Source organism: Rhinatrema bivittatum, chromosome 4 (genome assembly GCF_901001135.1).
Source record: "Rhinatrema bivittatum chromosome 4, aRhiBiv1.1, whole genome shotgun sequence".
Taxonomy (NCBI): domain Eukaryota; kingdom Metazoa; phylum Chordata; class Amphibia; order Gymnophiona; family Rhinatrematidae; genus Rhinatrema; species Rhinatrema bivittatum.
Window position 1 is genome coordinate 2001314 of NC_042618.1, and position 288358 is coordinate 2289671.

At 45.6% G+C, this 288358-nt stretch overlaps 2 protein-coding genes across 2 annotated transcripts in view; both read right to left on the minus strand.

Moving 5' to 3' along the window:
* Nucleotides 1-1129: 1129 nt before the first annotated feature.
* Nucleotides 1130-208266, minus strand: SPTLC2 (serine palmitoyltransferase long chain base subunit 2). Its single transcript, XM_029597667.1, has 12 exons — nt 207879-208266; nt 151663-151857; nt 107089-107243; nt 103517-103665; nt 82635-82759; nt 81636-81729; nt 81386-81491; nt 69399-69618; nt 38435-38561; nt 23605-23740; nt 19699-19828; nt 1130-4832 (listed from the first exon to the last, which is right to left on the minus strand). Exons 1-12 carry the CDS (start codon nt 208002-208004, stop codon nt 4716-4718), a joined length of 1680 nt encoding a protein of 559 aa, XP_029453527.1. The 5' UTR covers nt 208005-208266; the 3' UTR covers nt 1130-4715.
* Nucleotides 208267-271501: 63235 nt separating this feature from the next.
* Nucleotides 271502-288358, minus strand: part of ALKBH1 (alkB homolog 1, histone H2A dioxygenase) — a 19997-nt gene continuing 3140 nt past the window's right edge. The window contains exons 2-6 of the mRNA XM_029597671.1: nt 279622-279730; nt 277032-277194; nt 275935-276025; nt 273814-274007; nt 271502-273007 (exon numbers count right to left, since the gene is read on the minus strand). Of these exons, the coding sequence (XP_029453531.1) occupies nt 272632-273007; nt 273814-274007; nt 275935-276025; nt 277032-277194; nt 279622-279730 (933 nt within the window). The 3' untranslated portion in view covers nt 271502-272631. The remainder of the gene's footprint in view (nt 273008-273813; nt 274008-275934; nt 276026-277031; nt 277195-279621; nt 279731-288358) is intronic.

A 288358-nucleotide genomic window follows, 5' to 3' on the forward strand; every position in this document is an offset into this window, starting at 1 on the left:
CGAAGATCGCGGCATGAGGCAACGAGGAGAAGGAAAGCGCGCCAAAAACAAAGGTAAGCACTGGGTGAGCTAGCCACCCCCTCCGGAGTCCCGGGACAGTAGGATGGCAGGCCGAGGCTGGATGCAATCGTACCCTGCCTGTTACCAACAGGACTGTCGGGTACTCAAACCACTTGTGCTGCGACTTTTTTTTTTTTTTTTTTAAATCAAACAGCACTTCACCAATAAAACACAGCCCCCTTCAGAAGCCTCGGACTTCTGGAATAATTCGACCTGGGGGGGGGGGGGTGTGACCGGCCCACCGGTAAACTCTCCCCCTGGTCCCTAGGGAGTATCTCCGGGCAAGTGGCCTTAGGGCATTGCCCTGCCAAGCCTGCCTTACAAACCCGCTCGAAGGAAAAAACCCCGAATAGAAAAGAACAGGATAGAAGAGGCCCGAAGAACAGAAAATAGACCTCTTATTTTTTTTTTTAAACTAACAGAATAAACCAGTTGATCTAGTCAGTGCTAGGACAAAAGGCAGAAAGAACCTGTACACCACAGAATAAATTTGCAAAGACCAGAACCGCAGGTTATGCTTCTCAATCTGCTGGAGTCAGAGAAAATACTGAGGGATCGCAGGTGGTACACCAGTATATCTAGGATGTGCTTTTCAGCTTTTCTCTCTGACTCCATCTGCTGGAGGGGAGGCATAACCCAGCAGTCTGGACTGATCCTGGTACGTACAGGGAATATGCAATAGGAGAGATCTCACTGCACACAATAGCTCTCATATGCCTATAGTAGACCCTGAGGGCTCTCACTCTGCAACAGAAAACATAGTAACAGTAATGATGTCAGAAAAAGACCAGATGGTCATCCAGGCTGCCCAGCAAATTTCTCAGGATAGTAACTGCTGCTACGGGCAGGTTAGCCAGAAGTCTGTCACTGTGCACAGGAAGTAATGGAAGGGATTTCTCACTGCACACAGTAACTACCCAAGTTTATAAGCTTACTTAAAATAAATAAATAAAACCTATTGAGAAATCTTAGGCCCCCACAGCTACTGCCAGAGGAGGTTTAGGTGACTGGGCAATTGCTGCCCCCTCTAACTAACATGTTTGAAAGTGAAAAATACATTACACAGGACTGAATGAAAGAAACACACTTCAAAGCTTTATTAGACTGGAGAAATACAGCTTTTGCTTCCAAGCAGTTCCCTCCACAGTTCAGTAATCAACATGCACTGTTACGGTTTACAGGGTATGTACTGCAATGAACCTTCCTTACATTAGTACGTTGCTTCATATTAATAGCATTAAAAAAAATAGAGTTTTTTTCTTGCATAAAATTATTCAGGGAGCCCATTTAAAAATGTTTTCTATGTACAGAAAGAAAATTTGCCATATATACATTATTGCAGGACAGCATGGCTCAGTGTACAGTGCGATGGCATTCTGCAGTCCTGCGACTGCAATAAACAAGGGCCCCCATTAGCTTTGTGGCTGAAAGCTCTCAGGCTCCTGAAGTCAAGCCAATGCCTTCTGCATCTGCACTTAGAAAAGCAAAGCTAGGCCTCCGAATGCACGCCCATGGAAAGGAACAGTCTTTGGCAGTGGAGGAGGAGTTGTGGGCGCTCTCTGCATTATTTGCTGCTACACACACACACACACAGCATCACAGGCAGCCAGAACTCCATAAGCTACATGCACCCTGCAGGGGCTTCAGCAGCCACACCTCGGCTCTCACTTCCACAAGGCACAGCACAAGAGAATCCTTTGGGGGCAGAGCCAATACCTCTTTTTCAGCTTCCAGCACTACAAAGGGGGCCCTTTCCTCAGGCTTCTCCCCAAACGGCGGTGGTGATTTTCTTATAACAAACATGGAAGCCCTCTGCCCTTGAGAAGAGTAAAGCTGGAGAGCGCGCCCGGCTGCGTTCTATCAGTCAGCTTACTCTTAATTCATCATTCCAAACAGAATCACAGCTGAATGCACCCCCCCGTGTGCGTGTGTGTGTGTGAACCCTGCATGCAGCATGCTTCATTCCCAGCCAGCCGGTCAGCCACCTCTGTGCAACACACAATTTCTAGTCTGTCTGCAGCAAGCAATTACGTGAAGAGAAAAAAAACAAGTCAAGCACGGCTCACTCACAGCTCTTCGGCAGATGCACCGCGTTGCGCAGGGAGTTTGTATTCTCTTCTTTATCTGCTTAAACTCATATCCTCCGCGCGCGTCTATATTCCCGCCACGGACAATTAGCAGCTCAGGTAATGCCTGTGTGAGCGTAGAGGGTTTTACTTGTGTGCAAGCACAGGACAGAGGGCGGCAGAGGAAGACTGCGCACCAATTACCCACCAGCTCCGTGCAGCCCGCTGCCACTGTCTTATCAATTACCGTAATTAATAATGTAAACAAAACATAGAGAGCATGTGCTGCTTCTATTACACTATTGTGTTTAGTTTAACCTAATGGAGAACAGGTGGAAGCTGCAGTGTTTTTCCAGTAATGATCCATACAGCACAAGAAAACCCTGTCAGATTGGACAGGGGTTTGGGAAAATATTCTAAGCAACATCTAATGCCTTAAAGATGCAGACAATCATGGGTACAGGAAGGGTTAAAGTTAAGCCCTGTTACGCCTGCAGGATACCAAGTGCCACACTCAAAAGTAATGGACATAGGCCAGGACACACCTTCTCTCCAACCCTCCCCTACAGCCTGCAGGCGCTCTCCAATCTAATTTTAAATTCCTAATTTCAGGACAGGAAACCTCCGTTATCATCACTGCTGTGGTTTCTTTTTCTCCAATTGGCAGTGCTGCAGCTGTGGCACTTTCAGCCTCCTGAAGAACTGACACCCCCCAGTGGACAGTTATAACCTGCTCCACTCCAGGAGGGCACTGCAGTACCTGATCTATCAAGAAATGGGAAAACAAAAGACATACATGATAGCTCAGTGAAGACAGGCAGAGGAAAGGGAATGCATAGAGGCCGTGTGCTATGGCACACTGGATGGCAGGAAGCTGAGCCGAGCCTCTAGCAGAAGCCCGCGCCCAGCCTTCCGTCCCAGGGCTGCAGGACAGAGAGGATCTTTCAACGTCAGCCACGTGGCAAAAATACGGATGCCAAAGATACAAAAGTGGATGCACCTCTACCAGTAGACTGCTATTGTGCTTTGCGAAAGCTGCTCTAGGATCCATTCATGCACATGCAACCTACTCCTCCCTTAGGTAAAGGTTGAGAAGGCCTCTCGTGGCATTCTGAACTTTAAAACATGGCTCTCAAATTGCAAAGCAGAAACCTACAAAGCTTACCAAGTACAAAATGTAAAGAGCAGAGAAACAGGGTCAGGAAGGAGCCATCATACACCAAGAGTGGAGCTGTCCGTGCACAGAGCTGAGGAGCCCTGCACAGGAGGAGCGTAGCAGAGACAAACTGCAACTAGTAATTATCATCAGTGGAAGTGGGTAACTGCATACTGCTGCCCTCTCTAGCGGACAGCTACAACGGTGAAAGGCATTCTACGATAGCCAAATGCTAGGAGGAGATACTGCTTCCCTATACCTGAAAGGCCAGCCTCACACATGACGACAAAGGGACTACACTGCATGGAGTCAGCAGGAACTCAAAGAATCAGACCTACTTAGGGGGAAAGATGCAGCAAGCAGTGGTAAAACAAACAAACAAACAAACAAAAAAAAAAAGACATTCATGGTGGCTGCTATCCACGGAATATAAGAAACCCCTTTTTGTGAGCTCGCCCTTTGAATGGTTACAGACCACTAATATCTTCTTGATCCCAGAAACTTTGGTACATTTGGTTCTCGTTACTGGCCCCAAGATTTGAGGAAAAGCAAAATAAATATCCAAGGCTGTCCAGATAATGGAACTGTGGTCACAGAGACAGCCTCAGCCTTTAAACCTCATTCAGTGCAAAGTGCTCCCCCCAGAAAATGAACTTTGGTCATTGATCTTCAACTCTGCCCAGAACAGGAAGTGGCAATAGGGACAGTGAAAGAAGAGTCCAAGCAGTGGCCTGCGCTCCTCGGGAAGCCTCTTCCCCTCTCTTTGCGGGTTTGCTATGAAACGTACACCACGTGTATCAAGGCCTAGGCCTCTTGCTGTTCCCGACTAAGGTCACCCCACTTTACTTAGGCTCCCGGAGGTGGGCCCGGCTAAGCACTTCAAGCATGGCCTCCTGGATGAGAACAGAGTGAAGGGATTTTGTCGTGACCGCTTTTTGCTAGTTTTTTGTGCTGTTGTAACCACTGTGCTCCTTCTGGAAGGATGTGATTTCCATGGCACAGAAGCTGCTCCTTTAAGTCCAAGGCACCTTAGGCTTGCAGATTCTGTAGCTAAAGGAAGGATCTCGTGCGTGTGTGTCCCCCCCACACACACACTGGTGCTGTGCCACACGCTGTGTGTGTCACGGGGATTAAGAGCCAGGACCCTGGCTGGCAGAGGCGTGGCTTCACAACAAAGGTCTGCCGCCGAGGTGGATAAGACACGCAGTAAAAAAAAAGAGAGCAATTAAAAAACCCAAAATGGAACAAGTACCACCGGGGGAAGAGATGGCAGAAAGGGGAAGAAAAAGCTGTAGTATTTACAGAAAGGGTCTGTTCCTTGTGGTTGATACTGTGAAAGCAGCGCTGCCCGAATCTTCCTGCACTGCCCCCATGGTGGCTGCGTGAGTGCATGCACCCCCCCCCCCTCTCAGAAGTGAGGGGGGCAGAGAACCTCAGTCTTCTGTTGCTTCATATGTTGTCTGGAAAGCCTGGTCCAGGAGAGGGATGAAACGGTACCGGGAATACTTCAGCTGCAGGAGGTCACCCACTTCATCTGTCGCCTTCAGAGCCTGCAAGAAGGGGGGAGGAAGGTCAGCAAGAGCAACCAGAGACCATCAATATCAGCTATTTTATATCAGATTTCACCGAACCGAAGAAAGAAAACACACATTTCCTCATTTTAGACGCAGCTGGCTGCCTTTTATTATTATAATGTAGCCCCGTAGCCTTGACGCTGCTTTCTGACCTTCTCCCTGTAAACGGGGGGGGGGGACACATTTTCAAAACAACGCACATAAAACTGGTGTGTGTGTGTGTAAATAGCCCGGAGAGCTTGTACAAAACTATTTCACAGGTACGTTTAGAGGGAAGGAACCATTTATGCATGCAAGTCTCCAGAGCAGGCGTAAACACATGCGTGCACGTTGCCACTGTTTTCCCACACCCCTGGGAATTTTCAAGGTGGACTCAGTCTGCATGCACTTTCAGTCCTGTGCGGGCTGCTGGTGCCTGTATGGATCCCTGATATCCTCCCCGACTGCGACACAGCAGAATACTGCAGAGCCAACTGGGGCTGGAGGCAAGAGTCTGCTGTCCAGAGCTTTTTCTAGTGGTTGGCCCAGCACTACGCTGTCACTGTGTGAGTTGTATTTTGCACTCCTCCTCAGGTGGGTTAAGCGATATTTCAGCAGCTCTGTGAAGCTGCCACTAAGCTGGGAATGCAGGCTACAGCTCTCACCTGGACGTGTAGGACACTAACTCAAAAGTCATCATTTAGGCCCACGAGATGGGGCTTTTAACGGGAACCTTCCAGTGATCATTTGCCTCGGATACTACAAAAACCAAAGCACTGAACTGTGTCCTTAGGAAACTTCTAGAGTAATTAGTGACAACTCCAAACCAGACCAGCCACTACATAAGCAACTACCGGCAGGGAAAGACCATAGGGCTTTTCTGGTCTGCTAAATGCCGTGACTACATCCTCTGCCAACAAATTCTACATAGTTGAGTTTAAAAGGGTTTGGACAAGTTCCTGAAAGAAAAGTTCATAAACATTTATTAGCTAGGTATCTTTGTGGAAAATAACCACTTATCCCTGGGCGTGAGCAGCAAAAAAATGATCTTTGGGATCTGTCGGCTACTTCATGATGACCCAGACTGGCCTCTGTTGGAGACAGGATGCTGGACTGTATGAACCCTTAGCCTGACCCAGCCTGGTATTTATGTTTTTAATTATTGCATTCTTGTAACATTCATAAATGCTTCAATTCATGTGTCCCACCAATAACGTCTTGACCTTTAGTACCCAAGGCAACACGATTCTTTGTAGAATATATACAGATACAAAAACATTTTATAAACTAAAAGGTTTTATTTTGATAATTGTGAATAACTGTATTAGTGACCCTAACCAAAATTAAAATAATCTGTTTACTTATGATCTCTAATAGACCTACTAAGATCATGGATTAGGATAAATTAATAGTCATCAATTGGAGAGAGTACTGCCTTTGTACCAGACATGGGAAGGATAGAGGAAAATTGTTTCTTACCTGCTAATTTTTGTTCCTGAAGTACCACCGATCAGTCCAGACAAGTGGGTTTTGCCTCCCTACCAGCAGATGGAGGCAGAGAATAAATCTTTGAGGCACTGCTACATAACAGAGTGCCACCTGCAGTCCCTCACTATTGACTTGTACCCAAGCCAAGATGTCTACCATAACAAACCCCAATAAACTTTGGGCAAACAGAGTTAAGTTGGAGCCCCCCCTGCAAACTAGGCCCCCTTGATTTAACAGAAAAACTATAGCAAACAATGTACACTGCTTAATAATCTGAGTATATCATATGCCAGCTCCATCAGCTCAGCCATTTCTAGAAACAAGGAAATCTTTCAACAGATGGGGATGGGCCTCTGGACTCATCTGTGGTACTTCAGGAACAAATTTTAGCAGGTAAGAACCATTTTCCTTTCCTGTTCATACCCTGGCTCAGTCCAGACGAGTGAGATGTACTCAAGCCCCTTTATTCTGGGTGGAAACCCGAAAGACCAACATGCAAAACACTTTCCCCAAATGTTGCCTCCTCTGGAGCTTGCGCATCCAAGCGGTAAAAGTGTGAAGAGAAGACCACATCCCTGTATGACAGATCTCCTGCAGAGAGACAGCTGACACTTCACTTATGAGGTTGCCTGAGCCCTGGTGGAATGTGCTCTTAACCCTTCCGGAACCAACCGGCCCTTACAGATGTAAGCCGACGCTTTCATCTCTTAACTAACAAGCAATAGTGCCCTTGGAAGCCTTATTTCCCTTTTTTGCTCCACTGAACAGGACAAACAGACGATCCGATCTCCGAAAAGCATTGGTCACCTTGAGATATCTCAAAAGAATTAGATGCACATCCAAAAAGTGAAGCTCCCTAGCCATTGGAGCATCGGCAGTCAAGTTTGGAAAGGCCGGAAGCTCGACAACCTGATTGAGGTGAAAGGAGAATACCACCTTCAGCAAGAAAGGAACTGTATTTAAGGAAACTCCATCCCCCAAAAAGTGGAGGAAGGGATCCCTGCACAACACATTCTCCAAGCGGAGCAGATGACCACCAGGAAAACAGTCTTCAGAGTTAAGTCCTTCAATGATGCCTTCCGCATTGGTTCGAAGGGAGGACCACACAGCACGCGAAGAACCAAATTCAGATTCCAATCTGGACAGATCTTCCGAACCAGAGAACGCAGATGTTTTGCTCCTTTGAGAAAACAAATCACATCTGGATGCAATGCTAATGGCCCACCCTGCATCCTGCCACGAAGGTTACCCACCTTCATGGCCAGGACCTGAGGAATGTCCACCTTTAAAGGCTGCACTCTGTTCTGCAAACACCAAGATTCGAAGACTCTCCTTACTTAGACATAAGCCATCGAAGTGGAAGGTTGTGTTACCTGCAGCAAAGTTGCAATCACCGTCTCTGAATAGTCCTTCAAATGAAGCTGCCACCTCTCAAAAGCCAAGCCGCTAGACAGAAGTGATCTTCCTAGTCTTAAAATAAGGACCCTGCCACAGCAACCCCGAGAAGTGAGACAAGCGAACGGGACCATCTACCGCCAGATGCAGAAAGTCTGCAAACCATGGCCAACGTGGCCACTCGGGTGCTAGCAGAATCACCCTGCCCAGATGTAGTTCGATGCGCCACAGCACCTGCCCTACAAGAGGCCACGGAGAAACACGTACAGCAACAGGCACGCTGGCCACAGTTCAATGAGAATGTCTATGCCCTCTGATCAGACCTCCCTTCTACAACTGAAAAACCAATTCACTTTGATATTTGCTGGAGTCACCATGAGGTCCACCACTGGCTTGCCCCACCTTGTCTGCAACAAGGCGAAGGCCTCCGCCGACAACTCCCACTCCCCTGGATCCAAATGCTGCCTGCTGAGGAAGTCCGCCTGCACATTGTCCACTCCGGACACATAAGGAGCAGCTATCTGCCGCAGATGTTTCTCTGCCCATGCAAACAATTCTTGCACCTCCAGTACCACCAGATGATTCTTCGTGCCACCCTGGCGATTGATGTACACCACTGTCGTCGCACTGTCAGAAAACACTCGCACCGACTTGTCCCAGATGAGTGGAAGAAACACTAACAAAGCCTTACGCAACATCCTGGTTACCAGCCGATTGATAGACCAAGTTGCCCCTTCTGGCGACCGCTGACCTTGGGCTGATTTCCCCTGGCAGATTAGACAGCTGGGCCTTAGATCACATATCTGCCGACCAATTTCATAGCCACAGGAGTCTCCTCACAGCCACTGCCAAGCCTATGCTTCTGGCAGAAGTCCGAATCATGTCGTAGAGAGCATCCGCCACATAGGCTGCTCCCGCTTCCAAGTGGGCCGCCTGTGCCACTTCCACAGTTGATGCCAACCTCTTATCATGCTCCTTCTGAACCCAGTACAAACAGGCTCTCTGCATCAGACTTCTGTACATCGCAGCATGCAGGCTCAGAGCCAAAACTTCAAACACCCTTTTAAGGAGGATTTCCAGTTTTCGATCCTGAATATCCTTCAACGCCGCTGCACCTGCCACCAGAATGGTAGACTTCTTGGTAACCGTGGAGACCACCGCATCCACCTTGGAAACCTTCTACGACTCTAGGGTCTGTTCTGGCAAGGGATATAATTTGGCCATAGCTCTGGCTACTTTCAAGCCCTCTTTGGGAAATTCCCACTCCCGATCCACCAACATCTTCACCATCTTAACAGGAAAGCTTAGGGGGCCCCTGCAACCCCTCCAGGACTGGGTTCACTCCTTCATTGTCAGACTCCTCCTGAGTGACCTTAATCCCCAGTTCTTCCAGAACCTGGGAGAACAACAGGCCCAACTCCTCCCTGCAGAACAAACGGACCACCCGAGGATCGTCCCCGTCTACAGCCTGAATCTCATCCAGATCCTGCAGAGGATCCCCTATAGGAGTGCTAGCATCCTGACTCAGATTCAGTGATGGACTTAACCTATCATTAAAATCATCCATTGTACCTGAAGACTGGAGGGTGGCCAATGTAACCCCAATATTTAAAAAGGGTTCCAGGGGTGATCTGGGTAACTATAGACCAGTGAGCCTGACTTCAGTGCCAGGAAAAATAGTGGAAACTATTCTAAAGATCAAAATTGTAGAGCATATAGAAAGACATGCGGCGACCAGAATTGTACACAGTATTCAAGGTGCGGTCTCACCATGGAGCGATACAGAGGCATTATGACATTTTCCGTTTTATTCACCATTCCCTTTCTAATAATTCCCAACATTCAGTTTGCTTTTTTGACTGCCACAGCACACTGAACCAATTTCAATGTGTTATCCACTATGACGCCTAGATCTCTTTCTTGGGTTGTAGCACCTAATGTGGAACCCAATATTGTGTAATTATAGCATGGGTTATTTTTCCCTATATGCATCACCTTGCACTTATCCACATTAAATTTCATCTGCCATTTGGATGCCCAATTTTCCAGTCTCACAAGGTCTTCCTGCAATTTATCACAATCTGCTTGTGATTTAACTACTCTGAACAATTTTGTGTCATCTGCAAATTTGATTATCTCACTCGTCTTATTTCTTTCCAGATCATTTATAAATATATTGAAAAGTAAGGGTCCCAATACAGATCCCTGAGGCACTCCACTGTCCACTCTCTTCCACTGAGAAAACTGTCCATTTAATCCTACTCTCTGTTTCCTGTCTTTTAGCCAGTTTGCAATCCATGAAAGGACATCACCACCTATCCCATGACTTTTTACTTTTCCGAGAAGCCTCTCATGAGGAACTTTGTCAAACGCCTTCTGAAAATCCAAATATACTACATCTACCGGTTCACCTTTATCTACGTGTTTATTAACTCCTTCAAAAAAGTGAAGCAGGTTTGTGAGGTAAGACTTGCCCTGGGTAAAGCCATGCTGACTTTGTTCCATTAAACCATGTCTATCTATATGTTCTGTGATTTTGATGTTTAGAACACTTTCCACTATTTTTCCTGGCACTGAAGTCAGGCTAACCAGTCTGTAGTTTCCCGGATGAGCCCTTTTTAAATATTGGGGTTACATTTGCTATCCTCCAGTCTTCAGGTTGTACTGCCATTATTATGGAGCAAAGAGTTTCCAAGTGGAAGTGTAGAACCCTCAGATGACGGTTGACGTTCTTGAGATCCAAGATGGGCCAGAAAGATTCTTCCTTCTTGGGAACGATAAAATAGATGGAATAGCGTCCCGTATTTTGTTGGAGCGTAGGAACTGGAGTTATTGCCTTTAGACTGAGTAGTCTTGTTAGAGTGGTTTCTACTGCCAGTCTCTTGGAATGGGAGTGGCAGGGTGACAACAAATTTGTCTCGAGGGATACTGCGGAACTCCAGAGTAACCTTCTCAAATGATGTTTAGAGCCCATTTGTCCGACGTTATCTCGACCCATCTTTGATAGAAGAGGGCAAGTTGATCCCCTATAATCCTCTTCCTGTGGATGGGTCAGCCCATTCTCATTGTGGTGCACGGCTGGAGCCTGCCCCCGGGCCTGCTCCCCTCTTGGTCTGTCTGTTCCGAAAGGGCTGGGGCCTTCTGGAGGGACGAGGTGCCTGGAACTAAGAGTTCCTTTACAGTCTAAAGCGCTGCGATCCTCTGCCCTTGGGGTTCTTCTGGGGGAGGGACGCTGAGATCTTTCACGCCTATCTTCCAGTAGCCAAGCCACTGGGGATTCACCCCATTTGCTAGCTAACTTCTCCAATTCACTCCTGAACAAGAGGAATCCTTTAAAAGACATTCTTGTGAGATTCGCTTTAGATGTCGTGTCCGCAGACCAATTCCGTAGCCATAGTTGTCTTTTGGCTGCCACAACCAAGGCAATGCATCTGGCTGAGGTGTGCACCGGGCAGCTACTGTCACTAGTTCCGGAACCATCTCCTCACAGTAAGGGGCCAGGGCTTTGGTTCCCCGTGGGCTTCTTCGCAATGTTGACACAGGCAGGACTCCAATTCAGGCTGCGTGGCTCTTATGTGGCAGGCTGTGCAAAGAGAGTGCCTACTGGCCTTCTTGGGTGCCGGTGCTATTGTCTATATGTGTTTGCGCACGTGCAGTTGTAAACGCAGCTGTGCGTGTAGATATGTGCCCGAGCGTGCTCAGTTGTGCGTGCCGCTATGCACGCGTCTGTATTGGACGCTCGCAAGTTAGGCACATCGGCCGTCCGGCCTGCCCTGCACGTACCGCCGGTCAAGAAGGGAAGATGGCGCCAACGATCCCCACGCGTAAGATGGCGCTCCCTGAGGGTCTCCACGTGTGTGGACCCTTGCACTGGATTGGGGCCTAGCCGAACCAAGGCTGCTCAACCCGATCGGTGCTTCCTTCTAACCTCACCGGGGATGGATTCGGAATGGCAATCCGCGCTCTGGAGACCTGAATTTAAAGATTTTTTCTTATCTGGTCTTGGTGCTTACCGATTGTGTGTCGGACGGTCTCCAGCTGTGGGGGGGGGGGAGAGGGAATTACCTTCACCGCCCTGCTCGTTTCTGCACCCGCTGCCTTTCAGCCACACTGGGGGGCTAAGACCACACACAGGGAACCAGCTACCAGACCAAGGCACACCTCTAAGGGATATCAGAGATCAACCTCAGGAATTCTTGACTGGGGAGGGACCCTTAGGTATCACCACAGGAGAGCGGGGCTCGATCTTCCTTAAGGTAAATTTTGTTTCTTCTTTGTTGTAATTCTTAACACTATTCTAGTGTGTGGGATAGTGTCTGCATCTGCTAGGAGACAAAGATACTGAAGAGCTGAGGCTACTGCAGGGGGTATATCTAGAGTGATGTCAGCATTGAAATCTGACTCCGTCTCCCATCTGCTAGCAGAAGAGCACAATACCCATTGTCGTGAGTCCAGCTGGCCACACGCAGGAAATGGATCGAGGAAGAGCGCTCGATGTCATCTACTTGGATTTCAGCAAAGCTTTTGATACGGTCCAGCACAGGAGGCTTGTGAATGAAAAGCTTAGGAATGAGTGCCGAGGTGGTGGCCTGGATTGCAAACTGGTTGACGGACAGAAGACAGAGCGGTGTTAAGCGGCGTGCCGCAAGGATTGGTGTTGGGACCGGTTCTGTTCAATATCTTTGTGAAGCAGAGAGCAAGCTGTATATGCATTCAAAGTGAAGTATTAGACTTAATTAGTTTAGGGTAGTAACCGCCGCAATAAGCAAGCTACCCCCATGCTTATTTGTTTACCGAGACTGTGAGGTTCAGCCTGGGAAAAAATAACATACGATCAATTGGTTTTAGAGATAGTATGACACGGCTACCAACTCCAATTTACCACAAAACCCATGCTACCTCATCTTTCCACGCAAAAGATTCAAAGCTTTCATCCACAACTGGGGAGGAAATTGCTTTGCTTCGCAAACAAAAAGCAATTCGACAAATTTCCCTGGATACCCAATCAGTAGGATTTTATTCCCCATACTTCCTCATACCCAAAAAGTCATGTAGCCTTCATCCCATCCTAGACCTAAGGGAATTGAACAAATTCCTCACCAAAGAGAAATTCAAAATGGTATCGTTGAAATCAATCCTTCCTCTGATTCAACCCAACAACTGGATGTGCGCCATCAATCTAAAGGATGCTTACACGCATATTCCGATCCATCCCTCCTCTTGGCGTTACCTATGCTTCTGCTACAAGCATCACTTACCAGTACAAAGTTCTCCCCTTTGGACTATCGGCTGCACCCAGGGTTTTCACCAAATTTATGGTGGTGGCTCATCTCAGACAACAGGGTATAACCATCTTTCTATATCTGGACGATTGGCTCATAATCGCCTCAGCTCCAAACATCTTACTCTATCACCTCCGTAAGGTGATACAATGCTTACAGGAATTAGACTTAGTGATCAATTTTCAGAATCACACCTACAACCGACACAAAAGTTACAATTCATAGGAGCATGCCTGGACAGCACTTGCAACCGGGCATACCTACCAATCGACAGAATATCACAATTCCGTCACCACCTACATACATTGAAACATACTCACAGACCTTTGGCGAGACAAGTTTTAGTAGTCCTAGGCCACATGGCGGCGAGGTGGGTTTATAGATGGAGAGGTGGAATAAGATATTCTGGAGGATTCACGTCGTCGTTTTAACCCACGTTGTTTTGGATGAGATGGGTGTTTTTGAGTGTTCTTGCGACTTGTGCGCCGATGTTGTCGGCGCTGTGTGCGCAGATTTTGACTTGTGCGCATATGTTTTCAGTTCCGTGCGTACAAGTGTAATCAGCGCAGACGTCTCCGGAGCCGTGTGCGCAAGTGTCCTTGGCTCCGTGTGCGCATAAGTTTTGTGCGCCAATACTGTCTTAGGCGCCGAAGTCGTATGCGCAGACAGTGTCTTAGGCGAGGAAGTCATCTTAGGTGCAGAAGTTTTGGGCACCAAGATTTTTGGCGCCACTGGCTCTATCGGTTCTGTCGAATCCGATGGCCTATGTCGGCATGCCAAGTCCTTACCTCCAAGCCTGGAGGATTGAGGATCCCACGACGATGCCCGTCTTTGTGGTGGAGCCATTGCGATCGCGGGGCCAGATGACTAATGAGCCTCCGATGAAGCAAAAAGTTCTCGAAGCCTGTAGGCCCATTGTTTCAGGGCTCTCGGGGACATTCTTGAACAAAATTCACAATCTTGACGATTGTGATCTGGCCCCAGGCAATGGTAACATCGACCATGGCCATCCGTGACCGACATTGCTTTGCCGCAAGCACAGGGTCTAAACCCCGATTTCGTAGACATTGTTGGAAAAAACAACAACGCTGAGGAGAAGCACAGCTCTGTATGCGATCCCGCGCGCGGAAAGAACAGACTGAGGAGTATTATAGGGAAATGCAGTTTAAATTTTTATGTCGTGCATATATCTCTCCACAGAGGGCTAATCAGATATCCACAGACACCTCTGCCGCCTGTACTCGATGCCCTGAGACCACAAGTACATTATCTCATATTTTTTGGGCATGTCCCTCAGTACATCGTTTTTGGCAAAAGGTGGCAGATTTTTTGGTAGACATGTTGGATGTGGCATTTCCGATGTCCCCACTATGGTTATTATTTAATTGCATTTCCCCACTTCGGATCCGAGATCCTGGCTCTCGTCTTTTGCTGCAGAAAGCTAGTTTAGTGGGGAAAAAGATAATTCTCTCAGTGTGGCGTTCGACGGATGCCCCATCTTTTTGTGCCTGGAGGAACCAGTTTCATGCGCTGATGGAGAATCTGGGGTCACAGAACTCCCCACGTAGGAGACGCCTATTTCTTTCCATTTGGAACCCATATTTGCAACAGCTTCCTCCTCGAGCACGAAGTCTGGTGCTGAATGGCTGATTGTTTATTTATCTGGACCTTTGGGAGCCCTCTTCGGGCCTTACTGGGACTTGGACTCTTATGATTATACAGTCTGAGACGACTGGGGCAGCTCCACTGAGGGAGGGGGGAAGGGTGGGTGATTGGGACCTGTTGATAGGCCGGAATATCCGGCCCAGTTTGGGTTTTGTCCCTTTTTTTGAAGGTCAGAACCTTACCTGCACACTCTTGTATGCATAATATTTTGTTGTAAGGATAAAACCAATAAAAATTGTTTGAACTAAGAACAGACTGAGGAGATTCCGTTACTTTCCTGCATGGGAACATACGCGCAGCCACAGAAAGCAAACGTCTAATCTCTGCTTTGACAAGCTCCGCCTCCCGGACTGATTGACAGATCCCATGACAGCATGGCTAATTCAGCCCTGCTATCGACGGGAAAATAACCCTTCCCTATTTACCCGTTCCATCCCACTCATGATTTCATAAATCTCAATCATGTCCTCTCTCTTTTCCAAGCTAAAGAGGCCCGATCTGTTCAGCCTCTCCCCTTTAACATTTTTGTTGCCCTTCTCTGCACTTTCTATGTCCGGTTGTGTCTTTGAGATGGTTCAACCAGAACTGCACACAATGGTCAAGGTGCGGTAGAACCACAGATAGTTTCAGTTTTGTTCTCTATTTTTTCCAAATAATTCCTAACATTGTTTGCCTTTTTGATCACTGCTGCACACTGAGCTGAAGATTTCAAGGAAATGTCTACAAGAACTCACAGGTCCTTTTCCTGGGTGGTGACTCCTGACATGGAACCCAGCATCTTGCACCTGTAATTGGGATTACTTTTCCCTTGTCCCTATTAAATTGCATCAGTCTTCTAGTCTCATAATATCCATCTGCAGTTCACACCTTGCTGCTGTTTTAATGACTCAAACCATTTTTGTGTCATCTGCAAGTCTGGTCACTCACTTGTTCCTTTCTCCAGATCCTAGATAAATATGCTGAATGGCACAGGTCCCAATACAGACCCCTAGAGCAATCGACCTATAACTTTTTTCCATTGGCAAACTGACTATTTAGCCCTACCCTTTGTTTCCTGTCTTTTATCCAGTTACCAATCCAAATACCATAGGACACTAAATCCAATATCATGACCTCCTGAGGAGTCTCATGAGGGACTTTGTCAAATGTCTTCTGAAAATCCAAAATACACTATGTCAACTGGCTCACCTTTATTTACACCCTCAAAAAATCTAGTAAACCTGCAAGACAGGTCTTTCCTTTACAAAAACCATGTTGACGCTCCCCATTAAACCATGTTTTTATGTGGTGAGTAATTTGGTTTTTATGAATAGTTTCAGTCATTTTGCCTGGCACAGACGTCAGGCTCACTGGTCAATATTTAAACAATTTGTAGCCCACAAATCTCAGCAGGTAACAGGATACATAGCTAATTAAAATCAATACAGACAGCTCTTTTTAAAGACTGGCATCACATTGGCCATCCTCCAGTCTTCTGGAACTGTGGCTATTTTAAATGACAGGTTGCAAATCACCAGAAACAGGTCTGCATAAGAACATAAGAAAATGCCATACTGGGTCAGACCAAGGGTCCATCAAGCCCAGCATCCTTTTTCCAACAGTGGCCAATCCAGGCTATAAGAACCTGGCAATTACCCAAAAACTAAGTCTATTCCATGTAACCATTGCTAATGGCAGTGGCTATTCTTTAAGTGAACTTAATAGCAGGTAATGGACTTCTCCTCCAAGAACTTATCCAATCCTTTTTTAAACACAGCTATACTAACTGCACTAACCACATCCTCTGGCAACAAATTCCAGAGTTTAATTGTGCGTTGAGTAAAAAAGAACTTTCTCCGATTAGTTTTAAATGTGCCCCATGCTAACTTCATGGAGTGTCCCCCTAGTCTTTCTACTATCCGAAAGAGTAAATAACCGATTCACATCTACCCGTTCTAGACCTCTCATGATTTTAAACACCTCTATCATATCCCCCCCTCAGTCGTCTCTTCTCCAAGCTGAACAGTCCTAACCTCTTTAGTCTTTCCTCATAGGGGAGTTGTTCCATTCCCCTTATCATTTTGGTAGCCCTTCTCTGTACCTTCTCCATCGCAATTATATCTTTTTTGAGATGCGGCGACCAGAATTGTACACAGTATTCAAGGTGCGGTCTCACCATGGAGCGATACAGAGGCATTATGACATTTTCCGTTTTATTCACCATTCCCTTTCTAATAATTCCCAACATTCTGTTTGCTTTTTTGACTGCCGCAGCACACTGTACCGACGATTTCAATGTGTTGTCCACTATGACACCTAGATCTCTTTCTTGGGTTGTAGCACCTAATGTGGAACCCAACATTGTGTAATTATAGCATGGGTTATTTTTCCCTATATGCATCACCTTGCACTTATCCACATTAAATTTCATCTGCCATTTGGATGCCCAATTTTCCAGTCTCACAAGGTCTTCCTGCAATTTATCACAATCTGCTTGTGATTTAACTACTCTGAACAATTTTGTGTCATCTGCAAATTTGATTATCTCACTCGTATTTCTTTCCAGATCATTTATAAATATATTGAAAAGTAAGGGTCCCAATACAGATCCCTGAGGCACTCCACTGTCCACTCCCTTCCACTGAGAAAATTGCCCATTTAATCCTACTTTCTGTTTCCTGTCTTTTAGCCAGTTTGCAATCCACGAAAGGACATCGCCACCTATCCCATGACTTTTTACTTTTCCTAGAAGCCTCTCATGAGGAACTTTGTCAAACGCCTTCTGAAAATCCAAGTATACTATATCTAACTGTTCACCTTTATCCACGTGTTTATTAACTCCTTCAAAAAAGTGAAGCCGATTTGTGAGGCAAGACTTGCCTTGGGTAAAGCCATGCTGACTTTGTTCCATTATTTCAGATTTGAACTCAAACATGGCGTGGAGGAGTAGTCTGGTGGTTAGAGCAGTGGCTACAAATCAGGAAGCCAGGGTTCAAATTCCACTGTCACTCCTTGTGACCTTGGGAAAGTCACTTTACCCTCCATTGCCTCAGGTACAAAATTAGACTGTAAGCCCTGTGGGGATAGGGAAATACCTACAGTACCTGAATGTAATCTGCTTTTAAGTCTAAAAAGTGGAATATAAATACAAATAAACTGTTGAAATACCATCTAGTCCCAGTGATTTGTTATTCTTTAGTCTGTCAAATTAAGTTCCTATGTTCTCCAGCTTCACAGTGATTCCACTTGACTGCTCTTACAGTATATATTTAATTCATTTATATACTGCTTTTCAGGCACTTCAAAGTGGATTACATTCAGGTACTGTAGGTATTATTACCCTGTCCCTCGAGGGCTCACAATCTAAGGGCCTGATTCACTAAGGCTAGGGGAAAATACCTTGATGAATCAGGGCCTAAGTCTGTACCAGAGGCAATGGGGGAGAAAGTGATTTGCCCAAGGTCCCAAGGATCACAGTCATCATCATTAAAAAATGTTTCTAGTGTGGGCATGACCCCGACATCCTCCTAGTAAAAATGGAGGCAGCAAACTATTCAGTATTTCTGCTGTTTCCTTAATGCTCTCTGACCTCCCCTAGTACCTTACAGCTCAGCTGACTCCCTCACAGGCTTTCTGCTTCAAATGTACTTGAAAACGTTTGTATTACTTGTTTTTACCTCTATGGCAGGCTTCCTTTCAAATTCTCTCTCAGCTGCTTAATTACTTTTTTTACATCTAACTTTCCAGTGCTGATGCTCTTCCCTACATTCTTCATTTGGGTCTGTTTCCTATTTTTTCAACGATGGCTTTAATTGACTATTAAACCACACTGGAAGTAGTCTGTTTTCCTTCGACCTTTTTTAATGAACCGAATACGTTTTGTCTGGCCCTCAAGAGGTAAAAGTATTTCTTTCTTTTGAAACATATTCCACAATTTTATACATCTAAAACGTGAAGGCCCTAGGGCCTGCTGGATTTCAACCAAGTAGTCAGAAAAAGGGAAGCGAGGAGCTGTGCGGATAACAGCACAGGAAGTTCCTCTAATCTTTTCCCAGAAAGGCTGATAATTTTGCTCTGCTCAGCACCACACACGGTCACAATATAACCCCTTTTCCAAGCATTATACTGACTCCCTATTTTTCAGAAGGCACAATTTTAAGTCCTGGTTTTGGTCTTTAAGGCTTTTAAAGGCCCCTCTTCTCTTTTGCATCATTATATACCCACTCTCTCATTGCCATCCTCTAATAAAAGGTTATTGCCCCTTCCATCAGCTTGGGATGTACATCTGACAGACTAGGCAGAGAATATTTTCTTATATTTGAAATGCCTTGCCGGACACCACTTGTGATCCACCATGGATGATGTTGCAAACTTCTGCAAACACTTGAAACGTTATCTATTTAAAAAGAGGACTTCAGTAGTACAGTGTCTGAAAATATGGGGTGGTAGGAAATTAAGTGCAGAGTTTGACAGTCATTCATTTATGTTTGTTTATTTTTTTTTGCTGATTATGTGTTTTCATGTTTGATCATTGCAAGTCAGGATTCATTTAGCACAGTATCACAGGAAATGGAAAATAATTTAAATTAAAGCAATTCCAAAATTAAGCTTTAAAAAACTGGTTTCAGCTGGAGACTGGACAATAACAATATGACAACAAAAAAAATATTTTACATATGTCCTTGTGCACTTACAACATTGTATACTATACACTGAATGCCATGCACACTGTTCAGTGTGCATATGTAAAATACATTTTTATTTGTTGTCATATTGTTATTGTCCAGTACATTATATGCCGCACATTTTTTTGTTGTGATTTTCTCTATACGTGTGTGCTGTTTACTCCGCCCTTTCTCTGGGTTCAGCTGGAGACTTACATGAAAGCGGTCTTGCAATTGGTTAGACCTGATGGGATGCAGTGACTAGTCCCGCCCCATAGCTTCCTGCTTTAGCATCTCAACATGAGTAAAAAGACGACTGTGCACATGTAAAACCAGCAGGTATGACCAAAGGTCTCCTACGCAGAAAGGCAGGAGAGGCCTGAAACTTACAATGTCGAGCATTTCCCTGGTGTGAGCAGCAGACACGCAGAACCTGGCTCTGGACTCGATGATGGGGGTGGCAGGGAAGCCCACCACCACCACGCCAATATTGCGCTTCAGCATCTCACGACCAAATGCTCTGCAAAAGGAACGAACGAAGTTTAGAAACTGTTTCACAACTGAAGTACACAGAGCCAAAGCCAGCAGAGGAATGGGTGGTCTGGAGAGGGGCCCAGAGAACCAGGGGACGTGAACTGCTTACCTGTTATTAGGATTCTCTAACAGCAGCAGCTTCCATGGATTCAAACAACCCACCGGGGGTCCCTCTTGCAGAGTTACACACATTGCTCTGACTTTAAGCTTTGTGAAAAAGGAACTGGCAGATCTGAACAGCTACTGGTAGTGTGGATGCCAAGGCACTTAGCAACCAGTTCAACAGAAAAAAATTACAAACTTATGTATGCAGCAGGGGGCAAACAGGCTGCTGAACACAGAGAAATGTAAACAATGCAAGAACTAAGGAGGGCATTAGCAGTAAACGTTAAGAGACTAAGATCATTCTCAGCATTATCTTTTGTCCCAATTGAATTGGGTCCCTACCGTATGACCTGATGAAGGAGAACTACCAGGTGCATCTAGACATGCCTCCTAGAGTTCACAGGGTGCAATACACTCTCTGGTACAATGCAAGCATTAAGAGGATCATTAGCAGTAATTTTGAGAGATTGAGATCATTCCCAGAGAAACTTTATTGCACTTAGGTATTCAGCCTGGCTGCTCAGAGAACTGGCTCCAACACGGGCTCCACCTGAAACTACTTGCAATCTATTCTAGTACTTCCAGGTATGGGAGGCCAGAAGGACCAACATACTACACCCACAGCTGACAGGCCTTCAAATACTGGGGCCTGTGCTCTTTCAAGTCAGACTGGGCCAGAGTTGTGTCTAGGGGCCTAATGAGAATCTCTCGATCACTGAACTTCTGATACAGCTTGGAGTCAAATGCCCACTTGGTGCACTGTGCTTGAGAAACATTTGATGGGGGATCAGGAACATCACCATTAAGCTTCATGGAAGGCTGTGGCCCTGGGGCGAGACTATTTGGTCAATGTGCTGTTGCAACCTCAGACCATCTAGCATCTGAGTTTTGTAGGATACTGATCAGAAATCTGTCACGTTTGCAGCAATCCGTACTGGTCCCAGAAATGTAATCCCTAACAGGCAGAACTGAATGGAGCAAAGAGAGTCTCTTGTGACTGCTTTAGTAATGTCATTGACATGAAGTGGGGAATCAGGCAGTGAGGAACACCAGCATATCCAATGGCACAGCTGCTGCAGGCTGAAACCAGGAAATTAGGAAAGGACTCACTGCATCGCTATGAGCAATACCCTCACTCAATCATAAGTATTCAAGACAGCTTGCTGCAAACAGACCCAATAGCGGCTTACGGTCTGTGACGACGACAAAAGACTAACATACACATCTACAGAATTTCTTAACACGAGCCACGCTGGTCGGTTAAGGCATAATTCCTTTCAGTCAATTCAAGGCTCTGAAATAGAAGGCAATAGGGTCCTCCCCCCTCCTGAGAGTCCAAAGAAATGACTGAGCACAGCCTCAATGCTGAATGGGGAAGTATGACAAGTGAGAACTAGCACTTTCTACTCATCGCAGAGCACTGTCGGATGACAAGTTGTTACACCATTGAAAACCTAGCTATATGCCAGGATGTTCACTTCCACTCTGCATGTGTGCCAAGAAATCAATGCAACAGTTCTACTATGGTGGCTCTGTGCAAGAGGATAGCATGGTAAAAGTGCCAGAAAGCCTGAAGCTCATGGGCCTCATGGATTACCCAAAGCTTTGCTAATGTCAGTGGCATCAAAGATATAGCCAAGACACCACCTCAGGAACACTCACAGGACTGCGAGACACAACCTCAGCAAATCAACTGCTACTGCACACCAAGTTCCTCAGATGAAGCAGCAGTCAAAGCATCATCAAAATAAGGGACGACCGCCAGGAATCTCCACGAGGTTGTCCATAAAGCTCTGCAAAAACTGCAGGAGCTACACAGACTCTGATTCTATGAATGGTGACAGTCTGAGCAGCAGCAGCAGCCAAGCTATGCCTCCTGAAGGTGAAGCCACTGTAAATGGTGCTCACAAGCAGCAATGTACCAAGAGCAGTCAGCCAGCACCAGCTGCACGGCAGAAGGGTGAACAGCTCTCTTCTTCCCTATCTCAATGTTTGGATAATTGCCAGGTTCTTGTGGCGTGGATTGGCCACTGTTGGAAACAGGATGCTGGGCTTGATGGACCCTTGGTCTGACCCAGCATGGCAATTTCTTATGTTCTTACCTGAGGGAAGGTAGGTGAAGGGGGCGAAAAAACACTGGGACACAGTGGCCCCAGTACAGACCAGATCCAATTGAGCTGGAAGTCCAAACCAGCAGGAGGAAACTGCCAGACCCCAAAAAATGAGAGAGAGGGTGTGCAAAGTGCTGTATAAGATCAGCTTGTTGCAGGGTCGGCTGCCCCTGGTCTTCGTGTTGTGTAATTGTGTTGAACACAAGTTTTGTTGTTGAAATTCTCCGATAAAGCTCCTAGCTACTAAAGCAATGTATGTATAAAGCAAGTTCATGTATGTATAAAGCAAGTTCAAGTCCAACTTGAATCTAGTTCTGAACGCAAATAAGACTGAACTCCTAATCATCTCCTCGGACCACTCGGCCGTAATCAATCCACCAGCAGGCAACACCCAGATCACGCAAGTAAGGGACCTTGGAGTAATCATTGATAACCGTCTGAATCTTAAGAAAGCCATCAATAACACTACCAAGGACTGCTTTTATAAATTACAAGTCATGAAAAGGCTCAAACCCCTCCTCCACTTCCAAGATTTCAGGACAGTGCTCCAAGTCACACTCTTTTCCAAAACAGATTACTGTAACTCTCTTCTCCTCGGGCTCCCTACTTCATCTATCAAACCACTACAGATGCTCCAAAATGCTGCGGCAAGAATCCTGACTAATACCAACAGAGGAACACACATCACTCCCATACTACAGAACCTGCACTGGCTGCCAATCAAATATAGAATATTACACAAGGCTATCACTATAATTCACAAAGTCATTCACAACCAACAACAACTAGACCTCCAGATTCCCCTCAAATTATACTCATCAGACAGACCGATTCGAGAAGCATATAAAGGCACCCTGCAACCCCCTACAACGAAATCTACCCGCCTATCATCTACCAAAGAACGAACCTTCTCTACAGCTGGCCCAGCCATCTGGAACAAGATGCCCACAGAACTCAGATTAGAACCATGCCCGTTTACCTTCCGCAAAAAACTTAAGACATGGCTCTTCATCCAGGCCTTCACTTAACCTACAGTTCCAGCAATTCCTCACTAATTCAGACACTGACTCCTAGCTAAACTCTATGACAAGTGTAGCCTATACACTTATGCCTCTTCTCATCATATTATTGTATTATCTAATTTGTTCAGTTATGCCTTCTATCGCTCCGGCTATTCTAGCCATCCAGGTTAATACCCCCTGTTATATGTAACTTTCATTTCTTGTTATATGATTGACTTTGTTATTCCCCTCATGTTATTTGTAAACCGATCTGATATGAATTTCTTTCATGAAGGTCGGTATATAAAAATGTTAAATAAATAAATAAATAAATAAATGTATAAAGCAAGTTCATCCCCAGACTCTAAGTAGCAGAAGACCAGGAAAGCTCAGCCACTGCCACGGCAGAAACAAAGCAGCTCAGACCTGGCATTATGAAGGCAGTGAGAAGGGATCTGACTCTGGCTCACACTGACTTTGGGCTCTGCACTCACTTCTACAACACATTACAATGCCTATTTTTTTTTTAATTTAAATGAACATACCCAATTTTTGCTGGCATGTACAGCATCAGAGGCACAACAGGCGAGTCACTGTTTCCGTAGATGATGAACCCCATCTCCATAAGCCGTCGGCGGAAGTAACGGGTGTTCTCTGCCAGCTGCTGCACACAGCGCCGCCCTGGACAGAGAGAAAAGGAATGGACAATTATTAGATTTAGTAAACTTAGGGACTGGTGCTGGGAGGGATGCCAAATCTTTTAGATCAAGCACAGCTTTGCTGGGTAGCGATGAAAGAGCACTGCTGCCTGCTGGTTTCAGCTGGGCTTCTGATTCATCAATCACTACAAACAGCTCACACCCTAGCGGCTGAGTCTTGTGCTGGGCGGCACAGCGCTTGCTGATCTCCTTCCCCCTACTTTTTCTTTTTGTTTCAAGCAGAGGGTGCAAAGCCCGGCTAGTTAATTTAGGGCAAAGGTCTGGGGGAAAGAAAGCCTGGTGGTATGCCTTGCCTCACGGAGATAACTAGGTTCACACATGGCCCTATAGTCCTGCACCCGTCACCGATCACCCTGCCTCCACCTCACGCCACAGTTCCACTTCCTCTCAGTCTACAAATTTAGCCCTGGTAAGTAAGGCCAAGAGAGACTGAGAAAAAGCTTGCCAGTAAAGCAAGTACCTTGGGCTGCTAGATGACTGAGGGGCCAAAGAGGTGCTCAGCAGAAAACCTGAATAAATACTTTGCCTCAGTCTTTACAGAGGAGGATGCTGGGAACACACCCACCCCCGAAACATTCTTTAATGGTGGAGATTGTGAGCATCTAAAACAAATATCCGTGACAATGGAAGATGTAATAGATCAGATTGACAAACAATAAATCTCCGGGACCAGATGGCATCCATCCCAGAATTTTAAAAGAACTAAAACTTGCAATTACTAATCTGTTATTAGTAATCTATAACCTTTCATTTAAAACTGAAGACTGGAAAGTGGCCAATGTTATGATTTTTTTTTTTTTTTTTAAAAGGGCTTCAGGGGTGATCTGGGAAACCATAGACCAAGGATGGCCAACTCCAGTCTTCAAAAGCCAGAAACAGATCAGCTTTTCAGGATATCCACAATGAATATGCATGAGAGAGATTTGCACGATGGAGGCAGCGCATGCAAATCTATTTCATGCATAATTATTATTATGGATATCCTGAAAACCTGACCTGTTTGTGGCTCTCAAGGATCGAGTTAGTCACCCCCATCACAGACCGATGAGCCTGATATTGGTGCCTTGCAAAATAGTAGAAGCCATTCTTAAAAACGAAATCATTGGCTATATCGACAGGCTTACTGGGAAACCGTCAACAGGGCTTTAGCAAGGGGAAATCTTGTCTTAACAATCTTTTAGAATTTTTTTGAAGGTGTAAAATTTGTAGATAATATCAATATAGTGTATTTGGATTTTTGGAAGGCATTTGAGAAAATCCCCCATGAGAGATTCCTCAGGAAATTACAAAGTCATAGGATAGGAGGCAGTATTGTATTGTGGATAGGTAATTCGTTAAAAAACTGGAAACAGAGGGTAGGACTAATTGATCAATTTTCCCAAATGGAGAAAGGATGTAAGTGGCATACCACAGGGATCGATACTGGGACCTGAGTGTTTTAACAGTCATAAATGATCTGGAAATTTTTCACATTTGTTAAAATAGCAGCAGATTGCAAGGTACTGCAGTAGGACCTTGTGAGACTAAGAGCCTGGGTAACTGAATGGCAGATGCAATTTAATGCAGAAAAGTGTAAAGTGATGCACATGGGTACACATAGCTCTGTATTGGAAGTCACTACCTAGGAAAAAAACCCCTTGAGTCCTTGTGGACAGTGCATTGAAATCCTCGTCAAAAAAGCAAACAGAATGCTAGGAATGATCCGAAAAGGAATGGAAAATATCACATTAACTCTATCAAATCGTGGTTTGACCATACCCTGAGTGTTGTGTGCAGCTCTGGTCATCACATCTCACAAAACACATAGCAGTACTAGGAAAGATGCAGAGGAAGACAACAAAAATGATAAAGGGGATGGAACATCTCTCCTAGGCGAGAGGCTACGCAAGCGAGGGCTCTTCAGCTTGGGTAAGAGATGACTGAGAAGCTTATAAAATCATGAGTCAGGTGAAATAAGTAAATAACACTAAAACAAGGGTGGAAATAAGATTCAAAACAGATTGTAAAAAGTACTCTCTCACTCAGCGCGCTATCAAGCAGTGGAATCTGATGTCAGAGGACGTGGTCGAGGTGACAGCACAGCGGAGTTTACAAGAGGTGTGGAGGAAAGGTCCCTAGCACATTATTAGCCAGGTAGACCTAAGGAAAGCTATTGCCATCCCTGGAATAAGATCTACTTTATAACCTGGATGCTGGGCTTGATGGACCTTGGTGTGCAATAGATCTGAGGAGGTGATTCCGGTTCTGAGCAGCTTTGCATGTAACAGTAATGTCTTTTAAGCACTCCAAGCAGGAGCAAAGGCAGATGCAGATTGTTAATGCATCTTTTCCCTTCCACTACTTTTCTTTCACTTTGCCAGATTTGCTACATGAAGTTTTTTTTTTTCCCTCTCTTTTAGGAGCTAATGAATTCCAGACCCTCACAGCAAAGTGCTGAAACAAGAAGGAAGAAAGGACAGGGGAGGAGGGAAGGTGGGTTAACAAAAGCTACACCAGATGTGGAGGCCAAACCTCTCCTAAAGTTTCTCCAAATTACAATAGCCTAGATTTCAGCCGCTCAGCAATGAGAGAAACCCTCACAGTACCTCCCCTCCCTCCCAGGAAACCCCTGCAGGCTCAGGTTTGGAAAAGAAGATAAAGGGGCCGATGCGATATAGAAACATAGAAACATAGAAATGACGGCAGAAGAAGACCAAATGGCCCATCTAGTCTGCCCAGCAAGCTTCACACATATTTTCTCTCATACTTATCTGTTTCTCTTAGCTCTTGGTTCTATTTCCCTTCCATCCCCACCTTTAATGTAGAGAGCAGTGATGGAGCTGCATCCAAGTGAAATATCTAGCTTGATTAGTTTGGGGTAGTAGCCGCCGCAATAAGCAAGCTGCACCCATGCTTATTTGTTTTACCCAGACTATGTTATTAGCCCTTATTGGTTGTTTTTCTTCTCCCCTGCCGTTGAAGCAGGGAGCTATGCTGGATATGCGTGACGTATAAGTCTTCTCCCATGCCGTTGAAGCAGAGAGCCATGCTGGATGTGCATCGAAAGTGAAGTATCAGGCCCATTTGGTTTGGGGTAGTAACCGCCGTAACAAGCCAGCTACTCCCCGCTTTGTGAGTGCGAACCCTCTTTTCTTCTCCCCTGCCGTTGAATCAGAGAACTATGCTGTATATGCATTGAAAGTGAAGTATCAGGCTTATTTGATTTGGGGTAGTAACCGCCGTAACAAGCCAGCTACTCCCCTCTTTGTGAGTGTGAATCCTTTTTTCCACATTTCCTCTTGCTGTTGAAGCTTAGAGCGCTGTTGGAGTCAAGCCTGTGTATGTTTATTTAATAAGGGTATTGACTCCAGGCAGTAGCCATCATTCTGGCGAGTCACCCACTCTTCATTGGCAGCCTCTTGACTTTATGGATCCACAGTGTTTATCCCACGCCCCTTTGAAGTCCTTCACAGTTCTGGTCTTCACCACATCCTCCGGAAGGGCATTCCAGGCATCCACCACCCTCTCCGTGAAGAAATACTTCCTGACATTGGTTCTGAATCTTCCTCCCTGGAGCTTCAAATCGTGACCCCTGGTTCTGCTGATTTTTTTCCTTAGGAAAAGGTTTGTCGTTGTCTTTTGATCATTAACACCTTTCAAGTATCTGAAAGTCTGTATCATATCACCTCTGCTCCTCCTTTCCTCCAGGGTATACATATTTAGATTCTTCAATCTCTCCTCGTACGTCATCCGATGAAGATCCTCCACCTTCCTGGTCGCCCTTCTCTGTACCGCCTCCTTCTTGCCTTTGTCTTTTTGAAGGTACGGTCTCCAGAACTGAACACAGTACTCCAGGTGAGGCCTCACGTCATCAGTACTCCAGGTGAGGCCTATGACGTCATCAGCCCATGCAATAAGGGGATTAGCGCCTCTACAACGAACGTCCAACACGGAGTGAATCTAACAGCGCTCATCACATGCAAATGCATATGAATGAAGCTATTAGCCATTCATTCCCTATGCAAAAAAAAAAAGTGCATCTAGGATACGCATTTAGCGATCAGAAATTAACGCCTGCCTGGAGCAGGCGTAAATAGCTGAGCGCTCCTTAAACCAGTACAGAAAAGCAGAAAAAATTGCTTTTCTGTACTACCTCCTACATATCGTTGCGATATTAAGTAGGAGAAAAAAATAAAGTAATTTAACAAAAAAAAAAAGCGCTGGCAGTGGGGTGCAGGAAATAGTCGCTCAATTGGGAAGCGTCCGTTTCCTGAACCCCTGGCTGTGCGGGGTTTAGGAAAAGAGACGCTGATAAACTCAGCATCTGTTTTCTTAACCGGCACACTTGGGCTCTCCTTGCTAACGTGACCCTCTAATTTAAATATTGCATGGCGCCCCCAGGGGGCTGACTGTTCAGCGCCCGCTTTCTGTGCCAAAATACTGCACTGGCCCCAAAGGGAGCTACTGTTTCTCTTTTTTTTTTATACCAAACTTAGCAATGAAGCAGAATGGTTTGAGCCAGGTTTGATGTCACAAACCTTGGTTTCATACAAAATATCAGACATGATGGATCTTCAGAATGAGAATGTATTTCACTATTCAATTGAGCTGGAATACTCTAAGATAGGTTTACCTTAGAGAAGAGGAAAGGTATAAATAATGCACGCAAAACAAGACATTTTTCAGTGGAGAATAAGATCTAGAAGAGATCACGATATCCGACTCAGGAATAAAATCAGAAAATATTTATTCACAGAAAGGGTGACAGATACATGGAACAGCCTTCCAGGGAAGAAGGAACAGAACTGAAGCAAGCCGGGATAAGTTAAGATGACTGTTAGCTGCACAGAAGTAAGAGGAAAGGCAGAGATCATTTGGGGTACTGCACCAGGAAGGAAAGTGGGAAGCCTGTAGCGGCCTTGCACTCCTCTTCTGCCATCACATTCTCTATTTCTGCGAAGGGTTATAGACGCCCCAGTCCCCATCGCCCTCAAACTACACGAGCTGGAAAGAATGAAGAAGATTCAGCTCCTGCCCTTGCTTTTACTCATACTGGATTCTGAGTAAGCAAACATCTGGATGTCCTTTCTGATCCCACTTGTGTGAGTTGCTCCTATAGGAGTGGGGAGGACACACAACAGTGCTGAAATCATCCTCTTGCCCAGTTCCTATCACAAGCCAGAGCAGAAAAAAAACACTGGCAGTTCTGTGCTTGCTTCCTTTTCCTTTTCCTCTACCTCACTGGGATTTCCCCCCCCCCCCCCCCCCCCTATTTTATAGCCCCTGCCTAGCAGAGACCACGGCGCCTTGAGTCTGACTGGTAGCTGCCACCACTGAGACTCCATGCCCACCCCACCCTCTGCAGCATCCCCAGCCTTGGCCGTCCCAGGGAGCAGGAATGAAACCCAGGTCATCCTTATGGCAATGCACAGCACTACCACTGAGCCATGAGACCAGACAATCATTACCTTCCTATGTATTTCTATTAATACATTCTTAGATTAATCTCTCCTTGCAAATCAGTGTTCTATTCCTGAGAAAACAAGCATGACTTCTATCCCAGAGATGGCTGCATGCAAATCTCAAACACGAAGTCAACAAAATCAGTTGGGTGTCTAGCTTGGATGAAAGCACTTTGACTGTACTCACTGAAAAGGCAACACACAGCAGTTACACCCATTTTCACTCTACAAGTGAGCATTAAATCAGCATGCAAATTCAAGCAAGCATGTACAACACGTGCTGCACGCTAAAATATACTGCGCGGTAGAAGGGATGGACTTTGGAGGTTCATCTATGGTCTGTGTTTTTAACACCCCCCTTAAAATAGTACTAAGAAACAGAAAACAGAATTTCTCAGAACTTAAGAGCCAGAAATGATCCCACAAATTGAAACATACTGGGGAAGAATAAACTGTATGTCCTTTCACCAGAATGCTGCTGCTATTACTAATCATACATTGTGGGGTACCAGCATGCAAACATAAGGGAAAAGACACAGGACAACTTCACGGCCAAGTCCCACTGCAAAGAACATCTGAATTATCAAGAAGGCTCCTCACCCAGTAAAAATGTTGCTAGCAGTAATTTGTTATGGGTTTGACAGTTGCTTGGTTTTGATTGTAAATATTACCGCCCTTAACATAAGCCATGGTGGTAACTGCACGGAGCAGCAGATTCTACCATAAGCAGCTTGCTAGGCAGACTGGATGGGCCATCTGATCCTTTTCTGCCATCATTACTACCGTCCCATTTCCAACCTCCCATTCCTGGCAAAGGTCATGGAAAAAATTGTCAATGCCCAACTCTCAGACTACCTTGAAACACACAATACATTTGCTAACAGCCAATTCGGATTCCGGAAATTCCTCAACACCAAATCCCTCCAGCTCTCCCTTACGGACACCATTCTAAAAGGAATAGACCAAGGTCACTCTTACATCCTGGCATTACTTGACATCTCAGCAGCCTATGACACCGTCAACCATGACATCCTAATCAGTCGACTCTCCGAAATCAGTATCACTGGTGCAGCCCTACTCTGGTTCACCTCCTACCTTAAAAATAGACGCTATGTGGTCAAAATCGGAAATTCCGAATCATCACCCACCCAACTCACCCAAGGGATTCCCCAATGGTTCCTCCCTCTCATCCACCTTGTTTAACATCTATCTCCTCCCTCTCTGCCAGCTCCTTACAGATCTTGGCCTTCCTCACTTCCTATATGCGGACGATGTCCAAATTCTCATCCCCATCCAAGAATCATTACACAAAGCCATCAAAATATGGAAGAACTGCCTTAGCGCAATAAACCACCTTCTCACCAACCTTCACCTCGCTCTGAATACAACGAAAACAGAACTCATCCTCATCAGGCCCTTTAACTTCTGGGGTTGGGTACAGTATCCCTCAAAAAGGGATCTCTTAGGGGCCAGTTGAGACTGCTCTGCAAATTTGCTAGGAAGTGGGTAATCTGAAGGTAAGTATAAAAGTCTGAAAAGGGTAAAGCATATGCGGCCCGCAGATCAGCAAAAGGTACTATTTGATCATTTGATAGGAAATGGCAATTTGCATAAGATCTCTCTGTTTCCAGGTGGAAAAGGATTGGATAGGAAGGCATGGGGCGAAAGTGGTGTTGTGGAAGAGATAGGATGAATAAAAGTATGAGGACGGGCCATGCCTGGTGGTGAGAGCTAAAGTAGGGCAGGGGCGCCAGGGTTGTCAAGACCATGGCTTGTAGTGGCATAGCTCCTGACCAAAACTGTTCGATTTGTACCCAATGTTTTACCATTGACAATTGGTGCCAGTCAATGGTACGAAGCTGCGAGGCAGCATAGTAACAGGACAGATTCAAAAGACCCAGTCCCCCTTCAAGCTTGTTTTGAAAAAGAACATGTTTGGATACCCTGGGGGGGGGGGGGGGGGGTTCGATGCCGCCAAATGAAGCACTTCAGTTTCTTTTGCCAACAATTTAAAGTCGTGTATTCTAGTGTGACTGGTAGGGTTTGGAATAGAGTAATCTCAGCAAGATATTCATCTTGACAACAGCAATTCTACCAAGCCAGGAAATGTTAATCTGTAGCAGGGGAGTGTAGTTAAATTGGAAGAGGTCAGATTAATTTTTACCCAGATAGATTCCTAAATGTTTAATTTTGGTGTGGGCCCATTTAAATGGATGATTAGATTTCAAGTATGTGGTGGTTTGGGAATCACAAGTAACATTCAGTATTTCCGACTTATCCCAATTGATTTTAAAACCAGAAACTGCACTATAGGTAGCCATATTGTTTTCAATAGCCTGCAAAGATGTATAAGGGTCGGTGACTGTGAAAAGAATGTCATCCGCAAACAACGAGAGTTTATAAGTCTCTGTACCCAAGGGAAAGCCGTTAATGAGAGCATTACGGATATTGATGGCTAGTGGTTCCAGGAAAATGGCAAAAAAAAAATATGGTGAGAGGGGGCAACCTTGTCTAGTGCCCCGTTGTACATTAAAGATGTCAGAGTAACCTCCGTTAATTTTCAGACACGCTTTGGGTTTATCGTACAAAGCTTGAATCCAGCTGAAAAAGGAGTTACCAAAGTTCAAAACCTTTAGAGTTCCAAAGAGGAAGGGCTAATGCACCACGTCGAAGGCCTTTTCGGCATCTATAGCGAGGAGCAGCGTGGGTAGTTGTTGCATATGTGCCCCCCGGAGTATATTTATAATTTTTCACACATTATCGCTGGCCATCCTGCCAGGAATAAACCCCACTTGGTCTGGGTGAATTATATGGGCAATAAAGCTGTTTAAGCGAGCTGCTAGTACTTTAGCTAAGATCTTTAAATCCAGACTGATCAGGGATATTGGGCGATATGAGCCGCAAAGTGTAGGATCACGGCCTGGTTTGGCTATAATTGTAATGGCTGCGAGGTTAGAGTCTGGTAGTAAGGAGCCACCAGCCCGTAAATAATTAAATAATGTTTGCATAGGGGCAACCAATTGGGGAGCAAAGGCTTTGCAAAATTTTGCGATGAGTCCGTCAGGACTGGGGGCCTTTCCCACCTTGAGATCCCTTATAGCCAGCAGCAGCTCTGGAGTAGTGATATCTGCATTTCCACAGTGAGACATGGGATGGGTATGGAATTCAAATAGGAATGTATGGCCTTCAGAGTGATCTGGGATTCAGCTGTATATAAGGTCTGGTAGAATTTAAGAAATTGTTGGGCAATTTCTGACGAGGTCGATAAGATCTTGCCTAGCTCATTTTTAATTTTTAGGATATAGTTTTGAAAAGTACATTTTTTTCAGTTTGTTGGCCAGCAGCTTTCCTGCCTTCTCGCCCCCTTCAAAATGCTCTTGGCATGTAAGTTCTAGGGAGTGAGCAATATAATCAGTTTCTAGTCTGTGAAGGTCCCTTCTGGCTTTGGTGAGGCGGGTTAGAATGGCTGGGGCTCCGCTCTGGCTATGCTGCTGTGAGAGGAGATTTCACATCTCGCAGTCGAGAGCTTGTTTCATTCTTTTGTTTTTTGAGCACGAGGAGCGAGATATGAAGTGGCCTCTGATAAACGACTTAAAGCAGTCCCAGATCACCACCGGAGAATCAACGGAGCCAGCATTGGTACCAAAGTCATCATTAATAATCTGGACAGTACCTTGTATATAGGTAGGGTGATTCAGTACAGAGTCATTTAGTTTCCAAAACCGCCTTCCTGCATCGTCCCCTCGCAGTGTTAAGTCTAAGCTAATAGGAGCATGATCAGACCATGTAATGCCTACCTCGGGGTTCTGAACATGATGGACAAGCGATTTAGTCACCAAAATATAGTCTATGTGGGAGTAGGAATCATGAGGCTTGGAGTAGTAAAGATATATATATATATATATGTATGTATATATATGTATGAATAACCTCGACCCAAAAAACCTAACTACCGCCCAATTTCTAACCTACCCTTCATAGCCAAGATAATCGAAAAAGTAGTTCACTCCCAACTTGATGAATACCTTGAAACAAATAACATCCTATCCCCAACCCAATATGGATTCAGAAAGAACCTCAATACCAAGACTCTCCTTCTTTCATTAAACGACACTATACTTAGAGGATTCGACAATGGAAAACAATACTTACTCATACTCCTCGACCTCTCCGCAGCATTTGATACAGTAAACCAAATACTCCTAGAACGTTTGACAGAAATTGGTTTAGCTGACACTACTCTACAATGGTTCACATCCTATCTTTCCAACAGAAGCTACCAAGTATCTTTCAACAATAACATCTCTAAGAAAATTAACCTCAATGCTGGAGTTCCACAAGGCTCAGCATTATCTGCCACTCTGTTCAACATATTCCTTTTACCCATTTGCCAGCTACTAAATGATCTGCAAATCACCCACTTCCTCTACGCAGATGACATACAACTTCTAATTCCCATCAAAAACTCCATTGACGAAACATATAAAGAAACATCTATTCTACTTGACTCAGACAACGCCTTACAAAATAAAAACTCATAATCAACATTGACAAAACCGAAATAATCATGGACAAAAAAACCCAATCTAACACCACCACCTCAATTCACAACTAACAATCAAACTAACCCAATATCCCCTGTCACTCACACCAGAAACCTATCCTACAATAACCACATAACAACCAAAATCAAAGAAGGATATCACAAACTCTTAATCCTAAGACGTATAAAACCTTTCCTACACTCGTTAGACTTCAGAACTGTTCTGCAACTAATAATTTTCTCAACCATAGACTACTACAATTCCCTACTGATTGGCCTTCCATACATCAAACCTCTGCAGATTCTACAGAACTCAGCAACTAGAATTCTAACTGGAAAAAAAAAGAACGATCACATCACCCCCATATTAACTTCACTACACTGGCTTCCTATTAAATCCCAAATAAGATTTTGACCATTATACACAAATTAGTACACTCTGATCATCAAAAACAAACAGGTTTAAAAATCACTCCACAAAATACCCACAGGAACCTTCGATCAAATAACACATTTTGTCTAACAATTCCTCCCATCAGAGATGCTCACCTATCAACCACAAGAAATAGAGCATTCTCCATCGCCTGCCCAAAAAGATGGATGAAATACCACCTGATTTGAGAACACAAACTATCAAAACATTCAAGAAAGATCTAAAAACTTTGCTTTTCCACAAAGTCTACATTAACGATCAGTTAAATCAACAATCTAACTACAATCAATACCACCGACCAAACCCAAGCAAGAAAGGAACAAAAAAAACCAACCGGCGTCAACCATAGTCATACCAATTTGAACTTATAAGAAACACTAAGAGTCTACCTCTAAGATGAATAAATCCCAATACCATTACCATCCTCCTTTCCCTGTCTCTCCATTTCTTCCTCCCCCCCCCCCCCCCGACTTCTCCCCCTTCCCTCCCACTGTTATTTTTGAGATGATCAACTATGTATAATTTATCTGTATTCTGTTTGAATCTTGTAAACTGTTATGATGGCTAAACCGAATGACAGTATATAAAACTGTACAAATAAATAAAATAAATAAATATGATCTAGAATGGGGATATTGTAATCTCCAGGGATCTACAAGCTGTAAATCATTCATGAGAACCCTAATGACTCTATGAAGTTTTGCCGTCTGTGCGTGCCCCTTAGAGGTATCTAAATAATGAGAGCGCACTACATTAAAGTCACCTCCCAATATTACCAGACCCACGCTATGGTGTAGCAGAATTTGATGAATTTCTTGAAAAAAAGACAGTCTGTTCCTTGTTGGGAGCATAAACATTTACTATAGTATAGAGGGACCCATTAATTTTAATTTGGAGTAGGAGATACCTGCCTACCCCTGTATATTTGGCTAGTTTATTACCGACCCCTGTATATTTGGCTAGTTTATTACTGGGCGTGAAATACTGTTTATTGTATTTAGGTGATCTCATGAAATGTTCATACCTCTTAGATAGGTGAGTCTCTTGAAGGAATACTATTTCGGGCATTTTTAAGTCTAGTACCCTAAAAAGAAAACTCCGCTTTTGCGGTGAGTTTAGCCCCTTTACATTTAAGGACATTCTAGGGATTTTAGTCATTTATATAAATTTTGGTATAAATGAAAAGAAGAGCCCCACCCTCGCACTTTGGTAGTTTGAGTAGTTCCCCTTCTGGAGACCACCCTTAAGTAGTGATCCTACCACTAAATGAATCATTTACCATCACACACCGTCTTCTATCCATCAGCCAGTTTGTAATCCCCACCACCACAGTGGCACTCACTCCCAAATAAGAGCCTTCAGGAAACGTATTTTGCATAGTAAACATGGGAAAGCTTAAGAAGGTGGATGTATATTAGCAGCATCCCACCACTGCTTCTGCACAGCAACTCAGCAGTTTCCATGGTGCTTAATTCTTCTAATTACCTACTTTACAGGTAAGGAAAGGGGCAGAACCTGTGGTTCTCCCACCAAGCCTGTAATATCATAGAGGTTTATACAATCACGAGAGGCATGGAACAGTTAGTTATTTACCCTTCAAACAGTACTAAGATAAAAGGATGCTCCATGAAACTAACTGGTGGTAGATACAAAATACATTTCATATTTTTGCAACCAAGGATAATGGTTTAAACGAGGTGTGGATACGTTTCTGAAGGACATACACACAAAAACTGAATTGGAAACCCCAAGAAGGCAGGCTCCGCAAGCAATGCAACACCGGAGAAATAGAAACAGAAATGCATTCCCTCCCGTGTTGTGCAAACTACAAAGAGATCAGAGGGGCGTGGTTCCCAGAGCTGAGCAAGAAAATCCAAGACATCCCACAAAAGAAGGAGCAGGAGGAACTCTGAATAATCCTGGGGGAAAGAGAAGAAGCATCAGCTAGAGCAGCAAATTATGCTGTATCCTGCCACCCATCCAGAGATGAAACCTGACCAGGGACAATATGGAACAGCACCAGAACCTGGGATCTGGCCTCATTATTGTCCTTTCTGTGCCGTCATTTTATTTTTAGGGTTATTACTATTTTGTAAATATTTTCCCTTTGTATTTTAAAACATTTTATGTATTACTTTGGCAGCACATGCAACACTGTCACACCAATAAAGTTCTTCGAATCTGTAAAGTATTACCAATGGATCACTTTCAAGTATGCATCCGGGAGGAGTTACTGCGACACCGAATGACTTCTTACGAAAGGAACGGGCCAAATGGGAAACAGAGTACTTTAACTTAACTTTGGCAGGATATCCCTTTCTACTGCTGAGTTACTATTTCATTTTATTTATACCAGGGGAGATTTCCTGCTCAACACTGAGCTTTGCTGGTCTCATTGCAGCTTTGCCATTCAACAAGCAACAGAAGAATTCTGCAGGACGCAGCACCACCTGGTGGCCAGAAGCCAGAATAACTCCGGTGCCATCTCTGAACAAACCTTGGATGGGGAAGGAGTGTGGCACGGTAGTTTAACACAGAGCTACTGTTAGGAAGTGTCTGGAACCTCCCAGATCTCTCTCCTTAAGATCTTTCTTTTAATGCTAGGTGGCAGGAAAAGGACACTATCAAGAGCTGTCTGTGTATGCCCTTTTTCTGTGCAAGCAACAAAGCACACATATCTACAGCAAGGATGGCCAACGTGTGGCTCGCTCATGTATAAAATGAGGTTCTTGCCCTTCTGGCCGCATGGCAACTGACTGGCAATGCAGAGGACAGGGGCAGGCAGCATGCACGACAAAGAAGAGCAGAGCCGTTCTGCTCCAGTCCCTCTCCCTCCTGACCTCACAGTGCTGTTGGTTGCTGCAGACACATAAGGGGCTTTCCTCTGCTCCTCATCCCTGCTCCACCCTCCACCCAGCAGTGCAGGACAGGCGGGGAGGGGGTGAGGCTGGAGCTGACACCCCACCTGCTGCTGCCTGGAGTGCCGTCTGCCCCGGCACTCACTGTGCTCTGACAGCAGAGGGCGTCACCCGGAGCTCCAGTCAGGCCAGAATGATTTGTGGAAAGGGGGAGAAGGGGTGAATTTATTTGATGAGTACTTGGGGGGGGGGGGGGGGGCAATGCATGAAGTGAATGTTAGGAATGCTTAAAGGAAAAGCTGTGAAAAGGGATAACGATACAAGAGATGGGGTGAACAGCACAAGGAGGAGCTTATGCCATTGCAATGCAAACTGGACTGTCTGGCACCTTATTCCTCCCCCCCAAGGTCCACTCTGCCTCCTGCTCTGCAGATGTGAGAGGACGATGGCTTGGAAGAGGAAAGAGGGCTGGAATAGGGTGTTGTACGCCAGCGTGGGGGCATGAGAGCCAGGGATGAGGGTAGAAAAGGTTCAAAAGAGCAGGTAAAAGCAGTAGAGGGTATAAGAAAGCTAGGAGTGATGCTGGTGGAGGGGTGTGTGTGTGAGAGAGCCAGAGGTAGTGAAGGTGATATAGTGCCAGCGGAGAGGAATGGTAACACAACCAGAAGGGGGGTGTGGTGGGGGGAGAATGGAAGCCAGACTGTGATGGGGGTGAAAGCCACAGAGGGTGACTAGCAGGGGGGAATGATTGGAGAGGGACAGACAGAAGGGACAATGTAAGTGGGAGGAGTGCTTCGATAATGGGTGAATGTTGAGGGAGACACAGAGAGAGAGAGACAGACAGAGAGAGAGAGAGAGACACAGAGAGAGAGAGAGACACAGAGAGAGACAGAGACACAGAGAGAGACACAGAGAGACACAGAGAGAGACACAGAGAGACACAAGGTGTGGAGGGCATGTGTGTGAAAGACAATGGAGGACCAGGGGACAGAGAACAAGTAAACAGGTGGGGGGCAGAAGGTAAGGATGGGAGGGAGAGGTTAATGTTGGGGCTGGCTGAGCACCTGTCATCGTTCTTCTGTGGTTTGGGAATATAATGCTCAGGCTGCCGATAGAAGGTCTGATAGGGACAGGATGTGGACAGACATTGGCAGAGCATAAGGGGGAAGAGGAAGATGCTGCTCACAGACCGGTAGGAGGATTGAAAGAATGGTGGGGGACAGGATGGGACTGAGAGAGACACACACGGTAGAGAGAGTTTGAAAATATGAGGCTCTTTGTGTGAAAGGTTGGCCACCCCTGCTCCAGAGCTTCAGCACCAAGGACCAATGGCTTTCCCAGCTCCTTGTCAGCATAGAAAGCACTAGAAAAGCAGACTCACCATAAGACGTAGTGTCTTCTCCCATGATGATCTTCATGGAGGAGATTATTTGCTGTGTCACAGGGGAGGACATGGATGTAGCATACACTGTGCTGTGAGAGTGAACTTTGAGGTAGTCCATCAGCTCCTGGTGAAAGCCAAAGAGAGCAAATACTTACAAGCACTGTAACAGGTTCAAGGCCAGGGTACATACTGGTGTTGCACAATTCTGCTTCCTAATACTAGTATCGGATTGGCTGGTAGATGGGCACTATTATTTCTACCACCGGTAAGCTCCCAAACGCAGCTCCAGGGATTGATCATACACCATTTTCATTCTGGAGTTAACCAGTGGCAATGTTTTTATTGCTATTGCAAAATCTTTGCAGAAGAGCCTAAAATGAGTCTGCCATAGGATGTGGAGAGAAAGACTTAGTATAGTGCTAGACTTCCCAAACCTGTCTTGGGGACTCCACACAAGTTGGATTTTCAGGATATCCACAATGAATATGCATGAGAAATTTGCATATCGTGAAGATTCAATATATTCAAATTTATTCCATACATATTCATTGTGAATATCTTGAAAAGCTAACTAGCAGGACAGGTTTGGGAAGTGCTGATATACTGTTTGATCACTGCAAATTAAGAAAAATACATCTGGACAAGTATGATAGCAGGTATTCTTGCTCATCAAATTATATCTACTCAAAACCTTCAATTATAGGGAAGCACCCTGGAAATATCTACCATCAGTGAATAAAAGTACAGAGCCCTAAGAGCATTAGAAATGCCTATAATAGCTCACCAGTAGAGGGAGACCCAACCAAATCCAGAACTGAATTTAAACCTGCTGGGACAGACATAAGAACGTAAGAAGTTGCCATACTGGGTCAGACCAAGGGTCCATCAAGCCCAGCATCCTGTTTCCAACAGTGGCCAATCCAGGCTATAAGTACCTGCCTGGCAAGTACCCAAACATTAAGTAGATCCCATGCTACTAATACCAGTAATAGCAGTGGCTATTCCCTAAGTCAATTTGATTAAAAGCAGTTAATGAACTTCTCCAAACTTTTTAAAACCCAGCTACACTAACTGCACTAACCACATCCTCTGGCAACAAATTCCAGAGCTTAATTGTGCGTTGAGTGAAAAATAATTTTCTCCGATTTGTTTTAAATGTGCTACTTTCTAACTTCATGGAGTGCCCCCTAGTCCTATTATCCGAAAGAGTAAATAGCAGATTCACATGTACCCATTCTAGACCTCTCATGATTTTAAACATCTCTATCATATCCCCCTCAGCCGTCTCTTCTCCAAGCTGAAAAGTCCTAACCTCTTTAGTATTTCCTCATAGGGGAGCTGTTCCATCCCCTTTATCATTTTGGTCGACCTTCTCTGTACCTTCTCCATTGCAACTATATCTTTTTTGAGATGTGGAGACCAGAATTGTACACAGTATTCAAGGTGCGGTCTCACCATGGAGCGATACAGAGGCATTATGACATTTTCCGTTTTTACCATTCCTTTCCTAATAATTCCTAACATTTTGTTTGCTTTTTTTTTGACCGCCACAGCTCACTGAGCAGACTATTTCAATGTATTATCTACTATGATGCTTAGATCTTTTTCCTGGGTGGTAACTACTAATATGGAACCTAACATCATGTAACTATAGCATGGATTATTTCAACCTATATTTATCACATTGCACTTATCCACATTAAATTTCATCTGCCATTTGGATGCCCAATTTTCCAAGTCTTGCAAGGTCCTCTTGCAATTTATCACAATCCGCTTGTGATTTAACTACTCTGAATAATTTTGCATTATCTGCAAATTTGATTACCTCACTCGTCATATTCCATTCCAGATCATTTATATATATATTGAAAAGCACCAGTCCAAGTACAGATCCCTGAGGCACTCCACTGTTTACCCTTTTCCACTGAGAAAATTGACCACTTAATCCTACTCTCTGCCTCCTGTCCTCTAACCAGCTTGCAATCCCCAAAAGGACATCGCCTCCTATCCCATGACCTCTTAGCCTTCGTAGAAGCCTCTCGTGAGGGACCCTGTCAAACGCCTTCTGAAAATCCAAATACACTACATCTACCGGTTCACCCCTATCCACGTTTACCAACCTCCCCAAAAAAATGAAGCAGATGTGTTAGGTAAGACTTCCCCTGGGCAAATCCATGTCGACTATGCTCCATTAAATCATGTCCCTCCATATGCTCTACGATTCCAATCCTGAGAATAGCCTCCACTACTTTTCCCGGGACTGAAGTCAGGCCCACCGGTCTACAGTCACCCGGATCGCCCCTGAAGCCCCCCCTAAACATTGGGATTACATTGGCCACCCTCCAGTCTTCAGGTACAATGGATGATTTTAATGATAGGTTACAAATTTTAACTAATAGATCAGAAATTTCATTTTTGAGTTCATTCAGAACCCTAGGATGCATACCAGCTGGTCCAGGTGATTTGCTACTCTTTAGTTTGTCAATCTGGCCTTCTACATCTTCCAGGTTCACAGTGATTTCGTTCAGTTCGTCTGACTCGTCACCCCTGAAAACCATCTCCGGAACTGGTATCTCCCCAACATCCTCAGTAATATGGAGGCAAAGAATTCATTGAGTCTTTCTGCAATGGCCTTATCTTCCCTAAGAGCCCCTTTAACCCCTCTGTCATCTAATGGTCCAACCGACTCCCTCACAGGGTTCTTGCTTTGAATATATTTTAAAAAGTTTTTATTATGAGTTTTTGCCTCTATGGCCAATTTCATTTCAAATTCTCTCTTAGCCTGTCTTATCAATGTTTTACACTTTGCTTGACAATGCTTATCCTATTTTCTTCAGATGGATCCTTCTTCCAAGTTTTGAAGGATGTTTTTTTGGCTACAATAGCCTCTTTCACCTCACCTTTTAACCATGACGGTAATCGTTTTGCGTTCCTTCCACCTTTCTTAATGCACGGAATACATATTGACTGCGCCTCTAGGATTGTATTTTTAAACAATGTCCATGCCTGTTGAACACTTTTAACCTTTGCAGCTGCACCTTTCAGTTTTTTTCTAACTATTTTCCTCATTTTATCAAAGTTTCCCTTTTTAAAATTTAGTGTTAGAGCTGCAGATTTACTTATTGACCCCTTCCAGTTATTAGTTTAAATTTGATCATGTTATGATCACTGTTGCCAAGTGGCCCCACCACTGTTACTTCTCTCACCAAATCTTGCGTTCCACTAAGAATTAAATCTAAAATAGCTCCCTCTTGTTGTTTCCTGAACCAATTGCACGGCTTACATTATTTTGCAAGGCATCTAACGAAAGTTTGATGCCAATAAGTTTTCACAATTGTGTTTTATGAAGCTGTTGCTCTTCTTTGTTCTTGAACTTGTGTTATATCTTTTGTCTATTTATCCTAAACAAGCTGAAATGTGACATCAAATGCAGTGCATACCCAACTCAAGAGCACTGTATATGTATTCAAAGTGATGTATCAGGCTTAATTGGTTTAGGGTATAACCACCGTAATAAGCAGCTACCCCCACAATTGTTTACCCAGATTGTGAAGTTCAGTCCTTGTTGGTTGTTGCCTGAATGTAAATCCTGTTTTCTACTTTTTTCCCCCTGCCGTAGAAGCAGAGAGCCGTACTGTATATGTATTCAAAGTGATGTATCAGGCTTAATTTGTTTAGGGTAGTAACCGCCGTAATAAGCAAGCTACCCCCACGTTTATTTACCCAGATAGTGGTGTAATTCAGTCCTTTTTGGTTATCTGAATGCAAATCCTCTTTTCCACATTTCCCTTTGCCGATGAAGCAGAGAGCAATGTTGGAGTTGCATTAACCGTGTAAGGAATTTTTTTTGAGTAAGGCTAGTAATCACCAGGTATTTAGTTAACATTCCAGCAGCCACCCCCATGGCTCTTCTGTTCATACCCATCCTCTAGCCTTTATGGATCCACAGTGTTTATCCCACGCTGCTTTGAAATCTTTCACAGTTTTAGTCTTCACCACTTCCTCCGGAAGGGCATTCCAGCCATCCACCACCCTCTCCGTAAAGAAATACTTTCGGACATTGGTTCTGAGTCTTCCTCCCTGGAACTTCAAATCGTGACCCCTAGTTCTATTGATTTTTTTCCATTGTAAAAGGTTTGATGTTGACCATGAATCATTAAAACCTTTCAGATATCTGAAAGTCTGTATCATATCTCCTCTGCTCCTCCTCTCCTCCAGGGTGTACATATTTAGGTTCTTTAATCTCTCCTCATAAGTCATTTTATGAAGACCATCCACCTTTCTGGTTGCCCTTCTCTGGACCGCCTCCATCCTGTCTCTGTCCCTTTGGAGATATGGTCTCCAGAACTGAACACAGTACTCCAGGTGGGGCTTCACCAAGGCCCTGTACAAGGGGATCACCACTTCCTTTCTCTTACTAGATATTCCTCTCTCTATGCAGCCCAGCTTTCTTCTGGCTTTAGCTATCGCCTTGTCACATTGTTTTGCCGACTTCAGATCATTAGACACTATCACCCCAAGGTCTCTCTCCTGCTCCGTGCACATCAGTCCTTCACCTCCCATCAAACACAATTCTTTCGGATTTCCATTCCCCATATGTATGACTGCACTTCTTGGCACTGAATCTCAGCTGTCATATCTTCAACACAATTCTAGCTTCCTTAAGTCACGTCTCATTCTCTCCACTCCTTCTGGCATATCCACTCTGTTGCAGGTCTTAGTATAATCCACAAAAAGACAAACCTTACCTTCTATCCCGACCGCAATGTCGCTCACAAAGATATTGAACAGGACCGGTCCCAACACCGATCCTTGCGGCACTCCGCTTAACACCGCTCTCTCTTCAGAGTAAGTTCCATTTACTGTCACACATTGTCTTCTGTCCATCAACCAGTTTGCAATCCAGGCCACCATCTTGGCACCCATATTCCCAAGCTTCTCATTTTATTCACAAGCCTCCTGTGTGGGACCGTATCAAAAGCTTTGCTGAAATCCAAGTAGATGACATAGAGCGCTCTTCCTCTATCCAATTCCCTAGTCACCCAATTGAAAAAGGCAATCAGATTTGTCTGACAGGACCTTCCCCTGGTGAATCCATGCTGCCTCTGGTTCAGCAGTTCTTCTGACTGAAGATAGTTCACTATTCTTTCTTTCAGCAGCACTCCATTACCTTTCCCACCACTGAGGTGAGGCTAACCGGCCGTAGTTTCCGGCCTCCTCTCTGCTCCTACTCTTGTGAAGTGGGACCACCACTGCTCTTCTCAAATCATTCAGTACCACTCCCATTTCTAGGGATCTGATGAACAGATCACTCAGTGGACTCGCCAGTACATCTCTGAGCTCCCTCAGTATCCTGGGATAGACCTCATCAGGTCCCATGGCTTTGTCCACTTTTATTTTTCCTAGCTCTTCCCATACATTCTCTTCTGTAAACCGAGTTACATCTACTCCACTCCCCTCCAGTTTCTTGTTAACTAGCGATGGTCCTTCTCCAGGGTCCTCCAATAATAATTAGCTCCCTTATTCTCCATGCAGACATAATCTGCAATTAAAAATATAACTTTCCAAGAGAGAATGTCAGCTTTTTTCACTAAAGGTTCGAATGGGTGGGGCTCATGAGCTGAGCCAGAACTACATTTGGATCCTAGGGTACAGGGGGATCATTTATCAGAGATTTAAGAGGATTCAGGCCTTTCATAAATATGGCAATTGTAGGTTGATGGAAAATAGTAAGACATCAACAACAAAGTTGCTGACCAAACCTGCCCAACAATCACCAAAATACTACATCCTTCTCTGGACAACAGGAAACCATGGTTCACACCAGAACTGAAGTCCCTTAAGCAAGACCTTAGAAGCAAAGAACATAGATGGCACAAAAACCCCTCCACCACGACTCTAGCTGCCTACAAATCCCTCCTGAATGCTTACAGGAACGCCATCCTCAGATTAAAGAAAGACTTTTTCTCAAAAAAAATCCATCATTTCATATTTGACTCCAAAGCACTGTTTTCATACGTGTCAGCCCTCACCAAACCATCCACACCTATCATTCCAGATGAACTAGCTTCTAGTAAAGCTACTGAGCTGGCAGAATACTTCGACAAAAAAAATCACCAACCTTATTGCGCCCCTCACGGCTTCCAATCCCCAAGCCCCCTCTCTCCCTCTTGCTTCCTTTCCTCAACGAATCGCATCGCTAGAATCCTGGGAGTCCACTTCTTCATTGGAAATAGAAAATATTCTCGAGAAACTTAAACCTTCCTCGCATCCATCAGACCCCATTCCACCTAACCTGCTCTTTGCCATCCCGAATATTATTGCTAAACCTATAGCAGAAGTCATAAATTGCTCCCTTGCTCAAGGGCTAGTTCCAGACCAACTAAAGCTCGCAATGCTTAAACCTTTATTTTAAAAAACCCAACCTTTCGCCAAAGTACCCAGCTAATTTCCACCCCATAGTGAACCTGCTTCTGATCGCCAAACTTATGGAAAAAATTGTAAACAAGCAACTCTCAGACTACCTGGAAGAAAACAATATTCTTGCCCCATCACAGTTTGGCTTCTGCAAAACGCTAAACACCGAATCTCTCCTAACATCACTTTCGGACACCATCCTCCTTAACCTGGAAAAAAGGCAATCTTATTTGCTTGCTCTACTAGATCTATCTGTGGCCTTCGATACCGTGAACCATACAATCTTATTAGAGCGTCTTGCAGACATAGGCATCAAGGGAATGGCGTTTAACTGGTTCAAATCCTTCCTTGACAACAGGTTCTTCAAGGTTAGGATCAACAAGAAATCGCACCCTGTCAGATCCAACTCGGGAGTCCCCCAGGGATCATCCCTTTCATCCACTCTATTCAACATCTACCTTCTTCCTCTCTGCCATTTACTCACAAACCTAAAGTTAACTCACTACCTCTATGCAGACGACGTCCAGATCCTTATCCCTATCACAGAGACTCTTCACAAAACATGGTCCTACTGGAATAGTTGCCTTCAATCAACCTACTTCTCTCCAGCCTCAACCTTGTCCTCAATACCAATAAGACGGAGATTCTCACCGTATCTCAGGATAACAATGTTCTTCTCAACTCTTCAAGTTCCTCCCAATTTGTCAAAACATCTATTAATCACTCACCAGTTGTGAGAGACCTTGGCGTCCTGCTAGACAACCAGCTTAACTTAAAAAAATTCGTAAACAATACCACAAAAGAATGCTATTTCAAACTGCAGGTACTAAAAAAAAACTGAGGCCTCTCCTACACTTCTGAGACTTCCGTTTGGTACTTCAATCCATCATTCTGTCCAAAATCAACTATTGCAACTCCCTTCTTTTGGGTCTCCCCGCCATCACTACACCAAGCCACTACAGATGGTTCAGAACGCCACCGCCAGGATTCTTACCAACACGAACAAAAGAGAGCACATCACTCCCATCCCATCCCTCCACTGGTTACCCATCAAATACAGGATCCTCTTTAAAGTGCTCATGATGATTCACAAGGCCATGCACAATATCTCCCCCCTCAACCTAAACATCCAACTACATCCTCACATATCGGACAGACCTATTAGAAGTATACATAAAAGCACACACTGTATGCGACCCCCGCAAAAACATCTTTAAGGAAGCGCGCCTATCCATGGCCGGCCCCTCTCATTGGAATGCACTCCCCCCAGACCTCCGCCAAGAACTCTGCCCTCTGGTTTTCAAAAAGAAACTTAAAATTTGGCTTTTCAGCCAAGCTTTTGCGGAAAAATAACTCCCTCTGAGGCCGCCCTCGGTCAAGGTCACCCCGTCCTCCTGATTTAGTCCCTCCAGAGAACCCCCCACCCCCCCATCCTAATCATGCCCAATGGCCTGTTCAGCATGTAGTTTCACTTGATGCAGACCAACCCCATATTGTTTTCTTAGTCCTCTTAATTAACCTGTAAACCAGATGCTTTTTAAGCTTTTCTATCTAGTAATCTACATGTCTCTTAACCTGTAAACCAGATGCTGAGTCCTTTTTTTAAATTTATCCTGTAAGCTATTTGGTTCTCAATTGTATGTTTGGCACCCCTTTAACTATGCCCTCAAGGTTGTGAGCGCTTTTTCACCCAGTAACCATCAATTTGTTCAGTCTCTCAGAAATTATCGATCGTACTCAAAGTTGATTTTGAAGTGAAGTTATGCTTAGCTGTTTGCTCCCTATCTTATGTTTCCTATTTTTAATGTACCACACATTCTTTGTATCGCTCCCAGGCATCTGTTCAGTTTTCTATGTAAACCGGGGTGATATGTATGCTATACAGGAACGTCGATATATAAAAGTTAAAAATAAATAAGACTATTTACATTTTCATGATATGCTGCTACAGCACAGAGATGAACTCTAAGTTAGTCTTCAATCTTGATTGAGAAAGATTTTTTTTTTAACAGGTATTGAAATAGCACAGGAACAGAACATATGAATGGGTCTTGTACAGTAATACTCCAGATCTTCTCACTGAACATTTTCAAAATGCTTGGAGGACTTTGCGCACTTCAGAAGGCAACTGTAGAGAAGATACTACTTTACTTCAACATTCATGCAGTCACAGTCTCTGACAGAAGGTTGCAATGGAGAAGATTCTTGTTGCTCCATGTGATCAGGAATGGGAATATGGAGGAGAAGTCCATTACCTGCTATTAATCAAGTTGACTTAGGGAATAGCCACTGCTATTAATTGCATCAGTAGCATGGGATCTTCTTAGTGTTTGGATAATTGCCAGGGTTCTTGTGTCCTGCTTTGGCCTCTGTTGGAAACAGGATGCTGGGCTTGATGGACCCTTGGTCTGACCCAGCATGGCAATTTCTTATGTTCTTATGTAATCATCAGATATTGAACAGGAAATCAAACTTGGCTATCAAAATCATTTGACCCTTCTTTCAAATTCTGACATATCTTGGTTGGAAGTGGAATTGGATGAAATGCAAAGCACAGTCCTCAGCTACATGGACTGAAGAAAGCATCTGCTGCTAGACTGTTGATATCCTAGAGCAGTATGTGAGTTCTCACATACTCTTGAACGGGTAGATGTGACTTATTTTCACTTTCGAATAATAGAAGGACTAGCGGGCATTCCATGAAGTTAGCAAGTAGCACATTTAAGACTAATGCTGTTTCTACTATTATTATTTTACATTATTTTACTCCTTCCCCTTTCACATTGACTATACATAGAAAAAATATTATATGTTAATGTTATCTAGTATTTATATTATGTGTTAATGTTATCTATTATTTTTTTTTACTCCTGTAATAAGTTGTTTAAAATGTAAACCGGGGTGAAGGCAGCCTGCTATACCTCTGTATATAAACTCTTCTAAATAAATAAATAAATAAATAAAATAATCTGAGAAAATTATTTTTCACTCAACGCACAATAAAGCTCTGGAATTTGTTGCCAGAGGATGTGGTTAGTGCAGTTAGTGTAGCTGGGTTCAAAAAAGGTTTGGATAAGTTCTTGGAGGAGAAGTCCATTAATGGCTATTGCAAACCCATTTATGGAATCTAATGTGACATAAGACTGTGCCTTCGTCCGTTTATTGATACTGTGTAAAGCCAGAAGTTTATTACATTATGGTTATTATAGCTAATGAAGGTAGCAGATTTACATTGAATGCCATTATTTATATTATTTGTACAGACTGTTGCTGTTTAATGGAAAGCCTGTTTCTGATTATTGTTCTACTATGTAAACTGTTATATGTAAAGCCTGTTGCTAAGTTATTGTTCCCTGTAAACCGAGGTGATGTATAGCTATACGTACCTCGGTATAAAAGATTCTATAAATAAATAAATAAATAAATAAAATAATCAAGTTTACTTAGGGAATAGCCACAGATATTAATTGCATCAGTAGCATGGGATCTTCTTAGTGTTTGGGTAATTGCCAGGTTCTTGTGGCCTGGTTTGGCCTCTGTTGGAAACAGGATGCTGTTCAGTGTGTGGCAGCAGTGAACAAAAAAGCAAAGATGCTAATTATTAGGAAAGGGATATAGAATAAAATAGAGAATATCATAATGCCTCTGCATTGTTCCAAGGTGTGACCATACCTTGAATATTGTGTGGAATGCTAGTCACATCATCTCAAAAAAAGATGTAAGCAAAATTAGAAAAGGTAACTAAAATGATAAAGGGAATGGAACGATTCCCCTATGAGGAAAGTGTAAAGAGGTTAGGACTCTTCAGCTTGGCGAAGAGACGGCTGAGGGGAGATATGATAGAGGTCTATAAAATAAGTAAAGTGGAATGGGTAAACATGAATCTGTTGTTTCTCTTTTAAAAAATACAAAGACTAGGGAACATACAATGAAGTTACTAAGTAGTACATTTAAAACAAACAGGAGAAAATGTTTTACTCAACACAATCAAGCTCTGGAATCTCCTACCGGATGTGTTAAAAGCTGTTAGTGCAGCTGGGTTTAAAAAAAGCCTGTGTGAGGAAATATGTGAGAGAAAAAGGGAGCTTGTATGGGTGTGTATGCAAGAGAGAGGGACTCTGTATGAGGGGATGTGTGTGTGTGAGAGTCTGTATGAGGGTGTGTGTATGTGTACTAGAGACACGGAACATGTGTGTGAGAGAGAGAGGGATAGAGGGGAAGGGGTTGAACCTAGAGGTGGAGGGGAGAGATACTGGCAAGTGGAGGAGTTGGGCCTGAGAGGGTAAAGTGGCCAGGGGAGTAGGGAAAGGGAGTGGAAGGGACACTCAGTGAATTTCTAGGGAAATTCTGCTCAAAATATTTAAAATTCTGCATCTTTAAGTAATAATTTTTTTCTGTATTAATTTAAAATGTAACTACTTAAAGACTAAATTGCCAAACAGGAGCACTACTGCACGCACTAAATCGCAGCAAACAAAGGAATGTGCAGAAAATTCAATGTCCACACTTCTTTAGAACAAACACAAATTTTTCTATTTATTCGGCAACTCCACAGTGTGAAAATGCAAATTCTGTAAATTTTGTAAATTCTGGGGGACCCGTCCGATTTACAGAATTTGCATTTTCACACTGTGGAATTGCCGAATAGAAAAATTTGTGTTTGTTCTAAAGAAGTGTGGACAGTGAATTTTCTGCACATTCCCCTGTTTGCTACTACTTAAAGACTGTCATGTAAATTGTGATATTTTGACCAATATAAAGTTTGCAGAATTTTAAGTTTTTGTGCACAGAATTTTAAATCTTTTTGCGCAGAATTCCCCCAGGAGTAAAACATGTAGCAATGAAGTGTTGAAATACTCCCTGCAGCTGAAAGACTAAGGTTAATTAGGAATTTTGTTTCATGAAATTGTCAAAAATTCTAGTTTGATTTGGTTAAGAAGCTGCAAAGAAGTAGTTTGTGCTCTCTGACATGCTGCCTGAAAAAGTTAAGACTGATCTCTTCTATTTGAACATAAGTACTGGCTTTGTAGTACAGAGGTTGAAATTTGTTTAGTCGTTGCCACTGATAGCATCAGGGTATAGCACAATGATCCTGAAGATCTACTATTGAACTTTTTCTCTAAAGAGATTGTATAAGAGCCATCAGCAAGCTTTGCATGTACATCTTCATGAAGCCTTAAGCTAATCTTCTGGCTCCAACAACTATTCCTAACATTGGGGAAGAATTGTCCGAAAACTCATAGGTTGATCTGATGAGGTGCTTACTACATTCTTCTGCTGTGTGGAGAACGGATACAAAACACTGCTGGAAGTTCTCCAATCATATCCTATAGTTTCTGTATGTTATCCAATAAGGCAGGATCTTTCCCCAGAGGGGTATTAGAATGAGTTTTAGATTTTATTTTATTTTTTTAATTTTATATTTTATAAGTTTAACAAATTTTTCAAGAAAACAATTCTTGTTTGAAAATAGAGAAATACATCAACTTATCAAAAAGAAATATAACTGTTTTTAAAGAAAAATAAACATCTTATTCTCAATCCAAAGTCCACAATTACCAGATCACAAGACTGCTACCTAAGGAAAAAACAAATTGTTACTTACAATTTATATCGAGGAAAAGGAAGCTATAAGATGGATCTAGATTCGTATTTTACTCTTTGGCGGACCTGATATTCATTCTATTGGGGAGGAAGTTTCAGGTAGAAGAGTTTTCCCCACTAAAAAAGCAGTAAGTTGGTTAGGTTGATAAAAAACATATGACAACCCTTGATATTTTATGAGACACTTACAGGGATATTTTATCAAAAACACAGCCCCAATTTCCAATATTCTAGATCTTAAAAGAAGGAACTGTTTCCTTCTTTTTTGAGTGGCTTTTGATAAATCTGGAAAAACGTTTATTTTAAGACCTAGGAATTTTTCTGTTCTATGTCTAAAGAACATCTTTAATGTCCACTCCTTATCTGCCTCAAGCAGATAAGTTACCACCAAAGTGGCAGGGGTAACCTGATCTTTTAATGATGTCTCCAGTATTTCAGTTAAATTTAATTGTAATGGGTCTGAATTAGATGTTCTTTTTTTCTCTTTGTCATTTACATAATTCTTACTTATAGTAGATGGCATATAATAAATCCTAGCTGTCACAGGAATAGCCTGTTCAGAAATCTTCAATATTTCTCTCATGTATTTCTTACACATCTCCTTAGGAGATATGAACTGACTCTTAGGAAAATTAATAAACCGAAGATTCTTGCCCCTTAAAACATTTTCCATATTTTCTAATCTAGAATTTAAGATATTTTCTTTCATTAGGGCATTTTGGATCCCTACAATATTTCCCAAATCTACATTTATTTTTGAAATACATTCTCTCTCTATTACAATTTCTTTTTCAACCTTTTCAATACTTATTTCCATTTCCCCTATATATGAATAAACTGGAGTTATCTGATTATAAATATTCAGATTCAATGCCTGTATAGCGTCCCAACTTGATTCAAGAGAAATATTAGTTGGTTTCAGTAATTCTAATTTTGTTAACTGAGGAAGCACATATTTCTCCCCAATATTCCTCTCCGATGAGATATCATTTCTACCTGCAGCATTAGATGGTAAGATGGGGAGACTAACATATGCCTGTGATGTTTCACCCCCCTGAGCACCCGGAGTTCGGATTTCTCCTACTTCCAAGTGGTCCATCATTGGGGTCTCAGCAGGATTGCTTGGTGGACTCCGCACTACCGGGGAAAGGGTAGTGTACAACTCAGGAGAGGGGTCAGGTAAATCTTTCTCCTTTTCCACCCTCAGAGAGACTTCACCCGGTTTCTCAGTATCGCGGTGTATGTGTGCATCCATTGGGCCAATAACATTTTGTGGTCCCAGCAGGGCCTCTTTTTCTTTGACCCTCCGTTTCCTAACGGAATGAGGCATAAGAAATTTAAGCCACCAGGCACTACTCACTCCACACCGATAGCTTCTGAAAGTCTTGGATCTGTTGCACGGGTTAAACCCGGGCTGGTGGAAATTCACGGGAGAGATTCAAAGTCCCCAAATTTTCATCGTTCGGATCAAAAATCCAGGCAATTTCAAAGCCGCGGCTCTGCTGTGCGCCGCTAGTGGGCGGGGTTTTATAGTCCTCAATCGGTCCTTTTGAGATGACGTCAGAAAAGGTTCAGCTGTGCTCGGTACTAGCCGTCGGGGCCTGAAGGACCCCCGGGGATACCGCTGGAATTAGCCTCAGCTCATGTAAATTCTCTCCCTTTTCCACCGCCGAGTTTTAGATCTTTTTGCTCTTTTTAAAGCTGATTCTAACACTAAGGACTGGTGAGGTAGTTTGAGTTCTTGATGGCATGGACAAGATTAAACCTTATACTCGATATCAAATTATTCAGAGTGTAGAAGTGTTGAAAATAAAGTCTATCACATCCTTGTCTCATGTTCCTGTTATAGCTAGTCAATGGATTGGTACTGCTACAACTTACTTTTGAGGTTCAATAAACTTTCATAAAACAACAAGATCTTCTCTAGGCTCCATCCCTTGGAATAGAGAGAAAGGAATCTCCTTTTCCATCCTTTGCACAAAAGCAGGACATGCCATATCCTCAGGAGGAGATGTACTCCTAGGAGGTTTTAGAGAGTGATTTGATTGAAGATAAATATAGTCATCATGCAAATGGAACAGGGGGGAAATAAGAAGATTCAGAGACTTACTTTGAATTAGAGTATTACAGGAAGTTCCAAGAGAGGCTGAGATACATATATTTTCTCTAGTCTGAACAGGTGGAATAGCAGATTGACTTTCCATCGTAGGCATCAATGATACTAAAACAGGAGACATCTGCTCCAAGGGAGGAGGTGGCGGCATATCAGTCAACATTTTCTTAACCATAGAATGCTGGTCAGTTGTAGGAAGAATTACGATTCAGCAACAATAATATCAGGACTAGAGAATGTACATCCTATTTTGATCTTTCTGTACCATTCTCCACATCCAAGTTTTGGTGCAGAAGATGGTGCTATGACTTTGCTTAGTTTCCAGTGCGGAGGAGAGATTGCACTGAAGGGGATGGTCTTTGTACCAATAGAGAGACAATCGGTACCACGCATATGCATTTCAGCACCAAGGAGCTAGACTTTACACAAATGAAAAATTAAAAAGTTAAGAAAATAACGATGGAAAAAATTATAAGCAACTTTAGACAGAGCTAAAAATCATATTCTTTTGCACTGGCAGAAGACAACAGACTAAGGAGACTCGCATGACAGTTTTGCAGAAACATCCAGGATTGCCAAGAAGATCTTTCTGAGCTCTGAAAGAGTTATCTATCTCTGTGCCACTTGCGGAACGCCTGCCAGCGGGCCCAGCCAGAACAAGAGACCGCCAAGCAGGACGCCACCATGCTTACTACCCCAAGATCTTCCAATAGGTCTGTTGAAGTCAGAAGTCTTAAAGGTACTACGGAGGGAAAATCTACAGTCCCCTCAGATGGCATCACGATCTGCTGCCCTATAAAAGGGCTCTCCTAACATCTTTTTGTTGCATCAGCAAGGTGGTCACCTGTCTCTCAAGCCTCGCTCCACGTGCGTCTTCGGCCTCAGCCTCGCTCCACGTGCGTTTCCAGTTTCAGCCTGGTCCGTCAGCCTAGTCTGGTCTCTAGCTTCGTCCGGCTCTTCGGATTTGACCATAGTCACAGTTCTTTGGACTTTGTCATAGCCTGACTCATGTCAAGACTCATTCGTCCACTGTCAGCACAGTCCTTAGGGCCCCTACACTCAAGGTTGCGTCAATTGCACCACGGCAAAAGGGGCTCATGCTGCTTACAACAATCGGATGACATCACCCCACTTATGTGGTTGATACTTGTTCTGTTTGTCCATGGATAAAGGGAAAAGAGAGAGGTGAATAAAGGTCACAGTGAGAAAGTAACAAGAGGGCCTTCAATTTTCCCAGCTGTATTCTAGCCACTAGATGGCACTATCTGGCAAATCATAAAGCAGATCTGAACTGCTTAGCATGCAATAACTTTACCCAGTACCAAACCCCACCTTTCCATGCCCCTTTCTATTCTTGCCCAATTTACTCAGTTTCGGCTGTTACAAAAGGAAGTTGATTTAGCAACAGGCACAACCACACCTCACACATAGGATAAACCCAGTCATTTCCATAGAAAAGTAGAACATGATGGTAGAAAAAGACCATACAGGGAGGCCTACCGTGGAGACAACGCGCCGTCCGGCGTCCGGGTGAGAGGACTGAGAGACCAGCTGTTGAGAACCCCGCCCCCTTCCTTTTTTGGGAAACCGGAAGAGAAGGGCTGCTCGATAAAAGCTGTGAGCAGCAAGTGAATATCGGAGGCCTACCGTGGAGACAACGCGCCGTCCGGGTGAGAGGACTGAGAGACCAGCTGTTGAGAACCCCGCCCCCTTCCTTTTTTGGGAAACCGGAAGTGAAGGGCTGCTCGATAAAAGCTGTGAGCAGCAAGTGAATATCGGAGGCCTACCGTGGAGACAACGCGCCGTCCGGCGTCCGGGTGAGAGGACTGAGAGACCAGCTGTTGAGAACCCCGCCCCCTTCCTTTTTTGGGAAACCGGAAGTGAAGGGCTGCTCGATAAAAACTGCGACCAGCGGCGCGCAGCCGCCGGCGCGCCTAAGCCGCGCGCCAAAGGGGCGCGCCCCTGGGCGATTTTTTTTTTTGTCTCAGTTCCTGAGTTAGAGATGGGGAAAAAGCGAAAATTGAAGATCGTAGCCTCCACACCGGTACCAAAAGAAGTGAGAGGACCCATGGACTCGCATGTGAGAAGGGTGAGTTCAGTCTCTAAGGAGACAGAGTTTGATATGTCATCATCATCGGGTGCATCAGCCAGCCCTGCCCAAGAACCAGCTCCAAATGAATCTCTAGGAAGCGATGGGATTAGCATGCTTCAAGCTAATCCACGCTTAACAGAGACAATAATATCAAGTGCACCAGCAGAAAATATGACAGGAGAAATAGTGGAAGAAGGAGAGACCCTAGGGGAAAGAGACCAGGGTTTAACATCAGAACCTGAAAATATTACTCTGCTGGATGTTTGGAGGGTTGTGAAAAACATGGAGGGAAAATTATCCCAATCCATAGCTCAGTCCACTATTAACCTTACAAATGTTAAGAAGGTGGTTGAGGAACAAGGTAAACGAATTGAAGTGTTGGAAGTTACAAACGTTACCTCAATATCCCAAATTTCATCTCTTCAAAGTGCTGGGGCCACATTTATGAAAGATTCTATGATTATTTATAAACAAATGGAAAATTTAGAAAATAATTTGAGAGCTAAGAACTTGCGTCTCCTGAATTTTCCAATTACAAGACTTTTGTCAGCAGAAGAACTGTTTAAGAAATACATTAGAGAAATTTTGGGAATAACCAAAGATCTGTTAATTTCTAAGATTTATTATCTTTCTAATCAAAAAAGAGCTGTTGTGGCACCGGAGGGGGGAATAGATATGTTATCGGTACAGAGCCCTAATTTAACATCTTTTCTAGAGGCGTCTGTGGATGATATACAAACCAGAGCAACATTGATTGTTGCTTTTGGATTGGAGCAGGAGAAAAATTTAGTCCTCAAAAGTACTTTAGAAATAAGGTATTTAAGTTTTGTGGGCAGACCATTCAGGTCTTTCCTGACGTCTCTAGGAACACTCAGATGAGAAGAAAAATGTTTCTTGCTTTAAAAGAGAGAGTAGTGGCCCTTGGAGCCACATATTTTCTCAAGTTTCCTTGTCGATGTATAGTGGTGTTTAATAAAAATAAATTTGTATTCCTTGAGCCTACACACCTAGAAACTTTCCTAATTGATAAAGAAGGACGAGATGTTATCACAACAGATTAAAGATCCTGGTTGTAATAGATAAATTACTCCACATTATTTCATGCTTGAATGAAAAATTTCTTTTGTCAAATTGCTAAATGCCTCCCTTAATGTGGACTTTATTTAGGAGTACATGTATAATTTTTTCTTTTTGTAAAGTACATACGTATGTTGATAATATGAATGTAACTCAAAAATTTTCCTTTTCTTTATTCATTGTAAAATGTTTAAGAAAATTTAATAAACAATAAATTAAAAAAAAAAAAAAAAAGAAAAAGACCATACAGCCTAGTTTGCCCATTTACACCAATGACTCAGCTTTACAATTACTACCGCTCCCTCAGAGATCCTTTTTGCTTGTCCCATGCTTTCTTGAATTCAGATACTGTCCTTGTCTCAAACACCTGTATGGAGAGGCTGTTCCATGATTCCAATACCCTCTCCGTCAAGAAATATTTCTTTAGATTACTCCTGAGTCTAGCCCTTTCACCCTTATTCCAGGACCCCTTGTTCTAGAGCTTCCTTTCCATTGAAAAAGGCTTGCCTCCTGTGCATGGAAATCGTGGAGGTATTTACAGCTATGCTCATAAGTTTACATACCCCTGGCAGAATTTGTAAGATGTGTAGCATTTTAAGAAAACATGAGTGATCTGAAAAATGTAAACTATTATGCATCACAGAACAGCACAATCATTAAACAAACCATAGCCATAAAAGAAACAATAAAATTGTCCTGTACAAAAGTCTGCATACCCTTGAATGTTTGGGCTGACAGATCGAGATGGCAATGAAGGGTAGGTATCCATGTCTGTGCCTTGTTGTGTGTAACTAGTGCCTGGGTATAAATAGTCAATTAATTACTTGGCTCTTGAGAAAGCCTTGTGCATTTCATCCAGGGGTGCACTGATTTTGGTGGTTACTGAAGCACAGGGAAAGCAAACGAACTGTCAAACGATCTGTGAGCAAAAGTAGTTCAACTTTATAAATCAGGAAAAGGATATAAAAAGATATCCAGAGATTTGAAGTTGAAAGTGGAAAATTATGGGTTCTGTTAATACCAAGGTAGACAACTGCCAGGAAAATTTGTTGGGTTGCAAAGAAAAACCCACAAGCAACTTACTGAAATACAGGCTTCTCTGAAACAAAGTGGTGTGGGAGTTTCAGCATGCACAATAAGGAGATACTTGAACAAAAATGGGCTGCATGGTAAAGTTGCCAGAAAAATGCCATTGCTGTACCAATGCCACGAAACAACCCACTTACAATATGCCAAGCAGCACCTAGAGCGTCAAAATGTCTGAAACAATTTGGAGTGATGAGCCCAAAACTGAACATTACGGTCACAACCATAAACGCTATAAAGAGAAGCAACACCATCCCTGCTGTGAAGCATGGAGGTGATCTCTGCTGTTTTGTGGGTGAATGAGCTACAGTGGCACAGAGAATTTAATCAAAATTGATGGCAGATGAATGCAGCATCTTATCAGAAAATACTGGAGGAGAATTTTTATTCATCAGTCAGGAAGCTGCACATGGAGCACACTTGGACTTTCCAACAGGACAATGATCTGAAGCATAAGGCCAAGTCAGCCCTTCAGTGGCTGCAGCAGAAGAAAGTGGAGGGTGTGGAGTGGCCATCAGTCTCCTGACCTCAACATCATTGAGCCACTTTGGGGAGAACTGAAACATGCAGTTCATGTTAGACAACCAAAAACTTTACAGGATCTGGAGGCTTTTTGCCAAGAGGAATGGGCAGCACATGAGAAAATAAAGGGCCTCATTCACAACTATCACAAAAGACTGAACGCTGTCATTGATGCCAAAGGGGGAATGCACAATATTAAGAATTACGGGTATGCTAACTCTTGTACAGGACCATTTTATTATTTTCTTTACTGCTATGGTTTGTTTAATGATTGTGCTATTCTGTGATGCATAATAGCTATTAATGTGTTTCAAATTAAACTGATGTGTTTTGTCCAGTCACTCAAGTTTTCTTAAAACGCTGCACATCTTACAAATTCTGGTAGGGGTTCATAAACCTATGAGTACAACTGTAAATGTCTCATCTTCCCTATTCTGCCTTTCCTCCAGGGTATACATATTTAGATCTAAAGACTCTCCCCTACATGCTTTATAATCAAGACCACTGATCATTCAGTAAATCATATGCTTTTTTTTTTTAATATAGATTCCATGTATGAAGGAAGAAATCCAAGTAATTAGTTGCAAGAGAATGCTTTCAGTCAGTGGGGTAGAACTTTGGAATTTGATACCAGGAGAGATTTGTGTGGAAACAAATTATCTGTCTTTTAGAAAGAAGGCAAAAATGTGGCTTTCAACAGAATAATTCTTGGGCATGTAAAGTAGTCAAGTGAAGAAATGTTACTTCTCTTCCTTTTTCCTGCTCATTTTCTGTTTGCACTTGGTTCCACTTTGGTTGAGGGAGAGAGGGGTGCTGGATCGGGTATTAATTTAGATGTTTTAATTCTTTTTAAATGTTTTTAGCTGGTTTTTTATTTTCTTGTAAACTGCCTTGGGAAGATATATTAGTCTGACTGGTGTGGCATATAAATAATAAATGAAACAAAAATGTTTGCAAGACAGTATAATTCAAAGTTTCCTACATCTTTCTGTCCCACTCCTCTTTGAATATTACTGACAAGAGTGGTAGTAACATCTTCTTAAGATACTTGAGGTGCATTGATGGGATTAACCTGGACCTTTAGAGGCTGATGGGATCCTCACAATACCTCAAGGGTGAGCAGTCCTCTCTGTAGGGCTGTTGTATCTCCCTACTCTCAGCATCATGCATTGACTGGGACTGATATCTATTTCTTGGCATCTCTCAATATGGATATAGATAAAAACCAAAGGACTCTGCTTCATCAGGTGTGAGAAACTAGAGAATGCTCTGTCCCCATAGCCTGTATCAGTGCTTGGCTTTGAAAAGTATCGATGTTTCTTCAATGCCAATGCATCACCAGCATTCGATGCAGCTGAAATCAACACGTTCAGATTAGAAAATGAAACCTTCCTCCCATCCCTTTGACCAAATCCCTACAAAACTACTCCTGCTAGTACCTGACACCATTTCCAAACCCTTGGCTGATATCATAAACTGTTATCTCGGGGAATCTTCCCAGACGCCCTAAAACTGGCATCTCTTAAACCTCTCCTAAAGAAACGAAATTTGGATCCAAAAGATCCCAACAACTTCTGCCCTATTTCCAATCTTCCTTTTGTAGCCAAGATAATGGAAAAATTAGTCAACTCACAACTTTACGATTACCTAGAAGATCATAAAATACTGCACCCTACCCAATACGGGTTCCGCAAGGCATTAAGTACCGAAAACCTTCTCATATCTCTGACAGATCACCTCATCTTGGGCCTGGACAAAGGACAATCCTTCTTACTATTTCTCCTTGACCTGTCTGTGGCTTTTGACACCAACCATTCCATCCTCCTTAACAGACTGTCGGACATCGGAATAACAGGAATGGCATTTACATGGTTCAAAACTTTCCTCAGTAACAGAGGCTACAAGGTCAGAATCAACAATAAAGAATCCCATCGCTGCAATTCCTCACTAGGAGTTCCTCAAGGTTCCTCCCTTTCCCCCACTCTCTTCAACATATACCTACTTCCACTATGCCAGCTGTTAACTAACCTTAAACTAAAACACTTCCTTTATGCCAACGACGTGCAAATACTGATCCCCATTAAAGAATCCATTACTAAAACACTCGAGCCCTGGGAAATCTGCCGACAAGAGATTAACCTTCTCCTCTCTAGTTTAAACCTGATACTAAATTCAGCAAAGACGGAACGCCTCCTCATCTCCCCGGAAAACAGTAATACCACACGAAGTGCGCTAACATCTTTGTCACCCAAGCAAGAGACCTAGGAGCATTAATCGACAATCGCTTGAATTTAAAAACATTCATCAACCGCACTACCAAGGACGGCTTCTACAAACTGCAGGTACTAAAAGAATTAAACCACTCCTTCACTTTCAAGACTTCAGAACTGTCCTCCAGGCCGTAATATTCTCCAAGATAGACTATTGCAACTCTATCTTGCTAGGTCTCCCTTCCTCCTCCATTAAACCTCTTCAGATGCTCCAAAACGCGGCAGCCAGAATTCTGACAAACACCAGAAGAAGAGACCACATCTCTCCCATTCTCAAAAATTTACACTGGCTACCAATACATTTCAGAATTCTTCACAAGTCCATCACCATCATCCATAAAACCATACATTCCCAAGCCCCTCTTAGCCTTCAAATCCCGCTCAGACTACACTCTTCAGCCAGACCCAGAGAAGCCTACAGAGGATCCCTACATGTCCCCCAAACCAAAGCTACACACCATCTATCCTTCAGAGAATGGGCCTTCTCTACAGCGGGACCATCTATATGGAACGCCATTCCCCCCTGTCCTCAGACAGGAACCATGCTTACTAACATTTAGAAAAAGGCTTAAGACATGGTTGTTTAGACAAGCCTTTCCCGAATCTAACTGACTCACCTAACTGTCCTAACAGACTGACCACAACAACCTTTAAGATACCTTTCAGAACTATGTAAATAATTATTCCTCTTCTTATTGTTAAATTATTCCTGCTTCTCTTCTTCTTCCCCCAGTTCCAGCTTCCCCTGTTTTATTGTAACTTTTTGCTTCTCTCCACTTGTTAATTGTTCAAGGTTATCACACCCCCTGTTACCTGTAAATCAGCATGATGTGATTGTATCATGAATGCCGGTATAGAAAAGCTCTAAATAAATAAATAAATAAATAAATCTGAACCAAACAGCCTCTTTCAGTATGCTCTTGATTATGAAGACCTCTGGAATATAACCAGGAATATTTGTGCATAGCACCCAGACACAGTTCTCAAATCATTAGTGTCAGTTACCAACATTATGCAGCTATATTGGGTGCACTTTTTGAAACCACTGGCTACCTTCTGGGACAGGGAATGAAAAATAACTGCAGCAAAATTCAAATTTCAAAAACCAAAAACTTACCCAATGCCACTTGATGCACCTGCATTGGTGCAGGTATGTGGCTCCGAAAAAAGTAAGCAGGTTTCTCATCGACTTTTAAACCTTAACTAAGGTTATCTAAAGAGAAAGGGATGCCCAAATTGAGGAAGGCTCACTGCAAAAAGCAAGGGCTTTTTCCTATTTACAAAGATTTGAGAAATGAGCACAAAAATGTATCTAACTTAGCTCCATAAAGGGAGTGGGGAAGACAATCCACACATGCTTAGAAGAGCACTCTAGAAAGCTCTAGTAGTTGGGCAATCATTGCTCTGGCCTGGGCTTCATCAGATGACAAAATCCAACTGTGAAGATGTTCTATCCTGCTCATCTGTAACAGGTGTTTTCAGAGTACAGCAAGATATCAGTCTTCACACAGGGCCGGGCTCCATCATCAGATGCCGTAGTTATCTCCCTGCCCCCTAGGTAGAGTCCCTCAGTCCATGACATAGCTAATATATGGAGAAACCAACTCCCAGAGGAGGCAGGTGGGTTTCATGAGAACTGACATCCTGCTGTTCTCAGAAAACACTTGTTTCAGGTAAGCAACTCTTACTCCAAGGACAAGTCCTCACACATGGGTGATTCCCAAGCTATAGGCTGCCCATGCAGGACAAAATAGGGAACCCCACCATGCTGAAAGCACCACTTTTCTCCCATTTGCCTGTGAGACAGCTGACCCAAAAACAGGTCTAGGTGGGGAAAAAAAAAGAGTTGGGTTCTACAAAAGAAAACCATAGAACAGACTAGAACACAGATACCCCAATGCATAGCAGAGACTCCTAAGGCAGGGGCATGATGTGAAGTTCAGCGAGACGCATACTTTGCCTTATGGTACTATTACAGTCAGGGTTTTGGATCAGCGAACCCTAACAAAGAAAGTAGGTCTACAACATCTTGGATACAGGCAAAGAGCTAGAGAATCAACCAAGAAAAGAACTCTTGGATGAAGACCGCACAGTTTCCTTCAGTGTCACAAGACAACCGAAAAAACAACTAGGGCTAGAAAGTCCTCCAGAAAATGCCTGCAGGCTATTAGCAGCTGAAATACATAATGCATTTGCAGAAGCATACCCAATGACTGGCTGATAGGCACAATGGGCAGAAAAACCCAAACACTTGGAAGAAGCAGTGGCAACAGTGGCTAGGTCTGTGGCAGACCTTACCTGCTAAAGTATCAAACAGATCTGACCACCCAGGACAGATGTCAAGAGTAGCAGGGGATAAAAAGCAATCCCTGAAATGGGATCACTAGTACATAAACCCACAATTAGGGAATTAAGCTAGGCCTGAAGCTCACCCACACTCCACCCTGTCAAGAGTGGGCTTATCTATCCTGTCCACAGGATAGCTCAGGTGAGCAGGGAAGCACTTTGGTCAACCCAGTGAAGCATGAAAAGCTAAAGGCAGTATTGGCCAGATCTTAACAAAAAGAATCAGGGAAAAGGTATACACTAAGATACCACGAATGCTCGAGCTTTTCTCTCCCCTCGCCCCCATTTCAACTGGAAGTAAGAAGGAGGGAAGAACACAAGGAGGCAGACCACAGGGCTGTAGGGATAAGAAAAAGTCACTAGGCTGTATTTATACACCCCAAAGAAACAACTCACTGCTAATTCTATTAGGGCGTTACTCCCCAAGATAGAACTCTCAGCATGATAGGAACAGCCAAAACAGCGTGAACCTCCTGGGGAAGAAATCCACCAAGACACAAAGCAGGAATGCCACAAGTGCAAATCCCTATAGAAACAGGATTTCTTTACTAACCTGGCAACCCAAAGGGTACCAGGGTAAGGTCGGTCTGATCTCAGAATAGAATGCCCAACAACCTGACTTAGATATCAACACTTAAGGCTATGATTATATATATGTTCCACAAGGAATCATGCGGTCCAGTAAGTGGAACAAGTGTTGCATGAACCAGGAGCTTCCTGTCCACAAACAGGGTTCTCTCTAAAGGGAGAAGTATAGCTTGCAAACTACTGGTCGATAGAGGCTGTGTGGGTTGGATCCATTGCGATTTTAGAGTCCACTGCATGACTCTCATGGCTAGACGGGCCATTGGAGTCACAAACTGAGGAGACCATGTGTCCCAGCAGAATGAGGAATTGGCGAGCTGTTGCTGTGGGTTGAGACTGCAACTGGTAAGCTAGGGACACCAGGGTTTGGACACATTGATGAGGAAGGAAGGCTTTTGCCTGTAAGGTGTCCAAGTCTGCTCCAATGAAGGATAAGGTTTGAGATGGGAGCAAGTAGGATTTCTCGTAGTTGACAAGAAATCCCAGAGAAATTAGAGTTCGAATTGTCAGGGTCAGGGAAGACCGAGCGATTTGCTGGGTTGGGGCCCTGATTAACCAATCGTCCAAGTAGGGGTAGACATGGACGCCTTCCTTCCTGAGGAATGCTGCAACCACTACGAGACATTTGGTGAAAACTCGTGGTCCGGATGCTAGACCAAATGGGAGCACTCGATATTGATAGTGGTTTTGGCCTACTAGAAATCGGAGGTATTTGCGATGAGACTGAGTTATCGCAATGTGGGTGTAAGCATCTTTGAGGTCTAGAGAGCAGAGCCAGTCCTCTCTTTGCAGCAGAGGGAGAAGAGAGCCCAGGGTTACCATCTTGAACTTTTCTCTGTGAAGGTACTTGTTGAGGGCCCGTAGGTCCAGGATTGGTCAAAGTCCTCCTGACTTTTTTGGGATCAGAAAGTACCTGGAATAGAACCCCAGTCCTCGTTGGGAAAGAGGAACGGGTTCTATAGCGTTGGACTGGAGGAGAAGAGATACTTCCTGCTCTAGAAGAACAGAGTGTTCGGTAAGTCTCCACACTTGCAGAGGTGGAGAGTCCGCAGGAAGAGTTAGAAAGTTTAGATGGTAACCCTGTGCGATTATCGCTAGCACCCAATGATCTGTGGTGATGTGTTGCCATTGGTCTGTAAAGTGGTTTAGTCGACCTCCTACTGGTATGTTTGGTAGAGGGATTAGGCATCTGCTCTCTAATTGAAAGTCAAAACCCCGACGCAGGGCCTGGTTGCGGAGCTGGTGTGGGTTTTTGCTTTCGAGGTTGGCAAGGCTGAGGCTTTTGATACGGCCTTGTTGACCTGGACTTGGTGTGTGGGGGATAATACTTCCGTGGACGGAAGAATGACTTTTTAGGTTCCTTCTTAAATGGTTGTTTAGAAGGGAAGTCAGAAGGAATCGATGAGAGCTGTTTAAGGGTCTCATGATGATCCTTTAATTCAGCAACTATTTGTTGAATTTGCTCACCAAACAAATTATCCCCTAAACAGGGCAGGTCGGAGAGCCTGTCCTGAACCTCCGGGCGAAGGTCAGAAGACTTAAGCCAAGCCCAGCGCCTTGCCGAGATGGCTGTAGCAGACAGTCTAGTGGAAGCATCGAAGATGTCATAAGATGTTCGTATCTCATGCTTTCCAGCTTCAAAACCTTTAAGTACGAGGGTTTGAAGTTGTTGTTGGAATTGTTCTGGTAAGGTATCTGAAAATTCTTGTATTTGCTTAAAAATGACCCTGTTATATTGGGTCATATACAGCTGATAAGAAGCTATTTTAGAAATAAGCATGGCCCCTTGGTAAACTTTTCTGCCTATACTATCTAGGAACTTGCTCTCCTTAGTAGGAGGTATGGATGAGTATGGCTTCATTCTTTTAGCTTTCTTTTGTGCTGACTCTACCACAACAGAGTGGTGGTCTAGCTGAGGTTTTTGAAAGCCAGCTGCTGACTGTACGAGGTAAGTAGAGTCCGCTCTTTTGTTTACTACTGGAGCAACAGATCCAGGGGCTTCCCAATTCTTTTTTAGAAGGTCCAGAAAAACCTGATGAATTGGAATGGAAGTGATGACTTTTGGGGCATCCAAAAACTGGAGTAATTCCATCATTTGATGCCTGTCATCTTGCTCCGATTGAAGCTGAAAAGGGACCAAGTCCGACATTTCCTTCACAAAATTTGTGAAAGAGAGGTCCTCGGGAGGAGAACGCTTTCTACTTTCAGCAGGAGAGGGTGGTGAAGGTAAATCATCGGTATCCGTGGAAGAGTTATCACCCCAGGTGTCATAAGGGTCAGGTTGCTGACCTGTAGGACCCCGAGGGGGTTGGATACCGGAAGGCCCCGGTTGAGGCTCCGAGAAACCCGAAGGAATCACCGGGGGCATCGAAAATACCCTTGGAGGCATCGGTGCCGGCATCGAAGGCATCGATGGAGCCGATGTGCGTATCGCCCCGGAGGAATGTATCGGTGGCGAGGGGCGACATGGCACCGATGGAACTACTCCCGAAGGAGGAATTCGATACGGCGTTTCTGCACCCGATGAAGTTGGCATCAGGGAGCGTACCGGTGCTGTCGGTGACCCGGGTATTACCGGTGGAAGGGCGGTCATGAGCGCTTCCATCCGGGCGAGCAGCGGTGCCAGCGCTGCTGGAATCGGGTCGATGACTGGTTCCACTCTGTGGCGGAGTCGGCGCCGAAGGAGTCTGGAACCGTTGCATTGCCTTGTCGATGGCCTCCTGGACCAGCCGGTCCAGTTCTTCCCGGAGACCTGGGGTAACAATACCCGGCTCCGAGGAAGAGGGAGGCTGAGCCGGAGGGACCACCGTCACCGGTGGAATCGTGGCTCCCAAACCCCGATGGGGTGAGGGTTGCCTCAATGTCTCAGATACAGAAGTGGACGGTGCCGCTTCTGATCGAGACTTCTTCGGGGGAGGCTCAGACGGTACAGAGGTCGAAGACTTCGATTCCTCGATGGTCCGAGACTTGCGATGTTGATGCTTTTCCTTCCGATCCCCACGATCCTCGGGGGAAGGGACGGGGGTCGAGGGCCGTGGAGACGTCGATGGCAGACGGTCACCGGGAGGTTGCCGACGATGGAAGGACTTCGACGGTGCCGGTTCCGAGGACGTCGATGCGATGGACGGCGTCGGAGTGTGAGCATGGAAAAGGAGTCCCATCTTCTCCATTCTGGCTTTGCGACCTTTTGGTGTCATAAGGGCACATTTGGTGCAAGTCAGGACATCATGCTCACTTCCTAAACATAATACACAGACTCTGTGAGGGTCTGTGATAGACATGGTGCGCGTACAATCTGGGCACCGATGGAACCCCAACGCCATTGACCAAAAATTTAGCCGGGGGACGGTCAACGGCCAGCAGGCCGCGAAGGCCAAACTCGACGGTAGTCGGCGAAAAACGGCAAAAAAAAACTATCCGAAACACTGGACTAAATTTGGATAGAGGGGGGACCCCTGTGGGGCGTATTTTACTTCAAAGAAGTTCGAGAAGAATTTCCTGTCAGGAATGTGGTAAGAGCTCCTTAACCGCGTGGCTGCTGCTACGCGGAAAAAAGAAGACTGAAGGGGGACCCCTGCTGGCTGCAGGGTTGGTGCCGTGCTGGGCATGCCCAGTAGGGGCCAGTCAAAGTTCCAGAAACTTTGACAGAAGTTTTCCGTGGTTGGGCTCCATCCTCGATGTCACCCATTTGTGAGGACAACCATCCTGCTTGTCCTTTGAGAACTAGGACATTCCCCGTTCAATTTACCATACAAAAAAGATATTTCTGGTGTCATCTCAGTAACAGCAACATAAACACTCTCTCCTACCAGGTGCAATAGCCCTCCTTATGAAAAAACAGTAATTTACCACCAATGCATGTTCTATTGAGAAAGCACAACAAATAAGATTGTTACAAATACCTACATGTTAGTAAAATTCCTCACCTTGGTCACACACACAGACTCGACCTTCACCAAGTACAGAAAGACCACAAATTACAAATATGGAAACAGAAACTGGAATGGAAACCCAAAAAAGCCACTCTGTATGCAGTGCAAAACAGAAATATAGCACCTAACAGTTTCTAGGATCTGCAATAATGTACAGAAACTAATGCGCATAAAGTTACACCGGCATTATGGAACTCAAACAGTAACAACCCTACCTATGAAAAGGCAGCACTGCAAAAATTACACCAGGCCCTAAACACCAATACACCTCCTATTAGGAAAACAGAACAAGTCAAGCTGCTATAGACCCCTACCAAGAAACTACAAGCTTGCAGAACACTCAGACCCTCACCAAATACAGAATAAAGTGACCATAAAACTAATGCTTTTGTTTTTGCGTTGTTGCACTGCATACAGAGTTTGGCTTCTTGCTGTTTCCAGTTCAGTTTTTGTCTCCACATTTCTATTTATACATTCCTTGAGAAATATAAAATAATTCTAAAACTAGAATATAATAAATGTTTCAAAACAACTGATGAATGGAATAACATCCAATCATTAAAAATTTTCAAAATTATTAAAAATTCTCCAAACACTAATAAAATATTTCTAACAGCAGATATCACATAATACCCAATAATTAAAATGGCAGTCAATCAATAAAGAAACTTAAGCCACCTTTACTTACCCTCTCCAGTAACTTTCCTACTCCTTTCCCTTGTAGGCCAATAGCACATACCAGAAGCAGCAAGGGCTGCTGAAGCTCTGTCCTCACGTTCTTCCTTAGGGCCCATGACTAGTCTATTTCACACACACAAACACAACACACACACTTTCTCTCTCTCACACCAGTCACGTCCCTGACCAATCTCTCTCACACACACCAGTGACTTTCCTGAGCAGTATCTTGCTCTCATGTTTTCTCTCTTACACATACATTCTCTCATACACTTACACACAAGCTGGCTCACTCTCTGTCTCACTCACTCACCCCCACCCTCACCCCACATGGCAGCTATAGCACAAGGTAGCCGGTATGCTGCTATTAAAAGCAGAGTCCTCACAGGCTAGAAACTGCAGCAGGAATGACCTCCCCACCCCGCAGTGGTAAGAAAGCAGCACCCACGGCACAGAGCAGTCAGCCTAGAATGTAAATCTATGCTTTTCCTTATCCCACCCCAGCTTTTATTTTTTTTGCAGTTTGATTATTATTTTTATGTTTTCTGGCTAGTGTTGCACTGGTGAGAGAAGGGGAAGTGAGAGGCACCGTACTCCTGCTGCCCCTGGCAAAGTGGCCAGCCAGCATCGATCTTCAGCTCCGTGTCCGGGCAGCTGACGGACGGCTTTCCCCAACAGCCGCATGGCAGGAAATCCTGGCAGCCACTGCTCTGTGCCGCGATGATCACAGCACAGGCAAACTGCTGAGTGTAGTGGGGCCTGGGAGAGCCTTGGGATGCAATTTCTGCAGCAGCAGCATGCATGGATGGCCTTTTCTTCTTCCCGCGTGCCCGGTAAACATCACTTCCTCTTCCGGGCCACAGGGGCGGGAAGAAGAAAAGGTCATGTTCCTGTTGCCAACTTCCACAAACACTGCTGGCGTTCCCCTCAGGGCTTGAATGTGCCGATAGCAGTGTTTGTCTCGCTGAGGTGAAAGGGAAGGGGGAGGGGGAGGGAGCTGCGTGTGATGCGACACACCGGTTGATTACGTCTGCTCTAGAGGGCAGGGAGATAACTACAGCTGCACGTGCTCCGTAGAGCATGCTGAAAGCTGTAGAATCTTTGAGATCAAATTTCAGGGCCGGACTCCATCCTATAAATCGCATATACGTGTGAGGACTGCCATCCTGCTTGTCCTCTGAGAAAGAGATACATGCACAGATGAAAGCAGAAAAGTCAGAACATTAATACACGTTTCATTTGTCAAACACAGTATGATGTGTTTTGTAGCCCTTATTTTTAGTGTGTGCTGCAAGCCCCTAGGTATTAATTTCACAGACTAAAACAGAATTAAATAACCCAAAGTCTCCTTAAGAAAAGGCTACAGACAGTTTGCACGTCTGTAAATGTAGGATGAGGATAAAGGGATTACTTTGCTTCTGCTAGACTGAAAGCCAGGAGGGCATGGCTCACAGGAGGCGGCAGAGTACTGCCGCTCACCACTGTAGCTGGTCCTATCACAATGCATCCGACAAGCCATTCTGCAGATTTTCATTTGCAATGGAATTAAAACCAGCAAACGTCATCTGATTTCCAAATATAGGCAGATGATCAGGTGTTTATCTTAGCCTATCAATTACCCCACTCCTTATTAAACTATCAGCAAAGAAGACCTAATTGTATTTAAATAGAAAATATATGTTTACTTTCCATAGCAGGGGTAGGGTGATTTGTGATGTCTGATCTTCAGGGTTAAGATAGCACACAATCTTAACCATTTCATCACCAGCTATTCTAACCTAGCTGGACACTGAGCCCTTTACATTTTTTCCATAGCATTCGCCTGTAAAGAGATGTTCCTACGCTGCTCACCAATTCTTATTCTGTTTCTAGCAAGAGGTGAATCTCATGATCACTGAAACCCCTAGGAAGGCTGGGGAGCGCCTGCCATTTCAAAATGCTTTTCAGAGTTAAAACAAAAATGGATAATCAGAAGAACATTCAGCGGCACATTTTTAGTTGATGGAATTACTACCACTCCTCCTTTCTATACAGCTACTAGATGTAGTATAGAGACAGAGCTCATTACATAAAGCTTACAATCTACTCAAGACAAGACTAATAATTAAATCATCATGCACACTCTTTATAATTTACCAAGTAAATATCTACATTAGCTCCCAAAAGCCTCTAACAATTTGAGGCAGAGAGCTAAGATCAGTTACTCTACGTTTGATGTCTTGTAAACGTGTGATCTTACCTTACTGCCCCCAATGTAACCTCCGGCTGAACCAAAGCTCTTGGTGAAAGTTCCCATCATAACGTCCACGTCCCTGGGGTCCAGTCCAAAATATTCTACCACCCCTCGACCAGAGGAGCCCAGGGCTCCAATGCTATGAGCCTCATCCAGGTACAGGTACGCTCTGTATTTCTTCTTCAGGGCAATCACTTCAGGCAAGCGAACAATGGAGCCTTCCATGCTAGCAGAGAAAGCAGGAGAGATGTCAGGCAAAGAGCGCAGCCGGGGAGGGGAAGAAAGAAACCCTTTCTATCTTCACCCAGCGTCAAGGAGAAATCACGCCCATGCAATCATTTTCACTGAATGCGGGCGCTGATAAGTCAGCGCCCGCAAGGTGCCCGCAAAGGGGGCGCCATGCAGTAGGCAAATTAGGGGGTCGCACTAGTCTACCTGAATCATGTTTTATAGGCTTTCCCTCCAGAACTTGTTCAAACCTCTTTTAAACCTTGCAATGCTAGTCTACTTGACCACACCATCTGACAGATTCCACAGCTTGATTTATTAAAACAAAAAATATATATTTATAACTCGTTATCCTCAGTTCAAAGTGGGGTAAAATTTAGCATTCATAAAAAAAAATTTAAAAAGAAAACACAACATAGTAATACTATCCTAAACGCTACCTGCTGACCATGCTGGTAAAACAATGGAGTGTAAAACTGCGAGAGAGCCCATGAACAACGGGTGTGGCTGGCAGTCAAAGGTTTGCTGAAATAAGTATATCTTGAACTGCTTCCTAAATGTCTGCATGCAAGTTAGTGTATGCAGATGCTCTGGTCGCAAGTTCCAATTCATCAGCCTGGACACAAAGAAAGCTTTCTCCCGAGTGTCAGACAAGTATGCGGCATGTAATGATGGTAAATCAAGCAAGTCGGACATCACAGATCTTAATGGCAGATACATGTGGTGAAATATTAAAGCTCAGTAATTTAGGACTAAGCACTGCAGCTTTATATTTAATAGGCCATTCGGTGGGTAGCCAGGTGTAATATGGTGTTACAACCCAGTGCCAGAAAGGATATGAGCAGTAGGATTTTGCACAATTGGAAGTGCCATCAGCACTTCTGAAGGCAGGCTGATGTACAGTTACAGTAGTCGATACCAGTGAATACCAAGGTCTGAAGTATTGTGCAAAACTCACTAGGCTCTAACAAAGGCTTTTACTGATGCAGGAGCTGTACACGCTTAAAGGCAGCTGTTCTTGTGACTTTGTGCACAAATTTACTCCCGATGTAGCAAAATGTTCTGCGTAAACAAAATGTGCACATAAAATGGTTCACTCTGGTAGCAACCTTGCATGTAAAGTGGAAGCTAGTGAAAGCATTAGCTATTACACTGCTCTCTCTCCCCCACCATGCAAAGGCATGTAGACTGAGCACAGGTTTTCTTAGTGCTGGAAACTTAACTCTTAGGGGTGGAGTAAAGATTCCAGGGCTAGTGTTGGTCTATGGGCTGGAGCTCAAGTGCTGGGACCTGTACTCTGGATTTATGCACAGAAAAATGTTTGCATAAAAAGTATGTTTTCCAAACTTAAATTCTATGACTTATCAGCACAAAACTTTTTTCTGCATTGAATGTTTGTGTGTATAAATCATTTTAAAACAGTAAAAGCTGAAATCTGACATTGTGTCCTCCATGTTTGCTAACACTAATTCACAATTAAGTCTCCTAAAAATTTACTGCAAATTGAAACCCTGGCCCCATATATCTACAGCATAACAGTAAACTTGAATCATTGATCAATACAAGACCAGCAACATCCCTACATTTTGTCATATGCTGGCATCTTATCCTTTAATATGTATGTTGTTTTTTTCAATGCTGTGGCATATACATTTTAAATAAATGGAATCTCATGAAGTTGTGTGAGCCAAGTGTGCCAGCAAAGGTGACAACTTCCATACAGTGGCTGCGGTGAATCTAGCAGCATTTATCAATTGATTGCATAATGGAGAAATTACTTACTTGATACTTTTGTTTTCCTTAGTGTAGCCAGATGGACACAGGACCAATGGGTTATATGCTCTCCTGCTAGCAGATGGAGACGGAGTCAGGTTTCAAAGCTAACTTCACCTTAGATACACCCCATGCAGAGACCTCAGCCATTCAGTACTCTCTTCAAAAGCCATTGTGGACTTACTATTGAAAAACTTGAATAAAATTTGGATACAACTTAATAACTTGATTAAAAACGATTTAAAAACTGGTGACCATAACTGTACTCAACCAAACATAAGCACTGAATCCCAGCAATATTATAGATGCCCTGATCTAGGGAGAGGGCGACGGTTTACCCGTAACCTCTTGGAATTGAGATTCACCTCATGGGAGATTCTTTGGTATCATTCAAGGTCAGCCCTGGGCAGGATGCTGAGTCCATTGGTCTACACTAAGGAAAACAATTATCAGGTAAGTAATCTCTCCATTTCCTAGCGTGTAGCCAGATGGACTCAGGACCAATGGTATGTACAAAAGCTACCCCCAAACGCGGTGGGAGCCTGCCCGTGGTCCGGTGAGCACCGCCCTCACAAAGGCTGCGTCCTCTTGGGCCTGGAGAAAGTAAGGAAGACCATGTCGCTGCTCGGCAGATGTCGATGGGTGACAGTAGCTTAGCTTCCACCCAGGATACTGCCTGGGCCTTAGTGGAATGAGCTCTAACCTGAAGGGGTAAAGGCTTCCCTGCCTCTACATAAGCTCCCGTGATCACTTCCTTAATCCAGCGAGCTATGGGAGCTCGTGAAGCTGCTTCACCTTGTTTCCTTCCACTGTGAAGAACAAGCAAGTGGTCTGTCTTGCACAGAATGTACTAAAGGCATATTGACATTTTAAGTGGTCTAAGAGGCGGTAGTCTGCCATGTCCTTCAATCTATCTAGGGACGGTAAGGAAATGGACTGTTCAGGTGAAACTCCGAGACAACCTTTGTTGAGACGGAAGGAACGGTGCAAAGCTGTAATGTTCCTGGAGTAAACCGAAGGAACGGCTCCCGACATGACAGCGCCTGTAGTTCAGAGATGCGACAAGCCGAGCATATCGCCACCAAGAATACAGTCTTTGGTGTTAACAGGCGTAGACACAGACTGTGCAGCGGCCAAAAGGAAGGCCCTGCTAAAATGTCCAATACTAGATTGCGGTTCAATAAGGGGACCGGCCACTTTAAGGATGGTCGGAGGTGTTTAACTCCTTTTAGGAAACAGGCCAAGTCCTGATGCATAGACAGGCGGGATCCATTCACCTCACCCCTGAAACAGGAGATAACTGCCACCTGGACCTTAAAGGAATTGAGGGACAACCCTTTGTTCAGGCTGTCCTGTAAAAATTCCAGAATCATGGGATCTTAGTAGTCTGAGGGGGCACCCCGCGTTCCTCGAACCAGGCCTCAAATATTCTCCAGATCCGCGTGTACACCAAGGACGTCGAGAACTTGCGCAAGTGGAGCAAGGTGGTGATTACTGCCACCGAATATCCACGCTTCGTCAGGTGAGCCCTCTCAAGGGCCAGACTGTAAGACAAAACAGAGTTGGGTCCTTGTGAAGGATTGGACCAGGTCTCTGTGCGGGGGGAGGCATAGGGGGCTCTCCACCAGACGCCTCCGCACGTCTGCATAGCACAGGCACCTGGGCCAATCCGGGGCAACCAGAAGGACTAATCCTCTATGGCATTCGATCTTGCAAATGACCTTGCCCACGGAGGGAAGGCGTACAAGTAAGTCTTCCTCTGGCCAAGTCTGGACAAGGACGTCGATCACTTGGGAGTGCTGATCTCTTCTGCGACTGAAGATTCAGGGGATCTTTGCACTGTGAGATGTGGCCAGTAGGTCGATGGATGGGAGGCTCCAGAGATCTACAAGGAGCTGGAAGGCTCTGGCCGATAATGCCCATTCCCCTGAATCCACACTCTCCCCTGCTGAAAAAGTTTGCTCTGATGTTTTTTCCCATGATGTAGGAGGCAGAGATCCCTTGTAGATTTAACTCCGCCCATTCCATAGGGGGGGGGGGGGGGTCTATTTCCAGAGACACTTGGTGACTTTTGGTTCCTCCCTGGCGGTTGACATAAGCTACCGTTGTTGCATTGTCTGACATCATGCAAACTACCTGTCCCTGGTGCCTGTGGCTGGATTGTAGACATGCTAATCTGACAGCTCGGGCTTCCAGACGGTTTATATTCCAGCGCGCCTTTTCCTTGATCCATTGCCCCTGGGTTGTCAATTCCTGACAGTGAGCTCCCCACCCTCGAAGGATCGCGTCCGTTGTGAGGACTAGCCAGTTTGGTGGGGACAGGCTTACACCCTTGCTTAGATGAACTTCCTGTAGCCAACACTGGAGCAGAGAACATACTTCCATCGGTAGGTGGAGGCGAATCGAGTAGTCTTGAGACAGTGGGTTCTGATGTGTCAAGAGGAAGCATTGGAGTGGCCGCATGTGTGCCCTCGCCCACAGAACTGCGTCCAGGGTTGACACCATCAGACCAAGGACTTGGAGATAGCTCCACACCCTGGGGCGCAATTTGTTCGTCAAACGCCACACTTGGCGCATCAGGTTTTTTTTTGTTTTGTTTTTTTATCCTCAAGGGAGGGAGGAAGACTTTGTCCTGCTTGGTGTCAAACCAGGCTCCCATGTATTCTAATGACTGGGAGGGCTTGAGGCTGCTGTTGTCCATGTCCACAACCCAACTGAGCTCCTGAAGCAAGGACCTGAAACTGCTGGTCACCTGGAGGCTCTCTTCCAACGACTTCACCCGGATCAGCCAGTTGTCTAAGGAAGGGTGCACCAGGATCCCTTCTTTCCTCAGTGCCGCCATCACGACCATCATTTTGGAGAATATTCTAGGGGCGGTTGCCAGGCCGAAGGGCAACGCCCAGAACTGATAATGGCAGCCCAGTACCGCAAAGCGTAGGAAACACTGGTGGTCTTGACAGATTGGGATATAAAAGGTAGGCCTCTGAGAAGGCTAGGGAGGTTAAGAACTCCCCTGGTTGTACAGCCATTATGACGAAGTGAAGAGTTTCCATGCAGAAGTGAATTAACCGCAGATGACGAGTGATGCTTTTGAGGTCCAGGATGGGGCGAAGTGAACCCTCCTTCTTGGGCACGATGAAATAGATGGAATAATGCCCTGTATTTTACTGGGGCTTAGTTACTGGGGTTATAGCCCTCAAACTGAGGAGCCTTATCAACGTGGATTCCACTGCCAGCTTCTTGTGCTGGGAGTGGCAAGGTGACATCATGAATATGTCCCAAAGGATGTGGCAAAATTCCAGAGCGTATCCTTCTTGTATGATGTCCAGTACCCTTTTGTCCGTCATGATCTTGACCCACTGCTGATAGAAGAGGGATAGTCGGCCTCCCCTATCTCCTCGCCCCATGGATGGGCCAGCCAAACTTCATTGGGAAGTTCAAGTCAAACCTGAGCCCAAACCAGTTCCTCTTTTTGGTTGTCCCAAGGGCCAAGATGTCTGAAATGACGAGCTTCTCTAAGGCCGGAAGTGCTGTTTGCTCCTGGCCCAACTCCTATTGGGCTAGGGGCGCTGCAACATCTTTTTCTTATCTTCTGGTAGCCGAGACACTGGAGATTCACCCCACTTACCTGCTAGCTTTTCCAATTCGCTTCCGAATAGAAGGGATCCCTTAAAGGGAATCTTTGGGAGGTTCACCTTAAAGGTCGTGTGCGCTGATCAATTTCGAAGCCATAGCTGTCTTCTGGATGCCAGCACTGAGGCTACTCCTCTGGCCAAGGTGCGCACTAAGTCAGACCTTGCATCTGCTAAGAAGGCCGTGGTGGGCTCCATCGCCTCTCTGGAATGCACCGCTGAACTATCTGCTGCTCTTTCTCTCGCTCGAGAAACAGACACGAGCGAGCCACCAGAGCACAAAAGGAAGTGATCTGCAGTATCATTGCTGTCGCGTCAAAGGCTTGCTTTAGGATGGACTCCAACCGCCTTTCATGAGCATCCTTCAAGACTGCTCCTCCCTCTACTGGGATAGTTGTTCGCTTCGAAACAGCACAGACCAGGAAGTCCATTTTCGGGAAACACAGGCATTCTTTGGCTACCGGGTCTAGAGGGTACAAGGCCAGACTTCCTTTAAAGCTGGCTTCCAGGTGCCCCACTCCAGGTCTATTAACTCCTGGATGGCTTCCAGCATTGGGAAATAGCAAGAGGCTTTCCGTCGAGACACCAGGATGGGATTCTTCTTTGGTTCTGACATAGGGTCCGTGCCGGGAACCCCCAGAGTCTTCAGGGTCTGGGAGACCAGGGCCAGCCATTCATCTCTGTGGAAAAGCCATAGCATGGTCCAGTATGGCTCCAGGCCTGGAGGGATTTCCCCATCTTTCAATCAGTCTGCATTCCCTTCATTGTCCATGGTGTCTGGGTCCCTGACAGGGATACCCTTGATGAGGCGAGGAATGCTGATAGAGCTGGGAGGACAAGGAGTTCCCAGCTGGGGCTCAGACCGGGCAGGTGCAGCAGCTGACTGCGCCTGAACAAAGGCTTGAAGACCTTGAAAGAATTCCACCCAAGAAAAGGTCACTGGGTCCATACCTAGCCCAGGAGGAACTGGGGTAGGTGCTGCTGAACTGCCCTCTCCCGAGGACGAAGCAGCCCCAGAATTGCTCAGATCCGGGGGTGCTACCAGATAAGGTCATGGCTGACTCATCCTCCGAATGGGAGTGACAGGGCTTGGAGAAGTTCTGAGACTCCAGCCCTCCCTGGGCTACCTCACAGTGCTGACAGAAGGAATCTAGGTCAGCCTGTGCAGCGCTAATATGGCAAGATGCACAAAGTGTTGCTTGTGCTTCTTTGACGCTGGAGCCATAGTTCACTGTGGCTTGTGCGTTCAGCCGGCTAGTGCTTGGACTCGAGTGTGAGCACAAATCAGCCCTGACGCGCGCAAGTATAAGCGTCAGGTTGTGCGTAAATGTATGCATGTACTTATGCGTGCAGGTATGCGTGTGATTATGTGCACAGGAGTGCACACACTTATGTGTGCGTTAGGCACACAAGGTCGGCCTGCACCGTGTGCACTGACAGACAATGGAAGAAAATGGCGCTGTACCAAACCGCGAGCAAGATGGTGCTGCCATGGCCTGCCACGAGGAGAGCCCACCAAGCTTGAAGCAGGACCTAGCCCATCGGGGGGCCACTTAAGCCGCTCTGAATATTCCCCTTCCCTTGCCCTAATGGGATTGGGAACATTGTCGATACAGCACGCCAAGCAAGGATACCAGAGGAAAGACTTACCTGAAGCTCTTCCATGACTCTGAATCGGAGGAGTTCTTCTTTATTTACCTGGGCTCAGCGCTTACCGGCAGAGTACAAAGACAGTCTCTGGCTGCCGGGGGATAGAGCTTAGGCCATCACTGCCTCGCTCAGCTTCCTGCACCCGCTGCCTTTCAGCTGCTTCAGCAGCAAAGTTCTCGCCGGGAACCGGCTACCAGACCAAGGCACACCTCTGAGGGATCTCTGAAATCACCTCATGAAATCTCAACTGGGAAAGGGACCTTTAGGTATCACCGCAGGAGAGCAGGTCTTGATCTTTCTCCAATTTAAAGGTAAAGGTAAATTTCTTCTTCAAACTAGTATAACAATCCTGCTAAACACCAATGCTGGTGTGGGGATAACACATCCACATCTACTAGGAGACGGAGAGATACTGAAAGGCTGAGGGTCACTACAGGGTTATATCTAAGGTGATGTCAGCTTTTAAACCTGACTCAGTCTCCATCTGCTAGCAGGGGAGCACATAACCCATTGGTCCTGAGCCCATTTGGCTACACGCTAGAAAATGTGTTTATCTGTCCCCAGTTTTAGCATTCTGGACTCTCCCAAGCAGAGACAGCCCGTGTGTGAAATTCACAGCTTCCCGTAGGATTTTCCTAGCCTCTTCCTCCAGAAAACCTTTACCAGGCCACAGGACCACCACACACATACATGTGTGTCCTCTCTATACCACATCCCCTCCAACACAAGCTCGATGAGGAGGGAGAGCATCTCACACAGAAAGCAGGATATCAGTGCATTCTTTTGGATATCTTATGAGCCCTCCTCCAGACAACTTTCCAGTACATCACATCCATTTCTAGCCCTAAATCTGTGTTCTATTTGTAAATCAGTGGAAGGATTCGCAGCACTCTTCTTTGCCATATACTGTAAATCTGGAGTCATTTCTGTCTAAGTTTTTAAAGAAACTACAGAATGGCCCATGGAAAAGTAGCCTGCTTCCAATGCACTGGTATTGAGGCGGGCTACTTTTCCATGGGCCACCCTGTCAAATCGATACTGTAACGTGCGGTTGAAGATTTCCCGTCTGTAACGTGCTGTGAGCGCACAATTCGGATGCATAAGGCGATCCAGCGATACAGTCTCCAGTTTCACGCGTCCTTAGCGCTTCTTAAAACAGACGCATAACCCTTTCCGCACCCAGCATGTATATGATATGTAAATGAAGGAATTAGCTATTCCCCTCTGATACTGTGACGTGCGCTCAGATTATCTCCTTTGTAACCCGCTATTTTGCCGCGTCCTTAACCTGTTAGTTTACCGCTTACCCTCTACTTGGTGTTAGTGTGGTGTTCGAAAATTAAAACGGGAATAAAGTGTAAAAAATGGGGGTAAAACCAAAGGGAGTAAAGTGTAAAAAACCATGGACGACCTCCATATTAACATTGCAGCGTAAGTTGTTTATATATATATATATGTATAAATACCTGTCACTTTCCGAATCCCCCAGGCGTGCGGTCATCGAGGCGGCGGCGGGAGCCGGCGGGCGGATGGGCGCCCGTTCATCTAGGTGGTGGCGGCGGTGGGAGCCGGCAGGCGGGTGGGCGCGCGTTGGATCCAGGCGGCGGCGGGAGCCGGCAGGTGGGCGCGCTTTGGATCCAGGCGGCAGCGGCAGGAGCCGGCGGGCGGGCGCGTGTTCGATCCAGGCTGCGGTGGGAGCCGGCGGGCGGGCGTGCATTCATCCAGGCAGAGGGAGCCGGCGGCAAAAGCAGCCGGCGGCCGGCTCCCTCTGCCTGGATGAATGCACGGCCCCCGCCGGCAGTGAATGAATGCCCGTGCAATTTCGGCGCTCAAGGCAGTCACATGCCGTGACGTCAAGCGTAGTGACATCACGCCTTGAGCGTGATGTCACGCTCAAGGCCTCCGGCAGCCCCCCGGCCTCTGGCGGGGGCTGCCGGAGGCCGCTTTCGCCGCCGGCTCCCTCTGCCTGGATGAATGCACGCCCGCCCGCCCGCGGCCTGGATCGAACACGCGCCCACCCGCCCGCCGGCTCCCACCGCTGCCGCCGCCTGGATGAACGGGCGGCCATCCGCCCGCCGGCTCCCGCCGCCGCCTCGATGACCGCACGCCTGTGGGATTCGGAAAGTGACAGGTATTTATACATATATATATATATAAACAACTTACGCTGCAATGTTAATATGGAGGTCGTCCATGGTTTTTTACACTTTACTCCCTTTGGTTTTACCCCCATTTTTTACACTTTATTCCCGTTTTAATTTTCGCCCTGCGCCTTGCTTCGGGAGGGGGGGGAACCATCCACTTCCTGGTGCCTGTTATTTCAAATGTCATTTGAAATGACAGGTACCAGCGCACCCAGGATACTGTATAGGCGCTCTATACAGTAAAATGGGTTGCGCGGGCCTAACGCTTGCCTAACGCTTTGCAGACGCGGCATGCATTTGCATGCAATTTGAAGAGAGTATCGAGCGGTAGGTGAAGAGAACTATGCGTGCGGGGAACGAGGGTGCGCCTGGCACTGCCGCACTCTAACGCGGCATAACTGTATCAACCTGTGTATAAGGAAGCACACATAGCACATGTTGTGGAAACAGGTATGCTTACCTGGGTAGAACATTCACTGCTAATACCTTGATTTTTCCTGCCCATAATATTATTAATTCATTCCTTTCATCTACATCTTTCAGCATCTTGCTTACAACTGGGGCTTAATTCATTTTATAGCTATCTGCCCAAGATCTGATGTATAAATATTTAAAACCTTCATGGGCTTTTTTGTTTTTAGAATCAATCCAAATCTCTTACTTTTGACAAAAAGCTTTACAACCTTAATGTTACTATATGCCTCCTGTATGTCAAGCAATTTAGGTGCTGCCATCTTTATATTTGTGAGAATTAACAAAAACATCAGCATAACCACGAAATTGTGGGTTCACCCAGCAACAAACCTAGAAATCCATGAATCCTGCCACACCATTTGTGCCAGCACCACTATTGCCAGGTCAAACAAAAGAGAAGACAGTGGGCATCCCTGCCTAATCCCTTTTAATACAGAAAAGAAGCCTGACAAAGCCACTGGTCAGCGCTCTAGCCTGTGGAGGCATATATAAAGCCCTGGATCAAGCTTTGATTTGTCTAAAATAGCAAACCAGAATGGCCACTACAATCTGTTGAAACCCTTCTCTGCATCCAACACTACTACTTCTCTACTTACTCCGTATTTCCTTGCTATGGATAGGATATTAAATACCCCACAAGTTAGCAGTATATCATCTTCCTTTTATAATGCCAGGTTGATCAGCATACACCAACTCTGCCATCAACATTTCCAATCTAAGTTATAGTGCTATAGCATCATCTGACAACAGCTTCTCAGAGGACAGAAAGTAATCCACATGGCTGTATGAACTGAGAGCGTCAGAAGCAGGATTCTTTTTTTTTTTTTTTTTATATAAGAGGGGTACTGCAGTCTCCATATATCCTGCAGATCTAGGTATCTCATCAGAAATTTAAGACCCTCTGCCTGCCCTGGAAACCTTGACTCTGAAGATCTGTCCAACCTCTGGTTCAGACATATATTCCAATCTCCACCTACCAGGTTCCTAAATAAGTTTACACGCAGAAGGCATGGAAGAGAAAGCGGCTTTTCCTCTGCCCTTGTCGTGCCATCTTTTCCTGCTCAGGTAAGCTCTCAGTGCAGCCCGGCAATCTGACCCCATGCTCAACAAATTGTAGAGTGAATGTCGCTCACTGGACACTGCCACCTTAGGCACCTGGCAATAGCAACCCAGCTCACAGCAGTAGGGCAGCAGTGCCATCACCAAAGGCTGAATCTTGCTCCCTTCCCAGGCAGGAATCTGACAGCTACAAATCTGCCTTGCACCTGTCACGTGGGCTCGACGGCGTGGGAGGCAGAAAATGTCTTCCCCCTTCCACTCACCCCAAGTTCAAATGTGTGCGGATTTGATTTTGCATGTTTTTTAAACGCCCGATGTATTAGCATACTATTTGCTTACTGCATTGGAAATTCATTTGATTTTAGCACATGCATTAAACTGTGCGCTGAATTTCAGAACAGCGTCTTAATATATCGGCCTACAAGCCAAAAATTATTATAAGTGCCAAATGCTGTCTACATTGGAAAAGCATTGAGATAGGCCAGAGGTCAGGCCCATGGTGCAAGAGCTAACAGCAACTGTCTGTATATAGGATATAGACCATTCCTTTAGTACGAGATTTAAGTTTCTGTACAAAACACAGAATTAAGTGTGTACTTGTGAGCATATATTGAGGACTGTCCTTCTGGTGTCTTTGGTTTATTACTGAGGGGCAGTCACAGCGGTGTTTGTAGGTTTGTTCTTTCTGAATATAGGTTCTACATTCCACAGTGCATCATTCTCCCATAACCGGTTTATGTTCTGGTGCTGTGTCAGGGATACAGAGTGTGGAGAACATGGAGATTGCCTTGTGGTAGGACACCCTGCTCTCCCCCTCGTTCTACGCCTTGCATGGTTCTAAACAAGCCACTGAAGTTCTCTGTGGCATTTACCACAAAAGTTGCACTTTTCGTTCTTTCAATTAGTTGTGAAAGCAAAGGCCAACGTGAAACAAAAGCTCTGCATTCATTCCGCAAATGGGAAACAAGAAATGTTAGTTTTTATCTAGAGACGTCTTACTCCCCTACAGCATGCAAAGATGCAGGCTTTCTACCTGTATATTCCTTCCACTATGATGAGGATCTTTCTCCAGGGTCTGTGCGTGCGAGGCTGGCCATGCACAATCGCCTCTCTCAGCAGCTTCTCCAGGCTGGTCATATCTGTGCAACAAAATGCAGCTGTAAGATTCCACCATGCAGCAGCTGGAGGCCCCCACAGGGCACACTACTGAAACCTCCTCTCCTGGCTCATGAGCTTAGCGGGCAATTATCCCCAAATCTCCCCACTCAGATCCCGGCACTCACTGTTGTGCTTGAAGATGCGAACTGTTGCTCCCGACAGTCTTGCTCCCAGAACAAGTGATGCATGGTTCAGTTCATCGCTCAGTATCAGGCAGCCCTAAACCAAAGAACAGATGCACACATTAAAAAGCTTTAAGGCTACAGGGACTAGCAAACACAGGTCCACTGCATGAGGTCTTTGATAATGTCCTTACAAACTAGATAGAGAGAATGAGCACAGAAATGCAATGTTTTGGTTTAAGCTGTCTCACCTGCCGGAGCTGGAGAGGACCAAACCATAAGCAACACTTCTGCTTGCTCCAGTATGAAAAGGACTGCATGTCTTACCACAGGACATGACTTGACGTTTGTCCTGCTTCTAAGCCTCACCCTATGCTGTTGAGTGAGGTGAAACTAAGTGAAAGGTAGGAATTTCCTGAAGATCTATGGCTTGTACGGATTGGTGAACAGGTTTCCGCTCTCTGTGGCATAGTGCAACTCTGAACTCACCAGCCCGTCAACTTGCTACTTCCTTCCCAAACTATAGGTAAGTTCTAGCTTCTTGTCCACATCTCAATACTATGTATCCTGCTACTGGTTCTATGGTGTTCTCAGTCCACTTCTCCCAGAATAGCACAAGGGTTTTAGGGTAACAAATGGAAATGGTAAGGATTTAAAGACTTGGACTAATCAGCAAAAGGGGAATGAAGCAAAATCTATGAGCATTGCCATTCGTACAGACTGCAACTCCTGTTATTACAACCAAAAGAGAACGGAGAGTTATAAGAACACTGAAAGAGCAGAAGTCACAAACCTCAAACGTGCAGCACATACAAGAAGCTGCACTCCGACTCTGACTCTTGCCTGTAGGAGCTATGCTGCTCATGTTTCACTTCATGCTCCTTTCAGGAATAGTTCTTGGCTCTGCTATACATGAAGCCAATCCATTATGCCAGCTCCTTCTCCTGTGGCAGTTAATCTTTATGGATGGCAGCAGAAGAGAAAAAGATTTCTCCGACATACCTTACTGACCAGGGCAGGAATGTTCATAGAATTGGTCGCAAACCCCATGCCGTAGGTCATGGCTGCTTCCACACCCAGGAACCTGGCCACCAGTTTCTCTAGCTCCACATGCTTATCCAGGTTTCCTGCAACACACCAGGAAAAAAATGTGTCCAATTACAGCACAGAGGGAAAGAGCTGGCATCTGCCGATTTATCTGCACCATGAGGAATTTGACAGTATAAGGAGAAGCACTAATTAGTGATAGCAAGGCTCTTGATGTGATTGGGTAGAGGGCAGGGCAGGGATGGCAGGAGGCACAATCAGGTGGGGCTCTCAGTGATGGTTCAACTGGGATTATTTGAAGTCTGGATCCAGTCCAGCAGAGAAAAGCTCTCTCAAACCCAGGAGGCAGTCAATATAACTGATGCATATTATCAACCACTGATTCTTAGCTTGCAATTTTAATAACTCTTGTCTCACCCAGAGTCTATTAGTTGACCCTTATTTCTACTTTTTTTTTTTTTTTTTTTTTTAAAGCTGGTTCTCAGGATTTCACCAACAAACTTCAAGGAACTTGTAAAAAAAATATTGATCTTTTGCCTTCAACAAATTACATTAATAAAAAGTATTTAGAGAACTGGTATCTACTCTGGTTATTAAATCAGTTATTTACCAGTCCCTCCAGGTCCACCTTTTAACACAGACTGTATGACTTATGCCAGTGTGTGACTAATCTGAATAAGGACTTTCTCCGCAGACAGCAGGATGTCGGTCCTCATGAAACCCACCCGCCACCCCACGGAGTTGGGTTTCCACTACGTGGGTTTCTTCTGCTTTATTATTTTCTTCTCTTGGATTCTATGTTATAAGACTGGAGGACCCCGTGTGCACAAAGATAAGTACCAATGGGCACAACAACTGGTTTTACTGGTAACAGGGGAGGGCAGCTTGAACAAAAAAAAAAAAAAAAACAGGCCCTATGCAGGAACAGAGTTGGGTTCCACACCTCAAACAAGTTCTGAAGGATAGATTGGCCAAACCTGCTGTCACGTTAGCCATCCCTATCCAAACAATGTGATGTGAATATGTGGAGAGAACTCCACGTGGCAGCCTTGCAGATCTCCTCCATGGGAACTGCTCACAAGTGGGCAACCATCGCTGCCATGGCTCAAACGGAGTGAACCTCGACATGGCCTTCAAAGAAGCAGTCCCACCTGGCATAACAGGACATGCAGTCTGCTAGCCAATTAGAAAGGGCAAACTGTAATGAAACTTTTAATTTTAGTATTGTCGATACATGGTATGTAATTAAGATTTGTTTTAAGTGTTTTATGAAACTATGTAAACCGATATGATGGCCCTGACCATATACTGGTATAGAAATTTTAATAAATAAATAAATACATACTTGGCAACGGCGATACCCAACTTACTATCAAAAGAAACAAAGTTGGGTGGACTGCCTATGGGCTTCTGTCTGCTCCAATTAAAAGGATAAGGCTTTTTTGCAGTCCAAACTGTGCAGGGCTTGTTTGCCTTGGTGCAAATGGGGCCAGGGAAAAAATGTTGGTAGGATGATGGACTAGTTAAGATGGAAGTCTGACAACACCTTAGGAAGGAACTTAGAGCACCCTATTGTGGAAAAACCTAGTGTAAGATGGATAAGTCACTAAGACCTAGAGCTCACTCACCCTGCGGACTGAATTGAGTGCCACCAAAAATATGACCTTCCAGGTCAGGTACTTCAGGTCACAGGAGCACAGTGGCTCAAATGGAGCGTTCACCAGCCAAGCTAAAACCACGTTGTGGTCCCAAGACACAGCAGAAGACTTAGGAGAGGCTTCAACTGAAGCACACATTGCATGAACTGTACAACTACAGGCTGTACAGAGATGGGCTTACAATCTATACCATGGCGATATACACCAATTGCACTCAGGTGAATCCTAACAGAGGTGGTCTTCAGACCAACTTCTGAAAGGTGCAGAAGGTAGTCAAGACGTTTTTGTGGAGAGCAGGAGAAAGGATCTAAGACCGAGACACATCCTCTGAGAGATTTTATTTATTTATTGGTTTTTATATACCGATGTTCATGTAAACATATCACATCGGTTTATACTTAAGGGAAAATATTCATTTAAAAACATTTGCATTTCAAAAGTAAAGGAAAAGATGTAAATACATAGTTTAATAATAAAATTAAACTATTTTATTATAATTTAAAATTAAAAATTAAAGTTTCAAAAGATTAAAAGGAATAGTTAAAATAAAAAACATTAAATATTAAAAAGCCATAAAATCAGAGAAGTTATTGGAAGGCCTGTTGGAATAGCCATGTTTTTACGCCCTTTTAAAATATTTTAATATATGATTCCATCCGCAAATATTGTGACAAGGAGTTCCATAATTGGGGCCCAGCAATAGAAATTGCTCTTTCATGGACATAGTTGAGATGTGCAATTTTGGGAGATGGTATAGGCAGCATCCCAGTACCAGTTGATCTTGTCGTTCTTGCGGGAGTATGGAAATGTAAGACTGAGGTTAGCCATTCTATCTTTTCATTAGACAATGTTTTATGGATTAAAGATAAAACTTTGTGTTGGGTTCGATATTTGACAGGCAACCAGTGAAGATCCTTCAATATAGGGGTAATGTGCTTGGTTTTTCTATTACCAGTTAAAAGTCTGGCTGCGGAATTCTGAAGTAATTGCAAAGGTCTTGTAGTATTAAGAGGTAGGCCCAACAGCATCGCATTACAGTAATCTAACTTTGAAAAGACAAGGGCTTGCAAGACAGTTCTAAAGTCATTCAGATATAAAAGTGGTTTCAATCTCTTTTAGAACATTCAGTTTGACATATCCATCATTAATTATTCTTTTTATCCATGCTTTTAAATTGAATTCACAATCCAGAAAAATCCCGAGATCTCGGACCTCAAAGGAAATGGGAAAGTTTTTGGCAGCTTCCAAAATTTCTAGTTCTTTTACTTGGCTTAGTTTAGGACAAATGTACAGTATCTCTTTTTTTTCAAATTAAGAGAGAGATTCATTTGAGTTAATACTTTGCTGATTGCAGACTGATAAATGAACATAAGAACATGCCATACTGGGTCAGACCAAGGGTCCATCAAGCCCAGCATCCTGTTTCCAACAGAGACCAATCCAGACCATAAGAACCTGGCAAGTACCCAAAAACTAAGTCTATGCCATGTTACCGTTGCTAGTAATAGCAGTGGCTATTTTCTAAGTCAACTTAATTAATAGCAGGTAATGGACTTCTCCTCCAAGAACTTATCCAACTTCTGAAAGGTGCAGAATGTCCCAAAGTTTAAGAGTTAAGTCTATTGATTTTTCAATTGGGATTAAAATCTGAACATCTGTGTAGATAAAATAAGTAAGACTAAAACAAGATAAAATATTACATAAAGGAAGCATATAAATATTAAAAAGAATAGTGGACAACGAAGATCCTTGAGGTATGCTGTGAAGTAGATTGATCTGTTCAGATTCTTTATCCTGAAATTTCATTTTATATGATCGGTTATTCAAATAGGATTTAAACCATTGTAGAGCTGAGTCTTTTAGGCCTATTTCATGTAATCTGTTCATAAAAATTTTGTGGTTCACCGTATCAAAGGCTGATGAGGTATCTAACATGATTAGAAAATAAGTTTGACTACTGTCAGAGCCTCGCAGGATGGTGTCTTGTAATGAGACTAATAGGGTCTCTGTACTCTAATGCTTTCTGAATTCATATTGATTGGGGAGTAAGATGCTATGTGTTTCTAGGTATTCAGAGAGTTGATTATTGATTACCTTTTCTAGGATTTTGGATATGCAAGGTAAATTAGAAATGGGCCTCTCAATATTAATCTCTCAACACCCAGGCTGTGAGCGACAGGGCCTGGAGGTTGGGGTGCTGCAATCTGCCTCGATTTTGAGTGATGAAATCTGGGGAAGTCCCCAGCCTAATCAGTTTCTGGATTGACATCTCCCTGAGAAGTGGATACCAGACCTGTCTCAGCCAATGAGGGGCTATGAGGATCATAGCCCCTTGTCCTTGCGAAGCTTCAAGAGAATCTTTGCTATCAATGGAGCTGGAGGATATGCATACAGGAGACCCTTGCCCCAAGGCCAGGTGAAGACATCTGAGGCTGGCTTGCAGCATGTCCTGTACGGGGAGCAGAACTGAGGAACCTTCCTATTTCAAGGTGCTGCGAAGTGATCCATATTTAGGCTTCCCCACAGGCAGAAGATCTGATTCGTGACTCCTTGGTCCAGAGATCATTTGTGGGGTCTGAAGCCATGACTCGGTCTGTCCGCTATCATGTTCTCCATTCTGGCCAGGTGCATGGCCTTAGCACCATTCCATGGGAGAAGGCTCATGACAAACTCTGAACCGCTTCCTGACACAGGAGGTACAAGCCCCATGCCTCCCTGCTTGTGGACATGCCATACTGCCACTTGGCTGTCGGTCTGGATCAGGACAATTTTGTTGGGACAACCACAGAAACACAGAAATGAAGGTAGAAAAGAACCTAACAGTCCATCCAATCTGCCCAGCAAGCTTATGGTAGTATCTGCTGCAGCAGCACGTAGCAGATTGCCCGGATCTCCAGGAAGTTAGAAACATATAGAAATGACGGCAGAAGAAGACCAAATGGCCCATCCAGTCTGCCCAGCAAGCTTCCCTCATTTCTTCTCTCATACTTATCTGTTTCTCTTAGCTCTTGGTTCTAATTCCCTTCCACCCCCACCATTAATGTAGAGAGCGGTGATGGAGCTGCATCCAAGTGAAATAACTAGCTTGAGTAGTTAGAGGTAGTAGGGGTAGTAACCGCCGCAATAAGCAAGCTACACCCATGCTTATTTGTTTTTACCCAGATTATGTTATACAGCCCTTATTGGTTGTTTATCTTCTCCCCTGCCGTTGAAGCAGGGAGCTATGCTGGATATGCGTGAGGTATCAGTTTTTTTCTTCTCCCCTGCCGTTGAAGCAGAGAGCTATGCTGGATATGCATTGAAAGTGAAGTATCAGGCACATTTGGTTTGGGGTAGTAACCGCCGTAACAAGCCAGCTACTCCCCGCTTTGTGAGTGTGAATCCTTTTTTCTTCTCCCCTGCCGTTTAAGCAGAGAGCTCTGCTGGATGTGTGAAGTAACAGTTTTTCTTTTCCCCTGCTGTTGAAGCAGAGAACTATGCTGGATATGCATTGAAGTGAAGTATAAGAATGGAGTGATCAAGCTAGTTGAAAGGCATCAGGAATAGAGGAAGGTGGAGGTAGTAATTTGGATATTTGGTTTGGGGTAGTAACCGCCGTAACAAGCCAGCTACTCCCGTCTTTGTGAGTGCAAATCCTTTTTTCCACATTTCCTCTTGCTGTTGAAGCTTAGAGTGATGTTGGAGTCACAGTAACCATGTGTATGTTTATTGAATAAGGGTATTGTCTCCAGGCAGTAGCCATCATTCTGGCGAGTCACCCACTCTTCATTGGCGGCCTCTTGACTTTATGGATCCACAGTGTTTATCCCACGCCCCTTTGAAGTCCTTCACAGTTCTGGTCTTCACCACTTCCTCTGGAAGGGCATTCCAGGCATCCACCACCCTCTCCGTGAAGAAATACTTCCTGACATTGGTTCTGAATCTTCCTCCCTGGAGCTTCAAATCGTGACCCCTGGTTCTGCTGATTTGTTTCTTATGGTAAAGGTTTGTCGTTGCCTTTGGATCATTAAAACCTTTCAAGTATCTGAAAGTCTGTATCATATCACCTCTGCTCCTCCTTTCCTCCAGGGTGTACATATTTAGATTCTTCAATCTCTCCTCGTACGTCATGCGATGAAGATCCTCCACCTTCCTGGTCACCCTTCTCTGTACCGCTTCCATCTTGTCTTTGTCTTTTTGTAGATACGGTCTCCAGAACTGAACACAGTACTCCAGGTGAGGCCTCACCAAGGACCTGTACAAGGGAATAATCACTTCCCTTTTCTTACTCGATATTCCTCTCTCTATGCAGCCCAGCATTCTTCTGGCTTTTGCTATCGCCTTGTCGCATTGTTTCGCAGACTTCATATCATTAGACACTATCACCCCAAGGTCCCTCTCCTGCTCCGTGCACGTCAGCCTTTCCCCCCCCATCGAATACAGTTCATTCGGATTTCCGCTCCCCATATGCATGACTTTGCACTTCTTGGCATTGAATCTCAGCTGCCATATCTTCGACCACTCTTCCAGTTTCCTTAGATCCCGTCTCATTCTCTCCACTCCTTCCGGCGTGTCCACTCTGTTGCAGATCTTAGTGTCATCCGCAAAAAGACAAACCTTACCTTCTATCCCGTCCGCAATGTCGCTCACAAAGATATTGAACAGGACCGGTCCCAACACCGATCCTTGCGGTACACCACTTAAAACCGCTCTCTCTTCAGAGAAGGTTCCGTTTACCGTCACACATTGTCTTCTGTCCATCAACCAATTTGCAATCCAGGTCACCACCTTGTCACTCACTCCCAAGCTTCTCGTTTTATTCACCAGTCTCCTGTGCGGAACCGTATCAAAAGCTTTGCTGAAATCCAAGTATATGACATCGAGCGCTCTTCCTTGGTCCAATTCCTTGGTTACCCAGTCAAAAAAGTCAATCAGATTTGTCTGACAGGATCTTCCCCTGGTGAATCCATGTTGCCTCTGGTCCATCAATTCTCCGGACTGTAGATAGTTCACTATTCTCTCTTTCAGCAGAGACTCCATTACTTTTCCCACCACCGAAGTGAGGCTAACCGGCCTGTAGTTGCCAGCCTCCTCCCTGTTTCCACTCTTGTGAAGCGGGACCACCACCGCTCTTCTCCAGTCTCTCGGCACCACTCCCGTTTCTAGGGATCTATTGAACAGGTCACACAGCGGACCCGCCAGATTTGATTTGATAAAGAAGTTCCTGAGCAGACCACAGACCCTGAGTGCTCAGCCCACATAATTGAGCTTCCCAACCCAGGTTAGATGCATCCGTGGTTAGGACAATTTGGATAGGAGATTCCCCGTTCCAGATTTTAAATTACTTGTCACCAGGACAGAGAGTCCCGGAGAGACAAAGTGACTCGGATGCGATTCTGGAGGTTCTGCATGGCTTAACGCCACTGTGACCTCAGGGACTATTGGGCCCTTCGCATGTATAAACATGCCAAGGGACAGATGAACTGTCATGGCCATATGGCCCAACAGCCTCAACATGTGCCAAGCTGATTCCTGCAGGCTCTGCTGAATCTCCACTGCGATGACAATCAGGTTGATGGCCCTTTGTTAAGGCAGGAAGGCCTTGCCCTGAGCCATGTCTAGCAGGCTCCAATAAAGTACAATTGAGGTGATGGACTGAGATGGGACTTGGGATAGTTGATAATGAACCCTAGTGCCTCCAGCATCCAGATGCTCGAGCACATGGACTCATTGACCCCCGCCTGAGATGTGCTCTTGACCAGCCAAAGGGGCGCCACTACCATGGCCAGGCATTTCGTAAAGACACATGGGCTCTGACTCGAACCCAAACGGCAGCACATGATACCAGAAGTTCTGTTTCTCACCACAAATCAGATATACTTCTGGTGACTTGGGAAGCTCTTGATATGGGTGTAATTGTCTTTCAGATCCAGAAGCCCAGCCAGTCTTCTTTTTGCAATAAAGGTGCCCAGGGAAACCATCTTGAACTTTTTTTTGATGAATTTGTTCAAGGCCCTTAGATCGAGAATGGGACAGAGCCCCCTGTTTATTTTGGTATCAGGAAGTACCAGGAGTAAAATCCCCACCCTCTTTGCCCTGGTGGAATGGGTTCGACTACTCTGGCCATTAAGAGAACATAAGAAGAACAAGCCATACTGGGTCAGACCAAGGGTCCATCAAGCCCAGTATCCTGTTTCCAACCGTGACCAATCCAGGCTATAAGAACCTGGCAAGTACCCAAAAACTAAGTCTATACCATGCTACTGATGCTAGTAATAGCAGTGGCTATTTTCTAAATCAACTTGATTAATAGCAGGTAATGGACTTTTCCTCCAAGACCTTATCCAAACCTTTTTAAAATCAGCTACACTAACTGCATTAACCATGTCCCCTAGCAAAAAATTCCAGAGTTTAATTGTGCATTGAGTGAAAAAGAACTTTCTCCAATTAGTTTTAAATGTGCTACATGCTAACTTCATGGAGTGCCCCCCCTAGTACTTCTAATATCCAAAAGAGTAAATAACCGATTCACATTTACCCGTTCTAGACCTTTCATGATTTTAAACACCTCTATCACATCCCCCTCAGCCATCTGTTCTCCAAGCTGAACAGTCCTAACCTCTTTAGTCTTTCCTCGTAGGGAAGTTGTTCCATTCCCCTTATTTTGGTAGCCCTTCTCTGTACCTTCTCCATCGCAGTTACATCTTTTTTGAGTTGCGGTGACCAGAATTGTACAAAGTATTCAAGGTGCGGTCTCACCATGGAGCGATACAGAGGCATTATGACATTTTCCGTTTTATTCACCATTCCCTTTCCAATTATTTCTAACATTCTGTTTGCTTTTTTGACTGCCGCAGCACACTGAACCGACGATTTCAATGTGTTATCCACTATGACGCCTAGATCTCTTTCTTGGGTGGTAGCCCCTAATATGGAGCCTAACATTGTGTAACTATAACATGGGTTATTTTTCCCTATATGCATCACCTTGCATTTATCCATATTAAATTTCATCTGCCATTTGGATGCCCAATTTTTCAGTCTCATAAGGTCCACCTGCAATTTATCACAATCTGCTTGTGATTTAACTACTCTTAACAATTTTGTATCATTTGCAAATTTGATTACCTCACTAGTCTTATTCCTTTCCAGATCATTTATAAATATATTGAAAAGCACCTGTCCAAGTACAGATCCCCGAGGCACTCCACTGCCCACTCCCCTCCACTGAGAAAATTGTCTTTTTAATCCTATTGTTTCCTGTCTTTTAACCAGTTTGTAATCCATGAAAGGACATCACCACCTATCCCATGACTTAACTTTTCCTAGAAGCCTCTCATGAGGAACTTTGTCAAATTCCTTCTGAAAATCCAAATACCCCACTTCTACCGGTTCACCTTTATCCACATTTATTAACCCTTTCAAAAAAGTGAAGCAGATTTGTGAGGCAAGACTTGCCTTGTATAAAGCCATGCTGACTTTGTTCCATTAAACTATGTCTTTCTATATGTTCTGTGATTTTGATCTTTAGAACACTTTCCACTATTTTTCCTGGCACTGAAGTCAGGCTAATCGGAAAAACCTCTCAAAATGAATTGTATGGAGTGGGAACGGTTCTCAGTATTAGCTACAAGACAAACTGTGTAACCACACAAATTTGCAACTGTATATCAACACCCAAGGTGAAACGGAGTTTTTTTTACTCATTTAAATGACCTCATACATAGGCATGTAGTATCATGCTAGTTTGCATGGGAAGCAGTGTGCCAGGTTGTATAATCATAGGTCAACCATGAATGGCCATGGAAAAAATTGAGCCGTGGTACGGTCGACGGCCAGTAGGCTACGAGGGCCAAACTAGACAGTAATCGAAGGGAAAATGGATAAAAACTTACCGGAGTACCGCGGCTTGAAAAAGTTAGAGGGACCCCTGTGGGGCAAATTAACTTTTAATAATTCCCTGAGGAAAATTCCTGTCAGGAATCTCTGCAGAGCTCCTTAACCGCGAGGCTACTGCTGCGCGGAAAAAAAAGACTGAAGGGGGACCCCTGCTGGCTGCAGGGTTAGTTCCATGCTGGGCATGCCCAGTAGGGGCCAGTCAAAGTTCTGGAAATTTTGACAGAAGTTTTCCGTGATTGGGCTCCATCCTGTGATGTCACCGATATGTGAGGACTAACATCCTGCTGTCCTGTGAGAACATCTCTTATTACAAATCTTAATCACAGTATCCTTTAGACCCCAATCATAGGGGAGAGGCCAGCCTACATAGGAGGTTAAGAGGAAACATATAGAGGTAAGACATAGCTTAAGACAGCTACCAATAATTTGATGTCAATTAACTTCAGTCCTAACAGGTGTCACTTTCCTGTAATCAAAATGTTTAAGTTGTTCCGGTGAAAGAAAACACAAAATTCTCCTTTATACTTGACTAAACATTTGCATGGATATCTCAGAAAGAAGGATGCCCCTAGGGCTAGGGTATCTTGGCGCTTAGCCAAGAGTCCCTTCCTTCTTTCTTGTATGGTCTTAGCCAAGTCCGGAAATATTCTCACAGCTTGTCCCATAAATGATGTATTCGACTTCTTGAAATACTTCTTCATAGCAGCACTTAGATCACTATCCGTTAGGAACGAAACCAGCAATGTGGCTCGTTCCACCACCTCATAATTAGAAGATTCCAAATACTCTAAGATTGTCCACGTCAACAACAGGTACTTGCATTTGATATCTTGAACTAGATGGTAAAAAATATACTTTATACAAGGGGGGGAATTACATCAGAAGAAAACTAAAATTTCAAGAAAAAACCTCTTTAAGGTAAAACGTGGCAATTCTCCCACAACCCTTGGAAAATTAAACGAAGGTTCAGACATCTCATTCTATTTTCAACAAATTCTATTCAAGAGACCACTATCTTAAAGAACTTTGTACTCCCCTAATAGTATGTATTTCTTCTTCTAATTGATTAAATTTCTGCTGGTTATCTTGATGTTGTAACGTATTATTTTTACAAAATGTCTCAAATTGTTAAGACAAAATATTAATCTTAGAGGAGCACTCAATAGAAGCATTACCCATTGTTGAAACAAGGTCCCATAATGATTCCAGGGTTACCACAGATGGTTTCTGGATTGAAAAAAATTGCTCTTTCCGCAGCCTTTATCTCCTTCCCTCTTTCTTCACCTCTCTCCCCTTGTAGTGTGTCTCACCTAGCAGGGGTACGGCTGGTCTCCCTGTTACAGTCTCCAGCACTTCTAGCGCGGGGGTATACAGTGCAGCTCCTCCCTCGGTGTCTGCTACACGGGGAACCTCTCCAGTACTCTTGCCCGACAAGCTGCTGCGACCCCTCCCGCGCTGATGGAGGTGGTCTGACGCCGAGAGGGCTCAGGGACGCCTCTTCCAAAGCTGTGGTGAGCTCTCCTCCACTCCACACAACAGCCGGATCCACTTACCCCATATACGTAGCTGTGGCCAGGCATTGCTGAATCGTCGGCTGCCCGGACAGAGAGAGGGGCTCCGAGGGAAAGGTTCTTACTTTCCCCTTTCTCTTCAAGAGGTAACTCTTAGCAGATAAAAAGAGAATAAGGAAACTCTTGCAGCACAGAGCATTGAAATGTCAGCGTTAAGCTGCCATCTTGGCTCCCCCCCCCCCCCCCCAGGAGAGCGCCTGTAAAGCGCTTGTTGCTGAGTTGTGTTTTATGTGAACCGATGAGATGTTCCCAACGTTCATCAGTATATAAAAACTTCTAAATAAATCCTATTTTCTTCTATTGGATCCTTCTTCCAATTTTTGAATGAAGATCTTTTGGCTAAAATAGCCTCTTTCACCTCACTTTTTAGCCATGCTGGAGGGAGGAGAGCTCTGTTACTAGTACCTCCTGATGTGCTACCAGTTTTCAGAACAGGCTCAGGGAGCAATTTGGCAGGGTATCCGATAAGTTCAATCAACACCCTTGGCGGACGATGGAAAAAACCCACTAGTCCAAGGTTATGCTACACCACCAGTTCTCAAAGAACTATAGCCTTCCCCTGACTGGCAGATCCATCGCCCCAGGTTCAGAAGACTGGGCTATGTTCCCTATGATCCCAGTCAAAACCCCATCCCTGAAGTTGACTGAGGCACCGGCTAGGACTTCGGGGCTCTGCTGCCTGGAGCTGCCACAACAACCCTGATGAGACTGAAGGAAACGAGGAGGCAGAGGATAGTACTTCCTCAGGTGGAAGGATGACCTAGGACCAGACCTAGATGACATCCTAGATGAGGACGGCGAGTCCAGAGTGGTAGTGGAGAGCTTTTGAAGGGTCACATGATGGTCCCGCATGTGAGCCCCGCGTCTTTGGCCTTATCTCTGAAGAGATTCTCATCCGTATATGGCACGTCTACGAGTTGCGCCTGCACCTCTGGTCTGAGATCCAAGGCCTGCAGCCATGTGAGCCTGTGGATGCCGATTCCCGCTGCAGAGACCCTTGATGCCATCAAAAACATCATAGGTCGAGCAGACTGTTTCCCACACTTCAGGACCTTATGCACCAGTGACAGAAGATTTTCATGCTACTGCTGAGGCAGCTGCTTGGAAATATCCTGCACCTGCTTCCAGATGTCCCGCATATACTGGCTCACAAAGCTGGTAGGCAGCTATGCAGGCAATAAGCATAGCACCCTGAACAACCTTCCTCCCAAGAGCATCGCTCTGTGATCCTTCCCTGGGAGCACAGAGGAATGATTCCTAGAGCACTTGGCCTTTTTGAGAGCACATTCGACAACCGCCGAATGGTGGGATAGCTAACGCTTGTCGAATCAGAGAGCCTTTTGGATGAGATAAATCGCGCCCGCCTTAACAGGAGGCAATATGAGGGGGTATTCCCACAGCCTTAACCAGGAACTCCACAAGGATCTTGTGCACTGGGGACTGCCATAATCTTCTTGGGAGGCTCCATGAACTGGATGATATCCAGCATTTTGTGCCTGATATCCTCTTCAGTCATCAACTGAAAGGGGATGGCTTCTGTCATCAACTAAACAAAACCTGCAAAGGAGAGGTCCTCCAGCAGGAACTTCCTTCATTCCTCTGAAAAAAGTGGATCTGAGGGGAGACCATGTAAAGCGTAGTCAGAAGCCACTAATGAGTCATCCCTCAAGGTGTCATACCTTGTCCCCGCTGTCATCAACTGGGGATGGGGCCTAGGCGCTCTGCCTCCAACCAGTAATGTAGGCACAGATGGAACTGGTCGTGGTGGCCTAGGCCCCGGAGTCTTCTCTGGCATCAAGGGAGCTCCTTCCTCCGAAGAACCTGAAACAATGACCGGATTTGGCAGGTGGCGGCAGCAGCGTTCCGCAGGGCATCAATGCCGCCCCAGGAACTGATGTGGCTGTGACAAGTGCATGCAGGGATTCCAGCAGCAGATCGAGAAGCGATGGTGCCGGTGGCAGCGCCTTGATGCCGAGGCCGCACATTGCCTTCTCGATGGCCAGCTGCACACTCTTCTCCAATTTATTTATTTATTTATAACTTTTTTTATACCGACATTCAATCGAATATCACATCGGTTCACATACAACCAGGGAGCAATTCCTCCATGAACTTCGCTGATGCCAAAAAAGGGCTAGGATGCAGAAAGTGTAACCAGATATTCCTCGAAACCAAGAAGAGGATTGGTGGCTGGCACCGGGATGGAGACTGTGGCACACCTCCAGCACTGATGGAAGACTGGCTGTCCTCACTGCAGGGTCACTTCAGGGGCATCACAGCAGAAGCTGGTGCATTTCTCCTGTGCCTAGCACCATGCATCAACGTGGACCAATGTCGATGCTTCCTCTGTTTCCCTCAGTGTTTGGATCGGTTCTTTCCCAGTGCCAAGGCCGACAAACCCAACATCCTTGACCTGGAAGAGCCAGATGAAGGCCGGTCTCTGATGTCTCTCTCAGCTAACGACCTCGATGGAACAGATGGCCCCGCCGATGTTGATGGTTCACTGTCTATTGAGGTGTCTCCAAGGTCCCTCGATGCCGATGCCTCCTATAGCCCAAAGCGGTACTCCATCTTATTGAGCCAGATCTTGTGTCACATCGGGGTCATCCTGGCATACTTGCTGCAACCCCAGACGTCATGCAATGCCCCAAGGCAGAAGACACATCTATCAGTGATAGATATGGTCCTCGTATACCTGGGAAACCGCTTAAAACCCAAAGAGAAAGCAAATGTTGCTTACCTGATGTAACAGGTGTTCTCACAGGACAGCAGGATGTTAGTCCTCACAAATGGGTGACATCGAGGATGGAGCCCACCACGGAAAACTTCTGTCAAAGTTTAAACAGAACTTTGACTGGCCCCTACTGGGCATGCCCAGCAAGGCACTGACCCTGCAGCCAGCAGGGGTCTCCCTTCAGTCTGATTTTCAAAGCTACAGGCAGTGCCTAAAAAGGAAAACAAAACAAACCCAACACCGCGGGGTGGCGGGCGGGTTTCGTGAGGACTAACATCCTGCTGTCCTGTGAGAACACCTGTTACATCAGGTAAGCAACATTTGCTTTCTCACAGGACAAGCAGGATGGTTGTCCTCACAAATGGGTGAGTACCGAGCTGAGGATGTCCTGACTTGCACCAAATGCACCCAATGACGTGCAACAGGCACTACAACTGGGGTGGAATTTGGTAAAGGGCATCCGCACCCTACCGGGAAGGTGGAAGGGTGTTGGTACGTCACGTTGGAAAAAGGTTACGCAAGACAGATTGGCCGAAGATGGAGTCCTGTCTTCCAGCTTTGTCCAAACAATAGTGGGCTGCAAAGGTATGGAGAGAACTCCAGGTTGCAGCCCTGCAGATGTCAGGAAGCGGCACCGATCGAAGGTGTGCCACTGACGTCGCCATGGCCCTCACAGAGTGTGCTTTTACACGGTCTTGAAAGGGAATGCCAGCTTGCTGATAGCAAAAAGAAATGCAGTCCGCCAACCAGGAGGAAAGAGCCTGCTTACCCACAGGATGTCCTAACTTGTTAGGATGAAAAGAGACAAATAATTGAGTGCTCTTCCTGTGAGCAACTGTACGGTCTAGATAAAAAGCTAGAGCTCGTTTGCAGTCTAGGGTATGCAGAGTCTGTTCCCCGGAGTTGGAGTGGGGCCTGGGAAAAAAGATAGGTAGTATGATGGATTGATTAATATGAAACTCAGAAACTACCTTAGGTAAAAATTTAGGGTGAGTGCGGAGTACCGCCCGGTCCTGCAGGATCTTAGTGTAAGGCGGATAGGTAACTAGGGCCTGCAATTCACTAACCCTGCGAGCTGAAGTGATAGCCAAAAGGAATAACACTTTCCATGTGAGATACTTTAACTCACAGGAGTGCAGAGGTTCGAAAGGAGGTTTCATGAGACGACCAAGAACCAGGTTAAGGTCCCAAGATGGGGCCGGAGGACGTAAGGGTGGCTTCAGATGGAGCAAGCCTTTAAGAAAACGTGTTACTAGGGGTTGTACTGAAATAGGGACACCCTGTACACCTTTATGGAAGGCGGCTACCGCACTGACATGCATTCTGATAGAAGAGGTTTTAAGACCTGATTCAGAGAGATGCCATAAATAGTCCAAGAATTTGGAGATTGGACAGGAAAGGGGATCAAGGGACTGAGAAGTGCACCATGATGTGTACCTTTTCCATTTGTATGAGTAAGACTTTCTTGTGGAAGGCTTTCGTGAAGCTATCAGGACCCGAGAAACGGAATCTGAAAGGTTGAAAGGCTGAAGGACTAACCTTTCAACATCCATGCCGTCAGGGACAAGGCTTGGAGGTTGGGATGGAGGAGGCATCCGTCGTTTTGAGTGAGCAGATGCGGGTCCTTTCCCAGAGGAATGTGCCTGCGGATGGAGAGATCCTGGAGTATTGGAAACCATACTTGGCGTGGCCAGTAAGGTGCTATCAGGATCATGGTTCCCCCGTCCTGGCGTAGCTTCACGAGAGTCTTTGACACAAGAGGAAGTGGAGGGAATGCATAGAGCAGACCGGTTGTCCACTTGAGGGAGAATGCATCCCTCGGCCGAGAGTGCTGGCTCCGAATGAGAGAGCAGTAATCGTCCACTTTGTGGTTCTGAGGGGACGCAAAGAGGTCTATGCGGGGAGAACCCCACTTGTGAAACAGAGAGGTCGCTACCAGAGGATCGAGTGACCACTCGTGTGGTTGGAAGACACGGCTCAGCTGGTCTGCCAATACATTGTCTACTCCCGGCAGGTAAGTGGCCCTGAGGTACATGGAGTGGGAGAGGGCTTCCGCCCAGATCTGCGCAGCTTCCTGACACAGAAGGAAGGAGCCTGTGCCTCCCTGCTTGTTTATGTACCACATGGCCACTTGGTTGTCCGTCTGGATTAAGATTATCTGATGAAAGAGATGATCTTTGAAAGTGCGGAGCGCATAGCGGATTGCTCGAAGTTCCAGGAAATTTATCTGGTGTTCGGCTTCCTCTTTGGACCATAACCCTTGGGTTTGAAAGTCGTCCACATGGGCTCCCCAACCGATGTGAGAAGCGTCGGTGGTTAGGATTACTTGCGGATCCGGTGGAAGAAAGGGTAAGCCCTGAAGGAGGTTGACCCGAGTCGTCCACCAGGTTAAGGATAGGCGCAGCACTTGTGTGACTGTGACTATGGAGGATAGAGGCTGAAAAGCTTGAATCCATTGGTGTCGTAGAGTCCATTGTGTTACTCTCATGGCTAGTCGGGTCATGGGAGTGACTTGAACCGAGGATGCCATGTGCCCTAGGAGAATGAGGAACTGGCGAGCCGTGGCAGTGTTCTGAGACTGGAGCTGGCGAGCCAGGGACATTAGGGTGTGGACCCTCTGAAGAGGAAGGTAAGCCTTTGCCTGTAAGGTGTCCAAGTCTGCCCCAATGAAGGATAAGGTTTGAGACGGGACTAAGCAAGATTTCTCGTAATTGACGAGAAACCCTAAGGAAAGGAGTGTTTGAATTGTCAATTTTAGGGAGGATTGAGCTATCTGTTGGGTGGAGGCCCTGATTAGCCAATCGTCCAGGTATGGGTAGACGTGGACACCTTCCTTCCTGAGGAATGCTGCTACCACTACGAGACATTTGGTAAAGACTCGTGGGGCAGAAGCTAGACCGAAAGGGAGGACACGGTATTGATAATGTTCGTGGCCTACTAGAAACCGCAGATATTTGCGATGGGATTGTGTGATCGCAATATGGGTATAAGCGTCCTTGAGGTCGAGAGAGCACAGCCAATCCCCTCTTTGAAGCAGAGGGAGCAGCGCACCTAGGGTTACCATTTTGAACTTCTCTTTTTGAAGGTATTTGTTGAGGGCTCGAAGGTCCAAAATGGGACGTAGTCCCCCTGATTTCTTTGGTATTAGGAAGTATCTGGAATAGAATCCCTTGCCTCGTTGAGAGGGAGGAACGGGTTCTATAGCATTTGATTGCAGAAGAAGGGATACTTCCTGTTGTAATTGAGCCAAATGGGTGGATAGACTCCACGCTTGAAGAGGCGGGGAGTCTGCCGGAAGAGTTATGAAGTTGAGGTGGTAACCCTGTGCGATAATTGTTAGCACCCACTGATCTGAGGTGATCTGCAACCAAGGTTGTAGAAAATGGTACAGTCGACCTCCTACAGGGATGTCCGGAAGAGGGGTTTGGCATGTGTTCCCTACAGGGGAGTCAAAGGCCAGCCGCAGGCCCAGGAGGAGGGGCTACAGTAGGCCTTTGTTTCCTAGGCTGACGCGGCTGAGGCCTAGTAGAGGATCGAGCTGGACGAGGCCTGGCCGATGGAGGATAATAACGGCGTGGTCGAAAGAATGACTTCTTAGAGTCTTTCTTTTGCGGTTGCTTGGAGGTCAGCTCAGGTGGGACAGATGAGAGTTGTTTCAACGTCTCATGGTGGTCTTTCAACTCCGCCACAATCTGCTGAATTTGCTCTCCAAACAAATTATCGCCTAAGCAGGGTAAATCAGCAAGACGATCCTGAACCTCTGGGCGAAGGTTGGATGATTTTAACCAAGCCCAACGTCTGGCTGAGATGGCTGTGGCTGAAACTTTTGTGGAAGCATCGAATATGTCGTAGGCAGTCCGAATCTCGTGCTTCCCTGCCTCAAATCCCTTGTGAAGAAGGGCTTGAAGCTGCGGTTGGTATTGGTCTGGTAACGTGTCAGCATAGTCTTGCATCTGCTTAAGGATGGCTCTGTTGTACTGAGTCATATAAAGTTGATATGAAGCTATGCGTGAAATCAACATAGCTCCATGATAGACTTTCCGTCCAACACTATCTAGGAACTTGTTGTCCCTGGTAGGTGGAGTAGAAGAGTGTGGCTTAAGACGCTTGGCCTTCTTCTGCGCGGACTCAACCACAACAGAGCGATGATCCAGTTGAGGTTTTTGGAAACCTGGTGCTGACTGGACAAGGTAGGTGGAGTCAGCTTTTTTGTTAACTGGGGACACTGATGAAGGAGATTCCCAGTTTTTCTTGAGCAGATCCAAAAACACCTGGTGTATAGGGATGGAAGCGATGATTTTTGGAGCATCCAGAAATTGAAGGAGTTCCATCATCTGGTGTCTGTCATCAGCTTCAGATTGTAGTTGAAAAGGTACAACTTCTGACATCTCTTTCACAAAGTTAATGAAAGATAGATCCTCAGGAGGAGATCTTTTTCTACTCTCTGTAGGAGATGGAGGCGAAGGTAAATCCGTGTCAGAAGATGTATCATCATCATCACCCCAGGTATCGTAGGGATCAAGTGGGGTTTGTAACCCTGATGGACCTGGCTGAGGCTCTAAAGGCATCGATGGAAACCGAGGTGGAATCGGTGCCGTAGGTGGAACCAGAAATGGCATCGATGGCTTCGGTGCTGTCGATGGAATCGATGCCTGGCGTGGAATGGATGGAACCGAAGGATATATCGGTGGAGATATACCAGAAGGCACCGATGGAACCACCCCGGAAGGGGGAATCCGGAACGGTGTTTCTCCTGCCGATGAAAATCCAGTCGGAGATGGTGGTGTTGTCGATGGCACTGGAATCACTGATGGAAGGGCCGTCATGAGCGCCTCCATGCGGCTCAGTAGCGGTGCTAGCGCTTGTATAAACGGCTCGGTGGTCGGTTCCCTCCTCGGTGGCGAAGCCGGTGCCGGTGTCGGTGCCGGGGGCGGCACTGGAACCGGTGCCGGAGACGGTGCCGATGGAGGTTGCAATTTCTTCATCGCTTTCTCGATGGCCTCCTGGACCAGCCGGTCCAGTTCTGCCCGGAGACCAGGGGTAACCATACCCGGCTCGACGGGAGAGGGAGGCTGAGGCAGGGCCGGAGGGACCACCGTAACCGGTGGGATCACGGCCCCCGCACCCCGGGAGGGTGAGGGTTTCCTCGATGCCTGCGAACGAGACGTGGAGGGTGTCCGGTCTGTTCGTGGCTTCTTTGTCGGTGGCTCGGCTTGAGCAGAGGTCGATGGCTGTGGATCCTCGACAGGCCGAGATTTGTGCCGTCGATAGCGGTGCTTTTCCTTCCGATACCCTCGCCCATCCGGGGAAGGGACGGGAGTCGACGGCCGAGAAGCGATCGATGGCGGGCGGTCACCGGAGGGTTGACGATGATGGTACAACTTCGACGGTGCCGGTTCCGATGACGTCGATGCTATCGATGGCGTTGGGGTGGGTGCATGGAAGAGGAGCCCCATCTTCTCCATCCTGGCTTTGCGACCCTTGGGTGTCATTAAGGCACATTTGGTGCAAGTCAGGACATCATGCTCACTACCCAAACACATCACACAAACCCTGTGGGGGTCTGTGATGGACATAGTCCGGGTACAATCCGGACAACGGCGGAACCCCGTTGCCATGGCCTGAAGCCAAAATTTAGGCTGGGGATCGGTAAGTGCCAACAGGCCTCAAGGGCCAAATTCGACGGTAGTCGATGGAAAAAGGCAAAAAACTTACCGGGTTCCGTAAGATGACTAAAAATTTGTCGAAGGGAGACCCCTGAGGGGCAAATTTTCTTAGGAAATTAACTTCCAAATTCCTGTCAGGAACGTGGTTAGAGAGCTCCTTTCACCGCGTGGCAACTGCTGCGCGGAAAAAAGAAGACTGAAGGGAGACCCCTGCTGGCTGCAGGGTCAGTGCCTTGCTGGGCATGCCCAGTAGGGGCCAGTCAAAGTTCTGTTTAAACTTTGACAGAAGTTTTCCGTGGTGGGCTCCATCCTCGATGTCACCCATTTGTGAGGACAACCATCCTGCTTGTCCTGTGAGAACATCATATTGTGAACTAAAAGGGATGCGAGATCAAAATCCACTGCGGAAGCTGTCGATGGCCAGCACAAAGTGCACCACTGCCCTGGGGCTATCAACAATGAAAATAAACTTACTGATAAATTTTGAAAAACCTATCCAGGACATTAAGAGAACTCGGGGGGGAACCCTGCGCCGACTGCACAAAGCATTGAAAAAGAAATCATGGAAAAAAGTTTAAAAAGTTTAAAAGTAGGCCAAAAAATTGGCAAACGTGAGGCTCTCACCCAACCACAAGACAATGGGCTCCACAGAAAAGAAGATACTGGAGGGCACCCACATGGACGTGTGGGATAATGCATGCCTGAGCATGCTCAATGAGGCTCAAAGTTCTAGACACTTTAACATAAGTTTCCATGCTGGGCACCATCTGATGTCACACCCATGTGTGAAGACTGCCATCATGCTTTTCCTCAGAGAAATGATATCTGATTTAACAGCCAGAGTGGTGGCTACTGATTTATTATGATACCAGTTCTCTCTCTATATCTTTTTTTTTTTTCTTTTTTAACAATATTTTGAAGACAGAAGATCAATATTTTTTACAAGTTCCTTGAAGCTTGTTAATTTAATTTTGGAACTTTGTTTTTCGCTTCTCCTATTCTTCTCAGGATTTCACACCAAGATTTTCACCGTCAAGGATGATTCTGGTTAATCTTTTCCCTCCTTTTAAAAGCAATACACCCTCTATAAGGACTCTCGTAAGGAAATTGTGTGTGTAAGAAATGTTATGAAAGATCCACATCCTCAGCTTTGAACTCCATGTAAGCTGCATGTATAAATGGTGATTTCAGTCAGCAGAATAGCCAGCTTCTATTCTTACAGCAGGGCATGAGTAAAGGAACAATGCATTTAAAGAGCAATGATCTGTGGGCTTGCATGCAGTAAATATAAGCAGTGATTCAGAGCACTGGAAGTAGCAGTCACACTCACCCATTTCCTGCCTGGTGCTGCACACACCAGCTCCATATTTCCTCAGGACCGTGGCTGCGGCCTCCTCGCACACGCCAGTGTTCTGCGCAAATCCCAGATAATTGTAGGAGCCCATGTTAATTACTCCCCGTATCACCTTCCCCGTGTACCTGCATTCCAAAACCAGCACATGGTCATGAGACAAGTTGTATTTACACAGCTCCTCACCATTCTTTGCAACTCCATACATGCAGACACCTCTGAGATGCATGCCCTGGCTGCACATTTCTAGTATACGGACTGTAAGTTTCCAGAGGAACATGAGGAGAAAGAATATTGTTATAGTTAATGCTAAGCTTCCCACTTTAATGCTATCATATGTAGTTCAATATTTACAGGGGCATCTGAAGACTACCAGTAGCAATGCTAAGCACTTTTCCTGTATCAAACGAAAACCTCCATTTCTCTCCTGCACACTTAAGTAAAGTTGTATTGTTCAGCAGCAGGTGTGCGTTTTACGATGCTGACACACTAAAATACATCACTACATTGATATTTTAATGAGTCCGATTCTGAAAGGTTATGTCATCGGTTACTCGGTTATCTGCAGGTAATAAGATCCTATGAAGTTTGCTTATCTTTGCAAGTTATACTTGCTCTGGCAATGCTGGAAAATTATGGAGGGGTCATTTTCAAACAGCCTTCATGGGGCTAATATATGTGGCCACTGTTTACCCACACCCTTCAACTTGAATATTCAAAGCAGAATTGTGCACCCAAGTCCCCTTTGAAAATCACAGGATATCCAAAACTGCAAACAGACTTACACACAGAAAGTCACACCCTGCTTGGGGCAGGAGTAACTTTCTGCACATAAGTATGAGCACGAATACTTCCCCTGCTGCAATTCTGCATCTCAGAATGAGTAAAGTACACACAAAAGCATGTTTTAGGTGTACAGTTGATCTTCCATTTATGTGCATATAAAAAAAAATGGTTGTGTGCACCAAATGGACTTTGAAAATCAACCCCTGTAAGATTAGACTGTCTTAACCTGTCCATATTCATTTAGGGGCCAACTTACTAAAGTGGTAATCTGAGCTACGGGCCCTACTATTTCCAATGAACGAATGGCAACTGCATTAACTGTGGTATTTGCTGAAAACACATTAATGCTTATTTTAAACCAGGGCATTTTTTCAGGGGATACTTACTGGTAAAGAGTACCAGCACCTTTTTCTTCCACCTGCTTGATTTGCCCTATAGTCCCGCAAAAACACAAAACCTGCGTGTATTGGCACTTTTTTCCTCCCAGAAAGAAAGCATAGTTTTAAACCCCTTTTTCATGTACACCTTTCCTTCAGGTACTTAAATGTATCAATTTTCATCTCTTTCATTGAAGAAAAGGACTTTTGCACCTATACAAACAATATGCCTGCTTGTTATGTTAAAACTGCCAGAAGCAGTTTCCATGAATAGTGTTTTTGCAGAAGAAACCTTTTGCTTTTCAGTTGTTCAGTCAGTTTGGTTCTTTAAGTTCTAATACAGAATTAATGTTTTGTATGAAAATGTTATGAGCAGATTTTGTATTCACAGAATTATAAAAAAAAAAAACAGTGGCCTTGCTAAGAAATCTTTATGTTCTGTACTGTAACATTATGGCTTGTCCTCCTGCAATGGCACTGCCAACCCTACTCCACCATCTGCCCCACAGGTGACAGCCCAGTCAGAATCTCCTCCTGTTTAAAGAGCAGTTTCCAAACAAAACTGACAGAATAATTATACACTTTCCTGGTTAATAATGGCTTATTTTGCCAGATTTTTGACTAAAACCTTTTAATTTCCAAATAACCCTCTAACTAGAGAACAATTTCATTCTTGTTTTTGTAAATGTGCACAAAGATCCTCCAGGGAACAGGGAAGGGCTGGCATTAATAAGTAAAAAAGGGGAACCTTTTGTGGTTAAAAATATATATTTTATTACTGGGGCCTTGACTAGAGATCTTGATGAGATTTACTGAAAGAGAGAAACCATTTCAGGAAATTATTTACACAAAAGTTGTATCACCACAGCACCCCAAAAATGTTCTCTGCTGCACAGCTGATAAGTTGTTGTTTTTTAAGGTCACTGGTCTGAGCACTAGACCAGCAATATACAGCCTGTGAGCAGAGAACCAAGAAAGTTGTGGGACCCTTGCAAAATTACTCCAAGATAAGATCGGGTAGCCAGCAGTGTTTTGTTACATAAAATGACAAAACCCGGTTCTAGACACAGAATTTGCAAATGACATGAATTTTACTTTCACAGCATGAAAGCTTGGGAAACATTTACTAATAATTGTGATCTGTAGTGGTCCTAACATGGCACACTGGAGGGTGGAGGGATACCAGTGCAGCTCTACCTCTGCCTGTGCTGGTGCCATGGAGAGAAGCAGAACAGATTCAGAAGAAGTCTGGCAACAGAATGCACAACTCTAAACGGCTTTCCAGCCCCACACAGCACCCCTTAAATACAGGCAGGACCCAAGTATAATGGAAATACCTACAAAGCTGAATGTAATCCGCTTGGAACTGGCTAACCAATCGTGAATCGCGGACAGAAAAATGTACATCAACAAACAAAAATAGTAAGCTATTAGGCAGGCACTATGCTCTTATATACTGATACATATGGACTAGCATGCAATAGCACAGACTGTATAATTAGAGTGCTATTGATCACAATCATTTCACCCAGTGACAATATATTCAAAACACAGTTAGAAAGATCCTGGGTGCCAGGCTGCCCGGCATCTATATTTACAGTAAGCACTTGGCACCGGACCAAAAAGACTTCACTGAAGCCAAAGACAGGGCGAGGCATGGTGGCTACTAATGTGGGCAGGATCTGCAGCCAGGTCAGGTAAACAGGACAGACTGGCAGGTAGAAGGAAAATGCCAAAAAAAAGCTGGGGGAGAGGGAGGAAAAGATGGGTGAAGGAGTGCCAGGAGGGACGGAAAGAAGCTGAAAGATGGAGAGGAAAGTGAGTGCCGCACAGGGGCTTCCATTAGGCAAACCAGATGGTCACCTACAGCGCCAAGATTTTGGGAGGCGGCAAACAGCACCAGAGAAGGGAGCGCTGGGCTGCAGCCATTGATGCTGGAACTGCCAGCAATAGGTAAGTTGGAAGCGAGGAAGTACATGATCAAAGGGTCACCTGGAGCGCTAAATTCTCTTACACTGGCAACGGGGGAGAGCAAAAAGAGAAAAGGAAAATAATTAAACCACCTGCCCCAAAAAATACCTAACACACACACACACAAAAAAAAGAAAAGCAGAAAAAAAAATAACAGCTTCAAACTGCCTCCAAACAAACAGTGAAAAGGTGAGAAAATTCCCTGGCATGTAAGTTTTCTAGATATTTTTCCACCATCAATACTGGTATGAACTCCAGCGTATGGTAACACAGCAGAAACATGCCCCCAAGCTCCCACTCAAAGGCAACTAAATCCACTTTTGGTGTCTTTTTAAATACTTTGCAATTCAGTATTCTTCCCATGGATGTCTTTGTACGACCCTTCCTGGGAAGCATTGCCAGGTGGCAGAGCCTTACTTGAAGGTCCAGTTGTAGTCATCTGTAAATCGCTCCAAGAGGTCCACCTTGGCCCCCGGGACACTACAGATAGGTCGATTCCAGCTGTCCCGGATCCGCATGTAAAGATTCCGTGTGTAAAAATTCTCAAAGTCTTGGTACAATGGGACAAACTCCTAAAAATCAATCAGAGGAGTAACGAGAATATCACTTAGTGCTGAACGAACAACCAAAGCCGCTTCCTGCAGATAAAAAAATCCCTGTGCAGTAAGGAAGCACTCAAGGAAAGACTTGTGCATGGCTCTCCTGCGACTCCCAGCTCAGATCTGTTCTCTTTACTACTTCAGATCACTGCCCTATGCCCCTAAGTGTGGGAAAAATGGATTAGGAAGCTTGTGCAGGTCACTGAGCTAACTGCATTTGGCAAGGTCTGCTGCATAACCGTGTTCAGACTCCCCCACTTCCTGTGGCAGCCCAAGGGCAGATTCTCAGCAATTATGTGACAAGTTTGCATATATTTGGCAAGATCTGCATACTGATATTTATTTTTTATAAAGTAAAATACAAGTTAAGTTATATGATATTTCTTTTGTCTGGTCAATTTATTTGGTTCTTTTGGGTGAAAAAGGACTTAGTGACTAGTGCTGGGGTTAAAGAATAGAAAGTAAGGTAGGGAAGAGAACGGGGATCTCGAAGGGAGATGGAGAAGACATCTCAGGAAGGAGGGGGGCGAGGGATAAAGCAGAGTTGCTTACCTGTAACAGTCCTCACACATGGGTGACATCAGGATGGAGCCCAATCACGGAACACTTTTGTCAAGGTTTCTAGAACTTTGACTGGCACCACTGGGCATGCCCAGCAATGCACTGACCCTGCATTCAGCAGGGGTCCTCCTTCAGTCTTGTATTATAGCAAACAATACGTGCGAAAAATAAAATAAGAAAACGTAAACAAACCCAACACCGCGGGGTGGCGGGCAGGTTTCGTTAGGACTAACATCCTGCTGTCCTGTGAGAACACCTGTTACAGGTAAGCAACTCTGCTTTCTCACAGGACAGCAGGATGTTAGTCCTCACACATGGGTGAATAGTGAGCTGAGGATGCCCAAGCAATGCACCAAATGCACCCAAAGACATGCAACAGGCACAACAGGGGTGGATTTGGGTAGGAGGTGGGATATGTAATCTGTAAGCATCTGTATTTATTATAAGAATTTGTATTTACTATTTATTTTTATTATTTAGCTATTAACATTGTTCTGTTACCACTTGGTACTATTTCTCTCCTTTACCTCAAACTCTAAGTTCCTACTAAGTTAGCCATGTTATTTATACCCAATCGTTGGATGTAATTGTTTGTTTAATTGTTCAATCTGTTTGATGTAATTTTCTGATCCTTGTTCTGTGTAAACCGAAGTGGTATGCACTAGTGCATGAACTCCGGTATATAAAAGCCTTTAAATAAATAAATAAATAAATATGATAGAGGTCTTCCACAAGTGGATGTGAATCGGTTATTTACACTTTCGAATAATAGAAGGACTAGGGGGCATTCCATGAAGTTATCAAGTAACATTTAAGACTAATCGGAGAAAGTTCTTTTTCACTCAACGCACAATAAAGCTCTGGAATTTGTTGCCAGAGGATGTGGTTAGTGCAGTTAGTATAGCTGGGTTCAAAAAAGGTTTGGATAAGTTCTTGGAGGAGAAGTCCATTAACAGCTATTAATCAAGTTTACTTAGGGAATGGCCTCTGCTATTACTGGCATCAGTAGCATGGGATCGATCTTCTTAGTGTTTGGGTAATTGCCAGGTTCTTGTGGCCTGGTTTGGCCTCTGTTGGAAACAGGATGCTGGGCTTGATGGACCCTTGGTCTGACCCAGCATGGCAATTTCTTATGTTCTTATCCTGAAACCCTTAACGGGTCGCTGGTAGGATGTTGGAAAGTTAAACTGAAAATAAGTTGCGAAGAACCGACTGGCCAAAGATGGAATCTTGCCTGCCAGCCTTATCTAAGCAATAATGTGCTGCAAAGATATGGAGAGAGCTCCAGGTAGCAGCTTTGCAGATGTCAGTGAGCGGCACCAACGGAGGTGTGCCACTAAGATTGCCATGGCCCTGATAGTGCGCGCTTTGACACGGTCTTGTAGCGGAATGCCTGCTTGCTGGTAGCAAAAAGAGATATAGTCCGCCAATCAGGAGGACAGGGTCTGTTTTCCCACTGGATTACCCAATTTGATGCTATCGAAAAAGACAAATAATTGGCTGGACTTCCTGTGGGCAGACGTGCGCTCTAGATAGAAGGCTAGGGCACGCTTACAGTCCAAGGAATGTAGAAGCCTGTTCTCCTGGGTTTGAATGGGGCCTGGGAAAGAAAGTAGGTAAGATGATGGATTGATTAAGGTGAAATTCCAATACTACCTTTGGTAAAAATTTAGAGTGGGTGCGGAGCACTACCCTGTCATGTAGAATTTTAGTGTAAGGCAGGTAGGTGACTAAAGCCTGCAACTCACTAACTCTGCGAGCGGATGTTACAGCAAGAAGGAAAATTATTTTCCAGGTGAGATAGCGGAGATCGCAGGAGTGAAGAGGCTCAAACGGAGGTTTCATAAGCCATCCCAAAACCATGTTAAGGTCCCGAGCGGGAGCCGGAGGGCAAAGTGGAGGTTTCAGGTGGAGTAAGCCTCTCATGAAATGTGTTACTAAAGGTTGTGTCGAAATAGAGACATCTCCCACACCGTTGTGGAAAGCGGCTACCGCACTGACATGCACCCGTATAGAGGAAGTTTTAAGGCCTGACTGACAGGTGTCAGAGATAGTCCAGAATCTTTGCAGTGGAGCACGTGAAGGGGTCTATGGACATGGATGTGCACCAGACCATAAAAACCTCTTCCACTTAGAACGATAAGACCGTATCGTGGAAGGCTTTCGTGAAGCTACCAGGACTCTGGATATGGACTCCGAAAGGTTAAGGGGTTAGAGTATTAACCTTTCAACGTCCAGTCCATCAGGGACAGGGCCTGGAGGTTGGGGTGGCGCAGGCACCCATCGTTCTGAGTTATCAGAAGCGGGTCCTCCCCCAGAGGGATGTGCAGGCATACTGATAGGTCCTGGAGGATTGGAAACCAGACCTGGCGTGGCCAATGAGGGGCTATCAGAATCATTAAGCCCTTGTCCTGCAACTTCACGAGAGTCTTTGATATGAGTGGAAGTGGAGGGTACGCATAGAGGAGACCACTGGACCACGAGAGGGCACAAGCGTCCCTCGGCTGTGAGTGGAGGCTGTGAGTGAGTGAGCAGAAGTTCTGAATTTTGCGGTTGTGGATGGATGCAAAGAGGTCTATGTGTGGATAATCCCAACGTTGGAATATTGTGTCCGCTACCGTGGGGTTGAGAGACCATTCATGCGGATGGAAGGTTCGACAACTTGTCCGCTAGAACATTGTCCACGCCCGACAAGTAGGTCTCTCTGAGGTACATCGAGTGGAAAAGAGCCCATGCCCATATCTGTGCAGCTTCCTGACACAGAAGGTAGGAGCCTGTTCCCCCCTGCTGGTTGATGTACCACATCACCACCTGATTGTCGGTCTGAATCAGGATGGCCTTGTTTGAGAGGCAATTCTGAAAAACCCTGAGGGCATATCTGATCGCCCAAAGTTTCAGGAAATTTATTTGATGTTTGGATTCCTCTGGAGACCAGATTCCCTGAGTCTGCAGGTCGTCGACATGAGCACGCCACCCTAGGTTGGAGGCGTCTGTCGTCAAGGTAATTGAGGTTCTGGAGCCTGAAAAGGAAGGCCTTGAAGGAGATTGGAGTGTTGCATCCAACAGGTCAGTGACAGGGCGGAGCTGCTTGGTAACGTGGACAATGCATGATAAGCCTGAGCCCACTGGAATTTTAGGATCCACTGCATCACTCATGGCGAGGCGGGCCATAGGAGTGACATGTACCGAGGATGCTATGTGACCCAGCAAAATGAGGAAATGACAAGCTGTTGAGTAATCCCGAGCGTGGAGGGACTGCGCCAGGGACGTGAGAGTACAAGCTCGATCCTGAGGGAGGAAGGCTTTTGCCTGTATGGTATCCAGGTCGGCAGCTATGAAGGACAGGGTTTGGACAGGCATAGTTGACCAGAAACCCAAGGGTCAGCAGTGTATTGAGAGTTAGACATAAGGAGACTAGTGTGTCCCTTTGAGTTGGGGCCCTTATCCACCAATTGTTGAGATAAGGGTAGACATGGACACCTTGACCCCTGAGGTAGGCTGCAACTACTACGAGGCACTTGGTAAAGACCCGAGGTGCGAATGCTAAGCCGAATGGCAGTACCCGGTACAGGATGTGTCTGTGGCCAACTAGGAACCGAAGGAATTTGCGATGAGACGGAGTGATTGAGATGTGTGTGTATGCGTCTTGGCGATCCAGAGAGCAAAGCCAATCTTCTCTTTGTAGAAGAGGAAGTAGAGAGCCCAAGGTTACCATCCTGAACTTTTCCCTTCGAACATACCTGTTTAAGGCACGCAAGTCCAAAATTGGATGAATGCCCCCCCCGACGTTTTTGGAATGAGGAAATACCAGGAATAAAACCCCTGCCGGAAGAGGGGCACTGGTTCTATCGTACGGGATCTGAGGAGGGTTGAAATCTCTTCCTCTAGAAGAGGGGAATGGTCAGATGAGTCCGCCGGTACAGTCAGGAAATTGAGGTGGTAAACCTTGAGCCACTACAGTGAGTACCCATTGATCTGTAGTGATCGTGTGCCATATGTTGGTGAAATGGCACAACCGACTGCCAATGGGTACGGATGAGAGAGGAGATTGGCAAATGCCCTCCAGCGAGGAGTCAAAATCCTGCAGCTGGGCCCAGTTGAGGGGCTGGCTGGGTCTTCTTGAGGCCGGGATTGTCTGGACTGACCCTTCTGGTAAGGCCTGGAGGGACGACTCTGAGAAGCAGGAGGATATCATCTTCGTGGCTTAAAGGACGGCCGCTTAGAGTCTCTTCTGAATGTCCTCTTGGAGATAGATGAGAAATCAGAAGGCACCGACGAAAGCTGGCGTAGCGTCTCGTGGTGGTCCTTAAGCTGCGCTACGGTTTCCTGGATTTTGTCCCAAAGAAATTATCTCCAGCACAAGGCAGGTCAGCTAAGCGGTCCTGTATCTCTGGTCTTAGGTCAGAGGTCTTTAGCCAGGCCCACCTTTGTGTACTAATCCCCGCTGCGGACACCCTAGAGGCAATGTCAAAAATATCATAGGCAGCGCGGACCTCGTGCTTGCCAGCACCTAGACCCTTCTGAGCCAGGCTACTGAGTTGATCCTGAGGTTGGTCTGGCAAAGACTCAGAGAAATCTTGGATCTTCTTAAAAAGGTCCCTGTTATACTGGGTCATGTATAACTAGTAAGAAGCAATGCGAGAAATAAGCATTGAGCCATGAAACACGTCGGCCGAATCCATCCAGGAATCTGTTCCTTTCCTGGGGTTATGGAAGAATAAGACTTAGACGTGTCTTCTCCTGGGCCAACTCCACAACCACAGAATGATGGGCCAACTGTGAATTCTGAAATCCAGGGGCGGTTTACACCAGATGTGTGGCATCTGTTTTGCGGTTCACCGGTGGTACAGAGCCTGGATGCTCCCGATTCCTTTTCAGCAGGTCCAGGACGACTTCATGAACAGGTATGGACATGATCTCCTTGGGTGCATCTACAAACTGGAGCACTTCCAGCATTTTATGCCTGGAGTCCTCTTCTGTCTGAAGCTGGAATGGTATTGTCTCAGGCATTTCCTTTATAAAATTGATAATGGACAGGTCCACTGGAGGAGAAAGTCTTCTCTCCTCAGGGGGAGATGGTTCTGAAGGCAAGTCATCCGTATCTTGAGAAGAATCATTGGTCCACGGATCATAAGGTTGGTCTCCGGCTCCCATGGGATCTCCAGAGGGAAGAAATAGTGCTATTCCCGAGGGATCAGATCTAGGCACTGATGGCACTGATGGTGGCACCGACGGAACCGGTAGCATCGACGGGTGAGTCTGTGGCAGGATCCCGGATGGTCTGACCATAGGTTCCGGTCTCGTGTCTTCGTCCTCCGAGGACAAAGGAATCGGGGTGGAAGGCGTGGGACATACTGGTGTCCTCGGTTCCACCGGTGGAAGGGCACTGATCAACGCATCCAATCTGCCCAGTAGCGGTGCGAGCACCATGGGAATCGGGATGGCAACCGGAGCTGGCATCTATGCCAATGGAGGCTGGAAGCCCTGTAGCGCCTTTCCGATGTCCTCTTGGATCATCCGATCCAATTTCTCACGGAGGCCTGGGGCATGCAACCCCAGCTCCGGAGTAGGAGGCAGTGCTGGCGTAGCCAGAGGGCCCACCAGTGAAAGAGGAGTCGCGGCTCCCAGCACCAGTGAAGGTGGGGAATGCATCGGTGACCTAGTCGCAGAGGAGGATGGGGCCTTCTCTGGATGGGATTTCTTATTCAGTGGTTCAGTCGACGCCAATGCCACTTGCCTGGATCGATGGACTGAGCCTTCCGGTGACTGTGTTGACGTTTTTCACGATGTTCTCCTCGGTCCTTCTCCGGAGCCGAAGAGGAAGAAGTCGACGCCTTTGGAGTAGTTGGTGCCGGGCGGGCAGTTCCCGGTGTCCCACTGCTGGCTAGAGGTCGATGGCACTGGCTCAGACGATGTTGAAGTAGTCGAAGGAGTCTGTGGCTTTGCCTGAAAAAGAAACACCATCTTCTTTGAACGGGCCTTACGGCCCTTCAGCGTCATTTGAGTACATTTGATGCAAGTTAGGATGTCATAGTCGGACCCCAAACACAACACACAAACCCTATACGGGTCTGTGATGAATATTGTCCGAGGCACCGATGAAAACCCGACGTCATGGCTTCGACAAAAATCTAGCTGCGGTGCGGTCGATGGCCGGTAGGCCCCCCGAAGGGAAAACTCGACGGGGATAGACCATAAACAAGAGTAAAGCCTTACCATACGACCGCAAACTACGCCGGATGGGGTAGAATTTTTTTAAATTTTTGAAAGAAGTTCCGTGAAGAAAATTCCTGTCAGGAATCTCTAGAGAGCTCCTTAACCCGCGTGGCTATTGCTGTGTGGAAAAAAGAGAGACTGAAGGGGGACCCCTGCTGGATGCAGGGTTAGTGCCATGCTGGGCATGCCCAGTAGATGCCAGTCAAAATTCTAGAAACTTTGACAAAAGTTCCGTGATTGGGCTCCATCCTGATGTCACCCATGTGTGAGGACTACTATCCTGCTTGCCCTGTGAGAAAAGATTGAGGCACAGGAGGAGGGGAAGTGGGGGGGAAAATCAGGGGAGCAGAAGAAAAATCTCACAAGGAGATCAGAGTGGAGGAGATGCAAGGAGAGGAAAGGAGGGAAGGATCCACTTCCGGCTCCTCTGATTCTCTCACACCCACTGTGATCCCCTCATTCACTCCCAATTCCCCCAACCCCGACTCTGATCTGCAATGGTTCAAAGCCCCGAAAGCAGAGGAAGATGCAGCCTGAGGCACCTGTCCACAAGGAGGAGTGCAGGTAAAGTAATTGGATTCCATTGCTACCAGTGTCTTCTCCTCCTGAAGAGACCCGACCCCCAGTCTCCCTCAGCGATTTAGCTGGGACCAGCTAATTCCGCAGCAAGGGCAGACTTTGCCACCCTCGCAGCAGCATCACAGGAAACCGGGGGGACCCCCGACAGTGTTGGCTCTTTAATAACCACCCCCAGCTTTTTAACAAGTGGCAGAGATGTGTCTCCAGAGGAACATTTTAAAAGAAACATTAAGAGGTGCTTGTGTGCCTCTCCCATTGTGATGTCTACAAGACTATAGAAACACTACCCGCATTTTCCAGAGTTTCTCTCAGAAATTTTTGCTTATCATAAGAACTGCCATGCTGGTTCGGGGCAATGGCCCATTGAGCCCAGCATCCTGTCTCCAACAGTGGCTAGTCCAGGTCACCTAGAAGTTAACTCAAAAAAGTCTGAGACAATTTGGTTCAGTAGAAAAACAGATGATTTACTATTACTTAATACTTCTATAGCGCTACTTGACATACATGGTGCTGTAGAAGTTTATCCTTTTGTTCTAGATGATGAATTAATTTGCCTAAGATAAGCGAGTTTGATTTGAACCCTGGCTTCCCTGGTTCAGTGTCCATTACTCTAAACACTAGGCTGCTCCCATTAGTAGCCACAGTATCAGATATGAAACTGAACAAGCTGCCAGTGTTAAGCCAGATGGCTAGTTTGACAAAGCTGGATTTTATTTTTAACAAGTAATGAGGAGATTGAAAGCTTTATTATAATTTAAAAAAAATATATATCTGAATTTATGACCCTAACTCATGCTCCTGTTTTATCTTGGATTGATTACTACAACATACTGTCTCAGCACATCATACATAAAATATTAAGGAGACTCCAACACCTTCAAAATATGGCAGCTAGTATTATTTTGGGGGTTTCTAAGTTTAAACATGACTCCACTTTTGCAGGTGCTGCATTAGCTGCCAGTAAAATGTAGAATGATATTCATAGCAACCTGGTAATGACAGCAGAGATAGACCACATAATCCATCCATCTGCCCAGTAACCTTATCATAGCATCTGCCGCCCCGTGCAGTTATTCCCCAAGCCTTATGAAAAGGGTACCCATGGGCCAGTATGGAGAAAAATCCCATACAACCAAAACCAAGCAACTGTCAAACCCATAAAAAATTACTGCTAGCAACATTTTTGTTGGGTGAGGAGCCTTCTTGAAAATTCAGACAATGCTGCTTGACGTGTTTTGCTTTTGTTCTGGCCGTAGAAGCAGTCCTGTGCTTTTTCCCTTATGTCTGGGTATCAGCAGGGGCGGATTGTGGGAAAATAGTGGCCCAGGGGATTTTTCTCCATACTGGCCCATGGGTACCCAATTACACATACAATTTGGTGAGTCATTAAATACAGAATAAAGGGACCATAAAATACACAGAAATGCACAGACAAACTGAACTGGAAATCACAACAAGTTAGACTGTATGTAATGCAGCAATGGAAAAACAGAAAATACCATCATTCCTCATAAAACATCAAACAAAATCAAGAACTATAAGACATCACAATAGGAAAATCATACTAAAAATATATATTTCAAAACTGCTGATGAATAGAACCTCCAGTAATTTAACTCAGGGAAATTTTCAAAAATTTGTATACAACACCAATAAAATATTTCAAAAAGAGCGGACATCAAATAATATTCAATAATTAAAACTAATAAGGATTTTAAAAAGCCCCTGCTGTCCCCTTCTATGGGAGCTCTTGATTTCCAGTCACCCTGATATTGTCGAGGATTAGGAGGTTATCCTCTCTCTCTCACACATACACTGTCACATACATACACATTCATGCTCTTATATCCACCATAACTTCTCGCTCTCACTGACACACTCTCAGGCTCTAAGACACTCTCTCCCCCCTCCACATACAAACTCTTACTCTCTTGGATTTTCTCATTCACACTCATGCTCTTATACTCACTGGCTCCCTCACGTACACAGAAACACACACCCAGGCAAACTCCCAGTCATTCTCACACACACACACTGACAGGCAGGCACCCATTCATTTTCACACCACTCCCTTCCCATCCCCCAGGCATGCACACATTCATTCTCACACACACAGACCCCCAGACATGCACCCATGCATTCACACACATACACCCCCAGGCAGAGTCCCATTCATACACATGCACACACTAAAGGCAGACCCCCCTCTCTTTTGCCAGCAGCCTCGGAGCCTCTCTCATTCCTCTGCTGCCACTGTCACTGATGCCGCGTGGCTATTGGGGAGGCGCTGATTGCTGCTACTGACACTGAAGCCCATTCTGCTGCCTCCTCTGTGCAGGCCCCGTGGGCTTCCACTTCCTCCATGCTGATCTCGTACATTGTGAGATCCGTAGAGAAAGTGCTACTCTTGCACATTACCAAAGATTACATGGACCAATCAGTAAAAAGTAATTTTTTCTTTTACCTTTTCTGTCTGATCTTAGTTTTCTAATCGGTTGGTCACAGGCTTTTTTTTTCCACCTTCCCTTTCTTATTTTTTTTGCCAATTCCTTTTATATTGTCTTTTTTTCTGTTTCTTTTCTCTCCATCTTCTTCCTTCACACACACACACAATCCCTCAACTCATCTCATACACGCACACATACACACTCTACAGACCCTCAACCTCTCTCTCGGCCCTGGGATTCATGGCGGCCCGTAAGCGCTGTTCCTCTTCTGCAAGCGCTGATGCTCCTCCTCCTTCCTGCCCGCGCGGCTCCGGCAACGTTTACTTCCGGGGCCGCACAGGCAGGGAGGAGGAGGAGGAGCCTCAGCGCGTTTAAACGCGATCTTTTTCTTCGGGCCGTAGTGACGTGAGCCTCACCATGGCCCTGCCGATCTGCCTGTCGCAGCGCTGCATGAGCCTCCCTGCGCCTGGGGGCATTGGCTCCCCTCGGGATACCACTGCTCGCGGCGGCCCAGGCCTAGTGCTTCCACTGGCCCTGCCGGCAGGTTTCTCTTCGGGCCGCAGTGCCAGCAGACCCTCTTCTGGTCTGCTGGCACTGCGGCAGACCAAGTTTAAAAAAAAAAAAAAAAAAAAAAAAAAATCACGTGATAAAAGCGACCGGCCCACCGGGGGAAGCCCGATCCCCCGATAGGCCAATCCGCCCCTGGGTATCAGTACCCTGCACTGATAAAGTCAGGGCCCGAGTTGGCTGCTGTCTGAATCGAATTCTCTTTTTTCACCCTGCCCTCAAAGCTAAGAGCAATGGTGCAGTTGCATCAAAAGCAGCAAGGCTTGTGGTTAGGGGTAGTAATCCCCATGCCTTCAGTTAAGGGTAGCAACTGCCACTCCGTGAGGGTTACTCTCCTCCCATGCATCCTTTTCTTCATTCTCTAGCCCAGCGGTTATCAACCAGAGTCGCCACACTCGTGGGGGTAGCTGCTTATTACGGCGGTTATACCCTAAACCAATTAAGCCTGATACATCACTTTGAAAGCATATACAGCACTGCTCTCTGCTTCAACGGTAGGGGGAAGTGAGGAAATCAGGATTTACATTCAGACATCATCCAACAAGGCATGGATCTGTGCAGTCTGGGTGAACAAGCATCGGGGTAACTTGCTTGATGTGGCAGTTACAACCCTTAAACATAAGCCTTGTGCTCACCTTTGATGCAACTCCAACATTACTCTCTGCATCAATGACAGGAGATGGCAGGAAATTTGAATCAAACAGTTACCAACAAGAGCCCTGAAGTTGGTGGTTGGTGAAACAGATAAGAATGGGAAAATAAGTGTGGGAACTTGCCTGGCAGACTGGATGGGCCGATTGGTCTTTTTCTGCCGTCATTTCTATGTTTCTGTGTTTCCCAGTCTCCATTGGCCCAGCTGCTGCCCTGCCCCAGCAAAATGGAAACTCTTCTTCTGCCCAAGTTTAGAAAAATGATAGCCTGGGCGCATCGCAGGACAGCTGGAGTCAGCAGCACCAAAATGGTCTCTTCTTCCCGCCTGTGGCCGAGAAGAGGAAGTGGAGTGCAATGGCCACACAAGCAGGAAGAAGAGACCATGCTAGGTAAAGTGCATGCAGCATTGGTCCGAAAAATAGTAGCGTGGCCCGCAGCAAAAAAAAAAAAAAGAGGAGCATCATCAGCCCCCACAGCCGATGGGATTCCTTTCTCGAGGCTGCGAGGGCTGGAAGAGGAGAAGGCTGTTTGGTGGGGGGAGAGTGAGAGCGAGTGAGTGCGAGCGAGCGAGTGCGAGCGAGTGCGAGCGTGTGATTGAGAGCCTGCAAAGTGTGAGAGAGATAGAGAGAGCATGTGTTTGCACGATTAAGAGCCTGTGTGTATAAGAGAAAGAGCATGGGTGTAACCGAGATTGAGAGCCTATGTAAGTGAGAGAGAGCATGTGTATGTGCTTGAGAGCTTGTGTGTGATAGAGGAGAAAGCTGCAAGCAAACCCCCTCCTCCTAATTCACAACAATCTCAGGGCACCTGGATATCAAACGTTCCCAGGTATGCAGAGCAAAGCATTTTTTTATCCTTATTTTTAATTATTGGGTATGTGTGCCTGCCGTTTTGTAATATTTTATTGGTGTCTGGAAATTTTTTGTTTTTAATTATTGGATATTTCATTCATCAGCTGTTTTGAAATCTGTTCTTTTTGTTAGTATGGTTTTACTGCTATTAGTTTCACACAGTACTACATTCAAGGAATATAAAATAGTGTAGAAAAAATGCTCAGTGGATTTTTCTCTCATAAGTATTTTATTTGAACTACATTTTATAAATTAGATGACATTTCTATCCCTTACATGATTTGAGCACGGATATATACCTAGTTATATTGTAGAAAACGTTTTGGATTAAGTTGTTCGGAACCAGTTTCAGTTACTGTTAAATGCTTTAGATGTAACAAGTTGTTGTAAATGTAAACCGGAGTGAAGGCGATTTTTGCTATACCTCGGTATATAAAAACTGCTAAATAAATAAATAATCCATATTTTATGCCTTTTACTGTTTTAGTCTGCTTCTATTGTTTCTAATGGATATTTTTGTCTTATCCATTTGTATTTTAAAGGTACATTGCTAGGCCTTAACTACAATTAAACAAAATTATTTACAACAGTGTTATTTTATGAATTTTTCTTATATTATTTACTACAGTGTTTACTTTATGAATTTTTAGGCCTTATTTTTTATGTTCATATTTAATTATTTGTAACAGTTCTTATTTTATGTATAAGAGTGTTATGACTGCATTTGTGATTGTATTATTGATTGTTCTTATTTTTTTTTATTGTATTATGAACTGTTACGATGGCTTGTCTTAGTGATGATATATAAAACCTAATAAATAAATATTTCTTGATTTGTTTTATGAGAACTGGTGATGTTTCTCTTTTTTCTTTGTTGCACTGCATACAGTCTCTCTGGCTTGTTGCGGTTTCCAGTTCAGTTTTTGTCTGCATGTTTCTAGTTATGCTTTATGGTCTCTTTATTCTCTGTTAGGTGAGGGTCTGCACATGCGACTGAGGTGAGGTATTCTGCTGGTGTGTAGTTTCTAGGTAGGGCTCTAGCAGTCTGGCATGGTCCATTTTCCTAATAGGGGGGGAAGCTGGGAGCAGTAGGCAGATGAGCCTTCCAGTCCTCTTCTAATGCTTCCCACATAGATTTTAATGGAAAATTAATAAAACTAACAAAATGAATAAATGTTTTTCATATTGAAACTAATGAAACAAATATGGGTCCCAAAGAACTAAATGAATGAGCAGAAACATTTTGTTCTGCACATCCCTACAGGCTTCCTCTGCCATCTCTCACTAGAATTTAATTGCAATATACCAAGCTATGTTTCCCTTTTGATTAAAACTACTTCTCACAACATCATGACCAAATTATAAAAGGTGATCATCTCATCAGAAAGAGATCCTCCAGGGTTAGCCAGCCAGTGGCAGTGCTATATGCAACCACAGAGAAGGCCTGTGTACAATCATCAGCTCAGGTTTTACATTCTCTAAGCTACCAGAATTAGGGACGTTGCGGAAGTATCATTCATAGCTCCTGGAGAGCAAAGGAGGGAGTCCCAGCTACCATGCAATGGTGCCATCTAGTGTTTGGATTTAGGGTCTCTAAGTGCAGGGTTCTAGAGGAAACCCTGGTGCAGTATGGCCCCCAGCGGAGTACTATTACAACAATGAACTGGAGAAGGATTTTAAAATTCACAATATTTAAATTTTGAATAGAAACAAAAACAAGTTACATAATCTCCATAGATTTAAAAAAAAAAAAAAGCAATCTTCTGCTGGTCCACAAAATAGAGGAGAGCTCCAATACACCAATATTCAAAAGAGTATGATTATAAATGCAATTCAAAACATAAAAAAATATATTACAACAGGTATAAGCTTAATACATCAACAACCTGAGAGCAAGTGCACCATCTGCAGATGGGCTTTCCCAAAGACAGAGCTGAGAGAGTCTGTAAAAAATATATCTGGCCTTATAGAAACCAATTACACATTTGAAAAGATTTTAAATAGAAAGTGACTCATATTTGCAACATCTCTGATGTAAACTGAAGAAAGCACTGCCTTTTTTTTCTTTGCTGCCCTCGCAACACCTGGAAAGGCTCTGATTTTACAGTTCTAAAACTCACTACAGAAAAGCAGGAAGACATATTCTATGTGATTCCATAGCAAAAGTATTAAAGTTGAAAGAGAACCAATCCACCTCAGATTTTTCCAATAATACAAACAAATCCAAATTAAAGAAAGATAATCCAGGGGCTGAGTAACCTCCACCCAGGAACCCTTGTTTTAAATGGTGGTAAATAGATTTCTAAATATACAGCTGTGCGCAAAGGTTTAGGCATCTCTGGTCAAATTGTATGTTTCAAGATTCTCTATGTGAGCAGAAGCTGACATTTACATGGTACAAAGTCAAACTAGACAGTTTAATGTGAAATTGCTATTTGCTGATTTTAATAAATTCAAAATAAGAAAAGTAATATGACATGTGAAAAAGTGTGGAAATTCTTCCAGTTGATTCATTACTCTTTTTTAAAAAAAAGCTACGGCTAAAAGGTTGATTGATTTGTTAAGCTGGTGAAGACAATTTAAAGGTGGAAATACTCTACTCTTCTAACCTTTGAGTTTGATTGTTGTTCTGGATTACTTTCAATAACTATGGGTTCCTCTAAACAGCTGTCTGAGCACTTGAAAATGAAGATAATGGAGAAATTGCTTACCTGATAATTTCGTTTTCCTTAGTGTAGACCAGTGGTCCCCAACCCCTGTCCTGGGGGCCCCCCCAGCCAGTCGGGTTTTCAGGATACCCACAATGAATATGCATGAGAGAAAATTTGCATGCACTGCCTCCAAAACATGCAAATTTTCTCTCATGCATATTCATTGTGGGTATCCTGAAAACCCGACTGGCTGGTGGGCCCCCAGGACAGGGTTGGGGACCACTGTTGTAGACAGATAGACTCAGGACCAATGGGTATAGTGTGCTCCTGATAGCAATTGGAGACTGCGTCAGATTTCAATCTAACATCAGCACCAGTACATATCCCGGTGAAGGAAGCTCTGCTCTTCAGTATTCTCCTTGAAAAGCAATTGTGGATATATGTGTGTCTGGATAATTTGATTAACTTTGTTTAACTTGAATAACTTGATAAACATGATTAACTTGAACTGGTTGACTTGGACTATAGCTGGAGACTGCCAGTGTCCTCAACCGAGAAACGCTGACACCCGGTAACTATGAGTGTCCTAGCTGAAGGGAAGCGTGGCTTACCCGTGCTCGTCTTGCTCCCAGGAATTGTCCCCGAGGTTTTAGTGTATTGCAGCAGCCATGGGCGGGATACTGAGTCCATCTGTCTACACTAAAAAAAACGAAATTATTAGGTAAGTAATTTCTCCATTTCCTAGCGTGTAGCAGATGGACTCAGGACCAATGGGAGGTACAAAAGCTACTCCCGAACCGGGTGGGAGGCTGCCCGTGGCCCACTTACTGCTGCCCTTGCGAATGCTGTGTCCACCCGAGCTTGAATATCCAGGCGGTAGAATCTGGAAAAGGTGTGAATGGAAGACCATGTCACCGCCCAACACATCTCTGTGGGTGACAGCATCTTGATTTCCGCCCAGGACACTGCCTGGGCTCTAGTGGAATGGGCCTTGACTTGTAGTGGTGGAGGCTTGCCTGCCTCTACATAAGCCGCCTTGATTACTTCTTTGATCCAGCGGGCTATGGTTTCCCGCGAGGCCGCTTCCCCTTGTTTATTCCCACTGTGAAGGACAAATAGGTGGTCTGTCTTTTGTACAGATTCCGACCTTTCCAGGTATCGGACTAGGAGTCTGCCGACGTTAAGGTGGTGAAAACTGCGAGATTCTTCATAGAAACATAGAAACATAGAAATGACGGCAGAAGAAGACCAAATGGCCCATCCAGTCTGCCCAGCAAGCTTCCCTCATTTCTTCTCCCATACTTATCTGTTTCTCTTAGCTCTTGGTTCTAATTCCCTTCCACCCCCGCCATTAATGTAGAGAGCGGTGGAGGAGCTGCATCCAAGTGAAATATCTAGCTTGATTAGTTAGAGGTAGTAGGAGTAGTAACCGCCGCAATAAGCAAGCTACACCCATGCTTATTTGTTTTTACCCAGATTATGTTATACAGCCCTTATTGGTTGTTTATCTTCTCCCCTGCTGTTGAAGCAGAGAGCTATGCTGGATATGCATCGAAAGTGAAGTATCAGGCACATTTGGTTTGGGGTAGTAACCGCCGTGACAAGCCAGCTACTCCCCGCTTTGTGAGTGTGAATCCTTTTTTCTTCTCCCCTGCCGTTGAAGTTATGCTGGATATGCGTGAAGTATCAGTTTTTCTTTTCCCCTGCCGTTGAAGCAGAGAGCTATGCTGGAAATTCGTGATGTATCAGTCTTTCTCCGATGCCGTTGAAGTAGAGAGCCATGCTGGATATGCGTCGAGAGTGAAGTATCAGGTACATTTGGTTTGGGGTAGTAACCGCCGTAACAAGCCAGCTACTCTCCGCTTTGTGAGTGCGAACCCTTTTTTCTTCTCCCCTGCCGTTTAAGCAGAGAGCTCTGCTGGATGTGTGAAGTAACAGTTTTTCTTTTCCCCTGCTGTTGAAGCAGAGAACTATGCTGGATATGCATTGAAAGTGAAGTATAAGAATGGAGTGATCAAGCTAGTTGAAAGGCATCAGGAATAGAGGAAGGTGGAGGTAGTAATCTGGATATTTGGTTTGGGGTAGTAACCGCCGTAACAAGCCAGCTACTCCCGTCATTGTGAGTGCAAATCCTTTTTTCCACATTTCCTCATGCTGTTGAATCTTAGAGTGATGTTGGAGTCACAGTAACCATGTGTATGTTTATTGACTAAGGGTATTGTCTCCAGGCAGTAGCCATCATTCTGGCGAGTCACCCACTCTTCATTGGCGGCCTCTTGACTTTATGGATCCACAGTGTTTATCCCACGCCCCTTTGAAGTCCTTCACAGTTCTGGTCTTCACCACTTCCTCCGGAAGGGCATTCCAGGCATCCACCACCCTCTCCGTGAAGAAATACTTCCTGACATTGGTTCTGAATCTTCCTCCCTGGAGCTTCAAATCGTGACCCCTGGTTCTGCTGATTTTTTTCTTATGGTAAAGGTTTGTCGTTGCCTTTGGATCATTAAAACCTTTCAAGTATCTGAAAGTCTGTATCATATCACCTCTGCTCCTCCTTTCCTCCAGGGTGTACATATTTAGATTCTTCAATCTCTCCTCGTACGTCATGCGATGAAGATCCTCCACCTTCCTGGTCGCCCTTCTCTGTACCGCTTCCATCTTGTCTTTGTCTTTTTGTAGATACGAGCCCTTGTGCTCGTCTGGAGATGGCATAAGAACATAAGAAATTGCCATGCTGGGTCAGACCAAGGGTCCATCAAGCCCAGCATCCTGTTTCCAACAGAGGCCAAACCAGGCCACAAGAACCTGGCAATTACCCAAACACCTAGAAGATCCCATGCTACTGATGCAATTAATACTCCAACATAAACATATAAGGGAATAATTGCTTGGTGGTAATCTTGTACGGAGGTGATTCTGTGAGGGTAACCGATTTGCAGTTATCCTCTCATGGACCTCCGTCTATTATTCTTTTATTAAATTTACCAACATCTTTTTTTATTTCTTGGAATTTTCAATTTTTCCTAAAAGTCCCTTCTCCCCTGCTGCTTTTCCGCCCCACTGGTGTTTTATTTCATACTTATCGGGACGTCACCTCTGTAATGTCACATGGGTACGGAGCTGCTTGTCCGACACGGGCCATGTTTCGGCACGGGGTGCCTGCTTCAGGGACTATGGGAGAATGAGCTGTGTCCAAAACTGGGTTCACAGCGTATGAAAAAGTTATCTTAAATAACGAAAGCCTTTATTACACATTTAATGGCAATACTTAGCCTAAGACCCACCTTGCCTTTAAAAACTTACTGTCGTGCTGCTTTTCTTTGTTGTACGTGGGACGCCTGTAGTGCTTGTCTGGGCGTCGGCTCAGTCCTAACTGTTCATATAGACCTGCCTAGGGAGCCTACCTCCCACTCTTGGTCAGACCGAGGCTATCTCAGATGTGGGTAATTAAGCTAATGCTTTGAATTTTCGCGGTAGCGGACCTGACGGAGGACTGCTTTAATTCGTCTAAGTGTTTCTGCCCTATAGAGCGGACCTGGTGGAAAGCCAATGCTTACCACGTCCGTTTGATCGTTTTTTCTTTTTTTTCCTTTCACAATGGGCGGCATAAATTGAGCCAGGGGCGTTTCCCAGGCAGGGCTGACCACTCTTAATTTTTACTTTTGTGAAGGGCGGGTTTGATTCAATAGAGGGCGTTTTACAGGCGGGACTGACGGCCGCGCCTGTTTGTAAATTAAAAACTTCTTGTTTCTTTGTGAAAGGGCGGGTTTGATGCCATCTCACGGGCGGGGTTGACTGCCGCGTCTGTATATAGATCGGGAACTTTTGTTCCTCTTGATATTGTGCCTCTTTGAAACGATTGTCCTATAAATCATAAAACTATAACGCTGTTTCTACAACCTTTGAATAACTCTACTATTAAATGCTTTGTTGTTTCGCAGTTTATTTACTCTGGGGCTTGTAGCGTTGCTCTAGGATCCTTGCAATTCTTAATGTTGCCTTGCCGGCATGAGCAAACCTCCTAGTGAGATGTTGGTGATGGAACGTGTATTCTCACCTCGTCTAGTGTGGTGTCACAATTTTTTGAAAAAACATCTTCAAACATGGGACAAATCCTTGCCGGGTCTGTGAACCATGCTGACCCATAGGTTAGCTGCTAGCTGTTGAATAAAATATTTAATCTCTGAAATAATTAAGTGCATCCATAGAGATTTTTAATGCTTTTGTGGCTATAAAAAGCCTGTAGTCATCTGCCATAGTGCCGGTGTGGCTACCACGGTATCTCTATGGTTGCTGCTGCACAGGTCAGCGTGTGGCTGACCTGTTAAGTAACTTACGCCCCCTATAGGAAGGGGAGATTTTAAATGAACATGATGTGTGAATCAAAAGGTAAATCAAAAGGTAAATATGGGGAATCAGCTGCTGCCTTTCCAATTTGTGTGCTTGATCTTTCTTTTGAGGCCACGCTGCATTCTGATGGCTTGCCCTCAGCTTAATATCAAAGTCAAATCCTTTCCCATAATATTATCCTCCTAGTTCATTGATGCTGATGACAAAAAGATTTTACCAAAATATTGTCCAATCGATTTCCCGATTCAGTCCTTTTGGGTTCACTGTATCCCATGTATATATGTACTTCTGTTCCATCTGAATAAGTCTTGTGTTCAGGTCACCTCCCCTTGGGTGTTCTTGTAATTGAAAAAGGACCGCCGCTTTGAATTCTTCTGATGGATGCCCCATTTGTTGCCAATGATCTGTTAAAGGAGCCCCTTCAGTTTTGTGTCTCAGTCGACTGACATGTTCTTGAAGCCTGTTTTTAATCTTACGCATTGTCTTGCCAATATATACCTTGTGGCAGGCGCACCAGAGCGCGTAGATGACTCTTGTTGAGTTGCAGGTATAAAAACCTTTATAGGTGTATTTCCTCCGTCCCGGGATGATTAACTCTGTGCCTTCATGCATGAACTGACATGCACTGCATTTTCCACATGCTTTTTGTCCTCTTTGAGTGTCTTGACTTCGAACTTGTACAGGTAGTAAATTGGAATGTACAATCAAATCTTTTAGATTTTGTGCTTTTGTGAGGGCAAAAGTGGGTTTTTCCTTCAGATTAGGATGAACTTGTAGAATGGGCCAGTATTTTAAAATACTTTTTTTTTAGCATATGGGTTTGTGGTGTGTGTGGTAACACACAAATTAATTTCTCACTATCAGTATGAGTTTTGGGCTGGAGGAGCAGCTCTCTATTGGCCCATCTGGCCCGTTTGTACGCCTTTTTCACTGTTGCTGCTGGATACCCTCTTTGCAAGAATCTTCTGGTCATATCTTCTGCTTGTGTCGAACTCTGTAACAGTAGAGCACAGTCTCCTCAGCCTGAGAAATTGCCCTACTGGTAAGTTGTTTCTGAGATGATTTGGGTGAAAAGATGAGTAATGTAACAATGTGTTTCTATCTGTGGGTTTCCGGTATATGGTGAATTGAAATCCTTCTCCTGTGAGCATAACTTGAATGTCCAAAAACGGTATACTGTTCTTATGATGTTGGCTTGTGAAATGTAAATGTGGATTACAACTATTTAGCCATTGTACAAAATGTTTCAATTCCTCCTCTTCTCCATGCCATATGACAAAGATGTCATCGATGAATCTTTTCCACAATTTAATATGACTTTCATAGTTGTTCCGATATACCCATCTTTCCTCAAACTCTGACATATATAGGTTAGCCAAGTCGGGGGCCATGGTGGCCCCCATAGCTGTTCCTTTGATTTGTTTGTAATACTTCCCTAAAAACATGAAATAATTCTCTTGAAGTGCAATGCTAGCAAGTTCTTGAATGAAGGCTACTGGAGTTCTCCGTCGTATACTGGTTGATGTTAACTTCACCGTTATAACCTCAATTGCCTCACTCTGAGGTATACTAGTATACAAGGCTGTCACATCTATGGTTACTAGGTAAGTACATTCTGGTTCTGGATGTTGGTAAATTTAATAAAAGAATAATAGACGGAGGTCCATGAGAGGATAACTGCAAATCGGTTACCCTCACAGAATCACCTCCGTACAAGATTACCACCAAGCAATTATTCCCTTATATGTTTATGTTGGAGTACTATTGAGAAGGGAAAGAGGTTGGTTAGTGACGGATGTAATTAATAGCAGTGGCTATTCCCTAAGTAAATTTGATTAATAGCCGTTAATGGACTTCTCCTCCAAGAACATATCCAAACCTTTTTTGAACCCAGCTACACTAACTGCACTAACCACATCCTCTGGCAACAAATTCCAGAGCTTTATTGTACGTTGAGTGAAAAATAATTTTTTCCGATTAGTCTTAAATGTGTGACTTGCTAATTTCATGGAATGCCCCCTAGTCCTTTCTATTATCCAAAAGAGTAAATAACCGATTCACATCTACTCGTTCAAGTCCTCTCATGATCTTAAAGACCTCTCTCATATCCCCCCCCCTCAGCCGTCTCTTCTCCAAGCTGAACAGCCCTAACCTCTTCAGCCTTTCCTCATAGGGGAGCTGTTCCATCCCCTTTATCATTTTGGTTGCCCTTCTCTGTACCTTCTCCATCGCAACTATATCTTTTTTGAGATGCGGCGACCAGAATACACAGTATTCAAGGTGCGGTCTCACCATGGAGCGATATAGAGGCATTATGACATTTTCCATTTTATTAACCATTCCCTTCCTAATAATTCCTAACATTGTTTGCTTTTTTGACTGCTGCAGCACACAGCCGACAATTTTAAAGTATTATCCACTATGATGCCTAGATCCTTTTCCTGGGTGGTAGCTCCTAATATGGAACCTAACATCGTGTAACTACAGCAAGGGTTATTTTTCCCTATATGCAACACTTTGCACTTGTCCACATTAAATTTCATCTGCCATTTGGATGCCCAAACTTCCAGTCTTGCAAGGTCCTCCTGTAATGTATCACAGTCTGCTTATGATTTAACTACTCTGAATAATTTTGTATCATCTGCAAATTTGATAACCTCACTCGTAGTATTCCTTTCCAGATCATTTATATATATATATTGAAAAGCACTGGTCTAAGTACAGATCCCTGAGGCACTCCACTGTTTACCCTTTTCCACTGAGAAAATTGACCATTTAATCCTACTCTGTTTCCTGTCTTTTAACCAGTTTGTAATCCACGAAAGGACATCGCCTCCTATCCCATAACTTTTTAGTTTTCTTAGAAGCCTCTCATGAGGGACTTTGTCAAATGCCTTCTGAAAATCCAAATACACCACATCTACCGGTTCACCTTTATCCACATGAATGATCTGTGCTATTCCAGTGCTAAAACCCCCTTGTGCTTTTTTAAGTAGGTGAATATTCCTTGGGGTTAGGCGTGTAGAGTGAAGCAGAGGCTTTTCTGGGACAGAAGAAAACATCTCGAGACTGGACTTCAGCAGGGCTCAGCACCTTAGGAATTCTCGCCAGGCGTGGCAGGATTCCTTTTCTCTTTCCCAAACACAGCCCTTTTGCAGAGCCTAAGTTTCGCCTAGGTGCCCTTTCTCCTTCCAAAAGAAAACAAACTAGCCTTTCTGAATAATGTTCATTTCTGGTTGTGCAATGTATAAGGGGGAGGTCTGTGCTTCACTTCTGCATGGCTTTGCAGAAACCAAGCAGCAAGCAGTCTGTAGGAAACAGAGAAACAGTCAACATCCTGGAGGGAAGGTGCTCTGCCAATCCCTTGTTTTCATAAGGCTCATCCTTTTCCCTCAGTGTCAGCACTGATGTATTACAAGTTTCATTAAGCCCAGGGTAAGTAGGCTTGTTAGTCCTCTTTGAGCAATGTACAGTGTAAGTGAGCAGAGTGAGCTGTGCAGATGTTCCAGGATGGACAGCTTTGTGCTGTCACCATTAGCTTATCCTACACACGTGGCATCAAGATTTCTTTTGCTGACAGTTATGCAGGCCTATGCTACTCTTGCTTTTATGGCATGGTTTGCATTTTTACCGATGAAAGAATTTGTATCTGGAGTTGGCTTATGAATGGATGTCTGTGTACATTTGCTGCTAATTACATGCATTGATTGTAAAGACATTTCTCACAGGACAAGCAGGATGGTAGTCCTCACATTGGGCTCCATCCTGTGATGTCATCCATATCACGGAAAACTTGTCAAAGTTTCCAGAACTTTGACTGGCCCCTACTGGGCATGCCCACCATGGCACCAACCCTGCAGCCAGCAGGGGTCCCCCTTCAGTCTTTTTTCCACGCAGCAGTAGCCTCACGGTTAAGGAGCTCTGTAGAGATTCCTGACAGGAATTTTCCTCACAGAATTATTAAAAGTTAATTTGCCCCACAGGGGTCCCCCTCTTAACTTTTTTCAAGCCGCAGTACTCCGGTAAGTTTCTACCCGTTTTCCGTCAAGTTTGGCCCTCGCAGCCTACTGGCCGTCGACCGTACCGCAGCTCGATTTTTTTCTATGGCCATGGCGTCGGGGTTCCGTCGGTGCCCGGACTGTACTCGTACCATGTCCATTACAGACCCCCATAAAGTCTGTGTAATGTGTCTTGGATGAGAGCACGATGTCTTGTCCTGCACCAAATGTGCCCTAATGACACCAAAAGGTCGCAAGTCCAGAATGGAGAAGATGGAACTTCTCTTCCATACTCAAACCCCGACTCCGTCCATTGCATAAACGTCGTCCAAACCGGCACCGTCAACTTCGCGCCAGCATCGACCGCCAACCAGTGACCGCCCGGCATCGACTTCTCAGCCATCGACACCCTCTACTCCCCCTCAAGACTGAGGGGATCGTAGGGAGAAACATCGCCATCGGCACCGAAAGACTCGGACCATCGAGGGAGCGAAATCATTGACCTCGCCATAGTCTGAGCCGCCGAAGAAACCCCGTCCAGAAAAGGCACCAACCTTTTCGGCAACTGGGTCACAGAGGCAACCCTCCCCTGATGGGGCATCCGGAGCCGCGACTCCGCCTTTAACGATGGTCCCTCCGGCTATGCCTCTGCCTCCTTCTTCTGTTCCGGAGCCGGGGCTGCTTGCTTCAGGTCTCAGAGAAGAACTGGAGTGGATGGTTCAGGAGGCCATCGACAAGGTGATGCAATGACTCCATGTTCCCCCGACACCGGTACCGATAGAGGAACTGACCACCGACCCGATTCTGGCACGTTGGCACCGCTGCTATCCAGGATGGAAGTGTTTATTGCTGCTTTTCCACCGATGGACCCCGGGTCACCGATGGCTCCGGTGCCCACCCCACTTGCTCTGTCATCGGGAGGAGAAACACCATTCCGCATCCCTACACCAGGAGTTCTGTCTCAGCCATCGAGACCGATACAGCCATCGCCACCAATTCCATCGGTGCCGATACGTCCATCGGCGCCATCGATATCCTCGATGCCTGCGCAGAGACCTTCGATGACTTAAGAACATAAGAATGTGCCATACTGGGTCAGACCAAGGGTCCATCAAGCCCAGCATCCTGTTTCCAATAGTGGCCAATCCCAACAGGATAGTGCTTGAAGTTCGGAGATGCGACAGGCCGAACATATTGCCACTAGAAATGCAGTCTTCAAATTTAGGAGTCATAGGGACAGACCGTGGATAGGTCTGAATGAGGTTCCTGCTAGGAAGTCTAGTACTAGATTGAGATTGCATAGGGGGGTACCGGCCACTTTAAGGGTGGTCTGATCTGCTTGACCCCTCTCAGGAAGTGGGAGACATCTGGATGAGATGCTAGGCTAATGCCTTCCACTTTGGTTCCGAAGCAGGTCAACGTGGCCACCTGAACCTTGATGGAGTTGAGGGTCAACCCCTTCTGTAAGCCTTCCTGCAGGAATTCCAGGATCATGGGAATTTTGGCTGTCCGCAGAAGGACATCATGGTCTTCGTACCAGGCTTCAAATATTCTCCATAGACACAGGGCCGTGGCCTCCTCGTGCTGCGCAGCTCTTATGTGGCAGGCTGGGCAGAGGGCTTGTGCCTTGGTTTTCTTGGCCAGTGGTGCCATGGCTTTGTGCAAGTAAGTCGTTGAAACCTCGGTCTGTGCGTTTAATGTGCGCGCCGGGAGGCTTAGTTATGCACTCTGGGTGCGCCAAAGATGTGCGTGTAGGCCAGGATGCGCGCATGGCCTTAACTTGTGCGCCTGGCACAGTTGTGCATGTAGCTGTGCGTACGGCACCTATGTACGCGCCGCTGTGCGCACAAGTAACTTGTGCACCCGGTTCAGTTAGGCGGACAGAGCAGCGATCAAGGGAGAATGGTGTCTGCGACCACGCGAGAAGATGGCGACCACCCCAGAGGGTCTCCACATGGGAGGGCCCTCATATCCGATCGGGGCCTAGCCCGGACTGAGCTGATCAACCCGATGGTACAGACACCGGCTGGCGATCTGTGCGGCTATCCGAGCCTCGGAGACTTAGAAAATGTTTTCTACCTTGCCTTGGCGTTTCCTTGTCTCGTTCCAGGCAGTCTCTGGCTGCAGGGAGGGAGAGGGAAAAGTACCTTCACCGCCTCGCTCGGTATTGCACCCCCGCTGCCTCTCAGCCACTCCCATTGCCGGGGGCTAAGTCCACTCTACTGGATCAAGGCCTACCTCTGAGGGATCTCAGAAATCACCTCAAGAATTCTCAACTGGGGGAGGGACCCTTAGGTATCACCGCAGGAGAGCAGGGCTCGTCTGGAGAGGTAAGATTTCTTCTTTGTTTGGAATTTTCTTTCTTTGGTTTGAATACTCTAACGCTGTGCAAGTGTGTAGAGTCTCGAACTGCTATGCAGACGGAAAATACTGAAGAGCAGAGCTTCCTGCATGGGTATATGTAGTGCTGACATCAGATTGAACTCTGATTCCGTCTCCATCTGCTACATGCTAGGAAATTCACATTTCCAAAGCAGGGAAAAGCTATAAAAATATTCATCAAATGCTTTGAGCTAACAATTTCAACTATCAGAAACATTGTCAAGAAATATGTTACATGAAACTACTGAAGTCAAGGCAAGATCTGGAAGACCAACTTATTGAAACATACCTCAAAATCAATTATGAACTATTACAAGGAAAGAAAGGCGAATATTACTGAAAACCTGTGGGGACTGTATGCAAGGAGACCTAAGAATATGTCTGAACTAGAAGAGTACTTCAGTTAAAAGTGGCTGCAAGAAACATTTGGAAACTATTTCTGCCAAAGGAGGTGTTACAAAGTACTGACAGAAAGTGTACAAACTTTTGCACATTGATATTTTGATCTAATGTCTGTATATAAACAACAAACCTTCCATACTTATATTTTTAATCTGTAAAAATCAGAAGACTAATTTTGCATTAAAAATTGCAGAAAAATGTCATGTTTAACTTTACAGGTTATCAGCTTCTCTTCACATAGGGACTCAATAAAACAACTTGACCAAGTGGTGCTTAAAATGTTTGCATTAAACTGTAGGTGGCAAGGAAGAGCCTAATTATCCTTCATAATTGCATTCTCAAGCTCTTCCATCTTGGAAATCTTATTTTCTATATTAATAATCAAAGCCTCATGATCTTCATTCGCAGTCCTATGCTTTTTCCTCCTCTGTACTGATTTCTTACATCTGTCCAAAGAGCTGAAATATCTGCTCCAAAAGCAAATTCTTCAGCTATGGCCTTCCATTCCTCCTCTAACACCAGGACTGGCTTAGAAACTACCTTAGAAGTACAGTCACTGCATGCTTTGGAGAGGGAGGGTAGACTTGTAGTGATGTGTCCTACGCATCAGTAGCATGCTCTCACACACATTGCAAAGGGGAGTGAGAAAGGAATGAAACTTCAGCTCTTACAGCAGGATCTGAACTCTGGCACCCAGAAACAGTTTATTTATTATTTATGTATTTATTGCTACTTATATGCCCCCAATTATATTCTACCTTTTCCCACAGCTGGTCTCTCAAGGCGAATTAGGATAATTTTAATTGAACAGTGGCAACAGAACAGCTTACAGTCAAATCAGAATTTGAAATCAATGAAGACTTGGGATCCAGTACAGGAAAGCCCATTTGTGAATAGTTTCAAGATCCAGCTGTATCCCTGTTGCATAACACAGTCCTTCATAGAGGGTTCAGGAAGTTGGGCCGATCTTAGGGGGAAGGTCTGGCTGAAAAGCTATGCCTTAGCTTTTTTTTCTTCTTCTAAGATACGTAATAGACTATAACAAACCGATAATCGATGACATTCTTAGTTTGATGTGTTATTGTTAAAATCTGCAAGTTCAACTAATTTTAGAGGTTTGTGTTTCATTCAGTGAGCAATGTAAAATGAGTGTAATCTGTAATAAATCTGGGAAACTCCTCCAATTTTTATCAAAGCTCTGAAGGTAGGGAGGTACCGTAGTGGTGTAAGCCCATTGGCAAGCTAGATCAGAGAACAGGTGTGGCTCGTCACAGGGGTATAATCCTGTTACTACACGATTTTCAGAAACAGCATATGAACCACTTTCCCTCTCCTTTTATCGTACTTTTCTAAAACTATTACCATGCTACCCATTATCACCTGAGGCTTGCCCTGTATCCTGTCACAATTAGCTGAGCAATCTGGATCCTGAATTAAGGAACAGGATGCAGATCCTGCAAACTGGATTTTGTAGATTATTCCAACTCATTGTTTACATCTAACACACAAAGAGGAAATGGAATGGGAATTCCCGCACTAAATATATTTCATATCAATACCTTTTAATACTCAAAGCTTTCTTCAAAAAAAAAAAAAAACCAGAAGCCTCCCTAGACTAAACCAATTGCTAATTTAACTATTTAACTACTTACCCAATGGTGCTACCTTTGTACCATGCCTCTGAGCTCAAAATACAGGTGCTTACGTACACCAATACTCATCTCTTCTCAGCCCTTTCAACTCAATGAAAAAGTGTTTTGAGAATGAAGACGACAGCAGGGATCCTGGAGTGCCACAGACAGGTCTGGTTTTCAGGATATTAACAATAGATATGCACTGCACATGCTGCCTTTTTGTAGCACTGGAGGATTGGAGTTGCCTACCCCTGTGACAACAAGTAGAGGCATCCATAGAAAGGTTACCAAAAGAGTGGAGATCCTGCTCCATAAGTTCCTTCTATTTTTTTTTTTTTTTTTTTAATTTAAACATACCAATCTTCCCCAAATGCCCAAGAAGATTCACAATTTCAACAACTTTATCGTGAAAATCACAATATCATAAAATCAAAGCATCAACATAAAATACAATACCTGATACTGCAAATTCCTACCTTCTCTTATACAACGCTGGCAGAACTTTACCCCTTCAGTCTAGAAAGTAAGATCAAGACTGATAGGTGATCAGCATAAAGTCCCATCTCAGCTGAATTATACCAGTTTATTTTATGAATAAATCACTCCTAATATCATATAAGTCTCAGTAACAAGGTAGCAGCCTCCAGTAGTTCATTTACAAAGTACACAAATATGGTGAAAATATACTTACCAGATAATTTTCTTTCCTTGAATCCTGCTAGACGGGTCATTATGTTTGGGATTTTCCTCCTCCACAGCTGATGGAGACAGAGGACACACCTTTTTCCTGACCTCACTCTGGGCTATAAAGGAGGTATGGCCCTGGCCAATACCAGTAGCCTACTGCCAAAGCACTAACCACTAGAAATCACCTTTATACCCTAATTCTTAAACATATATTGGAGGTTCTGGTTTCTGAGTAAGACAATGGACGAATATAAGCAGCAGCAGGAAGGCGCTGTCAAGACTCTTCATATGATGCCCTTAGTCCCCACTGATCCTGCTTGCCCTTGTCTTCTTGGGCAGGATCCTGATTGGTCTAGCAGGATTCAAGGAAAGAAAATGATCGGCTAAGTTTAATTTCACCTTCCTTATCATCCTGCTAGACCAGTCATTAAATGTGGGAGTTACCAAAGCTTTCTCTTGCTGGGGAAGGAGAAGACAGGACTATCTTACCAATCCTTGACTCGAAGGTAGTAACTGATTTGGACTGTGACAATCTCTAGAGTTCAGGAAGGTACAAGGATGACCATTCTGCTGCCTTGCCGGTTTCTTCCGGTGAGGCTGACGTGCCTCTACCCAGGATTTTATTTAAAAATATTTATATTCCACTAAGCAGATTACAACCAAAAACACACACAAAAACTGTGTTAACACAAAATAATCATACAAAAAGCAATTAAAAACAAAACAAGATAAAAACAAAAAACACAATCAAAGCTAGCTAACAAGCTCAGATTCCAACTACAAACTCAGAAAAACAGCATCAATCAGGGAAAGCAAACGAAAAGAGGTGTGCTTTTAACAATTCCCTAAATTGCGAGTGAAATTCAGCCCGATATGCTCTGGTAGATCATTCCATAAATATAACTAGAATGGTTTACTAGTATCTCTTTCAAAACATTCTAAATAGCCACATCAGAAATATAGATATCTACAATATGTTTATGTGAGACCCACACGTCCAGAGTTTGTATATCAAACTTAAATGGTAATAGGTCTCTTTATTTCCAACATTTTTCTATATTTTAATAATTTTCTTAATTTTTCTTATTAAGTATTTCAAATGATATCTTTCTTAATTGCTGACGAACTTCAACATCAATCATGAGTAATTAAGTGAATATTCCTCCATGTATCACTAGCAGTAAATCCGCCCTTATATTCAATACAATTTTCATTTGTCTTTTCGGTAAGTACTTATCTCTGCATAACTAGCGATAGTCCAGCCCAGACATGATCATATTTCGAACCAACAGGGGGAATCCTTTATTGAGTCTTCACAGTGTTTCATCAGCTCGATATCCACCTAGCTATCTTCTTGTTCTTTATTTTTCTCCTGCGGTCTTACTTCAGACTCACAATTTTCAAAACATGGCAGCAACACTGAGCCTTTTATCCCTCAACCAGAAACGACGAATGCTTATACATAGTCTATCAGGTAGTGACTTCACCACCCCAAATCGCCAAAAGATCTCACAGGCTAATGATGTTAAACTTTAAAAATGCACCCATTATATATTTCAATGAGCATATTTCGTTAATACAACAGAAATTTAATTCAGAGGACAGAAAACGATTAAAGTTTTTTTTCAAGATTTGCAGTTCACAACCAAGTACACACTTGTCATATTACAATCAGAAGTTCTCCCCCACGTCCAACTGTCCTTCCTGTGGACTCAAACAGATGCCTTAGAGGCCACCTACCCGTTTTTGGGTACCATGAATCAAGAACAGCTCATCTGTTCTTCTATGTTTTTAGGTATGTCAAGAGAAAACAATGTGTATTTAATAACTGCAGGTTTTAAATTTTCCTGAGAGCCACCCCTGCTGAGGGCTGGATGGGCCTTTGCTCCCCACGGAAAGCTGATAATAGCTCGGGTAGGAAAGATGGAATTGGACCTTGAGAAATTCCTCAATAAAGATAAGAACATAAGAAATTGCCATGCTGGGTCAGACCTAGGGTCCATCAAGCCCAGCATCTGTTTCCAACAGAGGCCAAACCAGGCCACAAGAACCTGGCAATTACCCAAACACCAAGAAGATCCCATGTTACTGATGCAATTAATAGCAGTGGCTATTTCCTAAGTAAAATTGATTAATAGCAGTTAATGGACTTCTCCTCCAAACCTTTTTTGAACCCAGCTACACTAACTGCACTAACCCCATGCTCTACCATCAAATTCCAGAGCTTAATTGTGCGTTGAGTGAAAAAGAATTCTCTCTGATTAGTCTTAAATGTGCTACTTGCTAACTTCATGGAGTGCCCCCTAGTCCTATTATCCGAAAGTGTAAATAACAGATTCACATCTACTCGTTCAAGATCTCTCATGATCTTAAAGACCTCTATCATATCCCCCCTCAACCATCTCATCTCCAAGCTGAACAGCCCTAACTTCTTCAGCCTTTCCTCATAGGGGAGCTGTTCCATCCCCTTTATCATTTTGGTTGCCCTTATCTTTACCTTCTCCATCGCAACTATATCTTTTTTGATATGCGGCGACCAGAACTGTACACAGTATTCAAGGTATGGTCTTCACCATGGAGCAATAGAGAGGCAATATGACATTTTCCATTTTATTAACCATTCCCTTCCTAATAATTCCTGACATTCTGTTTGCTTTTTTGACTGCTGCAGCACACTGAGCCGACGATTTCAATGTGTTATCCACTATGATGCCTAGATCTTTTTCCTGGGTGGTAGCTCCTAATATGGAACCTAACATTGTGTAACTACAGCAATTGTTATTTTTCCCTATATGCAACACCTTGCACTTGTCCACATTAAATTTCATCTGCCATTTGAATGCGCAATCTTCCAGTCTTGCAAGGTCCTTCTGTAATGTATCACAAACTGCTTGTGGTTTAACTACTTTGAATAATTTTGTATCATCCACAAATTTGATAATCTCATTCGTGGCATTCCTTTCCAAATCATATATATATATATATATATTGAAAAGCACCGGTCCAAGTACAGATCCCTGAGGCACTCCACTGTTTACCCTTTTCCACTGAGAAAATTGACCATTTAATCCTACTTTTTTTCCTGTCTTTTAACCAGTTTGTAATCCATGACTTTTTAGTTTTCTTAGAAGCCTCTCATGAGGGACTTTATCAAAAGCCTTCTGAAAATCAAAATATACTATATCTACCAGTTCACCTTTATCCAAATGAAGCAGATTTGTTAGGCAAAACTTCCCTTGGGTAAATCCATGTTGACTGTGTTCTATTAAACTATGTCTTTCAATATGCTCTACGAGTTTGATCTTTAGAAGAGTTTCCACCCTCCAGTCTTCAGGTACAATGGATGATTTTAATGATAGGTTACAAATTTTAACTAATAGATCAGAAATTTCATTTTTTAGTTCCTTCAGTACCCTAGGATGCATACCATCCGGTCCAGGTGATTTGCTACTCTTTAGTTTGTCAATCTGGCCTACTACATATTCCAGGTTCACAGTGATTTCGTTCAGTTCGTCTGACTCATCACCCCTGAAACCATCTCCGGAACTGGTATCTCCCCAACATCCTCATTAGTAAACACGGAAGAAAAGAATTCATTTAGTCTTTCTGCAATTACCTTATCTTCCCTAAGAGCCCCTTTAACCACTCGGTCATCTAATGGTCCAACCGACTCCCTCACAGGTTTCTTGCTTTGGATATATTTTTAAAAGTTTTTATTATGAGTTTTTGCCTCTATGGCCAACTTCATTTCAAATTCTCTCTTCGCCTGTCTTATCAATGTTTTACACTTACCTTGACAATGCTTATGTTTTATCCTATTTTCTTCAGATGGATCCTTCTTCCAATTTTTGAAGGATGTTTTTTTTGGCTAAAATAGCCTCTTTCACCTCACCTTTTAACCATGACTATAATCGTTTTGCCTTCCTTCCACCTTTCTTAATGCGTGGAATACATATGGACTGTGCCTCTAGGATTGTATTTTTAAACAATGTCCAAGCCTGTTGAGCACTTAACCTTTGCAGCTGCAACTTTCAGTTTTTTTCTAACTATTTTCCTTATTTTATCAAAGTTTCCCTTTTGAAAGATTAGTGTTAGAGCTGCAGATTTACTTATTGTCCCCCTTCCAGTTATGAGTTTAGCAAATGTTGCTTACCTGTAATAGGTGTTCTCACAGGACAGCAGGATGTTAGTCCTCACATAAGGGTGACGACATCAGTATGGAGCCCAATCACGGAAAACTTCTATCAAAGTTTCTAGAACTTTGACTGGTCCCTACTGAGCATGCCCAGCATGGCACCAACCCTGCAGCCAGCAGGGGTCCCCTTCAGTCTTATTTGATAGCTACAGGCAGTGCCGAAAATAAAATAAAACGTTACGAACCCAACACCGCGGGGCGGCGGGCGGGTTTCGTGAGGACTAACATCCTGCTGTCCTGTGAGAACACCTGTTACAGGTAAGCAACATTTGCTTTCTCACAGGACAAGCAGGATGGTAGTCCTCACATATGGGTGAGTACAGAGCTGAGGATGTTCAAACATTCACCAAATGTACCCAATGGCGTGCAACAGGCACAACAACTGGGGTGGAATTTGGTAGAGGGCATCCTGAACCCCACCGGGCAGGCGGAAGGGTATAGGTACGTCACGTTGGAAATAATTTTCGCAGGACAGACTGGCCGAAGATGGAATCTTGTCTTCTGGCTTTGTCCAAGCAATAGTGGGCTGCGGAAGTATGGAGAGAACTCCAGGTGGCAGCCCTGCAAATGTCAGGAAGCGGCACCGATCGTAGGTATGCTACTGAAGTCGCCATGGCCCTCACAGAGTGTGCTTTAACACGGTCTTGAAAAGGAATGCCTGCTTGCTGATAGCAAAAAGATATGCAGTCCACCAACCAGGAGGAGAGAGTCTGCTTACCCACAGGTTGCCCTAACTTGTTGGGATGGAAAGAGACGAACAACTGAGTGCTCTTCCTGTGGGCAGCTGTACGGTCTAGGTAGAACGCTAGAGCCCGTTTACAGTCAAGGGTATGAGGAGCCTGTTCCTCTGGATTGGAATGGGGCCTGGGAAAGAAGGTAGGTAGTATGATGGATTGATTAATGTGAAACTCCAAAACTACCTTAGGTAAAAACTTAGGGTGAGTGCTGAGTACCTCCCGGTCCAGCAGGAGTTTAGTGTAAGGCGGATAGATAACTAGGGCCTGTAACTCACTAACCCTGTGAGCTGAAGTGATAGCCAAAAGGAAAATCACTTTCCATGTGAGATATTTTAGGTCACAGGAGTGAAGAGGCTCGAATGGTGGTTTCATGAGCTGACCGAGAACCAGATTAAGGTCCCAAGAAGGGGCCCAGAGGACGTAAAGGTGGCTTGATGTGGAGCAAGCCCTTCAAAAAGCGTGTTACGAGGGGTTGTACCGATATAGGAACATCCCCGACACCTTTATGGAAGACGGCTACCACTCTGACATGCATTCTGATGGAAGAGGTCTTTAGACCCGATTCTGACAAATGCCAGAGATAGTCCAAAAACCTTGGGATTGGACAGGAAAAGGTATCAAGGGACTGCGAGGTGCACCATGATCTGTACCTTTTCCATTTATAGGAATAAGATTTTCTTGTGGAAGGCTTCCGTGAAGCAATCAGGACACGAGAAACCGAATCTGAAAGGTTAAGTGGTTGAAGGATTAACCTTTCAACATCCATGCCGTCAGAGACAAGGCCTGAAGATTGGGATGGCGTAGGCATTCATTGTTTTGAGTGATCAGAAGCAGGTCCGTTCACAAGAGAATGTGCCTGCGGATGGAGAGATCCTGAAGTATGGGAAACCACACTTGGAGTGGCCAGTGAGGTGCTATCAGGATCATGGTTCCCTTGTCCTGACGGAGCTTCATGAGAGTCTAGAGACGAGGAAGTGGAGGGAATGCATAGAGCAGACCGGTTGCCCACAAGAGGGAGAATGCATTTCTGGGCGTAGAGCGCTCGCTCCGAATGAGGGAGCAGAAATTGTCGACTTTGTGGTTCTGAGGGGACGCAAAGAGGTCTGTCTGGGGGTATCCCCCCCCCCCCCCATTGTCGGAAGATTAAGGTCGCTACCGAGGGGTTGAGAGACCACTTGTGTGGTTGGAAGACGCGACTCAGTGTGTCCGCCAAGACATTGTCCACTCCCGGCAAGTAGGTGGCCCTGAGGTACATCGAGTGGGAGAGCGCTTCCACCCAAATCTGCCTAGCTTCCTGACACAGAAGGAAGGAGCCTGTGCCTCCCTGCTTGTTGATGTACCACATGGCCACCTGGTTGTCTGTCTGAATCAGGATGATGTGATTTGATAGGCGTTCCTGAAAAGCCCTGAGAGCATATCGCATTGCTCGAAGTTCTAAGAAGTTTATTTGACGTTTGGTTTCCCCTGGAGACCAAGACCCTTGTGTCTGTAGATTGTCCACGTGGGCTCCCCACCCAAGGTTGGAAGCATCGATGGTGAGAATGAGTTGAGGATCTGGCACTTGAAAGGGCAGTCCCTGGAGGAGATTGTTCTGATCTTTCCACCAGGCGAGAGACAGACTGAGTGAGTCGGTGATGTGGACAATGGTCGACAGAGGCTGAACAGCTTGAATCCCTTGTGACCTCAGAGTCCAATGCATGAGTCTCATGGCCAAGCGGGTTATTGGTGTAACATGGACTGAGGATGCCATGTATCCCAGAAGGATGAGGAATTGGCAAGCCGTTGCTGTATGTTGAGACTGCAACTGGTGAGCGAGAGACAAGTGTTAGTGCTCGTTGTTGAGGTAGAAAGGCTTTTGCCTGCAAGGTGTCTAAGTCTGTCCCAATGAACGACAAGGTTTGAGATGGGATTAAATAGGATTTTCTGTAATTGATGAGAAATCCTAGCGAAATTAGAATGTTTAAGGTGAAATCGAGGGACGACCGAGCGGCTTGCTGGATTGGAGCCCTGATTAACCAGTCGTCCAGATAGGGGTAGACGTGAATACCTTGTTTCTGAGGAAAGCTGCGACAACTACGAGGCATTTGGTAAAGACTCGTGGTGCAGACGCTAGGCCGAATGGAAGCACTCTGTATCGATAGTGCTTGGGGCCTACTTAAAAACCTGAGGTATTTGCGATGAGTAGGAGTTATCGCAATGTGTGTGTATGCGTTCTGGAGGTCCAGAGAGCAAAGCCAGTCTCTTTGTAGAAGAGGTAGAAGCAACCCCAAGGTTACCATCTTGAACTTTTCCCGCTGGAGGTACTTGAGAGCACGTAGGTCCAGAATTGGACGAACTCCCCTGGATTTTTTGGGGATCAGAAAGTACCGGGAATAGAACCCTAGGCCTTGCTGTGAGAGTGGGACCAGTTCTATTGCTTTTAACTGGAGGAGGAGGGAAATCTCCTGATTCAGAAGGATAGCGTGGTTGGATGTCTCCCATGTCCGCAGAGGTGGTCAGTCTGGTGGCATAGCAAGAAAGTTCAAGTGGTAACCCTGAGCAATGATTGCTAGCACCCATTGGTCGGTTGTGATTGATTGCCACATGTTGTGAAAGTGGCATAATCGACCTCCTACTGGTATGCTTGGCAGAGGAATAAGGCTGCTGCTCTCCAAGTGGAAGTCAAAAACCTGAAGCAGGCCCCGGCTGGGGAGCTGCTTGTGATTTTTGCTTTCGGGCTTGGCGAGGCTGAGGCTTTTGATAAGGTCTCGTAGGTCGGGACCTTGCTGGTGGAGGATATGCCTTCCTCGGACGGTAGAACGACTTCTTAGAGTCCATCCTGAAGGGCTGTCTTAAGGAGAAGTCGGAAGGTATTGATGAAAGCTGTTTAAGGATCTCATGATGGTCCTTTAATTCAGCCACCATTCGCTGGATCTGTTCACCGAACAGATTGTCTCCTACACATGGTAGGTCAGATAGCCGGTCTTGTACTTCTGGGCGAAGGTCAGAAGATTTGAACCAGGCCCATCGTCTTGCTGAAATAGCAGCTGCAGACACTCTAGTAGAGGTGCCGAAGATATCATAAGATGTCCTAATCTCATGTTTTCCTGCCTCAAAACCCTTGTTTACAAGGGTTTGAAGCTAGTCTTGGAATTGTTCAGGCAGGGTTTCAGAGAAGTCCTGTATCTGCTTGAAGATGACCTTATTATATTGGGTTATATAAAGTTGGTAAGCCGCAATTCGGGAGATGAGCATGGCCCCTTGGAACACTCGACCAATATTGTTTTGGAACTTCTGTTCCTTAACAGGTGGGGTAGATGAGTGAGGCTTCGACCTTTTTGCCTTCTTCTGAGCCAACTACCACAACTGAGTGGTGGTCGAGCTGAGATTTTTGAAAGCCAGGGGTTGACTGCACTAAATAGGTAGTGTCAGCCTTTCTGTGTACTGGAGCAATGGATCCAGGATTCTCCCAGTTCTTTTTGAGGAGGTCAAGAAGAACTTGATGAATGGGAATAGAAGTGATCACTTTGGGGGCATCCAGGAATTGGAGAAATTCCATCATCTGGTGCCTATCATCCTGTTCCGTCTGATGTTGAAAAGGGACTAACTCAGACATTTCCTTCACAAAATTGATGAAAGAAAGGTCCTCTGGAGGAGAACGCTTTCTACTTTCAGTAGGAGAAGGAGGTGAAGGTAAGTCATCGGTGTCTGTGGAAGTATCACACCTGGTGTCATGAGGATCAGCAGACTGACCAGTAGGACGAGAAGGGGGTTGGATACCTGAAGGCCCCAGTCGAGGCTCCGAGAAAATTGGAGGAATCACCAGGGGCACCGAAGGCATCGGCACCGATGGATGAATCGGTGGCGAGGGACGAATTGGCATCGATGGCTGAGGCAGAACTCCCAATTGAGGAATGCGGAACGTGTTTCTCCTCCCGATGAAGTTGTCAACGGGGAGGGCACCAGAGCCATCGGAGACCCAGGAACCACCGGTGGAAGGGCGGACATGAGCGCCTCCATCCGGGATAGCAGCGGTGTCAGCACTGCTGCAATCGGGTCTATGACCGGTTCCACCCTCGGTGCCGGTGCCGGAGGAACCTGGAGCCGTTGCATCACCTTGTCGATGGCCTCCTGAACCAGCCAGTCCAGTTCTTCTCGGAGACCTGGAGCAAGCAGCCCCGGCTCCGAAACAGAAGAGGGAGGCAGAGGCACAGTCGGAGGGACCACCTTTACAGGTGGAATCGAGATTCCCAAACCCCGATCGGGTGTGGGTGGCCTCGGTGACCCGGTCGCAGGAATGGTCGGTGCCTTTCCTGGACGGGGCTTCTTCGACGTGGCGAGATCGATGATTTCGCTCCCTCGACAGTCCGAGTCCTATGATGTCGATGGCGATGTTTCTCCCTGCGATCCCCTTGATCCTGAGGGGGAGTAGCGGGCGTCGATGGCCGTGAAGACGTCGATGGCGGACGGTCGGCGGACGATGCTGGCGCGACATAGACGGTGCCGGTTCCGATGACGTTGATGCAATGGACGGCATTGGGGTCTGAGCACGAAAGAGGAGTTCCATCTTCTCCATTCTGGCTTTGCAACCTTTTGGTGTCATGAGGGCACATTTGGTGCAAGTCAGGACATCATGCTCACGGCCTAAACACATTACACAGACTCCATGAGGGTCTGTGATAGACATGGTGCGAGTACAGTCCGGGCCACAGACGGAACCCAGACGCCATGGCCACTGGCCGTGAGGGCCAAACGCCGTGCCAGTAGGCCGCGAGGGCCAAACTCGACGGTAATCGACGGAAGACTGTCAAGAAACTTACCGGAGTACCGCAGCCTGAGAAAAGTTAGAGGAGGGACCCCTGTGGGGCAATTTAAGTTTAATTAATTCCGTGAGGAAAATTCCTGTCAGGAATCTCTTCAGAGCTCCTAAACCGAGAGGCTACTGCTGCATGGAAAAAAGAAAACTGAAGGGGGACCCCTGCTGGCTGCAGGTTTGGTGCCATGCTGGGCATGCCCAGTAGAGGCCAGTCAAAGTTCTAGAAACTTTTATAGAAGTTTTCCGTGATTGGGCTCCATCCTGATGATGTCATCCATATGTGAGGACTACCATCCTGCTTGTCCTGTGAGAAAAATTTGATCATGTTATGATCACTATTGCCAAGAGGCCCCACCACCATTACCTCTCTCTCACCAAATCCTGCATTCCACTAAGAATTAAATCTAAAATAGCTCATTCTCTTGTTGGTTCCTGAACCAATTGCTCCATGAAGCAGTCATTTATTACATCTAGAAACTTTGTGTCTCTAGCAAGTCCTGATGTTACATTTACCCAGTCAATATTGGGGTAATTGAAATCTCCCATTATTATTGCACTGCCAAATTGGTTAGCTTCCCTGATTTCTCTTAGCATTTCATCATCTGTCTGACCCATTTTGTCCAGGTGGACAGTAGTATACTCCTATCACTATACTCATACCCAACACACATGGGATTTCTACCCACATTGATTCTATTCAGCATTTAGTCTCTTGTATGATCTTTATCCTATTGGACTCTATACCCTCCCCGACAAAGTGCCACACTCCCACCAAGTTGATCCTCCCTATCCATTGCAATAAAGTTTGTACCCTGATATAGCACTGTCCCATTGGTTATCCTCCTTCTACCAAGTCTCTGTGATGCCAATTATGTCAATCTCATCATTTACTGCTATACATTCTAACTCTCCCATCTTACTTCTTAGACTTCTGGCATACAGACATTTCAAAATGTGTTTTTTGTTTGTATTAACAACCTGCTTTTCAGTTGTTAGGGATAAGTTGGAAATCATTAGCTTCGGTGATTTTTTACATATAGGCACATGGACTAAGTTTGCTTTTATTGGAACCTCTCTGTTGGGATGCCCTAACTCTCCTATTCATTAGTATCCTTCTAGGATACATTTCTCCGAACCATGCACTGCTGACTGACTGCTTTCCCCATTGTTCTAGTTTAAAAGCTGTTCTATCTCCTTTTTGAAAGTTAGTGCCAGCAGCTTGGTTCCAACTCTGGTTAAGGTGGAGCCCATCCTTTCGGAAAAGTCTCCCCTTTCCCCAAAAGTTTCCCCAGCTCCTTACAAAACTGAACCCTCTTCCCTGCACCATCATCTCATCCACGCATTGAAATTCTGGAGCTCTGCCTCCCTCTGGCGATCTACACATGGAACAGGAACCCTGGAGGTTCTGGATTTCAACTTCCTACCTAAAATCCTAAATTTGGTTTCCAGAACCTCTCTCCCACATTTTCCTATGTCATTGGTGCCCACATGTACCACGACAGTCGGCTCCTCCCCAGCACTGTCTATAATCCTATCTAGATCTCTGTGAAACTGTTCCTGCTGCACTGAGATGCATCTTAGCCAAGCAAATTCCTTTCAGTAAGACAGTTCCTGAAATGGCCCTTCATGAATGCCCATTTAAATAGCCTGAGGGGCCCCCTGCCCAAAGCCTTTAGCATATATATGATATGTATATTATACAGGAACATCGGTATATAAAAATAAAAAAAAATAAATAAGATATCCCACTCTATTACCCTGCTGGCATCACACCACAACCTTTGAGGCTGTTGCTAGGTCAAAGGCCACCCTTGCTTCTGGGCATATGCACCCCATACATGGAGCCTTGCCAGGGCTCTGCTGATACACTTAGATGGGAATACGATGTAAAATTTGTCAAGTCTGAGGACATTGAGAACTCTCTTGGCTTTACCGACTTCCCCTGACCACAGCCTCCATCCAGAAGTAGGGTAGATGTAGATAACTTGACTCCCTTTTTTAACCATAACTGTATTAACAAGGTGCCAAAACTGTTCTCTTCTTGGGATCTCTGAGGTCAGAGTCTTCAAGGGTGTCCTTTACCAGGTTGTACCTATCCCCTGCCCAGAATGCTCAGGATATTGATATCTGGGTTGAATGGAACCCCCATACTGAGAGCCTTGCAGAACCCCTGCCTAAAGAGCCTATTTCAGGGATACCTCCAATATTCTGACCTTTAGTGCAGATCCCCCACCACAATGCCAGACATCAGCATGCCTGCCGAGACCGGGCACCCACTCGAGAGATTGAGAGTATGCTATTCTCACCTCCTGTGGCAGAGGATAGCTTTGCCTAATATTTTTTTTTGGTGTCCACTTCAGTGAGTACTCTCACACAATACAAGGACTACAGGGCATTCCATGAAGTTAGCACGTAGCACATTTAAAATAAATCAGAAAAAATTCTCTCACTCAACGCACAATTAAGCTCTGGAATTCTTTGCCAAAAGTGTTGGTTAAGGCAGTTAGTGTAGCTGGGTTTAAAAAGGGTTTGGAGAAGTTCTTGGAGAAGTTCATAAACTATTAATCAATAGGGAATAGCCATTGCTTGTTGCCAGCATTAGTAGCATGGGATATATTTAATGTTTGGTACTTGCAAGGTACTTGTGACTTGGTTGGCCACTGTAAGAAACAATATGGTATATCTTATGTTCACATGTCAGCCCTTTCTGGAGACAGACTACTAGTATCGGCCAGGGCCACACCACCTTTATAGCCTTGAGTGAGGTCAGGAAACAGTTGTGTCCTCTATCTCCGTCAGCACTGGAGGAGGGAAATCTCAAACATAAAACTACTGGTCTAGCAGGATTTCAAGGAAGCTACACTTTTACAGAAAAGCAATACAAAAGGTTCATTTTTAGGACAGTATACTGTATATCCTAGAGGACAGGAGAGAGAAGTGGGATATGAAAGATATATTCAAATAACTCAAATGTGCAACCCATGAGCATTTTTTTTCAGTGGAAAGGAAATTCTTACACACAGAATCACGATATGAGGCTCCGAGGGGGAAAAACCCAGCATTTCCCAAACTTTGCCATACGAAGGCCCCCACGATTGCCACTGAATTAGCAGAACTGTGCAGAAAGGAAAATCTCAGTGCATGCACATGCTGCTGTCCTGCTGGCTCAGATAGCTTGAATTCAGTTCTGTGCCCACACAATACATCCACCTCATAGTGCCCCACTGGTTAAAATCATTTAAACTGCAGCTCTATGCTCATCACAATATCCTCACTAAATCAACCACCCACTAAATTTACAGCCAAGTATTCCATATCGACTTGCTAGCCAATTATTTACATTCTCCCACCTGCCTTAACCCTTTGGTTGTTACGGTCAGTTATATCTCAACCATCTTCTTTACTTGAATCCATAGTTACCTTACCTTGTGATCTAACAAATACGATTATCGCCGGAGACTTTAACTTACATTTTAATAAAATGCAACAAAACCCAATCATAGCTAACTTTTCAGATGCACTTCAAGGTCTCTGTTTTAGTTCACTCATAACAGCTCCCACACACAGACAAGGAAACACTCTAGATCAACTATACTATAATCAATCAAATATAGAATTTTCCTCTGACATTACTGTAGTACCTTGGTCGGACCACTATCTCATTAAAGCCACAGGTAAAATAAAGACCCCACATAACACTCAATTTCAATCACCTCAAGATAACTGTAATATTCTACGTAGGAAGAAAATCAACAATGATCTTTTTCTTAACACATTAACGCCAATAATCAGTCAAAATTCATATTCCGATATAACTGATTTAGTAACTTTTTGGAACAAATCTATTACAGAAACATTAGATCAAATTGCACCACTACAACCACAAAAACCAACAATAAAAAAACCAGCTACATGGTACAATGATTCCTTAAAAAATACCAAACGTAAACTTCGCAATCTTGAGCGAAGATGGCGTAAAAATCCAATACCCGCACGTAAACAAGAATATTACGCATTTCTACAAAAATATAAGAAAGAAATAATACAGACCAAAAAATCTTTACTCCATTAAAATAAAACAAGCAAACGGCAACCCAAAAACTCTTTTCTCTATAGTAAAAAACCTAACGACGATACAATCTAACTTACCATCTGATATTTCCGATGACTTTTACAACAATATTGCTTCATTTTTCAAGAAAAAAAACTGAGGACATATCATATGAATTTAAACTATTGCCAATTCCAAAAAACAGTACCCCTCAACTTGCTTGTGCTTTCTCCGAATTTTCACCAGTAATTGACAGTACCATCATTAAAATACTTACTAAATCCAAACCCTCAAATAGTCCTTTTAATCCATGTTCAGGTTTCTTACTTAAAGAATTAAAAAACCCACTTGCCCCTATCATTACAAATATAGTAAATGCTTCATTACAACAAGGCATATTCCCAGATTCCTTAAAACAAACTGCTATCATACCCATTCCAAAAAAGAAAAACCATGACCCCGCAGATGTCACCAACTATCGCCTTATTACCATCCCTAGCAAAAATTATTGAATCAGTAGTACTACACCAAATATCTGACTATATTGAAGAAAACATTTTACACACTAATCAACACGGTTTTAGAAAAGGTCATAGTACGAATCTTTACTCATATCATCTTTTGACACCATAATTCGAGGATTTGACGCTAATACAAATTTCTTACTTGTACTAATCGATATTTCCGCCGCATTTGATACAATAAATCATGACATTCTCATTACCAACCTAACTCAAATAGGCATTTCAGGTCCCCCTCTGCAATGGTTTACGTCATTCATATCAAATCGTCAACAAAAAATCATGACAAAAACAATCCTCAGACTGGTACTCCACCTCCACAGGAGTACCCCAAGGCTCAGCTTTATCAGCTCTCCTATTCAACCTATACCTGTTACCTTTATGCAGACTTCTGGACGGCTTAAATTTAAACTTTAAAATTTATGCTTATGATATTCAGTTTATTATACCCTTCACTGACTCTTGGTCTAAAACTTTCTCCTTACTGCAATTATACTTATCTACAATCAAAACTTGGCTCTCATAATAGGTTAAAACTAAATACAAACAAAACAGAATTAATCTATCTATCCACCATTCCAGATTCAATTCACAAACCCCCACCAACATTTACCTTTGACAACCAAAGCATTTCCATAAAAACACACGCAAAAAACTTAGGGGTAATTCTTGATTCCAAACTATCATTGACAAACAATATATCTGAAATTGTAAAAAGGTCTTTTCAAAATTCACATGCTAAAGCAACTAAAACCATTACTTCTCCCAAACGATTTTCGCCTGATCACCCAAACACTCATCTTATCTTCATTAGATTATTACAATGCCTTATATCTTGGCCTACCTCAATCAACAATTCATCCACTTCAACTAGCCCAAAACGCAACAGCTCGTATGTTATACAACATCCGACGAAACGAACATATTTCTCCAATTTTGCAACAATTACATTGGCTTCCAGTATCATACCGCATAGTATATAAAATCTTATCCACTATACACAACCTAATATATAATAATGATTCAATCTGGTTATGCTCACTGTTACGAATTTATAAACCCTCCAGACAGTTACGTTCCTTTGATAAATGTTTACTAGAAATTCCTACTGTGAAATCTGTTAGTTTGTCACTAACCCGTAAACGCGCCTTTTCAGTTGCAGGCCCGACGTTATGGAATGCTTTACCAGACTGCATCCGCTTGACTTCTAACCGCAGAGAATTTTAAAAATTACTGAACACACATTTATTTACTCAAGCGTTTCATCTGTAATAATTTTTCATGATTCCATGCATTGTATTTAACTTTTGTTTTAAAATTGCTTGTGTTTTTTGTTCTTAAATTATGTATGTGCTTGACCACTTTGTAAACCGCCTAGACGGATATATATTTATCCTTTGTGTGGTATATAAAAACTTTTAAACAAATAAATAAATAAATATCCAAACAATTTCAAATGATGTTCAGATTATGCAGCTAAAGGTTAAATGTCTGTGTGTAAAACGCAGTGCTTCTCATTTCTTTGAATTACAGCTATTTTCTTTAACTTGAAGATATTTACCATCTCACTGTGTGCTTTTTCATAAAATGAGTAAAACCTATTTTCCAAGTCTGTGCTTTGCAAATGTAAACAAAGTCTGGTTTATTTGCTGGTAAGATGTTCAGAAAGAAGCAGGCTCAGCACTGGTTACTCATCTTTGCCTTTGTGAGGACAGCAGCCTACCCAATATAAGGACATCCCAGCAGCAAAATCAATCACTGACTGGAGGTAGACTCCCAATCCCTGGTGACAGAATGATTTCTGAGGACCCAGCAGGCTCCTGACATCTAGCATCAACAATAAGAGCTATTCCTTGAAACTGGATGGACTCGCAATCCATTTGCAGCACAGCAGTAACAAATCCAAAAGGTCCCATCTCTTTCTGGAGCATCCAGGTCACGGTGCTCCCTTCACCTTCCAAAAAGCAATTCAGAAGGGTGCGGGCACTATAATGCTAGACACCCCCCCCCCCCCCCCCCCCCGAGTACAGATGTCACTGGAAGTACCTGTTAAAAGAATCATGTACTGACAACCAGAATTTCCACCCAGCACTGCTGACACTGAGCCCTGTACTTACCTTTTGCTCCTCTCTTTCTGTAGCATTGTGGCACATCTCAATCTTCCATGCTCTCAAAAAATCCCGTAGATATCCAAAGAGTGTGAGTATCCCATAGCCCATGTAGGTGAGTACTGCAACTAGCATAGGGGTTTCCTCAAATGCCTCATTAAATTGTCTCTTGTATAATCTTCCATTTTGTGTAACATGATGTTTCTATGGCAAAAATGGAAATCAAAATTAGTCCTATGGAATACCATGCTATTTTCATGTTCTCGCCTCCCCCCAGACTATTTGTAAGACATGCACAAATACTAGAAATAGAATAAGTTGCATTTATATACCACTTTTTTCCCCAAACTGTATGCAAAAACTACAGCACCTCAGTGGCACATATGCAGCAATCTCCGGAATAGATCTTAAAGACATCTTCTGAATACAGGAACATCATGATTTCTCTGCTACGGGGAGCTAAAACCACCTGCCCCGGTCTGTGACCGAGCTGAGAAGCAGAAACCAAAACGGATACCTGTCCTCATTTCTGGCTGATTTCTGGCATATGCTGGTAAGGCTACAAGAAATCCTGTCCAAACTAAATGTCACCGGATCCTGTCAACCAAGGGTTTTCTCTCTTTCACTGCCCCTGAAATTTCAAGCAATGTACTGTTTCATAAAAAAAAAAGGAATTTTGTATCAAACTGGATAATTCATGCTTTTCAGAGTAACCTGAATAGCCACATATTTCAGTTTAAATTGGGCTTTTGCTGCTTCATGTAGCAGTAACATTTTTCACCAGGGCACTACAGCATCCCAGTTTAAAGGGATTTATATAATTAGTCCTGGGGAATTCTGTGCTATTGCGGAGCGCAGAATTGCCATTTTCTGCGCAGAATTTGGTGAAAATAGGAGGCCCAGGTGTACAGAGAGAGAGAGAGAGAGAGAATGAGAATGTGTGTTTAAGACTGTGAGCCTTGGGGGGGGGGGGGGGGGCAGAGAGAGTGAATGTGTGAGGGTGCCAGAGGGAGGGAGCCTATGTGAGGAGATTGTGAAGGAGTGTGTATGTGTGCAGAGATTGGGAGCTGGTGTGTATGAAAAAGGGATTGTGTGTATGTGAGGGTCCTTGCTCGTTTGTGAGAGAAGGAGCCTGTGTGAAGGGGTGTATGTGTGTGAGAGAGAAAGGGAGCCTGTGTGGGTATGTGTGCAAGAGAGGGAGCCTGTATGAGGGGGGGATGTGTGTGCGCACTATAGAGAGGGAGCCTGTGTGAGGGGCAGTACTGAGAGAGGTATCAAACTCTAGGATTGGAGCTAGAGTGGACGGGGTTGAGCCTAGAGGGGGAAGGGAAGAAATAGTGGCAGGTGGAGGAGATTGGCCAGGGGAGTAGGGAGAAAGGGTAGAAGAGAGACTCTTACAGTGAACTTAAGGAAATTCTGCTCAAAATATTTAAAATTCTGCACCTGTAAGTAATAACTTTCTGTATTACATTTTAAATTAATTACTTAAAGACTGTCAAGTATATTGTGTTATTTTGACCACTATAAAGTATGCAGAATTTTAAGTTTTTGTGCACAGAATTCCCCTGGAGTATAATGCAAATTATATTATGGAGTAAAAACGGAGGAGTGAAGATATGAATCCCAGCAAGAAAATTCTTCAGATAGGAAGAGCTGTATTTTAGTAACACATTAAACCAGTGTGCCATAGAAAAACCACCACCAACTGATGCTCCGATCCAGACCAGCTGCCAGGCTCTACTCTCACAATAAGAAATACCAGGAGGGACTGTAAGCATGCAAGTGCTCCAGAGTGCATGGGTAGGTCTGCACGAGCCCTGGCGTGTGAGAATTAAGGGCAGCATGCAGGGCATGGATAGCTGGGCTCTGCTTTGTTCAGGATTCGGGACACACATTGCACACAGCACCACCTCCTCTCTTCTCCTCCTGAGCCTCCTCACTTGAATCCTTTCAGCCTTTGCCTTACCCCAGGCTAAGTGAGATGGGGAAAGCATGCAAAGAGTGCTGGGATGCAACTTTCTCAGAGAAGCAGCAGTGAAAGAGCTCTGGCAGTCAAGGGCAGCAGCCAAGATACTGTAACAGCACCCCATCGATGTCTACCTTCTCCTGAACTTTATGTACAAGGAGCTGGTTCATGCATCTCTGCCCCCTCTTCCTTTTTCAAAATAATTTTGGAAGAGACTGGCGGGGATCTCCTCTCTCTCTTTTTTTTTGACACAAGTCTTCTCCATGTCCACACTGCCTGCTCTGCCAAAGTTGGTGTGTCACATAACATCGTTGTTAATGTAGGTGTGCCTTGGGCTGAAAGGTTGGGAAATACTGTTTCAGAGTCACCACCCAGGAAAAAGATCAGAGTGCCATTGAAATCCTCAGCTCGGTGTGCAGCAAATGAGTAATTTAGTCTTGCCTGTTTCCCCATCGACAAGCAGGGCTGACGTAGTCATGGATGACAATCAGATAGTAGCAGACAGACCCCATTTCTCTAGCTCAGTAATGTTTTACTATTGAGGTCCCACATGCCTGGTCATGAGCCTTTCACAGCCTTTTTTATTTTTGTATGAGCTGCCGCATGGACATGTATCCTCTCTCTCTCTGCTTTTTCATACCTTGTACTTCAAAATTTTTCTTTCCAGCTCACTTCGAGATGCCTCACTGCCTCGGCAGACCCTTACTGGCACTCTTCAGTGCTACTGAAAACAAAACACCCCCACAGAAAATGAAAAGAGAAAACGATCATGTCCAGGTCCAAGGACTGTATGTGGCATCACCAATGTCCACAATATTTGTTACAGATACCTGGGACCAGACATCAGCAATCAGTTGATTGCTATGACTGAGACTGGGTGTCCCAGCAGTCTCAGAAGGAAATTCACAGGCTGGTGAAAAGTTGGAGTCGCTCCTAGTTTCAGAGCAGGGCCTCGATGAGTCAGAAAGGCGTGGAGAATAAATAGAATATCCTAATGTCTGGTATTGATCCATGGTGCAACCGTACCTCAAGTATTGGGTGCAACTCGATACTTGAGGTAGCCTCATCTCAGACAAGGCATAGCAGAGACAGAAAAGGTACAGATAAGAGCAACAAAGTGATAAAGGAAGGCTAAACAGATTAAGACGAGGAGACTAAAGAGATATGACAGAAGCTTATAAAATGTGTGGGGTGGAACAGGTAAATAGGGAAAGATTATTTTTCCACTAAACGCACAATCAAGTTATGCAATTTGTTGGAATACGTTGCGGTCAGGGCAGCTAGTGGGCCTAGGTTTAAATAAGCTTTAGACAAGTTCCTGGAGGAAATATCCAGAGACCATTATTAGGTAGGTAGGTTTGGGAAAGCTTCCATTTATCCATGGTTCTGCTGTGAACTTGTCACCCGAAGTGGTCACTGGCAGGGACAGGATGCTGTGCTCTATTGACCTTTGGTGTGGCATGGCATGGCATATCTTATGTTCATAACTGGGTGTTTTTCCACAGGGCTTCTGTGTCAAGCTCCTCAGACATAAAATCATTTAGCTATGACTAGAGACTGGATGGACAGGAAAGAAACAGTAAGCCTGATCTAATACTGCTTCAATCCCTTTTCCCTACCCCCACAGTAAAAGGAACCAACCAGTGGTATTATTTATTTATTTAAAATATTTCTATACCGGCCTTCATGAATGGGATTCATATCAGGCCGGTTTACATGGAACAAGGGAAAAACCAATGTAACATAAATAAGAAAGGTCGAAACTATCAAAGTATTATAGCAATGTAGTGGGGAGCCACCCCCTTTGCACAGGTACATACCTAGAACTCACTGTGCCTTATCAGCCACACAAAGGGGGTAGCCTACAGAAGAAATGGGAGTGCCAGCATTTCATACTATGAAATCAAAACAAGCTGAAGAGAAAGGGGTCTATTGACTTGTAATTTAGCTAGGTTTGTGTGTGTGTTAGTTTGTGTTATTGTTTATTTTATTTTGGTATTTTTATTGTTGCCAAATTGTGAACTGTTTTGATCAATCACACATTGCTAAGATGGTATAGAAATGTTTAAATAAATAAAATAAATTCAGGCCAAGGGGAAACTGACCAACCATGATGGCTGTAATTAAAAGTAATATATGTCTTTACAATCAATGCATGTAATTAGCAACAAATGTACACAGACATCCATTCATAAGCCAACTCCAGATACAAATTCTTTCATCGGTAAAAATGCAAACCATGCCATAAAAGCAAGAGTAGCATAGGCCTGCATAACTGTCAGCAAAACAAATATTGATGCCACATGTGTGTAGCATAGGCTAATGGTGACAGCACAAAGCTGTCCATCCTGAAACATCTGCACAGCTCACTCTGCTCACTTACACTGTACATTGCTCAAAGAGGACTAACAAGCCTACTTACCCTGGGCTTAATGAAACTTGTAATACATCAGTGCTGACACTGAGGGAAAAGGATGAGCCTTATGAAAACAAGGGATTGGCAGAGCACCTTCCCTCCAGGATGTTGACTGTTTCTCTGTTTCCTACAGACTGCTTTGTTGCTTGGTTTCTGCAAAGCCATGCAGAAGTGAAGCAACAGACCTCCCCCTTATACATTGCACCACCAGAAAAGAACATTCTTCCGAAAGGCTATTTTGTTTTCTTTTGGAAGGAGAAAGGGCACCTAGGCGAAACTTAGGCTCTGCAAAAGGGCTGTGTTTGGGAAAGAGAAAAGGAATCCTGCCACGCCTGGCGAGAATTCCTAAGGTGCTGAGCCCTGCTGAAGTCCAGCCTCGAAATGTTTTCTTCTGTCCCAGAAAAGCCTCTGCTTTACTCTACATGCCTAACCCCAAGGAATATTCACCTACTTAAAAAGCACAAGGGGGGTTTTACACTGGAATAGCACAGATTATTCATGTGGATAAAGGTGAACCGGTAGATATAGTATACTTGGATTTTCAGAAGGCGTTTGACAAAGTTCCTCATGAGAGTCTTCTAGGAAAAGTAAAAAGTCATGGGATAGGAGGCGATGTCCTTTTGTGGATTACAAACTGGTTAAAAGACAGGAAACAGAGAGTAGGATTAAATGGACAATTTTCTCAGTGGAAAAGGGTAAACAGGGGAGTGCCTCAGGGATCTGTACTTGGACCGGTGCTTTTCAATATATTTATAAATGATCTGGAAAGGAATACGAAGAGTGAGGTTATCAAATTTGCGGATGATACAAAATTATTCAGAGTAGTTAAATTGTGATACATTACAGAAGGACCTTGCAAGACTGGAAAATTGGGCATCCAAATGGCAGATGAAATTTAATGTGGACAAATGAAAGATGATGCATATAGGGAAAAATAACCCTTGCTGTAGTTACACGATGTTAGGTTCCATATTAGGAGCTACCACCCAGGAAAAAGATCTAGGCGTCATAGTGGATAACACATTAAAATCGTTGGTTCAGTGAGCTGCAGCAGTCAAAAAAGCAAACAGAATGTTGGGAATTATTAGGAAGGGAATGGTGAATAAAACGGAAAGTGTCATAATGCCTCTGTATCGCTCCATGGTGAGACCGCACCTTGAATACTGTGTACAATTCTGGTTGCCGCATCTCAAAAAAGATATAGTTGCGATGGAGAAGGTACAGAGAAGGGTGACCAAAATGATCAAGGGGATGGAGCAGCTCCCCTATGAGGAAAGGCTGAAGATGTTAGGGCTGTTCAGCTTGGAAAAGAGATGGCCGAGGGGGGATATGATAGAGGTCTTGAACGAGTAGATGTGAATCGGTTATTTACACTTTTGAATAATAGAAGGACGAGGGGACATTCCATGAAGTTAGCAAGTAGCACATTTAAGACTAATCTGAGAAAATTCTTTCACTCAACGCACAATAAAGCTCTGGAATTTGTTGCCAGAGGATGTGGTTAGTGCAGCTGGATTCAAAAAAGGTTTGGATAAGTTCTTGGGGGAGAAGTCCACTAACGGTATTAATCAAATTTACTTAGGGAATAGCCACTGCTATTAATTGCATCAGTAGCATGGGATCTTCTTAGTTTTTGGGTAATTGCTAGGTTCTTGTGGCCTGGATTGGCCACTGTTGGAAACAGGATGCTGGGCTTGATGGACCCTTGGTCTGACCCAGCATGGAATTTCTTATGTTCTTAAGGCAGATGGCGGGGAAGGAAAGGGAAGGCAGTGAGCAGATGCTGCTGGGGGAGACAAAACAGGAGGGTGAGATGCTGAGTGGGAAGGAAGAAGACAGGGTTGCCAACTTTCTAGTAATATAGAATTATTACTGACACATCTCTGGAAGCCCTTTCTCCTGAATCCCCACGCCCTTCTGCAGCATTTCAAATCAGAGAGCCAAGCTGGACCTGGTCCTCCACTCCCTTCCACATTCTGCAAGTTTTCTTAAAATAATTGATTTTGTCATTTGTTGGTAACATTGCATATAAATGGATCTGACAGAATGTCAGGTTTTCTACAGTTTTCTGCTCACAGTGTGGCTTTCTAAATTGTGCTCATTTTTTGTTTGCTTCCTTGTTGTGCTCAGTTTTATCTTTTCTATTGTGTGCCAATAATATATTAAAATGTTAAATTGCATAGAAAAAAACAAAAGAAAAAAGCACAGACAATGCAGGACCATATGGAAATTAAGTATGCAGGGTACCTGGTGTAGTCCCAATTTTAAATTTCATATGAATTAGATGAATGTGTTATACTAATGAGAGAAAAATGGCCATTTTGATAATCTAGTAAATGATAACATGAGTATTCGGCACCTGGTGCCAGACTGGGAAGAGACTACTGCTGGCAGGCCTCTGAAGAGGAAAGAGGAATATAGAAAATGTGACAGCAGAAACGTCCATATGGCCTATCTAGTCTGCCCATGCACATCAACTAAACTATGTGACTGCCATTACTGCTGGCAGAGCCCAAGGAGAGATGTGTTGATTGTCGTCCTCGACATGGGGTGGCACGGAGTTGCTACTGTACTAAAGGAAAGAGACTGATGGGTGGGGAAGAAACTAAAAGGAAAGAGGAGAGCGTGCCAGGAAGCAGGGATGGGAAAGAGTGCCTGAATAGAAGGAAAGCAGCTGGAAGAGGTGAGAGCTGCCAGAGCGAGGGAAAGGGGAAAGCAAAAAGACAAACTAAAGGAAAATTAATGGAAAAGAAGGAAAAGTTCGAGCTGTAAAACGCGTTTTGAATTCCCATTGAAGTGCATGGTAACTTTAGTATAAAACTTAAGCTAGAGCAACAGAGCTTTATAATCTCAGCTCACCAAAGCAGAGACACGCTCCTGGGAAGATATTCCCGCTCCGATGCAAAAGTGATTTAAAACTTGTTTCAGGCAGCAGGAAGCATAACTTCATCTGATAAAGATTAACCACATAGAAACATTTAGGAAAAAAACATGGACAACCACAAGACCATATGATTATAGGGAAAAATAATCCAAACTATACGTACACATGACTTAGTTCCATATTAGGAATTCCCACTCAGGAAGAGGACCTTGGCATTCTTGTGAAAAACACTGAAAAAACATCAAGATTTAAATATCGCAAAGGTTTCCTTGCACAGGAAGGTGGCCTCTTTCAATGGAAAGGAGGCTCTAGAACGAGGGTCATGGGATGAGGGTGAAAGAGGGTAGAGTCAGGAGTAATCTTAGGAAACATTACTTTACAGAGAGTAGTGGATGCATGTAACGGCCTCCCAGCGGTGGAGACAAAAAATCTGAATTCAAGAAAGCATGGGATAAATAAAGGTCTGAGGGCATGATGGGAACTGTAAGGTTAGATAAATTGGACGAATGGACAGACTAGATGGGCTCTATGGTCTGTTGTCATGTTTCGTTACATATAGTTTGGATTATTTTTCCTATAATCTTATATGGTCCTGTGATTGTCCATGTTTTTAGCTGTGATTTCTCCTGTTTTACTGTGAAATTAATCATTATCAAATGAAATGACGACTCATCTTGTCAACTAGCAAAGGTCCCTGGAGAAGGATTGTTTCTGGTTGACAAGACCGTAGATAGGGGTAGGCAAAATTCTGTTTACAGCAGAGAATGTATGGGAAGAGCTAGGGAAATTGAAAGTTGACAAGGCCATGGAGGCCAGCAGAGATACATCCCAGGATACTGAGGGAGATCAGAAATGTGCTAGTGGATCTGCTCAAGGACCTGTTCAATAGATCTCTGGAAACAGGACTGGTGCCCCAGGATTGGAGAAGAGAAGTTGTAGTCCCACTTCACAAGAGTGGTAGAAGAGAGGAGGCTGGAAACTACAGGCTGGTTAGCCTCACCTTGGTGGTGGGAAAAGTAATGGAGACTCTGCTGAGGGAAAGGATAGTGATCTACAGTCAGGTGGACTGCTAGACCTGAGGCAGCATGGATTCACCAGGGGAAGGTCCTGTCAGACAAATCTAATTCATTTTTTTTTCTGGGTGACTAGATGTGATCTACTTCAATTTTAGCAAAGCTTTTGATACAATCACACACAGGTGGCTTGTGAATAAAGTGAGAAGCTTGGGAGTGGTGGCATGGATTACAAACTGGTTAGCTGATAGGAGATAGTGTGTAATGGTATAAGGAATCTACTCTAAAGAGAGAACCATGTTAATTGGAATGCCACAGGTATCTGTGTTGGGACCAGTTCTGTTCAATATCTTTACGAGCAACATTGTGAAGGGATAGAAGGTAAAATTTGTCTACTTGCATACGATACTAAGATCTGCAACAGAGTGGAGATGCCTGAAGAAGCAGAGAATAAAAAATGATTTAAGAAAGTTTGAAAAGTGGTCGAAGATTTGGAAGCCAGGATTCAATACCAAGAAGTGCACAGTCATGCATCTGGGATGCGGTAATCCAAAAGAGCTGTATGTGATAGGGGTGTTAAAGTGTTTGGTGATCTGAAGATGGTGAAGCAACGCAACAACGCAATAGCTAACGCCAGAAGGATGCTGGGCTGCACACAGAGAAGAACAAGAAAAAAAAAAAAAGGAGGTGATAATCCCCTTGTACAGGTCCTTGGTGAGGCTTCACCTGGAGTACTGGGTTCAGTTCTGGAGCCCGTGTCTCCAAAATAAAAATGAATAAAAAATACACAGGATCTAGGCAGTCCAGAGAAGGGCGACCAAAATGGTTTGGGATCTGTATCAGAAGACTGAGGAGAGGCTGAAAAATCTAAATATGTACACCCTGGAGAGATATGAAACAGACAGTCAGATATCTGAAAGGTTTTAATGGATGCATGAACTTCAAATCTTTTCCATTGGGAAGAAGTCCATGGAACTAGGGGTCACAAAATGAAACTCCAGGGGAAACGACTCAAACGCCAGGAAATATTTCTTCACAGACAGAGTGGCGGATGGTGGAATGCCCTTCTGGAGGAGGTGGTGAATAAAAAAAAGAGTTCAAAGGGGCATGGGGCTGGATCCCTAAAGGACAGAAATGAAGAAAATCGTGCAGGGGGTAACTTGCTGCTGTGGCAGTTACTACATTTGGCAAAAGGCATGGATATTACTACCCTTAACTAATAAGCATTGATGCTTTAAATGCAACTGCTTAGGGAGATAAGTCTTACATTATAAATAACAATTTTGGCGTTTTCATGAACAGTTCTCAGTTAGAGACAAAAATGACATTACTCTTTACCTACTAAGTCACAAGGTTTAAGTGATATACCTTAAGTATTGAAAAGCCTTTATAGGCAGAATTTATTAGTATGGTATTGGCGTTTTCATGAACAGTTTCTAAAAAGAGACACCTTTTCATTGACTAGGTCACAAGATTCAAAGTGTTCAACAATAAGAACTTATTGGAAAACCTTTTAAGGGCACCACCTAGAGAGAGGGTGAATATTTACAGTTTTTAATGAAAAAAGATTAAAATTTAATAATAAAAAAATTCACACAAAATAGCATAAAATAAAGTGAGTGGGAGGGAGGTAAGTTAATGATTATATCATAAAGAAGAAGCAAGGCCGTGGAGGCATGCATTCAAGTATATGAAACTTACCTTTCCCCGCATTAAAATATTTTTCAAAAAATATAAAAAACTGAGCTTGAACATAAGTCTAAAGTTTACAAGAATGATAAAAAGAAGATGAGATTATTATTGGGAAATACAGATTAAATGCAACTGCAACATTGCTCTCTACTTCATCGGCAGGAGGGAAAAGGGGAATTGGATTCAGATAACAACCAACAAGGTCCCTGACTTTTATGGTCTGGGGATCTGATAAGCATGAGGATAACTGCATGAAGCAGCAATTACTACTCCTAACAGAAGGCATGGCAATTACTATCCTTAACCAGTAAGTTCTGATGCTTTGATGAAACCAACATCGCTCTCTGCTATGACAGCAGGGGGGACTTGGGGGGAGGAAGGAAACTGGATTCAGATGACAACCATCACAGGCTCGGACTTTTACAGTCCAGGGTACTGATAAAGACAGGACTGCTTCTATGACCAAGTCCATAACGAAATGCAACTGGCCTATTTGGCAGTCTGCGGTGAGCTGGTGATAAAGCAACTCCGTTTTTCTTTACTATTTCCCGCCAGGCTTTGAGTGTTCTACGATGGAAAATGGGCCACTTATGAATCTCCAGAGGTGGCACAAAATTGGCATGAGGAACTTAAATGACTATTCTTATTTGTTTAATTTCTTGCTTTTTTCCTCGCTCTAGAACACAACATGCTTAATGCTGGGGTAAGGGGATGTGGCACCCAGTCACATTGAAACATGGTCTCCGATGATGACGGAGTCTTTGGGCTTTTTGGGGAGAGGAAGGGGGTTTCAGGGTTTCTCTTGTTCTTGGATGTTGGAGCTGTTCATGGTATCACTCGAGTTTGCATTTGTTTTGGTTACCGTACTGCTAAACCTATTTGCTACCACATGTTTGTGTTTCTCTGTTTTTCTCTGCAGGGAGAACTGAGCTGGGGGTTCTGTTTCCAACAGAGGCCAAACCAGGCCACAAGAACCTGGCAATTACCCAAACACTAAGAAGAACCCATGCAACTGATGCAATTAATAGCAGTGACTATTCCCTAAGTATAATTGATTAATAGCCATTAATGGACTTCTCCTCCAAGAACTTATCCAAACCTTTTTTGAACCCAGCTATACTAACTGCACTAACCACATCCTCTGGCAACAAATTCCAGAGCTTTATTGTGCGTTGAGTGAAAAAGAATATTCTCCGATTAGTCTTAAATGTGCTACTTGCTAACTTCATGGAATGCCCCCTAGTCCTTCTATTATTCGAAAGTGTAAATAACCGATTCACATCTATTCGTTCAAGACCTCTCATGATGATAAAGACCTCTATCATATCCCCCCTCAGCCGTCTCTTCTCCAAGCTGAACAGCCCTAACCTCTTCAGCCTTTCCTCATAGGGGAGCTGTTCCATCCCCTTTATCATTTTGGTTGCCCTTCTCTGTACCTTCTCCATCGCAACTATATCTTTTTCGAGATGCGGCGACCAGAATTGTACACAGTATTCAAGGTGCGGTCTCACCATGGAGCGATACAGAGGCATTAAGACATTTTCTGTTCTATTAATCATTCCCTTCCTAATAATTCCTAACATTCTATTTCCTTTTTTGACTGCTGCAGCACACTGAGCTGATGATTTTAAAGTATTATCCACTATGACGCCTAGATCTTTTTCCTGGGTGGTAGCTCCTAATATGGAACCTAACATCGTGTAACTACAGCCAGGGTTAATTTTCCCTATATGCAACACCTTGCACTTGTCCACATTAAATTTCATCTGCCATTTGGATGCCCAATCTTCCAGTCTTGCAAGGTCCTCCTGTAATGTATCACAGTCTGCTTGTGATTTAACTACTCTGAATAGTTTTGTATCATCCGCAAATTTGATAACCTCACTCGTCGTATTCCTTTCCAGATCATTTCTATATATATTGAAAAGCACCGGTCCAAGTACAGATCCCTGAGGCACTCCACTATTTACCCTTTTCTACTGAGAAAATTGACCATTTAATCCTACTCTCTGTTTCCTGTCTTTTAACCAGCTTGTAATCCACAAAAGGACATCACCTCCTATCCCATGACTTTTTAGTTTTCGTAGAAGCCTCATGAGGGACTTTGTCAAACGCCTTCAGAAAATCCAAATACACTACATCTACCGGTTCAACTTTATCCACATGTTTATTAACCCCTTCAAAAAAATGAAGCAGATTTGTTAAGCAAGACTTCCCTTGGGTAAATCCATGTTGACTGTGTCCCATTAAATCATGTCTTTCTATATGCTCTATGATTTTGATCTTGAGAATAGTTTCCATTATTTTTCCCGCACTGAAGTCAGGCTCACTGGTCTATAGTTACCCAGATCGCCCCTGGAGCCTTTTTTAAATATTGGGGTTACATTGGCCACCCTCCGGTCTTCAGGTATAATGGATGATTTTAATGATAGGTTACAAATTTTAATTAATAGATCAGAAATTTCATTTTTTAGTTCCTTCAGTACTCTAGGATGCATACCATCCGGTCCAGGTGATTTGCTACTCTTTAGTTTGTCAATCTGGCCTTCTACATCTTCCAGGTTTCACACTGATTTTGTTCAGTTCGTCTGACTCATCACCCCTGAAAACCATCTCCGGAACTGGTATCTCCCCAACATCCGCATTAGTAAACACAGAGGCAAAGAATTCATTTAGTCTTTCTGCAATGGCCTTTTCTTCCCTAAGAGCCCTTTTAACCCCTCTGTCATCTAATGATCCGACTCCCTCAAAGGTTTCTTGCTTTGGATATATTTTAAAAAGTTTTTATTATGAGTTTTTGCCTCTATGGCCAAATTCATTTCAAATTCTCTCTTCACCTGTCTTATCAATGTTTTACACTTACCTTGACAATGCTTATGTTTTATCCTATTTTCTTCAGATGAATCCTTTTTCCAATTTTTGAAGGATTTTTTTTTTGGCTAAAATAGCCTCTTTCACCTCACCTTTTAACCATGACTAATCGTAATGAGCGGAATACATTATGGACTGCGCCTCTAGGATTGTATTTTTAAACAATGTCCAAGCCTGTTGAACACTTAACCTTTGCAGCTGCACCTTTCAGTTTTTTTCTAACTATTTTCCTCATTTTATCAAAGTTTCCCATTTTAAAATTTAGTGTTAGAGCTGCAGATTTGCTTAGTCCCCCCTTCCAGTTATTAGTTTAAATTTGATCATGTTATGATCACTTTTGCCAAGTGGCCCCACCACTGTTACTTCTCTCACCAAATATTGCATTCCACTAAAAATTAAATCTAAAATAGCTCCCTCTCTTGTTGGTTCCTGAACCAATTGCTCCATGAAGCAATCATTTATTACATCCAGGAACTTTATGTCTCTAGTAGGTCCTGATGTTACATTTACTCAGTCAATATTGGGGTAATTGAAATCCTCCTCCTTGTTCCGGTTGATAAAAGGTTGAGACGCTACGTCCTTTTGAACGGGATAAAGACTCTTGTTCATATGTTCTTTACATGCCCCTGAAGAAGCTAATCAGTGAAACACTGACCGTGTTGGGCTATTTTATATAAAAGGAAAATTCTTCAAGAGTGTTTTTTCATGAATGGAGGACTTTTAAATATAAAGCAAAAAAAGTTTATAAAAATATTTTTGAAAGCATTAAAATTTCAAGAAGGTGAATGATTGAAAAGACCGGTTGGTGTCTTTGAAAAGAAGTCACACAACGTCAGGCTTGCTGACACCTTCTTAAGCTACTATATAAAAAATTGCTTGAGTTCCACTTTGTTATTTTTTGGTAATTGAAATCTCCCATTATTATTGCACTGCCAAATTGGTTTGCTTTCCTGATTTCTCTTAGCATTTCATCATCTGTCTGACCATTTTGTCCAGGTGGACGGTAGTATACTCCTATCACTATACTCTTACCCAACACACATGGGATTTCTACCCATATAGATTCTACTGAGCATTTACTCTCTTGTATGATCTTTATCCTGTTGGACTCTATACCCTCCCGGACATAAAGTGCCACACCCCCACCAAGTTGATCCTCCCTATCCTCTCTAAGTGCGGCTTTACATGTAGACAAGACATTACTGCCTGCTAGACTTCATTCCAGCTACATTCTCAAACCCTTATGTAAAGCTTGGAGTACTCTTTGTGCCATGCTCCATATTCCGTATAGGGTATTAGAGACGATCCTTATTTCTCCCCAGGGAAAGACAATGCTCTTTTCCTTAGGTGGAGCAGACAGGGGCTTCTGAGGATCTCCCAGTTGACTGCTGCTGGCCCAAAAGGCGGCCATGTTATTAGCTTTCAGGATATAAAAGAGAAATTTTCTATCCCAACTCTGGACTTTTATGGCTTTTTGCAGCTCTGCAATTACATCTTCCAAATGCTGAACATTAACCCGCAATTATTTAATTTCTAGACTCTGCAAGATGTTCTGGTGGGTACTGATGGAAGGCGATACAAATGTACTCAAAGAAACAAGGTGCAAGTCTTCTAACAGCTAAATGGAACACTATCTTCTTTAGTTCTATCAACTTCTGATCTTTGTTCTTGTTTTGCAAAAACCCCTACTATCTCTGAAAATGTCACCCTAAAGGATAGGCAATTTAGGTTTTTGTATCAAGCATTCTACCCCCCCCCCCCCACAAAGAGCTTTTCAGATGGGTGTCCTGCTTTCTCCCAAATGCCTGCGACGCTCTTATCCCACAGTAGATTTTATGCACTGCTTCTGGTATTGTTCTACCTTGCAGAACGTCTGGTCTGCGGTACTATCTTGACAAAATTGTGGAATGAGACCGTCCCTCTGCACCCATGCATTTGGTTATTGGGTGTTTATGACTGAATACCTTCCTCCATTTTGACTCCACATCTTTTATTTCTAGATAAGGTTAGTCTTATAGCAAGATCTGCTATTTTATCCCAATGGACTCTCTGCTCTCTGTCTATTACCAGCATGGACAAAAATGGTCAATAGACTTCTGGCCATGGAGTACCTCATGGAAATCCCACAAAAAATGTACAATTATGATGGATATTTGGGGGGAGGAATACATTTGCTCACTGCCGATCACCTATGTTATGACCCTTATTGATTAACTTTTCTCAGCTGACCACTGGATTCACATCACCTTCTACAACCTTAAATCACTCCTATGATTAGGTAACGAATACTCAGTTATGATACATGTACACTAGCTTGCTTCATATGTTTTAATCTGTATTATGTTTTGGATGGCATGTTCTTGAAATTTAATATTTAATTTCAGTTACTATTCTTAGGGGGTGGAAGGGGGCTTAGTAGTTAGACACAAAAATGTTTGTACTTTAGGCGAATGTTGCCAGATTGGACTTCTTTATCAAGTGTATATGTCTCTTCCCTGTAACACTGATGAACTGCTGCTGTGATACACACTCTGTAGTGGAGATTTCTGAAGCATTGCCTGGTATATAATAATGTTCAGTTGCCAATAAAAATTATTGAACAAAAATAAAAATAAATGGTTTGAATCAGTTTTGCTGGCGAGGTCACAGGCAGTTATGGGGTCTTCTTGTGTGGGCTCATGGCCTTATGTGGGAGAGGGGTGCACCTCAGGGATCCTCGCTGTCACTGATCTTGTTTAATGTGTACCCTTTATCCCCTTGACACTATTAGGGCCTGGGCGTGAAGATATACATTTATGCAGATGACATTCAGATCCTGATTCAACAATTACAGTCATGGGAAGAGTTTGTAGCTGTAAGACTGGATTGGTATACATCGATTAAAGCTGAATAAATCAGATGGAGGAGTTATGGATTAGAGCACAGTTATGGACAGATTAACGTTTACCATTTACAGTGGTTGATACATGGTGTAAGCTTGTGGTGGAAATCAAAAGCTTGGGGGATGGGGGTTAACACTATATTTGACTCTCACATTTGAGATCCAAATAGGATGATTTGTTAGGAAATTTTACAAAGTTTAGTCTGATGAGGTTGAGAATGGTTATGCAGTTGATAGTGTTTTATCATTTGGATTATTATAACTTTATGAGGGGTTACTTACTGTCAAGTCACTGGCTAAGACAGATAGTTCAAAATATTGCAAGAATTATTGCAGAAAATAGACACTGGAAGAGAGCTACATTCCCACTGGCTGCTGGTTAGGCTGCATATCAGTTTTAAACTACTGCCATGACTTAAGGCTCAGACACATTGATCCTTCCTATTTAGCACATAAGGTGGGTGGTATGTTCTGACTGGGTCCCTGCGTTCAAGAGAAGAGATGCGGCTGATAGTGGCTTCTAGTACAGAAATCCAGGAATTGATAATGCAGGTGTGTTTTCACTGGTTTGCCATCCATGCTATGGAACCAGTTATCTTTAAAGCATGTCTCCAAAGCACTAGAAGCCAGCACTCTTGCCAATTATTTCATGCAAAAAATTAGCTCTCTGTGTAATGAATTGGTAATGGCAAATGGGAATTATTGGCCAGAGGACCAACCCAAGCTACTGACAAGTATAGCAGGATTGCAAGGGTGAGTCATTTTTGGCCCAGAGTCAGAAGATCACGTATGCTCCCTAATTTCTTCTTTAAAGCTGAAGTGCTGTGCCTTAATGAAGGGTTGCTCCCAGAATCACTAAAACAAGCTATGATGATACCTGTACAAAATAAGCCTCTAGATACACATACAGATATATACACACACACACAAAGGTGTAAATGTTTGTAATGATAGTAAAAATATATTTTACAACAGATTCAGTCAATGATCAGGGTATCAAAGATGTATATCAAAGTGCATACATTTATCTGATTTCTTTTGCCACACATTGGGTTTCAGGCATTTTCAAAGCAAACAAATTAATATCTACCTGTTCATTGAACTATATAGTAACCTTATAATCTATAATTCATATATCTTATCTCATATCTCATTTTAAAAAAGTACTCAAACACACCACCATTGAATGATTCCCCGAACAAAAACAAACATGTATTTATCTTATCACACAATGTTTCACGCAACTTGTATTTTGTAAACCGTACATAAACAAGTCTAAGCAGACCCTTCAGCATGCCCGAACCCTTAGTCTGCCCGACAGGCCTATGCTTCAACAGAGTAACCCATCTTTGCTGGGGGTCAAGAACACTGAAAAAATAAAAAAAAAAAACCATGCAGATGTAAGGGGAAACACGCATCCAACAAAATCTAAAAAACAACACATTAAATTAAAATTAAACACAATGGGGGCCTCTCACCTTTTCATCTAACATGCATACACCAATCAGTACAGAACTATGGTGGAATAACACAAATGCCTTCACATTCAAAACATGAGATTTAAATTGTTAGCTATGCATACGATTGACTAACATAAAAACGTGCTTGAAAGCATATACATAACGTACTTAAAGACGCATACTCAAAAGCACGTGAACATACTTTTCTGTAGGACCAAAAAAGTATAATCAAAAGAATGCTATTTTTGCATGCTATGTTCAACTAATGGTGTATCGAACTTGCATTGACAAATCATGATCTTATGCTTAATAATCCATGTGTGCAATGCTCTTCTAGTTTTCCCAATGTACAATAAATTGCATGTACACCAAATATAAATAACCTCTCAGGTCTCACAAGAGGTTAAAGATCTCAGACAAATCTGGTCAGGACTATTCAATGGCAATACCTCACCTGAAAAACTCTGTGGACAAAAAGAACAGTGACCACATGGATATCCACTCATGGTGTCCACTCATATCAATTACCAAATCAACGCTCATTGCGCACTCTGAATTCAGAATGCAACATAGCATCTCTGTTACAACTCCTACTAAAGGCAAAAGTCAGTAAAATTCACCAAAAACATGTCGTCACTGCAAAATTAGATTGTTTTCTTAATACTATGCTGGACATAAAAAACCTGTGGCGAAAAAGTAAGTACACGTTAACCCAGACCCAACCTTATGTGGTTTAGGGCATAACATCAATTCACGATTTGCCCACCTAGATCTTTTATATGCCTTCCGTATCACAGACCTAGGGTAACACCTTACAATAAAGGAATTGTACAAGTCTTCTGTTTATGTTTTGAATTCAGCGACTATAGAACATAGCCTTCTCAAATGTAAGAATTGACCACAGGATAAATCATCACATAGGCTCCTCGGATGACAACTCTGATATGCCAACAATATATTTCTATTTATTGACTTCTTATAGATCAGTGATGGCTAACCTATGACACGCGTGTCAGAGGTGACACGCCGAGCCGTTTTTGCTGACACGCGTAGCGTTTCGGGACTATCGATATTTTTTTTTTTTTTTTTTTTTTTTTTTTTTTTTTTTATCGGCTGTGCCGAGCCTTTTTTTTTTTTTTTTCGGCTGCGCCAACCCTTTAAAATTAATTTTTTAGTTTTTTACTATCCCTCCAGCCCCCCCCCCCAATGCCCCAGGGCGCAGGAAGGCGCATGCGGTGCGACAGGCAGATAGGCAGGGCCGTGGTGAGGCTCACTTCACCACAGCCCAAAGAAAAAGATCGTGTTGAACGCGCTGATGCTCCTCCTCCTTCCTGCCTATGCGGCCCCGGAAGTAAACGTTGCCGGAGCCGCATGGGCAGGAAGGAGGTGAAGCATCAGTGCATGCAGAAGAGGAGCATCGCTTGCACTTACGGGCCGCCGCGAATCTCAAATCGCAGCGGCCCGAGAAGAGGAAGAAGCCCGGTAGCAGGGCCGCTGCAGAGCCCATCCTGCACGACCCGCGAAGAGGAGGCCCAGAGGTGAGAGAGAGGCTGAGGGTCTGTGTGTGTGCACGCGCGTGTATGACATGAGTTGAGAGATTGTGTGTGAGAGTGAGGACCTGAATGTTTGCAGAGACTGCATGTGCTTGAGCAAGACAGCATGTGGGAGTGAGAGAGAGCCTGTGTGTGTGAGAGTCAGACAGCATGTGCCAGTGAGAGCCTGTGTGTGTGAGAGAGAGAAATGCATGTGAGAATGAGAACCTGACTGTGTGTTTGAGGGAAGAAGATGGAGAGAAAAGAAACAGAAAAAAAGACAATATAAAAGGAATTGGCAAAAAAAAAAAATAAGAAAGGGAAGGTGGAAAAAATAAGCAATGGAAGGTGGAGAAAAAAAAAAAAAGCCTGTGACCAATCAATTAGAAAACTAAGATCAGACAGCAAAGGTTAAAAAAAAATATATATATTTTTAGTGATTGGCACATGTAATCTTTGGGAATGTGCAAGAATAGTAACATCCCCAATAGTCATGTGGCAGCAGTGATAGTGGCAGCAGAGGAATGAGAGAGGTTCCGAGGTTGCTGGCAAAAGAGAGGGGGGTCTGCCTTTAGTGTGTGCATGTGAATGAATGGGACTCTGCCTGGGGGTGTATGTGTGTGAATGCATAGGTGCCTGCCTGGGGGTCTGTGTGTGTGAGAATGAATTGGTGCCTGCCTGGGGGTCTGTGTGTGTGAGAATGAATTGGTGCCTGCCTGGAGGATGGAGCGGGAGTGGTGTGAAAATGAATGGGAGCCTGCCTGGGTGTGTGTGTATGTGAGGGAGCCAGTGAGTGTGAGAGCATGAGTGTGTATGAGAAAATCCAGGGGAGTAAGAGTTTGTGTGGGAGGGGGGGTGGGGGGTGGAGGGGGAGAGAGTGTTTTAATTGAAGATTTAGCAGACGAAATTCAGCAACAAAAAAGTCACTAAGCAGGCAAGGTAAAGAATTATTTGTTTTTGCTTTATTAATAAATACAGTACATATATTAAAATTATAACTTGTTATTAATTAGAGCTACAAATATCACAATTATGGATTTTTCTAGAAGTGACACACCACCCGAGTTATGCTCGGTTTTTTTATGAATTTTGACACACCGAGCTCAAAAGGTTGGCCATCACTGTTATAGATAGAAAATTCAAACCTCAGTTGCTGAATCTGAATATGGATATCTAGATATGAAATCTTTCATATTGATTACAAGTGAACTGTAAATGCGGATCATACTGGTTTAACCATTGCATAAACTGAGTAAACAAATCCACCCCACCAGTCCACAAAAGAAGTCATCTATGTAAGGTTTCCACATCTTGATGTCAGCGCAAAAGGGACATGTTGATAACCATATATCTTCAAAAGTCCCCATTTATAGATTAGCCACATGTGACGCTAAAGTAGCACCCATAGCTACACCCTTGGCTTGCTTATAATACTGACCCATTGAAGATGAAGAAATTCTCCATTAGTACATAACATGCCATCTTGCAAATGAAAGATGTGGGAACGCACTGTGACAAAACACGAGTTTGTAATGATCGCTCAATATTTAAAGGAGCATCTTGCAGAATACATGCATATAAGGAAACCACATCTACAGTGGCCATACATAACACTAAGAATCTTTAAAATTGTTGCAGAATGTCAATCATATCAGTTGAATCTCACATAGGAGGGTAACTGTGGCACCAAGGAACATAAAAATCTGTCAACAAAAACTGACTGGCTCCAACAATGAACCCCTGGCAGATATAATAGGTCTATCTGGAAGATTAAAAAGTGTTTTATGCACTTTTGGAAATGCATAAATTACTGACAACTGGACAATCAACCTTTAAAAACTGATATTCACAATTCATTATCCATGAACGCTGTAAAAGCCTGCTCTAGATCCTCATCAATACTTTCTTTTATCTCAAATGTCAGATCCATATCCAAAGGCAATAACAATCTGATGGACAAATGTCATGCAGTCTCATGTTTGTAATCCTGCACGTCCATTACCACAATAGCATCTCTCTCTTATCTGTGTTGATTCGCTAGTTTCAAGACCATGTAAGTGGATTCCACCTGGTTCGTCAGACCCTTTGATTCATACATTTTATCAATTGGTTTGTGCTGATATTAATAAAGTAGTACCTAATAGAAGGTGCCAAAGTAGTCATTTGATGAGCGCACAGCGCAGTGAGTTACAGTCTAACCGTTCAATTGTCATCAAGAGCATAGATAAGGGAGGTGGTATTGTGGCAAATTCTACAGTTTCATTATGCGCTGGGTACAAAATAATACTCTCTCAGATTTGTTTAAATGTGATACCCACAGCTTTTTGGAGTGTCCCCTAGTCCAAATACTATTAGAAAAGGGTAAATAACCCTTTCAACATCAGTCATGATTTTATATCCCTCTTGGATTTCTCTTCTCCAGAGCCCTAACCTTTCTAGCCTCTCCTCATAGGGGAGCCTTTCAATCCCCTTTCTAAATTTGCAGTTCTATGATTTTTTATTTATTTTTTTTTTTTTAAGATGGGGGCAACCCAGGGTGGTCTCATAGAAGAATTCACAGTTTGCTTCACAAGCAGGTGTACCACCAAGTAATGAATGGTTTTGAAGCCTGTCATGGTGTCTTCACATCTCTGTGACCCAAGTAATGGTTCCTTGTTTTGACTGACTGGCTTCTTTTGAAGCATTTTATTTGCAATTCAAAAAAATCTAAAATCATCAAGCAAATTTGAGGGTGTTTCAGACTATTTCAGACTGATTATTTATAAATATTAAGGCACACTTATGTGCTCTCTCTATGAGGTCTTAAACAAAAATAAGGGCTCATGAAAGAGTGTTCCTTATGATAGGTACATATATATTCCTGTCTATGTGAGTGCATACATATCCCTGGTTATGGGCAAGGACAACTGAATCTATTTGCAATCTTGCCGGGTAGTCGTCACCTGGATTGGCCTCTGTCTGAGACAGGATACTGGGCTCGATGGACTGATTGTTTCTTATGTAAAATAAGAAACTGCTGCAGTTCTACACATGCCTCAGAAAAATGCCAGCCCTGAGCGAGGACTCACAGACCCTTATTGTTCTGGGGCTGTGCCTCTGGTATCAGCAGAAGCCTATTGTAAAACAAAGTCTGTACCAGGTTGGGTTAGCTTTCCCATCCAGTGGCACATTGTTTTTCACCAGGCTATTTAGTACAGAAAATCTCATGTCAACTTGTGCAAGCAATCTGGAAGCCATACTCAGTTTTTCAGTGAGACCTATCTGCATACTGCAGCTCCTGCACTACTGTGCTCCCTCATTTATCCTCCTCAAATTACAAAAATTTCCCTTCCACCAATTCTTCGGTTATTTCCTCCACTTTGCATGACACAATCATTTCCACCATTTCCTCTGCCCTTCACTGTCCACCACACAATGATTCTATCATTTCCGATATCTTAGTGTAATTTCTTGTTAGTTATTCTACCTATCCAGCAACCTTGTAGCTATTATTTTTCTTACAACAATAAGATTTTCCACAATCACACTGGTTGCCACGCTCAATTTATTTTCGGTACTTTGATCACTATAACCAGTGCCTCTAGCCTCCAGTGACTGTGCAAGAGGAGAAACCGCATAATTAGCTTGTTGCTGCATATTTTACAATCTGCCACAAAATCACCAGCTGCAGGGGAGCCTGGCTGCCTTCAGTTTCAGCTTCTGCTCCGGGCCCTCCCCTGGCAAACAGCCTGCAAAAAACCTTCTTCTGTTTTTGCCCCACCCCCACTTCCTCCTGTCCTGAAGTGAAGGTGGGAGGTCAAACTGGTGTGGGCAGAGGAAGCAGTCAGAATGTTTGATCCCTCAAAGATCCTTTAAATTTTTATCAAATCAAAGATGATTTTGATAAAATTAGTGAATGGCGTGATGCCCCTATAGAAGTGTTTCATTTTTATACAAAGGTTCTTGGCACCTGCCTATGTGGCCAATCACACACCATTTACAAGAACTGGATGTGTTTTGGAAGTTTGCAACTGTTGGTGTTTGACAGCTGGCAGAGGGCATTAATTTAATTTAAATTCATAGAAGCTTTGATGACTGTTACGGAAGACAAATTTCAACTTGTGTTAATTCAAACCCCTTTCTGTATCTATGACCATGTATCCAATACATGTGCACATATCTGTGTAACAGCACAACAAAATGCTGACACTGGGCATTTGCAGCATATATGAGCTTATATACTTGGAAAGATGAGAAGGACTTTCAAGAAAATATAACATGGATGGTTGCACTGTTTCAGTTCAAAACTAAAGTGACTTCACAGTTAAGTTTGTAACTTACTTCAACTAGATAAATTGTTGATTTTTGTACTTGGTAAATTTTTTATTTGCATTTAGTTTAAATATTGTTTAACACAAATATGAATGGTTTTCAATAAAGTATTGACTTTTTTTTTTTTTTTTTGCATGGTCAGAGGTTTGAAGCTTTATGCACAATTATGCAAGCTTGCCACATAATTGCCGCAGAATCTTGAAAAGTCTTGCACAGGAAAGTGGTGGCTGTGCGGATAACATCCCTCCATCTCTCACATGAACAGTTACTGGTTGTATTTTAATGAAATCTCGGCAGCAGTTCTGTAAATCAGTGTTTCCCAACCTTTTCAAGCCCACAGAGCAAGAGGTGCAGACCTGGTGAGGACAAAGAGCTAGAGAAGGAATGAAGGCCCTGGAGTTTCTCTTCCAAATTTTAAAACAAAGGGAGAAAGGGAGTGGAGACACATGTACCTGATGTGATGGATCAGCATTACCATTCGGAAAGGAACCTGCAGGGCTCAAACTGTTTGCTCCACAGCCTTGTAAACTATCACCTGAGACACTGCAGGCTCCACTTCAGCCACTCTCCTTCCAAACGCAGTAAATATAGAGGTAACTTCCTCCAGTTTTTCATAGCCCAAGACAGGTTCTGTATATGGTGTGCTCTCTTTTTTCCCTTGCTCATTGACCAAGGACTCATATCCATGCCTGCTTTTACTAGCAAGCTTTAGATTAAAGTTTGGCTATTTGCTTACTATTACGGAGGCTTTACCTAAGCAGATGGGGATGGCTTGAAAGTAGTAGCACGTGTGTCATGTGACTCCATACTAAGTTTATTTGTAAGTCACCTATTCAGAATCGTGTCAAAGGCCTTAATGAAATCAAAGTAAATTCAATCTAGCATTCTCCCCTGATCCAACTACTTTCTGATTACCCAAAGAAATTGTTCAGATTCATCTGACAAGAACTACATCTGGTAAAGCCATGCTGCCTCGGATCTTATAGTCTATTGGATTACAGAAACTTTATTATCCTCTGGTTTAGCAGCAATTCCATTAATTTACTCCCCACAGAGCTCAGACTAACTGGCCTGTAAGTTCCCAGCCTCCTCCTTACTTCCACTTTTGTGAATAGAAACCACATCCGCCTGTCTCCAGTCCTCTGGAACTAGACCCAACTCTAAAGAAGCACTGAACAGGTCAGCCAGCGGAGCTGCCAGGACATCTCTAAATTCCCCACCACCAGTCCCAAATCTTGGTCTGCTTGTCTGACATTGCTGCCTGGATGTCCCACCACCACCACCTTATCTTTCCCCCCCAAGCCCACCTCACCCCCTCCTCCTCTCTCATCTACAAATGCCTTCACTCTGCAGCACCGCACTACCTCTCCTCTCTCTTCACCCTTCCTCGTGCACTCTGCTCATCAGACAAAACACTCTTATCTGTGCCCTTCTCCTCTACCACCAATTCCAGACTCCCTGCTTTCCACCTGGCTGCGCTGCGTGCTTGGAATCGTCTTCCTGAACCAGTGCCTCATGCTCCCTCTCTCACCATGTTTAAATCCCATCTAAAGATCCACCTTTTTGAAGCTGCTTTTAAATCTTAGGCCCGATTGTCTGCTTTTAACCTCATTAACTAATTTTATTTTCTAACCATTGTCTTGCTTTATGAAATGCCCAAGTCTTTTGTCCTGTTTGTCTATTGAGCAAGGACTGTTTTTTGTGTGTTTGTATAGCATTGTGTAATGCTATAGACAGTAGTAACCAAAATTATCCATCTAGTTTGCCCAGCAGGCTTTCTGTTCTTAAGTAACTGCCACTCCATAAGGGCTACCCCTAAGTCTACTGTTAGTAGCAACTGCCGATATCTACTTTAAATTTCGTTAGCAACTCATGAAAACACTTTTCTAAAAATTGTTTGAGATTTACCTCACTTCCAATCCTATTTGTTTTATGGAGGTCCTGCTCTTGATACTTCCTCGGTAAAGACCGAACAGAAATATTTATTGAACAATTTTACTTTTTCCTCATCACCCTCTACATATTCCTCTTCTTCTGCTTTGAGTCTGACAATGCCACTTTTGTACTAACATTTAAATTTAAAAAAAAGTCTTGCCCTCCCCACCATTTTATATTTGCTATTTCTTCTTCCATTTACATCTCTGCATTCTTGACTGCTTTCCCAGAAATGGTCACCTGTGTTCCTCCTCCTGTGATCTCTTGTAATTTATGAATGCAAACCTTTTCTTCCTTAGCTTTTCAGCCACTTCTTTAGAAAACCATAGTGGTCTCATTTTCCTCTTTCCTAATAAAAAGCTAGTTGCCCTATCTTCTTTTAGTTTTGCCCACTGCCCTTCTTTCCCTAGATTTTCCCATCCAGCTAACTCCTTGAGGTGCTCCTCCATGTCAACAAGTCTAGTTTCGCTTCTGAATGCACTTTCATCTTTTGCATCCTAATATGGAACCACAGCACCCAGTGATCAATGGATCCCAAACAATCATCCAGCACAACATCCGAAAGTCCCCACGGGTAAGTATCAGGTCCCAGTATTGCCATTTCCTGTGTGGCTTCCATTACCAGTTGACAGAAGAGACCGCAGTCGGGATGTCCCAATCAACATTCAGCAGACTGAAATCCCCTAGCAATAGCACCTTCCCTTTCATAGCAGTTTTAGGAATATCCTCCATTAAATCTTTGTATCTTCTGTTTGCGATGGGAGGTCTGTATATTACACCAATCTAAATTTATGTTCCATTCTCTCTTTCCAGATTAACCCAGTGCCTTCTCCATCTCTTAAGCCCTGCAATTCAGTAGCTTTAATGTTTGGGGGTTTTTTAACATATGCCACGCCCCCCTTACTTCATACCCATTCATTCCTGAATAGATTGTAGCCCAGTATAACTATATCCCAGTAATGGTTTTCCATGTACCTCACACTTCTGGGACAGTCACTACATCCAAGTCATCATCTCCCACGACTGCCTCTAAATCTGGGACTTTATTTCCCATACTACGAACATCAGTGTACATAGTTTTCCAAATATTGCTCTTTTCCCCAAATTCTATACAAGTATTTCATATTTTACTTATCTAAGGACTTTATTTTTAGGGCTTTGTTCACCCATCCCCAACAATCCCATTCTAAAACTATCCACAGCAGGAATGCCAGTCTGTGCTGGAAGATGCTGTGCCCGACAGGTGGACCACCATCTCTGCTCAGCAGTCCTTGAAACCTCATCCCATGGTCCAGGAAGCCAAACATTCTCATCAGCACCATCTACACAACTACTCATTCATCTCCAGAATGCAAACGTCCCTGCCTGGGCCTTTACCCTTGACTGAAAGGATCATCTGTGCCAAAATGGATGAGCAGCATCAGATAGTAGCAAGTAGGTTTGAGGATTTTCAGCACTCTTGCTGTAATATAATGGATTTTGGCAACCAGCAGGTAGCACACTTCCTAAACATGGATGCCTCCATGCTCCTCAGACGTTAAGTTTCCAATCACCACCATCCTCTGCCTCCTAGGTATAGTAGTTATTGAGTCTGTAATTTTGGAGTATGTATATTTTGTTTCTTCCTCATCCTAGGATCATTACTCTCTGCTTCCAAAGTTGCATACCAGTTCTCAACTCGAGGGAAATCAGAGTTAGGGTGTAGGGTCTAGTGGCTGTAGTAGTCTAGGTCCATCTGTCTTATGGTTCAGTTTCACCTTCCCTCTGCTTGAGTTTTCCATCTTTGATGCATCAAGAAGCATTTCACTGATTTTGCCCTCATTTTTCTGACTGCTTCTCTGTCTTATCTCCTCTCCAAGTTCTGCCACCTATTTCCTGAGGAAATCAATCTGAAGATATCTTTCACATGAAAGTGGTTCCTCTCTGTGGATCAGAACATGTCTGGATAACTCAGTAGTAGTAACAATGGCGATAATTTTGGCAATACACTTATTTCTTGGCCATCTTTCAGTTGTTTCAAGTTTCTGGTACCGGTTGAAAGAGAATGAAAAAGACCTACAAAAGTTCTTATGTATTCCTCAACTGCCCTGCAAGTATAAATTTGCTAGCCTGAGGAATCTAACTTCTACTACAGCTAGAATATCTGTTTTTAATTCTGCGTGCTTGCTTACTTATTGCTTGGAATCATGAAGTGTCTTATCTTATTCTTTCAGACTATAATATGTATTTAAAAATCTAGAAGATATATAGTTTTGTGCTGCTCCCTTTTAGACTCTTGTTGCCTAGAGTATAAAAGTAAACCAAAGCAACTAGAAATAAATACCACCAAGATAATATGATGCTACCAAACAAGCGCCACATATTTAATTTGTTCCATTTGAAAATGACTAAATTTGACCTAAATCGCTTGTTATCCCTCCCCTTCCTGGTACAAAACGGTACTTTCTCCAGCTGATGATTTATCTATCTTAATCTATGACCTTAATCTATGCACCTGTGTACCTTGTCTCTGATGACCAACTATGTCCTATGTCCTGAAATTTACCCCCTTACCCTCAAACTCAACCCTCCCCATAATCTAGAACACCCAATTCTCAATGACTCCCAAGACCAATTGTCATGAACTTTACCCAATTATTGTCAACCCTTCCTATAATCTGATTAAGTTTGTTCTGTCTGTGCCTATCTCTATAGTAATCTCCTAGTTTTTGATTGCTTACCCAGTTTATATCCGAAGTGTGTGCCTACCTCTGTAGCTACAGTCTGTGTTCACTGTTTGCTCCAGTGTGTATGACTACCTCCATAATTTGTCTACGAGTGTCAAACCTGTACACCATTGTGAACCAGTGATTCTTACAAGGAATGACAGTATATAAAACACTCAAAATACCTACAATTTCTAAAAGACCTTATAATTTTGGTCAGGGCTAATTTTGCACATTTTGTCTAAGGTCATTAATAGTTATTGTTATACACAATTGTCCTAAACCCACTTTTAGTTTATAAAATGTGGCTTGTTTTTACTAGGTGGTGTGTGCTCTAGTGTGTAGACCAGGGTTGTCTAATGTACGGCCGGCCAAGCCTTTCTATCTAGCCTGCAGAGGGTGCAAGGGAAAATTCCCTTCCATATCTAGCAGCCATTAAAGCAGCAGTTCCCAAATAGGGTCGCGGCTGCCTTCCGATGGGAAAAAAAAACCCTCCGATTTGGGGAAAAAAATAAACACTTCTGGGAAAACAAGCCTGCGCATTCTGAGCCACATGCTGCAACAGAGGAGGATGGGCCACATGGGCAACATCTCGTCCTCCCATGTCCTACACTATCCCCTCACCTCCCGGGTCCCAGGTTGAACACCGGCAAAAGCAATTAAAGGTTTCCTTCGCCTTCCTCTGCCAGAGCCTTTCTGCTACACTGCGTTCCGTCTCCCTCTGATGCAACTTCCTGTTGTTGCATGGGCAGGACGCTTCTGTAGCAGAAAAGGCCCAGACGTCAAAGGAAGGCTAAGGAAACCTTTAATCATCTTTGCTGCTGGCACCGATCGACCCGGGACCCAGAAGGCAGGGGGTAGAATTGGGGAGTACGAGGAGAGAGGACAGTATGTGTGTGAGCGAGCTGTAGATGTGCTGCTCCTGGGGGCGGGGGGGGGGGGGGGGATGTGTGGGAGAGAAGTAGCAGCATAAAGTGGAGAACAGAGAGAGCAGAAGCTGCTTGAGGAGGGAATCAGAGAGAAAAGATGGTGTATGATCAGGTGAACAGTGAGAGAGAGAAACTGCTGGAAAAGGGAAAGAAAGAAGCTGGAGGAGGGGTAGAGAGAGAAGCTGCCTGAGGAGAGAGAGAGAGACACACACACGCATGCAGCAGCTGCATAAGGAGGATGGGGAAGAGAGAAGAAACCGTTTGATGCAGGAATCAGATGCTGCATGATCAGATGAACAGAGAGAGAGACAGAACTGCTGCAAAAGGGAGAGAAAGAAGCTGCTTGAGGAGGAAGAGGCACACACAAGCTGCTGCTGCATGGAGGAAGGAGGGAGAGAGAGAGAGAGGAGCTGCATAAGGAGTGGACACAGAAGTTGCCTGAGAAGGGGGGCAGATGGAGAGCGTTAAAGTCTGTTTCGATCCATTCCCGCTTTTACAGACACCCCTTGTAAATATTGACAGCAAAAATGGCAGCATCTGCAAGTGGAAGTAGGATGAGTAAAAACCGTGAAGTTGATGTCGAAAATCACATTCAAAAAGTTCGGACGGATGACTCTTTCGTAGTGGAACATGCAGGTAAAGTTTTGTGCTTGATTTGCCAAAAAACAATTGCTGTTCAAAAGGAGTACAATATAAAGCGTCATTACACTACAAAGCATGCAAGTAAATTACATAGCCTTGTTGGTTAACCACGAACTGATCACATCAACTTGTTGAAACAAAGCATAGTCAGCCAACAGTCTTTGTTTAAAGTAGCCAGAGTTCCAAAGCAGCAACAAAGGTCAGCTTTTTAATAGCAGAAACCATAGCCAAGAGAGGAAAACTGTTTGCAGAAGGGAATTTGGTTAAGGAATGCTTGGAACTGTTTACAGATCTGGTTTGCCCAGATCAGATGTCTGTGGTGCAAAAGGTCAGCCTCTCTCACCAGACTATTGCTAGAAGAATTGATGACCTGGTGACAAACATTCAAGAGACTTTGATCAAGAGACTTGATACTTGCGAGCTTTACAGTTTAGCAGTTGATGAGACCACAGACATAAGCAACACAGCTCAACTGGCAATATTTGTAAGAGGAGTTATTGAAACATTTTCCATCATTGAGGAACTGCTTGATATCTGTCCTATGAAGGGCACGACAACAGGAAACGAGATTTTTGATAAAATCAAGCAGGTAATGGAGAAGTTCAATCTGTGTGAGAACAAGCTGATTGGTATAACAGATGGAGTGCCAGCCATGGCAGGGAAACAGAACGGATTTGCAACCTTGTTGGAGAAATCAGTGCCACAGGACGTCATCATATTCCACTCGTGCACCAACAAACTGGAAATGAAGAATGTGAAGGAAAAAGTTGTAAAAAGTGTCAACTTCATATGATCCAGAGGTCTGAATTACAGGGAGTTTAAATCTTTTCTGGAGGAAATGGGATCAGATCATGATGTGATTTACTTCAGCCAAGTTCGATAGCTCAGCATGTCAAGCATGCTATCCAGATTCTGGAGTTTACGTGATGAAATAAAGACATTCATGGCCAAAAAAAGGAAGGATATAAGTTTCCTAGCTGATAATTCATGGCTGAGTGACTTGGCATTTCTGGTCGAAATAACCAAATATATGGCAGATTAGAACGTGAAACTTCAAGGAAAGAATCAGCTGGCGCACAAATTGTACAAACTTGCTGTTACATTCATTGATAAGCTGGAGCTTATTCATTCACAGATGATTCTGAAGAAAGCTGTATACTTGACAATCCTTTCCATGAGACCTACTGACAGTGCAACACGAGAAGTGCTCAGAATTAGTTGCATACTGATTGAGGATTTCAGAAAACATACTGACATCATGAAGCTACTGAGTAATCCGTTTCAAACTGATCCGAAAGACTGTGTTGATAAATACCAGATGGAACTCATTGGTATTAAGAATGACAGTGACGAAGAGAGCTTTTACTGAACATGATCGTCTGAGATTCTAAAGTTCTTATGTTTCACCGCACAGGTTCCCCAATCTGTCACAAGATGCCAAGACGTTCATTGCTTTGTTTGGTAGCACCTACTGCTGCGAACAGTTGTTTTCAAGAATGAAAAACGCAAAAACAAAGTCACAGTCTCTACTTACAGATGAACATTTAACAGCATCATTGCGCATTGCAAGCTCTACAGTTGGAGCTGACAGACTACTTGTGTAAACAAAAGCAGTGTCATATTTCCCAATGAACGTGATTTCCTTATGACATTGCGTCCTTATGACATAAGAGCCTTTGGTTAACTTTTTAGAATCTATATTTTAGAGTAGACTGATGGACTACACTGGTCTAAAAACTCTCTCAAGTTGTAATTTGGTGTTTCTAATAGCAGCGATATTGTTAATCCGGCCCGCAAGCTTTTCAACAATTGTTCATGTGGCCCCCCCCGAACCAAAAGGTTGGACAACACTGGTGTAGACCAAACAAAAGCAATTACCTGAAGGATTTACTAGATTAGTAAATGAGCTCTCCCTGAACTTTACAGAGTTGTTCTGTTCTCACTAATGCAACTTATCCAATTACTTACTTATGTTTCTCTACCAACCAGTACATAGTTATTCTGTGTAGTTCAACCTCCTAATTAATAGGTTGATCTATATATTTAGAATGGAAGGTAGGGGTGAGTGAGAGGGAATTTTCAAAACTTACAAACAAGATTTAAAAAATACAAACAGCTTCTACAAGCAATTTACTTTCAAAACTTGCACACAAGTCCCCAAAAACAAGAAGTCAAAGCAGCAGACAACCTACCTTATAGTCTAATTTAACTCCTCTCAAAAAGAAGCCCCCTAGTATAGATAAAAACTCCCCAGACTTCACAGTGTAACTCACCAGTTTAAATCCCTCTAGAAGAGAGGGACTAGCTTTCAAGATCTCTGCTTACTCCATCAAGTCAGTATAGCAAGAGCTAGGAGAAGTTGCCCAAATACAAAAGTAAAGCATAGGTAGAATTACAAAAGTGGTATCTTTTTTCAAAGCTATAACAAGTTGTGACACAAAGACAGGGCTGGGAGGGAGTTTTGAGAGGGATGAGAAAGTTAAGATAATCAGATTTTACAGCTACTGAAAGAGTATGGTAATGGGTGAAGAAACCAATGTCTTTGCTAAGTCTTTGTTTGTGACCATTTTAAATGCAAAATGTCTTTGTCTTTCCCTTTCACTACCTAGAATATAAGTTCTCTGATACAGTGGTCTGGCCTGGAAAAAGAATGGGCTGCATATGATGATGCTGAATAAATATATATATATATATATATATATATATATATATATATATATATATATACACACACACATTCAGCATCATCATATGCAGCCCATTCTGTAGTGACCTGAGGAAGGGAGCAGAACTCACAAGGTAGTCACAAATGTCCTATTATGGATTACTAACTGGTTACTTAACATAATAAATGAAGGCAGAAAAAGACCTAAGTGGTCCATCCACTCTGCCCAGCAAGTTTTGTTTCTTTAGTCTTTATTCTGTTAAGGGTAGTAACTGCCACTCCAGGCAGATTACCCCTTATTTTAATTTCCATCCTTTAGCCACTAGTGATCCTCTTCAGGTTTATCCCAAGCACTTTTGAATTCCATTACAGTTCTCGTCTTAACTACCTCTCTTCTGGGAGGGCATTCAATGCATCCACCACCCTTTCCATTAAGAGATATTTCGACATTGTTCCCAGAGTTAAAAGGATAAGAAAAAAAAAAGGTAGAACTAAATAGTCCGTTTTCCCAATGGTAGAAGGTGAGTAGTGGAGTGCCCCAGGGATCTTTACTGTGATCAGTGTATACATTATTAATAATCTGGAAAAAAGGAACAATGAACGAGGTGATAAAATCTGCAGATATGAGAAAATTATTCATGTAGTAAAAACACAGTCTGAGGAAATGGGTAGCTAAGTGGAAGGTGAAATTTAATGTAGTCTAGAACAAAGTGATATACATTAGGAAAATAATCCTAACCATAGGTACACAATGCTAGGTTCACATTTGGCGCTACTACTCAGGAAAAGAACCACGGCTCAGTGTACAGCAATGTTCTGTAAAAGTAAACAAAATGATATCAATTATTCAAAAAAAGAAGGGAAGAGCACTGACAAGGCTGGGCTGCCTTTGGACTGTGTTCAGTTGTGATTGCCCCATCTCAATAAGAATACAGCAGAACTAGAAAAGATCCTGAGAAGGGCAACAAAGTTATAAAAGGGATGAAATGCTCCCATAGGAAGAATGGTTAAGCAGGATAGGGCTCCAGTTTGGAGCAAAGACAGAGGGAATTTCATAGATGTTTATAAAGTTATGAGTGGGGTGGACGGGATTAATGGGGAACGGTTATTTACTTTTTCCACACAATACTAGGACTATGGGGCACTCCATGAAACTTACTTGTAGGAGATTTGGAGAAGGTATTCTTTCAGTCAATGCAGTTAAGTTATGGAATTTCTTGCCAGAGGATGTGGTCAAGTCTAGTAGTACAGTTAAGTTTAAAAAACATTTTTGGACAAGTTTATGGAGGATAGGGTCCATTAATTATTACATTGGGATCACCACCTCTATTTCTGGAATTTCCCCATGTACTTCCTTGTAACCCAGACTGGCCACAGTCGGCAACAGCATGCTGGGATCAATAGACACTAGTCTGACCCACCATGGCACCTCTTATTTTCTTGTGTACAGTACGACTCATTTGCAGACCTTGTTTTATACTGTAGTTATGGGGAAAATGTAATGCCACCCTCCTCCTTCCTAATTAAGAATCATTCAAGATGCGGGAAGACCATCTCCTTTATGCCCAAAGGCGGACTCTGGAGCCGTCAAGTACGGTATTTCAACTGTTAATCAGTTTTTAGATGACAAATATGGACAAAGTTTACAGAAAGACTCTGCATATATGCAGGTTTGCAATCCTGATAGAAAATGGCACAAATATGAAGGAAAAGCCAATAACTGTTTTCACTATATCCCTCTCGAAGTCAACCTCTGTGTGGTTCAGTAATATAAAATTAAGTACTTTATCTCAGAGAAGTCCAATGTTACCTCTAATTTTTGAAAGGCTGTGTTTGCAAAAATTCTCTTTTGTGCAATTTTTATAAAGCAGAGTTCAAATTTACAAATATTCGTTCAACGCACAATTAAGCTCTGGAATTTGTTGCCAGAGGATGTGGTTAGTGCAGTAAGTGTAGTTGGGTTTAAAAAAGGATTGGATAAGTTCTTGGAGGAGTAGTCCATTAACTGCTATTAATCATGACGACTTAGGGAATAGCCACTGCTATTAATTGCATCAGTAGCATGGGACCTCCTTAGTTTTTGGGTAATTGCCAGGTTCTTATGGCCTGGATTGGCCTCTGTTGGAAACAGGATGCTGGGCTTCGTGGACCCTTGGTCTGACCCAGTATGGCACGTTCTTATGGTCTTAAATGTGTTTTACTGTGTGCGCATACACAGGCGCAGACAATCACATGAAAATCTACTGCTCTTCCTCTTCAGCATTTCCACTGTCTACAAAAGCAGAATGACAAATGATTAAAAAAAATAGTAGAAACTGTTTTAAGGGTGGGGGAAAGGTGATGGAGAATAGCAATCCCAACAAGATGCAGTGAAATTTTAATCTGATCTTCAAGGACTTTCTAGGTATTTCAGGGATGCAAGTCTACAGGTATATGCAAGGCTTCCTGCCTGTAAGTTATAAATACAAACTGACAGTGTCAAAAATGATAAAATTGTTATCTTATAATTTTATTTCCTTAAGTCCTGCTAAACCAATCCTTACTGTCACAAACAAGAAAAAGTGAGCCCTCGGCCACTGCTGAATTGGCACTGCCTAACCCGTAAGAGTATGGGTGAGGTCCTGACAGGCCACAGCAGACGCAGCCACCAGCTAGGTCCACTAGGAGCGGGGTCCTCATCTGTACCAACCCCCCTTCAGGTTGAGCCCTTGTGTTCCGATGGCGGTCTGGGAAGGCAGTAGAAGCAGAATTGAGGTCCAGACTAAGGTCAGGGCAGCTGGAGAGCAGGAAGCAGAGGGACAAATGAGGCAGACAGACACCAAAGGAACAAACAGGCAGACAAGAGTACCGGGATGCAACAAGAATGGAGAGAGATACAGGAACACAAAGGGAACAAGAGCATAGGAACCCAGCAAGGCAAACAAGAACACAGCAAGGCAACTCACATCAGTGAAGGAATGCTGGATGAACAGTTGCTGAAGTGCCAAACCGGTGCAAGGAAGGCCTTTAAACATGTGGCTCCGACGACATTAAAGAGCTGTGCTGCAGGTGGTCTTCCCACCAGAGAGCCAATGAGTATTGCAAGGACACGCGCGCTTTTAAGGGATGTGCAGCCCGATGCCACACTGGAAGCAGAATGAGGCCTGCAAGGAGCCCAGGCAGCGCGGCAGGTAAGGGAATGCTGGTTGCAGTGCGCCTTGGCCAGCTAGACATTACACTTACACTTGCGATTTCCCCACTCCTCAGCTGCCAGAGATAGAGTACAACCATCTCATGACGTCATTCTTGGATATAAGAAGGGAATGGCCTCAGTCTCTCTCTGGGAACCTGTCATCTTTCGACCTCTCACTGACTGATTCCTGGCTTTCCTTCTTCCCCTTCCCTTATCCTTGGAGACTTTAACCTCCATGTTGATGAACTGTCTAATTCTTATTCCTCAAAATGCCTCTCAACCTCTTCATTTGATCTCCAACTCTGCTCTACCACCCCTACTCACAAACATGGTTACTGCGTTGACTTAGTCTTTTCTTCCAGCTTTCTTCCACCTCAGACCAACACACCCTCCCTTGCAGAATCATCCAGTCACCACCTACACCTTTAGGAATCTCTAAGCTGTTGACCATTATATCTTCTCTACTGCTGTTTCATTTCTATCTTCCATGACATTGTTTCAATCAGTTGAGGAAACTGTTTCTTCTTCCAACACTATACTCTCTTCAACTTTAGACACTCCTGCCCCTCCTCTTACCCCTCCTGTAAGGCACGCTAAACTCCAGCCTTGGTTCAACCCTAGAATTCGCTACCTATGTTCCTACGCTCACTCTGCAGAACATCTCTGGATAAAACCCCGTGCCTATGCAGACTTTATAATGTCACTAATTAAGGGAGCCCTCTGTATCAATATCAACTCACACAATATTATGACATATTGACATATTGTGTGAGTTGACATTGATACAGAGGGCTCCCTTAATTAGTGACATTATACAGATATAGGGAACCTATTGTATATATTTTTTTCCCCTAGTGCATTATACCGTTGTGGTATGCAGACTTTATACCATTTCAAATTCATGCACAATGAAGAGATTAAATTTCGACACCCCCAAAGAAGCGGAACAATTTGTAAAAGCCATACCGCAAGAATCTTAATGAGCATAGCGTACCCCAGGCGCCAATAGAGATACCAGAAGGAGTGGTGGCTACGGGCTAAGGAAATAATCAGCAGTAGATTGAGAGCTTACAACGTATGAGTACATGGCCAGATCCGCAATTCTGGTTGTGTTCAAATTTTAATCTGTGTTACTGTTTTAGATGTCAGTTCATCGGTGCAAGTTAAACACCATAGTAGAGTGTTCACTACAGGTTCAGCTAAGTTATATCCTGTTGTAATGGTTGTATTATCCACTAATTTCTACTATGGGTCTTATCCAGCGGCAAGTAAGTTTAGGACTAGAGGAGGAGGGGCGCCCATGCGCTCACGGAAAGATCTCAGATGAAGGGCAGTGAACCCTTTACACCACGAGTACAAGGGGGGGTGGGAGGTCTAATGCAGCGAGACGTACTCCGAACATTTAGAGGAGCAGCGCTAGTGCAGGCAGTAGATAATGGCATAAGATCACAATCTAGGGGAGAAAGTGTTACCACTTTCCAAAGCACAGTATTAAGGTTACACAGGGGTCCTATATAGTGTCATGTGAGGTACCTTTTATTCGCATATTTTACAAGGAGATCTGGCTAACTCGCCTATTATGAAGAGGCAATGAGTGACTGTATCAGATCTCTCTTGTGGAATGTAGCAGGGCTTAGCACCCCTGTACAAAGGGAGAAAGTACTCGCCAACCTCAATCGGCTAAAAGGCACAGTGGTGTTCTTACAGGAGACGCATATTCGGGCCAATGCCCACCTAAAACTAAAAAAGAAAAAAGGGTTCAATCAAATTTTTGTAGCATATGGCTCCTCTCAAAGCAGAGGGGTAGCGATCTTAATTCACAAATCTATCTCCTACCACCACCAGCAGTCTCCGCTGGATCCAGAGGGACCCAATACTTGAGGGAATGCTCTTTGGTAAACCTATTCTATTGGCTTCCATTAATGGTCCGAAGCAGTATGATCATAAATTGTTCTCCAGTATAGTGACCAAACTGATGTCCCTTCACCGTGCACCCATAGTAATGGGAGGTGACTTTAATTGTGTAGTGGATCCATTATTGGATCGGTCCTCTGACTCCCAGGGAAGGACCCTGGGACAGAAGGAAGACATCCCCTTCCTATGCGACTCCTTGCAATTAATTGATTCTTGGGGGATACTAAACCCAGGGAGTACCGAGTTTACACATCAGGCACGGGTATCTGATGCCAAGTCCCGGATCGATTACCTCTTAATTTCATCATCCATGTTTCCCCAGCTACGGGGGGGGGTGGGGGTTGGGGGTTTGAACCATTAGTTATCTCCGACCACAGCCCAATTTCTTGTAACCTCAGCAAAGGAGGTGGGTTTAGAGATCCAGCAACGTGAAAAATGCCGGCCTGGTTAACTCAGGATAAAGAATTTAGAGAGTTCCTATTAATAAAATGGAAAGAGTATGTGTTCTTCAATGGGCAACACCAGGATGACCCAATACTCTTTTGGGAAACAGCTAAGGTAGTATTACGAGGGCATATCATTGAATATTCTATTAGATGGAAAAAAAAACTTGACAAACAGATTATCGACTTAATGGGTACATTTAATCACCTTAAAAAAGTCACAATTCATAATGACACCCCAGAAAGAAGGAAAGCCTTTACTCTAATACGTACAGAATTAAATGAGTTATTGCACAGGCGGGCAACATCTTCACTGCTCTCCATATGGAACAAAGTAGGAAGAATGTTATCTAATCTTGTAAAAAGGGGAGCATAAGGCTACTCATATAGCGCAGCTTAAAGACTCCGCTGGGCAATGGGCATCTACAGCAGATAAGATTGCAAATATCTTTCAAAAATATTATCAGGATCTATATACTGCAGAGGGGGAAGGCTTGGAGGAGAGAGCGTGCTTTATGCAAGAGGTTGATTTACCACGGCTAACCAGCGAACAGTTGGTCCATTTAAATGCACCCATACGGAAGGAGGAAATTCAATCAGTGATCCAGAGCCTACAAAACCTAAAAGCTCTGGGCCCTGATGGTCTTACCCCTTTTTTCCATAAGATTCTCCAACCGGATATTGGTCCCAGTATGACCATGTTCAACAACATGGTGCAAACCAGGGTAATGCCGCAATCACTCCGCATGGTTACTATCTGCGATCGGGAGTCAGGACACGGGTCTCACTATCGAAGAGGACAACCTCTTGGAGGCGATTCAGAGATCACACAAAGCTATGGTCTCAGCTACTGGTAGAGAACAATATTTGTGAATTATACATAGTCACAATAGAGCCCATTCAGGCCTACTGCATGAGGATTATTCCTAGCTCGGTGTATCTTAAATGCCTTGCACCGGAAGCATCTGTCTCACAGATTTTGTTCATGTCCCTATATGCAAAGCTTTTGGACTAATCTCTGGCAGCATTTAACCGGGATTCTGAGCAATATACCTGATCTCTCTGCTGCATTAGCCATTCTAGGAGTAAGTGAAGCGGACCACTGATTGGAATGATTACAATTCTTTGTTTATCAACAAGTCTTTGTGACAAGCGAGGAAGTGCATTCTTATGAAATGGATTTCCCTGGACTATCCGACGATGGACTTATGGCATTCTGAGATGCTTACTCTCTTACAACTAGACTATCGTAGCTGGCTATTAGCTACTCCCCGCAAGAATGGGGCTTTTGCCAAGGTTTGGGATCCATTTATACAATGTCTCCCACAAGAATGGGATGGAAAATTTCAAGAAATTTCGTGCTAAGCTGCCGTATGGACTAGCGCCTTCAAGTATAGGTATTGCTATGCATTGTCACGTCAAGCTGCATGATTCTAAAAGCGTGAATTCTCTCTTGTGGTTTTGACGGGGGGGGGGGGGGGGGAATTGATTTTCAGCTGTAAGTCTTTAGTACCATTGTTGATGTCAAGGTTTCAAGTTTATACTGTACAATCTTTTTTTCTGTAATGAATGGTTATTTTCAATAAAATCTCTTTGAAAATAATTTAAAAAACGAGCAAAAAATAAAACAAACCAACAGAGTCCAACTCCGCAGAGTGGCAGGCAGGTTTCCCGATGACTAACTTCCTGCTGTCCTAGGAGAACACCTATTACAGGTAAGCTTTCTCCTAGGACAAGCAGGATGGTAGTCTTCACAGATAGGTGAATACCAAGCTGCACACTGTCCCTGGCAAAGACAGGACCAACAGCACTAAACTACGTGCCAATGGGCACAGCAACAGAAGTGCTGTGGGTTGTAGCATGAGGCAGCAAGAACCAATTACTGGGCCCTAGGTAGGGAGAATTGGGTTCCTATGTCTGGAACAGATTTCAAAGGACAGACTGGCCAAAGGTACTGTCATGTCAACCATCCTTGTCCAAACAGTAATGGATGGCGAACGTGTGCAGGGAGCTCCATGTCACAGCCTTGCAGATCTCAGCAATGGGAACCGCACAAAAGTGCGCCACCGACACTGCCAAGGCCCTGAGTGCACCTTGACGTGGCCTCCGAGCAGAAGGACCGCCTGCTCGAGGCAGAAGGATATACAGTCCACCAACCAATTGTGGAGAGGGTTTGCTTGCCCACCACAACGCCAAAGAATTGTGTGGATTGCCTGTGGGCTGCCGTGCGCTCCAGATAAAAAGGCAAGAGCAAGCTTGCAGTCTATTTATTTATTTAAAAATGTTTCTATACCCCTTTTCCAAACAAGGTTTGGAAAACCTTCCAAATAAGGGAGGTTTGGAAAACCTTTTCAGATGCTGCAAAACTCGGCCACTAGAATCTTAAATTCCAACAGAAGAGACCACATCACACCCATTCTCAAAAATCTACACTGGCTCCCTAAGAGCTTTAGAATCTTACACAAATGTCTCACCATCATTCACAAATCCGTTCACAACCAGACACCTATCAATATCCAATACCCTCTCACTCTCCACACCTCGCTAAGACCCATAAGAGAAGCTTACAGGGGATCACTTCACCCCCCCCCCCCCCCCAGCTAAATCCACACTCCACTCAGCCACCAAAGAACGAGCCTTCTCGACAGCGGCGCCAACCATTTGGAATGCTATGCCCCCTGACCTCAGACAAGAACCCTGTCTATTGACGTTCAGGAAAAAACTCAAGACTTGGCTATTCCAACAAGCCTTCCCTTAACCAGGGACCTCCCCAGCTACAGTCACACTCCAAGGCCCCTAGTCAACGCACCCCATTAACGCTATTGTAAATATTGTTGTATTGATATATTGATATTGTTTAGTTCTGAGTTCACTCTGCCACTGACTCCTCTTCTTCCCAGCTCAAGTACTCCTGTTTTATTGTAACTTTCGCATTCTTCATGTTTATGTTAACGTTATTTCTCCCATGTTCCATGTAAACCGATACGATGTGATCTGTATCATGAATGTCGGTATAAAAAAGCACTAAATAAAATAAGGTTTAGTCAAAACAGTGTACAAAAGATACAAATCATAAAAATACAAATTAAAAATTACACAAATCTTGTAATAAAAAAGTACATACAATAAAAAGTTTATGTTATTAAATCTCATCAAATTAAACATAGCAAAAACAAGATAAGTGCCATCTTATACATTATAGTCTAGACTGTGCAGAGCCAACTCACCCTGGTGGGAAAGGGGGCCCAGAAAGGAGGAGGGCAAAACGATGGACTGATTGAGATGGAAATCAGTCACCACCTTAGGCAGGAACTTAGGGTGGTTTTACGCACTCACCCTATCATGGAAGAATTTCGTACAGGGCGGAAACGTCACTAATGCCTGAAGCTCACTGACCGCAACCAGGAAAATTACTTTCCAAGTGAGATGTTTAAGCTCGCAGGAGCGCATAGGCTCGAAAGGAGACTGCATGAGCCACACTAGTACCATGTTGAGATCCCACAACACAACAGGACGACGCCGAGGGGGCTTTAGTTACAACAGGCCCCTCATGAAGCTGCCCACCAAGGGCTGCACCAAAACGGGTGCGCCACTTATCCCCTGGTGATAAGCGCTGATCACACTCAGATGAACCCTGATCGAGATGGTCTGTAGCCCAGACTCCAAGAGAGACCACAAATAGTCTAACAGCCACAGAGTGGGGCACGAGAAAGTATCTAAACCTTTAGCCTCACACCCAGAGAACCTCCTCCACTTTAACCGGTAAGACTTTCGGGAAGTCACCAGTACCTGCAACACATTATCAGAGAGATCAAGGGATTGCAAGACTACCCTTTCAACATCCAGGCAGCGAGGGCCAGCAACCGGAGGTTCAAATGGCATAATCTGCTCTGGTCCTGCATGATCAGGTCGAGGGAGGCGCCCAGGCGTATGAGCTCCCGAATCAATAATGTCGGGAAGGATTGGGAACCAGACTTGTCGCAGCCAATATGGGCAACCAGGAACATGGTGCCCTTGTCCTGCTGGAGCTTCACAAGAGTCATCTTCCATTGCCACTGGTAGGGAAATGTATAGAGCAGGCCCTTGCCCAATACCAGGCAAAGGCATCAGAGGCTGGTTCCCCTTCCTCCCTACACAGGAAGCAGAAGGGAGTCACTTTGTAAATCTGAGGGGAGGCAAAGAGATCCACGTCCAGACTGCTCCAGTGGCGTAAGATCCCGTTTGCCACTGCCGGATTGAGTGACCACTCGTGAGGGTGGAAAGTTCAACTCAGGCGGTCCGCTACCACATTGCCCATCCCTACAAGGTAAACCAGTCGCAAGAGCATGTCCTTGGACAGGGCCCACACCCAAATCTGTACTGCCTCCTGGTAAAGTAGGAAGGAACCTATGCCTCCTTGCTTGTTTATGTACCACACTGCGAGCTGTTTGTCGGTATAGATTAGAACCACTTTGTGGGCCAAGTGGTCCTGGAACACTGAGAGGGTGAACTGGATGGCCCGCAGCTCCAGGAAGTTGATTAGACAACTCACTTCCTGCTCCAACCACATACCTTAGCCCAAGGTGGAGGCATCAGTGGTCAACACCACTTGGGGATGAAAAGGAACTGCTTCCGCCATAGCCCTGACAAAACCAGCAAAGGAGAGGTCCTCTGGGGGAGAGCAATGTCTATCATCCAGCGGAGAAGGCTCGGATGGCAAGTTGCCAGAGTCCTCAGATGAGGACTCCAAAGAATCAGCTCCCCAGGGGACATATGGAGCATCCTTCTCACTGACATCTCCAGGAAGCTGGTGAGGGGTACTGGCGCCCATTGACTCAGTAGAGGCATTAAGGATTGTCTGGACAAATGTGGTGCCAAAGGCCTCGGGGGCATTGGGGAAACCAGCGGCCCAGAAATTCCCGATGGCCCGGGAACGGGCTCAGGGAGTGGAGGCACCATTAAAGGTCTCTGGCACAGTTGCGCTTCTTCCTCCTCGGAGGATCCAATGATTGGAATCTCTCCAGAGGGGGAACTCTGTGGCCGATGGGGAACAGAGGGAGCCCTGGGCACCGGCTATGACAGAAGAACGCCCAACTGGATGTAGAGACGCTCTAACAGGGACACTAGCAGCACAGGTGCAGGGGCCGGCGCAGAGGGCAGTTCAATGTGCCAGAGGGCACAGAGCACACTGTGGTCCAACTCCTCCTGAAAATCTGGTGAGGAACGCGTGGATGATGGGGGAGGAGGAGGACGAGGAGGCTCGGTGCCCAGCACCGTAATCAGTGGGGAACACCTGGGACTCCTGGGCCTGGAAGAGATTAGGGCCTCTTCTCCACAGGGTCGCTTCAGAGGAGGTTTGGCATGAGCTGCTGCTCCCCCGGAATCAGCACTGGTGCCATGTGATGACAACTGTGTTTCCCTCAGTGCTCAGCCCAGTCCTCCAGCACAGAGGTAGCCGACGATCTGGATGCCTTGGAACGATCAGACGACAGAGGGCTGGTGCCCCCAAACCATTTTCATTGCAGGGGTGGGGGGGGGAGGAAATCGGGTAGGACGTGGAAGGCAACGCCAAGTTGGAGGGGTCTCCATGACCCTTCGGTCCCAGATACCAGAGTCAATGGAGCTGACCTTTTGGCGTCAAAAAGTCGCTCCATTTTGTCCAGCCAGAAACAACGGCCTTGGGGGGGGGGGGGGGGGGGGGGGGGCATCTGAGCAGTCATGGCACCTGCGGATGTTGAGGGAAGCCCTCAGGCAGAGAATACAGACCTCATATGGATCCATGATAGACATGGTCCATGGGTACTGTGGGCATTTCCGAAAACCGGACGCCATAAAAATAAGCCAGCAAGTGGTTGATGACCACCGAGAGGCAACAGGCTCGGGAATCTACCGCAAAGAACGAGGAAAAAAACACTTAACGAAAACGCTGGGGAAACTGATAACGAGAGGGACCCCATGCAGAGGAAAAAAAAAATGGAGGAAAATCCTCGATAAAGAGATGAGTTTTGAAAAAATTTTGGAGAGCGCTCAGAGACTGCGAGGCAACTGCTTTGTGGAAAAAACATGAATTCTTTATTACAAGACTGAAGAAGGACCTCACATGGCCATGCGGATAGTGGAATGCTCAGTGTGCCAGTCAAAGTTTCTAGAAACTTTGACAAAAGTTTTTCCGCGCTGGGCTCCATCTGATGACACCCATCTGTGAGGACTACCATCCTGCTTGTCCTAGAAGAAAAGGAAGTTTACATTTCATGCCTAGTAAGGGATTTAGAAGAAAAAAAAAAAAAAAGGCCAGAACCGTTCCCCACAGCAATACTGGCAAAAAAAAAGAAAAAAATTGTCAGACAGACATTTAAAAAAAAAACAAAACACAAACATACTACACAAAGGTTAAAAATCAGATGTCAACATATAACACAGAAAGATGAGCAAACAAGGCAGGAGTAGATGGTAGGCAGAAGTCAAGAGTTTCACCTGAGTGTGGAATAATAGTCAGAAATCGGAGTAATCAGAACAAAGCAACATATACTGTAACACTACTGGTGCAGCACTGTGTGAGAGGAGGAAGGACAGAAATTCTGCCTCCTCCGACACAAAAGAGTGGTCAAATCTCTTCTATAAAAGCAGGTTAGAAAAGGGTGGTAGGTCATCTCACTCTAGCTGAAGGGACCAAATCTATTTTCAATACCACTTGAGGATATTTAAAACTTCAATGCAAAAAAAAAACCCCACACTTGAACACTTCCTTCTGACAGACCCTATAAGGCCTTAGTCTTATAATGAATTCCCACCTTTTCCATTTGAAGTCGAAGGAGGAAACATAGCAACATCCCACTGTGTTACTAATCCAACTCCACAGATAACATACTCTCTCATATATAGAAGTGACATTGCTTTTCATGAGAATTTGTAACCTTCCTCATCAGATAAAAAAAGCCAGAAACCTGGAGACACAAAACCTATCCTATACTGCATGCAAGCACACATTTGCTCTCTTACATCCTCAATAACTCAATGCATTAACTCTGACCTTAGACCTACTGCAGAAGAATGGGAAGTTATCTGATTTCCACATATTTCTGCCTTACTCTGAGGTCCTTATCTACTATTCTTACAACTGTCTGTTTGCCCTTTCCTGTTCTGTCCTCACTGCATCACTAAAGAATCTCAAATAGGTGAGAAGACAAGGAGTGGCCAATTTTGGGGACATGTAATAGCTATATACCTCAAGGGCTCTGTGTCACCTGGGCAAAGAGCTCTCTCAGGCTCACGTGTGAAATCTGGAAGGCTAAATTTAAGCTGCTTTCTCTTGTGTTTGAAGATCTGAAGGGAAGGAGACCAGCTTACCTTTAAGATAAAATTGATTCCTTATACTCCTAGGCAGGTGTTACTGTTCCAGTAAGATGGGCTTTTTAAAGACCCTAAATTCGCTCCTACTCAAAACATTGACACATCATTCTGAAATAAACTCTACCAGAACGTCTTACTTTCAGAAAGCTGTTGAAAACATGGGGTTTCACTCCGGCCTTCTAGAAGAAATTGATTTCAAATAGTATCTCCCTCCATTTGAGGTCAATCAGCAAACTTTGTGGGGAGTGAGATATGACATTTCAGTGCAATGTGTAATTGTTGACTATTTTATATTTTGGTGTTACTCGATAGCTAATTGTTTTATACAGTTTATTCTTCTTGTTTGCTTATCCATCATGGCTTGTACCTTGCCTTCAGCTGTTATAAGTGATTAGGTTTTTAAAGTTATACTGTTTCCTTCTACTTTTGATAGTGAAGAGAAAGGGCAAGACCCAGGTTTTCCTCTCTAACTCCTGCTGATCCTCCTCTGCTCCCCATGGAGTCCTGAGGGAACTGCCAGATGGCGTACTGTCTGCCTCCCACAATGTCACATTAGCTGTTACCTCAACTGTTTTGCTAGTTGTAACAGCCAGAGGGAGAAATGCCAGCATTGCTAAAAGGCAGTTTCAATCCTCCAGAGTAACTGGGAGTGTGGGGGGTAAGCTGCCAGTGAGCAGAAGTCACTGTGAAACAAACAACATTGTGTGTCTTGGAGAGATGTATTGCTGAGGAGCAGATCTTATAATATAGTACACAACACACTCCTCTGAATTAAAGACCCGGAATAAGTAACTTGTAGTAATACAATGCAAACAAAAAAAGCAGAAGACTGCAGCTTTAACTAAGATTGCTTGGCATATAATATTTGTCATAAGACCTGCACAGACTGTGGAATGGCTCTACTATGAGGAAAGACTAAAGAGGTTAGGACTTTTCAGCTTGGAGAAGAGACGGCTGAGGGGGGATATGATAGAGGTTTATAAATTCATGAAGGACTTGAACCAGTAAAATGTGGAACGGTTATTTACTCTTTCAGATAATAGGACTAGGGGAAAGTAGCACATTTAAAACAAACTGGAGAAAGTTCTTCACTCAATGCACAATTAAGCTCTGGAATTTGTCATCTGAGGATGTGGTTTAGGCAGTCAGCATAGCTGGGTTTAAAAAAAAAAAAAGGTTTGGATAAGTTCCTGGAGAAGTCCATAAACTGCAATTAATCAATAAGAAATAGCCACTGCCTGCTGTCAGCATTAGCAAAATAGGATCTATTTAACATTTGGGTACTTGTGACTTGGATTGGCCACTATGGGTAACAGGATGCTGGGCTTAATGGACCCTTGGTCTGACCCAGCATGGCATGTCGTAGGTTCTTATGAAGGCAGTGTGATACAGAAATTGGAATTAAAGAGACAGAACAAAAGGGCTCAAACAGAAACTGTTGCAAGTCAGGAGGCCTCCATGTGAGCGGCTATTGATCCAACGATTGTTAATAGTGCTTCTGTGTTATTTAATAAAGTTAAATTCAGACTAAAGTGAAGACATTATAATCTTTGGTAAAGCTGAGTGAGAGACCTTGCATCTCAAGAGAAAGATCTTATTGGGAGTAGCAGCAGGCTCCAGGTCAGAACTTGCCAAATCCATGGTCATTAAATTGGCAGAAATGTGGAATACAACTGTTTGCCGGGAAATAATCCCCTTCAGAGCAGATTGCAACACATCTTCAATTGCAGACCCAAGAACAGATGACTTAGGAACATAAAAATCGACTGGGTGACCTGAAGTAGATGGTGATTAATCTTTGGGAAAGTGATTTGCTTATTTCAAAGGATGCTATGAATCTACATGGTGAAACTGAACTTGGAAGAATGCTGTTAGGTTATTAAATAAATTGCATATTCTTCCACTAAGTGTCATGCTGGGTCAGACCAAGGTCCATCGAGCCCAGCATCCTGTCTCTGAGCGTGGCCAGTGTGGGTCCCAGGTACCCAGCACATCCCCAACAGTTGATCTGTTCCTTGTATCTCACTCCCAGGAATAAGCGCCAGCTTTCCTAAGTCCACCTGGCTAATGACTGCTCATGGACTTTTCCTTCAGGAACTTCTCCAATCTTCTTTTGAACACCACTACATTAGTCACCTTCACCATGTCCTCTGACAACAGATTCCATAATTTGATTGTGCACAGAGCGAAAAAAACACTTCCTACAATTTGTTCTAAATTTGCTGGCTGCTGGTTTTATGGCATTTCCTAGTCCTAGTGTTCTTTGAAAGAGGTTTACTCCAAGCGGACGCGGAACTTCTGCAGTAAGTCCAACGTCTTCTGCCACGCTCTCACCCGAAATGCCTTTACAGCACCTCACATGTATAACCTAAGCAAAGCCCTCCAAACAGTCACGTTATCGACCTCCAAGGACTGAAACACCACCAACAATCTGTCAGATAACTCCTTTCACAACTAATGAGGACAGAGCACTCTTCCAGCCGAACCAACAAACTTACAATCTCTTCCAAAAACTCCCCAACCTCATCAAGCAGACAGACACCTTCTTTCAACCATTCGTCTCAGACCAAACCTCCTCCTGAAGTCCACGCATCATGCACACTTACAACATCCCCATCATTCACAACATCATTCACAACCAAAGGAGAATACCTTCAACTGCTACCACTAACGTCATACAAAAAAGAATCATCCCTATCATGACATCTCCATTAAACCAACTTCTAGGCCTCACACTTCTCTCAGTCACCCTCTTCAACGCACAATCCTTAACCAAGACGACACATATTCTCAATGATTACCTTGTGGATTCCAACCCAGACATCTGTGCCATCACAGAAACCTGGCTAAAAAACTCGGACATAGCCTTAACCAACCAACTACCCATCCAGACATATGACATTTTCACCTTCCATAGACACAAAAAAAGAGGAGGCGGACTTCTTCTTGCCTCCAAGAAAGAACTCAGACTGTCCGCTCTCTCAATCAAGACTGAGTCCAAATTGGAAATGGGTCTAGTCAAGTCAAAACATCTACAAATACTCTTAGTCTACGCTCCCCCGGGAGTTCTTGAAACGGACCCTTCACCCCTTATAGAATCCATCGTGAAACATATTAACTCAGACCTTCCAACAATGATCATGGGGGATTTCAACCTCCATACAAATGCAACACCTCTTTCTGCAAACTGCGAAGCCCTCCTCACCACCCTCGGCGCTATGGGATTTACTCCGACCATCAACAGCCCTACACATAAAGCTGGACACACCCTGGATCAAATATTCATCAACTCCAATTTCACTTGCAAAGGAGAACCTTCCTGTACCCCAATCCCCTGGTCAGACCATTTCCTGATAGAATCCTTCTTCTCCACACACAGACACACACCTTTCCACCATTCAATTCAGGAAAGCGTGTCCATCGGATACCCTCAGCGAACAGCTCTCCAAAGAACTCTCTAACTTAGATTTAGCCAACCCCGACTCAGCCCTTTCCTCCTGGCAAAAGATTACAGAAGCTGTCGCAAATAAATGGTGCCCTATGGTCTCCAAAACAATCAACCCAACAAAAAAGGGAAATCAACCCTGGTTCAGTGCTGAACTTAAACAAATGAAACAGACCTTACGCCATAAAGAAAACAGATGGCGCAAAACCCCCAACACCTCTACACTTTCTACATACAAGGGATTCTTACATCACTACAGGACCGCCATTCTACAGAAAAAAAAGGAATACTACGCAAACAAAATACATCATTTCCAATATGATGCCCAGGCCCTATTCGCCTACGTGACACAAATCACCAAATCTACCCCCCCCCCACCTATTCCAGATGAACATGCTCTTCACAAGGCTAACGAACTCGCCTCATTCTTTCAACAGAAGATTTTAAATACTCTCGCCCTCCTGCCTTCAAATATTACACCTCTCAAGTCACGTGAGAATCCCCAATCTCTCACCAGACCTAATTTCGACAGTTTTGAGTCAATCTCCACCAAAGAGATTGAATCCCTTTTAAAAAGGCAGAAACCATCAAGCCATCCGGCCGATAACATCCCATCGAGACTCCTGCTTCTCATCCCAAATGCGATCACAGGACCTCTGACCAGTATCATAAACAGTCTTCTAACCCATGGAAGCTACCCAGACAGTCTAAAAACCGCCTCACTCAAGCCACTCCTCAAGAAACACAACTTAGATCCGAATGTTTTAACTAATTTCAGACCCATCTCGAACCTCCCATTCGTGGCCAAACTAACAGAGAAACTGGTAAACACCCAACTTTCTGAATATCTCGAAGACCACAAGATCCTATACCCATCGCAATATGGTTTTCGTAAATCACGCAACATGGAGACCCTTCTCATTTCACTCACTGACCATATCATCATGGGGTTAGACAAAGGACACTCCTTTCTGTTAATCCTGTTAGACATCTCAGCGGCTTTTGACACCGTCAACCATACCATCCTGCTGGATCGCCTAACAGACATCGGCATCTCCGGATCTGCCCACAACTGGTTCAAGTCCTTCCTCAGCAATAGGACTTTCAAAGTCAAAATCAACAATAAAGAGTCACCCATAACTAAATCAACTCTTGGCGTACCTCAGGGTTCCTCCCTATCTCCTACCCTCTTTAATATTTACCTCCTCCCCCTCTGCCAACTGTTAACAGACCTCAACCTAATTCATTATCTGTACGCAGACGACGTACAGATTCTAATCCCAATAACAGAATCAATCTCAAAAGCGCTCACCCATTGGAACAACTGCCTTCTATCCATCACTAACCTACTTAACAGCCTAAACCTGGTTCTCAACGCCTCTAAGACAGAGCTGCTCCACATCTCCTCAAACGAAATCAATATCTCCCCTCCATCACCACACAGCCCTCACATTACCTGCAAGCAGGTTAGAGACCTTGGGGTAATACTAGACAATCGACTAAACCTTAAGAAAATGGTCAACACTACATCCAAAGACTGTTTCTTCAGATTACAGATTCTGAAACGTCTCAAACCACTCTTATTCTTCCACGACTTCAGGACAGTCCTCCAAGCGCTACTGTTTGCCAAAATAGACTACTGCAGTGCCCTTTTCCTAGGCCTCCCCAAATCCACTACCAAACCACTGCAGATGTTACAAAACGCGGCTGCGAGATTGCTGACCAGTACCAGACGCAGCGAACACATCTCTCCCATCCTCAGGAACCTACACTGGTTACCAGTCAATTTCAGAATTTTATACAAATCGATCACAGTAATTCATAAAGCTATCCATCATCATCTTCAACTCGACCTGGAAATCCCACTCAAACTATACTCCTCTAACAGACCAACCAGAGATACTCTCAAAGGCACTCTGAAATTCCCTCCTACTAAAGCCTCACGCCTCTCGATGACAAAGGACAGAGCTTTTTCAATAGCTGGCCCATCTATTTGGAATAGCATCCCATCAAGCCTCAGAGTAGAGCCTTGCCTGTTAACTTTTAGAAAACGACTTAAAACCTGGCTCTTTCACCAAGCCTTCGCCGACCCACCAGACAAGCTCTAGTTGTCCTCACGCTTACCCGTCACGGTGTTTATTCTTACAAATGGACTCTGACTCTTCCAGATTAAAGCACCATTAAGCTTTAACCCGCACGCACTATGTTATCACTTTGTTATCACTTTGTTTTTATTTATTTCCTGCCTTGTCTTCCTTCCAGCTTCCTGCAAGCTTCCAAGTTCCCTTACCCTGTTGATTGTAACTTTGACTCATTCCTACCTATTGTTTACCTTTCGTTCTCTTGAATTGTGACCCCAGTTATATTCTTGTTTATTGTAAACCGATCTGATATGGTTATTCACTATGAAGGTCGGTATATAAAACTGTTAAATAAATAAATAAATAAAATGTTCCCTATTTACACGTTTCACCCCACTCATGATTTTATACATTTCAATTATGTCCCCTTTCCAAGCTGAAAAGCCGTAATCTGAAGATTCCTAGCCTCTCTCCATAAGGGAAGTTTTCCATCCCCTTTTTCATTTGTCACCCTTCTCTGTCCCTTTTCTATGTCGGCTATGTCTATTTTGAGATGGGCCAACCAGAACTGCACACAAGATGTGGTCGCACTACAGATTTATACAAAGGCATTACAATATTCAGTTTTATTTTCTATTCCTTTCCAAATAATTAATAATATTCTATTTGCCTTTTTGACTGTTGCATCACAGCACTGAAAAGTCCAAAGTATTGTCTATAAAAACTGAGGTCCTTTTCCTGGATGGTGACTCCTAACACAGCGCCCAGAATCGTGTACCTGAGTTGGGATTATTTTTCCCTACGTGCCTTACTTTTCATTTGTCCACATTAAATTGCATCTGCCATTTAGAAAAACCATCTTCTAGTCTCAAACTCCTCCTGCAGTTCTTCATAATCCACTGCTGTTTTTAACGACTTGAAACAATTGTGTCATCTGCAAATCTGGTCACCTCACTCGTCGTTCCTTTCTCCAAAGCATTTATGAATATGCTAAGTAGTACAGGTCCTAATACAGACCCCCTAGGGCACTCCATTAACCACCTTTCTCCAGTCATAAAACTGACCATTTAGTCCTAACCTCTGGTTCACTTTTATCCAATTAACAATCCACAACAGAACACTGCCTCTGATCCCATGACCACCCAATTTCTCGAGGAGCTTCTCATGAGGGGCTTTATCAAATGCTTTCTGAAAATACACTATATCAACCAGCTCACCTTTATCTGCATGCTCATTTACCCTCAAAAACATTAGTAAATTAGTAAGGCAAGACTTCCCTTTGTAAAACCATGTTGACTCTCCCCCATTAAACCATGTCTATTTATGTGGTCAGTAATTCTCTTTTTAAGAATGGCTTCTACCATTTTAACCAGCACTGGCATCAAGCTCATGGGTTTATAGTTTCCCATAACATCCCTGGAGTCCTTTTTAATAACTGGAGTCACATTTGTCACTTCCAGTCTTCTGGTACTAAAGCTGCTTTGAATGATAGGTTGCAAATCACCAGAAACTGGTCTAAACAGGTCTGCAATTTCATTTTTTTTTACTTCCTTCAGAACTCTGGGGTGAATACAGTTTGGTTCTGGTGATTTGTGACTCTTTATATCCTCCAGTTTCATAGTGATTCAATCTAGTTGCTCCGTTATCACTATCAAAAAATGTTGCCTGTATAGGTATGACCCCCAACGATGGGGGTGAGGTTAGGGGTAGGGAGAGGAATTGGATTCAGACATCAACTAACAAGGGACCTGACTTTTACAGTCTGGGGTACTGATATGCAGACAGAAGCGAAAAAGCAAAAGGACTGCTTCTAAGACCAAGCTCATAAGCAAAACATTGTCTGAATTTAAGGCAGTTCATCACCCAGTAAAAATGTTGCTAAGAATAAATATTCATGAGGTATCATAACACTTGGGGAATAACTGCATGGCGTGGCAGTTACTACCATAAGAAGCTTGCAGGGCAGACTGGATAGATCATGTGGTCCTTTTCTGCCATAGTTATATAATATCTCCTCAATAAACAGAGGTAAAGAATTCATTACATTTTGCTGCTATTTCCTTATCTTCCCCCAACTACCTCTTTTACCTCTCAGTCATATATTGGCCCAACTGACTCCCTCACATACTTTTTGCTTCAAATGTACTTGAAAATGTTTTTATAACTTGCCTTTACCTCTATGACAAGCTTCCTTTCAAATTCTCTCTTAGCCTGGTTAATTTTTTTTTTCTATTTTACAACTCTAACTCGCCTGTGCTCATACTCATCCCTTCTTTCCTCATTTGGATCTGCTTTCCATTTTCCATCATTTACTCCTAACCCTCTCCTGGGAGGCACAAGCCAATTGGCTTCTCAAGATTGCCAAAATTAGTATGCAAGAGATAGATCTGCACACAGTAGGTCTCTCTGTAGTTACATGCTACTACAGTAGTTTTCCTTAGTATTCGCCTTCCAGTGATGTTGTCAAATTTCATTACATTATGATCACTGTTGCCAAGTGGATCCACCACTTGCACCAGGTCCTGCATGTTATAAAATCTGGCACCCGCATGCAGATGTGAACCCAATTTTATATTGGCATTGCACACAGGTGCCCACTCACACCTGCAAGGAGAAGGAATTTTCTTACAAGCACGAGACAACACAATCAGGCCTTCCCTAATTCCCTTACCCCCTAACTACCTTTCTTCCCTGACCCCTAAACTCCTCGTACCTAATCCAATTTTTTTTGTTTTAAACTTACTTGCTCTCAGGAGCTGAAGTAAGTTCAGCTGTCCCGGCAAACCCCTGCCCCTTTCAAAAACCCGGTACTTCTGCATGTACCAGGAGATACGTGCATAGCCAGGCCACGCTGAAATTGCGCTCGCCACACGAGTATCTCCTGGTATTTGTGCACATCGGGCATTTAAAATTGGCCCGTTACTGTACCTGAATGCAACTTGCCTGGAGCTAGCAATAAAAAGGTGTCAAGTAAATGCATAATACAAATAAAAGATTAGTAGCTTTGTATATAAATGGAATTTTTGCTTAAATCCTTTAAATTAATAAAATCTCAATATAAAAATCTTTCATGAAGAACTTAAATCACTGAATAGAAAAGATTCTCCTCTCATCCCCCAAATTACCACTGCTTTCATTAAACCAATCTGCTTGATTTGCAGAAGCTTTGAATGTTCACCTGTGTAATCTTTAAGTAGAGGACACAGAAAAAACAGGTCCACTTGAACAGCATGTTCCTTATCAGTATTAACACTAGTTGTATGATAACTGCTATGCACATGAACAAAAACAACTGCGTAGGAACTAAATATATATATATATGTATAATGAGTAGAGATGATCCCAATAGATCACCCATTCTAATTCAAGCTATTATTTCCACTGTTTATTGTGAACTGAATATCATCTAAGGCAGAGGTTCGCAATCTCTTTGTCACAAAGCACAGGCAGGTGAATCATTCTCCACTGTCAGGATACCGCACTTCTTGGTCCTCCACTAGCCCAGCTGCTCTTCCCACCTACCTCCTCCGCCCAGATTTAGGAATGCCGACAGCCCGGGCGGCACACAGCAGCAGAGTGGAAGCACTTGGGAGCGGCAGCAGCAGTGGTATGGCCTCTCCTTCTCACCCACACGGCCAAGAAAAGGAAGTTGTGTGCAGCGGGCCCGCGCAGGTGTGGAAAGAAGGAAAAGCTGTGCCACCGTCAGAAATAGGAGCAGCACCAGACAAGTCTGATTAATCAGCAGGAGCAGCAATGCAGATGGGAAGCAAGATGATGAGCAGGAGGCAGAGCCGCATCAGCCCCCATGGACAATGAGACCTCTTTCCTGGGGCCACAGGGGCTGGAGGAGGAAGAGACTGCTGCTGCCACCTGTGCTTCGGGGGTTGGGAAAGAAGAGCGCATGTGTGTGATTAAGCACATATGGGAAAATGAGCATGCACGTGTGTGTGTGTGTGTGTGTGTGTAAGTAAGTGACAGGAGAAAGTTTGCAACCAAAAACTCCCTTCCTGTCCTCTTGCTAATTTAGGACAATCTCAGAGCACCTGGAAATCAAAAGTTCACAGGTTTGGAGAGCAGAGGATTTTTTTTATCCTTATTAGTTTTCACTATTGGTTGTTTGTCTCTGCTGTTTTGAAATACTTTATTGATCTCTGAAATTGTTTTGAAATATTTGTTCTTTATTTAGAATGGTTTTACTACATTTGATTTTACATTTCTTGATTTTTAATGAGGAATGGTAATGTTTCTGTTTTGGCATTGTTGCCCTGCATTCAGAGTCTTGTTTGTTGTGGTTTCCTGTTCAATTTTTTCAGCATGTTTCTATTTATACTTTATGATCTCTTTATTCTGTATTAGGTGTGGGTGTTCTGTGTTGTGCATGTGTGACTGAGGTGAGGTATTCTGCTAGTAGGTAGCTATTGTATAGTGGCGAAAACAGAATATACCAAGCTGTTTACAAATAGATGGTGTATTAGTGTTTTAGGGCCTGGTGTAATTTTTAGTGTTGCCTTTACCTTGGGTAATGGGTAAAGCTGTAATTGCCAGCACTCAAACAGTAGCAGCCCTACAAAGGAAAAGGCAACTCTACAAATGTTACACCAAGCCCTAAAACAATAATACATCATTTATTAGGAAAACAGAATGCACCAGGCTGCTTATAGTCACCACTATACAGAAGCTACCTGCGAGCAGAATACCTCACCACAGTCACACATAATTGTATTTCATTTACTCATAGCTTTCTGTGGGCCATGCCCTCACTCATGTTACAATAGGCCTAATACCATAGGGGTTTTAAGTGTCTTTTACCCTTAGGCCCATTACAATAGCTTTTACAAAAATTATATAACTTCTGTTCAAAGAGAGTAATCTTATCGTTCCCTTGTGTCATTCTTAACAAAAGAAATTAGCTTTTATTTTAAGTTCAGTCATGGATTATTGCAAGCAAGTGTCTCACACATGAGCATTGTCTGTCAGCTGTGTGATAACAGAAAAAAAGTTAAGAACCACCCAGCTAAAATACACTTAATGAAACCACAGGATGGAATGACTCCATAAAGAGACTAAAGCCATACTCTGCTAAACGGACATGACATGAAGTTTGGAATGCATCCTACTTCCACAGGGCTTTTATCATATTTTATGGCGCTCACATCACTGTGAGAAAGCCTCAAGTTGTGTCTCAATCTAACCTTCTTCAAAATCTCTAGTGCTCCTAACACATTTCCCCAGAGTATACTAGGATATGAGATAAAACAGTTTAAGCCAAGTTCCACAAACTGCACCTCGAGTTCAAAAGGCCAAATGAATTTTGTTTAAAACAGGCATTAGTTACTTACTTGCAATGCTTTACATGACTTTTTTTTATTAGTTTTTCTGATTTTTAGTTCAAGGTATCTTTACAGCATTATTAGCAATGAGGCACAACAGTTCTGACATCTTCTGAACAAATATCGACAAGAGATCTCAGAAACAAACCACCCGGGCCTGCTACCGTGGCCACCAACCCACAAAAAGCCATTTCATGCCGACCAAAAACCTACAGCTACTTTACACCTCCCGGCTGCAGGAAGCAGGGGATGAAGAAACGAGCAGCCCTCTCCCGGGAAAGTCAGTCCACGGCTTCCAGGGACAGCAAGCGACGGTGCACGGCTCACCCCACCTGCCGCCTCCAGTCTCCAGCAGGCAGACTGCACTCCCCCACGGGATGCAGCCACCGCCACCGGGAAGGAGGGGAAGAGGAGGGCCCGATCAGAAGGGGCAGTTAGGGCGGCACTTTGTACCGCTCCTCATGAGCCAGGCAGAGACGTCTCCGCTCCACCCTGAACGTTACTCGGGGCCGGGCGGGAAGGCAGGCGGGTTTCCCATCCGCCACTCCACGGAACCAAAAGCAGCGCCGGGCGCGCTCACCTTTCCCTCCGGGCCCCCGCCTCACTCACCTTGTCGCCGGCGGCGGCGAGGCAGCAGCAGCAGCCCCCGTTCCTCACGTAGCCGTTCTTCAGGGGCCCCCCGTTGTGCGCCCGGTAGTCCCCGGGCTCGGTGCTCCGCGGCGGGCAACCCTCCATCCTCCTGCCTGGCTCCAAGCAGCGACGGAGCAGGGCAGCGCTTCTCACACACACCGCCCAGAACCGGGGGAAGGGGAGGTGGGACCGCCCACACCGGAAATCCGGCCGGCGTCGACGGCGGCCAATCCCGGGACGCCAGGCACAGCGCGCGGCCAATCCCGCGGCTCGACCAATGTCGGCCGCGGCTCCTGGCTCCAGCGCAGCCAATCCCGGCGCCGTGCGGCCTTTCGCCCGGCTAGCCAATCCCAGGAGAGGGGGCGAGGCGGGAAGGGCGTGCGCAGGAATGCTGTGGGAAGGTGCAAGGCAGCGGAACTCGCGCGCACCTGCGTGAACTGCGATAACCTTCCGCTCTACGTCAGAGGAGACGCAGCAGCATCTTAAAGGGAGCCGCACCCGTGCTCCTGCTCGAATTCCTTGAAAGCGGCTCTTAGGTGCACGTGGCCTGCTGAGGCGGCCGGTGTGCGCCTGCGCAGAGCCCGAGTCGCCACCCGGGTTTTTCATCCTGCAGAGGAGATTTACTTGGGCGCTGCCTCAGGATGCAAATGGCGCAACCTGAAAACGTGGCCAGAGCTGGACACCCTCATGCAGACAGCTCTCTCCCCTACCCCCTATGGGTGCTTAGGGCCTTAGTTCCCGTGGGCTCAGTCTGCCCGTGGATGCGGGTCAGATGGGCTTAGAAGTAAGAGCCAAAGAACAGGCCATGCTGGGTCAGACCAAGGGTCCATCAAGCCCAGCATCCTGTTTCCAACAGTGGCCAATCCAGGCCATAAGAACCTGGCAAGTACCCAAACACTAAGAAGATCCCATGCTACTGCTGCCAGTAATAGCGGAGGTCATTCCATAAGTCAACTTAATTAATAGCAGTTAATGGACTTCTCCAAAAACTTCTACAAACCTTTTTTAAACCTAACTGCACTAACCACATCCTCTGGCAACAAATTCCAGAGTTTAATTGTGCATTGAGTGACAAAGAATTTTCTCCAATTAATTTTAAATATGCTACTTGCTAACTTCATGGAGTGCCCCCTAGTCCTTCTGTTACCCGAAAGAGTAAATAACCGATTTACATTTACCTATTCTAGACCTCTCATGATTTTAAAGACCTCTATCATATCCCCCCTCATCTCCAAGCTGAAAAGCCCTAACGCCTTTAGCCTTTCCTCATAGTATTACGTGTGCTGCCCATGGCAGACCCGCAGCGCGGCCCTCTCACTTTCTTGCAAGGACTCCAACTCCTGGTTCCTCTTCACTGGCGGCGGTGGGCCACCAGCTCCAACCTTGGGTTGCCTCCGGTGCCTCTAGCTCTGCCATTGTCCCCAGTATTGCCAGCCAAGATGTCCCTGCTCGTCGGGTCTCTCCACGTGGCCCGTAGAAAGACGCTGCCATCGGCACCACGCCCCTCCCTAGGCGCACGCATCGTTGATTCTTTTAAAGGGCCAGTGGAGGGAACCTGGCTGCAGCCCTGAATGCTGATGTCAGCCTCTTCAGCGTATATAGCTCAGGCCTCGCTCCATAGTGTTGCCTTTGCAACAGGTCTCCTCGTACTCATTGCTGATAGAGAGTTGTCTCTATGTTGTGTTCCTGTCTCCTGTGGTTCCCAGTTCTGTCTTCCTCATTTCTGCCCTGTCTATGTGTTGGACTGACTTTCTGGTTTTCGACTCGGCTTTGTTTGACTATTCTTCAGCCTATCTCCAACCTCGGACCTCTGCTACATTTGACTACGCTTCAGCCTATCTCCAAACCTGGACCTTTGCTACGTTTAACCACGCCTGCCTTCTCCGTGCCCTGACCATTGCCTTGATTGACTATGCCTGCCTTCTCCGTGCCCTGACCATTGCCTTGGTTGACTACGCCTGCCTTCTCCATGACTTGACCATTGCCTTGATTGACTATGCTTGCCTTCTCTGTGCCCTGACCATTGCTTTGATCGACTAAGCTACAGATTACTCCGTATCCAGAGTTCTACATTACTCGCCATGATCCTCACTTGTCGCCAGCCCTGACTCCAGCCTGTCAGTGATGCCTACTCCAGCCTATTTCCTGGAAATGGACTTACAAGGCTTCGGCCTTTCTTTGCTCAGACGCCTCCAGTTACCTCCTGTTCCATTGGTGCCTGAGTTCCTGTACCGAACCCAGTCCAGGGTAGGACTACACCATCTATCGACTGCTGTCTCTGTGCTGAACCGCCTTATTTCACGAACCAACCTCGAGGCCCACCTAAGTCCTGCCAGCCTCGGCACCCAAAGGCTCAACCCGTGGGGAACAAAGGCTGGTATAGGTGAAGCTCCAGTGGCTTCTATCTTCAACCCACTCCACCTGCCAACGGTGGGGACCTGTAGGTCCTTACCTACGGGTTGCGTCAACCCCATGCCGGCCCAAGGGTCCACCTCCCACGCAACACATAGAGGAGCTGCTCCATCCCCTTTATCATTTTGGTTGCCTTTCTCTGTACCTTCTCCATCGCAATTATATCTTTTTTGAGATGCGGCGACCAGAATTGTACACAGTATTCAAGGAGCGGTCTCACCATGGAGTGAAACATAGGCAGTATGATATTTTTCATTTTATTCACCATTCACAGAGCCGACGATTTCAATGTATTATCCACTATGATGCCTAGATCTTTTTCTTGGGTGGTAGCTCCTAATATGGAATCTTTCATTGTGTAACTCAGCTCGTTCCCTGTAGAAAAATCAGTATTCAGTGCCTTCGACAGAGGGCAGGCGTCGGGACTGAGCCATCCTTTTGATGCCTCGGCAAAGTAGTGACTCCCATTGAAGCCATGGCCACCTTACCCTGGACACCTGTCTGCAAGCCATTACTCCAGCTTGCAAACTGGAAATAGAATCCTCTCTGCTGAGGGAGCATGCAATTTAAGTTTATGCTTGGGAATACTGTGTTAAAAAGCTATAGGGAAAATACTCGTGGCATCTGGCTGCAAGCTCATAAAATGTCAAGTTAACATAGCCATGGCTGAAAAATGTACTTATTCTTTGCAAAGAAAAAAGGGATATCTACAATAAAAGGCCACACCCTTACAGGTCATATCAACAAGCCCAGATGTCTGCCTGTCGAGATTGCTAGAGAAGTGCTCTGGCATGATACCTTGGATTTGTGCTGGTTAGAAAATTAAACGCGGGTACCCTGGCATGGCCCATATGTTTATGGTCAAGATCTATAAGCTGTTATACACTGACACTTCAAAATAAAAAATTAACAAAAAAAATACATTTTTCCCTCAGATAAATTCAGTAGAAGCAGAGATCTCTCTTCTTCCCCATCTCTTGAAGGTAGTTTATTTATTTATACATTTTATGTACTGTCGATCCAAATAAAGGTGACAACAGTTTACAATAGTAATATACATCAAAACTGATATAAATCTACATCTACTTAAATTACCTTGAACATAACAACTTACAGACTCGGACAGCAGAATGTAATAGTTAAGTGGTATTCATATATTAGCAGTGACTTGTCTTAGCGTGCTTTATTTCTTTCATGGCTTGTTACTTATTCTTCTAGTATTATCCTCGACCTTAACAATGTGGTTCTATGCCTTCTGAAGTTTTTTTAAATTAGGTTCACTGGGGGAGTCCATTTTCCCTATTTCATTCTGTGGGAGGATCCTGTCTTCTGACTGACATTCCTTTACAGATGGGGGTTTTATATTCATCCCAGGAGCAGGGAGTTTCTTCCTTATCGCATGTTCTTGCTTTCATCTCCTTCAGTCTCGCGTACACTCAGCACCTGTGGACTCAATGCTGACCTGAACTCATACTGTACTCACTAGATAAGGGGAAGAGCCACCTAGGACAAAGGGGCCGAGGTTCCTCGTGGAGTTTAGAGGGCATGTGTGGCCCTCAGGATGATTTGAAATGCTGGGGAAAGGGGTGGGGGGCAGGGTTCCCGGTAATGTGGCAGATAGAGTGGGTTATGCTTTGTCTGTGTTTTAAATGTGAATGTTTTTATGTTCCCCACTTAGGATTTTAGATAAGCAGGATATCAATCTTGTAAAAATCTGTAGATTTTGCAGAAGTTGGCAAGCATGGTCCTGCCTTCTCTTTCTACGTTCCCTCTGAAGTAGGTAGGTGTAGGTGTGCGCGGGTGTGTACGGTGCACCCCCTAACCTTTCCCTCAGCTCCCTCATAAGAAGTGCTGTGCTGGGTCAAACCAATGGTCCATCAAGACCAGCATTCTGTCCCCGACAGCCAGTTCAGGTCACTTGGAAAGACCCAAGAGATCCTACTGGGGAGATCCTTTCCCTGCTGCTCACGCCCATGTCTACCTAGGTAATCAATTACTAATAAAACTGATCTCCAGCAACCTGGTCAAACCTTATCCAACAACTTATCCCTCTTACTCTCAGGCTAGATATTAGAGGGGAAATACTACAGGTAAAATGAATACAAACTTCTAATAGCAATTCCATAAGTAAATAGCAATAAAGTTCTACATTAAGTGTGTATATATTTTTGTTTAGCTAAAGTGAACCTTCATCCCTTGAAGCTTAAGAAAAACTGGTTTCAGACTTGACAAACCAGAGGAAATTATGATTGAAGGCTAGATTCTTGCAGCATGACTTAAAAACCACATCCATGTGTGAGAGAGAAAACTTGAAATACCACTAACCATTCCTTCCCCTGCAGGCCACTCCTAACTAGAATGAACTGTTGAAATATCCCTAGTTCAGTTGCCAGTGACCTAAGTTTTAGAAAGCGCTACAGTAAGCAACATCAGAGCCTTGCTGATCCGCTTCAAGTCCAGAATAGGGTGAAAAGTACCCTAAGTAAACTAGGCCATGATCCTGACCCCCGAGAGGTTGGCATTGAAACCAATGCCCTGTATGCAGCAACCACAAAAGTGTTGTCTGTCTGGCTTTCTTTTCTGAACAGTGACATTGGAAAACCGTAAAGCATATGAAATAGGATGGGAAAACTGCAGCGCATAGGTGTCCCGGACAACTTTTAAGACTCACTGATCCAACGTAATGTCCGCCTTTTGTTGTTTTCTGTTTGTTCTCCCATGGAAGCTCTCTGGTTTATGCATAGGTGTGAGGAAAAGTTTAGTGTATTAACAATGTTATCGGGGGTACAAACAATGTATTAAAAGAGCACAGGTGACCTTTTTATAATGTTTTTTTTATTATGTGGTGTGATAGAATATTGTATTAATAAATAAAAGAGTTGTGGACATTAGTTTAATGGTTGTAGAGTAATAAGGCATCTGAGACTGTCCTCCATTCTGGGGGTTTATTAGAAATTGATTAAAGAGAGTCTGAGTGTGCGGTATTTTGGGCAGGTTGGACACTGTACTTGATGGACCCTTGGTCTGACCCATTATGGAAAGTCCTATGTTCTTAGGTAAGTCCACTTCACAAAGATGAGGGAGCGCCAGCTGAGGTGGAATTTATACCGTTCTGAGCACAGTAAATCAGCTAATCAGAACAGAACTGTCATATACTGAGGGCTTCAGCACATGGCAAGCTCCTGTCTTGACAACACGCTCTGAGGTTTACAAGGTAATGAGAAAATAAAACCAGGAATTGTGACCAGCCAGCAGGCCTGCAGTCTGTGGCCTGCACCATTGTATAATTGTCTGGGCAGAGTGCCAGTTTAGGAGACAGTGTATACGGCAAGATGAGGATGAAATGTTCTACTCCTGAGTACCTCAGTGCAGGCCTGCTTCCCATATGGCAGGCACTGATAAGGAAATGAGAGAGGAGCTATGCAGAGGGAGGGAGGAGAGAGGAGGCAGAGATCCATTATGACACTTCCTAGCAAAGGGAGAGATGGAGACCACAGACACACGTGTACAATTGTCATGTCGATAAAGTTATCTGAAGCAGAGACTCCTAGCAGAGGGAGGCAGACCCCCTGCAACACAATCCCTGGCGGAGGGAGAAAGGGAGGAGAGGAGATGCAGGGACCCAATGCCCCATGTGTAGCAGAGGAAGGGAAGGAGATCCACTTCCACAGTCTCAAGCAGAGAGAGAGAGAGTTACGTCTGCAGCAGGGGTCATTCGAGTTGTATAGCATGTTCAGCTTCTGTACTGCTACTCTTATTTCTGAAGACACGCTGCATTGTACAGATACACATAAGAGATGGTCCCTGCTCAATAGAGCTTACAATGTAGTACAAAACAAAAATGTACATGAAAGAAATGTCTATGGGAAGTGTAGTTATTGTTCTTGGGATTTAAGGTGGGTTCTTAGGCCTGGATTTGAATACAGCCAGAAAGGGAGCACAACGCACCGACTCAAAGTTTATTCCAGGCATAGGGCCCAGAAAGGTGGAAAGCATGGAGTTGGCAGTGGGGAAGGGCACAGATAAGAGCAACTTGTCTGATGGATAGAGTTCTTGAGGAAGGGTATAGGGAGCGAGAAAAGAGGATAGGTAATGAGGAACAGCAGAGTGAATTCATTTGCAAGCAAGTAAGAGAAGCTTGAGCTATGGGCGGAAGCGTAGTTTTTGTTCCTGAATGTCCATCGCCCACCTAGCTAGGTGCTGGTGTACACAATTAAAGCTGGTTAATATCCGCTGGCTCCCTCTGATATTCTGCACCCATTTCTGGCAACGAGACTGGGATCCTGCTGCTGCCGACGTGCACGGGCGGCAGGAGTTTGCAGCTCTCGATCGGTGAGTCCGGCACCATCAGCCAGCACCCAGAGGGTGCAGTCACCCGCAGCTCCGGCCATTGCCGGTCACATTCAGGAATTTGATGTGGGGTAGCCAGTGCCTGGCACACAGACGTCATAGGCACTTCAGCACCACGGTGGAAGGAGGATAACCAACGGAACACGTGATACCAGGGTATAATTTATACATTAGTGTAACAATGATGTATTTAAAAGATGGCAAAGACTCAAGCGTGATCAAAGTCCTGCTGGAAACAAAATGCACTGTGGGATCCTTATGGATAGAAATTCCATGGGTGAAAGGGAAGAATATAGCAGTGGGGGGATACTAGTGCTAAGGACCTTCGTTTTCAGTTTTTAATTCATTTTCCCTGGGAATTTCAATCTTATAGCAAAAATGTCAGTGGAAAAAATGACTTTGCTATAACATTTTTCCACTGACTGTTTTTTTTTTTGCTGTTCAAACATTGAAATTCCCAGGCAAAATAAAAACCGAAAACGAAGGTTCCTAAGTATTGGCCACCTTGGCAAAATGAAGAAACAGAGTGTGAAATGCTAGCTGAAATTAAAAAAAAAAAGCAAATAAATTTAGCAACACAATAATAATGGGCAGATTCAATTACCCCAGCATTGAGTGGCTCAATGTCTCCTCAGGACAGGCTAGAGAGGTTAAGTCTCCAGATGCCATAAATGGCTGCTTCATGGTCCTAGAAGTGATGAGAGCGGCAGCTACTTCAGATCGGGTCCTCAGTGGACTTGAGCGAGAGGTTACTGTGGTAGGGCCGCTAAGCAATGCAATCAAATTTAACATAAGCAGAAGTAAAACTACTGCGGTAGCATATAACCTTAAAAAGGGAGCCTAAGATCACATGATACAGTGATGTTGGCAGTGCCGATGCAAGGGGATGAGGCACCCGAGGCACCCCCGACTCCTACCTTTCAAATCTCCACTCCTCCTTGCCCCCGCATGGCTCACACCCCCGGCCTAGCTTGTCTAGTGTTTCCGTCGGCCCTGGCTGTTGGGCAGACGTGTCTGGCCAAGTTCTGGTTGCTATCCCTCGATCATCAGCATAAATCACAGCCTTCTGCAGCTGAGAAATCGCACGTTTATTTCTGGATATTATACATGTCTATGCATCTGTATAGGCAAAAATCTCCAGCTGGCATCTGGGGAAGATTATCAGGAAAGAAAAAGAAAAGCTGAAACCAGCTAAGGAGAAAATGGCCAGCGGGACAGAGAAAGCCAGACAAGGTTTATTGGAGGAAACAACAGTGAATGGAATTACAACAGCAGCATCAGCGGCAATCGCGTGTAAGCTCGATGCAATTTCAGAACAACCTCCCCTTCCGATTTCCTTCTTCGTTTGGATTCCTTGGTAGAGGATGATACGCTGGCGGCAACAGGGAAATTGCAAAAGCTAGAAAAACTTCTAATGGAACACGAAGACAAAAACAGACGATTTGGAACATCGCTCCCGCTGAAATAATGTACATTTTGTGGGCTTTGAGGAGGCCATAGAGGACCCTATCTTGGCGAATTTAATGGCTAAGGGTCTGCCCGAGGCGCTGGGTCTAACTGACCTGCAAGGCCCCATCGCTGTTGAAAGAGCATACAGAATAGAGGCAAATAAAGATGACGACTGGTGGTCGTGAGTTGTAATCGCTAGGCCATTCAATTTTGTGCACAAACAATTGATATTACAAGCCTAGCCCAGGAACCAGAATCAGAGCCTAAACATTTTCCAGGATTATTCCTTTAAGGCGTCCGCCAGCAGAAAGACATTCATCCCCATTTGCTCAGCATTAATGGAAAGACAGGTCCATGTTCTCCTGCGGTTCCCTGCTCATTTAAGGATCTAGCATGGGGCGAAGGGCACGGTTTTTCACACAAAAGGTTGATGCAGCTGCTGTACCTCGTTGAAGATGGGGTGAACCAGGCGATACAGAAATCAGAGAAAGTGAACATAGCACTGGCTGAGGCTAATATTGATGGTTGGCGTTATGTTTGTGTTTGGAATGGTGTCAATCTATTTTTCACTCAGTTAAAAAAAAAAAATCAATGGGTTGTTTTAATGCGGAAAAGCAGATAATGGTGTGCAGCCAGTCAAGCTCCTGCAAGAGCTTTAAAAATGTGGGACACTTTTCAAGTGCTCGTCGGAAGAGCACGACGCTTCCCTGGGAATGGCGTGACGAGGCACGCTGAAGAGAAGCCGTGGAATACGTAATATCAGACAGTTTGCGGGTTAACTGTCTCGTTTATAGTGCTTACGCCTATTTTCACGGAATGGCAGTTTCAGATGAAGACCTTCTGTGGTATTTTAAATGCGGGTAGACTGCGAAATGTTATTCAGGTGTATAACATTAGTGGGCACGGAGGAATCATTGGTTCGAGGGATGGCAGCCAGTCGCATGCTTAAGTGACCCCAGAGCTCCTATGGAGGGAGGAGCGATGCTGTGAAGGAGGGTTCGGTTAGGGGCTTGGGGGAATAAGCAGTACGGCTCTGGGAGTCTATTTAGAGGTTTTCTTCTGGGTCAGGAAACAGGAGAGGACACGTCCTCATATAAATGTAACGACCTATCTGTTCTATACTTTGGGGTTTTTTTTTTAATAAAATGGAGCAGATGACTAGAATATGAACGTGGAACACGTGTGGTATAGGGGCTGCAGCAAAGAGATATAAATTGCTGAGGGCAATGAAACAATTTAATACAGATATGGCATTTTTACAGGAAACTAAATTAACATTACCTAGTCCCTCTACTACATTGTTTATTTACCTGAAAAGGGATTGATGTATTTCAGCACCCAGAAGGTCTGTTTGTTATTGTGGAGTTTTAGGTACTGCATGTGCTCCAAATTCTCATACACAATTGTTTTGTGAAACTAATAAATATCCTTGCGCAATATTCTCACGTTGCGCCCGTCGGCTGCGACCTCTGATGCTCACCTCTTTTTTTCCCTGCACCGGCAATTCTTGGAAGATTGGCAGTCTCCGCCTGCAAACGCCGCCTTCCCCGGCGTCCCCAGGTCGGCGTGGGCAATCCTGTCCACCATCTTGAATCGGAGATTACCTAAGGCACACACACACGCGCGCGCACCAGGCCCTCTCTTAAACACGTCATGGCGGGAACCTCGGGGGCGTCCCCTCTGCATGACATCACCCGTCATGCTTCCTACGAGTTAGCAAGGACTTCCTTCCTGCTGAATTCCACTCTCTGAACTCGTTCCTGCTCTCCGGGTCTTGAACGCTTTAGGTACCCGCTCCTTGGGGCCTTGTCACGTTCTGGCTACCTGCTCCTTGGGAGGGCCTTCCTGCCTGGAGAATCCATCTACTCATATTGTTCAGCCTTGCGAGTACGCTACTTGTTTGCTACTTGTTTGCTGAGGGAACCTCCGGTGTACCCCGTGTCTTGGGTCACTACCGTGCTCGCCTTAGCATGCCTGCTTCCACACTTCGGAGTGAGTACCCTCATCTATACGACTCTGCTGACCTCCTGCACTTCTCTTACCAACATCAGTGCTGATACTCTGTGTATCCCGCACTGCGGCCCACTACCGGATCTTTCCCTGAGAAGCGTTCATCTGAGGAGGAATTCCCTGGAGTACCCTGCTCCACAGGCCACTACTGGGGATATCATAGAGCCAACTTTCTACTCTGGACTGTGTCTTCCTTCCCACTCGTGGGTACTTCACCTATGTTCCAGTCTAATAAAGTCTCGTTACTAACTGTGTCTGTCTCAGCTGAGGCCACGCCTACCGTGGTGAGTCCCCATTGGGCTCCTCCCTGTGGGTGGAGTCAGCACTCACTACGATCCAGGGTCCACAACCATACCAGAACATGACATCTCATATACCTGTCATGCTGGGTGGAGATTTTAATATTACATAGGATCCGGCAATGGATAAAACTCCCACAAATCCTTTGACAGCTATTTCTCACAGTACAAGATTTCCCTATCTTTGTAATTCTTTGAACCTACCTACTGGATGTTTGGAGGAATGTACATCTCAGACAGAGAGATTACACACTCATTTCCAGGGCACATAACTCATTTTGATATCTATTTCAAGTTTTCCAAAGGTGTTGGGATCATAAGTAAGTCCATTAGAGATTTCGGACCATGCTCCAGTATGGGTACATAAGAACATAAGAACATAAGACATGCCGTACTGGGTCAGAGCAAGGGGTCCATCAAGCCCAGTATCCTGTTTCCAACAGTGGCCAATCTAGGCTACAAGTTCCTGGCAAGTACCCAGACATTAAGTAGATCTCAAGCTACTATTGCTTAATAATTACCGTAATAGCAGTTTATGGATTTTTCCTCTAGGAACTTATCCAAACCTTTTTTTAAACCCAGTTACACCAACTGCTGTAACCACATCCTCTGGCAATGAATTCCAGAGCTTAATTATGCATTGAGTGAAAAAATAATTTTCTTGGATTTGTTTTAAATGAGCTGCTTGCTAACTTCATGGAGTGCCTCCTAGTCCTATTATCTAAGAGAGTAAGTAACCGATTTACATTAACTTGTTCAAGTCATTTCATGATTTTGTAGACTTCTAATTGTACACCATTCAAACATCAGAGACCGGTCATTCTCTATCACAGGTCCCTCCATACCTCCGGACCTTAGGCAGGAAACTTGTCTACTAACTTTCAAAAAGAAACTAAAGACATGGCTGTTCTGCCGAGCCTTCCCCGCCTCTAGCCCAACAGCCTGACTTAGAATTGTTCCATCACTTATGTAAATAAACAAGTGCTAAATCACGCTTACAAGCTATCAAGAGGTCGGCTCCTTGCCTCCCTCCCATGTATATAGTACTTTATCCTCGTTCCCCCTTTCTTTATTTCTTACTCCCAGTTAAGGCATCCTTGTTATAATGTAACTTTATGCTCTTTTAAATTGTCTCTTGTTGAGTGGTTGGTTTATAGTTACAGCTTAGTTCGATGTAAACCGAGTTGATTTGATTTGTATCAAGAAAGTCAGTATATAAAAGCCTTCAATAAATAAATTTATATTCCTCCTCGGTTGTCTTTTCTCCAAAAAGAACAGCCCTAACTTCCTTATCCTTTCCTCACATGGCAGCCGTTCCATGCCCCTTATCATTTTGGTTGCCCTTTCTCCATCGCAATTATATCTTTTTTGAGATGCGGCGACCAGAATTGTACACAGTATTCAAGGTGCGGTCTCACCATGGAGTGATACAGAGGCATTATGACATTTTCCGTTTTATTCACCATTCCTTTTCTAATAATTCCCAACATTCTGTTTGCTTTTTTGACTGCCGCAGCACACTGAACCGACGATTTCAATGTGTTATCCACTATGACACCTAGATCTCTTTCTTGGGTTGTAGCACCTAATATGGAACCCAACATTGTGTAATTATAGCATGGGTTATTTTTCCCTATATGCATCACTTTGCACTTATCCACATTAAATTTCATCTGCCATTTGGATGCCCAATCTTCCAGTCTCGCAAGGTCCTCCTGTAATGTATCACAGTGTGTTTGTGATTTAACTACTCTGAATAATTTTGTGCCATCTGCAAATTTGATGACCTCACTTGTATTCCTTTCCAGATCTCTCTCTCTCTCTCTCTCTCTCTCTCTCTATATATATATATATATATATATATATATATATATATATATATATATATATATATAAAAGCACCAGTCCAAGTACAGATCCCTGAGGCACTCCACCGTTTACCCTTTTCCACTGAGAAAACTGACCATTTAATCCTACTCTGTTTGTATTATGGTTACTGATGTTTGGGTGGATCCTTGGACACTGTGGCAGCTGACCACACCCACAGGGGGGGGGGGGGGCAGTCCCATGAAGGACCACGGTGTCAGGCTAGACTCTGGCCACACAAACACAGATTAAATAAAGATTCAAACAGTTTTGGAAACCACCAGAGGTGGCAGTAGTGAGTAGTAGATGTTGAGCCCGGCTGGGCGAGTATCCCACAGGATGCTGAAACAGCGAATCCTCTGCTTGGCTGTGCTGTCGTGGAAAGAGACTGAGAGTTATGAGTACACAGTGAGAAACAGAGTCCCAGGTAGAATAGGAGAAGCGGGGAGAGATCCAAGATGGCGTTGGTGCATTAACATCGTGAGCGTGGTGCTCTTACCTTTGGTTTGTTTCTTGAAAAACGTTGTCCTAAAATGCCCCATTTGACCAGGAAAAGGCGAGCTCGGGAAAGGACTATCCCTGAAGTTACTCCCAGGACCCCCAGAACTGGCCCGATGAATGCCCACGTTCTTAGAGGAGCAACAGCATCGGGAGTTGAGTCGCAAGGGCAGGGAACTGAAGGAGAGGAGTTGAGTTCCCTACCGGACTCTGAAACAACTTTGTCCCCAATCGAAAGGCAAGCGCCCAGGAATCCAGCGACGCTGAGAGACCCGGATGGGAACCCGGAAGCGCTGCAAGCCGAAAGTGCTAGCGGCGAGAGCCGGTCAGGGAGTTCACCAACAGGAGAAAACAGCGGGGAAGAACGGCCCGGAGGGCTAGAGCAGCCCGGAGGGCCTGAAGCTGACCTTGGCAGCTCAGACAGAGGCAGAATAGAGCTCAGTCAACCTGGGAGCACATCTACGCCGCAGCAGCTAAGTTTAAAAATGCCTCCTTATAATCCACAAAAACCGGGACAGATAACGTTAGAATCTTTGTGGGAAACTATGGTCGAGTTGGGGAATCTGATGATAAAATAGACTGAGCCATTTAGAAATAAGATTGAAGATCATGAAAATCGAATAAAATCTCTAGAAAATACAATAAAAGCGATTAATAGTTCCGAAACTGAGAAAAAAGTATTATTGGAATCTGTGAAAACTAAACAAGAATATATAATTAAAGATAATTTGGTCTTGCTGGATAAAATAGAGAATATGGAAAATTTGTTAAAAAACAAAAATCTGCGTATAATTAATTTTCCAAAAATCTCTTATATAACACCGAGAGATGTGTTTAAGAAATATACACAAGAAATTCTAAAAGTTTCTTCAGATCAAATTCCACCAATTACACGAGCTTTTTATGTACCTGTGAGAGGGGACATAAGAAAGATTTCCAGCGAGACATTTGACCCTGTAAAGGGACCAGTAAGGAAAGAAAATGGAGCTGTAGATTTAAATCTAACGGACTTTCTGGAAACATCAGACCAGACCCTAGCTGAGCCACCCACATTGATAATAAATTTTGCAATGGAAATGGATAAAGAATGGATAAAGTTATACTTTAAACATCGCTTAGAGAAATTTACGGGATTACAAATAAGGATGTTTCCTGATGTCTCTAAGTCAACGCAGAAAAGGAGGAAGCAGTTTTTACTGCTGAGGCCTCAGGTATTACAGATGGGAGCAACCTTTACACTAAGATTTCCGTGCAAATGTTTAATTAAGTTTAAGGATAAGTCTTTTCTTTTCTTTTTACCATCTCAATTAACACAGTTTTTGTGTGATAATATTGGAAGTCGACGTATGTGTGCACCAGTGATTTAGCTTCTTAAGCCTTGAAAATGTCTGGGTTAGTCTTACCTTATTTTTGAATTTAAGCTCCTGCCGATGTTATAAAGATTAAGGTTATTATATGAAGACTGGGACCGTAACACTGCTAAAATGTAATTGTACTAACTGCTGATTTGCCTCTTCCATGTAAAATAGTAAGACAAACTCGTCCTACTCTTTCTGCACGCCAACATGTAAACCAATATGATGTCCCCCAACGAATGTCGGTATACAAAAGCAAATAAATAAATAAATATTTGGAATCCTCCTTATTACCTAATCAGTTATTAGTTTTAAGTGTATCCTTTATGTGCTCAGGAAATCTGGGAGGGAGGGCTATTAGACAACCTCAACCTTTCAAGTATCCTAGTGCTGATGGTTTGCCAGGAGAATTTTACAGCTTATTGACAGACGAAATTTGTGGCCCTCTAGAGAAAGTTTTCGAAGCCCTGTTACAGACCGAAGAAATGCCTTACAGCTCAAATAAGGAGTTACGATCCTGCTCGCGGACCCCATCCAATCACCTCCAGCACTGCCGCCCCGGACCGCCACCGTCTTTCGGCCGACGCCATCACCTTGGGGCCTTGCTCTGCGCAGCCTAGGCCACTTCCGGACCATCCTGCCACCTTAGTTTGCCGCTGCCATGGCTTCGCTGTCCTTCGCCACTCCCTGGGGCCTTGCCTGTGCGGCCGGATGGCGCTGACATCCTCCTCGCGGCCTACTGACGCCCCCAGGAGGCCTCCTTTGTGGCTCCAAGCCACCACCGCTGACTCCACCTTCGGCGGGGGAAGTCGCCGCTGAGATGCCTTCAGGCAGCAGGAAGCTGCCGCTGATTCCTATGTGACCTGTGCAGCGCTGCCAGGACCTGTGCCTGCTTCTTTATCACGCTGCAGGGACGCCGCTGTCCGTGGTGCTGTCTTGCTTCCTGAGCCCTCCTCTAGGTGCTGGCGCACGCCTCTTCACTCTATAGGGCCAGCGGCGGGAAAAGCCCGCAGCCCCACCGGAAGTCCCCTTTGCTTCATTTCCTGCTTCAGCCCTTTATAAGGGCTCACTTTCAGTTACTCGTGGCCTTCGGCTCGGACTCCATGGTTGTCCATGTTCTCCGTGGTCTTCATGTGTCTGAGATGGTTCTTCTGTCTGTGTCTTGATGTTCCCAGTCTCATTCCTCAGAGCTCCTTCGTTGCCTAGTCCTGATGTTCCAGATGTCCTGTCGTTCTGAAGTCCTGATGATCCTGAGTTCCAAGTTCCAAGTCTTCCAACTCTTAGAGACCTCCAGATGGCCACCCAAGGGTAAATCCGTATAGATCTGGTTCCTGTTTCCAGTCATTGGAGCCTCGTTTAGTTGGATCCCCTTCCAGCGCTTGTCTCACTCCCACGTGGTCCGCGACCAGCCTTCCTAGGTTGTGTAGGGCGTGTGCAAGCGGACAGGGTGGTCCATGACCAGCCCATGGCGGGCTGTGTAGGGTGCCCTGAGGGACAGTGCCCACCTGCACCTTCCATGTCCTCGTCAGAGTCCTTCCAAGTTCCAAGTCCTCATCTTGTTCCTGCCCTCAGCCTCTGTCTGGCCTCACACACTCGTCGTTCCCAAGCGGCGGGTCCGGAAGGGCTTTCAAGTGGCCGGAGGGCTACTCTTGAGACCAGTATTGTATTGCTGGGTTTCATTGGTGTGTGTAGGTCCAGCAGAGGGCTGATCCTGCCTGGTTCCTTGTTCCAAGTTCCTTGCCTCAGTTTCAGTCCTGCTTGTTCCTGCTCCGCCCGTGCTTGCATGCTCTCACCACCCACAGTGTGCCTTGGGGGGGGGGGGGGGTTCCTCCTTGAATCGTGCGATGGTTCATGAGCTCACACTCTCCCATGAAGAGCCTGCATCAGCATCTGTAGGCCGCGGTCGCAACATAAGGCTACTATTATTGTTCTTCCAAAGCCAGGCCAAGATCCCACCAATCCCAGGTCATATCGTTCCAGCTCTTTGCTAAGTTTTGCAATAAAGCTTTTTGCTAAAATAATGGCGGATTAGCACTCTCTCTAGACTCTTTGGTGATGGTTTAAGAAGTGGGATTTGTTAAAGATAGAGTACCAGTGATGAATGTTAAAGATTTTGACCACCATTGACCAGGTTTTGTGTTGTAAGCGGGGCGCTACGGCGAGCCCCGCTCGCGGTGTTTAGTGTGCCCTTGGGCCTCAGCCCGACCCCAGACGCGTCCAGGACCAACCTGAGGGTTGACGTGTGTTCCGGCATGGCTGACAGTCTGACCCTCCACCAGGCCTGCAAGCTCCCATGGCCAACAACAGATGATGTTGAAAAGTGAATGGTCCTCCGACCATTCTGAGCCCTTTCTGACCTGCTGCGTGATACAGCATGGAGCAGCAGGCCTGGCCTGAGGTGAGGGCAGAGGGAGGCCTTGACACGTAGACAGGATTATGATTGATGCGACGGCATCACAGACGAAGACACTTGGGTTGATGCAACGGTATCACAGACGAGACTAGGAACTTGATAACAGCTGGGAGGAAGGGCATTTGCCCTGTCTCTCAGGGTGCCCTATTCAGCCCACCCACGGAACTGAGTCACGGACCACCCTGTCCCACTGCGCACCCTACACAGCCTTAGGTGGCTGGTCACAGACCACGAGGAGAGCGGGACAAGCGCAGGGAAAATCCAGGCGAGGAGGAACTCCGATGACTGAGCCGATGTCATCCAAAGCTCCACCTATGGTTGGCGGAACAGAAGCTCAGGAGCACAGGGACAAATCCCTCCTGCAGGCCACTCCATTCTCGGGCACGACATCATCCGGGAACCACAGCCCTACAGGATCAGAAGGCTCAGGAGCACCAGACGAAGACGCAGGGAAGAACATCCTGACAGGCAGGCACATCAGGAAGTGGAAGATCATGACGGGACATCAGGTCATGGACAGGGACCTCAGGCAAGACATCAAGACACGAAGACGTGGTACGAGGCAAATGAGACGAGGAGCTCCATGAAGAACAGGAGACCTTACAAGGCTCTGGCAGGCAGGAGCCTCCAGAGAGATGTCACTCGGCTGCAAGGCAAAGACGTACTGTGAAGACAGCCCTTAAATAGGTCTAGGCAGGAAATCAGTCCATAGGTGGGGTCAGCCACACTTCCTGTGAGTGGCCCTTTAAATCCAGCAGAGAGACGCGCGCCAGCACCTAAGAAGCAAGCAGGAAGCTGTGCAGGACCGCGGACAGCAGCCTGCACCGCCGTGCAGCATGAGAGGCACAGGGCTGGGACTGAGGAGCAGGCCCTGACGTCGGCAGTGGCTCCGGCTGCTGCAGGACTCCCTGGGGGTGGCTCCAACCGCCAGGTGGAACCGGGGCTTGCGGCCTAGCGCCGCGAAGATGACCAGGGAAGTCTGCGGCTCCGGCCGCGGTGAAGACTGCAGCAGGGGCGGCCTCTGGGCCGCGAGGGAGTAACAAAGTCCGTGGCTCCAGCCCCGTGGCAGGCCCGACGGGGCGTCAGGTAGGAGAGTCCATGAGGTGAGTGAAGCCTGCTCGCGGGGAAGCTCGTGGGTTCACAACATTTTGAGACAGAAATTCCATTCCCTGCTTGTCAGCTTCAATGGCAAAAAGACTTTTGATAGGGTAGCCTGGTCATATTTGTTTGAATCTTTGAAACTTTATTTTACATAGAGGGACTAGACCGGGATGCACACTGTCCCCACTTTTGTCTTGTCTTTGTATCCCTTATTGTGAAAAACTATTTGTAACACTGGTATATGTGCAATAAATGTCAGGACACAACAATTTAAACTTTCAGTGTTTGCAGATAAATTTATTAATACGTGTCAGTCATTTCTTGTTACTTTTGCTGAGGATGTATATAGAGGATAGGCCATATGGATTCAGAGTTTTCACCCAGACACAAACTAGTTTGAAGGCCACAGGCCAACCTCTGAGTGAACTCCTTACTGTCTTGCACTGTGAAATGTTTATGAACAGGCAAAAGTGTATTTAGATATACATGCAGCTGTGCGCATGTTATAAAATCAGGGGTCAGCGCGAGCAAGAGGGTGCACACTAGTGCACGGGCTGAGTCCTCAGGGACGCCAGCTGGCTTTCCCCGTTCCCTCAGAGGGAACTTTCCTTCCCCCCCCCAGCCCGAAAAAAAACAAAACAAAACCGTACTTTTATCTCACAAGTTACGCCTGCCAGAGGCAGGCGTAACTTGCACGCGCCGGCCAACTGCTGGCGCGCAATCCCCTGGCCCAGCAGAGGCCTCTGGCCACGTCCCCAGACCGTCCATTTTTTCAAGCCCCAGGACTTACACGCATCCTGAGCTTTAGGCGCTCCGCCGGGCGTTTTGAAAATAGGCCCGGTGCACGTAATCCTCCTGGATTTTTGCGTATAACCCTTTGAAAATCTGCCCCTAGGTCTATGATGAGAAAACTAGCAATTATACTAAAGCCTAAAAGAGAGAATGAAGGCCACCAGCTGTGTCCGAAATCTGATAACTCAGACAGGGAATGCCGATGCTTTCACAAGTATTTTGTAGTGTAGAAGGAGAGACAGCGAGAAAGAAAGCCTTGGACGTGATGGTACGGGTGATCCTTTGGAAATGTAAGCTTTTTATATCTATGTAGCAATTATCTACCATTACTTCTTCTATATGATCTGATTTAATTTCTTCTATCATCCTATTGCTCAAATAAACTTACTTTCTTACCTGGAACCGTGATGTACTGAATCAAAGTTTGTGTGTGGCTCTTTGTGTTGGGGATAAGCTCCTGGGTTCAAGCCCCCAGGTATAATCCCAGTAATTGTGTGTGTTTACATGAGATTATCCCCCCAGGTCAGAGCCCCTGAGCAGGATACCAGTGTGTACAGTCTGAACTCATAACAAATTGGCGACAAGGATGGGATTCCAGGTGAAAGGTTTATATGAGCCTTTAATTTGTGCCTGTGTATTCCTTGATCTTTTACTGTGAAGGGCAGATTTGTTTATTTTAGAACCATTTAGTTTGTGTTAAGAATTTTTCTTGTAATCTGTAGAAAACAGGATAGAGCATAAGAAAACCTATTGAGCACAGAATATTCTGTGTGTGTATTTAACTTTAGCATTATGTGGCAACATAAGGTGTCATTTGTTAAGGATCAAAAAGGATACTAAGGTAGAATTAAAAGCAGAAATGAAGAGAAAGTACCTTTTGGAGATTGCAGCAGCTTGTGGAAAAAAATCCATGGGGGTCCCAATGTTGCAGCAGACAAATTTTTTTGATGATTTAGAAAATAAGATTTCTGAGTATATCCATGCCACAATGCCCAAAAATAAGAATACACAATATACACAAGAAGAGGACATATCAAACATTTAATAATGTATACACCTATTACCTATCTAACATTAAAATTTGCTCTAGCACACTCATCCATCACACACACACACACACCTAAAATCAATTATGCAATATTCATCAATAACATAAGATATTCTTTATAATATACATATCTTATAGTATGGCTTCTAAATTTTAAGAAACACTGATGTTAGTCCTAATGTCCAAAGATCTTCGTTTCACCCGTTTTTATCTTAAGGGCTTCCTCAGGGATGGACTTAAACATCATCAAAAAACATCCAGAATAACTATCCCAATCAATTTTGTATCTTCTTAATTAATTCCATCATATATTCGAGATTCTTAGTGTTGGCCTTAAAATGTGCGCTGATTGGAGCGTGTTCTATTGAATAGTCAGCTGATGTACGTGTCTTTTTGTGAGCACATATATAATAGAGGGAAGTCAGTCGGACGTCATTACGCTCTTTTCAAATGTGAAGTATGCGTCAGTTCCGGGTAAGTGTTCGTTGAGAGATCGCGTTGGTGAATGTACGAGTTCTTGCTAGTTACTGTGGGTGTATTATTCATTCAAAGTAACTTTTTTGTGTTGTAGATGGTGAATTCCCATTTGGGATTAGATATACTGATATGAATGAACAATACAGATTGATGAAGTAACCATCTGCTGTTTGGAGATTTTTGAAGGTACTGTAAGCTTTACGATCATGGTTAAGCAAAAATCCTTATCTTGGTTAGTAGTGACACATTGTATCCCTCTTTGGTTCAGATGTGGGATGTAAGGATGATGGTTTTTTTATCCTTTTTGTTATAGAATCAGACATCAATTGCTGTTATATCATCAAATGTAGTGTACGGCAAGTCAAGAGCTGATATTCGTGCTTTTGAAATAAGAGTAATAATATTTGTGATTTTGAAGTATATCAAGAAAGTTGGTGGTAAGAAACGTGGCGTGTCGGTTGATGCATGTTAGTGCGGCATTTGTCCTTGAGTATTTTATTTATTGTACCTTTATCAATTTTTGTTTAGATTCATGTGAGGCTGATGAAGATACCAATGATGTATGATGGAATTAAGAAGATACAAAATTGATTGGGATAGTTATTCTGGATGTTTTTTGATGATGTTTAAGTCCATCCCTGAGGAAGCCCTTAAGATAAAAACGGGTGAAACGAAGATCTTTGGACATTAGGACTAACATCAGTGTTTCTTAAAATTTAGAAGCCATACTATAAGATATGTATATTATAAAGAATATCTTATGTTAGTGATGAATATTGCATAATTGATTTTAGATGTGTGTGTATGTGTGATGGAGGAGTGTGCTAGAAAGAATTTTAATGTTAGATAGGTAATAGGTGTATACATTAATAAATGAGATTAAATGTTTTGATATGTCCTCTTCTTGTGTATACTGTGTATTACAGTAAGGAAGAGGAAGTTTGTTTTTTGACCCTTGTGTGACTATACCAAAAAAAAGAATAAGCAGAGCACAGCCTTAATATGGCTACTGTTAGATATTACAAGTGCTTGGTCACAATGCCTTAAGATATTGATAGATAAATTTATAAAAAGAAAACTGTAATAGGTTAATACAGGAGAAGTTATCTTGGGATACCGGGTACTCGCTCCTCAAGGGCCTGCTCTTCCTACTCTAGTGTCTTACTCATCTACTTACACCTGCCAGGATCTTCATCAATACAGCTACCTACTTCAGTGAGTAACTAACCTTATCAGTCTGTCTCACCTCCAGCTTCAGTGCTCTGAGTCTACATCTGGGATTTTCCTCTGCTACCCTGCTCTCCTCTGCTGAGGACCCCTGGACTGCTTCTACTACATTATCTCACTGCTGCCCCCCCCTCGGCAGTACCACCGAGCTGTATAATAAATGCAAACTCTGTGTTTGCGTGATTAAGAGCCTAGCCTAGTACTGCGGTTCCTCACGGGGCTCCTCCCCGTGGGCGTGTCCATCACCGCAGTACCCAAGAATCCACTCCAACACCTCAAAACCATAACACAGTTTATAGTTAGCTATTTCTTACTTTCAGGCCGATACAGTACAGACGCGTAAGAAACAGTGCAGCAGTGCCGGGCGCCCGCGCGTTTGACGCACGCACATTTTGGTTCACAAGCCGCTCGATTCAGTATTCAAATTAGACGCAAATCCAAGCGGTGGCAAACGAGCGTCCAAAGCGCGCCTATGAAGCGGTAGGCGTTCGCAATCCATTTTACTGTATAGAGTGGTATACAGCGCCTATACAGTATCCAGGGTGCGCTGGTACCTGTCATTTCAAAATGTCATTCCACCAGGTAAGTGGATGGTTCTTTTCTACAGACCCCGTATGGACATTGGGGCCGCTGCCCTGAGCATCCGGACGTCCTCTTGTTCAGAGGCCACCCCCAACCTTCCACGTCCGGGCATCCGGCTGGATGTCCAAGGTCGGGGCTTCCGTTCATGGACCTTCCTGCCTCCATCCGGGCATCCATGATCGGAGGCCCCGCTGCCTTCCAACGTCCATGGCCACTGCCTTGAGCGCCCGGCCGGACGTCCAAGGTCGGGGCTTCCGTTCATGGACCTATGCTTTTACTATTCATAAATGAGCTATGCGTTATTTAAGCATTTACTACAATCAGCAGCCTCAGGGATGCCTAATTCTAGATGCAGGAGGAAGGAGTCCGTATAAGCGTCCGCTGGCCCCCCCCCCCGAGCCTCCGGATGCCTAGCAGACGCCGGAGGAAGGCCTGGCACGGCTCCCATCTGTCTGGCACCCGTACAGGCATCCATGTCCGGAGCCTCAGAGACGCCCAGAGATGGGTGGTACAGTTGATCACATAACTCCTCTGGTCTTGCTGCTGGGCTCCCCTGTTGGCCTCTCCAATCTGCCTTGTAGAATTTGCTTGCTGAGCATTTCTCATTCTGCTTCTCAACTGAATGAAAGAGATCGCCAGAGCCAATAATCATGCTGTCCATGACGCTGTCCGATCCGAAGCTGACTGAACACCACACCAACGCCAGGGTCAGGGTAGGCGGTAAATATTGAGGTTAAAGATGCAGTAAAAGAGCTGGTTAAAAAAAGGCAATAATTTGGGCTAATCCAATCACTAACATATCATATACATGCAGCGGGCGGAAATGGATACGCATCTTTTTCGGCAAGCACTAAGGATGCATGAAAGCCGATACTGAATCGCGCGTCCGTCTTATGCGCGCAAAACGTGCGGTTTTTAACCCGTTTTGGACGCACAACCGCTGCCGCGCTTTACTGTATCGGCCTGTTTGTAATGTGATTTAAAAGATTTAAAGTAACCTCTCTTTGTATGTGAGATTTTCTTTTTTTTAATAGATTGACAAGAATAAAAGCTGCTGTATTGGAGAAAGTGCAAAGCCTGAGTTTTTTTGTCTCCCCTAGATTTTGTTTGGTTTTGAACAGATCTGTTTTAAAAATTCTGATTTTTTTTTTTTTGCTTCATTTTGAATCCAAAGAATTTGTTTTCTTTTGCTTTTAAAAGGCTTACGTTTTGAGCCCTAATGTTTGAGAATTATTGCACTGGAGGCGGACCCTTGGCCTGGTGCAGGATTGCTACGGCCCTCCAGGAGGCGGAGCACAGGAGGAGACAGAGGCTATCAGGAGCTTCACCAGTAGCAACCCGGGGTTCCCTCAGGTTGAGCCCTTGGGTACCCGGGCCGCCTGGTCTTAGGTGGGTCTCGCAGGGAGTGCCCACCACGAACAAGGGTGCGCGGTCGATGTTTGGAGCAGAATGTCCAAAGGTCACAGGAGGCCAGAACAGAGAGGATAGCGAGGATCAAGGCCAGAGTATCAGTCCAGAATAGTCAGCACCTGTAGTCAATCCGGAAGTAGTCAGGTCAGGCAGAGGTCAGGAGTAGTCCGGAACAAGCAAAGGTCAGTCCGAAGGGTACTACCAGGGATGGAGAGATGAAGGAACAGGAGACGCTGGAAGGCAAACTAGACACCCCAGAATGTACGACCCAATTGCCAAGGCGAGGAAGTGGTGTCTGACCACTTCCTTAAGTATTCCGTTTAATCAGGGCGCGCTGCCGAGCTGGGACCCGCCTTTAGCCCCTTAAGAGCCCCGCTGTGAGGCCTGGTGGGAGGCGGAAGGCCTGGCGGTCGCCGCTGCAGGACACCAAGGCCAAGCCGAGCTGGGGAGGACGACCTGGGACTCATCGGACCAAGAACGAGGTGAGCGGTCCAAGCGCAGATGGGATGCGTAACTGTACCCTCCCCCTCGAGGCTTGAGACAGGCGTGCAGGAGGAATAGCGGAGACAACCCCCCCCCCCTCGAGGGGCGGAGCAAGGGAGCTGTAGTGGCGCAGGCTAACCCGTGAAGCAGGGAAGCCCAAGCCAGGTCTCCGATGATGACATAGGTAGACCCCGAAGAGCAGGGAACATCGGCAGTCTCTGTAGATAGTGAAGCACAGCCCCAAGGAACGGGGGAGGCCAGGAGACAAGGTCCCCATGAGAACGCTACTGGCCCCCCGAGAAGCGGGTACCAGACAGAGTCCAAGGGCCAACGGAGTTCAACAGTGCAGCCACAGGAACACGGAACAGGAGCTCGTAGAGACGTACGGCACTTGCTGCCAAGTCGGCTGGCTGAGGGCGAAGGTGGAGCTTAAGTACCTTGATCCGATGACATCATCAAGTAGGGATGCCCCCGAGGTTCCCACCAAAAAAGGATTCAAAGGAGGGCCCGGTGACACACGCACGCGCCTAGGAAGGCCCTAAGGTGATGTAGCTGGCGGAGGAGTCTCGGCCGCCGTGAGGAGCCATGGGGAACGCGGCGGTAGAGATTGACCTGTGCCACGAGCAGACCCAGAGAGGGCTGGAGAACAGTGTAGGATGTAAGTAAGCGCGGTCGCAGACGTCTGCGACCAACGGGCGTAACCTCTTCAGCCTTTCCTCATATCATTTTGGTCGCCCTTCTCTGTACCTTCTCCATCGCAATTATATCTTTTTTGAGATGCGGCAACCAGAATTGTACACAGTATTCAAGGTGCGGTCTCACCATGGAGCGATACAGAGGCATTATGACATTTTCCGTTTTATTAACCATTCCCTTCCTAATAATTCCCAACATTCTGTTTGCTTTTTTGACTGCCGCAGCACACTGAGCCGACGATTTCAAGGTGTTATCCACTATGACGCCTAGATCTCTTTCTTGGGTTGTAGCACCTAATATGGAACCCAACATTATGTAATTATAGCATGGGTTATTTTTCCCTATATGCATCACCTTGCACTTATCCACATTAAATTTCATCTGCCATTTTCACATTAAATTTTCATCTGCCTAATCTTCCAGATTTACAAGGTCCTCCTGTAATTAGTCACAATCTGCTTGGGATCTATCTACTCTGCATAATTGTGTCACCCACCCAGATAAATTTTTGATAGTGCAAAATATAAATTAATATAAATTTTAAATAAAATACACAAAAACTAGTAATCTATTTACATGCAATATTCCTCCTATCTGCATATCATATCTGTATCTACCCACTACTTAAGTACCCACTGCTTTGTTACTTTATGTAATCCATCTTGGACCTGCCTTTAAGAGAAGGTGGAATATCACATGCTTATAAAAAAAAAAAGTAATACATTGTCATTTTATAATCATTAAAAGTACATGACAATGCAGCTAAGAGCACAATATAAAATCACGTACATCAAATAACAAAATAAAACCAAATGCTACAATCACCTCAAACACCATATGCAGGATCATCAAATCTCCCGTAGATAAAAAAACAACCCACCCAAGCCATGTTCATCACCCTAAGGACCTGCCCCCTGCCTCCCTAATTAATATAAAGGACAATGCTTTCCACACCTCGCAAACTACAATCAGTAACTCTAGAGATAAACCACGTATTCTTCATCCATACCATGCCAACCTCATCCTCAAATCCAATTTCTTGTGGAAGGCAAGTTGAATGCCACTGTGTGAATAAAGTGGACTCCTCTTGAGAGAGAGAGGTGAATGATCGAAGTTTACCATCAGTTAACACCAAGGTTTCTGATATAACTTCAGAGTATGTTTCCACTACAAAGATTGAAGGGACTTTAGAAAAGTATGAGATAATTCTAATGTGGCGGGTATAACGATCATTGCAAAGCCGGGGCGGGACCCTACCAAGTGTGGCTCTTATAGGCCCATCTCATTGCTGAACATAGACCTCAAGCTTCTGGCTAAAATCCTGGCTAACAGGCTTAACGGTTATGTAGCACAACTCATTCACCCGGATCAGGCCGGTTTTATCCCTGGTCGCATGGCGTCCGATAATGTGCGGAAGTTGTTGGATTCCCTCTGGTGGGTTAAGCGCCATCATATCCCCTTTCTTTTTATGGCTATGGATGCGGAAAAGGCCTTTGATTTGGTTCACTGGCCTTTTTTATTTCAAGTCTTGCATACCATGGGTTTTGGGCCTTTTTTCATTACCTGGATTCAGAAATTATATGATAAACCGAGGGCCTGCATTAAGGTAAATGGGGGCTATTCCCCGTTCTTTATTGTTGAGCGGGGCACCCGCCAAGGTTGCCCGCTCTCTCCATTACTATTTGCCCTATTTATAGAACCTTTGGCCCAACGGATCCGGTTGTCGAGGGACGTGATGGGCATTAGTGTGGGGTCATATTCCTCCAAGTTGGCGATGTTTGCTGATGATGTCATTCTGACCCTTGCGGACCCTCAGCAATCGTTGCCAGCCGTGGTAGAGATTATTAAAACCTTCAGTCAAGTGTCTGGCTACTCCATTAATTGGGACAAAACCGAAATCCTTAATATTACGTTACCGGAGGACCAGGCACGGGATCTGAAAGCCCGTTTTGCTTTAAATGGGCAAAGGAGAAAATTAAATACCTAGGTATATTTATAGGGGCTCATTCTGATGTTTTTAGGCTTAACTATCCACCTCTTCTCGCTAAATTGTACAGGGAAATGGAGGAGTGGAATCGATACCACATTTCGTGGCTGGGACGAATTGCTACTTTTAAAATGAACATCCTGCCCCGGATTGGATACCTTTTCCAGACCATTCCTTGCGTCATACCAACTGCACTGCTTCTCAAGTGGCAACGCAGGATTATGAAATTCCTGTGGCAGGGGAAGCACCCCAGGGTGGCCCAGAAAGTATTGTTTCAACCTCGGGTGCGGGGGGGCCTTGCAGTGCCTAACTTATTACGATACTATGTTGCGGCTCAATTACGAGCTGTTGTTGATTGGCACAGAACCACCGCCCGCAAACCTTGGGCGATTCTGGAGCAGGAACTTATCGGGCCACACCTGCTGACTAATATCCTCTGGCAACCTCCTGGCTCTGGGCCCAAATTGGAAGGCCTACCGGACACGATTCAGTGTACCTTACACCTTTGGTATAAATGGAAGCCCCAGGTGGTGGGGTCGGTCCTTTTTTCCCCCTTTCACTCTGGGTCATTCTTGGGGGGTACAGCTCCGCAGGTCTTTGCAGATTGGTTGGCTAAGGGTCTTTATAATTATAGTCACTTCTGGGAGCACTCCTCGTGGGGTGACGTTCTCCACTCTCCAGGCCCGGCATGACTTACCTCAGGGGGATTTCTATCGCTACCTCCAACTAATGAGTTACGCAAGAGCGACCCATATTTCCCGGGATTTACTCCAGCCAATTGGTCTCTTTGAGAATTTCTGCCGAGCGGCTGACAAAGTACAGCACTTAATGTCCAAAATTTATAAGCTGCTCCTTCAGGGTATGGGAACGCGCCCAACATACCTGTCCGCCTGGGAGGCTGATCTGGGGTCCCCGCAGGGTGACGACTTTTGGGACACTATCTTTACAGTGGGGTGTAAGGGTCTTATCTCAGCCTCCTACTTGGAAAATAGTTTCAAACTCCTTTATCGGTGGCATTATACCCCCGCTAAACTCCATAAAATTTATTCCACGGCCTCGGATCGGTGCTGGAGGGGTTGTGGGGAGCGAGGTTCCTTTTATCATATGTGGTGGGAGTGTGCTGCTGTTTCCCAGTTTTGGCAGGGACTGGCTGTGTGGCTTTCAGACATATTGCATGTTTCTATTACTCTAACCCCCATAGTTGCCCTGCTTAACTCAGACTATCCACAGCTCGACACGGCCTTACAGCGTTTTGTTAGATTGGTGGTCACCTCTGCTCGATGTGAGATAGCTTTACACTGGAAGTCTCAGGGTGTACCTACATTATTGCAGGTTCAGTCACGGGTGGCAAAGGTTTGTACCCTTAGTAAGATTACGGCGCACCGTCGGAAACAAATAGGGGCCTTTCAGCGTACCTGGTCTTTATACCTAACATGGCAACAACAACAGAAGAAGATATGATTTCCTTTTATGTCTGATTTTCTCTTATGTTATTTGTTCATACTACCTTGGCAGGAGCTCCCAGGGATGGTAGGGGAGAAGGGTGGGGGGTGAGGGGAACAGAAGGGGGGGATATGTTTACACAATAACTGAGAAAAGCAGAGAATCTGTTGTAAGTCTTTATTGCATCTATTCTACTGTCAATTTTGTTATTGTACATGCTTCACAGATGCTGTATGGTTTTGTATTGTCGGTATTATCTTTCTCTAATAAACCTTAAATTTAAAAAAAAAAAAAGAAAAGTATGAGATAATCCACATCCTAAAGGGTTTTTATGAATCGCAAATGAGGCATTTTTTAATCCTCTGGTTAAAACTGTTCACCTTTCTTTGTAGGAAGATCATCTTCCTGAAGCTTAAAAAAAAAAGCTATTATTCACCCTATTCAAAACGTGGTAATCTCCCAGCTGATAGTTATTCCAGTTATAGAGTAATCTCCAGTCTTCAGACAATGACCAAAAGGACTGAAAATTGCAGTGTTAATAGGACTTACACAGTACTCGAACAAAGTTGTGAGTTCACAGTAATGTGGGTATGGAAGTGGCCACAGCACAGAGACTTCACTAGTGTCTCTCTCTGATGTCTTGCTTTGTGAAATGGACCAAAACCGATTTAAATGCTTTGGCTGCTTTTGATACCGTCTGTCACTGCACGCCTTATGTATGAGCTGGGAAGGCAGGCTCTTCACTGGTTTATCTCGTTTCTGACAGGTTAGACTTGATCTGCAACAACCTGAATGCTTCGCTGTTAACGCTGGTTTGCCTCAAGGATCTGTTTTGTTAGCTCCCCTATTTAATATTTACCTCTGGCCTCTTTGTCAAATTTTAGATAAAACCTTTATTTATTTTTATACAATGTTATGAGGATGACACTCAGTTATTGTTTCCTGATCAAACTGAGATCACATCTAAATTGGAGCTGGTGGCTCAGTGTTTTGACTGCTTAAGACATGGACGACTGCTAACCGTCTCATACTAAACTTAGGAAAAACTGAATTCATGTGGATCTCTCATTCTCCTGCACCAGGATTTATGCTGAGGCCTTACAAGAGAAGCCTAATTTACGCACGTTGTTGACTTAGCGATGACCTGTAAGGTTCATATTAAAACTGTCCTGAGAACTGGTTTTTATAAGCTAAAATTACTAAGACATTTAGCCTATTTTTGCCAAGCGAAGATGTTAGGACAATAGTGCAAGCTTGGGGATGCTTTGTTTCTTTTTAAAATCTGCAAGGACTGTAGTTTCCTCAGAATGCAGCAGCTCTGTTAGTTGTGAGGGGTACATGGTGAGAGCATGTTTCACCAATGCCTCTCCGACTGCATTGGTCATCTATGGCACGAAGAATACAATTTCAAGTTTTAACATTGCTGTTTAAAGCTTTTAGGGAACAAGGTCTGCCTTATTTTTCTAATTTGATTTCAGTGTATGTACCCTCCCATCTGCTACGATCAATGCACCTATTATTACTGGATGTGCCTACTATCGGGTTCGACAGGTGGAGACTGGTTGTTGTGGCTCTGATACCACCTCCAGAGTGGCGCAGGATGGTGGGCGAGGCTGGAGCAGGGCAGGCTAGAGTCAAGGCTTGTACCGGAGTGGAGTGCAGGTAATGCTGGAACCAGGACTTGGTCTGGAGCGGCGTGGAGATAAGTCTAGAACCGAGTGCAGGAAAGAGTGGAACACAGGCTGGGGCAAACTAGGACAACTGAGAATATTGAACATGAAAGCCCGAAGGCGAGGAAGGCCCCAAAGGCCAAGACAGTGGAAGGCCTGGGTAGACCACAGATCAAAGTAAGCACAGAAAGGCCTTTAGGCAAGGCTGGGAACAGAAGGCCCAGAGGACATGAGACAGGGCAAGGCAGAGCTGGGATCAGAAGGTCCGGAGGCCACAAGGCAAAGCAAGGATAGGCCTGAGAAGGCCGCGAGGCAAGGATGGCTTAAGACAGAGCCAAAGGAGACACAATGCGAAGCATTAAGGTAGGGGACAGACAAGGCTACGTAGGGCTGGAGTCTGGGTGAGTTGGAGGCGGGAAGGAGGAGCTGGACCAGACTGGAGAGAGTGCTCGTAGAGGTGGAGCAGAGGCTGTAAGACAGACTGAGGCATGAGACCAGGGGCACATGGTGAAAGTCCTGAGCGGAGCTCGCCGGGGCCCCCTGGTGGAGGGGAGTCTGCACAGCAGACTTGTCTTCAGCTCTTTCTGTAGTTGGCCCAACCTCGTGGAAGGCATTGCCCAGTCAGTTCTGCCTAATCAGTGATATTAAGCTCTTTCAAGAGCAGAGGCCTCTTCCCAACAAATCTGAGGCATTTTCCTAACATAGATGTAATCGCACTCTTTTTATTCCCTCGGTTTTTTAGCGTTTTACATGTTTCATGCCTGCCGCTCAGTACAAACGACTCGATATAAGCAGATTATAAGAATTTGAAATAAATAGATACGTTCCAGAGAGAACAGCTTGCAAAGCCTGGGTACAAAGCCAGGCTTTTAATGACCGCCTAAACTGCAGCAAATCTGGCACAAGGGAGCAGTTGCTTTGGGAGAGGATTGCAGAGGTGTGGGGCAGCGCGTGACAGATTCGCTCGTTTGGGAGAGGGGACTGCAACATTCGGGATGGCTGGTACTGATGAACACCCAGCGCCCAGACCATGAAGAGCTTGAAAAACACTATTCAAAATCCTGACCGGGGCCCTACACTTACCTGGTAGCCAATGTAGGCTGGTAAGGACTGGCACAATACTGTTTACTGTCTGAACACAAACCACTGCAACTGTCCGTGCTGGAGCTTCAGGCTTCCACCGCTTCTCTGAGAATCCTGCGCTGTACATGTGGTCTAGAAATTAACAGACAGAAATAAGGTTAATATGTAAAAGAAGTGTACAAATAATATATATATATATCTTCCCAGACGTGCACAGACCATAAGTATATTCTAATTAAAACGTGATTCAGGGGGACCGACGGTGTTACAGAGCCTTTCACCTCTAGGTCACTGGTTCAAATCCAGCTCTGGTCACCAGGGCCTTAAAAGGTGAGCCTATGAGAAGCGAGCTTCTGGTCTCAGTCCAGTTCCAGGGGGGGGGGGGTCACATTGCGGCCTTTTTCAGATTCCGAAAGATCTGCGGAGTCTCCTGCACATCTGGTCACTCATTCGTGCAGAGCACTCACCAGGCAATTTGCCACCTCTGGCCAAGTGAAAGAGTGCACCCTCGCACTGCACACATCATACAGTATCACGAGCTGGGAGACTGTTAAATGATGATTTTTAAAATCATCAGAAGACACCTGGCAGAAGATGTTAGACTTGCTGCATAAACCGCATCGTGCAGGGACATTTTTAGAAAAGGCTTCATAAAACATACTCTGCATCCACTCAGTACTAGCAGAAATCCCTTTGAGGAAGCTCAAGTGTGTTAGAGAAACGGGAGCCTACATATAGATATAGGAAAATTATGTACTGATTTATTGTATGGGTTATGAATGTAGATGGGAGTGTGGTTTTGTTGGGTGAATGGTTTTGGATAGGTCTCACAGGGTGTGTTCAATATAAGTGCTTAAATTGTTATTTGTAAACATTTGTAATAAAATTAAATCAGTTGGGGGTTTTCACCGTCAGTTTTCTTGTTTGTTTACTATTGTATCTATTGAAGTTTTTTTCTGTTACCTTCTATTTCTTTACCAGGGGGTGGACAAGACAACAGTACACAAGGAACACTGAGGCCAGAAGGACACCAGGCAGAGTAAGGCATGAGCAAGCAAAATCGTACGTGTTGCACAGCCCCTAATGGGCTGCAAACAGCAGTAGCATTCAAATCATTTCCCAAATCTCCTTATTATCAAAGAGGATATCCAGATTATATTTTTAAAAAGGCATGCATGAGAGCCAATTGCATTGACTACATACTTTCTGACACCAATCTTCAAATACATTTTTTTTCTATTGTATTTGACACACATCTCATCAATTTTCTCATATTTGTTCATTAGTAGAGGAATAAATATACGTAATCTGTTTATGAAGAGGAGTGGCTCCTGTTTTCCTGCTTTACCAGGACTGGCCAGCAGAGGGGGATGTGTCCCTAGCAATGGAAGCCTGGCGCTCCAGCACAGAAAGTCACTTTCATCTGCAGCAATTGGAGATACTGGCGACCTGGTATTATTAACATCACTAATGACCTGCCAAATATGTTTATGCTCCATAACAAAACACACATCACCTCCTGCAGCTGCACATCACTGTGAAGAAGTCAGCACACAGGATAGACGCGGAGGGAGTGACCCCTGCAGGTCCCTGGCACTTCACATCACACACCACCTCCTGCAGCCCCTACAACACCGTGAAGGAATCAGCACAGCGACCCCTGCTGGTCCCTAGGCCCTGGCACACGCTCAGCAGACGGAATCAGGCCAAGTTCCTTTTCACACCACTTGATGCTTCATTCTGAGCCTTGCCTCAAAGCACACAGACAGGACCACAGGTCTAGGAACAGCGCTGCAAACCTAGAAATGCCCGAGAGGCTGCAGGGCTGAGCCAGTCCTGGCTCTACCGCACTGCAGCACAGGTTCTGACCTCTGATTTCCCTGAGACATGCAGCACCGCAGCCCTGTTCTTTAGGATGGGGGTTTAAATCCAGAGTGGGTAGAGTCAGTCAGTAACTCACTGTTATCCCAAGATCGCCTTCCCCATGCCAGTTCTGAGAGGAGGCAGGAAGGGGTAAGTGTCAACCAGAAGAAAGAGGCTCCTGGGAGAGGAGGACCTAGTGATCAGTCAATGGCTGCAATGAGGGTGCCAGAGAGAGCTGCAGTCTGTGGCCCCCAGCCAAGCATCATCACCAGGGTGGCAGGTGGGCACGAGAAGGGCAGGCCCCTCTAGCACTGTGAATGACCGCTGAGGGCAGCGCAGCCCACTCGTGGCTGGATCCAATTAAGCTGGACTCCGAAAGGAGCAGGAGAGAGAGAGAGAGAAACAAGCCTAATTAAAAGGGGACTTGTAATCAATTTAGAACACAGCTTCAGATAAGCAAAAGGTTAATTAGAAAAGTGAATCGAATATTGCTGTGAAATCTCATTCCTGAGAGAAAAGAGGCTGGCAGTAAGATATTGTAACAGATTAGACTGAAAAGAAATAAAAAAAATCACGGGTCAAACCTTCCCCAGCTGGGACTGCTGGATGTCAGGTTCTGATCCACTTACAGCCAATGACCCAACAAGCAGCACCACTCCCATCTTCCCTAGCAAATCAGTGTGGAATATATGCAGGTAATATCTCTTGATTATAATTTACTGATTACTCCACCAATAGCGAAACAGACCAGAGCGGTGTGCACTTTAGAAAAACAATACAAATCAACATTAAGTACAAACTAAAACGATTAATAAAACTCACAAACACAGCAAACAAAAAATGCAGCACAAATTACCACTTAGAAACCATTTACAAATACACACATAATGAATGCAAATATCTTGACAGGGTAGACTTCAAGGAACAGTTTTTGAATCACTGTTGCAGGGAACAATGTGGAAGTGCAGGGTGTGAGGGAGTCACTGTAGGGAATGGTGTGGGAGTGCAGGGTGTGAGGGAGTCACTGTAGGGAATGGTGTGGGAGTGCTGGGTGTGAGGAGAGTCACTGTAGGGAATGGTGTGGGAGTGCTGGGTGTGAGGGGAGTCACTGTAGGGAATGGTGTGGGAGTGCTGGGTGTGGGGGGGTCACTGTAGGGAATGGTGTGGGAGTGCTGGGTGTGGGGTGATCACTGTAGGGAATGGTGTGGGAGTGCTGGGTGTGGGGGGGGTCACTGTAGGGAATGGTGTGGGAGTGCTGGGTGTGGGGGGGGGGTCACTGTAGGGAATGGTGTGGGAGTGCTGGGTGTGGGGGGGGGGTCACTGTAGGGAATGGTGTGGGAGTGCTGGGTGTGAGGGGATCACTGTAGGGAATGGTGTGAGAGTGCTGGGTGTGGGGGGGTCACTATAGGGAATGGTGTGGGAGTGCTGGGTGTGAGGGGATCACTGTAGGGTGATGGTGTGGGAGTGCTGGGTGTGAGGGGAGTCACTGTAGGGAATGGTGTGGGAGTGCTGGGTGTGAGGGGATCACTGTAGGGAATGGTGTGGGAGTGCTGGGGGTGGGGGGGGGTCACTGTAGGGAATGGTGTGGGAGTGCTGGGTGTGAGGGGATCACTGTAGGGAATGGTGTGAGAGTGCTGGGTGTGGGGCGTCACTATAGGGAATGGTGTGGGAGTGCTGGGTGTGAGGGGATCACTGTAGGGAATGGTGTGGGAGTGCTGGGTGTGAGGGGATCACTGTAGGGAATGGTGTGGGAGTGCTGGGTGTGGGGCGTCACTATAGGGAATGGTGTGGGAGTGCTGGGTGTGGGGGGGTCACTGTAGGGAATGGTGTGGGAGTGCTGGGTGTGAGGGGAGTCACTGTAGGGAATGGTGTGGGAGTGCTGGGTGTGGGGGAGTCACTGTAGGGAATGGTGTTGGAGTGCTGGGTGTGGGGCGTCACTGTAGGGAATGGTGTGGGAGTGCTGGGTGTGAGGGGGTCACTATAGGGAATGGTGTGGGAGTGCTGGGTGTGGGGGGTCACTGTAGGGAATGGTGTGGGAGTGCTGGGTGGGGGGAGTCACTGTAGGGAATGGTGTGGGACTGCTGGGTGTGGGGGAGTCACTGTAGGGAATGGTGTGGGAGTGCTGGGTGTGGGGGGGTCACTGTAGGGAATGGTGTGGGAGTGCTGGGTGTGGGGGGGGGGTCACTGTAGGGAATGGTGTGGGAGTGCTGGGTGTGGGGGGGGTCACTGTAGGGAATGGTGTGGGAGTGCTGGGTGTGAGGGGATCACTGTAGGGAATGGTGTGGGAGTGCTGGGTGTGGGGGGATCACTGTAGGGAATGGTGTGGGAGTGCTGGGTGTGGGGGGGGTCACTGTAGGGAATGGTGTGGGAGTGCTGGGTGTGGGGGGGTCACTGTAGGGAATGGTGTGGGAGTGCTGGGTGTGGGGGGGTCACTGTAGGGAATGGTGTGGGAGTGCTGGGTGTGGGACGTCACTGTAGGGAATGGTGTGGGAGTGCTGGGTGTGAGGGGAGTCACTGTAGGGAATGGTGTGAGAGTGCTGGGTGTGGGGGGTCACTGTAGGGAATGGTGTGGGAGTGCTGGGTGTGGGGGGGGGTCACTGTAGGGAATGGTGTGGGAGTGCTGGGTGTGGGGGGTCACTGTAGGGAATGGTGTGGGAGTGCTGGGTGTGGGGGGGGTCACTGTAGGGAATGGTGTGGGAGTGCTGGGTGTGGGGGGATCACTGTAGGGAATGGTGTGGGAGTGCTGGGTGTGGGGGGGTCACTGTAGGGAATGGTGTGGGAGTGCTGGGTGTGGGGCGTCACTGTAGGGAATGGTGTGGGAGTGCTGGGTGTGGGGGGTCACTGTAGGGAATGGTGTGGGAGTGCTGGGTGTGGGGGGGGGGGTCACTGTAGGGAATGGTGTGGGAGTGCTGGGTGTGGGGGGGGTCACTGTAGGGAATGGTGTGGGAGTGCTGGGTGTGGGGGGATCACTGTAGGGAATGGTGTGGGAGTGCTGGGTGTGGGGGTTCACTGTAGGGAATGGTGTGGGAGTGCTGGGTGTGGGGCGTCACTGTAGGGAATGGTGTGGGAGTGCTGGGTGTGGGGGGTCACTGTAGGGAATGGTGTGGGAGTGCTGGGTGTGGGGGGGGGTCACTGTAGGGAATGGTGTGGGAGTGCTGGGTGTGGGGGAGTCACTGTAGGGAATGGAGTGGGAGTGCTGGGTGTGGGGGAGTCACTGTAGGGAATGGTGTGGGAGTGCTGGGTGTGGGGGAGTCACTGTAGGGAATGGTGTGGGAGTGCTGGGTGTGGGGGAGTCACTGTAGGGAATGGAGTGGGAGTGCTGGGTGTGGGGGGTCACTGTAGGGAATGGTGTGGGAGTGCTGGGTGTGGGGGGGGGTCACTGTAGGGAATGGTGTGGGAGTGCTGGGTGTGGGGCGTCACTGTAGGGAATGGTGTGGGAGTGCTGGGTGTGGGGGGAGTCACTGTAGGGAATGGTGTGGGAGTGCTGGGTGTGGGGGAGTCACTGTAGGGAATGGTGTGGGAGTGCTGGGTGTGGAGGGGTCACTGTAGGGAATTGTGTGGGAGTGCTGGGTGTGGGGGGAGTCACTGTAGGGAATGGTGTGGGAGTGCTGGGTGTGGGGGGTCACTGTAGGGAATGGTGTGGGGGATCACTGTAGGGAATGGTGTGGGAGTGCTGGGTGTGGGGGGGTCACTGTAGGGAATGGTGTGGGAGTGCTGGGTGTGGGGGGTCACTGTAGGGAATGGTGTGGGAGTGCTGGGTGTGGGGGGTCACTGTAGGGAATGGTGTGGGAGTGCTGGGTGTGGGGGGTCACTGTAGGGAATGGTGTGGGAGTGCTGGGTGTGGGGGGGTCACTGTAGGGAATGGTGTGGGAGTGCTGGGTGTGGGGGATCACTGTAGGGAATGGTGTGGGAGTGCTGGGTGTGGGGGGTCACTGTAGGGAATGGTGTGGGAGTGCTGGGTGTGGGGGGGTCACTGTAGGGAATGGTGTGGGAGTGCTGGGTGTGAGGGGAGTCACTGGAGGGAATGGTGTGGGAGTGCTGGGTGTGGGGGGTCACTGTAGGGAATGGTGTGGGAGTGCTGGGTGTGGGGGGGTCACTGTAGGGAATGGTGTGGGAGTGCTGGGTGTGGAGGGGTCACTGTAGGGAATGGTGTGGGAGTGCTGGGTGTGGGGGATCACTGTAGGGAATGGTGTGGGAGTGCTGGGTGTGGGGGGTCACTGTAGGGAATGGTGTGGGAGTGCTGGGTGTGAGGGGGAGTCACTGTAGGGAATGGTGTGGGAGTGCTGGGTGTGGGGGGGTCACTGTAGGGAATGGTGTGGGAGTGCTGGGTGTGAGGGGAGTCACTGTAGGGAATGGTGTGGGAGTGCTGGGTGTGGGGGGGTCACTATAGGGAATGGTGTGGGAGTGCTGGGTGTGAGGGGAGTCACTGTAGGGAATGGTGTGGGAGTGCTGGGTGTGGGGGGTCACTGTAGGGAATGGTGTGGGAGTGCTGGGTGTGGGGGGGTCACTGGAGGGAATGGTGTGGGAGTGCTGGGTGTGGGGGGGTCACTGTAGGGAATGGTGCAGGAGTGCTGGGTGTGGGGGGTCACTGTAGGGAATGGTGCGGGAGTGCTGGGTGTGGGGGGGGGGTCACTGTAGGGAATGGTGTGGGAGTGCTGGGTGTGAGGGGATCACTGTAGGGAATGGTGTGAGAGTGCTGGGTGTGGGGCGTCACTATAGGGAATGGTGTGGGAGTGCTGGGTGTGAGGGGATCACTGTAGGGTGATGGTGTGGGAGTGCTGGGTGTGAGGGGAGTCACTGTAGGGAATGGTGTGGGAGTGCTGGGTGTGAGGGGATCACTGTAGGGAATGGTGTGGGAGTGCTGGGGGTGGGGGGGGGTCACTGTAGGGAATGGTGTGGGAGTGCTGGGTGTGAGGGGATCACTGTAGGGAATGGTGTGAGAGTGCTGGGTGTGGGGCGTCACTATAGGGAATGGTGTGGGAGTGCTGGGTGTGAGGGGATCACTGTAGGGAATGGTGTGGGAGTGCTGGGTGTGAGGGGATCACTGTAGGGAATGGTGTGGGAGTGCTGGGTGTGGGGCGTCACTATAGGGAATGGTGTGGGAGTGCTGGGTGTGGGGGGGTCACTGTAGGGAATGGTGTGGGAGTGCTGGGTGTGAGGGGAGTCACTGTAGGGAATGGTGTGGGAGTGCTGGGTGTGGGGGAGTCACTGTAGGGAATGGTGTTGGAGTGCTGGGTGTGGGGCGTCACTGTAGGGAATGGTGTGGGAGTGCTGGGTGTGAGGGGGTCACTATAGGGAATGGTGTGGGAGTGCTGGGTGTGGGGGGTCACTGTAGGGAATGGTGTGGGAGTGCTGGGTGGGGGGAGTCACTGTAGGGAATGGTGTGGGACTGCTGGGTGTGGGGGAGTCACTGTAGGGAATGGTGTGGGAGTGCTGGGTGTGGGGGGGGTCACTGTAGGGAATGGTGTGGGAGTGCTGGGTGTGGGGGGGGGGTCACTGTAGGGAATGGTGTGGGAGTGCTGGGTGTGGGGGGGGTCACTGTAGGGAATGGTGTGGGAGTGCTGGGTGTGAGGGGATCACTGTAGGGAATGGTGTGGGAGTGCTGGGTGTGGGGGGATCACTGTAGGGAATGGTGTGGGAGTGCTGGGTGTGGGGGGGGTCACTGTAGGGAATGGTGTGGGAGTGCTGGGTGTGGGGGGGGTCCACTGTAGGGAATGGTGTGGGAGTGCTGGGTGTGGGGGGGTCACTGTAGGGAATGGTGTGGGAGTGCTGGGGTGTGGGACATCACTGTAGGGAATGGTGTGGGAGTGCTGGGTGTGAGGGGAGTCACTGTAGGGAATGGTGTGAGAGTGCTGGGTGTGGGGGGGTCACTGTAGGGAATGGTGTGGGAGTGCTGGGTGTGGGGGGGGGGTCACTGTAGGGAATGGTGTGGGAGTGCTGGGTGTGGGGGGGGTCACTGTAGGGAATGGTGTGGGAGTGCTGGGTGTGGGGGGTCACTGTAGGGAATGGTGTGGGAGTGCTGGGTGTGGGGGGAGTCACTGTAGGGAATGGTGTGGGAGTGCTGGGTGTGGGGGGTCACTGTAGGGAATGGTGTGGGAGTGCTGGGTGTGGGGGGGTCACTGTAGGGAATGGTGTGGGAGTGCTGGGTGTGGGGGGTCACTGTAGGGAATGGTGTGGGAGTGCTGGGTGTGGGGGGAGTCACTGTAGGGAATGGTGTGGGAGTGCTGGGTGTGGGGGGTCACTGTAGGGAATGGTGTGGGAGTGCTGGGTGTGGGGGGGTCACTGTAGGGAATGGTGTGGGAGTGCTGGGTGTGGGGGAGGTCACTGTAGGGAATGGTGTGGGAGTGCTGGGTGTGGGGGGGGTCACTGTAGGGAATGGTGTGGGAGTGCTGGGTGTGGGGGGATCACTGTAGGGAATGGTGTTGGGAGTGCTGGGTGTGGGGGTTCACTGTAGGGAATGGTGTGGGAGTGCTGGGTGTGGGGCGTCACTGTAGGGAATGGTGTGGGAGTGCTGGGTGTGGGGGGTCACTGTAGGGAATGGTGTGGAGTGCTGGGTGTGGGGGGGGTCCATGTAGGGAATGGTGTGGGAGTGCTGGGTGTGGGGGGGGTCACTGTAGGGAATGGTGTGGGAGTGCTGGGTGTGGGGGGTCACTGTAGGAATGGTGTGGGAGTGCTGGTGTGGGGGGTCACTGTAGGAATGGTGTGGGAGTGCTGGGTGTGGGGGGATCACTGTAGGGAATGGTGTGGGAGTGCTGGGGTGTGGGGGGGTCACTGTAGGGAATGGTGTGGGAGTGCTGGGTGTGGGGGGGTCACTGTAGGGAATGGTGTGGGAGTGCTGGGTGTGAGGGGAGTCACTGTAGGAATGGTGTGGGAGTGCTGGGTGGGGGGTCACTGTAGGGAATGGTGTGGGAGTGCTGGGTGTGGGGGAGTCACTGTAGGGAATGGTGTGGGAGTGCTGGGTGTGGGGGGGGTCACTGTAGGGAATGGTGTGGGAGTGCTGGGTGTGGGGGGGGTCACTGTAGGGAATGGTGTGGGAGTGCTGGGTGTGGGGGGGTCACTGTAGGGAATGGTGTGGGAGTGCTGGGTGTGGGGGGTCACTGTAGGGAATGGTGTGGGAGTGCTGGGTGTGGGGGGGTCACTGTAGGGAATGGTGTGGGAGTGCTGGGTGTGGGGGAGTCACTGTAGGGAATGGTGTGGGAGTGCTGGGTGTGGGGGGTCACTGTAGGGAATGGTGTGGGAGTGCTGGGTGTGGGGGGGTCACTGTAGGGAATGGTGTGGGAGTGCTGGGTGTGGGGGGGTCACTGTAGGGAATGGTGTGGGAGTGCTGGGTGTGGGGGGGTCACTGTAGGGAATGGTGTGGGAGTGCTGGGTGTGGGGGGTCACTGTAGGGAATGGTGTGGGAGTGCTGGGTGTGGGGGGGGTCACTGTAGGGAATGGTGTGGGAGTGCTGGGTGTGGGGGGGTCACTGTAGGGAATGGTGTGGGAGTGCTGGGTGTGGGGGGGTCACTGTAGGGAATGGTGTGGGAGTGCTGGGTGTGGGGGGAGTCACTGTAGGGAATGGTGTGGGAGTGCTGGGTGTGGGGGGGTCACTGTAGGGAATGGTGTGGGAGTGCTGGGTGTGGGGGGGTCACTGTAGGGAATGGTGTGGGAGTGCTGGGTGTGGGGGGTCACTGTAGGGAATGGTGTGGGAGTGCTGGGTGTGGGGGGGTCACTGTAGGGAATGGTGTGGGAGTGCTGGGTGTGGGGGGGTCACTGTAGGGAATGGTGTGGGAGTGCTGGGTGTGGGGGGATCACTGTAGGGAATGGTGTGGGAGTGCTGGGTGTGGGGGGGTCACTGTAGGGAATGGTGTGGGAGTGCTGGGTGTGAGGGGGTCACTGTAGGGAATGGTGTGGGAGTGCTGGGTGTGAGGGGAGTCACTGTAGGGAATGGTGTGGGAGTGCTGGGTGTGGGGGGAGTCACTGTAGGGAATGGTGTGGGAGTGCTGGGTGTGGGGGGAGTCACTGTAGGGAATGGTGTGGGAGTGCTGGGTGTGGGGGGAGTCACTGTAGGGAATCATGTGAGAGTGCTGGGTGTGGGGGTGTCACTATAGGGAATGGTGTGGGAGTGCTGGGTGTGAGGGGGTCACTATAGGGAATGGTGTGGGAGTGCTGGGTGTGGGGGGAGTCACTGTAGGGAATGGTGTGGGAGTGCTGGGTGTGGGGGGAGTCACTGTAGGGAATGGTGTACGAGTGCAGGGTGTGGGGGAGTCACTGTAGGGAATGGTGTGGGAGCGCTGGATATGGTGGATCATTGGAGGGAGTGGTGTGGGAGTGCAGGGTGTGAAGGAATCACTGTAGAGAATGGTGTGCGAGTGCAGGGTGTGGGGGAGTCACTGTAGGGAATGGTGCGGGAGTGCTGGGTGTGGGGGGACTGTAGGGAATAGTGTGGGAGTGCTGGGTGTGGGGGGGGTCACTGGAGGGAATTTGGGGAGTGCTGGGTGTGGGGGTTCACTGTAAGGAATGGTATAGGAGTGCTGGGTGTGGGAGGGTCACTGGAGGGAGTGGTGTGGAAGGGTCTCTGGAGGGAGTGATGAGGGAGTGCTGGGTGTGTGGGGGTCACTGGAGGGAGTGGTGTGGGAGTGCTGGGTGTGGGGATCACTGGAAGGAGTGGTGTGGGAGTGCTGGATGTGGGGTAATTACTGGAGGGAGTGGTGTGGGAGTGCTGGGTGTGGGGAGTCACTGGAGGGAGTGGTGTGGGAGTGCTGGGTGTGGGGAGTCACTGGAAGGAGTGGTGTGGGAGTGCTGGGTGTGGGGTAATTACTGGCAGGAGTGGTGTGGGAGTGCTGGGTGTGGGGAGTCACTGGAGGGAGTGGTGTGGGAGTGCTGGATGTGGGGTAATTACTGGATGGAGTGGTGTGGGAGCGTTGGGTGTGGGTGGTCACTGGAGGGAGTGGTGTGGGAGTGCTGGGTGTGGGTGGTCACTGGAGGGAGTGGTGTGGGAGTGCTGGGTGTGGGGAGTCACTGGAGGGAGTGGTGTGGGAGTGCTGGGTGTGGGGTAATTACTGGAGGGAATGGTGTGGGAGTGTCACTGGAGGGAGTGGTGTGGGAGTGCTGGGTGTGGGGTAATTACTGGAGGGAGTGGTGTGGGAGTGTCACTGGAGGGAGTGGTGTGGGAGTGCTGGGTGTGGGGTAATTACTGGAGGGAGTGGTGTGGGAGTGTCACTGGAGGGAGTGGTGTGGGAGTGCTGGGTGTGGGGTAATTACTGGAGGGAATGGTGTGGGAGTGCTGGGTGTGGGGGGTCACTGGAAGGAGTGGTGTGGGAGTGCTGGGGGTGGGGGGGTCACTGGAAGGAGTGGTGTGGGAGTGCTGGGTGTGGGGGTGTCACTGGAGGGAGTGGTGTGGGAGTGCTGGGTGTGGGGGGTCACTGGAAGGATTGGTGTGGGAGTGCTGGGTGTGGGGGGTCACTGGAAGGATTGGTGTGGGAGTGCTGGGTGTGGGGGGTCACTGGAAGGAGTGGTGTGGGAGTGCTGGGTGTGGGGGGTCACTGGAAGGAGTGGTGTGGGAGTGCTGGGTGTGGGGGGTCACTGGAAGGAGTGGTGTGGGAGTGCTGGGTGTGGGGGGTCACTGGAAGGAGTGGTGTGGGAGTGCTGGGTGTGGGGGGTCACTGGAAGGATTGGTGTGGGAGTGCTGGGTGTGGGGGGGTCACTGGAAGGATTGGTGTGGGAGTGCTGGGTGTGGGGGGTCACTGGAAGGATTGGTGTGGGAGTGCTGGGTGTGGGGTAATTACTGGAAGGAGTGGTGTTGGAGTGCTGGGTGTGGGGGTGTCACTGGAGGGAGTGGTGTGGGAGTGCTGGGTGTGGGGGGTCACTGGAAGGATTGGTGTGGGAGTGCTGGGTGTGGGGGGTCACTGGAAGGATTGGTGTGGGAGTGCTGGGTGTGGGGGGTCACTGGAAGGATTGGTGTGGGAGTGCTGGGTGTGGGGGGTCACTGGAAGGAGTGGTGTGGGAGTGCTGGGTGTGGGGGGGTCACTGGAAGGATTGGTGTGGGAATGCTGGGTGTGGGGGGTCACTGGAAGGATTGGTGTGGGAGTGCTGGGTGTGGGGGGTCACTGGAAGGAGTGGTGTGGGAGTGCTGGGTGTGGGGGGGTCACTGGAGGGAGTGGTGTGGGAGTGCTGGGTGTGGGGGGTCACTGGAAGGATTGGTGTGGGAGTGCTGCGTGTGGGGGGGTCACTGGAAGGATTGGTGTGGGAGTGCTGGGTGTGGGGTAATTACTGGAAGGAGTGGTGTTGGAGTGCTGGGTGTGGGGGTGTCACTGGAGGGAGTGGTGTGGGAGTGCTGGGTGTGGGGGGTCACTGGAAGGAGTGGTGTGGGAGTGCTGGGTGTGGGGGGTCACTGGAAGGATTGGTGTGGGGGGGTCACTGGAAGGATTGGTGTGGGAGTGCTGGGTGTGGGGGGTCACTGGAAGGATTGGTGTGGGAGTGCTGGGTGTGGGGGGTCACTGGAAGGATTGGTGTGGGAATGCTGGGTGTGGGGGGTCACTGGAAGGATTGGTGTGGGAGTGCTGGGTGTGGGGGGGTCACTGGAAGGATTGGTGTGGGAGTGCTGGGTGTGGGGTAATTACTGGAAGGAGTGGTGTTGGAGTGCTGGGTGTGGGGGTGTCACTGGAGGGAGTGGTGTGGGAGTGCTGGGTGTGGGGGGGTCACTGGAAGGATTGGTGTGGGAGTGCTGGGTGTGGGGGGTCACTGGAAGGATTGGTGTGGGAGTGCTGGGTGTGGGGGGTCACTGGAAGGATTGGTGTGGGAGTGCTGGGTGTGGGGGGGTCACTGGAAGGAGTGGTGTGGGAGTGCTGGGTGTGGGGGGTCACTGGAAGGATTGGTGTGGGAATGCTGGGTGTGGGGGGTCACTGGAAGGATTGGTGTGGGAGTGCTGGGTGTGGGGGGTCACTGGAAGGAGTGGTGTGGGAGTGCTGGGTGTGGGGGGGTCACTGGAGGGAGTGGTGTGGGAGTGCTGGGTGTGGGGGGGTCACTGGAAGGATTGGTGTGGGAGTGCTGCGTGTGGGGGGGTCACTGGAAGGATTGGTGTGGGAGTGCTGGGTGTGGGGTAATTACTGGAAGGAGTGGTGTTGGAGTGCTGGGTGTGGGGGTGTCACTGGAGGGAGTGGTGTGGGAGTGCTGGGTGTGGGGGGTCACTGGAAGGAGTGGTGTGGGAGTGCTGGGTGTGGGGGGGTCACTGGAAGGATTGGTGTGGGGGGTCACTGGAAGGATTGGTGTGGGAGTGCTGGGTGTGGGGGGTCACTGGAAGGATTGGTGTGGGAGTGCTGGGTGTGGGGGGTCACTGGAAGGATTGGTGTGGGAATGCTGGGTGTGGGGGGTCACTGGAAGGATTGGTGTGGGAGTGCTGGGTGTGGGGGGGTCACTGGAGGGAGTGGTGTGGGAGTGCTGGGTGTGGGGGGTCACTGGAAGGATTGGTGTGGGAGTGCTGGGTGTGGGGGGGTCACTGGAAGGATTGGTGTGGGAGTGCTGGGTGTGGGGTAATTACTGGAAGGAGTGGTGTTGGAGTGCTGGGTGTGGGGGTGTCACTGGAGGGAGTGGTGTGGGAGTGCTGGGTGTGGGGGGTCACTGGAAGGAGTGGTGTGGGAGTGCTGGGTGTGGGGGGTCACTGGAAGGATTGGTGTGGGAGTGCTGGGTGTGGGGGGTCACTGGAAGGATTGGTGTGGGAATGCTGGGTGTGGGGGGTCACTGGAAGGATTGGTGTGGGAGTGCTGGGTGTGGGGGGGTCACTGGAGGGAGTGGTGTGGGAGTGCTGGGTGTGGGGGGTCACTGGAAGGATTGGTGTGGGAGTGCTGGGTGTGGGGGGGTCACTGGAAGGATTGGTGTGGGAGTGCTGGGTGTGGGGTAATTACTGGAAGGAGTGGTGTTGGAGTGCTGGGTGTGGGGGTGTCACTGGAGGGAGTGGTGTGGGAGTGCTGGGTGTGGGGGGTCACTGGAAGGAGAGGTGTGGGAGTGCTGGGTGTGGGGGGTCACTGGAAGGATTGGTGTGGGAGTGCTGGGTGTGGGGGGTCACTGGAAGGATTGGTGTGGGAGTGCTGGGTGTGGGGGGTCACTGGAAGGATTGGTGTGGGAATGCTGGGTGTGGGGGGTCACTGGAAGGATTGGTGTGGGAGTGCTGGGTGTGGGGGGTCACTGGAAGGAGTGGTGTGGGAATGCTGGGTGTGGGGGGTCACTGGAAGGATTGGTGTGGGAGTGCTGGGTGTGGGGGTCACTGTAGGGAGTGGTGTGGGAGTGCTGGGTGTGGGGGGTCACTGGAAGGAGTGGTGTGGGAGTGCTGAGTGTGGGGGTTACTGGAAGGAGTGGTGTGTGAGTGGCTGTGATGGGAGGGAGCCGCTGGCTTGGTTCTGCTCCGTCACCGGGTTCTAGGCACTCACTCACTTAATTCTCTCAGTACTTCCTGATTCGTGGTCCGATCAATCTTTGATATTTGTGCTTGAAAAAAATGGACAAACTAGAAGGGGGCTGAGGAGAATTTTTCTCTTTTGTCTCTCTGCCAAGTGTTGGGGATATTTTGCTGTTAAATGGAGCCCAACATCACTATGGCAACGCTGGTCCTCTCTCACTGCCAGCTGCCAGGCATTAAACTATATTTTTCCAGCTCAAAGCACAGAAATTGCCTCCGATCTTCAAAGAAATGGGATGAAACAGGGCCAGACGCATTACAGCTCTCTAGGAGAACCTGGCCCCAACCGAAGACGCCAATTAAATAGGAGGAACAGCCCAGGAGGAGAGAAAAACCGTACCTGGGCACAGCACTCACCCTGCAGGACGGGTGGCGCCCAAGACCCCCAACCCTTCTCTAGAACAGCCCCCGGAGGTGGTAGAGACCCCCAGCCTTTGCCAGAATGAGCAGAGCCCCCGGCTTGCTGTGGCACAGGCTCCAACCTTTGGTGGCAGATACCTGCAGCTGTACCTAACTTTCACATTTCCCCCACGTAGAAAAGGCAGGCTTCTAGTGGAAACTTTTCACATTGGTTTAAAACAATATTTAAACTACATAGAAATGCAAATTTTACCATCAAGTAAAGACGTACAGTTAAAAACTTTTACCTGTGAAAGGTCACTTTTGTTTTCAGTTGAAATACAGTACAACCATCCTTTTTGTATTTTATATATTTCCTAGCAAAATGTGCCCGGCCTTGCTCAGGTTGTCTGGTCCATAACATGTACATTTTAAAATCAAACAAAAGTGACAACAATATATATTGTACTTTATTAAGTAATTAACAGAAAGAGAACTCTCCATAACTACATTAACAATATATTAGGTGTCAGCCGGAACAGAATAAGCATCTAGGCACCTGCAGGACGGCCGCCGTGGATCCCAGCCCACATCGGATGATAAAGGGTTCTGGCAGTGGCTGAGGATTCCTTGTGTGTGTGTGTGAGCGGGAGAGTATCTGTATGTGTGAGAGTGAGTATCTGTATACATGTGGGGGAGCCTGTGTCTGTGTGAGTGGGAGAGTATCTGTATGTGTGAGTATCTGTATACGTGTGGGGGAGCCTGTGTGTGTGTGTGTGAGCGGGAGAGTATCTGTATGTGTGAGTATGAGTATCTGTATACATGTGGGGGAGCCTGTGTCTGTGTGAGTGGGAGAGTATCTGTATGTGTGAGTATCTGTATACGTGTGGGGGAGCCTGTGTATGTGTGTGTGAGCGGGAGAGTATCTGTATGTGTGAGTATGAGTATCTGTATACATGTGGGGAGCCTGTGTGTGTGTGTGTGTGAGAGCAGGAGAGTATCTGTATATGTGAGTGTGAGTATCTGTATACGTGTGGGGGAGCCTGTGAGTGTGAGTATCTGTATCCATGTGGGGGAACCTGTGTGTGTGTGTGTGTGTGTGTGTGTGTGAGTGGGAGAGTATCTGTATGTGTGAGTATGAGTATCTGTATTCATGTGGGGGAGCCTGTGTGTATGTGTGTGTATGTGTGTGAGCGGGAGAGTATCTATATGTGTGAGTGTTTCTGTATACGTGTGGGGGAGCCTGTGTGTGTATGTGTGAGTGGGAGAGTATCTGTATGTTTGAGTATGAGTATCTGTATACATGTGGGGGAGCCTGTGTGTGTGTGTGTGTGTGCGCACACCTTGTGGAAGTGTGAGAGACAGGGCTTTACAGACAGAGCACAATAGTGAAAAGTACCCAGCTCAGGTTGTCTGATTCACAACTGATGTACATGTTCAAAACCAAGCAATAGTGGAAAAGATAAATATTGTTTCAATGTATTAAATTAGGAACATAAGAAGTTGCCATACTGGGTCAGACGAAGCCTAGCATCCTGTTTTCGAAAGTGTCCAGTTCAGGATACAAGTACCTGGCAAGTACTCAAACATTAAATAGATCCCATGCTACTAATGCCAGTAATAACTAATAAGCAGTGGCTATTCCCTAAGTCATTTCAATTAATAGCAGTTTATGGACGTCTCCTCCAGGAACTTGTCTAAACCTATTTAAAACCCAGCAATGCTAACTGCCTTAACCACATCCTCTGGCAATGAATTCCAGAGCTTAATTGTGCATTGAGTGAAAAAGAATTTTCTATTTGTTTTAAATGTGCTACTTGCCCCTAGTCTTGCTAACTTCATGGAGTTAATCCTTGATTTTATCCGAAAGTTTAAATAACCAATTCACATTTACCCATTCTAGACCTCTCCTGATTTTAGTTCAAACAATTTTTTTATTGGTAAAGAAAGACATTTTTTTTTTTTTTATACTTTAATGTTTATTTGGATATCATGTACAAAAAGCCAACAAGGTTACTTACAGCTCCGCATCACAGGAGACGCTCCTGCTATCCAAATGTTTCCACATTTCCCCTCCCCCCACCCCCCTACAGGTCAGCTGCTAGGATATACCATACAACAGTTGTGTAACACAATACAGTTAACATAACATACAATACACAATAAGCTATAACATCTCAGCTAAGTCTAGGGTAACTGAATAAGCGATCATATCCCAGAATAATATCACTTAATAAAATCATCATCATCATCATCAATCATCCCCCTCTGCCACGATAGGAACAGGAACCCCCTTCCAGTGTACCGCTCCCAGGTCCACTCGGGGTCGGTTAACTTGAGACCATAGATTGAAAGGATCCCATATTTTCCCAAATTTGACTAGCATATCTTTCCGGAAAGCAGATATTTTTTCCATATTTCTAATATTGATAAGCTTCGAGACTACTAAGGATATGGGTGGGGCTTCCGGTTTTTTCCACCATTGTGCCACTCCCAATCTGGCAGCAATAGCTAAATATCGAAGGAACCGCTCATGTCCCATTCCCTCTTCCTCTATCCATAATCCTAAAAGCCATAATTCCGGCCATAAAGGTGGAGCCACCCCCAGGATTTCCCTGGCTAATCTCTGAATATGACCCCAATAAACCTGAATTACTGCACAAGCCCACCAAACATGGAAGAACGAACCTTCAGTAGCACCACAGCGCCAGCATTTGCTGGATAATTGACTATACCATTTTGCCAATTGCAGCGGGCAAAGGTGCCATCTATACAATAATTTATATTCATTTTCAATCATTGCCGCCGACATAGAGTGCCTCCCCAATCCCGTAAAACACTTATCCCATCTCTCGGAATCCCAATTTCCCCCAATATCCTCCATCCACTGTTTAAGATGAGCAGCCTTATAACTCCCATCCTCCTCCATAAATAAGAAAGACATTTTAAACATCTCTATCATATCCCCCCTCAGCCATCTCTTCTCCAAGCTGAACAGCCCTAACCTCTTTAGCCTCTCCTCATAGGGGAGCTGATCCATCCCCTTTATCATTTTGGTCGCTCTTCTCTGTACCTTCTCCAGTGGTGTATATGATTGAAGTGTCACTCCAGTTAAGCATGGGTTAATGTTGTTGATGATACTGAAACTTAAGAGGTAATACTTTATAATGAATTCTGGATTGTACAGAAAGCCAATGCAGCGCTATCAGCGAGGGGGTGATATGGTCAAATTTCCTTGTCCCTAGCAAGAGTCTGGTGGACGCATTTTGTAATAATTGTAGTGGTTTTAATGGTCCTGAGGGTAGGCCTAATAATCTAAGTTTGAGAATATTAGTGCTTGTATTACTCTTGGGTTGTTAGTAAAGATTTCAGGCGATGTAGTATTCTTAGCTCGGAGTATCCTGTTTTAATTAATTTGCTTATATGCTTTTTCATTGTTCAATGCTCCTCGAGCTGTTTTCCTAGGTCCCGTACTTGATCTGAGGGAGTAATGTTAAAGATTCCCAGGTCTAGGGTTGGCGGTTTGATTATTGTTGAATTCCTCCATAACCATACAATTTCAGGTTTTTTGGGGGTTTAATGTTAGTTTCAGTTGAGAGAGTTTATGTTGTAATGCCTTCACGGATGTTGACAGAGTAGACTCAGTTTTTTAAAGTGTTTTGTCGAAGGGGATGTAGAATTGAATGTCGTCTGCATAGGAAGAAGTTGATTCCTAGATTTGCTAGTAATAGTACATAGAGGTAGCATGTAAATGTTGAAGAGGGTAGCCGAGAGTGCTGAACCCTGGCGATGTGAATGAAGAGAAGAGGCATGGGGGTGGCTTGCGGGAATGTCAGCTATTACATGGTGATTAATACCCTTATTCAATAAACATTCTCACTGTCAATGCGACTCCTGCATTGTTCTATGCTTCAACGGCAAGAGGAAATGTGGAAAAAAGGATTTGCATCCACAAAAAAGCAGGGGAGTAGCTTGCTTGTTGCAGCGGTTACTACCCCAAACCAAATAAGCCTGATACTTCACTTTCAATAATATCCAGTGTAGCTCTCTGCTTCAATGGTAGGGGGGAATGAAGATAAGAGGATTTACAGTCAGACAACTGCCAACAAGGACTGAATTGCATAGTCTGGGTAAACAAATAAGCGTGGGAGTAGCTTGCTTGTTGCGGCAGTTACTACCCCAAACCAAATAAGCCTGATCCTTCACTTTCAATGCATATCCAGTGTAGCTCTCTGCTTCAATGGCAGGGGAGAATGAAGATAAGAGGATTTACAGTCAGACAACTGCCAACAAGGACTGAATTGCATAGTCTGGATAAACAAATAAGCATGGGAGTAGCTTGCTTGTTGCGGCGGTTACTACCCCTAACCAATTAGGTTTGATACTTCACTTTGATGCAGCTCCAGCACTGCTCTCTGCATCGATGGTGGGGGTGGAAGGAAATTAGAACCAAAAAGTTACCAATAAGGGCCCTGACCTCAGCGGTCAGAGTAACAGATAAGTATGAGAAAAACAAGTGTGAAGCTTGCTGGGCAGACTGGATGGGCCGTTTGGTCTTCTTCTGCCGTCATTTCTATGTTTCTATGTTCCTATGACACCTGTATCAATTGGGAAGGTGTCAGATATGTTATTCTCCAGTTTGACTTGGAATGACCTATCCTTTAGGAAGGAATAAAAACCATTTGTTAACATTTCCATCTATTCCTATTTTTCTCAGTTGATGGCTTAGTAGGGAATGGTCAACTGTGTTGAAGGCTGCTGTTAGATCAATTAGTTCCTGGATATAAGATTCATTTTTGTCAAAACCTTGTAGTATAGAGTTGGTTAAGCAAATGAGAAGGGTTTCTGGTGAGCGATTTTTTTCTGAATCCGAATTGCTTTGGATAGAGTATATTACTGCCATCCAGGTGGCTCTCTAATTGTGATCACGCTGCTTTTTCTAGGATTTTAGCAATGAAAGGCAGGTTGGGTATTGGTCGATAATTGTCCCAATCATCGATGCTGCTTGTTTTATTTTTTCTGATTGGTTTAATCACAGCTTGTTTAGCCCTGGCGGGGACCCATCCTTCTGCTAGTGCAGTGGTTCTCAACCCTGTCCTGGGGACCCCCCCCAGCCAGTCGGGTTTTCAGGATATCCACAATGAATATGCATGAGAGAAAATTTGCATACACTGTGCAAATTTTCTCTCATGCATATTCATTGTGGATATCCTGAAAACCCGACTGGCTGGGGGGGGTCCCCAGGACAGGGTTGAGAACCACTGTGCTAGTGAGTGGTTTATTATGGTTGTGATTACGCTGTGTCCTGATTTCAGGGTACTTGCAGGGCTTGGGTGAATTGTAGGCTTGAATTCTGTAATGACTTGGTTGATTTCGAGTTTAGATATGGGGTCGAATGTGTTCCAGTTTGCATGCTCTGGTGTTTCTTCAGGCTCTTTTGCTTGCAAGCAGGTGCAGAATTGTGTTTTTAATGCATTGATTTTATTTAGAGAGCAGTGGCATATTCATTGCAGGAGCTCTTTGAAAATTCACAGTTATTTGATGTGGAGGATGATGGGTCCTTGATTAGTTTTTTACCAGTTTCAAGGAGTAATTTGGAATTAAATATCACACTATGAATCTGTTTTGCGTAGAAGTCTTTTTTTGCATTATTTATTTGCTCATGATATTTTGTTAATAATGATTTGTATTTTTCTAGGGATTCCATAGATTGGTGCTTCCTCCATTGCTTTTCAGATTTTCTCTCGGTCTGTTTAGTGCATCTTATTTCTTCGCTATACCAAGGTTTCTTTTCTATAGCTGTATTGCCTTCATTCTGGAACATTTTTTTCTAGATTAGGCTTAGGGTATCAGCTATTTCATTGACAATTTTATCCCAGGCAACGAAAGATGAGGAGACATTATCGTGATCAAAATCAGTTATTTTATTCTTGTTTCTCTTTCTAGGTGGGTGAAAGTTTGATTGATATTTGAGATTGTTTGCTGTGAGTCGAGGAGGGTTATTTTTGCTTTTATTAGTTGGTGATCAGACCAGGGTAATATGTTGTATGAGTTGATTTCACAGTTATTCTGATTGGTGAAAATTAAGTCAAGGATGTGTACTGCTTTATGAGTGGGGTGTTTTACCAATTGTGACTGTTGGAGAAGAGACGGCTGAGGGGGGATATGATAGAGGTGTTTAAAATTATGAGAGGTCTAGAACGGGTAGATGTGAATCGGTTATTTACTCTTTCGGATAGTAGAAAGACTAGGGGACACTCCATGAAGTTAGCATGGGGCACATTTAAAACTAATCAGAGAAAGTTCTTTTTTACTCAACGCATAATTCAACTCTGGAATTTGTTGCCAGAGGATGTGGTTAGTGCAGTTAGTATAGCTGTGTTTAAAAAAGGATTGGATAAGTTCTTGGAGAAGTCCATTACCTGCTATTAAGTTCACTTAGAGAATAGCCACTATCATTAGCAATGGTAACATGGAATGGACTTAGCTTTTGGGTACTTGCCAGGTTCTTATGACCTGGATTGGCCACTGTTGGAAACAGGATGCTGGGCTTGATGGACCCTTGGTCTGACCCAGTATGGCATTTTCTTATGTTCTTATGTGTTTGAGGTGTTTGGTGGATTCTTAGGACTACAGTGATAGAGACTCCCATGGGGAGGACCCCCGCGGAGAGCCGTAGCACCAGACTAGACTCAGATGCACAAACACAGAGATATTAACTTTATTATGCAGCTTGTAGAGTTCACCAGAGGTGGCAGTAGAGAGGAGTTTCTGTAACAACAGTCTGGAATCCTCGGCGGAGGAGACCCATCCACAATAGTGGTGTAAGGCTCCGATGCAGGTATTCATTGAGGAGCTGAAGGTGAGACAGACTGGAGATGCTATTACTCACTCTCTTGTGGCAGTAATGATAGAGTTCCCAGCAGGCAAGAGAGTAGATAGCAGGCACCAAGATAGACAACACAGGTCCTCGAGGAGCGAGGACCTGGATTCAGGTTAGGTACCTGTAAATAAGCAAAGAGCCCCCGAGGAGCGGGTACCCAAGTTAGTAGAAAACCCCGGAGGGAGAAGAGAGCTTCTAGCGAGAAGCGGCAGAGCTGCTTAGACCGGAAATCCAATCCTTGCTAACTCAAATAGCAGCAAAGAGGGCAGGTTTAAATACCCCACAGGAGTGGGGAAATTCCGGGGCTGGCCCCGGGTATTGCCCGCGCTGGACCCTTTAAATGAAGGGCTGATGTCGCCACGCACGTCCAGATGACGTCAGGGGTTGTGGCTTCGGCGGCGGCAGCGCTCCTGCCACGGAGGAAGGCCTTTCGGCGTCTCCAGGACCATGGGTCCGTTGCGGAGGCGGATAAGCATGGTCGGCCATGGTCTAAGTGGTCGACCGGCATAACAGTGACCAACCCATTGCTTCCATAGTATCTAGAAAGATTTCACATGCTGTGGATTTAGGTCTGCTGTCTACAAGTAGGTTAAAGTCCCCAGTGATTAAGGTTGATTCAGGAGCTGGAAACGCTTTAGTGAAAAATTCGATTAGTGGTGAGCCGTCATTTTGGAGCATTCCAGGTGGACAGTAGATCAAACCAATATTTATTTGTTGATTTTAGTATTGCCACTTCATGGGGAGGGTTAATTTCAACTTTATAGGGTTTAAGTTTGAGTTCTTTTTTGCAGATTATTAATGGGCCCTCCTTTACGTTTGTATCAGGGGAAGTGAAATATATCATAGTTGGGGTTATCAGTTTGATTTAAGAGAACATTATCATAGTCTTTTAGCCATGTTTGGGTAATGCAGAATAGAGCGGGATTTAGTTCCTCTAGCAGATCATTTATCAGTGGGATTTTCTTTGTCAGCTATTGAACATTTAGTAAAAGGAGGGCGTATGCTAAGCAGGAGGAGATTACAGGAGAGGGGTTACTTATCTTGGGATAGATCAGGTTTTCGCTCCTTCTTTGAGTTTTGAGGCTCGCTGAAGATTTCCATGGCTTTCGTGACCTGAAATGATTTCAGTGGTATGGGTTGGCTCCAGTATACGATCAGTTTGGTGAGGGCTGTATTCCAAATTTATTTAGTTCAGGTGTCACTTCAGGCACACATGAAGGGGCGCACAAAGGGGCAAGCTCCGCTGTTGTGTTCCTTCGTGCTGGCGTTACAGCCGCTTCGAAGAGGACGCCAGTGATGGTGGTGGGCGGGCTTCGGTCAGTGGGTGGGCTGGGGGAGGAACCCTCCTCTTGGCGCCAGCTTCCTCCTGTGGCCCTTCCTCTTTCTGTCATGGGGGGGGGGGGGGGAGTGCGTCTTCAGCACACTCTCCACGCTGCCCCCTGGTGCCGGTTGCTGTGGTCGTTGCGGCCTGGCAGGCGCCTCTCAACTTTCACAGCATAGCAGCCGCTCCAGTGAGGCCGCCGGTGATGGTGGTGGTGGGCGGGAGGGAGGGAGGATGGCTGAGAGAACACAGTCAGGGGAACAGGGGAGCAGCCTCACCATGAGAGGGTATGAGGATGAAGAGGAGCCTGAGACAGGACTTTTAAGTTAAGTGATAGTTCTCTTTTGCCATACTGCCTAAGAAGGACACTGCTATAAACTGAAAATGAAAGGAAACGTTTAGTAGACGTGTATGAGGGAAGCCAGACAAGTACGCTGAGCAAGGCAGAAGCTAGTGAGGCTAAACCTGGCTGGAGTTTGCGGTTGCTTGTTGTGCTAAGTCCTGTCCAGGGGACTCTAATGTATTCAGCAGTAAGTAAAGAGCAGGTGGACAATGGCCGCAGCGTACAGACTGCTCTTATGAGTAAACAGATGCTCGGTGCCATTCCCAGGAGTAAACCTCTTCCCAGCTGAGAAACCGCCTAGGAATAGTGCTGCCCAGAAGTAACAGAGCAGGCTGAATTAGTAAGCTGTAGGTGAGAGCTGCACAGGGGCAGCTCACCACCTCCTCCTAATCCAAGTAGCAACGCGAAGCCTCTCTCTAAACCCCGAACCTCGCCTAGGACCTACAGAGGGCTAAGCCAGTCCCTGCATAGTAATGCAAAGGGGCTTGGTTTGAACCCTAGAATTTTGCCTGTGATTTGTTTTGGAAGAATTATAATTCTGCTGGGGCAATAAAGCTGAGATTGGCCTGGAGGTGGCACCAGGGAAGTTTAATAATAAACGTGACTAAATTAATGCATCTGCTTCATGAACCTTTTTCTTTTGGGATATTAGGAGACAGTTCTGGTTTTTGATAGCCTGAATACCTTGTTGGGAAGGTGAACCCCAGTGCAAAGGGATGAGGCACCCTAGGTACCTTCTGCCTTGCACCTGCCCCCACCCGGTCGTGCCACATTCCCCATGAGGGGGCTGCGAGTGGTGGCGCCAGATCTCCACTCCTCGCAGCTCCACATGGCTCGCGCCCCCTAATGGTCAGCGCGCTAGGCGCGGGACTAGTTCACCTAGTGCCTCCGCCGGCCCTGACTGGGGATATCACCAGGTACTCTGTCCAGCCCCGCGAAAGCATTAAATTAGAATCTGGCTACGGATCAGCGTAGGACAGATACAACCCTAAACCCACTTGACCTGTAGGCCCAAGGCTCCTGCCTTGCTGCTGTGGATCTGATGTCATCTGCATGCACTGCTTCTAGTTTCCTGCCTCGCCCCTTACTTTGCCTTGTGGCCTATGGGCCTTCTTGCTCTGTGACCTATTCTGGTCTTTTCCTGCTCTTGCTCTGTGATTACTCTAGGTCTACCCTTGCCTTATGGCGTTCGAGCCTGCTCTTTCCTATCTTGCCCAGTGGTCTAATCCAGGTCTCTCTCTGAACCTACTGGCCTTTGGACATCTTTTTCTTTGTTCTGTGATGTCTTGTCCTGTCCCATCCCAGCCCATTACAACTCCTTACCTGCACTCAGTTCCGGTTTCACTCCCAGTCCGTACCTGCACCCAGTCTGCCCAGCCTATAGACATGCACCATGATGTACTGGCCCCCAGAACCCAACTCAGCAGAAGACCAGCCCAAGCCTTGCCCTGCAGTCCTGTGCCACTCCTAGGGTGGTGTTCCCTGCACCCAGCCAGGATTCACGTCATGGCAGCAGATTCTTGAACTTTTTATTTTTAATTTTTTATTTATGCATTTTCAAAATTACAACAAATAATAAAGTACAGATATGTTGTAATCCACATAAGAATTAATAATATAACTAATTATTATTATTAATTAATTAATAATATAACATTAGACAATATCTGTATCATCAGGAAATATGGGGAGAGTTAAGTTAAGAGACGCTCATCTTTCACCTACACGAGAAAGAGCATTTTCCATTGCTTCCCCCCAAATTTGGAACACCCTACCCAAAGACCTGAGGACCCAGCACAACCTGAAAACATTTAAAAAAGACCTTAAAACATTTTTATTCCGCAAATTCTATTCTATTAGACACCTGATCGTCCCAGCTCTCAACCGAACTCGCAAACATAATCCTCTTTCCTTTTGCTCTCCTGATGTACCCCCTTTCCCTCCATTTTCACCCCCCCTGCTCTCACTTGATTCGTTAAGTTTTTGAAAATGTTCTCCTCACTCTGTTATTCAACTACTAAGAAAAAATGTATATTGTTCACAAAACTCTACTGTTCCCAACTACTATGTTAACTCCATTTTATTGTACGATAATTGCATATTTTGTAAACCGTTATGATGGCTCTACCGAATAACGGTCTATAAAACTCTACAAATAAATAATAAATAAATAAAGCGGATAAAAAAAGGAATAAAGGAACACAAGGATCCAGTACATCAATTATAATAAGAGGCTACATCTGGATACCATTCTAAGTCTCCTAGCCAGTTTCTGTGGTCGCTGGGGGAGGAGAGTCCAGGGATGCCTGGAGTTGGGAAACTTAAAAAAAAGATATATTTATATTTATAGTTTGAATACATAACTTTGCATTTGCAAGGAAATTTAAGTAAAAGTCTAGCCCCTACAGTTTCCACTTCTGGTTTCGTTCCGAGAAATTTCTCTCTCCTTTCCTGTGTTGTTCTGGCCAGATCCGGGTAGATCCAGATTTTGTCTCCATGGAAAACTTCCAAGCGGGGTGGAAGAAATAACCGTAAGACTGCATCGCGGTCCGATGAAAATACGAATGCTACATATAATGTTGATCTCACTGGTATCACAGTTTCCAGCACTGTTTCAAGTATTTCAGTCACATTTAAGGATTCCTCCGCTGGATTATTTCCAGTGGGAATAGCTGCAGTGGCTCTTGAAGGAAGATAATAGGCTTTAGATAGTACAGGTAATGCTTGCCGAGGCATCTTCAGGATCTGAATTAAATATTCCTTAAACATGGCCTTTGGGGATATCGTTTTCATCTGAGGAAAGTTTAAAACTCGAAGGTTTAGGTATTTTAGAGAATTTTCAATCGTTTCCAATTTTTTCACATTTATTATGTCAGGTGTTACAAATTTTTGTTGAAATACTTCTAAATTTAGCGTCCGCACGTTAAGCTTTTCGAAGTTGATCTTATTTGCAGATATTGAGCTTTCTAAATTAGAAAAACGCTGTTGTGACTCCAAAGTAACTTGAGTCAAATTCACAATCGTCGTTTTGAGCGATTTGATTGCCGTCCAAAGAGAGTTTAAAGTAATCTCTGCTGGATTCAAACATAAAGTTAGCCTCTCCAACGGCCTGTGCTCTCGAACTCCCCCCACAGCTTGGGCTCCACCTCCCAGCCCTTCCAAAGCCACACCGATTGATCCACCAGATCCCTGGATGTCGTAGGGATCGTAGGCCGCGTCTGACCAAAACTGATGCTCTTCTCCAATATTTCTCCAGTAATAATATCAGACGAACCTTCAGTCTCTCTGGGTCTTGCAGGAATTAAATGTTGCGGCAGGGAGGGAATACTAGGAGCGCCGGGGCTCAACGATATCACTTCAGCCAGCAGTGCAGACTCCCGCTCTGAGTCTGCTTCCACAGCGGCCCTCTCCTCCATTGTCATTCCAGACGTCGACGCAAAGAAGGTAGAAATCCGAGGCTGTGATTGATGGCAACAGTAAGGGAGATGAAGTCGATATCTCCCTTACCTTAGCTTTCCGCTTGGTGTGTGGCATATTCCACAGCAAAAGTTAAGGTAATGGTAAATAGCAATTCGGAATGGAGAGGTCCTCCTGAGCGTCTGCCTCAGTCAGCGGCCCTCTTAACTCTCCCAGATTCTTGAACTTTTCAAACAGATAAAGCAATATTACTCTCTCTCTCTCTCTCTCTTATCGAAGTACTATACCCTTAATTGGTACCAGCACCTCTATCTGAATACTTCTATCAGATACTTTGCACTCTTTCATCCTCAGGTGTTTGGTGTCCTCAACTCATGTGGATGAAGGTAAGTATATTAGGTGCTCCTGCTCTCTTCTCTCTCTCTTTGTTTCCCAAATATGCATACGTGTGTTCTTTAACACTACCACTTTTCTTTTCCTTCTGTGTCTGATAGACTGTCCTTAATGACGTTTGTTGTGTGTGTGTGTGTGTGTATACAGGTAGAGTGCGCTGACGTGATTTAGTACAGTTTCGTCCCCAAACCGAGGCTGGTGGGTGGGGCTAGATAGCCTGGTCTGAGCAGCTGAAGGGGATCCCATAGAAGCTCCTGGATTGTGAGTGGGCTGTCCAACCCAATGTCCTCTCAGGTATCACGTTCACGATTCTTGTAGCTTTCCTATATTAAAAAAAAAGTGTGTATGCTAATTACACTATCGCACCCCCCCCCCCCCCCCTGAATATGTGCTATCATAAAATCTAAGTGTGGTGTTTTCAGCGGCTTCTTGTACTTATCCTTTTATTTCTCCACAAAATGAGCAGAATTAAGAAACCCTTCTCTGGCTAAACAGAGGGAAGAGGTGATTAACACCAGTTATTTCTATCCTCTCTTTCACACCTCCTGTGTGGAATGACTGTGATTTCAGAACCATGGAGCTTTCCAGTCTCTCTCTCACTGTAAGATCAGCCTCCCATTCGGGATTTTCTTTACCTCAGATCTTTAAAGGTTTGACGTTTGGAAAGTTAGATGGGCCTCATGTAACATATCTGCTCTTTTCCCTGCTGGTGGATTTAGCCTCACGCTCCTGTACACCTTATCAGTTATGTTTCTGTTATAGAGACGGACAGGTGTTTCATAGGATGAATGGGTAACAACTCCAGCATTTTTTTTGTTTACACTATAATGCCGACAGTAAGTTTCCTGTCGCTTTAGTTCTGGCAGTTATTTCAAAGCAGCCTTTATAATTAAAGCTGTGATTAAGTCTGGCTTTTTTAAGCTTCAAGTTATTGCAGGTTTAAAACATTTATTAAACCCTTCTGATTTTCAAATGGTTGTACAAGCAGTTCTCTTTCCTCTGATTGATTACTGTAACAGTTTATATATGGGTTTGCCATTTTCTACTTTGCAACCTTTACAGTTGTTGAATTCAACTGCTTGCTTACTCTCTGCCACAAGACGAAATCAGCATATTGCTCCAGCACTTGCAGAGTTAAACTGGTTGCCTATTAACCAACAAATTGCTTATAAGGTGGGTATGCTTGGAGCTAAATTGTTGAATCCTAATACTTGTTCAAGGGCCAACGCTTTGTTAAAAGTGTACCAACCATCTCGACAGCGACGCTCTTCTCAGCGGGCCTTGCTTGATATTCCGTCAGACTCGCTCATGTAGCGTCTACAAGCAAATCAGCTTTTTCTGTTGCAGCACCATCTTTAAGGAACGCTTTGCCGGTTGAATTGAAACTGAATCCCTGCAGTAAGACTTTTAAGACCAGTCTTAAGACTTCTTTTTGCAACAGGCCTTTTACATTTTTAAGTGTATTGACTAATTGACCATTTCCTGCAGTTAAATGATGCCGATGTCTAAAATAGTAAAGTAGGTTTTACCTATAGTTATAGGTTATTTTGTGTGTGTATATAATAATCTTATGTTTTACTGTACATCACCTTGGCCTGTAGTGTGAGGCAATTAATAAATTTTAGAAAAGAACTGTCCTCCTGGCCCAATAAGCCAGAGTAATAATACCTTCTGAATTTGATGAAGTCTTGTACAGATATTTCCAGACAAGATTTTAATAGTCATATCAACTTTGGGATTTTCCTTTTCAGAATAACACAGGCTGATTTTTTTTTCTCTCAAGTAAAGAAATCATCTCCATAACACTGAAAGAGACAATGAACTTGAATGGGAGCACTGGAAGGGGGTCGTAGATGAATCACTCTGGTTATGTGTCACTATACACTTTTTTTCTTTTCTATCAATGCTGAGAAAGTAATGGAGCTCAGCTGTTATCTTAAATTTAACTAGCTACTCTGCAGCTTACCTTTGTTTTTAAGATCAGGTCACAAAATAAATCCTAAAAACACTTCATTCAGTCATCCTCATTCTTATTAAAGTAAGCCTGATAGAATTCCCTCTGTGTTTTACTAGCATTTGGCACAAAATAGGCTCCATGAAGGAGCTTTGCTACAGCACTTCTGCTTCTCTTTCTGCCAACAGTAACTCTTTCAGAGGAATCACTGCACTGTTGATGACATCAGCACATATAGTCCCTCTTCACACTTTGTGGTAATTTTTAAAGGTATTTTAAACCTTAGGATATCCCCCTTAGTACTGTGTGGTACTAATGAAGGCCTTCAGGAATTTTTGAGCCCATTGGGAAGCTTTAATATGTTCCAGGGAGGTTAATTAACTTGAACATGAGGTGCACCCTTAGCCCTGCCCTTTTACTGTAGATCCTAACCCTTTCCTCAAGAAATGGTCATGTTATCTAATTTGCATACCGTAATGATATAAAATAGTCAGCAGCACTGCTGTAAAATGGAGTTGGAAGTAATGAAATCCTAAATTAGAGCACAGACTTTTAATGGACTGGAGTCTACGCTACACAAAAATTTGGATTTTGAACCAAATTCTCTCATACAACTTGTTCCTTTTAATTATTTAAAGGTGTTACCAACTGAAAAAAATAATTTTTAGACCCTATTTTAGGTCTAAAAAGAGGTCACATGGCACCATAGTAATCACTCCTTATCCACCAGATTTTCCCCAAATAAAATAAAAATAATTTAGGGGGTCTCCCATCCTCCTTTATGTGAACTCTGGGGGTTTGACACCAAATTTCCCTTTTTAAAAATTGTTTTGGGCCACTTTTCCCAGTGTTTCCAAACACCATGTTTTTAGCCTTTTAACCCCACCAACCCTTTCTTGTGAGAAAGCCTACATGCATATGTGAGTGTGTGTGAGAGAGCCTGTATGCATGTGTAAGTGTGTGTGTCAGAGAGAGCGTGCATGACAGCCTGAGTGTATGAGGGGGAGAGAGCCTGTGTATGTGAGAGAGAGGGTGTGAGAAGGAGTATGTGAGGAAGAGAGAGTGAGAGGATAAAGTTTGGGCAGCCCCCTTCCGCACACTAATTTCAAGGTGACTAGAAATCAAAACGTTCCAGGCAGGGAGAACAGAGAATTTTTTTTTGTCTTACATTTGGGTGGTATTTTGTCAGTCTTGAGATATTTTATTGGTTTTTAAGATTATGAAAATATTCTGATTCTCAGCTTTTAAAAATATTTATTCTATTAGTATAGTTTTACTATTGTGATAGATGAGGAATGATAAGTATTTGTTTTTCCATTGTTAAAACTGCATACGGAGTCTGGCTTCTTGCAGTTTCTAGTTCAGTTTTTGTCTACAAACTTCTATTTATACTTTATGGTATCTTTATTCTGTATTTTGTGAGAGTCAGTCTGTGTTCTCTGTGTGTGACTGAGGATGAAGTATTCTGCTGGCATGTAATTTCTGTTTATTGATCTATAGCAGCCTGGCTTGTTCTGTTTTTCAAATGGAGGTATATTGGTGTTTTAGGTCCTGGCATACTAGCTGCAGTGCTGCTTTTTCATAGGTAGCACTGTTGCTGTCTGAGTGCTAGTAGTTAGTGCTCTTTTGGTATGGGAGATTTACTATATTATAACTGTAATTCAGTTCATTCGTGGCTTTCTGAGGGCTAAGTCCACATCAATCGCATTTTGCAATAGGCCTAATACCATATATGTTCTAAGTGTCTTTTTGGCAGGGTTTTCTGGTTGGCACCACAGCAGTGCCTGTAAACTAATAGATGTTGTTGTAACACTTTTACTTCAGAAGATTACGAATGTCCTTTTTCATGCATAATTTTTCATTGTGTGTGAGAAGGCTGGGAGGGAGGGGCTCAAAGGTTTGCACAGGGACTCCATTAGCCTTGCACAGAGCTGGAGATAGGTGACTGGTGTGGTCGGTGTGGGGGAAAATACTGGAGAAAGGCAGAAGACCGGGTTCCTGGGAATGTGGCAGTGTCGCATATCATCACTGCCCCACTCTCTGCTACTCCGCTGGGAACCCCGACCCCTGCTTTCCCCCTTCTGCAGTATTTCAAATCACCGAGAGGGGCCAGACTACAAGGGTGCCCCTCTCATCTGTGCCATGCCAAGGTGGGGAGGGGGGAGTGAGCCCATCTTATCCCTCGCCTCAGGCAGTAGATTCCCTTGAGCCACTCCTGGTCAGTTCTGCTCTGGAAGTGCGACAGGCAAGGGACTTCTAGAAAGCAAAAGATTCAGCTATGCCTCCAGCCCGTCTCTCCCTCATCAACTAAATGTCTGTGGCCCACTGAAAGTAGAAACAGGCTAAATGCAAATTCTCATCCCAGAAGACTTACACGATGAAAGCAAACCCCCTGGACGATCCATCATCATATCCTTCCCTTCCCTGGGATCTCTTTGTCTTGGCTGCCTTAAGGCTGGAATCAGATGTCTCTTACTGAGGAACTCCCATCTCCCACAGGCAGATGTAGCAATTGTTGAAAATGGGGGGCACCTAAGAGTATCCAAGATTAGGGGATCCCCTAATCAATTACTGCCTCTCATGCCGCATAATTAAGAGTCACCAGCCTCTCCCCTGTGGCATTATCTCCTTCTACGGAGGCAGTTTCCCCCTGGCTGCAGATCGGCTACCTCATCCAACTCTTGTTCATTCAGTTCCCTAAGGATGGAGCAGCTAGGGGAGTGCTCGAGCACCCCAAATGTTGCCAAGAATAACCTATGGCTCTTCTGTGAGGGAACACAGCTGAGAGCGAGGAAGGCTTCACGGAGGAATCTAAAAGGTGCTGCCCAAGCAGGACCACAGTCGGATTCTTTTTTAACACAAATTACAGCAATCTACAGCCGTGCAAACCTGATTTGGGGAAGCGAAACCAATGCTGCAGGCTGTTCTCTCCATGGCTCAGCCAGCAGAGAGGAATTCCAACCTGCCTCGAAGGCAGTGGTATTCAACCCTGTCCTGGGGACCCCCCAAGCCAGTCGGGTTTTCAGGATATCCACAATGAATATGCATGAGAAAATGTGCATACTCAATGAATATGCAAGAGAGAAAATTTGAATGCCATGGAGGCTGTGCCTGCAAATTCTCTCTCATTCATATTCATTGTGGATATCCTGAAAACCCGACTGGGTGGGGGGGTCCCCAGGACAGGGTTGGGAGCCACTGCTCTGAGGTCAGCTGCTGAAAAACCTGAAGGCTCTGCCATACCTTAAGCAAAATATGTGGCCCCCATGTAATTCCCGTTAGATGATTGGAGGAAAAAGCCTAGCATGCTTGATTTATTTTCATAGAAAATTGGCAGTAAAATGATTGCTAATCTGGCCAGAACAGGAGCATTAAGCAGGCTCTATTCCAGGTGCACTACAGCTCTACCTTCCACTGTAGGAGCCTGAGCTGGAGAACTCACCCAGTTTTGTTTTTTACCATCCATAGCTTACACCTGCCTGCCTCAAGCCAGTCAGAGCCACTGGGCCTCCAGCTTTTTACAGTTATACCAGAAGTCAGCAGAAAGGGGTGGGGAGTGATCACCTTTGACCCCTGACTGAATCCAAATCTGGCAGGACACCATAGACCAGGAGGCCGTCCAGGGTAAAGGCTGTGTGGCAAGCCGTTTGCTTTTTAATAAACTTTACTGCCTCCCTGTTTCTCTCCAAGAACAGAGGGAGAGCGCACTGGCAGTAGCCAGACCCAAGTGATAAAGTCATGCAGGGCTATCGCGGGAACTCACACCCCCAAATGAGTTCGTTCCCAAGGGGGAAGAGAGAATCATTCCCACCAGGGCCATCACTCAGGGTGCCCCCAAGAGAGCTCTGGGGGAGGCCTGCTCCTAGCTGCAGCACCAGTCCATACCTCTGCATCAGCTGCTGGAGACACAGAAATACTGGAGAACTGAAGTCAGCTTTCAATTTTTTTCCTCTCTGTCTCCATCTGCTGGTAGGGGGGATGTACAACCACTTGTCTTGCATGGACAATAAGGAAACTGTCGCTTCTTAAATACGTTTTGTGTAGTTGTGAGAGACGTAGGATTATTTTTTGTGACTTAATGTTTTGGTTATTAAAGTATATTTGTTTGATTTTTATTTAATGTGATGCTACTTTTATTGTTCTTCCCTTGGAATATAGTTTATGTTCTTTTACCTTGGGCTTTTGGGTAAAGGGGAGTCACAAATAAATAAATGTCATTCAGCAGCCCGGCCCCAAGATCGGGATTGGTCGCTGTGCAGAAGGCTCACCCGGGTCATCATTTTAGTGCAGCCCTGCTGTGGCTAACAGCTGGAACGTACCGACAGAGCAGAGAGCCAAAACTGGGCTTCTGGAAAGGGCAAGGGCAGGCCTCAGCTAATGCCAGCACAGGGACCTTACCTTTCAGCTCAGGCTTTTTGGAAGTGCAGATTTATTTTTCTCACTGCACTGCTCCTTCCTCGGCCCTTGGGAACATGGAGCTTAAAGTTCAGGAGGAACGAGGCTTCTGGGCCCTTTACTTCTCTTATCTCTCACCAACGATGGGCAGAGGGGTGGAGCTGAGTCCTCTGCACAGAGAGAGAGGAGACCCGTCTGCCTTTGCTATCTAAGGTCAGCTGCCACAGCCGTGCTGCCGCTGGGCGAGGGGGACGGGGGCCGAACCCCTGCTCCCATCCAGACCCGAGGGCACCAGCCAGCGCAGTGCATTCAAAGCGTTCCTGGCAGAGCAACGGGCTGCATCCGAGAGAGAGTGGGGAGGGACCAGGGACAGCACAGTAAAACAAGACCAAAGCCAAGGAAAGTGCTGGGAGTTTTATAAACCTGTTTGCTGTAACCCTCACTGCAGCAGTGGGATAGTCACGTTTCTTAGTCACAATCACATCTCCATCCGTCGAGGGGCTGGCAGGTTACAGCAGCGACTTCCCCGAGGGAAGCTCTGCCACAGCGCAGGGCCCAGCACCTTTTCACGCTGGAGGAGCTAAGCCCGGCTGCAAGGGAGCCCCGGGGCAGGCTGGACAATGTTTCCACCGAGAGCACAGCCGGAAGGATTCTCCCGCGGGTCACAGCTATCTCACCACCTTCCTGAGTGTCAGCTCCTGTCAGCCAGCCTCGGGCGCTTCACGCCGGCCCCCGTGTCCTCACACTCCTGCTGGGGGGGGCCACGGCCCAGCCCCCTGCCCGGGCTCGGTGGGGAAGAGCTGAGCAGGCCCCAGCACTTGCCGGATGGTCATATTGATGCGCGAGCCCTGCAAGTAGACAGCACAGACCTCCCAGTCCTCCTCCGGGCAGGGCTGAATGATGGACAAAGTGTCGGGAGGGTCCTCGGGAGGAGTCGGGGACAGGCACCAGGGCAGTGCAGCCCCCTCCGGGCAGGGCACGATGCGAGGCACGGCGTGGTACAGCAAGCGGCTGACGCCAGACATTACCAGGACGTCACCGCTGTGCATAAACAGGGGCGTAGGTGCCTCCTCCCTCTTCAAACCGCCCAGCAAAAAGACAGAGGAGTGTCCGAAACTGAGAACACAAGAAAGAGAGACAGACACCCACTTATTACTGAGAATCGCACTGAGGAGAGGAGACTGCACTGCATGGAGGAGAGCGAGGGGAGGCAGAAAGGAGCAGGGGGACCGGGCACATGCAGACCTGCCTTAGCACAGAGAGGTTTGCTCTGCAGCAGCCACATCAATGACGCGCAGGAAGCCCAGCGCTCAAATGGCAGTAGAATTTAACGTTTAAAGGTTGCGGCAACTAATATTCCGAACTCTCTCCTGTCAGCAGGGGAGAAATGGGGTCTGCACCCGCACTGAAGTCACTCCTAGCACTCTTCCCCCTTCCTTACCCACCCCTTCCTACGTTCAGGGCGGGGTTCAATAGAACAACAATAAAAGCACAACAAAACAATATTACATAACATAAAAACAAATAAATATAAACAGCAGCACTCAATGACAGAGCAATTAACACAGGGGCTTACACCCGACTCTGCCAGGAGCTCAGTGCCAGCACTAACGAAATCTTTTTCTACGGAAGAATACACCAACGTCCCCGCGCCAGGGGGATGCTCGAACCGGACACTGCTGCCCACTCCCCGTCGCGCGCACGTCGCGTTCCCCTCCGAGCACCTTTGTGAAACAGGAACCCGCGGGGGGGCGACGCGCTCGCACGAGCAGCAGGCCTCGCAGTGCCGTGTTAGAAATCCTGAAATCAGCCCAGGCTCGGCGTGTGATGCCGCCGACGTCGTCACCCAGCGTGGCGACGGGTACGCGTGCGCAGCAGACAGCAGAGGCTTTCCCCACCCTGCCTTCCCCCAAGTCAGTCACCTGAATGAGAGGAGAGGCTGGGAGTGGTCCAGCTCCGCCTCATCCACATGAATGCCCAGCGAGGAGTCCAACTGGTAGTAGTTAAGGATGCCGGCCTCTGGCTTGAAGTGCGAGAAGCCGCACGCCACAGCCACGTGCTGAGAGAGGACAGCCAGGTCCGTGGGGAACAGGGACCGGTGATCCGAGGAATAACTCTGAGGGAAGGAAGAGGAAAGAAATGAACTCTTTGCCTACCCCGATTTTCATTTTTTCCTTACAGTTACTGGCAGGGGCACTAAACTTAGCCCTTTTTGTGCGAGAGAAAGAGAGAATAGGACAGGAGAGAAGGCCTGCAAGGGCCAGAGAGTCCACCCAATTTCACTCCTCCTGCAGTGCCACAGACTCCACTTATTCACTGCACCCCTCCCCTCCCCCGGGAGGCCGTTTAATGCTCCCACCACCCGTTCCGTGAAGAAATATTTTCCTGAGGTTCCCAAGTCTGGCCCCCACCCCTTCCAAGCCTCTAGAACATTCTTTCCTCTTCTGGTGCCTTCTCCCTCCCTCCCCTCGAGGGCAGACGTAGTTTGCTCCTTCAGTCTCAACTCATTTCCATCCCCAGCTTGCCTAGATCCTGCCGCACTCACGTTAGGAGCACACGCGTGAAGGGGGAAGAGAGCGTATGTGGGTGCGAGTACTTTAATATCTGAAGTGTCGGAAGAAATAAAAATCTCTCGAGTCTCATCCTATTCTGTAGCTGCCGGTAAGCGCTATGTGCCGACTTTCCTGGACTCAGCCGCCGTACTCCGGCCCTTAGGCTACTTGAGTTTTTTCTCTCTCAGTTGCCTGCGACTGGTCTGAAAGACGCGGTACTCGAGTGGTCTAGATCGTACCTGATCAGCGCGCCTCAGGGTCCAGGCTCATCGGCTGCACTGTTTAACAGCTCCCTCAGTGTGGATCACCGTCTCCGTGCCAGCGAGGTTCGGTTCTCCATCCCTGCCACATCCTCCGCTTCGCACACCTTATCTGCAGAACCTATTTCCGTTCTAACTAGCAAGCAGCGCATGACTGCAGGCAGGACGACGTGAACACCGGGAAGAACAAAGGTCTCCTACCCAAATCAGCCTGCGGACGGTGACCCTTCATGCTGGTCATCACAGGTTGGAATTTAGGTGGCCGGTTGGATACCTCGATGGTATCTGAGCCCCAGGTAGAAGCCAATGTAAGAGGCTCACTGTATAAAATTACATTTGCTGCAGAAAGTAGAAACGTTTTGCTCAGGTCTTCGGGCCACGATTCTCACTGGCGTAGATAATTGTAATGCTTTCTACGGCGGGCTTCCAGCATGCACGAGACAGCGCTGCAGGCAGTCCTGGACCCTGCAGCTGCTCCGCCTTAGGATCTGGGGCACATAAGATTTAAGATCTAAACCTTGGAACAGGCCGTTCTGTATTACTTCCACTCTAAAGATTTAAGCTCCAATCATACCCACTAAGGTCAGCAGGGACGAAGCCCCTCTCTTGGTGAAACACAAGCCAGGACCTATGGTGGCAGTCCCGAGCTGTGGAAGGCCTCACGACCCAGGCTAAGGGCAGAGCTGCGAGCTGAAGTCTTTCAAGGAAAATATCAAGGCACAAGCCTATGGGAAGATGGGGGTTACTACGAATTCGGCCACATCTGCATTAACCCTTAAGACCCTCACTGGCCAGATGCTCTGCCTGCTATGCAGGTTACTGATGTTTGGTTGCGTCTTGCTTTATTACGTACATTTTATAAAAGTTCAATCTGTAACCCGGCCAGAATGGCTGATGGGCGGGAAACGTTTTAAATAAATAACACATAGCTTTCACCCCTCGTGCCCATGGCTAGTTTAAAATACCGTCAAGTCAGAAACTCTCCTGTCACAGAGGACATGGACCCCCGTCCCATCCCTCCTGCCTTTCCAAAGCCCGTGGCCGCATCTCCCGGGAGGGCCTGGCAGCCTGACCGTTCCCCTCCTCTGCTCCCTCCCTCCCTCCCACCCTGCCTAGCTGAGAAGGCACTCGTTTCCCCAAATCTATTCCACGTCGAGTGGAGCCCCCCTCCCTCCCCGGGAAAGCTCGTTCACGCCACCGGAAGAGGCGGCGGCGGCGCTGCGGGGCGTACCTTGGAGTCCCAGTTATAGTGATAGCCCACAGTCACCCAGCGTAACTTCTCCAGCAAACTTCTGGGCTCTCGCTTTCCGGAACCTTTACACCTGAGCAAAAGAAAGGAAAGAAAAACACCGATAACACGCTTGCACTTAATCTCTCTCGTGCATCGGATCCTGAGCAGGTCCCCCCCCCCCCCCGTGGCACGTGCTTACCGTCTCTCTCTCATTCCCTCACACTCAAGGCCTGGTGCAGGAGAGGCCAACTCTGGTCCCGAGAGTCACACACAGGCAGGCTTTCAGGATAGACGCAATGAAGATACATGAGAGAGATTGGCTGCACTGCCACCGTTATATGCAAATCTATCTCGTGCACATCCTGAAAAGCAGGCCTGGAGAATGGTGAATGGAGGGGGGGGAGGCCTCTGGCAGTGGAGAGGGTGGGTATGGGGCTGGAGAGGTTAAAGGAACGCATCCGAGCAGGAATCCTCACTCTCCCTACAGGGAGTCATTCGAAAGCTGCTCAAATCTGGCAGGAATCTTCTCTCTACGGTTAATTGTTGGACCTGGTGGTTTCCTCCTGCCATTTTGGGCTTCTAGCAGAATCAGAACCGGGGTTAGGATCTGGTGCTATGGGCCACGGTTTACAGCTGCCCGAGGACTGTATCACCTCTCAGCTTTCTACAGCAGGCGTCCTCAGCCGGGGGCCACGCAGCTGAGATCCTGCTGGAAACCTGCAACCATGACCGTCTTGCTGTCCCCTAGAGACCGAGAACACCTCTACAACATCTCCAGCCCCGGGCAACCCTAGCAGTGGAAGACCCTGGCCAGGAATCGAAGCAGGCTGGCCCGTTTTCCTACTGCTAAATGTCCTCCAGATTATATCCTAGCCTCGGGCTCCCTGTTCTGCCAGCGTCAGAGGGTCAGTATTAGGGAGTTGTCTGCGCGGCGACTCATTCCAGCTTGCGCTGTCGTCTTTAGCCATACTGAACAGGTCCGAAGCCTTACACCCTACCCTCCCAGCTGCTAAAACAAACCAAAGACTCGGGAGAGTCTAACGAAGGCGATAAGGGAAGCGGTGGAGCGCGCCCTGCTCACTCGGCAGATAACTCACCTCAGCTGCGCTCGGCTTTTCCCCCACAAGTCAGCGGTTTCCTCCGACACCATGTGCATATCCAGGTTGCACACATTGGGTTTCTGGGGGTACACCTTGAGGCACTGCCTTACCCAGTGACGCTGGCATCCAGGGAGAAAGGGGTTAGGTATGAATATAAACCCTTGGAAGAAAAAGAAGAATTCCCGGTGAGATGGCCGGCTGGAACCTCACCTGCCGACATGCAACAGAGACTTGGTGAGGCCGCACCGTGAGCGCTGGGTGCAGTTCTGGCCATCACATCTCAAGAGAGATACAGCAGAATTAGAAAAGGTACAGAGGGAGGTACAGAGCGACCAAGATGATAAAGGGGATGGAACGATTCCCTATGAGGAAAGGCTGAAGAGGCTGGGACTCTTCAGCCTTGAAAAGAGATGGCAGAGGAATGTGATTGAGGTTTATAAAGCATGGGTGGGGTGGAGCGGGTAAATAGGGAACGGCTATTTACACTAGGACTAGGGGACACGCCCTGGAAGCTAATGGGAGGCACATTTCAAGCAAACTGGAGAAAGTATTTTTCCCTCGGCACACAAGCTGCGGAATTTGTTGCTGGAGGACGTGGTTACGGCAATTGGCACTGCCGGGCTGAAAAGGGCTTGGACAGGTTCCTGGAGTTATGTACGCGGGGGGAAGCCACTGCTTATCCTGGATCTTTGGACTTATTCCTTGGATCCTACCAAGTTCTTGTGACCTGGAGACAGGATGCTGGACTCAGTATGGCAGCTTTTATGTTCTTAGACGAGATAAGACTCATCTGTTCTATCCAGTCCATCCTTCATCCATCTCTTTCCCTCCTGTCCCCCCCCCCCTGCCATTCACCCCTCCATCCAACCAGTCATCTAATTTACTGCTGTGCATCTCCTGCAGGAATGGCGCAGTGGTTAGGGCTCAGATCTCTAAGAACTGCGGTGCTGGCCCAGAGCAAGGTCCATCGAGCCCAGCAGCTTGTCAGACAGTGGTCAGACCGGGAAGCAAGAACCCAGCAGATCCCCAACGGCCGATCCTATTTCTTGTAACTCCCAGGGATAGTGAGCGCTTTCCTTAGACCACCTGGCTAATAACGTATTTTGGACCTTTCCTCCAGGAACTTGTCCAAGCCTCTTTTAAACCCTGCTGTGCTGTCACCTTGATCACATCTCCTGCTAACAGATTCCACAAGTTGATAGTGTGTCAAGTGGAAAAAGCATTTTCTGAAGTTTCAGGGAATGCCCCCTTTATTTACCCTTTCAAATAATACTAATCGTCCTTTGTTTACCGTTTCCACCCCACTCACGATTTTATAAACTTCTATCCTGTCCCCTCTGTCATCTCTTACCCAAGCTGAAGAGCCCTCGCTTGCGTAGCCTCTCGCCTAGGAGAGATGTTCCATCCCCTTTATCATTTTGGTTGCCTTCCTCTGCATCTTTCCCAGTACTGCTATGTGTGTTGTGAGATGTGATGACCAGAGCTGCACACAACACTCAGGGTATGGTCAAACCACGATTTGATACAGAGTTAATATGATATTTTCCATTCCTCTTCGGATCATTCCTAGCATTCTGTTTGCTTTTTGATCGCTGCTGCACACTGAGCTGATAATTTTAATGTTCTTACTGTCCACAAGGATTCCAAGGTCCTGGATCCTAATACAGAACCCAGCATATCCTGTACCTGTCATTGGGATTTTTCCCTATGAGCACCATTTTGCACTTTTCTACATTAAATTTCATCTGCCATTCAGTTGCCCAGTCTCCTAATTTCACATGGACCTTCTGCAGTTCCTCCCAATCCACTGCTGTTTCAGTAACTTTGAATAATTTTGCGTTATTGGCAAATTTAATCCCACTTGTCATTCCTTTTCCAGATCATTTATGAATGTTAAACCGCACAGCCCCCAATACCGATCCCTGGGGTTCTCCGCTAATCACCTTTCTCCGTTTGGAGAGCTGTCTCATGTAAATCACTGAAACTTACGCTGCCCACAGGACCTGTGGCTATCTTAAATGCTAGTTTGCTGATTAATAGGCACAGGCTTGCATTTCACGTTTGACTTTGTTCAGGACTCTGGCTCCTGCTGCTTTGTTCCTCATGAGTTTGTCGGAGACCTGCTGTATTTGTTGAGAAAGATGTCCAACGTCCTCCTCAAAGCCAGATACAACGAATTCATTCACTGGTTCTGCTTTTCCCCCCTTGGCCATCTGGTGGCCCAGCTGACTCCCTCACGGGCTTTTTGCTTGAAATGTACTTGGAAAATGTTTTTGTCTCTCGGGCAAGCTTCTTCGCCAATTCGCTCTTTGCCCGTCTCACTAGTGTTTTTCATCTAACTTGCCAACTGGCCCTCGCTGGCCTTGTGATGTTGGACAAATGACTACCTCAGGTACCAATTTAGATTGTAAGTTCTTTGGGAAAGGGACTTATTGTGCCTGGTTATTAATATGATTGTGATGCATACATCCATCATGCTTAATAAAAGAAAGTGAAGGATTCTGGTGAAAACCTGCTCCGCTTTCTGCATAATCTCATCCAGGTGCTTTCGCTCTTGATGGCAGTAAAGCATGTGAGAAGGAAGTACCTGGGTAGCCCTGCAGGCCATAGGCTTTCCACTTGCCGACGGGCTGCAAGCCGGCTCTTAGGGCATCCTGGTCACTAACAGAGGAGATGCTGAGCTTGGCGTCAAGCACCTGTTAGGAGGTAAGCACAGGAGAACAAAATATCAGCACTCAATTCAGCTCTTCATCCCAGGCTCCTACGTTTTGGCGCCAGGAAATCTCTTTATGAGCCGAGCCTCTGTTTATTTTGGGAGGCTGGTGGTAGCCCACTCTCATAAGCCCAGCCCTTTCTGTCCCTCCATGCTGGACATTCACACTTATGCACAGCCTGCAGCATCAAAACATACCCTGCAGCAACAGCCACTGAGATGGCCGAGAGGAGTTGTTGAAATGAGGAACTGTAAAATGGCTTGGGAGATTTTTAGCTCATGATGGCTTCCAGACTTTATAGAATTCCCTGTCCCGAAGCAAGGGGTGATAAATGACATTCATAAGGTCACAAACAGTGTCAGTGGGGGGAAGTGGATTTGAACCCTCATCTCCCCAATTCTCAGTCCATTACTCCAACCACTAGACCATGCCTTATCTAAACCTGACGCAGGCTGAGACCTCCTTAACCTCACCAGCCTGAGGCACAGGACACCCAGACCCTGGGGGTCACTTCATTGTTAATTCGTTTACGGTTTGGTTAAAAAGCATGAATAAAGGAAGATTGGTTCTTACCTGATAATTTTTGTTCCTGTAATACCACAGATCAGTCCAGACCAGTGGGTTGTGTATCCCCTACCAGCAGATGGAGTCAGAGAACAAAAACTTTAGGCACAGCTACATATCTGAGCGTGCCACCTGCAGTCCCTCAGCATCGGCCTGTACCCAAGCCCAAACAACTAACCTTACTAAAGGGCGAAGAGGGTTGGAACCCAAAGCATAACAGTCAACCCCTCGCCCGTAACAGAGAAAACAAAAAACTACTAGACAACCTCGGAACCTGCTCCTTCAAGAGCATCAGCAATAGAACAAAATCATTTCTGCATGAAAATATCACTTCTCAAGGTAGTCTTTTGGACTCTGAAATGGGGGTGGGCCTCTGGACTGATCTATGGTATTACAGGAACGAAAATTAGCAGGTAAGAACCAATTTTCCTTTCCTGAACATACCCAGATCAGTCCAGACCAGTGGAAACCCGAAAGACCCGCGAGCAGAACACACTCACCGAAGGACGATTCATCGTGTGCCCTAACATCCAAACGAGAATGCTTGGTGAAAGTGTGAAGGGAGGACCAAACCGCCGCTCTGCAGATTCCCTGTGGTGACAGAAGCAGACACACCACCCAGGCTAGCCCTAGTGGAATGAGCTCACAGATCCATGGGCACTTGACGCCCTCAGGCAACATAGGCTGAAGAGAAAGCCTCCTTAATCCAGGGGGAAATCGTTGCCTTGTCACCCTTCTTAGGACCTCCGAACAAGAAAAACAGATAGTCTGACCGCCGGAAGTCATTGGTAACCTCCAAATAGCGCAAAAGAGCGCGACGCACATCCAAAAGATGAAGCTCCTTCTCCTGAGGGGAATCCATGGACCACTGCGGAAATCCTGGCAGATCCACTGCCTGATTGACATGAAAGGCAGACACCATCTTGGGAACGAAAGAAGGGACCGTACGCAGCAAAACTCTACCATCGTAAATACTAAGGAAGGGATCCTGACACGACAAAGCCTGCAACTCTGAAACCTGTCAAGCAGAACAAATGGCTACCAGGAAAACGGTCTTCAAGGTCAAATCCTTAATTGGAGCCCTGCGTAAAGGCTCAAAGGGGGCTCTGCAAAGCACCCGAAGCATCAAGTTCAAACTGCAATCTGGACAAAACGGACGTATGGGAGGACGTAAATGTTTTACTCCCTTGAGGAACCGTGAAAACTCTGGTGCACTGCCAGTGACAGACTGTGACACCTGCCCCTTAAGGCACCTAAGGCTGCTACCTGAACTCGAAGGGAGTTCAAAGTCAACTCCTGTTGAAGGAAATCCAATACCAGGGGAATCTCTGTTGACAAAAGATCCAAGGAGTGCTGGTGGCACCATGCCTCAAACAACTTCCAGACCCTAACATAGGCCATAGAGGTAGATGGTCAACAAACCTGAAGAAGAGTGGAAATGACCTGCTTTGAATATCCCCTCAATTGCAATCATTGCCTCTTAAAAGCCAAGTCGCGAGAGAGAAGTGATCGTCCCGATCTGAAAATATGGGCCCCTGACGGAGTAGGTGTGGGAGATGAGCCAGCTGCAGGGGACCTTCCAGCGCTATTCGCACCAGGTTTGTGAACCATGGACGATGTGGCCTATCCGGAGCCACCAGCACTACACTGCTTGGATGTCACTCTATGCGTTAGAGAAGCCGACCGATGAGAGGCTAGGGGTGGAAGACAAAGAAGAATGCCCGTGGCCATGTACACACTAGGGTGTCTAAGCCTACCGAGCCCATCTCTAGACGACGACTGAAAAAGTGTCCTGTCTTCACATTGGCCCAAGTTGCCATCAGATCCAACTGAGGCACACCCCACCTGGCGCAAATGAGGTTCCAAGCTTCGGGAGCTAACTCTCACTCCCCTGGATCGAGCTGTTGCCTGCTGAGGAAATCTGCCTGAACATTTTCCACTCCTGCGACATGCGACTCCTTTGAGATGGTGCTCCACCCAAGCGAACAACAGCCTTGTTTCCAGTACCACCACGAGACTCCGTATCCCTCCTTGCCGGTTGATGTAAGCTACCATCATCACGTTGTCTGAGAACACTCGAACCATTCTGTTCTTGACCAGGGGAAGAAATGCTCGCAGGGCCAGTCGGATAGCCCTTGTCTCGAGGCGGTTGATGGACTAGGAGCTTTCCATTGGGGATCAAAGACCTTGAGCGGATTTGTTTAGGCAAACTACTCCCCAGCCTGACAGACTGGCATCTATGGCGATAACCACCCAATTCGGTGAATCCAAATCTACTCCCTGTACCAGGTTGCTGCGTAAAAGCCACCAAAACAGACTGACTCTGGAAGTAGAAGCAACGGCACATGGAAATGTTCAGACACTGAGCTCCATCTCGATAACCACGCATGCTGCAACGGACGCAAATGAGCGAACGCCCACGAGACTAAATCCAAGGAGGAGGTCATGGATCCCAGGACTTGTAAGTGATGCCAAACCGTTGGAGTCTTCCTCTGAAGGAGGGCCTTGACCTGATCTTGCAACTTCATTACACAGTCTGATGCCAGGGAAACTTTGCCTTGGATGGTATCGAAGAGCGCTCCCAAGTAAACCAGTGACTGCGTGGGCTTCAAGTGATTTTTCTGGACATTTATGACCCAGCCGAGCAACCGCAAGGTGAGCATCACCCTTTGGATTGATCTTACGCAGTCCTCCTGTGACTTCGCTCGAATCAGCCAGTCATCCAGATATGGGTGAACTAGGACTCCCTCCTTGTGCAGGAACGCCGCCACGACCACCATGACCTTGGTGAAAGTACATGGGGCCGTCGCCAGGCCGAAAGGAAGAGCTTGAATCTGGAAACGTTAACCCTGCAATTTGAATCGGAGGAGCCGCTGGTGATCCTGGCGAATCGGGATGTGGAGATACGCCTCAGTGAGGTCTAAGGACGCGAGAAACTCCCCTTTGCATACAGCGGCCACCACAGTCCTCAAGATCTCCATACGAAAATGGGGTACTCGCAGACACCGGTTCACCTTCTGCAAATCCAGAATGGGACGAAAGGTGCCCTCTTTCTTGGGAACCACAAAGTACACCGAATACCGTCCCTTGCCCTGTTCTGCAAGGGGGACTGGAACAATGGCCCGGGGATCGAGAAGCTGCTGTAGGGACCCCTGTACTGCCTCATGCTTGGCCCGCAAAGCAATGCGAGACTCCACAAATGTCTCCCGCACCGGGCGCAAAAACTTGAGAGCGTAACCATCCCGGACCACTTCCAAGAACCATCGGTCTGAGGTAATCTTTTCCCACTCCACGTAGAAGCTCGACAATCTGCCTCCGACAGCTTCTACGACGGAATGGGTATCCCTGGCTTCATTGGGAGGGTTTTCCACATCCAGCATTCTGGTCCGTGGACTCTCTGCCTGGGCACTGACCTCCACGAAAGGACTGCTGACGCCACGAGCCCAGCCTGGGCCCTGAAGGAGCTGAAGACCTACCAGTGCAAAATCTGTGAGAATCCTGAAAACGAGCTTGAGGGGGAAAAACCTTCCCAGAAGGTTTCCTATCCTCCGGAAGTCGGTTGCCTTTGGACTCCCTCAGTAATTTTACCAATTGGTCCAGATCCTCCCTGAAGAGAAGCTTGCCCCTAAAGGGGAAGTTACAGAGTTGAGACTTGGAAGACAAATCTGCTGACCAATTCCGCAATCAGAGGAGTCTACGAGCCGTGACAGCGGACACCATACTACGCGTAGAGGTCTGAACCAAGTCATACAGCTCGTCTGCGACATAGGCAACACCTGCCTCCAATCGTGCGGCTTGCAAGGGCCCCCACTGTCGGCACTCGGAGCTGCGGACGCCTCCTGGACCCAACAAAGACAGGCTCTCTGCATGAGGCTGGCACAATCGCCGCCCTGAGACTCAGTGCAGAGACCTCGAAGACTCGCTTAAGGTGTATCTCCAGTTTGCAGCCCTGTATGTCCTTCAGCACAGCAGCCTCGGCCACAGGAAATGTGGTCTTCTTAGTCACGGCAGACACCGCCGCATCCACCTTTGGTACCTTCAGAAGATCCAAAATATCTTGTGACAGGTAGTAAAGTTTTGCCATGGCTTTACCCACTTTCAAACCAGCATCTGGCGAGTCCCACTTGCAGATCTTCTTAGACAATGGGAAGGAAGTAGTCGGTCCTCGAATCCCACCCAGGACCGGGTTAACTCCTTCACTGTCAGACACTTCCTGCGAAACCTTGATCCCCAGGACCTCCAAGATCTGGGGAATCAGAGGTCAGAGCTCTGCCCGCTTAAATAAGTGCACCATGCTGGGATAATCACCCCCCCCCCCCGAGGGTGGGAGGTCGTCTGGGTCATCCTGGTTCCCATCACCCATATCATGGGTGAGTCCCGAATCCTGATCTACTCCGGAGCCCGAGGGATCCCCGAGCGGAACCGGCAACTTATCCTCGACTCGGTCCCCAAAAGGTTGTTGAGGTCCGGGGGCCCCGTGGATACCCGCTTCGGTGGAGGCTCCGCCGAAACGTCCGGCCGTGCTGCTCTCTTCAGGATCGCCTGTTTCCTAGCCAGGAACGTCTGGTGCAGCAGCAGCACAAACTTAGGACAGAACTCCCCCGAATCGGCATCTCCCTCAGCAGGAGGGTCTGGTAGCCCAGGGTCATCCCCAAAGGTGGAAATCTGCTCCACTGGGGATAGAATGGGAGGGGCATCTTCCTATCACCACATCCGCCGCGAGCCACCCTTCCCCGCTGAGGAGGACCGGGGCCCGGAAGAACGGAGCCCTTGTCTGCCTGATGTCTCCCCCGAGGAAGTTCCCTCTTGCCCTGTGGAACAGGTAGAACAGAGGGAACTAGCATCTAGGGCATGCCCTGACATGCCACACGCGCAACAGGGCCCCATTTTGGGTCGGGGTGCCATAATCCGGACTGAGCAGCCACACGGCTGTCAGTAAAAAAGAAAAAAATCAAGCCGGGAAACATTCTCGCGGCTGCAGGAGCTAAAAATAGCAAACTCCCTGCGGCGCGCGAAAACTGCTCTGTGGAGAGCTGCCGGCATGAGAAAATGCAGCCTAGCACGCGGGCAAAGGCCTTCCTCCATGGACCTACCCAAGAACTCCTGGGGCCTGAGGGAAGGAGTGAGGGGAGCCTCCTCAGTGGTCAAGGGAACCAGGAGCCCCTGGCTATCGAAGCCACTGGACTGTTGCGGGTGAGACTCAGGCAGGGGTGTGCAACCCCCCCGGTCGCCCGGCTTCAACTGAGGGATGGCCCACAAAAGGTGCCTAACTCCTCAGGAAGCACTACCTAGCCTAACCTAGGAAAAAACCTTCCCTAATAGTTTAAAAAAAAAAAAAAAGTAAACTAACAGACTGTAGGTTTGCATCTCTACCACCTGCTGGAGTCAGAGAAATACTGAGGGACTGCAGGTGATACTCTGGTTATGGAGCAGTGCCCAAAGCTTTGTTCTCTGTCTCCATCTGCTGGCAGGGAGGCAAAACCCAGGAGTCTGGCCTGATCTGGGGACATACAGGGAAGTGCTGGAGACAGAGAAATACTGAGGGCCTGCAGGTGGCACACTGGTTATGGAGCAGTGCCCAAAGCTTTGTTCTCCTCCTGGTAGGGATACACAACCCACTCTTCTGGACTGATCCGGGTATGTTCAGGAAATGAAAATTGGTTCTTACCTGCTAATTTTCGCTCCTGTAATACCACAGATCAGCCCAGAGGCCCGCCCCTTTCTTCAGATACCGAAAGACTGTCTTGGTCAGAACCTGCTTACGTTTTTTATTGTTGAAGCTCCTTTTTTGCAGACATGATTCATGGAGCAGTTTTTAGCAGTTGTTTGGTCTGGTTTTTGCCAGCGACGAAGTGGTAGTCCAGAAATTTGGTTGGGTGCTACTCTTTGTTATTTAGTTCTGTTAGCATGGGCTACAGGTGGCACTCTCGGTTATGTAGCAGTGCCTCAAAGTTTTTATTCTCCGTCTCCATCTGCTGGTAGGAATGCACAACCCACCGGTCTGGACTGATCTGGGTATGTTCAGGAAAGAAGAGTTGTACAAATATGAGCAACCCGTTATGTAAACCTCAACAGCTAAAGGAGAGCGGTTCTGCTGAGCTGTTACTTCCCTTTCTAGCTCAGCCTTCTGAAAGGGGATTGGTCCCTTCACTGACAGCTGACAGTGAAGGGACCAATCAGCAGTCTGTGAAGGAGTGACTAAAGTGATGTCAAGTGTCGGACAGGGGAGGCTCAGTTTGGCTGCTTAGGTGCTTCCTTTCCTAGGGGGTAATTACCCCCATGGGGATCAGGCTTCCTCAAAGTGGAACACGCATCTGGCTAGGGCCCCCCACCACCCCCTTTGTGGGGAAGTCCCATCCCTGGAGGGGGAGGTGGGAAATCCCATTCCCCTGTGGGCAAGGAGGCTGCATCAATAAGTCTGCACTTATCTGCTTCTCTCTTGGAGCAGGAGGCAAGGCAGGGCCTGCAACGTAAGGATGTGCGCGGTCCTGGGTGCAAAGATCAAACATTTACATCAGGCATGGACCTTGTTTAAAAATACCATTTTGGAAGCCCAGACCAGATGTATTCCATGCTTTAAAAAGACGGACGGAAGATAAAACGACTGCCGGCAGAATTAAAAGGTGAGGTGAGAGAGACTGATAGAGCCAAAAGAACATCTTTCAAAAGATGGATACAGGATCTGAATGAAGAAACCAGCAAGAGCACTGGCAAATTAGATGCAAAGCACTGAGAAGGAAGGCAAAGAGAGTTTAAAAAGAAGCTTGCTGTGGAAGCAAAAACTCAACATAAAACTTTTTCAGGTATATTCCAAGTAAGAGGCCTGTGAGGGAGTCAGTTGGATCATTAGATGAGAGGGGTAAAAAGGGCACTAAGGGGCAACAACGCCAGAGCAGAGAGATTAAATGAATTCTTTAGCTCAGTCTTCACTGAGGAAGATGTGAGATGCCAGCAGTGATATTTAAAGGTAATGATATAGAGAAACAAACAAATCTCAGTAAAACTGGAAGATGTACAAGGGTAAACTGACAAACTAAAGAGTAGCAAATCACCTGGACCAGACTGTGGAAAGAACTAAAAAATGAAACTGGTAATCTGTACACTATGGTTAAAATCAGCTACAGTCCCTGAAGAGTGGAAGGTGGCCAATGTAATGCTATTTCTTAAACCAGGTTCCAGGGGTGATCCGGGAAACTAGGGACCTGTGAGCCTGATGTCAGTGCCGGGGAAAAGGGTTGAAACTATGCTAAAGAACAAATTTACTGAACATATAGACAGACAGTCTTTAAAGGGACAAAGCCAACGTGGATTTAGCCAAGGGAAGTCTGGCCTCACAAATTTGCTACATTTTTTTGAAGGCGTAAATAAACACGTGGATAAAGGTGAGCCAGTTGATATGCTGAATCCGGATTTTCAGAAAGCATTTGTCAGAGTAGCGCAAGGGAGACTCTTGAGGAAATTAAAAAGTCATGGGACAGGAGGGAATGTTCTAGTGTGGTTGGGAACTGCTTATAAGATAGAAAACAGAGAGGAGGGCTAAATGGTCAGTTTTCTCAATGGAGAAAGGTGAATAGTATTATTTATTTTATTTAACATTTTTTATATACCGACATTCGTTAAAAACATCACATCAGTTAACATTAAACAAGAAACGCAGCACAACAGCTTTACAGTGTAACTGATTATGAATTGGGGAGTGCCCCAGGGATCTGTTCAGGGACCAACGCTTTTTAACATATTTATTAATGACCTAAAGATGGGAACAAATTTGCTGATGATACAAAATTATTCAAAGTTGTTAAATCACAAGAAGATTGTGAGAAATTGCAAGAGGACCTTGTGAGACTGGAAGATTGAGCATCCAAATGGAAGATGGCATTTAATGTGGGCAAGTGCGAAGAGTAACCCAAATTATAGCTACGCCCTTCCGGAGGAAGTGGTGAGGACCAAAACTGTGAAAGATTTCAAAGGGGTATGGGATAAACACCGTGGATCCATAAAGTCTTGAGGATGTGAATGAAGAGAAGAGGCATGGGGGTGGCTTGT

What these genes read in the sequence shown, in the direction of transcription:
- SPTLC2 (XM_029597667.1), bottom strand. Translation starts at nt 208,004, where the DNA reads ATGGAGGGTTGCCCGCCGCGGAGCACCGAGCCCGGGGACTACCGGGCG. An exon ending in GTTACATTGGGGGCAGTAAG is followed by an intron (nt 38,562 to 69,398) that starts GTAAGATCACAC and finishes GGCTTTCACCAG; the next exon opens with GAGCTGATGGACTACCTCAA. An exon ending in TACATGCCAGCAAAAATTGG is followed by an intron (nt 19,829 to 23,604) that starts GTATGTTCATTT and finishes TTCCTTTTGCAG; the next exon opens with AGCATTTGGTCGTGAGATGC.